Here is a 288,358-nt window from a genome sequence, read left to right as displayed (position 1 = left end):
TGCATCTGCCCCGCTCCAGGTAGCAGTGACAGTCTCTTATTTATCCAGCATGGTGTAGCATTTCTTCGCGGAAGCATTAAGCCCTGTGAATTTTCACTGGTTTCAATCAGCACTTTGGGCACTCAGCGTCCAACGGTATCAATCCATTAAGTAGAGTCAGATTTTATATATATTTTTTAAGGTTCTTTATTGCAAAGGCCGCAATTTCTAACCTAAATGAAGTCACTTGAAACTGATTTTCAAGAGCAGTTAAACATTCATCTGCTGTCACTTATTTCCCTTCTGAATGTTAGGGTCCTTTTCTGATGTGATAGAACAAAGCCTGTCTTCTCCTTGTTTACATGTGGCGAGGTGTTTCTCTGATTTCCACCACCACCAACTCCCCATTTTATAGGCTCCTTCTTTTAGGCTTTCTTCCCTCTGTTAACCTTTAATAAAAAAAATTGTCCTCTTCATTAAAAAGAAGCGTTGTGCAGAGGTTTCTATAAATGCTGAACCTGACAAAGCAGGAGGTTAATGTTTGCCAGGCAAGTGTAAATCTGATTTAAAAGGAAAAGAAATAAAAGGTTATTATTGTGAAGGCCAAATAGAGAGACTTCTCAGCTGAAATGGATGGCAAAGGGAGGCCTACATTTAATGGAAGTGGTGTCATTTGCTGTGCTACTCCTTGGGGGGGGGGGGGAGGCTGGATTCTGCTTAGTCTCAAATTCAAAAGTTTCATGCATTATTCCCCAGGAAGAAGATTGTGGAGGTACGCTTGATGCTGAAAGAAGTTTCAAGCCTACATGCACATTATGGCGCTGAGCAGTGCTTTTTTTCCAGAAAAAAGGTGGCGGTATTCACCTTAACACGTGAAGGCATGCGTACTTCGCTCCCGAAACATGCTTTCCCAGTAACCAGCTGAGGCGAAGTTCCTCGCATGCCCTGACAGCAGCCGCAGTGTCTCCATTGGCAACACGGCCACGCGAGATCGGTGGTGAGGCGGGAAGAGAGGAGAGAAAATGCCCCTGCGCAGTTGACAGAATAAACTGAGAAGGCGCCCTGATGGCAACGGTGACAGCAGCTGTGAGGATGTGGGAAGCGGGAAAGGGGGATCCTGGAAAAACTTCCAGGACACGGGTGATTTTGCAGCTGTCAGTCATTGCTCTCCTTCTTTAAGATGTTGAAAAACAGTTCTGGTTCTGCGTACCGGCATGTACCGCCAGAGGAAAAAGCACTGGCGCTGAGGTAAAGGTTCCTTCAGCACAAGAGTTTCCCATGTATGAGGGAATCTCCTCCCCCTGCCCCCCTCTCCATATTTAGAGGATGTTTTCTCCAATCCTTCAAAGTCAATTTGAGGGTGGCACAGGGCAAGGGCAGTAGGAGGCAAGAGCTAAACTGCCACCATGTGTGCATGTGACAAGGGTTGGAAACAGACTCTTTTGTCCATCTATAGTTGTATCCAGGGGTAAATTTGCGCTAGCAGAAAACCCCTCACACTGGTGCAGACAGGGAACCTGTTCATTCATAAGCCTGCTCTGTTTCCACATCAAACTGTCAGGGCTTTTGTTAAAAAAAACAAAACCTCACACAAAAATTCACGTTCAAAATATGTATTTGAAGTCAAATTTTGAATGTATTTTCTCACAGAGCACATATTTCTAAACATATCTTATCTCAAAATACATGTTTAAATGCATTTTGATTCCCCACCCCCTGCCAGAACTGCCTCACAAAATTCAAAAAAGGGAAAAAATGTGAAGGATAGCTACGCGTTCATCCACACATTTGTCCAAGAGATCAGGTCAGGTCCTATTGGAATTTGCCAAACAAACAAACAAGCAAACAAACAAACCTGAATTCCTACAACACCCCTTGAAGAAGAATAAGAATATTTCAATGGGCCTTTGTTGGGGGACATTCCCAGAGGATGGCTTTGTGCTGGGTAATGACTGTCTACAACAGTCACCATATTATATTTCCAAGCAATCTCTGTTATGGGAATGATGACTTACTAGCATCCTTGCCTGCCTGAGCTGCATGAAAAGCCCCACTTACATATATACACAGACACACACACACACACGCTCCTTCCATGTAAACTCATTTCTAGGACAAAATGCCAGGAAGTGAGGCCCTGTACATCTCTTCAATTACTATTGTTCTGGTTTCCTCTTAGCTACTGGATAATAAGTAGCTTTCAGAGAAGCATTAAGCAGATTTGCCCTCCAGGGTTTGCATTCTAGTAGAGTGACAGTTATTTTCATAAACAGGAGGGGGGGAAGGAACCCACAATCCAAAAAAATATAGGCAGACACTGGCTAGCCAAACTGCTTATTACTATAGAATCTTGATCCAGACAGGAAAATACACAGATTTTTTTGTTTAATGTCTTCAAATGTCACTGCATTATGATTTATATCAGTGTGCAACATATTGGGCTTTATTATAGAGTGCGCGCACACACAGATTACTGGAACTAATGCTTCTTCATTTTATAGAATGCTTCCATTCTAGTCTGAGGGCAGAACATACATCGTTAGTTATTTAAAGCTCACCTCTAATGATGTAAAATAATAATAATAATGGGGCATGAAACCCGGACTTAACAAAACAAAAATACAAAACACAGCATTTTACAGACTTTACGTAAACATAATGTGACAATGCAGTTTCTTTCATTCTCTGCTATGACAGTTAATTCCAGACCAGGAAAACTGTCAAAAATGTTTAGTTCTGCTTGGGTTGAGTTAATTACAGGCCCCGAGGCTGTGCTGACTTTTTCCCCGCTAATGGCACTGTGCTACAGGTAAAAATCCATTTGCAAGAATGTTTTCATAGCTACAGATCTAATTTACTGAATATCAAATATTTATGCCATTGCAATTAAAGTGACAGCGTTCCAGCCCCCCTCGCCTCCCCCCCCCCCACCATGCAAGCTTGGGTTTTTAATAGAATTTATTATACAGTAAACATTTGGTGAAAAGTTTTGCTACAGCTTATAATGTGAAAGCTTTGAATATTTTATTGATTTTATTCTTTTGCTCTCAGCTCCCATAAACACTGGAACATTATGAACTTCCACACAGTGCATGTTGTGGTGGGGGCCATTTTGGTCCTGCTGTTGCCTCGTGGACGGGAGGGTATTTCATCATCACGGCAACTGTTGTGGTGATTAGAGATGCAGAAGGACATCGAGAAAGGGCTGGAATGCCCAACGGTGTTTAAGGAATCAGGAAAAGGGGAGGAAGAGAAGGAGGAAAAATAAATAGAAACAATAAGCGTCCTTTGGCTCACACAGAAGAAGGCAGGGGTCAGGGGCTGGGCAATTGCTGACCTAGCAAGGTATAGACTTGGGCTTCTGCACACACATTTCTCAGTGGAATGATGTGTACAAGTGAGAATGTGTAAGAATAGTTCCCAAGACTGAATCACTACAATCAGCAAAGAAGAGGAGGAAGCCTATATGGGTGTCCATTGCTGAATTATGACACAGAAACATGGCTTTAATCCGAATGCTTGGATAAGAACTGTAGTTCAGAGGTAGAATCCATGCGTTGCATGCAGAAAATCTCCAGGTCAATCCCTGACATATCCATTATTAAAAGGATCAGCTACCAGGACTGGGGGAAATCGCTGCCTAAGATCCTATAGAGTTGTTACCAGTCAGAGTAGACAGTACTAGGTTAATTACCTGGAATGAGACAGCTGCCTAAGTAAGTGGCTACAGATACAAACACTACAGTACTGTGGCTCTGTGAGTCTCTCCTCACAGCTCAGTTTCACACCAGTAGTGAGCACAGTTTTCTTCAGCAATGCATTATTGAAACTGCTAAGACTAGGGTGTTCTCTTCAGAGAACAGTCCTCTATTTGGGGGTGTCCTGTATCTGGAGGCTGTCCAGTCCAAGGCTGTGTACAAATATTCCCTCTCCTGGAAGTAAATCAATGGGCAAAGAATCACAAGCACTGAGTTTTTAGGGCTCCATCATTGCACAGAGTGAGGCCCTCATTTCAGGCAGCTGATGCTGGAAGGCAAGCCACCCATTTCTCCTGAACCATACCATGGCAGAAGCAATGCTTGCTTGTTACTGGCTTGAACTGTCACTCTGTCTTGCCTAGTTGCCTTCTGTGAGTATCTCACAGGCAGCCCCACTGGAGAAAGCCCTGTGCTGAGCCTGTGCATGCCCTGTTCTGCTCACATTCTGGTGACTGCCACTGCTGCATTGCAGTATTTGTGTGAACAAGCACTAGGTGCAGCAGTGAGTAAGGAGTAATGATGTCTTGGAGGACAGAGTTGTGTATATATGCCAAGTGGCCTTGCTTGTATCTCCCTAGCTAGACTGCTGCCCTCAGACACACTGGGAGATGCTATTCTGTCACCTGTATTGAAAAAAGATTTCACTGAAGGTCCAATCAGCTTCTATACATGAAATGGGATACCATCTTGTTGGGTACCACCAGCAAAATGTCTTATCCATTCCTGATATTCGTCTGCTCTTAAAGCACAAGAACAGGGGCAGTAAAAGGTCGGATTTATTTTTAATGCCATGTTTTAGCCAAACAGATGATTTTAAAATGAGCAACTCTGCTATTATTGTAGTTGTGATGCACTGTTTTCCCTCCACCCATATGCCTACCCACACATGGACGTATCTTTCTCTGTCTGTATCACTCTTCTATTGGAGAAGACTCCTGCATACAAAAGTTCATGTCACAATAAATTAATCGTTTAAGTGCCACAGGTCTTTGTCCTTTTAGCTGCTGCTGACTAACAGAGCTGCTTTTCTGGAGACTGTCTGGCCTTGCTCTTCTTGCCTGCTGATTAACACCTGCACACTTACCATTTTGTGATGTAACAAGAGCATCCAATGGAAGCAGTGCAGTTCTGATACAATAGCCAGACTGAGTGTCTGGCCAATGGGATAAAGCAGCAATTCAATGGACACAGGCAGTGTTGTCAAGACTCAGGATCTAAGAGTTCCATCAATGCTGCAGTCATACGAATGGAGGCCATAAATTGGAGAGATGCAGCAGGCAGAAGCACAGGCAGAAACAGGACCAGAATTCAAGAGCAAGTTGGGAGTAGAAGTGGAACCAAGCACAGCTGGCCCTACTATTAGGCAGAGTGAGACTCCTAAGTTCTTATTTAATATAAGGCAAGGATAGTTACTTCTGTAGCCCAGAACAAGAGGCTGTTTGTTGATGAACAGGTTAGCACACAACTGCATAGAAAAATGAAAGTAACCACAAAAACAAGCTAAAGAGTAGATTCTTAGCTCCAATCCATAATCAATGGAGATAATGTTTAGTGCTACCATTTCCCGTTACTCTAAAGGTGGTCACCTCAGGCAACAGATGATGGGGACAGTAGGAAGAAGCAGTGGGGCACTGGCAAACTGAGTTTGTGTGTGCCCACTAAGATAACTTGCTGTCCTCAGGAGGATGCTGTGATGTCATCAGTTTTGAAGTAACATTCCACTGCCAGCCCAAGGGGCTTCTGCACATAGAATAGGAGGAGGAGCCATCTTATCCTTTGATTCAAGCAGCAATATTTCTCAGGCTAGATCTGGAGCCAGAAGCTTGACACACAAAAAGGCTGTAGTAACCAACTAAGTTTTATTCAGAGTAGACCCATGGAAATTAATATCAACGGGCCTACTTTGAGTAGGACTAGCATGGGACATAACTGAAAACCTATAATCTATCATTATAATTACCCCATCCCTATTCTATGCTCTTTGCTATCAAAAAGTGGCAGGCGACGGACATACTCCCACCACCAAACGCAGCAGCCCAATGCCGCTGCACACCATTTAGGAAACTGCCCCATCCTGAGTCGGACCATTGGTCCACCTACAAGAGAACACAGTTAAACTATGGAACTTGTTCCCATAGGAAGCAGTGGCGACTGCTGGCTTGGATGGCTTTGAAAGAGGATTGGACAAATTCATGGAGGATAAGGCCATCAATGGCTACTAGCTATGATGGTTATGTTCTGCCTCTACAGTTGGAAGCAGAAATGCTTCTGAATACCAGTTGCTGCAAACCACAGGAGGGGAGAGTGCTCTTGTGCTTGGATTTCTGCTTGCGGGTTTCCCACTGGCATCTGGGTGCCCACTGTGAGAACAGGATGCTGGACCTAGAGATGCTGGGAATTGACCTTCTGCACTTAAAACATTTGCTGAACCGCTATACGATGGCCCTTTTACTACACACTAGTTCTAGGGTGCCCAGAGATACTGGGGCGTGATCAATTATCTGCATATTCCTTCCTGGTGGGAGTCTTTTGAAAATGTATTGAGTTTATGGGAATATTGGCATCTTCCTCCCAGATTGACACATACATTTCCAGCCTAGTTTCAGAGGAGCAGCAGAGTCACCCTGTGGCAATGGATAAAAATAGAGGATCACTGTGTGCAAAGCTCCAGGGCCGGCAGAAAACTTTTAAAGTTTGGGTTTGCTCTTTAGAACCAGGCAGGGGACAGTGGCATTTCAAGAAAATGGAATTCTCCTTCTTTGCAAGAGACAAACAATGGCAGTCCTATAGCAGCAGCAACTTAGTACAGTGAGAAAAGGAATGAAGAGATGCCCCGTGGATTTGTTTTCACCAATGAGTGAAAAACCCATCATGGGATTCCCTAGCAACCAGAATAGCTCATAGTTTACCTATTTTATTTGAGTCTTTCCATGTTCCATGAGACTTACTTATCCTTCTAATACTCTACTCAGTGCATTCTTGTTGGCAGGATTAGAGCCTGAAAAATTAGAGAGCATGCTTGGGGGAACCTTTAAGTCTGCAGATGCCCAAACATTTAAAGAACAAACTTAAGGAGACAAAAAAACAACCAAACACAACACCCCACAAACCAGTGGCAGGCAGGGCAGCACCAGTGGTGTGGCGCTGCTGGGAGTGGCCACCAAGACCATATAACACCGGTCCTGAAAGACCTACATTGGCTCCCAGTATGTTTCTGAGCACAATTCATAGTGTTAGTGCTGACCTTTAAAGTCCTAAACAGCCTTGGCCCAGTGTACCTGAAGGAGCGTATCCACCCCCATCGTTCAGCCAGGAGACTGAGGTCCAGCTCCAAGAGCCTTCTGGCGGTTCCCTCACTGCGAGAAGTGAAACTACAGGGAAACCCATCCAGATGGGCGGGTATAAATTATTATTATTATTATTATTATTATTATTATTATTATTATTATTACGAATGATCAATTAGCTAAATCCGTTCTGAGGATGTTTACAGTAGTGGGCAGTGATATAAAGCAGTACAGCATGAAGGATATAAGACCAGTGTGCCATTAAAGCCTGCATTGGACTCTTGCAATAGGTAAAAGGCTGAATGTTAAGTGACTCCACAGTGCTTATCTACATCCCTCCAGATGTTGCTGGACTCCCAACTGCCATAATTCCTGACTAGTCTAGCTGCCACATTCTGGATTAGTTGTAGTTTCCAGGTCACCTTCAAAGGTAGCCCCACACAGAGTGTGTTGCAGTAGTCCAAGCGGGAGATAACTAGAGCATGCACCACTCTGGTGAGACAGTCCGCGGGCAGATAGGGTCTGATAAACAGCTGCCCTGGACACAGAACTGACCTGTGCCTCCATGGACAGCTTTGAGTCCAAAATGACTCCCAGGCTGCACACCTGGTCCTTCAAGGGCACAGTTACCCCATTCAGTTTTGCAAACTAGCAAAAATAGCACCTGACACCAACCCTTTGTAAGGACTAGGTCCCAGTCACTTCTACTAGGTGGGAATAGCCCCAGCATATCTGCAGTATGGGTTCTTAAGCCTGCACTCTCACATTTTCAGACTTATGCTTCTGTAGAGTTCCAGTATACCACTTATCTTACGATCACATGACCCCCACCCCATTCCTCTGCCTTTCTATGAAAGGGCCAATTAACATGGCCACCCTGGCGTGTTTTGATGTGGGTTACTGTACTTGTGGCAGTTGCAGACTCTGTGCAACAGTGCTCATCATCTGCTAGCTTCAACTTGAACATGGGTGACCCATGACCTGAATTCACAGTGCAGCACACTGATAACCACTGTGATGCACATATACTTTGATGCCTGCCTCTGTATAGAGAAGAAGGATCACTTAGAGCATCTGGGAAAACTTTACTCACAGCACTGCACTGTACAAAAGATCAGAAGCAATGACCAAAAAATGGGCTTTTCCTTCCATTGCCCCTCTGCTCTGGAATCCCCTTCCCTCTGTCATGTGTGAAGCAATTTACATCCGTTCCTTCAGACGTCTTGTAAAGACACATCTTTCCCTGATGCATAAGACTGGACTGTTTTGCGGCTGAATTTGTTTTTCATCTGCTTTTATAATAAGTGTTTTTATGTTCGTCTCTCCATTTTTATGATACTGTTTTATATTGTTTTATATTGCTTAGAGATTTTAAAAAATTAAGCGGTTTCTAAAAGCTTTTAATTAAATAAATTAATAAACACAGCAATCACACTGAGTGCATGAACTAGCATTACGTCATACCAGAACGATGGTGCGAATTGGCTCCGACAGCACTGACTGATGTGAGCCTGGGGCAGAAAACATCACAAAGAAGGGAGAGGAAATTAATGCAAGTGCACTTTCTTGCATTACCTTAAACCAGAGAACAGCCGCCTGGTAGCAGGTGGACTCCCATGAAGCAATTTTGTCTGACCCCAATTACTAATCAAGATGCGATCCAAGAAAATTGTATCCCCAGTTTCATTAAATTTTGTCCCCAGGAAACAGGCAGAGAAATCCAAACTCTCTTTGTGCTGGGCTTGCAGTGTGTGTGTGTGTGTGTGTGTGTGTGTGTGTGTATTGGGCCCTGCTGGTCTCCATCAGCATCCAGATGGCCAGCACTTGCCAAGTGATGCTAGCATCATTCCACAGGCCCAGAGCTCCATCTCTGTAGCCTAACATCGTGGAAGAGACTTGTATCATGAGGAGATAGTGTGATACCATCAGTATTTTCTTGTTGTGCCTCAGGATGAGGGCTGAACAAACCTGGACTTAGTATTGCTTGCTATTTGTAACCCATGCTTGTAGAGTTAATATGAATCTGTATATTCAGCAGTTATTCGGTATAAAATAGTAGGATGTCACATGGATGGTTAAGCATGAGAAACAATACACTAACCAGGAGAATCAAAGGCTGAAACTAGTTATCTTTCCTAGATAAGCCAAGGATCTGACACACACTTTGGTTTTTAGTCAAAGCTATGAGACTGTCTACACTTAGACCACCCCTTTCATTGGGAATTCATAAGGAAGAAGAAGAAGAGGAGGAGGGGGAGGAGGGGGAGTAGTTTGGACTTGATATCCCGCCTTTCACTCCCCTTAAGGAGTCTCAAAGCGGCTAACAATCTCCTTTCCTTTCCTCCCCCACAACAAACACTCTGTGAGGTGAGTGAGGCTGAGAGACTTCAGAGAAGTCTGACTAGCCCAAGGTCAACCAGTAGCTGCATGTGGAGGAGCAGGGAAGTGAACCCGGTTCACCAGATTACGAGTCCACTGTGCTAAACTACTACACCACTCTGGCGTGGAATGTGATGTATTATAGCCCTGGTGAATGTAGGTAATACACCAACCTTGTCCACATAGTGCAACACTATATAAAAGGGAATCAGGGAGCTAGAGAAGCAGCACACCTCCACCCAGCTCACACACCAAAACAAAGAACTGAGAAGCAAGACCTAGAGCTGGTAGAGATACATGCACCATGGGTGCAAGTGACTATGTCCATTGTTGTCCAAGAGTTTGAACAATTGAAGGGGTAGTGTCTTCCCTTATAGCCTTATGCTTGGTTATTAAGCTAAGTTAGGCACAGTGTGCTGTTTCATGACATATGCTTTAAAGAAGCTAGGTCTAGGAACTGGACTTGCTACAGGCTAGCTTTTCCAGGCATCCCATGAGTTGGGATTGGGCACACTGGAGCAGTCCCCCTAGAGTGCTTATCTCTACCCTATTATTCTCCTTGTTTCTTGCTGTACTAATATGTATGCCTATCTGCAAATGGTAACCAGGCTAAGCTACTTAGACTTTATGTGTAAATTATGTGTAAATTTATTGTGCAAATTATGCTTTAACATGCTTTATGGCAGCTAGCCCTCTGCATGATGCTAAGAAGCAGGCTAGATATGTGTATCGCATGCTGATCCTTGCAGTATGTGAAAAGAGTGAGAAGCCCTCCAAGTGTGTCCATGACCTCCAAATCACAAATTAAGCTGCCCATTGAGCTGAACACTCTTCTACCTGCCAAATGTGCAAGGAGGCACGAGCGCCACCAGCAGGATCTCCACCTGCAACAGCCAGTAGAAAACTCTGAAACTAATGACAGAAGAGGGATGGGCTGAGCCAGCCTAGGTTCCATTGCATCATCTGCAGGTCCTACTGCTGACATGTGGTGGCAATGGGCTAAATCAGGACCTGGTTGCTGCACCAGCTCCAACCAGGTGCAACAATTTGCCAGAGGCGGATTTGGGGGGAGCGCAACTGGTTCAACTTCACTGGGTCCTGAGCCAAGAAGGCGCTACGACAATGACGAACAATGAGAGGCGAGAGCGGGGGGCACCGAATTTTGTCACCACACACCGCTGAAATTTCAAAGCCCAAAGTCTGCCACTGAATCACCCTCCTTGCCACACACAAATACGCGCACACACACTACCCTGGCCACCATGTGTGGCTGGGCTGTAGATGTGGCAGTGGCCCTAGGATTCTGCCATGAGGCAGCAGAGTTGGAGGGGGGCAGCTAGAGCCAGGATTGCTCCCTACAATTGTTTTCTAAAGTTGCGACAGATAGGACACATCATTCACTTTCATGTTACCTTATTTCTTTGGATTCTCTATGTAATCCACCAGCTCCGCATGAGTACATGTGCTCCACAATTGTAAAGATTTTACTGCCTGACTATACCAACTTTATGATACAGCCTGACAACATGGGATGGAGACAAGCTGCATAGTAAAGTACACTTCTGATCCCAGATCCCCACAACTGGAGGTTGAAATAGCCTCTGAGAATAGAGAAACTGGCCATCCTTGCTTTAAACATTGCTTGCACATATTATATTAGCACTCCAGAACTGCACCGTTGAAAAAAAATCTCTCATCCCATGCCATTTGCTAACACAAAGAGCCTCATATGTTCTGAAACAGGCACCCAAGTCAGTGTTGCCTCTGGTGAGTCAAGGCTGATGCAGTCAGTATTTATCTCAATTAAGTTAACCCTGAGGCCGATGTAAGTGGTAAATTGACACTTATCGCTGCATGCGTGTTCTGCCGGCTCGTAACATGAGAAAATATCCAAAACAATCCCTGCAATTTGCCCTGGGGATTTCTAATGTGTATAAGTGTGCTCCCTGAGTCCTGCTTCCATGTTTTGTGGCAATCGTGCTGCCTGATCCAATGCTTGCTTAGTCAGCAGTAAACCCCACTCAGCACAACGGAGTTTGCTCCTAAATAAGTGTGCATAGAATTGCAGCCTTAATGTTCCAACTTCTGGAGCAATTTCAGACCAGGTTTACTAATTCCTCAGACTGGATCTGACCAGAGAGTAATGCAGGATTGTGATAACCATCGTTCTATATTTCCAGTTTGCACTGGAATTATTTTACATGTATAACACAGTCAAAGCAGTGTACATTAAAGCTTAGCCAAATTTTCTCAGAAGATACTTTTCTGAGAAAAATTGAGGGTCCCCCCCCCCATTTTTCTCTGCTCTATCAAAAGAAGATGACCTCTCTACCACTTTTTAATACTTGTGACAGCCATTCCACACCCACCCACCCACACTGCCCAGTTACAGTGCTAGAACTGGGGCATTGTGGAGGATGTAAACACAGTTGCTGCCTCTATCACTTGCAACAGCAGTGCAGAACAAAAACTTGGAGGAGGAGAAATAAACTGTGTTACTGCCACTGCTAATAGTGAGCCTCACCCCCAGGAAACTGTTGAGTGAATTTCTCCTCCCCCTCAAGAAATGGGGTGAAATAGTCAACACCAAATTTAGGGAAGTGTGCGCCCACACAGGGCACTGAGCCAACGGGGCACAAAATTGAGAAGGTCCGCAATTGAGAATATCCATTTGGGGATGCCAAATTTTGGCCTCGCAGGGGGCATCATATTACGAAAAATTACCAAAGTCCACCCCTGAAATAGTCTCCCCAAATTAGGGTGTGGAATTTTGAGAGGCTTTTTGTGCAGAGGGCAGAGACACGTATTTGCAGAGTGAGGTGTGGTGTACAAACTGACTTTTGCATAGGTTGACTCTACAAAGGAAAGTGTCACTTTCATTTCTCTTCCTATCTTTTGCCTTTGGCCCTGCCCTCCATTGGCATGTGGCCCCCGAAAAATTACCCTGAAGAGAATGTGGCCCTGGGGCTGAAAAGGGTTCCTACTGCACAGTAAAGGAGAAATCTACTACCCGTGAACCAGGGGAATGGAATAGGGTTCTGTAAGAAGATAAAATAATGACATGTTTCTTTAAGAGTCAGCTTCCGAACTGCGGAGCCCTTATAAATGAATGAGTTAGGAGGTTAACAGCTGGAGAAAGTCCCTGTTAGCTGCCACTGAGCCTTTAGATGATGTGCTTCCTTTATCACTGGCTTGTTTTCATTAAACTTTAATGTTTTCTTCTCCTCTCCCTTGAAGTAAGTTTGTTCACTTGTCCCTGTGGTGGATAAAGACCGTGCTGTAACAGCTCCTAAGTACATGTCCAATTTTGCCTTCTGCAGCGGCCCCTCCCCCTTCCCACCCCAAATGGCAGCGAAGACACCAGGACTGAGCTACTGAGATAAGAGGAGAGATCATTGGTTAAATCCTCCCCTCAGGTGAACAGGGCGCCTAACAGAAAGAGACGCAGCAGTGCTACTTTAAGGGCACAAAGGCTCAGGGGAGTTTTGTCTGTGGTCTGACTGTGCTTCGGGAGGCAGGCAGAGTTAATGAAATCTTTCATTTGTCAGTAAACGTCGCTGTATGAAGTGTAATTAATGGATTTACTAGAGCTGGAAGTAGCCCAAGCTGAAATCTAAGCATTTAAGCAAGCTGGTTCTGAGCAGTGTCCTCCACTCTGTTTAATTATAAGGTCATTACCTCAGTGAGCAAGAGAGGTCTTCTTTCCTTTTCTTTTTTTTACTCAGGCAGAGAGGTTGCCAGCTCAGAATTCTTGCCTAGTGAAGCAATTGCTTACAACGGCCGTGTCAGAGTTCTGGACACGCACCTTCCGTAAAACCGCGTCAGAAAGGCAGTCTGGTTGCCAGTTTTTTTCTAGGCTCCGTTCAGGTGCTCACATTAGTTTCTGAAGCTCTAAATGGACCCAAAGCTTGTCACCCAAGGCCCTTCTCTATGTCCCCTCTCCCTGAGATGTTTGGAGGGTGAGAACACAAGAACACGCCTTTTCTGTGGTGGCTCCCCATTTGTGGAATGTTCTCCCCAGAGAGCAGTGCTATTTTTCTAGGGGGAAAAATGCTGGAAACTCACCATGAGTGCTCTTAAAATGGCAATGGTGCTCACACTGTGTATTTTATCATTAGGCTGCATAAATTATGTTCTTAATGTTGTACACCACTCTGAGATCTTTAGATAAATGGCAGTATATAAATTGAATAAATAAGTAAATTTTAAAAAACAAAAAACCTCAAGTCCCAAATACCTTAAAGACCACCACCTTCCCCACAGGTCCTCTCAGGTGCTAAGATCAGCAGGGGGCCCTACTGGGTGCTCCACTGCCTTCAGAAGCTTGGGCAGGGTGCTGATCCAGGAAAGAGCATTATCTGTGGCAGCCCCTAAGTTATGGAATTCTCTCCCCACAGATGTGCATCTGGCATCTTTATTATACAGCTTTTGGCAAATGTTGAAGACACACCTCTTTATCCTGGCTTTTGATCCTTGATATGTATATTTTGAGGGACGCAGGTGGCGCTGTGGGTTAAACCACAGAGCCTAGGACTTGCCGATCAGAAGGTTGGCAGTTCGAATCCCTGTGACAGGGTGAGCTCCCGTTGTTCGGTCCCTGCTCCTGCCAACCTAGCAGTTCGAAAGCACGTCAAAGTGCAAGTAGATAAATAGGTACCGCTCCAGTGGGAAGGTAAATTGTGTTTCCGTGTGCTGCTCTGGTTCGCCAGAAGCGGCTTAGTCATGCTGGCCACATGACCCGGAAGCTGTACACTGGCTCCCTCAGCCAATAAAGCGAGATGAGCACCGCAACCCCAGAGTCAGCCATGACTGGACCTAATGGTCAGGGGTCCCTTTACCTTTACCTATGTATCTTTTTATGAGCCCACCTTATTTTTTGCAATGGTAAGTTGCTCTGAGTTGTTTTTTAACATTGTTTTAATTGTAGTAACCTGCTCTAAGACCTTAGGGTTAAGGGTGGGTAAATTACAACAATAGCAGGAAGTCATCCTTCCCCAATCTAGTGCCCTCCAGCTGAACTGTTGGGGCTGATACGAGCTGCAGTCCAGAAGGCACAATGATGGGAAAAGCTGCTATAGGTGGAATCCCACCTGAAATCCCACTTGAGTGGCAATGACTGAATTTATATGCACCTATAAAGTGCCTTTAATAACTATTCTAAGCAGATGTGCGCTGTGAGGAGAATCTAGCAATGGTCTACACTGACAAGAACACATGCAAATTGTGCATAGATCAAAAATACCCCAAACAGAGAAATTTCATACATTTTCCAATCAATGCACGTTGGGAACAATTCAGCCTAAGTGGAGTACTTTAAAGTCCCACTAATTTGCCACCCAATCTTGGGCACTCAGATATAAGCCCTACTCAGTTCAATGGGCTGGCTCATAAATGTGCATAGGATTGCATTCTTAATGGGCTTAATTTTGATTGGGCCATTTATTTTATTTTATTAATTTTAAATATTTAAAATTTTAATATTAAAGCAGCCTTTCTGGGCCATGTCCATCCAAGACAATAAAAAGCAGTATAACCATAAGGACACAATTATAACATTGTAAAATACAACATCACATCACAATAAGAGTCAAAACCAAAAGTACATTAAAATGTCATTCATCTGATATAAAGCCATTTCTTAAACTACAGGACCAAAAACAATAATACAGCTGCATTTCCAAATATATATAAATTAAAAGCCATTGCAAATAGGTTGGCTTTTAAAGTCCAGCAGAAGGCAGGTTTCAAAAGGTAGGGGCCACTACTGGGAAGGTCTTGTTCCTAGTCTCATCATGCCTGTAGTCTCTGACTCCACCTAATTTTGGAGAATGTGAACTCATCTCAATTAGTGTGAGAAATTGTGAGCCACCCACTAGGAAAGGAGCTATAAAACTTTGTTTTCTTAATCAGCCTCCTTAAGTCAAAGAAGCAAATCTCCCCCTCCACCTCATCACATTTCTATGAGAATCTTCTCCAGAATATGTTAAAGGACCCAGAGCCCCATTGTGAGGAACAATCACAGCAAATTTTAATAGCTGCAGTTACACTTAGCTGTCACCATCTGTGTCTCCCATTAGAAATGCAGAATGAACATATTTTTACAATTGCATCTGGAAAGAGGGAGACAGAAACAACTTAAAAGTGATGATGAAAGGACTAGCGGGCTGCAAAGTTTATCTGCATATTTCAGAAAAACAAACAAAACAAAAATCAATTAGCAGATATAGTTATACACTTATGCAATCCTGTGCAAAGTTACTTCAAGGTCCCACTTAGTTCAATGGTACTTACTCACAAATAAGCTTACAGAAGATTGTGCCCAAGGTCTTCATGCAGAAAGAAACCTTACCAGGAAGTATTTCAGTTCACATCACCAATGAATACAAACAAAGGCAGAGAGGCAGATGGATGGATGGATGGATGGACAGATGGACAGATGGATCTTACTTGCTCATTATTTCAAAGAACTATGTATAGTACAGAGAATGTCCATACATTATCTACTTTCACTTTCCCCCTTCCGCCTTTGAAACAGGGAGAAGCCTTAGCTCCATGGTAGAGCATCCATGAAGATCCCATGTTCAGTCCCCAGCATCTCCAGGTAGGGCCCTGTCTGAAACAGTCAGTGTAGACAATCCTGAGCTAGATGCACCAATGGTCTCATAAGGAAGCTTCCTATGTTGCATGTAGTCTTTCTTTTCCCTGCTTCGGAGCCTCTGCTAGTCACACTATTTAAGTACTTGGTCTCTACTCTTAAGGACCAATGTGCATGACTAAATTTCTCCGTGTGATCAAGGCTAGGGAAGCAGTAGCTCAGTAGAAAGAAGAACATGTCAAGAAGAAAATAAGCTGTGCCCTTCTTTCTTTCCCATGGGATCCACAGGAGCTGAGAATGTGCTAGAAGCATGGAGATTCTGACATATAAAGTGGAACAGCCTTCTCCAACCTGGTGTTGGCTGGTGCTGATGTGAGTTGTAGTCCAACAGTGTAGGGCACCAAGTTGGTGAAGGCTGAAGTTGACTGACAAGACAGCAGAATAATTACTTTCTTAAGTCCTTTAAAGACATCTAATTTTATGACTTTATTCTTCCATTTCAATAGCAGAACAATTAAGATGGAATCTCTAAGGAATTCTTCATAACAATAAGATGCTTCTTATCATGAGCAAACGTCTGTCTGCACTGTCCTACAAATACTCTTTGTTTTGAATATTCACTATATCAAACAACCACTCATTTCTCCCACAAAAACTGAAAAGGGGGGGGGGGAATTCACTGAATATGATTGTCTTTCCTCTCTGCATCCCTGACTTGCCCCCTCCATCTGCTTCCCAGCTCTCCATACTTTCTTATTAAATTGCAATCTTGGCTACTCTGCATTGTGTTTTGTGAATTTTGCATAAGCACAGGGCCAGCTCCACCATTAGGCAAAGTGAGGCAACAGCCGCAGGTGGCAGATGCTCTTTATCCTAAGCCACACACCGCTGCCCAGTCACCCCCATCAGTTGGAGGACAGAGCTGTGTGTGCTACATGTCCTGCTGTGTCAGGTGCAGTGGAGACCACTATCCCATGCCAGTGTTGTAGAAAGGGTCAACTGCCACTCCAGTACATGGAATAGGGATGGAGATGCATTTTGTCCTTTGCCTCAGGCAACAATATGTCTTGGACAAGCTCCATAGAATGAGCCCTTCCCTGATGTTCATTATAGACATTCCAGTTCTTCATCTTGGCTTCTTTTGAATTTGACATGTTTACTCAGAAGTACATCTCAGAGTTCAGTGGTGCTTGCTACTATGTTTAGGATTTCAGTCTTACACACATATGGTAGATAGCACATTACACACCCAACTTAGTCACCTTGAGACAGGCTGTTGAAAAATCTGGAGCTGTGCTTTCGTGGCACCACTATGGTGTAGTGGTTAGAGCACTGGACTAAGACCTGGGAGACCAGAGTTCTAATTCCCACTCAGCCATGAAGCTTCCTTGGGCCAGTTGCTGTCTCTCAGCCTAAACTACCTCACAGGGTTGTTGTGAGGCTAAAATGGGGAGAGGGAGAACCATGTATGCAACCCTTGAGCTCCTTGGAGAAAGAGTTGGAACATAAATTCCATAAATAAATAAGTAAAATGAAAAAGGTAGCAGAGCAGCCTTTAAATAAATTGCTGTGCACACTGATTGAATAGTAATAATGATGGTAATGATAATGTTTTAGAAAACTGAAAGGAAGAGCAATTCCATTATAAAGTTTCATTCAGATCGGGCACATACATTTGGAGACATGAATGATTGATTTCTCATTGTATTGCTACTGCAAACCTAAGTATCAAGGCACTACCACACTTAGAATTGTGATTACATGCAAAGAAAACCCTGTAGTCACTTGCTTAGAAATGAAGCTGGTTAATGATACTGAATTCTCACTTGGCAACTGTATAGCCTAGCAAGAAGCAATTAGAAGATGCTGAACATCAGGGCAGCGAAGCATAAATGACAACTTGCCATTGAGGCACACAGCTATCACCAGCTTTGAGTACCTGATCTTACTTGTTTCATTGCCTCTCCATGAATTATCCAAGGCCCCAGGAAACTGAAGAAGCAAAGTGGCCTTTCCATAGCAGTCAAGTTTCCTGGTCTAAATAAAGAAAATGTGGATACCTAACTAGGGGTTCAATAATCATTGCACAAGTTTTAAATTTCCAGATTTTTTTGTGGATACTATTATTAGGAGAGAGATGAAAAACAGAGCTATATTAAGAAGCAAACAGTTAAGCCACATGAATGATGTCAATAGTTCTTCCAATGAAACCATAATATTTACTGGAGCAAAATATATTTTAGAAAGGCAACAGCTACAATACATAAGACTGGAAACCAGGCTTCTGGTAGTGGGAGAAGGCAGTACTTTGCCCTTTTGCTATGGTACTAGGAGTTCTCCTGACCTCCTCCATTGCTAGAACAAGAATATTTTCTTATACAGTCCATTTATTGGCTACTAATCAGCTGAAGCACTAAGTTGCTAGGAGCCATTGATGTCATCTTCTTGGGTGAGGAGATGTGTCTGCTCCCTTTGTACATCAAAATCTTGTGTTACCTGCATGGATGGATGAAGAATTTGATTCAGTTCACATTTAAAAGTGAACCTAGCTAATTCACAGTCTATGAAACAATATCTTCTCAAGCCAAGTAATATGTGCAAAAATGTGTATGCATAAAAATGCATATATTCATGAAAATAACATACAACAATGTTATATTAGAGTGAGCTGCTTTGCACAAACATGTATATTAGGCAAAATTGCATATAAATATGCATTTTAGGAGAAATTCGCACTAAACTGTTGAATTTTCATGAAAGTTTATTTTAAATAATAATTGCAAACTAATGTAGAGAACTGAACTAAAAGTTGGAAACATGAGAAAATGAGAGAAACTGAAATGCACATATTTGCCCATTTCTAGTTACCTGGGCTTGGTGAGTATAATGAGGTGGTGGCAGCAAGAAGAGAACTTTTGCATTACTGTTCCCATCTGCACCTCCAACAGCACCACCACTGAGAGTTCCAAGAGCCACAACTAGATAACACCATCTGCCCAATTAGGCCTATAAGAGTTAAGGAATGTCTTTTGCATGGAAAAGAGCAGAAGAAGCTAAAATGATATCTTGACCTCAAAGTGTCAATATTGAAACACACTTAAAGGCTGAGGGCCTTGAGCTGAAAAAGATTCCCAACCCTGACATAAAACTATTACAGCAAAAAAAATGGAGTAGCCAGACCCATATTTTAGAAGGTGGGACCTACATGGATCCGTCACTTAATGATAGGTATGTAAGAAGGTATCATTTTCATTGCATGACGTTCTGTTTCTGTTCCGCTGCAGTTCATCTGCCAATATTATTCATCCCACTGTCTGTTGCAGCAAATTATACAACTTGCATAGTTTATGTAAATTACATTGCCATTATGTTCTTCCACCCCATTCATTTCAATGCGAAGGAAATGCAATGCAAATGGGGGGAAATTTTACGTATTGCTCGTGGACTGAAAGCAGCAACAACAACAGTGAATACTGATCATATATGCTGGATTGATTTCCATTCTGGACGTGGGACAAACAAATGAACATCAGCAATTTCCACTCCCATCTCTGTTTTTGTCAAAATTCTTCGACATCCCTACTTAATGATAAAGTTTGTATTCTGCCATTGTATCACTGCTGCATCGATATTCATAAGCTGAATAATGTTAAATTGCTGTCTATCTTCAATAGACTTTATGCAGGTACCTCTTGCATTCCAAGCTTTGTGTCTGCTGGAGATTAAATTCTGCTAAAGGCTGCCTAGCTGTAATTCTTCACTGACAGTTGTTTCATTAGTTGATGAGGACTAGCTTAAAATAAACTTTAATTAAACTGAGAACTGAAATAATATGTTTTAGACTACAGATTGTTCCCATATGGAGCACTTTTGTTCCCTGAGCTGTGCTTTCAGTCCAGTTACTATTTAATCTATATAGATGCATAACCAGATGATGCTTGCTAACTAGAACAAAAAATTCATGAAGGATTTTGCAAGGTTCACATGAGACAGAGAAAACCATATTGCAGTAAACTGGCTACTGAAGAGGGTCACCTGGTAGCTGTCTTAATGGGACTCCAAATGACAAGAAAGAAAACATTGAAGCAAAATGCCAAAAAAGAGAGAAGGCATCAAATGATATAATAAAGGCAAGAGCAGACCTGTAAAAACCAGACAATCAAGACAAAGGGTGTAACATTATTATTATTTTCCAGGTCTTCCGTGTCCTACAAAAGACTGGTGGTACAATCCTGTGTAATCCTACTCAGAAGGAAGCCCTGATGAGTTAAGCCCCATGAAGCAAGATGAGGCAACCACCTCAGATGGCAGTATCCACTGGGGCAGCAGAACCCAATGTCAATCTTTCTTTCCCACCTTGTTCCTGATGTAGATATTCCTTTACCCCTTCTTCCATGGTGGGGATGGGGTGCACCTCATGTGCCAGAATGTCTTGGGCAGCCCTTCCCTCTTCTAAGCATGTATAGCAGGGATGGGGAACCTGGTGCCGTCCAGATGATGTTGGACTCCAACTGCCATCATCCCTGACCTGGCTGGAGCTGATGGGCGTTGGAGTCCAGCAACATCTGATGGGATGCATGTATAGGACTGCGGCCTGAAATAAGAATATGTGAATGAATCAAGGGTTTCCAGCAGAGTTTAATAAACCTTTCAAACCTTAGTTGCTCCCACATCCTACAGATCTGTTTAACCATGTTATAAAAAAGGCGGAACTAGTTATACCACTGTGGCTTAATCCAAGTTTGATTTTAAGAGCCAAAACCTTTCTACAGTTTATTCAAGCCCCAAAATGGACTTCGATACTTTTCTGAATGGATTTAGCAAGGAGAGAGTGTACCACTTATACAAACCAGCACATCTGACTCCATTCCCATTCACATATACTTAATGGGTTTGGGGGATAAAATTCTATTTAGAGCACTGGAGTATATTGTAGCCACTTCTTATTTACCAGACTGAAAACATATATTAAGAAGTTATCACTTATCTTGCAGGAGAAAAAATTGAGAGTGAAGGGCCCATTCCATGCTTTGCATGCAGTCGTACTTCCTCAGTTACTAAAATGCCTATTGATGTACCAGTCCAGGAAGAAATAAGATTTTCATTATGATATGCAGGCTGCAAAGATTGTAGTCTAATGGCCCCTTATTCCCAAGGAGGAACAAAATGGCTTAGGACCAGTATAAGTGAAGAAAGGCTTATATAGCATTGTGCAGACGTGTGCTCTGTACACGACTGAATGGGGGAGAGGATTGAAAGTGGGCTGCTAGCCTTGCCCCCAATCTCCATTCATTCAGTTCAATGTTCTTTCTGCACAGGGGCCTTCAGGGGTGGGAAACCTCTTTCTGCCAGAGGGATGCATTGTCTTGTGGTCAATCTTTTGGGGGATGTATGCCAGTACTGGCTGGGTGGCGTTACGTAGCTTTCACTGCTTGCTTCCATTTTGTGTTCAGGATAGGTTTGGCTGAAGACAGGATTGGCTGTGGTAGATGACCATATGAAAGGATGACCTTCCTTCTTTGACCTTATATACAATCCTGTGGTTGCTTTCTGTATGCTTGACCATCTTGTCAGTGAAGTCATCATGAGGATCCAAAAAGTTCATTTCTCCTCAGGAAATGAGGTTGCAATAATGGTAGCATAATTGAGTACTGAATAAAAAGCACCAGTTGTGGGTTTTGACATCCTGAAACCTCTGCTTTAGACTCAGGATGCAGGCTTCTTTGACCAACTGGGAATCCCATAGAATTGCAAATACAAACTAGAGAGAACAATGGCACTTCCAGGATGAGTCAGACAATCTCAAGCTGTAAACATTGTTCTCAAAAGGGAAATCCATTCAGGAAAATCACACACACCACAGCCAGCATTCCAGATGAGTCATTATTTATTGACTACCTGCTCAAATATACAACGTATTAGAATTTGCAGTCCCCTTTCACTCCCTCACTTTCACAAAATTCCTTTTCGTTCCCCCATTTTATCCAACCTCCTTTCATTTTCTTCATTTTTACCCCTTATCATTGGTCATTTTTTTCCATTCCCCAAGATGCACTTTGGATCCTCCACAAAGCTACCAATAGAAAGTTGCTTTCATTGCCATGGAGGGGTTCTGAGCATTAGCACCCCAAGAGGGTCTTGCTTCTCCCAAAGCCATGGTCTGGGATCCCAGCAGAAATCAGGCATGGCTTTGTGTCTCAGCTGTCCAGCCTGCTTCATTGCTTCTAGCTTCTAATTGACACACCTCAGCTTAGGCTTTTTGTTCTTTTAACTACCAGACAGTTGAGGGAGGGGACAACACCATTTGTTTTCTACCAGACAGCCACCTCCTTTGTTACCTTAACAACCCATACTTACAGTTACAGATAGGTAGCTGTGTTGGTCTGCCATAGTCAAAACAAAAAAAATTCCTTCCAGTAGCACCTTAAAGACCAACTAAGTTAGTTCTTGGTATGAGCTTTCGTGTACATGCACACTTCTTCAGATACACTGAAACAGAAGTTGCCAGATCCTTCTATATAGTGAGAAGGTGGGGAGGGGTATTACTCAGAAGGGTGGTGGGAATGGGTGATTGGCAGATAGCTGTGATGAGCCTGTTGACGACTCTTAACGACTGCAATAGGTCTTACAGGAAAAAGCAAGGGGTGAGAAGGTGAAAAATGGCTTTGTCATGTATAATGAGATAAGAATCCAATGTCTTTGTTCAGACCAGGTCTCTCCATGGTTTTAAACTAACTTAGTTGGTCTTTAAGGTGCTACTGGAAGGAATTTTTTTTGTTTTAACCCATACTTACAGTGTCATTACCAAGAAACTTGTCTGGCTACTCCAGCAGTTGGATCCTTGTTGGATGCAGGAATTAGAAAGGGCTCGGGCATATAGCCTACTCCTTACTAATTCACAGTATAAATTCCCTTTGGTGTTTGGTATCAGAGAGGGAATGCAGATGTGTTTGCCAACGAGCAGGGGAAGGATGCTGTTGCTTTGTGAGATCTGCATAGCAGAAAGTCAAAATACGATGTAGAGGCTAACTCTCTCCATAGAAACATGAGTTGTTATGGGAGGGATGGAAGAAGAGCTTTAATCTACAAGTAATATCACACCTACATAACTGACATTCCCCTCCATCAGTTAGAAGGAAAACCTTCCTAGTTTTTAAGCTTTCAGACAAGCTTTCCAAAAGGCTGGCTGAGTTGAGCGGCTTCTATTAAACTTGCATTAGTTAAAGACAAACAATTTAGAGCCATTTATCTATAGCCACAAAGCCTCCAATTTAAACCCCGGAAGTGAGGGGGAGGGGGATAGGGAAGTATGAATCTACAGCCTTAGATTTTCTGTGCACTGCTTAGATCAAAAGACATCAGGATGAGTGTTTTGTGCAATGATCAAAAGACTTAGCAGAAGCTGCACCTGTCAGCAGAACAAGTTCAGTTTTGTATAGACAAAACCCAGAGTGGAGCTGGCATAGCATGAGAGACAGAAGGCCTCTGAAGCAGCAAAGTGTAAGTGCAGAGAGTGTATTTAGAGCAAGGATGTGTAAATATAGGATTAAATGCTAATGCCAGATGATAAAGTTCTAATGTTCTTTCATTAGACCATTCCTAGCTAATAGTTCCTTGATCAGCACATCTCCTGGAAGATAAATAGGATGGTAAGGGACAAATACATAAACAGTGCACCACGTCGATTGTTAAAATGAAATTGATGGATGGCTCTTTTTCTGTGAGACTCCTTTGAATTACTGGATATAGATAAAAAGACCCATCATGTTATACTCATATGCTGGCTCTAATGACTATTAATAGGTACCGGTTACCCACATACACAAGAGGTTCAGTCTTATGGCTCTAGCATTCGTTTCCTGTTCAGTGCAGATAACAGAGCACTGTACTGTATTAAGAACCATTTTAACTCTGCTCCAAGATGATGGCAGAAAGATGTTGCTTTGGCAGGGTTGACATGCTTTCCTCCCAGAAGCAGAGGGCTACCATTTGAGCCACCCAAACTGCTTTAACTGTGGAAACTGCAGAGAGCAAAAACAGAGCTTCTGGACTGTAGCTAGGCAGCCTCCTTCTCTTATCAGCATGTTTTAAAGGAAATCTGATATGCCCAGTTCTAGCCCTCTTCTAATGGACATAGCAACGAGTTACATACATGCAGCTGCATGCTAAAACACTGGGCATTCAAGAAATGACTGCTGGTAGGTTGAGAGTTCAGAGGTAAAGTTTAGAAGCTAGCCCAGGTTCAAAAAGTCAAAGGAACTCTAGGCTATTTCACTCAAAATGGCAGCCACATTGAGGTCAGTTCAGGTCCCCTCATTTAGCATCAGGGTAGTCTCTGTCACCAGGAAGAAGAAGGGATCAGCCACTCAACCCTGGAATTGGGGTGGAATTCTCCAGGCCATCACCATAGACCCCCCCCTCTCAGATAAAATGCACTGCACTTTGTGAAAGCTCAACCTACACAGGGGAACATCTTACTCATACTGCTTGCAATGCATTGCAGACAAAACGTTCACAGAAAAGAATATATAGTTTCTAACTGCTTTGTAAGCTGCTTCCCACTGCCTTCTCTGAATTCTTAGAAAATGGGTTTTGGTCACTGAATCATAATATTAATTTCAGAGAACATTATGGTTGCACGCCACCCCGATTCCAGGGGTTCTAGGTGCTCACCCAAGGTTCATGTTTCCTTTGGGGAATGAGGCACAGTGGAGACTGTGGTGTCTTTATGCACACTGCACAGCTGTCCCATTTTAAGTGGAACATCCTGGATTTACAGGAGCCACCCCGGCTTCTGATTCCATTCCCAAACGTCTTGTTTTGGCTCCTGAACTCTGGCTGTTCCAGAGTAAAAGGGACACTTTTTTGGTCCCACACTCTGGTGCGAGACAGTTGCCTCCCACCAGATAGTTGGACCAAAAGACAGGACCAAAAGTGTCCTCTCACCTTGTGCCCATGTGCCACCCACTCCCCCTTCTCCTTCCAGAAGCGGTGCTGGCTTCCGGAAGTACATCAGCTGAAAAGCTGAGTCGCTGAAGCCCTTGAAGCAGCAGCGGCCATGGCTGCCGCTGCAGAGGTGAAAACAGCAGCAGTGGGCGAAAGTGTGTAAGGGCCTGGTTAGCGGTGTGGTGCAGGGGGAGGGGGGAGCCACAAGCGAGGGAGGGAGCTGAGTCGAGGGTGGGGCCTGAGGGAACTGGGGTGGGGCCTCTGTTGAGGTTGTGTCCCAATTTGCCTCACTGAGATGTTGGTCTGCTTTATGATATATTGTTTATTTACACATATATACAGCCTGAGCCTATGATCAGTGGCAAAGCTGCATGCTCTGGCACCGGGGGCGGAGAGCTGGTGGGGGCATGGCTGGCATGCGTCCTGGGCATGTGGCACGCCGCCTGCGGGGGCATGCACATTGCGTGTCTTGGGAGCGGCCGCGGTGGTACCCCCCTCCCCAATGGTGCAGGGGGCAGTGCACTCCCTTCGCCCCCCGTTCCTCCACCAGTGACTATGATGGAGGGGTTCAGAACATTAGCACCCCAAGATGGCTTTGTTTCTCCCATAGGCATAGCCCTGGATCTAAACAGACATCAAACACCACGTTCTGCCTGCTGCTTTGAGTCTCTGTCACATAGCTTCTTCCTAACCTAAGTTTCTAACTCACATTGCTCCCAATTCTCTACTGTAAACCCTGGCTTTATCTGTTGAGGGAGAAGTCCCATCTCTGTTTCTTTGATCCATTGTTTTGTTAATGGTTCATCCCCTATATTATCACCTCACACAGAAAGCTTAGACTAGCTTAACAAGCTTTTGACACTTGCTGATTCCACATGGGTCTGGTCCCAGGTTTAACATTCTGAGCCTTGATTAAATTCTAACAGTTACTGGTTCCAGGAATTTAGAAATGTCCAGCACCCACAGAACTCATAACATTACATTTGTCAATGCAATTTCTGTGCACGTACACACTGATGAGTTGTTTTGGAGGCAAAAAGATAAGGTTGTTTGTAGGGTTGTACTTGGCATTCAGGCAGTGTGTTGTAAGGAATATGTATGTATTGTATGCTTCATTTCTGCGAGAGCATTCAAATTGGTTTGAGGGGGGACACTGAATAAAGTGTTAGCAATAAATCTGCAAGAAAACTGACATTAGAGCAGCGCTTGCCCAAGGATAAATAGCACCCTGTTTGCGGTTACTCCTGGATACATCCCCTTGCATGAACAAGTCTGGGGTATTCTTAGGTCCAGTATTGACTCAGAGGGAAAGGGGTCTTTGCCCCTCTTTTTTATGGCAGGGAGATATATTTCCATCAGATTTTAAATGGAAATATGGAACATGCATCAACCAGGTTGCTCAGTCACGTTGCAAATGCAGCTCCTCTGCTTTCTTTTACGTTTTGTCAATGATCAGATTGAAAATTAAGAGTGTGAGAGAGCAGTGTAAGACAGTGATGTAAACCTTACGTATGAAACTAGCAATGTCTACTTACTGGCTGGTATATATGTATCTCCGTGACTTGTAAAGCTCACTTCAAGCATGAGATGAGCATGACATTTAAAGTGAGGCAAAGAAGAAATCAAGTCCTCCCTCTATGCTTCCCTCTAATACGCAGGCTGTCTCCAAAACTTCTCACTCCCAGCAGTAGCAATGTTGGACTAAAGGAAGAGAGAGAGCTCTCCCATTCCTCCCTTTAACTTGGCTCCCAGCTACTGTTATGAACCAAGCATCACAAGCACTGGGAAATGAAATTTCCCCAGCACAATTGACCTCTGCCGGTTGCAATGGGGAAACTGTGTTTCCCAGTGCTCCTAACACCTGGCTTGCAGCCATAGCAGCAGGAGCAGCTTGCCTGGTGGGGTGGAGCCATGGTAATAGCTTCCCAGCAGTGGCCTTGCTATCACTTACCAGGAGAGGGAGGGGGAGGGGGAAAGCAGTAGTGCAGTCAGGGTTGCACAGTGTACCAGTGGAGCCAATCCAACACTCCTAGAGCACCAGTGTTGTCCCAACCTCAATGCTGTTCCCTTCACTGGCCCAGAAAATAGTAATGATGCTCCCGCCAGGGGGCTATGGCTGTGACTCTGCCCCACCAGCAGCATGACAGATGCCACAGGAGTCTCAGAGTAGCCCCCTTCCTTTCTCCTAGGAGCCATCTACGTAAGTAGTTTGGAGTTAGAGAACAGGTTTGGAGGCAGGCAGGCACAGAGAGGTAAATGGGCAAGAGAGAAGGAGGGTTGGTGGCTCAGAGTTTGGAAGAGAATCAGGTCCCATCTTGTTCCTGGTGGCATTGTTGTCAGAGATCTGTGGGTATCTGACTGAGCTTCAAATTGGACTTGAAGTAAACCAAGCTATTTTCTGAATGTTGAAGGAAATAGAATTCAGTTTTCCAGGTCCAGGTCTGGCCTGCCAAGGGAGTTCATACCATCACCTACTAAAACACTCCATCTGTGAATACTCCATAAAGTAGATTTCCAAGAATGGGTTGTTACTAGCGTCACATTTTCAGTAGTTTTGTTAATGTTGTAAACATTGCCACTGACAGGAGAAGCTTTGGTTTGTAATTTCAGACTGATAAATCCTGTATCTAAACGTGGATGCTTTTTGTGGAGAGAAAAATCTCATTTAATTTCCTAACTTGTTCCATGCTTTAAAAAACACAGTGTGTTAACTTCTGAAATAACACACAAGACTAGTACTTCTGAACTGTTCCCAGAACATTGAACTGGATGCATGTTATCTCAATCAAGTTATACACTCATCAAGCTGTTTTGAAAATGGCTACAGAATACTAAACAATACAGGCGAGCAGATCTTTGATAAGACTTTTTAAAAGAGCTTTTCCAGTGCTTAACAGAGCATACAAAATGGGCCAGCTATATAGCCCTAAGTATTAGGCTGTCATAGGGGGGAAAAGTCATGGGTTATGGTTCATTGTGTAATGATTTCTGGACACCAGCAAATAAATTATCCATTTTAAATTAAAGAGAGTGCCTGGCAGTTTTTTGAATATCATAAATGTATCTAAAAATCATAAGCAAACAAGGTTCTCTCCAATATCTTACTAATATGAAGAACTTTCTCGATGAATAAATATCTTAATTAAACACAAGTAATTAAACTAAAAGCCCTATCAAATGTAGCTTGTCACTCAGCATACAACATTTAATTCAATCTTTCTTTTCCATTCCCTGGTACCTTTTCCCCCAATAAACAAATTCATTCACAGAAGATCAAGTTTCACTAACCCAGAAAGCAGATGACAGTCAATCAGCTAATTGACACAGGAAAGGCTTTTATATAAATGTTGTCTAATTAAAGCTCATATAAAATTTAATGTTACACGGGCTTCTTGTGTTATACATTACTCTGTTACTAAACATTGCCCTGCACCATTAAAGATTGTGGAAGCCATGTCAGAAAACCCAGAAAGACGGGCCATATATTTAGGCTTCACAGAAAGCAGCTGCTCTTGAACTATGAGCGGAATCATCAGCTATACTAATAGCAAACTCAAGTGCTGAGTTACAATGACCATGTAACCAAAACAGAGCTACTGAGGAACAAGAAGGATGTTTGTAGTAGTAGAGAAAAAAACCTTAGCAATAAAATAAGGGTGGGGAATGAAGTATCCTGGCAGAAGGCATGGCAAGTTGGCTGGAACCCTGATCAGGAGTTCTCCACGATGCAGTACAGTATTTAGTTCCTGGTCCCACTTGTAGATTCCATGTACCGTATTTTTCCATCTATAAGACACCCCCAGGTATAAGACGCCCCCTATTCTTGCGGCAACAACCAATCGCCAGTCCAGCCTCGGATATCCATGTCCCCTAATTTTTGATATTATTTTTTGGGGGGAGGGGACCTAGTCTTATACACGGAAAAATACAGTAATTGAACATTGTTTTCCTCTACACTTGGTTCATATTCATAAAACTGATCCAGATTAGGACTGTGCCATGTAGAAAGGGAGGATTTAAATGAAGTGTAGGGAACCTTTGGCCCTCCGAACATTGCTGAACCACAACCTCCATCATCCCTGATCATTGGCTATGCTTCCCACTAAGTGAATCTTATAGAATCCTTTAAGAAGTACACAAACAGAGAACACATAGCAAAATAGCTGCTCAGGAAGTAAAAACAGAACATTAATTCAAAAAGAATTAATCTAACTCCATCACTTGGTGGTCAAAGGGTTTGGTGATGCACCTTCTCAGAAAAAATGTCCCATGCAGAGCTTTTTCAGAAAGGAAATATACATAATTTTCCCTTCAAGCATTCGCTAAGTTTGCTCTTAAAATATTCTAATTTCTTGGTGGCTATTTTATGTTGAATGTTGAAAGACTAGGTCTTTTAGAACATTGTAACAGAATCCTACTCATCTCTGAGATATTAGCCTTTCCCCAGCTAAAATCTGAAATAGCTGCTCTGCTCACCCTTCTTAGTTTTACAATTTAGAGAAAGTTTAAGAAACAGTTGACATGTAAGGGTTAAGCTCTCTTCAATGTCTTTGGGGTTATTTTTAAAGCTATTACTCCTGAGTTTATTAATAAAAATCAGGATTTAATACACCTGAGTTACATACATTATCTCTTCATTCCAGTGTATAAGACGCTGTCAGTAAACCTTCAAGAGCCAAGTGTTGTGTGCTTTTAGTCTTAGTTGGGTTTAGCTACCTGGTTTCTAAAACACTGAATTGTTTCACAAGTCAAGAGATGGATTTTTAAATCCTCCAAATCTTGCAGCAAATATACAGATCTTCGTCTAGAGTTACAAATCCGATCAGAAGGTTTGTAAAGCCCCACAAAAGATTTATCGGGGCAAGTTTTCATTTAACAACTCTGTTCTTTGCCTTGTTGGACATATACATAAGTGACTTAGGAGGATTCCAGAGTGCTGTCTCCTATTTGGGTTAGATTGATAAATCCTTCTCTTTACCTGTCACACCCACAAGTCAAAATCCTGATCTAGTTATCGGTTGTCTGTGTCTGCTAAGAAACTCAAAGCTAGGAAGGTGCTGTACACAAAGAGGAAGGAGAATGTTCACATCTGCAGCAGCATTTGGCTGTGAGTGCAGTTTATTCCCATCCCACTCATCTCTGCCAGTGAAAGGCTTAGGAATATTCTGCAAGGGCTTTTTCTGCCTCTCAGAGATGATGTCGTGCATCTACAGCTGCTGCACAGCTACATATTTAGGCACTGTGGTGGAATGGTAGGACTGGCCCCAACCAGACAAAAAGCCTGCATTGTGCTTTCCCTTTCCCCTTGCCCAGCTATGAGAACTGCCCTTCTCCAAAAAGTATCCGCTGTTCGCTCACTTCTGCAATCAGTGGTGATGATGATGAACCCCACACTTTAGCTGAAAAGGCTTCCCAAGCAGTTTACAGATATCAATAAGGCATTCCCTGTGCTCAGGTTCTCAATAGAAAAGTCACAATGAACCAAAAGGAACTGGTAGGGAGTAGGGAAGAAGCAAGCTCTGGCTGTATTGCTTAGTTACAGAGATCTTGTAGTGAACACTAAGAATGGAACAATTTGGAAAGCAGGCTAAAGTTCTTGGTGTTTCAGCATAGGTAATAGAGAGACCGTGCAGTTGAATCTCTCTCCCACCTCTCCCCATATGGACCAACCTGGATCCTGCAATCATCATCTGATGCCCTTCTTTGCATGCCTCCTCCACAAGAGTTCCAGAGGGTGGCAACACGAGAATGGGCCTTTTCTGCGGTGGCTCCCTGTTTGTGGAATGCTCTCCCTAGTGAGGCTCGCCTGGTGCCTCCATTACATATCTTCAGATGCCAGGCAAAAACATTTCACTTAAACCAGGTGATTAACATTCTATGGCTTTTTAAATGTGTGGGAGTGAGGAGTTAATCATTATCATCATAATTTATTATTTATACCCCGCCCATCTGGCTGGGTTTCCCCAGCCACTCTGGGCGGCTTCCAACTGAATATTAAAAACAATACAGCATCAGACATTAAAAACTTCCCTAAATTCCCTAAGTTATTGATTTGTTTTTGTTTTATTATGTATTCTCATTTTGTCTTTTTCTTTTCCCCCTGAGGGGGAAGCCTCGTGTAGCTAGTCTTTAGTGTATTTTTTTGTTTTAGTGTATTTTTTGTCTTTGTTGGAAGCCACCCAGCATGGCTGGGGAAACCCAGCCAGATGGGTGGGGTACAAATAATAAATTATTATTATTATTATTATTATTATTATTATTATTATTATTATTATTTCAGCAAAGCTGATGGAGATGCCCTGCAACCTCCTCTCTCTCTCTCTCTCCTATAGCCTGGTAGAATGACTGCTATATATGTCTCTTGAGGAAGGAGCCTGTACAGGTGGTCATTTAGCAGAACCAATAGAGAGGCCCTGCAAGCATACAGTATCTTAATCCACATTTCCTGGATTGGAGACTGCACTGTCTTCAAACACCCACTGGGTCTTGATCAACTGCCCAACATTGCCCAATGTTCCACTGGAACAGTCAGGGAAAACTAGGGCATGTTGACTCACCTCCTAGACTAATGTGAAGAATGGAACTTAAGTTAGTCACCAGGTTTTGAATTTCCTGGATTTGGGGCATAGTTCTGAGCTTTAAAAATATATCAAGAATATAAAATGTGCATTTTGAAAGAAAATGTGTTTTAAAAATATGTAGTTGTGTGTGTGCTTAAATGTGAAGGGGGAGCAGAAATCGGAGATAAATGCAGATCATACAGTTATGCAGTTATACAAAACAATCCCTAGTTGGGGATGGGGTAGCCATTCAGTTTGGTTCACATTTTAATGCAAACCTGCCCAATTTGCACTTGTCTGAGATGATAGGCAAACGAAATCACAGTTATCTTTAAAGTTCACCGTTCTCTGAATTTTGCAATGCAATTCTCCAGTAAATATAGGGCTGCCATACGTCCGGATTTTCCCAGACAATATTGGGGTTTCAAAGGCAGAATTGATGTCCAGGGGGAATTTCTGAAATGTAGCACTTTGTCCTGGATCTTAGATAAGTCAAAAAGTTCAACGACTTTTGGGGTGTCCTGGTTTTTACTTTTTGAAATATGGCAAGCGTAGATTGTGTACAAAAATGTGTATATGGTAGGGGGGTTGTTATGAAAATTAATATGTTGGTGAAAATGCATTCTATTTGGGGAAAGTGCTTGCAAAAAATGTGTGTTAAATGAAATTGCATGCAAAAATGGGTATATTCAGGGAAATGTGTACTAAAATAATGACGGATTTTTATTGGGGCTTTTAAATAAAATCGCAAACCGAAGAAGAAATATGGTGAACTGAATATTGGAAAAATGAGAAACTGAATGGCATCGTCACTTATTATTAGAGCATCAGAAAAGCTCTGCTAGGATCAGGCCAACAGCCCATCAAGTCCAGCATTTTTTCCTCATGTTGGCTAACTAAATGCTCACAGGAAGCCCTAAAGCAGGACTTGAGTGCAGCAGCAGCAGCAGCAGCTGTCCCTGTGTCTACCAGTTAAGTGTGTTTATGATTTAGAACAAACATATCAAGAGTGAAAAGAGGGGTGGGGAGTTTTTGAAAAAGAGTAGCTAAACAGGTTATTCAGCAGCTAGCAAGATGGAAAAGTTGACGGCCTGACAGCCCAAGAGAGGGCATAGTATTAGCAGATTTTAAGGAGAGATTGAAATGAGAGTTTCAGAATAACGTGTCTGCTTTTAGGCTTCCGAATAAAACTAGGGCAGCGATGAGGAAATGTGAAGAAGAGTGCATTTGGTAGAGTGCATTTTCATTGCATCAGTCTCTAGCCACTAACCTGGAAAATATAATCACTGCACCAACCGTCCCCCTTACAACAGGGCTTCTCAAATTTTCTTACTGCAGGCTTATACAAGTCAAAATTAAAAACTGTTTGTGCTTTTACTCACGTAAGCAAGGCAGAATAAATATATAAGGTTTCCACCAAAGGTTTTGTTCTTGCTTTCAGAAATAAATGCACTGTGGGAGACGAGAGGAGAAAGACCCTGCAAACCCTTTTAAGAAAGTGTTTGGACATTGTGCCCTATAGACAAAGAGCAGGCAGGTTAAACGTGGTCTTAAGCCAAGATTGAAACTCCCAAACAAGAATGTGCTCAACCTAAAGCAGGTATGCAGTAGGATCTACTAAATCAACAGAGCCAAAAGAAAGCATGCCCCCCCCCGGCAAGTCTATTTGCAGCAAAAGAAGAGCAAATTGGGGCAGGGGTGTTCAGCGGAGGGTCACAGCTAGGGAGGGGAGCATTAACTCTTTCATGCCTACCCATGATCCCTTCAAAATTGGCCCTCCCCAAATGCAATTAACCCATGAAATAAGACCAATTACAACACAGGGAGTGTATTTGGGGAAGATGCCATAGGTGGGGAAGGAAGGGTTAACTCTCCCCTCACCAGCTGTGATTGAGAGCTAGCACAGGAGAGGCATTTCCCACCTTGCCCCTCATCCCCTTCTGCCCAGTCCGGCTGTAGATGCAGCCATAGCTGTGACACTTTCAAAAGCCCCACTGCTACCAGCCAAGGCTGAGGTTTTTGTCCCACAAGGCTGAGGTTTTTGGAATGCAGAGACTCTGGCTACATCCATTGCCATTGCTCCATGAATATGGTGCAGTGTCCAAACGGATCAAAGTTGTTATCACAGGGTCATTTATTTATCTTTAATGTTGAGTCGTTGTAGCAATAAAGTTAGTTTAATATGATATGGGGTTTAGGGGGTATTTTTAATTACCGAAGGGAAAACATTAATTAAAAAAAAACTTATTAAAGTACCCCAAAACAGATGCAGCTTTAAACTTTGGCTTCAAAAAGAAGGAAAATAAATAGCTTTCTTCTGCATTTCTATGTGCCTGTAAATCAGCAATGCTCTCACCATCTCATACTGCTTCTGTTTGGCCATTCTCCCTGTCTCTGTTTTCATGTTTTCATTTTTCTATGGCTGTATAGAACATATTTCTCATTTAAGTAGTTGCTTTTGAGAGTTGTTGCCATAACAACCATTTCATTTCACGATATGCACACTATCTCTGAAATACAGAATTTCTCCTTAAAGGAGCATGTGCCATACACATCAAAAGGGAATATGCACTCATTATTCTTACATTATTTTGCAGGAAAATAGATATATATTTTTTTAGTAAATACATTTTCTAACTTGATTTTTTTGTTCACTGGAACCATGGCTGGTTGTTAGGGGGGGAGGGAAGTTTAGCTCGCCTATCATGCGGTATCTTATTGTTTCCAAAAATATTAAGAATCCTTATTGCATTCCCTCCTCTTCTTAAAAAAGATATTTGAGTTAACTGTGCCACAGTTAATGCATTTTAAATCTATCCCAGTAGATAGTAGATTTTGTTTGCATGTTTTTGCTCACTGTTTAAGAAGCCTTTTATTCCAGTCCTGAATATATTTACCAGTATGTTGAAATCTCACCAGTTCTGATGGAACACAGCTTCCAAATAAGTTAGAGTTTCAAGATTCAAACCCTGAGGTAACCCATTTACCTTTTAAGGCTGCAATCCTATGGGCACATTTGCTTGTGGGAGGATAACTCCCTTTTAAGACAGTTTGGTGAAACTTACTTACAAGTAAACACACATATTAGGTAGAGAAGAATATTCTGGCAGTTGGAAGGTTGCCATATGTCCTCTTTTTCATGGGTATGTAAAATGAAAGTCGTCATAGCGATCCGTAGTTAAAAGTAGAAGTCGGCAAATGTGCCCTCTTTTTTGCTCTTCAGAATATGGCAACCCTAGGAGTTGTGTAGTTTTCCTATCATGGCATTTAGCAACAGAAGAAACTACACTTGCTGGAATTTTCCTTCTATGTATTCTTCTATTTTTCTCAGCGTTTTGCACCTGGGATAAGCAAACACACACACAACAAAATTCTTTCATGCGGAAGGGCTATAACTCAGGGGTTGAGCATCGGGCTTTGCATGCAGAATTTGCCAGGTTTAATCCCTGGTCTCTCCAGGAAAGGCTGAGAGAGTTCCCTGCCTGAAACACAGGAGAGCCTCTTCTAGTCAATGTAGACAATACTGAGCTAAGACAGCTTCCTGCATTCCTAGGTTCATGCCCAGAGTAATTTTTAATGCTTTTCTTTGAAAATTGTGGTGTTACTATAGGAATGGATATGTAGTACATTTCCAACTAAACCTGTGTTCACATGTTGAACCATGTAGATTTCCAAACTTGGGTTTCCAGCTGTTTTTGGACTACAGTTCCCATCATTCCTGACCACTGGTCCTGCTAGCTAGGGATGATGGAAGTTGTAGTCCCAAAATAGCTGGAGGGCCAAGTTTGGCCAGCACTGCTCTAGAACAACCTTCCCCAACCCAGTGCCCTCCTCACACACCATAAATAAGGTGTGCTCTGCCTCTCCAGATTTTTTTTTTTAAATAGTTTATCTTAGAAGTGCAATTGAGTAGGCCACAAAAAAATTTGTTTCTCTTTAGTCAATACCACCACTGAGAATGGCAATGTTTGTGAACTTCTGGAGGAGGAACATGGTGAACTGAACATCTTTTGCCAGCAGGCTGCTGATGGAGATAATTATGTGTTGATTTATGATAGCCAGCCATAAATCTTGGCTATCAAATTCATTCTGGGGAAAAGAGTGAACAGGGGATTCAACTATGATGCTCTGAAAAAGCCGCTTTCAAGGGATCGAGAAGCTGTCAGCACCTGGGAACTCTGGCTGGGTTAAGTGACTTGTGAGTGGAGGAATCAACATCTTGCCCCCAAGCCATTATGTTTTAGGCAGTTGAACTCTCTTCATGTTGCCAGATTCCACTACCGATGAAGGTGGTGTGATAGGTGGCACCATGCAGGTCTTCTGGGAGGCAATTCCATGTGCATGGAGTAGTGAGGCAGAAAGGGTGGAATATTTTGAGGGAGCAACAGGCCTTATGATGGCTGAAGATAGTGGAGTGAGAGAAGTAAGGGTCACGGGCATGGACGTATCTTGATATAATTGAGAGAAGTAAGGGTCACGGGCATGGACGTATCTTGATATGAGTGTATCCAGATAAGGGAGGCAAAACAGTGTAGGGCTTTGAAGATATATTTAACTGCTTTCCTTCTCTTGCCCTCTAGCCAACGCGGAAGTTACACAGAATGTGACAGGTCTCCTTCAGCATCCTGTGTGACAATACAGGGGATCCTGAGGCACCCTTCTGGGACAGCTTGCTGTAGTCTGTCCTGGCAGCAGTGTGCAGATTGAAGCAGGGGCTCTGTGTGACATTACGTGGAACACAACTCTGGGATTGCTTCCATCATCAGCTGCTGCATACAATGTGCAATTTGAGTGATGCACCTCAGCACACTCTAACGCACTGCAGGAGGTACGCAGATGTATCTCTGGAGCTACATGCTGCAAGAGCCATCATTTCTCCTCTGGGGGGGGAATGCAAATTGGAAAAACCCAGCAAGGATTGTGATGCTGGCGGTGTGACCTCTTTCAGATTTTGGGTTGCAAATCACCAGCTGAAGAATCATCTGCATATTTGGTTATCTATACACAGCCTGAAAAAGCACTGGAGTTATCTCAGGATCTGGACTGGATTATCCTAAAATAAATTTGCTCAGGCTTTCAGACTCTTAATTAATTTAGAAGTGAATCCCTATTTTGCAAGTTGAAGTAACAGAAGAGTTTTCCGGAGTAACTTTTATGTTTTCCATTTTGTAGCTTCACATAGTGTTGTGTTGTGTTGTTTTTTTAAAAAATCATGTATGCTCTATAGAGCATCACACTTATTTTTTGAAAATGTCTTATTTATGAACTTACCCCAGTTACTTTGTTTTTTTGTGTTGTTGTTTTTTTACCTTTTCTTTGCAACTCAAGATCTGTGAGAAACAAGCAAAAGATTCTGCAGTACTTATACTGAAAGAGGTCATACATTATTCAAGTGCATTTGCATGTATTTGGGCTTCCACCCCACACCAATCCCCTTTCTATGAGCCAGGAACAAATAGATAACACAATTCAGTATTGGTCAAATTGATGGGGGGGGGGGTGGGAGGGAGGAGAGATAGATGGGAAAACACAGCATGCCACAGAAATATTAACTGGTACATTGCATTGCATTGTATTATATTATATATATTGGTGCAGTTTAATACAGTGGTGCCTCGCAAGACGAAATTAATCCGTTCCGCAAGTCTCTTCGTCTTGCGGTTTTTTCGTCTTGCGAAGCACGGCTATTAGCGGCTTAGCGGCTATTAGCGGCTTAGCGGCTATTAGCGGCTATTAGCGGCTATTAGCGGCTTAGCGGCTTAGCGGCTATTAACGGCTTAGCGGCTTTAAGAAAAAGGAAACAAACTCGCAAGAACTCGCAAGACATTTCATCTTGCGAAGCAAGCCCATAGGGAAATTTGTCTTGCGGAACGACTCAAAAAACAGAAAACCCTTTCGTCTAGCGAGTTTTTCGTCTTGCGAGGCATTTGTCTTGCGCGGCACCACTGTAGCTTGGGTTTACCATCTTAAAAAAGAAGTTAAATTACTTATACCAGGCCTACAATAGTCTGCACACTTAGTTGGCATTAAGGATCAGAAAATCTGCCCACCATTTCTGCTTCTTTCCATTTCTTATTTTTCTGGTTTTAACTTTGGTTCTCCAGATTTCTACATCAGCTTTAGTTTTTTTTAAGTCCTCATAAAAATCATCATTTAAGTCATCATTAAAACATGAAGACTTTTGTCCAATATGCACATTTTTGCAACGCATTTCCCCCTAAATTAATGCATTTTTTTCTGAGTTTTTTTCACCACTATATGTGTTTACATGCATGCTTGACCCTAGTAAAGTAATTCTTGTGCACATTACTTGGTTGGAGAAGTATGAATTTTGAAGGATGGTGGTGTTTTGGTTTGTGTGTTGTTTTGGGGGAGTGCGAACTAGGTAGATTCAACCTTGCACGTGAATTGAATCCCATTTCTTTCCCATCCCTACTTGGGAGTAAGCACCACTGAACACAGTGGGACTAACTTCTGAATAGAGAAGCACAGGGATGGGTGGCACGTGGATTTAAATGGCTTAGCTGTCATCACACCAATGCTAGTGAATACCTGTCCTCAGTGGCGGAACTTCATGCTCCAGCACCGGGGGGCAGACAGCAGGCGGGGGTGGGGCTGGCGCATGTCCCGTGGGCAGGCTGCACTGCCCGCAGGGGTGGGGTATGCGTCCTGGGGGCAGGGGGCACCGCCTGTGGGGGCAGGGCACCTAGCGCGGGGGGGGCAGCTGTGATGGCACACTGCTGAGATCCCACTGCCAGGGGCGGCGTGCTCCCCCCGCACTCCTCTTCCTCCGCCAGTGTCTGTCTTCACCCTAGTTGCTCATGCAGATGAAAGATATGAGATTCCAGGGGAAGACCATGAAAGTGGACTTGGTACACAAACTACGGTATGTAGTCCAGCACTAGGATATTTGATCAGTAACCTAACAAAGGACAGTAATATACTAAATGGATGGGCTGTAGCTTAATGGCAGAACACCTGTGTTGCATGCAGAAGATCCAAGGTTCAATCCTTGCCATCTCCAGCTGGTGTAAAGCAGCTTCCTACATTCCTAAATCTAACACTTGTTAAGTCTGTGCATACCCTACTGCAGATATTATGCAGTTTGAAGCAACTGGATGCATAAAACCAACTCCTTTAGAAATGAAGCATTGTCCAGACCCATTAGATTGTTCAAAACTTTACTTGCAGAACTTTCTTCAAAGCAGAACAGAAACATCAAATGATACATCCAAATAGCTCCATAAGACATATGCCAGTCCAAGGTAGAGCATCGGCATCCTACAAAATATGAAATAATTCCAACAGACCTAGAAGCAGAGGTCTGTCTCTCCCTAAAACCTGCATCCTGCTGGAGAGTCATTTGCATCTTTACGCTCACAGAGTCTGAGAACAAAGAACTCCAGCCACCACCCTTCCAAGATGGCAAATTCAATACCTCTCATATGATCTAAGCTTAAAACACCACATCAGAGCTACCTGAGAGCAATAACAGTTAATTATCAACCCATCAAGGCAGCTCAGAGAGCCCTTTTTGCTCTTAATTTAGCTTGGTATACTTCAATGGAATCTTCCATGTTAGATCTTTTCAGCAATACACAGGCATTCCCATTTCAGTGTCAATTAAACAATTATACTTAACAAACCCAACAGCAATAAGCCATAAATATACTGCTGGACTGTTGGGAGCACTGCCAGATCAGAGCAAATGTTCATCTAGACCAGCATCCTTTTCCCACAGTGTGTGAGGTAAAAGGTAAAGGTAAAGGACACTTGGATGGTTAAATCCAGTCAAAGGCGACTTTGGGGTGCAGCGCTCATCTCGCTTCAGGCCGAGGGAGCCAGCATTTCTCCACAGACAGCTTTCCAGGCCATGTGGCCAGCATGACTAAACTGCTGACTTGTGGCTAGGCACCATGGGAAACGGAGTTTCTGTGTGCTCTGGCACAATGGGACACTGTGACGAGTGCCAGAGTGCACAGAAACTCCGTTTCCCATGGTGCCTAGCCACAAGTCAGCTAGGAAACCTGCAAACAGGGCTTGAAGGCATTGGGCCCTTTTGACTTCCCCGCCCTGCCAGGAACTGGTGTTTCACCCCTGAATATGGGGGCTCCCTTTAATTGGAATGGCTAACAGCCATTGAAAGGCCCTCTATTACCTTGACTAATCCCTAAGCAAACGACTCCTGCCACATCTTGTGAATTACAGAAATTTATTCTGTGTTGTGCAAATAGGTTTTATCTTTCTCTGCCCTGAACCTACTACCACCCTCACTGCATGACACTCACATCTTATCTTACAAGAGAGGGGTGTGGGATGATTTCTCCTATTTCTGACTACTCTAAGCAGAGGTAAAGAAGCCAGAGAACTGAAGAGAAAACTGTAGTTGATCATAAAGTCTATCGGGGGGGCAGGGAGCTCAGAGACAGAGGTATATAACCTCAGTATTCCATTTGCATAAAGGCCTGACTGGTGACAGCCTTTAAGAGTTCTCGGTATGTCAAGGAAGCTGTGGCCCTCCTGATGCTATCAGGCTCCACTTCCCATCAGCTCCAGTCAGCATGGCCAATGGCCAATGGTTAGGGGTGCTGGGAGCTATGATCCACACCATCTGGGTGGGACCACAGGTTCCCATCCCTAATCTACAATGACTATTTGGAGGAAGAAGAGGCAAGCTTGGGAAATAGTGTACCAGTGTTAGAGGACATAGTTGGTATGTAGGTTCAATCACGGACATCTTCCGTTAAAAGGATCAGGTTTCAGGTGATGCGAAAGGCTTCTGGAAAGCTAAATACTAGCCATGTGGTGTCAAAAAGCTTGGACTTGGGCATGAGAGACTCAAGTTCAAATGTCAGCCATAGAGAGTCACTGTGTGACCACAGACAAAATCGTTCAGCTTAAACTACCTTTCAGGAGTGTTGGGAAGCTACACCAACACACCTGAGCAAATCTGGAAACCATCAAGCTGTTTCTTTCTTCACCTTCAGTGGAGATTAAATTCTGAGGCCATTCTTAGAAGTAAGTTGAGCTTTTCTAAACTGCTTTCAAAGAAACCATCATATTATGAACAACGTAAACTGATGCTCAATACAAGTAAGATGGAGATAGTGTTGGTAGGTGGTTCATCTGACTGTGGGTGGGTGTTCAACCTGTTATGGATGGGGTTGCATACATTCCCTCTGAAGGATCAGGCTGAAAGTCTTCAGGTGTTGACAGATGCAGCACAGTCACAGGAGCCCCTGTTACTAACCTAACAAAGAATGCAGCACCTTCCAACAAACACTTGAGGCTGGTGCACCAGTTGCAGCCAGTCCTGAGCGGAGAAAATTTAGCCACGTTATTCATGCCCTGGTGACCTCTAGCTTGGACTATTGCAACGTGTTGCACACGGGGTTGCTTTTGAATATTTCTCAGAAATTTCCATTTGTAACCTAGCAGCTGTGTTTTATACTAAACTGGACCGCCTACAACTCTCTCCAATAACAAATATTTATTTTTTATTTAAACAATCTGGCAAATACAAAAAAGAATGAACAACAACTAGCAGTGTTCTTCTGTTTCCTCAAACGTACAGACTGTTCAGCCATCTATTCCAGGACAAGAAACAGATGCTCAATTCCATCCAGAATATAAACCCTTAAATGATCTGGGTGCAGGTGTGATCGACTTTATGCCATTACAGGTGGTGAATGGCAAGAAGGCATTCTCAGTTATGGTGCCTCACATTTAGGTTGCCAGTAGAAAGTGACTTTGGGACAGAGTTCTAGGGATCCTACAGCAAAGTTGGCTTACTACATTTTGAAGTAAGTGAAGTAAATGAACTGTACCCATTACCATGTGAAGAAGCACGCTTTGGGCCAGCCACTGCCTATTAGCCAAACCTACCTCACAGGGCTGTTGTGGGGATTAAATGAGATGGGGGAGAACCATGTGTGTAACCTTGAGCTCCTGGGATGAAAAGGTGGGGCAGAAATTAAATCTATCTATCAATCAGATACTTCAGGTGGCCCTGCTTTAACTCATGCCGCCTCATAGAGAGTCTGCTTTCTATGCTCGGAATCTCTCCCAGGCACTCCACTTCAGTTTCAGATTCATCCCAATCCAATGTGCACCTAACATCTGTTTTCGGCGTTGTTTTTCCCCACCGCTGCTGAGAACAGACAGCAATACGAGCCCTACTCAGAGTGAATTCCAAACATAATGAACTAGGAGAGCTAATAAAAACAACAAGAAGGGACAAACAGATAGTGAAATGGCAACCGGCAGATATAAATGAGATGAGATTTTAATATAGATAGGCTTGACAAAGACAGACCTGGGGAGCCTGCATCCTGATCAGAGAAGATCACCAAGGGTTCTTCCAGACAAGAGCTTAATATTGCAAAGAGGTCATTGGCAACAATTTTTTTAATGTCAGGTTTTCCGTGGGAAGGGTAAATCCAGATTAAATGGGGGGGGGATTGAGGCTGGCATTTTGATGCCAAGGTTGTTGTGTGGATGCCACAAAAAACCTGCATGGCTCCAAAGCACTTTTCCCATAATAAACACCCACCTGGAAGCATTACTAGTCACACAGGAGAAGACAATTCTATCAAGGAATTCACTGTTTGTTACAGAAGGGGAAAAGGAGAGTAGCAGTTTCTAGAACAATGGTTTGTTTGTTTTTGCAGAAGCAACAATCTTCCCCCATGATGTCTTTGGGTGTATCTTGAAACCATGTGGCTGTTGAGCAGAAAGCATAAACGAGCCACTATGCAGGGCCTTTTCCTCCTTCAAATACGCAATTGATTTTCTGATCTATGCATTGTGCAATTGTTCATTCATTTACTTCAGAAAGGAAAAGCAGGTAAGTGGCCAAATCCATTTGTTTCAGGCCCAGCAGCACCCAGAAGCTGCCACTGGACCTTACTCTTCTTCCCAAGCTGTAACCCCACTTCCTATAGCTGGTCTTGCCACCATGCCCTCCAGTGGAATCTTAATAGGACTGAGGATGTAGGTGGGGGAGATAAATGTGGAGGAAGAGCAGGGCAAGCGAGGCCTTTGAGTCTGAAGTTCCCTACCCCTGCTATAGGCAGGCAGTGGAAACCACAGCTAGGATTCCCACTGCCCAACTCAGGCCCAAAGCCATCTGATATGCAGTATCCTAGGCCACCAAGACACAGTTGCCCCACAATAAAGATATCAGGAACTGTATGATTAGTAATAAGTGGGCAATCACAATGGGTTATCTTAGAGCATCTTATTTATATACTTAATTTTTTTTTAAAAAAATCATCCACACATATGACTGGCAATTGCTCCACAATTAGCAGCTTCCCCAGGTCACAAATTGGGCAGGAGAAAAGTATTTCTGTGGAGCTGATTTTGTGAGGTATCGAAGTATCCATAATGTATGTGTGGCCTGCAGCTAAGTTTCCATCCACGGTGAAGGATTTACTTTGGCATCAATTTCTTGTTGAAAATAAAACTGTACTAAGGGCAGGATGTTGCTTTTAACTAGCCTGAGATGACTAATTATTAAACTCATTTTCTAAAGGTTAGCATATACAGAAAAGCAATTATATGGAGATTAAAACAAGTTCAGAAACTTGATTCATTCTGAAAGTATGGTAAACCTAAGTCTTGTACTATTTCTGAGTTTTAATGACCTCAGGAACATTTTATTTAACTTAGATGTCAAATGCAATTTCGAAATGAGAGATGAAATATATTTCATGGGTTTTCTTTCTTTTTCTTTTTTTTTACATAGTACAGACCACAAATTTCACAGGCTGGGTTTTTTTCTGAATTTCTGCAGCTTGGCACAGATGCCATACATGAAGTTTAACCCATTAGATTTGGCACTCTCAGAAGTATGAAACTGGAACTTGGAAGCTAGATAACACAGGATTTTCTTGCTTTTGACTATACCTCAGTTAAAATAAATCAAAGCTTAAGCCCCGTCAGGTTAACCTAGTAAAGAGGTACGTCCACATTTATAATCTTAGCTGGGTTGGTAAGTTAACATTCCACAGATTGAGTCTTCCCCCACACCCAACAATAGATTTCCAATCACTTTACAAAATATTGATCAATATGTAATAAACACATTCACTCACAGTTTCAGTCGCAAGACAAAGGAAGACAAACCATGCTTTAATGTTATATCTCTTTGCAGGGTTGGGGGAGGTTGTATGTAATGCCTCAAGCATGTCTGATTATGTGTTCGGTTACTATGGAAGCCTTTATTGCTAGGTAGCTCCAACTTCATGACAGAACCAGATCACGTGACTGTAAGAAGTTCCATTTGTATGACAGCTAGACCACAATTCCACTGTATCCCCAAATCGTTGCCTGGAGAACACAGTGTCCACAGAAAAGGTGGGACACAAAGGAGTGTGCTATTAATAGTGTGCTATTAAGCCACAATATAGACTCCATTTAAGTTCATCTCTTGGTCTGTCACACTGATGAATACCTGTAGCCCTCCAGATGTTGTTAGAACGCAGCTCCCATCATCCCTGACCATGCTGGCTGGGGTTGATTGAAGTTCAAGAACATCTGAAAGGCCACAGGCTCCCCATTCTTGATCTATTCAGTGCCCACTTACATCTCAGCATACTCAAAAGAGACATCCAGTACAGTTAGTTAAGTGTCTAAGCCTCACAGTGGCTGAACATGTCTACCGAAAACACTAAGAAGCCACAGGATTTTGTGTGAGAGAGAGAGATGCAAATCTGCTATTCCTGATCTCATTTTACACAGTGCAAATTTCACTGAAACACCCATTTCAAAGGGGCTTACCTGTCTCCGCCCCTGGTAAGTGTGTGTGGATTGCAACCCAAGTCTTCAAGATTGCTTTCAGTATCAACATATGTATTGCTCCTCAAACAGTTGTTGCTTACGGAAGGTGGAGCTGTATGTGTATCCAAGACACTTAAGATTCCACTAAAATAATGCCAAAATCCCCATACCTTAAAGAGAAAAAATCCATTACTGGGAAGTCTTCACAGATGATGTTCACCTGCCAGGGTGGTGTTGGAGCCCAAGTGTGTTGTTGTTAAGTACTGTACAGGGGACTTTAAGCCCTCCCCACAGTGAAGCAATGGATGTAGGATTTATTAGATCTGGCCAATAAGGAAAGAATTATTTATAGTAGAAGAGGCACTCCAGGGAAGCTTGATTCCATTTGGCAGCTGATCCTAGAGATGCTTAGCAATTAGAATAACTCACTACTCTTTTTTAGCGTCCATCACCCCCCGAGTGTTTTTAATATTATGGGATGGAGGACTGAGGAACTGAGATGGACGTGCTTGAAGAGGGCATTGTTGATATTATTCTCTGCCTTGCATACTTGCAGCTTCTGAAACTTCCATATATCTTTAAACACAAACACAAGAAAACCTTTAATATTATTAAATTACAGATTTACAAGTTATGTATTTCCCTTGTGGAAAGTAACAAAGGGGGAGCTGAGGGGGAGGCAAAATTACAAGTACTGAATTTAAATTCTTTCAGCTGAATTAATTATTTCAATTAAGATCATTAATATAAATGTCTACATTTTGAGGAACCAAATTTTAAAATCCTTTTAGAATCTCATGGCACTTAAAATACTACTAAATCTTTGTGCAGAGATTTTCTCCCATTAGAATCTCTTAATCAAAAACATGAAGCCCAAGGCACAATAACAACGTAAAAGACTTAACCACAAATGTAGTTTCCGTTGCCTTTTGTTGAGGGCCACCAGGTCACCCCAGAGACTGTGCCTAAACCCATTGTGCCTCCAGTCTCATTTCTCCAATCAAGCCCAGCACCAAGGAGGGGTCAGGTGGGGCACTGGCTGAGGGTTTGGACCCTCTGAGAAGCCCGCCAACCTTCCCCTTCAGGACCCAAATGTATGAGACATTTTTAGTAGACTGTTGTTGCGTTTATTCCATGGCTTTTTATACACTCAAATAACATATCTTATAAGCAGTCTATTCTAAACATGTGAAGCTGCCTTATACCTAACCAGCCCACAAAAAGGACCTGGAGATGCAAGGGATTGATGCTCAGATCCAATACCTGCAAAGCATGTACCCTGCAACTACTTTATTGCCTCTCTCAAGGGCTTCTGAATCATTCTGGAAACTGAGTTTTATTTTGCTCTGGATGCCTTTGTCTGTAGAATATATGTTCTAATTTGCTCTATAGGAGCCAGGGAGACAGAAGAAGAGACAGAAGTCATGTACGAACTCCTTCCCTTTGGGCTGCCAGGTTGCAGCTAAGGTTGTCCATTCCACAGCAGTGAAAGAGGAGGCACGTGCATCTTCTCCAATGACGCTCTTCCCGTGGTCCCTTTCCACATCCTCAGCTCTCACCTCCGCTTGGATTAGGCTTGTTTTTACACCCAATACTACCCTGGAAACAAAGTTGTATCAACATTACTTAGGCTGTACTGGGGAGAAAGACCCACTGAGGATAGTAGGACTTCCTTCTGCAGAAACATGCATAAGATTTTGCTGTTAGCAGCTGTTTGGTGAAGGTTTAATTTACCTTTACCTTGTTTATTCGTCACTGATATAAAAGATTTAAATAAAGGGGAAAGGCCATTATAGATTAGTGAAATAAAGGACAGTGATTCACCCTACCCGAGACAAAGTACATACTATTGATGTTTGAGTGTACATCATTAATTAGTGTATTTATTAAGATCTCTTTATTTAGGGTATGCTATGACCTCTAGTGGTTAGATAAAAGTCATTGTTGGCTTTAGTACAGGAAACTCTGTTTTGTGTGCAATTTACAAACAAACCTCCTGTAAGGATACACACCCTTTCCGTCTCTGTTTGGCCCCACAAATTCATCCTGTGGCCACTGCTCTGAGATACCTTCATACATTCAGTGATGCTGCACCATTCCAACACACATTTCAACTAGGGCACCAGTTCTGTGCCTTTTTTAATACTGAGTGGCAGATTTTTTTAAAAAAAAAAAAAACAACAGCAAACCCAGCAGGCACATCATCTCATCAACGCATTTCCATACCAGGAAAATTGCCCTGGTGGTTTTTGTTTCTGCATATCATACACCTCTTAAATGCACGAGAGCCCTACTAAAAAAGAAGTTGGCCATGCTTTGGTTCAAAATGAAAAAAAGATGTATCTTTGCAGGCAATCCTATGCATATCTAAGGAGCTCACCTAAGGAGCCTCATCAGCAGAAGTCCTACACAGAGACTTCCACCTTCACAACAGGGCCTCTCCTCTCCCTGTACAACACCTCCCCCCCCCCTATTGGAAGTGGGGTAGTCAGGAAAACCCCAGAACAGCACAAGGGGTCAGGAGAAGAATTGCTCCATCTGGTGAGCTGCAATGTTTGCAGACAGAACGTTTGTCATAGAGTGATGTTGAATTCCACCTGCTATCTTGAATGGGGCTCGCTCCTTTGTGAGACACGGAGCCCCCAAAGAACAAAATAAAATATCTATAATTTAAATAGTTCTTGACTATGTTGGGAAATTTCTACAGGAGGGAACCTAAATGGCCATGCAGCCTCCCCCAACCTAGTATCCTCCAGATGTTTTGGACCGCAACTCTCATCATCCCACACCACTAAATGATGCAGGCTGATGAAAGTTGGGGTGCAGAAAATAGCTGGAGGATACCTGGCTTGGTCAGCTGCTCTGAGGCAATAAGATACGAAGGAGGGGAAAATGTGTCTCCTTGTCTTTGTTCAGCAGGTGGGGACCACAATGGGGAGAAATGCTGAGGAAGGAACACAGCTGTCTCTGCCATCTTCCTGATCCCTGCATACAAAAAGATGTTGAGGGCAGCAAAAGAATGTCAGACAACCTTGATCCAGCCCCAGGCACTAGACCCCATTGGACTACCATCAAATAGTCTTGGCTCATCTAAACATGAGATTAACAAGGTTCCTAGGGGATCAAGCAAATGTGGGTCTGCAATGGGGAGAAATGTGGTCTGAGCTTAAAATGGTGGTATGTTATAAGCACCGAAGTGTGCTCTTAGCTCATTGGATTCTGGGAACTGACAATGATTCTGCTTAGGGAATAGTGTGTTGTACACAGGCTGATTGCTGCTTCCCTGTAATTCTTTCAGAACACATCAATGTGCAATAAGAAACAGATTCTCAGATAAACTAAAGCACATTGCTCTCTCCTCTGAAGAAAATCCTGGAATGGCTGCCCTGTACTTGCCACCTTGCAGGAAAGGGCGAGCTAAGCAAAACATTCATCTTTTTATTGTTCACTGGTTCATGAACAAAACTAGGTTATTCTGCTGTTAGCTTCTGTGTATGACAGTTCACTGGAAACACTTGAATCAGATAATTGGAATCCAACTCTCCTGTTGACAACAGTAGTATGAAAAAACGGAATTGAATATGTAGAAGGAAATGATCTGATGGCTTTCATCTGCTCTTCGTCGCTAGGGAGAGAGCTTTTCCATTTGTCTCCGTCGGAGGCAGCCCCATTCCTCATCATGGAGAGGCTCTTGCCTTCATGGAGAAACCACAGAAAAATAATGACCATGCAGAAAAGGAAATAATATTACAAGCCATCCTGTTGTCAGAGTCAATCATGGGACTGCACCAAGACAGGTCAGGATCACATCTCACTATATCTTTGAAATCTATTAAAAGCAGTTTGTGGACTTGTTTTATGGCCATAGGCAGTGATGTGTGATTTCTGCGCCAAAATAGTTGGAAACATTATACACCAAGTATACAATGTCAGCTGAGTATATTTGCTGGGCTTTGTAAGTCATTCAACATCTAGGATTTAGGGGAGGGGAAAGTGAACGTTTCTTCAGGGAACTTAAAGGTAAAGGTACCCCTGCCCATACGGGCTAGTCTTGACAGACTCTAGGGTTGTGCGCCCATCTCACTCAAGAGGCCGGGGGCCAGCGCTGTCCGGAGCGCTGATGAGCCTGTTGACGACTTTGTTCAGACCTGGTCTGAACAAAGACATTGGATTCTTATCTCATTATACATGACAAAGCCATTTTTCACCTTCTCACCCCTTGCTTTTTCCTGTAAGACCTATTGCAGTCGTTAAGAGTCGTCAACAGGCTCATCACAGCTATCTGCCAATCACCCATTCCCACCACCCTTCTGAGTAATACCCCTCCCCACCTTCTCACTATATAGAAGGATCTGGCAACTTCTGTTTCAGTGTATCTGAAGAAGTGTGCATGCACACGAAAGCTCATACCAAGAACTAACTTAGTTGGTCTTTAAGGTGCTACTGGAAGGAATTTATCCAAATCAAAATTTAACTTGCTGAAATGTGTTTGTGTAAGGCATGTTGCAAAGCTGAGATCAAACCATGGATGAAGAATCTTCTGTGTCCCCTGTTAAAATGTTGTATCTCTCTCTGTCCCCCAAGACAAGCAGCAAAGCGGCAGACACCCTCTTGATTCTGTAAGGTCCTAAGCACCGCGATTCAGTCAATTCAAGCTCATGGTTGTCCCAGAAATTGCTGAAATACTACTCATTTTTCTAAACTAAGCTCACTAAATTGTTACCATTTCCTTTCGCAGCCCAAGAGGATAAATGAATGCACACTGATAATCATTTAATTGCCTTATAAACAACAAGCAATTAGCACTACTTAAATGCTCCAGTGGCACAAATGGCCTTCTAGGAAGACACAATAACAGGTCATTAGATTGTGGGGTTATATACTAGGGAGCCATACAATTGAGTCTGAATACGCTTCTTTTCCTCGCTGTGCTACCGTGCGCCATGCAAATCGAAGCCACTAGTGTCATAGGCCCTAGAACCAAATTATGCTGGACTTAACATCACTAGTGCTGTTATAGCTCACACATTTCCAGATGGAATGCTAGGAAGGAATAGGAGCCTGTAGTGAAAGATCCATCTCTGCGTCCCCCAAATTTGTATATTAAGGGGAAAGTGCATACAAAGACATGTATATCAGAAGAAATCTGCACTAAATTGCTTGTGAATTTTCAGCAGGATTTTTTTTTTCAAAAATGGCAAACTGATGTGGAAATGTGAAGAACTGAGCTTATGACTGGAAAAATAAGTAACTGATATTGACAGATATTCCCATGTGACCTCATTGCCTCAGTTTTCTTTCTGTGGTGGTCATTGCAGACAGAGGGAGAAATTGTGCCTAAATGGCTGCGTTGATTCAACCATTAGCCTTGTTTTGTGAGGCTATTATTGAATTCAGGCTACCAGTACAACCCTCAATAATCAAAACTAAGTGTACTTCTAACTGTCTTTGCATTGTATGGAGCTCTTGTTTCTTCAGAATCTACAGCCAGCTGAAAGCACAGTGCTTTTAGCTAAAATAAGCATGCAATTCAAATTCCCCTCATCAAATATAGATGAGACACTTCAAAACCGAAAAAGCCACCCTTGCCATTGATCCACAAGAAAGACAGAGGTCCATTTTCTTCCAAAGAGTGGCTCTGCTTTTATTTTGCTGTTATCACACAAGTGTGTTTCTGAAAGCATCGAGCTGATCTCAAATAGTATGGTTACAAGGCATTTTTGAAAAATGAATTGGGTAGCCCAACCTTTCTGGGCAGCTATATAGCCAATAAATAGGTCCATACAGCAGAGTTGCTATAAACTTAATTACAATCCCTATAATTTTCAATCTCTGTGGTAACTTTTCTGGTGTCTCTTTTTGATCTTTTCACGTTTAGTTGTCTTATCACTGTGAAACGGAAGCTATAGAGCACTATTTTTGGATGCTACGCAAGAATGCCTTTTGAACTTTTGACGTCTTCTCTTTCTATCACGGTAAAGCAGAAGCAGGGCTGATCCAAGACAATTTGCTGCCTGAGGCAAAGGACATGATGACACTTCCCCTAATCCAGATACAAAAGCTGACCAGTCTGGCAGTTAAAGTTAACTTCAGCACTGGTGAAAGGGCAGCAAGCTAGCTTAGTGGCTGCATGGCACACACAACCCCCTGCCCCTTAGCATCCATCGCCTGAGGCAGCTACCTCATTCTCCCTATTGGTAGGGACAGCCCTAAGCAGAAGTATACAATCCAACCGTGAGCATAATTCAGACAGCATTAAACACCTTGAAATCCCATTGATTTCAGTGGGAGTGGGATACACTGATGTTTAGCTTCCCCACCGAAATAATTACAACTTATTGCACAATCCTGTATATGTCTGCTCAGAAGAAAGCTCCATTGAATTCAATGGGCCTTATTTTCAAGTACAGAAGAATATGAGAAGAGCTTGCTGGATCAGGCCAATTGCCCATCGAGCCCAGCATCCTCTTCTCACAGTGATCACCTGGATATGCCAACAACTGGAATTCTGAAGCACGACTGCCTGTGAGTGTGGAGGCAAAGGATAGCCATCATGGCTAGTAATCACTGATAGTGTTATCTTCCATGAATTTGTCTAATCCTTTTTAAAGTCTTCCAAGTTGGTGGCCATCACTGCCTCCTGTAAGATAAAGTTCCGTAGGTCAACTATGCACAGTCTGAAAAAGCATTTATTTCAGTTCCTATAATATGATAAGTTAATGTAACATTGAAACCTTAAATGCTATTAACATTGGTTGGATCACACGCTTCTTATTTATGCATGCTTATAGAGCTTAAACAAACCTTGTAGTCTTCAAACATGTGTGACTTTTGATATTATCACCAAACATATTGCCACCTCTGTATTGTTTTTCCCACATGTATCTACTCACATGTGCTACTACTTGGAGAAATGATTTCGCTGTAGATGTCTGGATCCAGGAACCCAGGATTTAAACCCAAGCCCTAGATCTTGTCAGGGTGAAAAGGCAGGAACATGGTCCACAACCCAAGAGATTAAGCATGGCATGAAAATTTCCAGCGGTTTGTGTGCAGCCCATAGCCAAATTTGTGTGTGTTTGTGTGTGTTCAAATGTGTATGTTTCTCTGGAAACAGAACTTTGTGAATTCTAATAAGAAATTATATTAGCACTGAAACAAAATTTGTTCCTCATCTTTGAAGAAAGATCTAAAGATAAAGCTTTCATTTCCTTTACTACTGCAAATCCAACCAACCTTTTCTGTAAAAAATGAAATCACCATTAGACTATGAATGCATGTCAACTATTAGGGTCAGCAGCTCCGATTTCCTTGCTATAAACAGTTGCCACATGCACAAAGTGACTTTGCTATCTCCACTGCTTTCTGAATAGGTGTGCCCAAGGTTTTCAGAGGTTCAGAGTCTGCTCCACTACAACTACCACTGTCTCAGAAGCAGCTGAGTAAAGAGCAATTGGCAACTCCCCAAAATTGCTGAAAGTTTTCTCCCTCTCACATAATACTGATTTTAACCTTTAAAGACCTATATGGCCTAGGACCCTCGTACCTATGGGACCGCCTCTCCTGGTATGTCCCACGGAGGACCTTACAGTCTTCAAACAAAAACATCTTGGAGGTCCCAGGCCACTGAGAGGTTAGGCTGGCCTCAACCAGAGCCAGGGCTTTTTCAGCTGTGGCTCCGAACTGGTGGAACGCTCTGTCACAAGAGACTAGAGCCCTGCGGGACTTGACATCTTTCCGCAGGGCCTGCAAGACAGAGCTGTTCCACTAGACCTTTGGCCAAGGCACAGCCTAACCCCCTCCTTTGGTAATTCTTCACAGAACTCTAGCCCAATGGTTGCCATCAATTTGATTTGAACTGATTTTATAGTGAATTGATTTTAGAATGCTGTATTATTTTACTGTTGTTAGCTGCTTTGAGCCCAGCTTCGGCTGGGGAGGGCGGGATATAAATAAAATTTTATTATTATTACTAGAACTCAGTACAGCTGCATGTTGGAAGATTCAGGAAAGACAGAATGAAGTATACAAGTGCATAGTTAAATTATGGAGTTCACTCTCACAGGATGTATTGATGGCCACCAGTTTTGATGGCTTTAAAGGAGGTGAAGATTACTTCAAGAAGGATGAGGGTATCAATGACTACTAGTATGATGGCTATGCTCTACCTTCACTGACAGAGGCAGTATGATTCTGAATACCAGTTGCTGGAAAGCACAAGGAGAGAGTGCTATTGTGCTCAGGTCCCGCTTATGAGCATCTGCTTGGCCACTGTGAGAGCAGGATGATGAACTAGATGGGCCACTGGCCTGACCCTGAAGGGCCCTTCTTCTGTTCTTAGCCCTGCCTCTGATCCCTACTCCAATTCCAGTGGAGTGGTTCGGATAGCACAGAGCCCCTCGCTGTGAAAGAGTTAGGAAAAATACAAAAGGGACAGGTTCAGAAAATTCCCTTTAAACTGTGCACTGATTAAGAGCGAACAGTTATTATTGTAGTTCATCATTAGTATCTTAGTGCTTAATTACAATGCAGTGTTCTATTCCAGATGATGCGATTTAATTAAGCTCTAAGCTGAGCAAACTAAATAAAATTTAATTAATGTGACTCCTAAAGGTCCCCTGTTATGTCTCCTAAATGTACAACATATTGCAGGTGCAAGTGCCATTTCCCTCGGGAGACCTCATTGAGCTATTTTGCTTCTCCAGTATCTCGCAGGCTGAAACACAAATGCACACACACCCCTGTTACTGGAGGGAAGGGTGTTTTCAGTATGCACATCATGGAAAAACAACAGCACTGGCTCGGTATGTACAAACTGTGTCAAAGCAGTCAAACTGACAGCTTTGTTTAGTAGCAATCCATTAATTGACAACTGGATTTACGTGGCTTCCGAAACCACTGAGGGCTCATTTGCCTTATCACTAACAAAGCAAATGTCTCCAGTCTGAACAAAATGCTCAGATGAGCCACTTTAAGCTAAACAACCTCAAATGAGCTGTGACATATTTAGGGAGAACTCATTGAACACAATTTTATAATAAGGGGGATGGCTTTCATGCACTGCTAGATTTGTTATGCAAGCAGCCGAAAAATCAAACAGGGAGAAGGCTGCATTTGCCAGAACGCTCCTTATGTTGTTCTTCCAATGCTACATTTGTGAGAATCTGTGGCAATATTCACTGATGTTGTTTTGAAAACAACAATACCTTCTTCTTACTCTCAGTGTATTCCTATGGTTATAACCATTCAGTGGTTAAAAACAAAAACATCAGCCCTTTGCAGTATGAGCAATTTGGTGCATGGTTAAAGTCGGGAAAGGTCTGTAGCTCAGTGGCAGAGCATCTGCCTTGCTGCAGAAGGTCATAGAATTGTAGAGTTGGAGGGACACCAAAGGCCATCTAGTCCAACCCCCTGCAATGCAAGAATCACAGCTCAAGAATCCCTGGCAAATAGCCACGCAACCTTTGTTTAAAAACTTCCAATGAAGGAGCATCCACCACCTTCCATAGTCCCAGGTTCATTTCCCAGCATCTCCAGGTAGGGCTAGGAAGGGCTCCTGTTTGAAACCCTGGCCAATTGCTGACCTAGATGGATCAATGGTCTGACTCTGGGTGTCGGGGACTGGACCTGAGAAGAGAAATGATGGAGACAAACTCCCCCTCTCCCTGAACCTTCCAGAGAAGAGGAAGACAGTACAGTGGTACCTGGGGTTACAGGCACTTCAGGTTACAGACGCTTCAGGTTACAGACTCTGCTAACCCAGAAATAGTACCTCAGGTTAAGAACTTTGCTTCAGGCGGCACGGCAGCAGCAGGAGGCCCCATTAGCTAAAGTGGTGCTTCAGGTTAAGAACAGTTTCAGGTTATGAACGGACCTCCAGAACAAATTAAGTTCTTTTTCTTTTTTTCCTTTTTAAAATAATTTTTATTGCATTATTTTATGTTACAAAAAACATTACAACCATACTACCACTAAATATAATTGAGAAATAAAAATTACATACATCAATATTTAGCTTGTTATTTGTTATTTACCGTCTTATTTCCTCCCAAACATTCCATACAAAAACACACATATGTACACACACACACACGGATAATAATGAAAGTAAATATTTCCCCCCTTTTATCTTACTAAGTCTTTTCTTCAACTGTGACTTCCTGTCAAGTCCCTTTGCATATATTTTATCTTACAATCGAATGTCAGAACAAATTCAGTTCTTAACCCGAGGTACCACTGTATAGATTTGCAACAGTGGTTTGCGGGAGCTCATAGCCCAGAGGCTGAAGAGGGGGAAAGCTGGGAAATAATGGGGAAGGATCAGGAAGAAAAAGAAGCACCAGGGGAGAGACAGCTGACAGACTCAGTGTCTTTAGAAAGCATGCCAGACCCCCCCCTTCCATAACCCCGTGGGCATTGAAAGTAGGAGAGCAGAGAGCTCAGAGGCAGAAGGCAAAGATCAGCCACCATAGGGATGACGTATAACGGGAGAGATGGAGGGTGCGGGGTTTCACTCGGAGTAAAGCCATTACTCCAAGAGGCAGCTTTTCTAAGCCTCTCTTTGTGAATATTGAATAAAAGACTTCAGTAAGAACTCTCCATGATTATCTATTCCTGGCAGCCTACCATGGGGGGGAGATTGGATTACCTGGCACTACACACTTACCTTTTGCCCCACACTTTCCAGGTACAAGTTAATGGGGGTGGGGAGGAACCAAAAGCTTCTGATCTCATTCTTGCAGCCATGGCAGAAATGGAAAGGAGAGCAGGGAGTATGTGAGCCTCAGGCTCACCTAGGCTCATTCCCATGATGATAAGCCATTTTATTTATAGTATTGCAATTTTACTGTTTTACTGTTTTAGCATTTTAACACATACGCTGCCTTGAGACAGATCATAATAGGCAGCATATAAATAAGTAAATAACTTATATTCCACAATCAGAGTGCAGCCCCAGAAAAAGTCCCATCCAAATCCCATCAGCCCCAGCCAGCCTCCAGATTGTAACCCACAACATCTGGAGGAACTCACATTGGGGAAGCCTAGAGGCTTGTTTATTTTTGTTGACTGCTGCTTTTTGCTACTCCCTCCCTCTCTCCTATATGAAAGGAGTGGCATGTATTCTGCTGGATGAGCATTGCGTGGGGCCAGATACAGCAACGCCGTGGCATTTAACTTGTTTTTTAAGAAAATAACAAACTATTGACCTAATACAAATCTCATCTTAGAAACTGTGGGTTGGACACACATCGCTGTATTGCAACAAGCTACTGATGTATCAGCTCAGACAGGCATTTAAGAAAACCCACTTGTACTGTTTTCACAGCAATCTTCATGTCAGAAAATCAACAATTATTTAGTAGCCCAGTGATTTTCCTAGAAGATAACATTTATTTGCCCTGGGCAGATTATTATTCTGAGCAAAACCTGTGAAACAACAGCATCCCAGGAAAACGTACTATTTACAACTGTCAAAAATAAGTATAAAGGACATACCGAAACAAACAAGGTGCGTTCTGATTGCCTTTAATATGACAGTCTTCCTATATAGTCAATCAAGTAATACTAGGTATTAGTAGAGTTACTGAGAGAAAAATGGAGGGTATGCTGACCTAGTGAATAAAAATTCAGAGCATATTTTATCCCTACCAATTTTAAGATTTGCTTACTAGTCTAGTGTGAGCTGGACAAGCGGATCAGCAAGGCAGCTATGGCAGTGGCTCTCCTCTCCAAAAGGGTGTGGGAGAATGTGATATTAATGTTAGAATTCCTGCTCCGTGATTGCAGTCATGGGAGTTTTGTCTATCACATGACGGTATATGTTTTGACTCCACAGAGTGGGAAGTGATGGAGACAGGAAGTTTGTGTTACTGTGTTCCATGAAGTGGGACTATTGTCCTTTGTTCTTTTTCCTCTTTGCTGTCTGATGCTAGAGAGAGAGGGAGCCATGTTTCAGTGCTCCGTGTGTGTTTATATGTAAATAAAGTAGATGAGCCAAAATGCTGAGTTGCTGAGGTCTGTTACACAAGCTGCACAAACTCTGCGGATCCCTAAGAGTGACTGTCTGTTGTCTGTTGGCATCGGTCGCTGTAATGTTTGGGCTGAAGAAAGCTTTTGAAGCTCCCAAACAAATGACCAGGAGGGAGAGAACATGGCAGTTAAGCATGTGTCTCTGCCAGGGTCCTACTCGAGTGTAGGATGAGCTCCTAACAATTAATAACCAATACCAAGATGAAGGTCTACCAGGATGTGTGTTGAGCTTGTTATGGAAGTGAGTTGTGGGCAACTTACAACCACCAGGAGTGACGCATCAACACTTTCCACATGCGCTGAGTCAGGAAGATTTTGGGCAACACGTGGCAGGACAGAGTCTCAAAGAAAGAAAGATGTGCTCTCCCAAGCCCACATTCCCAAGCATGTTCATCACTCCTGTCTCAGCAACGTCTCTGCTGGCTTGGTCATGTCCACAGAATGGAAGATGGTAGGATCCCCAAGGACAAGCTGGCTTCAGGCACCAGGCCTAAGGCAGACCAACTTTGCATTACAAAGATGTCTGCAAACATGACATGAAGGTTGGCAACATCAAACCTGCCATGTGGGAATCCCTTGAAGACAACCTCAGCGCTTGGAGAAAAGAATGACCACTGAGAGGAGGGCAGAGAGAAGAAACACCAGAGTGCAGCAGCAGCAGCAGCAGCAGCAGCCAGCCCCTTCACATCTGGGCTTCTAGAGCAGGCTTCCTCAACCTTGGCCCTCCAGATGTTTTGAGACTACAGTTCCCATAATCCCTGACCACTGGTCCCGCTAGCTAGGGATCATGGGAGTTGTAGGCCAAAAACATCTGGAGGGCCGAGCTTGAGGAAGCCTGTTCTAGAGGATGATGTACAGATCTTGCCTTTGTGTATTGTGCCAAAGAAGACCCCGGGTGAGTTCTGTTTAATTCGCAATCTCTCTTACCCAAAAGGGGGGACTGTTAATAGTGCCATCCTACAGGAGCTTTGCTCAGTGTGCTATGCATCCTTTGACCATACAGTAAGGCTGGTCAGAGACTGCCGTCATGGCGCTTTCTTGGCAAAATGCAACATTGAACCAGCTTCCCACCCAGTGCACCCAGATGATCTCAACCTTTTGGGCTTCAAATTTAATAACTGCTAGTATACAGTGGTACCTCAGGTTAAGCACTTAATTCGTTCCAGAGGTCTGTTCTTAACCTGAAACTGTTCTTAACCTGAAGCACCACTTTAGCTAATAGGGCCTCCTGCTGTCGCCGGGCCGCCGGAGCACGATTTCTGTTCTCATCCTGAAGCAAAGTTCTTAACCTGAGGTACTATTTATGGGTTAGCAGAGTCTGTAACCTGAAGCGTATGTAACCTGAAGCCTATGTAACCCGAGGTACCACTGTATAGTTCATGGGTAGGCAAACTAAGGCTCAGGGGCCGGATCCGGCCCAATCACCTTCTAAATCTGGCCCGGGGATGGTCTGGGAATCAGCGTGTTTTTACATGAGTCCTTTTATTTAAAATGCATCTCTGGGTTATTTGTGGGCCTGCCTGGTGTTTTTAGATGAGCAGAATGTGTCCTTTTATTTAAAATGCATCTCTGGGTTATTTGTGGGGCATAGGCATTCATTCGTATATATTTTTTCAAAATATAGTCCGGCCCCCCACAAGGTGTGAGGGACAGTGGAAATGCTGAAAATGTTTGCTGACCCCTGATATAGAAACATGGGAATTATAGCTCTGGATGGGGAATAGGGGTCTCCTAACAACTCTCAGCACCCTTAGCAAACTACAACTCCCAGAATACTTGGGGGGGGTGAGGAGCCATGAGTGCTTATTGTGATATCATAACATTTTTAATATATAGTATGAATGTGGCCTATGTTTAGCTAGTGTGCACCTGCAACAGTAAAGTTGTTACAAACACAGGCATTTCATATTATGATATTACTTATTTTAAACAGTTTTCAGACAAGCCCAAAAGTTTGGTACACTTTACATATAGCTTTTTGTATCTGTCTGAATTAGGAGCGGGGAACTTCTGGCCCTTCAGATGTTGCAGGACTACACCTCCCATCATTCCTGAATATTGGCCGTGCAGGATAGAGATGATGGGAGCTGGAGCCCAACAATATCTGGAGGGCCACAGGTTCCCCATCCCTAATCTTAATTATGTGGAATCTCTGCACAAAGAAAATGAAGCGTGTCGTCCCTTCTTTTCATCTTGGTATTTAACAAGGTCTCATCTTCACAGGCTCTGAAGACCTTAAGCCCTGCTTGGTTACAGAAGATTACAGCTGCAACACCTATAAGAAAGACTGAACATAAAGGCTAAAGAGAATGAAATCTCATTTCCATAAGTTCCACAGCTCAGGGAATTACAGCCAACATTCATGCCATGAAACAATCATAAATGCCTACACTAAAAAATAATTAAAAAATCATGCCCTGGTTTCTTACTCTTTTTTTTTCTTGTTTGCCTAAAACCTACTACTAAACATAAGCCACAAAAATTCATTTTTTGAGATACGAAAAATCTTGCCAGTAAAAAGCTCTTTGCATTCTTAAGTCCTGCAGTTTTCTTGAAATACTTGCAAGAGCATTTTTCAAATGTTGCCGACAGAACAGTTACTGAAAACAACAATTCCTTACAATAAAAGGTGGGGATCTGAAAGAAAATATTAATTTGCCCATGGTGTGATAGCTGCATATTTCAAAGAGAATCCTAGCCTTTCAGTTGTTGTTATTATCAGTTACTTTTATAGCTGACCCAGAAGGTGCTAAGGTGGCATAGGGGAGGTTCCCCCTCTTTTTATCCCCACAACAATCCTATGAGATAGGCAAGGTTGAGGCTGTGTAACCCATGACCAGCCTAAAGCACAACTAGGTTCTTCTTTTTCCCCATTTGGATCATAGCTGGTAGGGACGGGGGTGCATCAGAAATGGCTCAGGACCACAATATCTCAAGGACCGCCTCTTTCTATATGATCCTACCCGGACCCTGAGATAATCTCCTGAGGCCCTTCTTCATGTGCCTCCTCCTCGAGAGGTCTGGAGGGTGACAACATGAGAATGGGCCTTCTCTGTAGTGGCTCCCTGTCTGTGGAATGCTCTCCCCAGGGAAGTTCGCCTGGTGCCTTCATTATACACCTTTAGGCACCAGGCAAAACATTCCTTTTTAACCAGGCCTTTGGTTGATCTGATAGACACCCTACACCCTTTTAAAATGTGTTTTTAGGGGGGCTATTGGGTTGTTTTTTTTTTAATTTTTATTAATTTTTTGTGGTTTTATATATTGATTTAATTCTGTGAACTGCCCTGGACCCATAGGTATAGGGCAGTATATAAATTCTAATAATAGTAATAGTGATAATAATAATGCAGTATTTCATAGGCAACAACAGGCTAGGTATGAATTACGGCTCACGTGTCTGTACACCACTTCTCTAGTACACTGGGAGTGTACTAGATGAGGAGTAAGCACAAGTGTGTGCAAGTCCAAGAGTGATTGACCAGTGAGCTTCACGGCTGAGCAAGGTCTTCCCACTTAGTCTGATCCTCTAACCATTATACCTCTCTTCATTTTAAATCAGGGGTCAGCAAACTTTTTCAGCAGGGGGCTGGTCCACTGTCCCTCAGACCTTGTGGGGGGCTGGACTATATTTCTGGGGGGAGGGAATGAACGAATTCCTATGCCCCACAAATAACCCAGAGATGCATGGGCCTTAGTTTGCCTACCCAGGTTTTAAATACTCTAATTTGTTTGCAGCATGTCTGCTTCTTCTCTGTGTTGAAACTAACCCTGCCTGGTTTTACAGTGCAACTGTAGGATGCTCTGTCATTTGTTCACAAATAGCTGTGTAATGTTCTTTGCCCCCCCCCCTTAATCTACATTGACATAATTTCCAAAACTGCATTTTTTTATTTAAAAAAACCTGTCTACCTTGGCATTTTGCTGTATTTGTTTCTCTTTCGTTACGTTAGTCAGGTGCTAAGCAAATAAAATCAATTCTGAAGTTATAAAAAGCAATTGAAAATGTCTAGTCTTTTATAGCAAAGGCTCTGTTGTGGCAGCCCACAATGCTTCGGAAAAAATCAATCATCATTTCATCCTGCTACGTGTGCTACTAAAATTAAGGATTTATGTTAGGCTACTAGGGGAAATTATTTTTAGAGAACTACCTTTGCAAGATTTTTTTTTTCTCTGCTCATAAAACTCCTGTTTATGGTTTCCTCCCATAACAAGCGATTGCCTCCGTTCCAGCATGAATTATAGATATTAATGGATGATCCCGATTTACATAAAGTTTCCATCTTAATGGGCACCAAAATTGCAACCAGGGCAACAAAACCACTTACGATAAATGGCACATAGTAAACAAGTCATCACTGCCTTAAAAATATCATGAGGCGAAAGGCTGATAATATAATAATTACATATTATCCTCACCACAATTCTCACTGCTCAGAGAAATTTGCACTACTTTATCAGCGGTGCATTCGTAAGAGAAGAAAGCCTGAACTGGATAGCAAGATGGCTGAAAAAGCACTTAAATTCAATATAGCCTAAATATTTTAGTGAAGTATCATGCCCGCTGGAAAGCAGCAGATTCAGCATCCATGTTTGCATATGCTACTGCGTTAAGTCCTTTGTCATGTATCATATATTTCCAGCAGGAAGCCATAGGTCATATGGCTTCTTGCTCGTAATATAGGATTGCACAATAACAGGCATGATTCAGCAGAAATTATGCATTTTTAAAGCTGCACACTGACTGGGAAGTAAGACCTCAGCGAAGTCAACGGCGCTTCTTGATATATATATGCACAGACTCTGGCTGCACAACCCATTGATTTTGATGGCAGGGTTAAGCAAGTATAATAAATTGCTTCCAATAGAATCAGTGGGACTTCTAAAAGTTTGCAACTTTGGCCGCTTCCAGACAATCTGTTTATTAAGCATTCATCCTGTTTTGTTTGTACAAAGTTTGCAGTGAGGTTAAATAATGCCAGCTATTCCTTGAGCACTGTTCTGGATTGTTTGTGGGGAGGTTAGATCATATGGCATCAAGCAAGCGTTATCCCACACTTTCCAGCACATTTCGCTATCACTTTCCTTATCTCAAAAAGTCTGGTTTTGCACCCACCCACCCCACTCACACATGAAAACAAAGACCACCATAGACAACCACAAATGAACAACCACACCCTAGGCCAACCCCAACCTCTCTCACCACCAAAAAAACACAAGCGAACAACAAAGAACCTGCACAAGCAACGCTGACACCAAAGCCTACATATAGTAAGTAAAATAGTAACACCGTCGCCCGACCCCACCCCCACCCATCCTTCCCCCCCTCTACCTCTTTCCCCCTTTTCTTCCCAATGTCTCAACAAATGCAACTGATTTGTAAAAATGTTACATGGGGGGTGGGGGGAATACGAGAGAGACATTGCAAACACTTTTTTTAAAACAAGAAAATCTTTAATAATTTATTTTTTAAAAAAAGTCTGGTTTTGGGTGGGGTTGGAGGAACAAGGGGGTGGGCCAGTTGTGCAAGAGCACCAAATCCATTTTAATTGTGCAACCTAAATTTTCTGGCATGTGATTTAAATCCACCCAAAGATAGGAACAGTCTGGAAGTGTCATCTGACTTTCAATGACTCATGCCTGGTGATCCTGTTCTATAAAGGATGCTGTTGTGTCACGCCATCAGAAGTGGTCGCTTATTCAAGCAGATGATAACCCTGCATTCAATGTCAGTGTTGAGGTGCTGGCTGTTCAGCTACCTGAACTGTCCTGTTACTTCAAAAGAGAATCATTATGTAAAGACCGGAAATTTCATTTGCTATAACTTTCAGTTAATGCTTTCCTGTCTCATCTGGATTACATCTAGCTCTGAGAGTAAGCGCCACGCTATGCCACGTTGATACCCCAACAACAAGCCCACCAGCCCATTCCAGACAATATGTAGTGAAGAATATGATTGTGACACAAGTGCAGTGTTGTCAACTGACCAGAAGAAACACCCTAGCCTAGCCTGCTCCTGGGTCCTTTCACAGAGGTTTAGACAAAGCTTTGAAGACATAATAAACAGGAATGTATGGATATTTGGAAGTAAACTAACCCTTCGCTGCTTACTTTTCTGTTTTTTGAAAGTTTTAGTACAATAGTGTTTTCTAATTTTGTGTTTGCATGCTTATTCTCCACTATCCAGAAAGGCAGCCTATAAATATTTAAAATAATTAGATATAAATTTATTTATTTTTGCAGATGGGACTGCTGTTAAAGGGCCCAGCCAACAGCTCAAAAGTGGGCCATTCTCCCCTTGTGGCCAATATAGATGTAACTTAGCACAGTCTAAACCACAGAGCCTGGGGCTTGCCGATCAGAAGACTGGCAGTTCGAATCCCCACGATGGGGTGAGCTCCTGTTGCTCGGTCCCTGCTCCTGCCAACCTAGCAGTTTGAAAGCATGTCAAAGTGCAAGTAGATAAATAGGTACCACTCCGGCAGGAAGGTAAACGGCGTTTCCGTGCACTGCTCTGGTTCGCCAGAAGCGGCTTTGTCATGCTGGCCACATGACTCGTAAGCTGTACACCGGCCCCTCAGCCAATAAAGCAAGATGAGTGCCGCAACCCCAGAGTCATCCGCGACTGGACCTAACAGTCAGGGGTCCCTTTACCTTTACCTTTACCTTTAGCACAGTATCTAAGGATCCGACATGAATGAAACACAAAGGAGTTCAATGCAAAGGAGTCCTAAACTGCCTTCAGGAAATGCATAAAGGTTGAGTGTCAGGAATAAGTTACTTCAGCTCACTCAAAGCATATTTGAACACAACATAATAAGAGGCCTGCTGAGTCTGATGGAAGGCCCTTCTAGTCTAGCAAGTACTCCTCAGAGTGGCCAACTAGGAGCCCACAGGAAGTCTGCTTAATTTCTTTAAGCCTCCATCATGATCCCTCACTTACTTACCATTAAACAAAACCCTCAAACACTATAAAATGTTATCCTTCCTCTTTCAGAAATGCATCACCATTTTGTGAATCTTAAAAAAAAAAAAATCTAGTTCTTTGGAAGCTGTGTGTTTTTCTTCCCCAGTGCTGGAGTACATAGCTTTGATCCCAGTTTGCGAGAAGCAGTACCTTAGTAAAATGTGAGTGTGTCACTGATCCCAGCCCAAATTTGTGTCCCTCATGCTCCTACAAACAGGTCCCAGAGGATCACTGTGCCTTTCAGAGTGGCTTTCTGAGGATGCAAATACTTGCAGGTGTGAGGGAAGAAGTGATACATACACATGCATGCATCTATATCACACAAACAGCAGGATATGCAGATCCAATGATGTTTTCTTCTGATTACATGAAATATGACTCTCTTCAAGAGCCCAGCTATTCCAGTGATTGGGATGAACTTGTTTGGTTTAATGAAGTTCCCTAAATTAGTTTTTGAAAATCTATTTAGTTCCCATAAATCCTGAGTGAACAGAACATTTTTTGCACCATAACACTCACTTTTTTCCTCCTAGAAAGTAAGGGGAAATGTCTGTGCGTGTTAGGGAGGAAAGGCCTATGGGTGGCATGCCTACGGATTTTCCTCCTCTAAAAACTACGTGCGTGTTATGGTTGGGTGCGTGTTATAGAGCGAAAAATACGGTAAGTTTCTTTTGGATAATTTCTAGTTCATTCTCTTACGTACGTGTGTGTGTGTGTGTGTGTATTTTATAACTCTTTAGACTCTTCAGGCCTTTAAGTTTAAAGGTAATAGTTGCTGGGAATAAGCTGTTCACATTATCCCATGTCTGCGTTTTGATGTTTAAGTATTTTATGTACTTCAGCACAGCAGCTTGTAACATTGTGAATACTTGTTTTCGATTTTTGATTTTGCTCAGAATCATTTGGGTAATTCCCATCGCCCTAAACCCATTTAATGAGAGCATACTGTTGCCTAAGTAAGAGAGAAGTCCAATTTTGATCACCAGGGCAAGCCCTAAGTCTCCTAGTAAAATAAAATGAGCATGCTCTATGTTATATATTGAAGTTCTCACCCTGGCCACCAGGGGGTATTGTGTACTGTATATAGTTTTCACTCAGGTCCACGTAAGTTAATTTAGGTGGGAAACCCTGGGCTGTTGTTGTTACAATGTTGACAGCCGGTTGCCTATAAAAGCAGGCCGGCTGAGCTTCTTTGCTGTTCAGTTCAGTTCAGTCAGTTCCAGCTTACTTATAAAGAACTACTTGGATAAATCTCTGTGTCATCTGCTATGTCCACCCACTACTTAATACTCTATCAGTGTGTAATCTATGGGTTGTAGCTACCATCACCACCATAGGCATGATTTTGCGCTCTCACATGTGCTTGCTCCTCTTTGCTATGAGACTTATGCCTTTGAGCCATTGTCCCGCTTGTTTCATCATCCAGAGCTCCCCAGTAAACCAGAATGGCTTTTGGACTCCACAGTGCCAGAAAGGGAGTGATCATATTGACAGCCATCTCACCATTCCATATTGAGGCCAGGGCATCAGCAAGAGTGCCAACCTTACCAGCCATAAAGTCTCTCAAAGCATTCAGTTACAGGGGGGAGGTCATCTTAAGAAGTCCTCACCCCTACAGGGGAACTCTCACCAACAGCTTACACCCAACCAGGAAGTGGTTTGTTTATGAAAACAAGGTTATATAGAAATTCAACCCAGTACCAGACCAGTAACAGCCAGCATGGCTAGTGGTCAAGAATGATGGGAGTTGTAATCCATAAACATTTGGAGGGCTACAAGTTATCTATCCCTGACAAAAAATACTAGGGTCTTGGCCTCCTGAACCTTCCTTAGTCAACAGAGCAGTACTTTCTGTTTTCCTGTTGACATTAGGCAGGCTCCATCATTGTATTCTTTTAGACATCTGCTAAAAAAGCTTTCTGCTTGGGCAAGCCTATTCAGACACATGTGGTTATATGTTTTGTTGTGTTTCATTGCATTTAGATGTTTTTCACAGTTTTGTAATGTTTAAAATATGTTATTATTTTATTTTTAATTGTATTTTTATTGCAGAGATGTTTGCAACCTGGACTCTGTTGAGAGAAGGAGAGAATGTACATTTGATAAATCAATATAAACTTCAGGGCCCAGCCCAAACCTGGGTTCTGGTACACATGCTCCAGTCTGAATTAGAATATGGCCACTGACAATCCCAGATTGGCACTGAGAGATTCTTGATACCAAACTTATTTTCCATATTACCAGAGACATTTCTCTCTCTCATGCAGTTCTGTACATGACTATTCAGAAATAACCTTGTTTGAGTTCAGTGGGATTTACTCCCAGGTAAGTATAAGATTGCAGCTTAAAATATGTAATATGCCATATCTAATCCATTCATGGCTTGATAAAATGTTTGTGTATATTTCCTCTTTTAAGCATCTGCTTCTGTTCTGCATCTCCTGCTCAATATATTCCTGGCTTGAAAGAAATGAGAGTCCTTTGCTTTCAAAGGTATCTGGTCTTGCTATTTGGCTTTCTAGTCACATACCTCATGTGTTTCAAAAATACTTTAGTCAACTTTTAGAATTCAATAACTGACTTTGATAGAGAAATTACTGTTCCAGTGTATGGCAAATGACAATGGTCTAGAACACTGTTAAATTTAAGTCTTGAAAATGAACTTTAATAAAATGTGCTCCAATAATGTACTGTGACAGCTTTTAGAGAAATCAGCTTCAATACTCTGATTCTCCCAGGAATGCAGTGAGATATACTCAAGCAGCCTTGAGCCATGGAATAAGCAAGCAGACAGCTTTATGATAAATGGTCCTAGAAACCTAAATTACAACTGCACCAAATGAACAATATGTCCAAATTATTTGGTGGCTTTTTTTGTTGCAGAGACAGCTGGCATGAATACAGTGCGCTGCCGGCGTTGTCTACAAACCTACAGTGTCACCTAGTGGGCAAACATCCCGTCAGGAAACCAGATCCTGGCTTGAAGGCTGCTGCAGGCTAAATGTCTCCCGTCTAAACAACAGAGTGGGTACATGAAAGAACGGCAAAATGTCAGGTTGCCTACCAGAAAGGGAACACTAGACCGAGCCAGTATTTGGAAAGTATATTGCATGACACACAGCAAATGGGGCCGCAGAAGATGGCAGCGCTATCACCTTCCTTTCTCCAACATGATTTTTTCCCCAATGCCAGAAAGATGTTATTCTTACTGTTACGATTTAGTTGTATAGCACCATCAATACATCTGGTGCTTTACACAGCGACAGGGGGTAAAATAATAACCCCCTGTTCCTAGGAGCCTACAATCCATTGGAGAGATGGAGAGACAACAGAAGGAGGGGGTGATGACAGAGACAGCAAGGACTGAGGAACAATTTGTGAATATATCTTGGTCCTGGTTATACATATTAGAAGGGTGGCAATATATTTTGATAATAAATTAATCTTATCTGTGGCCCAAGTCCAATATTATGCTAGGAATAAACAAGCAATGAGTGGCAGGTTTAATCCTGGACTAATTTACACTTATAGGTGCAGTGACCTTGTTTATTCTGATGCCAGTTGCAAGACGCTCCTCAGGGGTAAATTGCTGGGGGAGGGGGGGTTAACCTGGCTTGCATCACATTAACATTAAGCATTTCTGACTATCTAGCCAGCCATCGGTTTCTGGCCTTTCTATCATTTACGATATTTGCAAATAATAATCTATGTTAAATTGACTCTAAAACGATATTTCTCCCTCTCCTTGAAATCCATAAAAATTATTATAAAAATTTTAAATTATAATCAGTGCAGTAAATTGAGTAGTTCAGCATCATTAAAATGTAGAATTCATAGTTTGTAGTGCTGAAGGTACCATGAAGCAAAACATTAGCAGTCAGTTGTTACTAGATCTGCCTATGTGCCCATCTATACTCACACAAGCCTGTATATTACATGCTTCATGGAAGCGTCACTTTGGGAATCTTCTCTGGAGGCCAGTGCATGCCAGAGATTATAGTGTTTGACAGAATTACATTAGAAATACCCAGTGCTTTTTTTCTGGGGATACGCAAGGGTACGCTAAACATTTTAAGTGTGGCCTCATTGGGGGGCAGTATTTCAATATGAGTAGAAAAATAAGAGTTCCCCTAAACAGTGGAAGATAGAAGTGCCTGGCGTGCTCTGGTCCATGGGGTCACGAAGAGTCGGACACGACTAAACGACTAAACAGCAACAACAACAAATTGTGGATTGAAGCACCAGAATAGGAAAACAAAATGGCACGTTGGTTAGTTGTTATAAATTACACAGGCTACCCAAATGTATACAGGAAATCCCCTTAAAAAACTGTATGCGTAGTATTTATGAGGTGATTTGTTTACTTGATTCCTTACCTGCCCTTTAACATAAGGTCCCAATGCAGGTTACAACAATTCAATATACAATTATAAAACAAATAATTCAGCTGCAAACATAAAGCAAACCATTAAAAACCACTTTAAAACATTTATCTGTATGTTGTTGTTGTTTAGTCGTTTAGTCGTGTCCGACTCTCCGTGACCCCATGGACCAGAGCACGCCAGGCACTTCTGTCTTCCACTGCCTCAGTTTGGTCAAACTCATGTTTGTAGCTTCGAGAGCACTGTCCAACCATCTCATCTTCTGTCATCCCCTTCTACTTGTGCCCTCCATCTTTCCCAACATCAGGGTCTTTTCCAGGGAATCTTCTCTTCTCATGAGGTGGCCAAAGTATTGGAGCCTCAGCTTCAGGATCTGTCCTTCCAGTGAGCACTCAGGGCTGATTTCCTTCAGAATGGAGAGGTTTGATCTTCTTGCAGTCCATGGGACTCTCAAGAGTCTCCTCCAGCACCATAATTCAAAAGCATAAATTCTTCGGCGATCAGCCTTCTTTATGGTCCAGCTCTCACTTCCATACATCACTACAGGGAAAACCATGGCTTTAACTATACGGACCTTTGTTGGCAAGGTGATGTCTCTGCTTTTTAAGATGCCGTCTAGGTTTGCCATCGCCTTTCTCCCAAGGAGCAGGCGTCTTTTAATTTCGTGACTGCTGTCACCATCTACAGTGATCATGGAGCCCAAGAAAATAAAATCTCTATCTGTATAAAAACAGTTAAAAGTGATTTGGGTACAGACACAGGCTGGGAAAAAGATGGCCACTTATAAGGCTTGTTGAAAGAGAAATGTATTCATTAGGTGCTGAAAAGAGAACAGAGATTATGTCTAAATGTAAGGGGAGGGAATTCCAAAGGGTAGGTGCCACAATGCTAAAGGCCCAAGTTCTGTATTGTGCGGAATGGGAGTCTTGATAAGATAGTATCTGCAGGAGGCCTCTTCTGCAGAGCACAGTGATCAATTAGGTATTTAAGGTGTGAAACAATCTTTTAGATATCCTGGCCCCTGCTGTATAAGCCTTTGTACAGCAGTACAAGTAAGCCCAAGAGCTGCAGGTAAAAACTGGGGGCAGGCAAGTTTCTGCACAATTCCCCCATACAAATCCTATTAAAGCAATGGGACATTAACAAGTCACCACGCACTTTGAATGCTGCAGCAAGGCTGGCTGAATTATGTTTTTTTAAAAAATAAATAAATAAGGCAAGAAATATGTTTTATAGGAATAGTGTTGGCATCCTTCAGGGGTCGAGATGCCAGCTGGCTAGCCCCCTGCTGGTTCATACCCTTCCAGCCGTGACAATCCCCCAATCTCTGGTGCGACGTAAATCAGCGACTCAGATTTCAAAAGCCTGAGCGCGCTATATTAGCACAGCATATAGCGCAAACAGAACAGGTGTGAGGCTTGTGGAAACATACTAACAGCTAAAGATTTATTAAGCATAAACCAGGACAAAGAAAACATGTTGCCTCCCTTTCTTCTCCTCAGAGAGACAGAGAAAAGCAAAAGCCATACACACAGCGGAAGTTCCCAGCAAGCTGTGCTGGAATGTAAACAGGCATGTGACATATAACAATCCCATGTCTGCTCCTTAAGGTGGAATGGAAAGCAGTGCTGCACCCCCAGACCACCTGATAAAGGGATCCACCTCACAAAGGCAAGTTTGTTTGTTGTTGTTTTTGCACTGTCCAGGAAGACTGACCACCTCAGGTGGGAGGCCTTTAGGATGCCTTCCTGTTCAGCTTTCAGGCAAATATGTTCAGCCAGACCAAACTGGGATGCAGAAGAGCAGACTGAGTCAGCCTGCCTAAATGCACTGGAAGATGCCTCAGTGGAATCATTGCCAAGCTGTTTTTGTCCAACAACCATGCCCAGCTTGGCCAAAATAAGGCGACAGCACCACTACAGCATGTTCTTCCCATCTCTTCTTCACAGTCTATGATAGTAGTGGCATTGATGGAAAGGCAAACAGGAAAGCTGAAAACTATGATGAGTGCAGAGCAGTGGTACCTGTTTAGAGAATTTATGGAATTTGTGGTAATGTTTACGTTTTTCTTTATAAATTATTGGATTTTATGTAATGCTCACATGTTTATAGTTCCCATTTACACTTTTCCTTAATTGTTTTATTTTTTATGAATACTTTTTAATCCTGCACTTTGAAGGAAAATTTTACAGAGCTTTCCTTTTCTTTCTTTGAAACCAGTTAAAATGCTTTAAAAAGCAAATGCCGACATTCATACACACAGACAAAATCTATTCAAAACACAAATCACAAGCCTGAGAAGCAGGCAGTTGGGGAGCGTGCACACACACACACACACACACACACACACGTGTAGTCTGCTTGGGGCCGAGACAGGAAGCCAACTAGTCAAGAGGCGGAGGGGAGAAAATAATAGGCAGAGACTTGTGCTTCCTATTTTGAGGCACAAGAGGGCAGCATGACCTACTCTCTCTGCTGCTCTGACTTGATTCAAAAAATTGTAAGCCTTTTGGGGAAGAGACCTGTCCTGTTATACTGTGTAAAACACCATGAACGAACAAACGCACATAAAGAAAATAGCTAATAAAACACAATTGAAATACATAGTGAAAATAATTAATGTTAATCATAATATTTAGAGAGGGCATGTTTAGCCTGGAAAAGAAGTGGCAGAGGATATCTGATGTTGTTGTTGTTTAGTCGTTTAGTTGTGTCCGACTCTTCGTGACCCCATGGACCAGAGTATGCCAGGCACTTCTGTCTTCCACTGCCTCCCGCAGTTTGGTCAAACTCATGCTGGTAGCTTTGAGAACACTATCCAACCATCTCATCCTCTGTCGTCCCCTTCTCCTTGTGCCCTCCATCCTTCCCAACATCAGGGTCTTTTCCAGGGAGCCTTCTCTTCTCATGAGGTGGCCAAAGTATTGGAGTCTCAGCTTCAGGATCTGTCATTCCAGTGAGCACTCAGGGCTGATTTCCTTAAGAAGGGATAGGTTTGATCTTTTTGCAGTCCATGGGACTCTCAAGAGTCTCTTCCAGCACCATAATTCAAAAGCATCAATTCTTCAGCGATCAGCCTTCTTTATGGTCCAGCTCTCACTTCCATACATCACTACTGGGAAAACCATAGCTTTAGCTATATGGACCTTTGTCGGCAAGGTGATGTCTCTGCTTTTTAAGATGCTGTCTAGGTTTGTCATTGCTTTTCTCCCAAGAAGCAGGCGTCTTTTAATTTCGCGGCTGCTGTCACCTTTCTGCAGTGATCATATCTGATAGGGTATCTGATAGCCATCTTCAATTATCTAGACGGCTGTCACATGGAGCACGCTTCTGCTCAGGAGGGTAGCACCAAACCAATGGCTTCAAGTTGCAAGAAAGGAGATTCACACTAAACATCAGGAAGAACTTTGGGACAGTCAGAGCTGTTCGGCAGTGGATGGGGACTCCCACGAGAGGAGGTTTTGAAGCAGAGATGGCCAGCTGTCAGTGGATGCTTTAGCTGAGATTCCTGCATTGGACTAGATGACTCTTGGGGGGGGGGGTATCTTCTACCTATAATTCTATGCTCCAATGATTCAACACAGGGCTATTCGGAAAGCCAGCCTTATTTTCTCCTCTCCCCTTTTCTCCCTCCCTCCCTTCTGCGATAGGATGAGCATCAACCAATAGCCAGAAGCGGCGCACCGCAGCGGCCTCTACCGGCCACGCCGTTTAGAACACATCCCTACTCCCCTCTGCGCAGGCGCCCTCCGAGCTCACCAACCCTTTCATCTCGCGTCATCCCTACTGCAGGGGCGGGAGGGGCAGGCGGTTCTGATTGGCGCTCGGAGGAGTGGGCGGGGCTACAGGAGTGGGCGTGTCCCGGAAGGGAGGCTGCTTGATGGCCGCGGAAGCGGGGAGAGGGAGGCAAGGGCGCCCGGGTTGCCCTCGCTGCGCGCGGCTGCTAGATGCTGCTGTCGGCGCAGCGCCCCCTGCACCGGCTGGGCTGGCTCTGGCTGTGGGTGCTGCACTCGCTGGGGCAGCCCCCTCCGGCCGCCGGGAAGGAGGTCGACGTCGCCCGCTACAGGTGAGCTCGGACCAGGATGACTGATGGAGAGCAGCTCACTGCTCCCTCGTCACCACCTGGGCTCCTTTGCCTTCCCTTTTCTAAAGGCTCTGTGGTGCCAGGCGGATTTTCAACAGGTGAAGCCTCCCCTTTTTCCATGGCGTGCCTCTCTGGCTGGTTGAATTTCACCTGCCATCAAGTCTCCCGCAGGGACAACGGGAGAAAAAAGGATGGTGGCAGCCCTGCTCTCGGGTGGAAAACCGAGGGTGGGAGAGGGCGGAAATCCTCTAATACTAATATGCAGCTGTATTTATCAGTTTGCTTTTTTAAAAAAGTGCTTGTCTAATAGTGAGGATGGAACAGAAATAAAAAGTCAGGGGATGAGGATTAGACTTTAGATGGCAAGTTCTACCCTTGTAGAAGACGGTAAGAAACGACAGTCATTTTATTCATGTGTTTGTTTAAATATCTTAGGGATGTGGCTTCATGGAAAAGTAAACAAGATATCATAGCCATATATGTGGGGAAATCTTAAAAATAACAGGGCATGCTGCTCTTGACATATGCAGGTCTTTTTGGTCATGGTTAAAAGCAGCTGTGAAGAACTTTGAGGCAAAAAAACCCCAGAAGTAGATCCTGCAAACCTAAAGTGCTTCCTTTGAGAAAGTAGGAAAAGTGCAGTGGATTCTTGGAAATTATAAGGGAATCTTGAAGGCATTGGTTTGGTGTGAAGACATGAACAGAGGCCTTTTTCTCTTCCCTTCTTCTCCTGCCTTCCACTGCATTCTGTGTATATCAAGCAGGCAGCAAGAAAGTTGGAAGGAAGAGAATTGCTGAGGTGACCTACTGAGGGCCCGTGTGATCCACTCCTTTCAAAATTTTGGCAGTGCGATGCTCACCTTTGTAGAGGTCACCTTTTCTGCTGTTGTTGTTCTGTGGTGGTGTCCACTTTTCTGTAACACTGTAAGTCTGAAACATCTTTTTTTTCTCCCTTTAGAGAGCGAGTCAAGTCCATGTTTTATCATGCTTATGATAATTACCTGGAAAACGCCTTCCCGTATGATGAACTGCGCCCTCTGACATGTGATGGGCAGGACACTTGGGGAAGGTACTGGGAAGACTGAATGTTCTTTCTGTGGTTGCTTGTGGAATTTTGAAATAACACCTTTTTAGGGTATGTCCCTGTTTACTAGAGCAGGTGTCGTCGTCCCCCCACCTGTCATGCTGAGTGAAGCTGATGGGAATTGCAGTCTAACTTCTGGAGGGTCCCATGTTACAGTGTATGCTACCTGTCCTGGAGCAGCATGGATTTACTTAACCTTTTCACTGCCTTTGGAATGGGTTTGTTTAGCCTAGTGAGGAAAGACTAAGGTGCACATGATGAAACTGTTCCGATACCTGAAGTGCTGTCACATAAAAGAGGCCAAGTTCTCTGCAGAACTTGATGTAATGGGCTCAAGTTACAGGAGGATGGATTTCAGTAGAACAGTGGGAGAAACCTCTTAATGGTAGGAGCAGTTTAGCCATGGAACTAACTATTAGAGTGGAGGTGGGCTCTCCCTCACTAGATCTTTTCTGACAGAGACTGGACAGCCATCTCTTGGTTTTTCAGAGAAGAAGCCCATTGGTTAAATGCCAGCATGTGCATCTTTCTATGTATTTTGTGGTTGATGCCACATTTGCCTCACCAGCATTGCCTTCCTTTCTTTTTCAGCTTTTCTCTCACACTGATTGATGCGCTGGACACTCTGCTAGTAAGTACTGTTTGTCAGTAACATAATCTTTCTTTGTTTTCTCAGATCCTGCTTATTCTCAGGCATATTGGTAGAAAAAAAAATCTGTTCCTCATACTTTCAGTTTCTCCCTACTTTCAACTTCTTTACAAACAAGTAAAATGACAGCATTACTAAGACCAAGCACAAAATGGATTCACAAATTTGAAAACAAAGGGTTATATCCAACACTATTGTTTCACTTACACAACATATGTTTCCATATGGAATGGACCATGCTCCTCTTTCTTGGCCTGCAGCTTCCCCAGATCTTCTCCAGAGGGTTGAGGGACCTTTCAGAACAGATTTGGGAGTGCACAGGGAGAGAAGAAGACAGTATGAGACTGGAATTCCATGTGTGCAGTGCAGGATACAGCCCAAATGTAGAAGTAAAATTGTCCATTGTCTCCTAAGACAGATAGACGCCAGCTAATTCCAGACTTGATCCATAGGAACATAGAAAGCGGCATTATACCAAGTCAGATTCACTGGTCCATCTACTTCAGTATTGTCTACACTGACTGGCAGCAGTTCTTCAGGGTTTCAGGCAGGGAGTGTCTCTCAGACCTATCTGGAGATGCTAAGGATGGGACCTGGGACCTTCTGTACACAAGGCCAACTTCTGTTGTTGATGCAATGCCAACATTCTAAGTTCTTGCACATTTTCTTCATTAGAACAACTTAAAGAAGCTTCAAGGGCAAAGCTAGATTGCTCCAGTGTAATATTCTGTAATATATCTTTCCTACTGATTTCTACCCTGCCTGCCCCCAAATTTAGATGTTTGCAGTCTCATGAATTGTGTGCTTTCAGTTACATTTATTTCTTCACAGATTTTGGGGAACGTCTCTGAATTCCAGAGAGTTGTCAGCGTGTTGCAGGAGGGCGTGAATTTTGATATTGATGTAAATGCTTCTGTCTTTGAAACCAACATCAGAGGTGAGCGGAACTCAAAAAGGTCCCTGTCTTGGAAGTATTTTGCATAACAAATTAGAGTTGCAGCACAGAGGAAAGATGAGCGTGTAATATAGTAACAGGATTCGGAAGGGTAGCCATGTGTAGCCAGTTGTAGCAAAAACAACAAAGAGTCAGTTGTAGCAGCCTTTTAAGGATTGACAATTTATTATAGCATAATCTTTCATGGAGCATAAGAGGTATAAAGTGTAATCCTAAATTGGCAGGCATTATATTAAAAGCACTGGGGGTTGGAAGAATGGAAAATGGAGAGGGAAATAAAAGTTATAGAAATACCCTGTTCAAAGGTAATACAATACCAGATTAGAACAAGGGTGGATGAACCAGATATTGCTGAATGCCAGTTCTCATTATTCCTGACCTTTGGCCTTGCTCTCTGGGGCTGATGAGAGTTGCAGCTTCTAGAGGGTCCCCACTTCCCCACCCCTGTATTAAAGAGAGAAATCAGACAGCAAACTATGGTCTTCTATCCCCTGCCTGTAGCGGTCCTGGAAGCAGTCAGCTGGCAACTGTTAGAAACAGAGAGCTGAGCTACATGGGCTTTTTGTCTTATCCAGCTGAGCTGCTGTTAACATTCTTGTGATGATTCTAATGCAAGTTTTTGCTCTGATGCTTTTCTGTATTCATTAATAAGGCTCTAAGTTGAACATTTCATGACTTACACAGTATATTCCTTGCAATGATCAAGGGCAAAGATGTTGCTGGGATAAGAACAATTAATGTGTGTCTCCTGAGAAGCTTAACCGAATTGCTGGCTCCTCTGTAGCCACTGAAAAGAAAATCAGTTCTGCACACTTCACATTGACCAATTTGCACTATCAAATCCTGGCTTAAGAAGCCAGGATGTGAAAGTGCCATGCATGCTCACATTCAACTCCTTCATGTGAGCACCATAACAGGCCAATATTCAGCTTTTGGCCCTAGTTTCTCATTATGTGTGAACCGGGAAACTGTGGTTAATGGGCTGTCAGACAATACTGGATGTGAGGCCATGGTTTAAATTTGATTTCCAGTTCCTGGCTGGTTTGGAACCCACATAGCATAGCTTATGACTTTGCACATAAAACAAATCTCTGGTTAAAAGCTGAATCGTGGCTTGTTCAAAGGAACTCAGTGCCACCCACAAGTAGCTCCTGCATATACTGACTTCCTAAGCCAGGAATTGATTGTCCGGTTAGTCTGTTTGCTCCTCCTTTTAAATATACTGTGATTGCAAATAAAGGGGCTGGGCATGGTTATCAAGAGGATGGTAGCTAGTCGGCTGTAGATATGCCTGGAGGAAGGGGATTTTCTAGTTCCGTTCCAGTCTGGTTTTGGCTTTGGCTCTGAAACACTCTTGTCGCCCTGATTGACAGTCTCCATTGGGAAAGTGATGGAGGAATGCAACTCTGCTGGTTCTCCTTGATCTCTCAATGGCTTTTGACACCATTGACCATGGTGCTCTTCTGGAGTGACTCAGGGAAGTTGGAGTTAGAAGTACTGTATTACAGTGGTTCCACTCCTACCTCCAGGATCACTACCATAAAATATTACTAGGAGATTACTATTTAGCTTTTGGGCTGTTGGGTCCCACAAGGGTTCATTCTGTCTCCTAAGCTATTTAAAATATATGTGAAACTGTTGGGAGCTGTTATCTGGGGATTTGGAGCATGGTACTCGGCTCTCTCCTTCCATTCCATAGAAATCGGAGTCCATGAAGGTGTTGGACAAGTGTTTGGAGGCAGCAGTGGACTAGATGGGGGCCAATAAATTGAGACTGTTTCCAGATAAGACAGAAGTACTGTGGATGGGTTGTTCCCATGCCCAGGAATTTGGTGTACAAGTTCTGGAAGAAGTTGCACTCCCCTCTTAAGGAAAAGGCTTGTAGTCTGGGAGTATTCCCGGATCCCAACTGGATTGTCACTGGAGTCTCATATGGCTTCTGTGGCTAGGAGTGCTTATACCTAGCATAGGCTGATTCACCAGCTGCAGCTGTTCCAAGGTCAGAGTAGCCTGGCCTCAGTTGTCCGTTCTTGGTGGCCTTCAAAAACATTCCTGTTTACTGAGGCATTTGATGGCTGAAAAAGACTGTGAGATCACTAGCTGAGATAATGTGCTTAACTGTTTTTAGATTTTTGTTTTGTTTTGTTTTATCATTGCTATGTCTGCTGCTGTGGGCTCCTTTGGGAGGAAGAGCAAGATACAAATCAAATGAATAATAACATATTCACCCTTTGCCATTGAGACAGCTTTTTTAATAAGCTGTGTGTTCCTATTTTCAGTGGTCGGCGGACTGCTGTCTGCTCACTTGTTGTCAAAGAAGGCCGGTGTTGAAGTGGAAGCAGGATGGCCCTGCTCTGGGCCCCTCTTGAGGATGGCAGAGGATGCAGCTCGAAAACTTTTGCCAGGTGAGCACTGTTGCAGAATCTGAGAATTCATTTCCTCCCTTTCTGTGTTGCTGCCTTATAGGCTAAACTAGATTATAAGTAATGGGTACCAGGAACTGCAGGGGGACAAATTCTTGCAAATTGCTAGAAGCAGAAGAGATGTAGTTGGATATCTCAAGTGCATTGAAAATATTTATGCTTCTAATGCAGACTTCCCCAACCTTGGGTCCCCAGATGTTGTTGGACCCCAGTTCCCATCATCCTTGACCACTGGACCCACTCGCTAGGAATGATGGGAGTTGTAGTCCAACAACATCTGGGGACCCACGGTTGGGAAAGGCTGCCCTAATGTATACTGGGCCAAATGTTGCTAAAATCTGAAGTAATGAAAATGGACTCAAGTGTATGCTTTTTTTATCAATGAGTATACCACAGCAGCAAAATTAGTATTATGGCTAAGTGGATAATGTGGGACGCGGTTGGTGCTGTGGTCTAAACCACAGAGTCTAAGGCTTGCCGATCAGAAGGTTGGCGGTTCAAATCCCTGCGACGGGGTGAGCTCCTGTTGCTTGGTCCCTGCTCCTGCCAACCTAGCAGTTTGAAAGCACATCAAAGTGCAAATAGATAAATAGGTACCACTCCAGTGGGAAGGTAAACGCGTTTCCGTGCGCTGCTCTGGTTTGCCAAAAGCGGCTTAGTCATGCTGGCCACATGACCCGGAAACTGTACGCTGGCTCCCTCGGCCAGTAAAGTGAGATGAGCGCCGCAACCCCAGAGTCGTCCGTGACTGGACCTAACGGTCCACGTTACCTTTACCTAGTGGATAATGTAATGGCTCTGATAAATATCTAAGATGAGAAATAATGCAGCTAATGCAGTGTTTACTTTGAGGAAGTAGAAAGGCACCTACAGGGCTATATATGGCATGTATTTGTCACTAAGCATTCATTGCACACCTGAGCTAAAACAGAACATACAGTCTTTGCTGTCTATTTGAACAGTGATGATCATTTTAACTTCTGGTTACTAGGATTCGCATCTGTTCACCTGTGAGTGGGTTACCGTTAAAGTGGAATATAAACTCCAATCTATACAACAGAAACCTCTTTGAGCAAAGTAGTTCTTCAGTATACAGCTGTGTTCTTGTGTTTGTGTGTTTTGGAAAATCTTTAAATTATTGCCATAAACGTAGGAAATCTATTAGTTGCCAAGCCCGTTGAGCTTGATTGGACAGTGTATCAGGGTTGCTCACCAGGAGCAGGTAACAATTCCTTACGGGTAAATACCTTGCTTACCAGACCTGCTGTTCAAATTGAGCTGTGCGCTATAGGTGACGAGGCAGACAAACCTACGTGCATTGAATTCAATGCATTGAATTAGGCAATCTTCCCAGTAGTTGTCCTGACTTGTTTGCCCACTGTTTAGATTGTGCTGGGATGTCACATGACTTGCTTTTAATACTTGAAACACACCTGATAGGGGACTTGCAGGAGTATTTGTGGAACCAACCTTGGGAGAATCCACAGTTTGAACTGTGTTACCTACACTGGGCCCCCAGTTATGTTAGTTTTGTTTTGAAGCCTTTCAGACTCCAACTGGAATGCCATATGGGACAGTGAACTTACTACACGGAGTAAACCCTGGAGAGACACCAATTACTTGTACTGCTGGAATTGGTACATTTATAGTGGAATTTGCTACATTAAGTCATCTTACAGGTGACCCAATATTTGAGGATGTTGCCAGAAAGGCTCTTAAGACCCTCTGGAAAAATCGTTCTGATATTGGCTTGGTGAGTGGAAAAACCTCATGTCACACTTTCCATTTAGTTTGATTTCTGTTGAAAGTATGGTCGAATTCCTTTAAAACGCTGCCACTGAAACACATTGATTGCAAGAATATAACAGTACCAGCTCCACCATGTACCATAAACGTACACAGGCTGGTATAAGCTGACTCCTACTCCCAAACCTCTGTTGTTTGTCTATTTTTCAATAGCTTGTGGTCCAGATACCTTGAGCTTGAAAGAATACAATGGACGATCATATTAGAAGATGGCTTGTTGAAGTTCCAATACTTGTAGAAACCTGCATTGCTTGCTACCAGTCACTTCCTACCTCCACATTCTTGCAAATCTTTTTAAAAAAAGATTTGCTCTTACATTTTCGCAGGTATACAAATCAGTTCAGGAATTTCCTCATTGGTCATTTCTCATCATCATCACTATCTTAAATGGATCTCTTCTGTCATGGAACTCAAGAGAGCATACATAACCCATCCTGACACTGACCAGACTCAGACCTGCTTAAGTTCAGCAAGGTGGTGGCCTCATGTGCCTTCAGACCCTCCCACTCCCATCCACCACCCATTAGCCATTGGTCCTTGTTTTCACTGAAAGCTGGTATGATCCACAAAGTGACTGTCACAGGATTTAATGTGGAAGTGAAATTCACTCTGGGGGAAATCCAGTGTATTCAGTTGTGTTCTAGGCTTATAGTATGTTCTTGGGCAAATCCAAGAACTTGGAACCGAAAAGCAGCTGGGATTTTAAATAAAGGTCAGAACAGTTGATGCCATGATGAGCATTCTGGTTTAAAAGGCTGTGTTAATGAATCATTAATGTCGCATGTTAGAGATGCCTGGTCCTGTGTTAGTTCTCCTAATCAGAGTAGACTCATTGAAGTTAACGAACATGGCTAACTTATGTCCATTAATTTCAATGGGCCTATTCTGAGTAAAAAGTAGTTGACTACTACCCATAGGTTTTTTAAAAAAATAATTGGTACAGTAACACACATTGTTGGTACCAAATACATGTTAGAAGGGCTGCAGAAATTAAGATTTTTTTGTTACATCTTTGTGCTTTTTGGAAGCTTGTACAGATAACAAACCAAGGATCTGTTGTTTGCTGAAATGTACAGAAATGTAAACCTATGCTAATCCCAATCTATAGCTTTTAATAAATGAGGCATTTTTTCTTTCTTCAGGTGGGTAATCATGTTGATGTGGTAACTGCCAAATGGGTAGCCCAGGATGCTGGCATTGGAGCCGGAGTAGATTCCTATTTTGAGTATCTTGTTAAAGGAGCCATCCTCTTGCAGGATGAGGAGCTGATGTCAATGTTTCTAGGTGAGTTCAGAAAGGGCCATAGCTCAGTGGCAGGGCATCTTCTTTGCATGCCAAAGGTCCCTGGTTCTATCCCTGACATCTCCAGGTAGGGTCAGGAAATACCTCCATCTGACATCTCGGAGAGTCACTTCCAGCCATGGTGGACAATGCTCATTGGCTTCCTTCCTTCATCACATTAGAGAAGGGCTGTAGCTCAGGGATATAACATCTGCTTTGCATGCAAGAGGTCCCAGGGTTTGGGAATCTCTCTTCTCTGCAGCCTTAGAGAGCTGCTTATAGTCAGTGTGGACAAAACTGAGCTAGATGGGCAAAGGATCTGACTCAGTCTGAGGCATGTGATGGTCTTGTTCAATGGTGATGAGCACAATTGGGAGAATCACACTTTAAAGCTTCTGATTATGCATCAGCAGCCTTGTCCCTGTCTGCCCCTGTCAGGTGTGGGGCAGGTGCACATGGTTTGGGGAAACTGCCTTGCAGCCAAATTGGAAGAGGTGCCAGGCCAAATTAGGATGCATGTCCAGGCCATAGCTCCTTGCCCCTGCTCTAATGATAACTCATGTGCCATTTTTTCTCTTTCCCTCCTTGAACAGCAACTGCTCTGTAGAAGCTCATGTGTTGTGAGCAGAGTTCCTTTTTAAAATACTTTCATATTGTCATTCCTTTAACATTGTTAAGCATAAAAGGAAATTCCGATGATAAATGTGTTCTTTGAAATATATGCAAATAGAATATATGAAAGCCAGTTCATTTTCAGGTGCTCTGAAATTCTTCTTCCAATGTTTATCGTTCATTTTGACTTGTCTTTCTGTAGACTACAACAAAGCTATAAGCAACTACACAAAATTTGATGATTGGTACCTCTGGGTTCAGATGTATAAAGGAACAGTCTCAATGCCTGTTTTTCAGTCCCTTGAAGCCTACTGGCCTGGCTTGCAGGTAAGGGCTGATGAAGAACAGTTGTGTTTTAACTCAGGGATCGCTAAAGAACTTGTGACTCTTCATGTGTTGTTGGAAGCTGTGGTCAAGCAATACTTGGTGGCCACAGGATCCATCCCTCTTTTAATTGCTTGTGTTCTTTGTAATTCCATTTCTACAGTAAAACTGAGAACCTGCATCAGAGTAGGCTTCCAATGCAGTATAACATGAATCCAGTCTTTTTGCCTGTGTTGGATAAGCCCGTACTTAAATCAGAAGTGTTAAAGCAGTTGAGGACAAATATCTGCACTGAGAAAACCAGCTGTGGCTTTTTCTTGCCAAGAAAACAGCTAGCAATAATCCACTTTTCGTTGTCTCTCTGATCCCGTGTGAACTGTAATTCCGCTGAAAATCTGACAAGGGCTGTTTTAGTATTAGGAATGAAAATGAACGATTTCCTAAAACAGAGTAGCCCTATTAAACTTGAACATGTTATTTCTAGTAGATTTCTTTCCAGACTTAAAAAAAAACAACAACCCTGGTTGCCACTGAGTTGTCCGTCCTACGGTTATTTTATATCCCAAGTCTTCTTACAGACATCATTTCAGTACATAGTTGATTGTACTATTACGGTTCTTCCACTCCCCCCCCCCTTTCCTTTTTTAAAAGCAGATTAAGTACTATTTGAGGGTTCTAGTTGTACACTGTGCTTGGTTTGATTATGTCTGCTATGCTCTATTCTTTCTGTTACTTCACTGGGGTTTTTCTGGTTTTGTTCTTCCTCCCAGAGCCTCATTGGAGACATAGATAGTGCAATGCGAACATTCCTCAATTATTACACTGTTTGGAAGCAGTTTGGTGGGTTGCCCGAGTTCTACAATATTCCCCAGGGTTATACAGTGGAAAAGCGTGAAGGGTATCCACTTAGACCTGGTAAATAAGAAATAAGTATTTTGTATGTGGCATCTTTCATTTGTTGTTCACAAGGCATATAAATACTGCAGGTGTATGTTTAAATAAAATAATTTATATACTGCTTAACTACAGTAATCTCCAGACAGTTTACAAGGATGAAATACTGAAAGTAAATATTGGTTAGAACTATAAAATCAAATTCCAATTAAAATGCCTGCTGAAACAAAAACAAAAAATGTCTTCAGTAGGCGCTGGAAGTTCAGCAGGGAGGGAGGGAGTCTTCATGACATTCCTCCTATGGATGCAGCAATAAAACTGCTAGCACATTTGCAAAACTAAGCATGTTTTCAAAGCAGATGAGGAGACTGTGTGTTAAGATTCCTGCCTTGCAGGTGGTTGGAGATGACCCTCAAGACCCCTTCCAATTCTATGATTCCATTATGTCATCTGGAAGCAAGTGCCATAAAATTGGGCCCACAATGCTAAACACAATGGCTCCTGGTGAATATGAGCCATGCATGCAAGCCACGGGGGACCACTAACAGTAACTCCCCCAAAGACCTCAGTATTTAAGAAGAGATACAAGGCATTAGGCAGGTATCCTGGACCCAAATTGTTAAGAGCCTTGTAAAGTTCTATAAAAACCTTGAGCATGGCTTAGTAGCATTTGGGCAGTCAGTGTCAACTTTTGAACACTGCAGTTATGTGCTGGTGGTAATCTGCCCCCATCAACAGTCTAGCCCACCGCATTTTGCATCAGCTGGAACCTCTGGACCAGGCCCAAATGCAGCCCCACATAGAGCACACTGCAATAATAGAGTCTTGAGGTTACTAATGCATTGATCACTGTCCAGTAATGGCCATAGTCAGCATACCAGCTGTAGCTAGTAAAAGGCACTCCTCATCACCAAGGCCTCCTTAGCCTACAGCAACAAAGATAGATACAGGAGACAAACCCCGCCCCCCCCAAAAAAGTCCAAGCCTCTTCTTTAAGAGGGAGCACAACTCCACTTAGAACAGGCAATTGTCCAATCTCCCAAACACATGAATCACCATCCCAAAGGGCTTCCCACGGTTCATGCTTAGTTTACTGGTCCTCATTCAGATCACCCCTCCACCTAGGCAAGTGTTTAGATCATGCATAGCATCCCCTGACTCATGTTATGGAGAAGCAGAGCTGTGTGTTGATAGCCTATTGATGACCCTTAGCCCCAAATCTCCTAAAGACCATACCCAGTGACATCATATAGATATTAAACTAGATTGTTTAAGACTTTAGCTTGTACCTTGTGGCTTCCTTTTGGATGATCTCCAAGTTGCTTTGTGGTTTGCCTTGGTTATAGATAAATCTATAGATCATTAACATTTCAGTCTAAGTGGCTCCTGAACCTCTTTCTGTTAAAAATAGGGTTCCAAATTCATATTGTTCTCTGGTCTTGCCTAAGGCAGCAGCTTTGAACAGCAAGCTACCTCTTAATGCAGAATAAAATGAGTTCCAAACTACGTGGCATGACGGGGGGGAAAGTTTTAAGGAAAACTGATTCTTTTGTCCCTCATTCAATAATAGATGACCTCTGTTTTGAACTATTGTGTGTTCTGAATCTTTGGGAAACTGTGCAGGTGTTTGCTGTGTATTGAATAAATGCATGTGTATGCAATGATGTAACTTAAGGGGTGGGATTCACCTCATCAGTTGAAACCCTGCGCAATGGGGCTTCCCCTCTCTCCTTCATGTGCCTCCTGAAATTGGCTCGGGGGTTGAAGAGAACAGCACGGGGGAGGGGAGATAATTCCGCCTGGAAAGCTGATAATCTTGTGCATACAGAATATTTGTAATAGTGCAACATTGATTTCCACCCAAGCTTTTTCTTTTTTATATTTTTGCAGAACTGATAGAGAGTGCAATGTACCTATATCGTGCTACCCAAGATCCCACCCTTTTGGAACTGGGCAGAGATGTTGTAGAGTCAATAGAAAAAATCAGCAAGGTTGAGTGTGGCTTTGCAACAGTTAAGTATTTCTCCTGAACTCTCTTCCCCTGCCCCTTCCTTTTTAGTAATGGGCTAGCGTGTCCCTCTCAAGCATCCTTTTCTCACAAACAAAAGTTAACCTAACAGAATGTGTCATCTTGGTTGGTGTGTGTGTGTTTTATTCTGTGGCACAAATATGGCACTGATTCCAAGTTCTGCTTATTTCAACAGTAGACTTGAACTCCTGATTCGTGCCACTGTATATTTCTCCAGGATGTTGCTGAAACAATTGTACGACAGATTCTGGCATATGCAGTGTAACCACTTTCCCCTCCATTTATTTTAAAGATCAAAGACCTGCGAGATCACAAACTAGATAACCGCATGGAGTCCTTCTTCCTGGCTGAAACAGTGAAATATTTGTATCTACTGTTTGATCCTGACAACTTCATCCATAACAATGGGTCATCCTTTGACGTCGTACTGACACCCTATGGAGAATGTGTTCTTGGTGCTGGTGGATACATCTTCAATACTGAAGCTCATCCTATAGACCCTGCTGCACTGCACTGTTGCAGGAAACAAAAGGAAGAGCAGTGGGAGATAGAAGATCTAGTGAGAGAGTTCTATTCTCTGAAAAGAAGCAAGAAGTTCACTTTGACAAGAACTTCCGGTGGAAGAGAAGCAGAGAGGCACAAAGACTCTGCAGATACTTCTTCGGAAGGCCGCAAAGAGCAAATGAACACTAAACAGAAAGAGAAAAGGAAAATCCCACTCCTGAGCTGCCCTAGTCAACCCTTTAACTCCAAACTGGCTGTTCTAGGGCAGGTCTTCTTAGACAATACTTGATTCCTTTGCTCTGATTCAGAGTTGTTGATTTCAATAAATATGTATTTTATTTGCACTTTTCTGTTGCTGTTTCCTTAGAGGGATATCTATCCTTAGGGGCATATATTCAAACGGGAGTAAATTGTGTTTTGGCATACATCCACTTTGGAAAGCAGAAGTATTTTGAGAACAACAAAAAGCAATTGTATGACACTTAGTATAGCTTTAGTTCCCAGATTGTGGCAACCCCCTGCATGCCTTGTTTGTTGATTTTTCTCTATCTATCTATCTATCTATCTATCTATCTATCTATCTATCATCATCTATCTATCTATCTATCTATCTATCTATCTATCTATCTATCTATCTATCATCTATCTATATCTATCTATCTCTCAAGAGTTTTTCATACTCTTTAACCACAGGCAGCAAGGCAAGTTTGATCTGAGATTAAATAGTCATGTTGGCCTCGTGCAATAAGAAATATTGCAAGCAAGTTTTTGAACTGCATAATCTTTAGGCAAATGTGTTTAGAAGACAAAAATAGGTTACATGCCCAGGTTGTGGGTACCTGGATGCAACACCATTACCTGGGTGAGACTCGTTCAAGTAATGTACAACTTAAAGGTAAAGGTACCCCTGCCCTTACGGGCCAGTCTTGACAGACTCTGGGGTTGTGCGCCCATCTCACTCAAGAGGCCGGGGGCCAGCGCTGTCCGGAGACACTTTCGGGTCACGTGGCCAGCGTGACATCGCTGCTCTGGCGAGCCAGAGCCGCACAACTTAAATAGCTGCACCTAAATAAGGTATAGTTTGAAAACTTGCTACACACTGTTCCAATAAAATGTTGTCTTGGTTTGTAGTCAACAAGTTGTTTGATTACAGCATAGTGACAGGGAGGATCTTGCAGATACTATGGTAGCTCTGTCATGCAAAGTACGGTAATCTGCAAGAGGGAGATAACATACAGTACTAATCTACTGGGTTGCCATAAAGATTGCTGAGATAATTATGCTGAGTGCTTTGAATTCTGACATCCTGTATACATGCTAAGTTGATAGCTGTGAGAATAGATGGATTCACACATTTCTATCATGGACATTAAAGAGAAGGGTGATTATTTGTAGTCTTGGGGCTTTCCAACTGGGACACGATGGTGGCTTCTGATTTGTATGTGATTGTTCTGGCAAAGACATTGATCTTACTCTATAGTTGGGAGTACTTTTTATATAAAGCAGGTTTTTTTAAGAGGATTTAAAGGTATATAATGCAGCTTCCATTTTAAGATGCATTGCTTTTCTTTGTTTAGAGAGAAGCAAACCATGAATGTTGGCTTGCAAGTAACAAGAAGTCAACCTTTGTTCTCCAGTGTGGCAACAGCAAAACTGAAAAATAAATGAAGCAACCAAAAAGAAAAGGGGAAGAAACCTCTTGCAGGCAGAGACTTGTGTTTCTATTTTTATATGCTATACATATGGGGTACTTTTTATAAATAATAAATGGCAATAAGTGAGCTAGTAGGAAGGCTGTAAATCCTGGAACACGTAGAGATGGGACTGGTATAAGTTCCATGTTGGCAATTTCTAGGATTTCTGCCAGATTTTAAACAGACAGTTTGTCTGGAAGGAGCAGAAAAGCTCCCATTTTGTGATTATGGGTCAGCATAATTGCATAGCAGCAATTTGCATTTACTTTTTCTTTCCACTTATATATTCTCATGTCCCATTTAAGGACAAAACCCTGTGATTTCACCTCAGCCAACCTCCCAGCTTCGTTTTACTATCTACCATGTTGAAGAGGAACTTGAAAGCTTGTATGCTACTTTGTTCCAAGTTGGTTGGCCTAATTAAGGTATTGTGTTACTATGAATTATAGAATCTTATTTGTGGGACAATATAGCGTACCTAAAAGGGACGCGGGTGGCGCTGTGGGTAAAACCTCAGTGCCTAGGACTGTATGGTCGGCGGTTCGAATCCCCGCGGCGGGGTGAACTCCCATCGTTCGGTCCCAGCTCCTGCCCACCTAGCAGTTCGAAAGCACTCTTAAGTGCAAGTAGATAAATAGGGACCGCTTTATAGCAGGAAGGTAAACGGCGTTTCCGTGTGCTGCACTGGTGCTGGCTCGCCAACTGCAGCTTCGTCATGCTGGTCACGTGACCCGGAAGTGTCCTCGGACGGCGCTGGCTCCCAGCCTCTAGAGCAAGATGAGCACGCAACCCTAGAGTCGGACACGACTGGCCCGTACCGGCAGGGGTATTTTCGCTCCATTGGACGCACCGGACCATAGGACGCACCAGACCATAGGAGGGGGAGAACAGGGAAAAAAATTTTTTCTTGTTCTTCCCCTCTAAAACAAGGTGCGTTCAAGGTACATTCACCAGAGCTTGTGGGGCTGGCGGTGGGGGGAAGCGCTGCTTTCCCCCACCGCCAGCCTCAAAGATCTCTGAAGCCTTTGGAGCGCAGCGCCCCGCTGCCCTGCAGAGGTTTGCGCGCAGCCGTCCCCAAGCTAGAGCAGTGAGACGGAGCCCTCCGTTTAGCTGTTCTGGCTTGGGAACAGCCTTGCTAGCTTCTGCAGGACAGCGGGGTGAAGGCACCCCGCTGTCCTGCAGAGGTTTGTGCGCAGCCGTCTCCAAGCTAGAGCAGCGAGACGGAGCCCTCCGTCTCGCTGTTCTGGCTTGGGAACAGCCTTGCTAGCTTCTGCAGGACAGAGGGGGGAAGGCACCCCGCTGCCCTGCAGAGGTTTGCGCGCAGCCGTCCCCAAGCTAGAGCAGCGAGACGGAGCCCTCCGTCTCGCTGTTCTGGCTTGGGAACAGCCTTGCTAGCCTCTGCAGGACAGCGGGGTGAAGGCACCCACTGCCCTGGAGAGGTTTGCGCGCAGCCGTCCCCAAGCTAGGCACCAAGACGGAGCCCTCCGTCTCGCTGTTCTGGCTTGGGAACAGCCTTGCTAGCCTCTGCAGGACAGCGGGGTGAAGGCACCCGCTGCCCTGGAGAGGTTTGCGCGCAGCCGTCCCCAAGCTAGAGCAGCGAGACGGAGCCCTCCGTCTCGCTTTTCTGGCTTGGGAACAGCCTTGCTAGCTTCTGCAGGACAGCGGGGTGAAGGCACCCCGCTGCCCTGGAGAGGTTTGCGCGCAGCCGTCCCCAAGCTAGAGCAGCGAGACGGAGCACTCCGCAGTGCTCCGTCTTCCTGTTCTGCCTTTGGGCTTAGCGGCGCAGCCTGCATTCGCTCTATAGGACGCACACACATTTCCCCTTAATTTTTGGAGGGGAAAATGTGCGTCCTATAGAACGAAAAATACGGTACCTTTACCTTTATAGCATACCTAAACATTTGTGTTCACAGGGTTGCTTAGAAAATGCACATAAAGTGCTTCAAATATTCTAACATGCAGTGGTAATATAATTATTACTAATTATTAGTAGTAATACTGTAATTATTACCTTATTATATGTGCATATAATATGCTGATGCCGATTATAAAAAAATAGTTGTTGGTGCTTTGGTTGTTAGTAATATTTCGTACACAACTATAGCTTAATTGAAGAAAGGCTTTACATGTTACATCTAACAAAGCAAAATGGGGGGGGGGGGGCGTTTAAAAAGAACCTCACGTGCCTTTGTGTCTGCGGAAGGCGTCGCACAAAATACCGGAAGTCCTGGCTTTGACTGAAGGGAGGAGATGACAGCTTCTCCTCTCCCCTCCTTACGTGCTTCCCTCACCCTCATCCCTTTCTGTGAGTAAAGCTGCTCGCAGTTTATGGCCAAAGACTACGTTTCCCATCAGCCCCTGGGGAGTGGGGGAAACGGAAAGAGGCAGGCGCGTACTCCTCTCCCCACCAATCAGGAGGCGGCTGGCTGTGCGCGCGCGGCCGGGCCAGCTGGGGTCGCTGCGGAGCAGCCCGGGAGACGTTCCGTTCAAAGCGCCTGAGAGGAGGGGCGCTTCCTGTTTAGCCAGAGGCAGGAGCGGCTATGGCGGCGGCGGCGGCGAAAGGAGCAGGAGCGGCGCCCCCGCTCGCGGCAGCGGGCTCGGATCCCGGAGCGCCGGGGCGGACGGGAGCCTGCAGAAGGCCGGCCAACATCCTGGCCCAGCTCCGGCAGGCGCAGCTCAGTGGCCGGGGCCTGTCGCGGGGGCCGCAGGTACTGCGGGGCTGAGGCGGGCTTTGTGGGAAGGCCGAGGCTGAGGCGACGCCGACACGCCACCTCCCTCAGAAGAGGCTCCGCTCGGGAGACGGGGCGGCGGCGGCGGGAGGGACGAGGCGGGGAGCGAGGCCGCGGCCGAGCCACGTCCCATTCTAGCCTTGCCTTTTGCCGCTCACTCTGGGGTGGGAAGTGGGGGGCGGTTTTCGCCCCTGTCCCTCCCTCGCGTGTGATGCCGCCCCTTTGTCTCTCCCCACCCCCATACCCGCATCCAGGAGGCGGCCCTTCTTGGCACCCGTTAAGGCGAGCTCGGGCAATTTTATCCCAATTCCCCCACCCTCGGAAATATGGGAGTCAGAGGCTTTCTGCTGCTCGCCTTTCTGGGCTCCCAGGGAATCCTGGAGTTGCTGCTGCGAGGCCTGCTTGGCTTCCTGGTCTGCAACTCTCAACGGCTTTTCTGTTCATAAGGCCATTACCTCTTTGGCATTTGCTGAAGTCCGGTACCTTTCCCCCAGGAGCATGCAATCCAGTTTACTTCGTTGGAAAGGTGTCGTCTTGCCTTGCTCGCCGGAGTTTTTTGCGCGCGCACCGGCGTCTTGCACAACCCCATGGCAAGGTATGACTCCCAAGCAGGAGTCAGTTGGCAGAATATAAGAGCACCGTGTTCTCCATCGCTGAGTCAACGTGTGGCAATTTTGCTGTGTTCCGAGAGGCAATCTTAAAAGTGTGATCTTTATGTAGCAGACACAAAGTCTGGCAGTTGAATTTTTCACCTACTTCCCTCCATAACAGCTGCCACGTTTAGGAGCATTAGGAAATAATAGTGTCCAAGGACACATATCAAATACATTTTCTTTATTTAGTAGAACTTAAGCATTGCAGGGGGGGAAAGACATATGAAGTTAATACCATAAAAACCTGAAGTACCAACATTGCACATCTACAATGTTGATTATTGATACTGAGCTGTGAAACCCTAATTAACTCATAATTACCTGAATAAGCAAGGCTAAAATTGGGCATCAGGCAAAAGGTGATATTGGCCTCTGAAATGGAAGAATGGGAGATGCTCAAAGGAATGGATATTTATACCCATTTTTGCCTTTGAGGGAGATAATTTTTTCTAACCTTTTTCATTTATTTGAAGACTACAGTCCACAAAATACCCAACTTCAATAAAGATCTATATTTTTGCTTTTATAAGTATCTTTGTTGTTGATTATGTTGTTCTCCCTTTCTTCTTTTTTCCTGTATCCCTTTATTTCTTTTAACTGAAATCACCTAAATAAAACATAAGTATTAAATTTAAAAAATGAAAGGATTCAATAAATCATGTCCTCAAAATACATTCATTTCAGCTTTGGCAATGGTTTTGATCAAACATAATTTACTGTCATCAAAGCATAATAATTTTAGTAGCATCTAAAACAACTACATCAAATACAAACAATTGCTATTTTAAAAAAGTATCTGGATAAGAATTACATGCACATTATTAAAACCTAAATTTTACAGGGATGTGTTTGACTCATATTGGAGCGTACTAAAATTATCAATGTTAAAAATAGCATTTGCTGTGAACACAGCTTGCTTAACCAATACATAAAGGTGGATTAATTAAGTCAGGCCAATCAAGGTTTTTTTTATATAATGGGAGACATAATGGTATCAGTTCAAGATAGGGAATGGGAAATAGTGATCTACCATTCTGGTATGCAAGTCTGTCCTGTCTCTGAAGGGTGTTACAGAAATAGAAAGATGCCTTATATTCCCATTTCTGTAAGTTTAGTTGGATTGCATTGGTATAAGGAAAATCAGCCATATGGACTATTGCTGTGTCCTGGAACCAGCCAAAATGAAAATATTTGCCACAAATATATGTGAAGTTTTTTGAAGAAATATTCCTTTGTATGTGATACCTCACAATACACAATATAATTTAATGTTGCAATCCAGCACTGAGCTGGGTACACCGAAGCCTGCTGTTTTCAGTGATTTAAAGGAGTTTTAACACTGTTGGATTATGATCAAAATGCACAATGTAAATGTTAAAAATTATATTCCTTCCTTTGAGGCAAGTTTCCAACTGCCTAAAGTGATTTTTTTCTAACTTGAAAATAGAATTTACTTACCAGGATAACCTAACTTGCTCAGTTCTTTTTTTGTCCTTCAGTGAAATATGTTGTGCCTATCCTACTTAAGTCATTTCCTTTAGTCATTTCCCCTGAATACTAGAAGAGTTCTGGTTTGATGACTAGTGGAAAAGGTGACATTGATCTTGTAAACTCCTAGTTGGGTTTCTTCAATGAGTTTTGAACCTTTGAATCTGTGCTGTTTGCTTGCATATATTTCATGCTTGATCAGCATTCCTTTCTCTTTTGGCACAATAAACTAAATTATATGGAAATTTACATCCAGAATTTTTAAAAACTCTTCTCTGAAAATGGTGGAGCCAGAAGCTTTGTTAAGTGTGAATGCTGAATTTAAAATACTGTTTTGTTCTGCTCACAGGGACTTCTTAAAATAGAAGTCCCTGTGAGTTGGGGGGGGGGGAGCTGCAATGGCCCAAAGTTACCTATCTCTGCTGTAACACTTTAGCATGGAGTTGCTAGTCAAAACTTTTTGTGTAGAAGGTTCTTGTAACTGCTTTGTTGCAAGATTGGGAATGAAAAGAGAATTTGAAGCATTGATTCTTTTCCACGGTAATGGAATCTGCATTTCAATAGCATTTTCATGGGGAGGGGAGAATTCATCACTGTGTCATGCACATTGCATTTTCTGCATGGGCATCATCACTACTGCACGTTACAATCACACACATCTTTTCTGGTGCCAGTGTTCACAGTACAGAAACTGTGATTTTCCAGCTCAGGTATGCATAACAAAAGATACTTGTAAATCTAGTTTGTTTGTTTTTCTTATAGTGAAAGTTATATCTGTGAAGAAAAATCATAATGTGAGGAGTCCTTATATCTGAATAGAGTTGTGATGTTAATCCTGTCTAGAACCTGACAAAACTGATGGCACACATAAGCTGCCCACTTGGCCAACATCTAAATGATGTCTGTCTGTTTGCACAATGGGATTTCTAGTTTCTCTTTTCTCCCCCTAAAATCTGCTGAATGGTCCCTGAATTCCCCCAGAGCAGATTTGGGGGTTGTGTTTTGGGGGTCCATGAGGAGGAAATGAAGGGAAAGCCGCATTGTGTAAGCAGGCACCTGCTTCCGCTAAATTAGATCTCACATCTTGACAAGCAACCCTACTTAGAAAATTTATTTTAACCCTTCAGTGGTTTTTGAAAATCTAGAGTATTTTAAGTGTAATAAGGCTTCCTAATTTTGATAAAATAAGGGAAGGAAGATGAGGATAACACACTTGTGGGGAACTAGAGTAAGTTATATTTTGGATATTGAAAATGAAGGATAATTTACAAAATATTAGTTTATGAGTCTAAAGATAATACAGAGTGAAACGACAGTATCCCATCAGTGCAAGGATTGATCCTTGCACGACTGGACTTTCCTGACACACACTCTCCACACTCTCCAACTCTGCTCTGTAAGGTTGAGGTAACCCTCTAGAATTGGTTTAGGGGGCATGCAGAGGGAAAGGAGGGGGGACGTTCTGTTGCACAAGCAGAAATTATTGCACAGATAAAAAGGTAAAGGTAAAGGTACCCCTGCCCGTACGGGCCAGTCTTGACAGACTCTGGGGTTGTGCGCCCATCTCACTCAAGAGGCCGGGGGCCAGCGCTGTCCGCAGACACTTCCAGGTCACGTGGCCAGCGTGACAAAGCTGCATCTGGCGAGCCAGCGCAGCACACGGAAACACCGTTTACCTTCCCACCAGTAAGCGGTCCCTATTTACTTGCACCCGGGGGTGCTTTCGAACTGCTAGGTTGGCAGGCGCTGGGACCGAGCAGCGGGAGCGCACCCTGCCGCGGGGATTCGAACCGCCGACCTTTCGATCGGCAAGCCCCCTATTGCACAGATAGAATGTTCATATAGCACTATGTTGGATACAACCCTTTATTTACAGTACTATCAACATCTGTGAATTTATAATTTATCTGTGCCAATGACAATTTAAAAAAAACAACCCATTTTCATTTTTATAAAGAAGATAATAATCTATGAAAGAAAAATATAGGTGGATGATATAGCAGGGAAAGCAATTTAATTTTCTTTTTGTATTAGTATTTTTTATTAGCAACAAACTAGTCAGCAGTTGCACATTGTTAACATACCTCACCATTATCACTACTCTGGCTGATAGCTTTGCTTATTTCCTTTGCAATACTCGTATGTGAGAGCTGTGGGTTTTATTAATATAGTATAGTTATAACAGAAAGCAGGGAATCTCTTGATCTACAGATTTGATCTAGGTGGCCTTAAAAAAGATCACATTCAGAGCCTAGCTGTCAGTTTTCAATACTATGGAAAATATTGCTGGTGGATTATTATTATTTTTTTAAATGTTTTGGAAATTCAGCACTAGACATTGGCCTACTAGAGAATGGTAAGAATTTTTAGGACTGTTTTTGAATGGGAAAAGCTTTAAGCAAAAGAAATTATGGGGTGGCTTGGTTTTTACTACTGTTTACAATAGCTAAACTATGTTAACCAGCTGAGGAATGAGGAAAAGCTTAACTCACAATGATATCTGAAAACAATATTTCCCATTTTCCTTAGGGTAACCTTCAAAGAGAGCCTGGGAGATTATAAATCTGTCCTCCACCCCACCCCCAGCTGTAGGGGCAATGTTTGCTTCAGTTGACCAAGGTCAAACATTTTTAATGCTGATTTCAAAAATCATGTTTTAGCAGCTGTACATTGGCTTGACATGTTCATCAAGCTATCCACCACAAACTCAAGTCCTCATTTCTATTCAGTTACCACCACCACCAATTCAGACTCCTTATGTGAAATTTAGAGAGAAAAGTGCCCCAGTTTGCATCAGTTTACTTGACTACATAGTGTTACATTTGCCATTTTACTGCTTACAGTGGTGCATCGCAAGACGAAATTAATTCGTTCCGCGAGTTTTTTCGTCTTGCGATTTTTTTCGTCTTGCGAAGCACGGTTTCGGAAAAGTTTTGGAAAAGCTTGAAAAATCACCAAAGTCTTCAAAAACCTCAAAAAAGGCTACCACACCACGTGCTATGAGTTGCTCCTCGAAGTCAAGTCGCAACTGTATTAACGGTGTTAAGAAAAAGGAAACAAACTTGCAAGACGTTTCCGTCTTGTGAAGCAAGCCCATAGGGAAAATCGTCTTGCGAAGCAACTCAAAAAACAAAAAACCCTTTCGTCTTGCGAGTTTTCCGTCTTGCAAGGCATTCGTCTTGCGAGGTACCACTGTATTCACCCAGTTTAGATAGATCCTTTCAAAGCTCTTCCTCATTTTTGTTTTAACTATCCAGATCATTTTGGTACCATCAACTCTAAATAATTTATGACCAAGTTAAAAAGCACAGGTCCCAATATCAGTTGTTGGGGAATTTGCAGAAATCTGCTTTGGCAAGTGTTAGGACAATTAGAACACACACCTATAAGTTTTTCTTATAAGTAAGATGCAATGAACATATGTGGATTTAATACATTAACAAAAGTACAATTTTCAGTGCGTAAACCATACTAGTCCTGTTATGAGTATCAGAGTATTTGACTAAACATCACTGGCCCCATTCTTCAAAATGTTACAGTCTGCTTGGCACTAAAGATCTGTTGTAATTAAGGTCACACAGTGTTGCCTGTATCAGAATACAGAACCCTCTTTGTATCCAGATTTTCACGTGAATGACAACTGAATTTCCAAATCTCACTTACAATGAAAGAACTTCTATTCTTGTGGAAGCATTGTTAACACCATTACCTGCTATTTAGAAAGCTTGTTGGAGAGATGGGGACAGTGTTTAATTTCTAAAGAAAGACATCCAGGGACTCAGACTTATACCATGAGTTTTATGAGCCCTCCTCAACAGAGTGTGGGAAGGAAACTTGCTTAGTGGAAAGGAAAGGACATACTGTGTGAGCTCAGGGACACTTTTAATGTATTCTAGTGGGTCAGTAGAATTAACTGTTGGCTTCCAAGTTTGAAGGCAATTTGTTGTCCCTTCTATATCAAGAAAAAGAAGTTTCTGCATGATTGGGGATGCCTGAACAGACCTAGTGTAATAGTGAATATCAGATACAGTGAGCTCACAATTTGGGTATAGTGACCAGTTTCCAAGACATAAGGTAGCATGATGCATGCTCTGGGGCAGTATAAAATATATTATATCTGAGAAATGTGTCAGTCTCATCTTTATCTTGTCTTGTAGCTCACAGAAGCTTTGTTAAAGGAAAGAGATAAACAAGCAAAGTGGAATGGAATTCCCTTGCTGTTACAGAAGCTGTATGAGAACAGTCATCCCAACAGTGATTTATCCCAGTGCCAAGGCATCTTAAAGGTAATGCTTCTTACTGGCAGACTGATGCATGCAGCAGAATCCATTCTCTGTTTCCTCTGATATTTTAAGTCAATTCATAAGTTACGTGTTAGTCACAGATTCTCTCAGTGGCCCCTCAAATGGATTTCCAAAAGCTATTTCCATCCTGTGCATGATTGTATGGACTGCTATCAGAGCCCTCATTTGTTGTCTCCCCCACTCCCAGCTAAACATCCTCAAAGCTTTAAGCTTTCTTCATACAGAAGATTCTCCAACCCTTTGGTTATTTTTTCCAGAAGAGTAAAAAGGAATTGAGTATTGGTTCAATTTCTGCTCATATAAAGTGAATTTCAACAAATGTGTTTCACATATTTACTTAGAAATCATTTCTTTTCCCAATCTTGCATGTTTGGAAGCTTGGCATTTCAGACTACATTGATAGAATAATTATGTTTGTTATGTTTTCTGATATCACATTTAGCTGCTGATGCAGTGAATTAATCTGTATTTGTATTTTTTTTTATGAAATCAGCTATCTGGTGCTGCAAATTGATGTTTTGAAAATCTCATAAGTACCCTTAGTAACCTTCTACAACTACTTTGAATAATATGCTTTGATATGAAGTATCTCTCAGTACTTACAACTTTAACTTTTGTTCCCTGCCAGGAGATTTCTCCCCTCCTTTCAATGGAAGCTATGGCATTTGTCACAGAAGAGAGAAAGTCTGCTCAAGAATCCACTTTTCCAAATACGTACACGTTTGACTTATTTGGAGGAGTTGATGTAAGTGGTTTCTACTTTTTAAAAAAAAAAATGCTGTAGCATATTGTCAAATACAGTAACTAACACATTGAATGAGGCATTGGTAGTAGGAATAATTAATACTTATACTCTTGTTCAAGACAATAGTACAGCCATAGGAAGGTTTGGTTACCCAAGAAAGCCAAATTTAAAATGTAAGGAAGGGATTCTTCATTACAATAGGAATATTGTGTTTTTGGAGACTAAAGTAACTTGGCCTTTTGGCTTAGAAAATGAAGGCTTAAGAGAAAACACAATTTCACTCTACAAGTTGAATAAACAGTCACAGGGTGCAACTTTAACCAAGGTTAAAATTATGTGATCTTGGTGTGTTTCTTCCATTCTTTTGGGTTAGTGGGGTGTAAAGCAGCATGGATTTGCATCACTTTATTGGATGCTAGGAAGGAATCTCCCTCAATCAGATTGAGTATCACAAGGAACGGGAATGTTTTCTCTCTAGCAAGAATGACTAACTAGCAGTCCATGGGGTACTTGTAGCATCAAGGATGGAGGGCACTAATACAGAAAATCAGAAGAAACTTCTAGAGTGCAGAACCTTGGCCCTCTGGGTTTTTCAGACTACAACTCCACAGAGTTAAAAACTGAGATATAAAAGTTAAATGGCACCTTAAACCTAGGTTATGGGTGCAAAAATGGAATGTCTAGGTGTGTTTTTTATAACAAGAATTCCGAAGCTGAAAATGGAAGGATCTGCAACTAAAATACTATGTTCATTTTTTACATGGTCTAGTTCTTCACCAGCTCCCCCCATATATTCTTAAGAGGGTCTCTTCTCCAGTCTTTAGAGAGTAGCTGGAAGTGGGGAGGCAGAAAAATGTCCCCCTTTCCTTCTACTCTGCAGTTTTAATCTGAAATCTTAGGTTCAGTACTGCACCCAGAGCTCAGAAATTCCTCACACTAATGAAATTCCCTATCACAAAATGTGCCTTAGAACAGTGGGAGTTTTGAACACTGCAACTCCAACAATCCTTGATCATGCTTATAATCTGGAGGGCCACAGGTTCTGCACCCCTGCTGTAAGTGGCACTAGAAGTGTGTGACTTATTTCACCCAGTATATTTTGAAGTAAGACTCTTCATCAGAGGCACTGCGTAGTTTTTGTGTTGCAAGGTAAATGCATTCTATATTAGGCGTCTCATAACCTGACTGGCCAACTGTTCTTCAGCATTTCAAAACGTTTATGGGGCACCCATAATTTCAGTGCTAAGAAAGTTGAGGGTTGTCATGGCTCAGAAGTGATATTCAATCTTCTTGAGAGTCATAGGATCCTGACGTATATAATTAATACTTAGCCTCTTGAATCCAGTATATTAAGTACAAAGTGTCTAGTTTCCTTTTGCATATTTCATAACCAAATCTTTAATCTTAATAAAGCTTCCATTTAGTGGGAGGCTGGCTCTGGCAATGGAACCCCTTGTCAATATATGAGTGGCCGTAATGAATGGGTCTGTGATAGAGCTAACTAAAAGTTGTCTATAAATTAAACACAAGGTCATAGTTAAAAGCTTGGAGAGCAACATGTCTGTATCTTAAAGATAAATTTAGAAAAGGACGTTCTTTTATTACTACAGAATCTTAATAGCTAGCTTGAACTAATATTGAAACTAAGCTATTTCACACTAAAATATGGAGCTGCCTACTACATCAAAATCTTTTAAATCCTCTTCCAAGTTCAATGGGAAGTTACAAAAACCTTTGGTCTGTATAAGCTACAATTTTACAACTAATATGCGCAAAGACTGAGTAGTGATGCCGGTTGATATAACGTCTTGATCAGATAAGCTACAGGCAGCGCAGATTTTGCTTTTAAGTAGCCTATAGCTTTTAAAAGTGGCAATGTATTCAACTTCTATGCAGCCTTCACAAGGAGAGGCCACAGGCGTATATTATAGAGTCCTGTCCTCCTTAACGATAGAGGGGTGGTTTGTGGTCCAGTCCTGTATATTGTGCTATACAATTGCATCCTGGGCCACTACTGAAAGAATAGACTGGATGCCAGCCCTGATTCTTGCTCTGGGAAAGCACCAGCTATTGGTGCTACTGTGTCAACTGATAGGGAGGACAGGGTGGCTTCCATAAGGTGCAGGAATGTGCAATGGCCATTTTCAAGGGCAGGAGGTGCCCCATAGTCCTATAGATAGCTTTGCTACAATTGTCTGGAATGTTTTCTGGGTGACATTGTTTCCTTTTCCAATAGTTCCTTCTGTCTTTTTTAACCCCTTATCAGTCTTATCCCAAGTCTTTCTTTGAAATGGAAAAGAAGGGTCATATAAAAGGGTGTATGGGGTGAATAAAAGTATCCATTATTTTAATTCACTTCACTTATATTTTTGTACGTGTGAATTGAGTTTTCCCAGTGTGTATATTCAGTAAACATTAGTAAGTATATGTGTATATTTAAAATATTAATATATGGCAGGGGGAAAGCTTGCCCTACAAATGTAAAGATCGGTAGACTATCCATGTCCTCTGCAAATGGCATTGCCTCAGTAAAGTTTTGAATATCTGTTTCCCCAGTGATTTTGTTTTGAATATAAATATAAATTTAAACTGTAGCTTGATTTTCATACAACACTGAAGTATAGTTAAGTCTTTTGCTTATGTGCTTTCCCCCAGAATAGCTACATCATAGAGGCCAGAGGTGTACACCCCTAATTTCAATATTTTTTCATTATGGTTGAAGCACAGCAAACCTATGTTAATGCTTACTATAGTGTATTGAAGGAAGCTAGGACAATCAGTCATGATTTAAAGGTGGTTTGTTTCACTAGGCACTAACCGTAGTTTGTCTGTGCTTGGAGATAACAGGTAACAGCACTTCATTGAAAGTGGAAGCACGTGCTTCCAAGCTCTTCTTCAGTCACATGGTCCCAAAGCTTATACACAATACTAAATTATGGCTTAGTTGCCTGTGAATTCAGCCATTGGCCCAGTTCACCTACTGTATCCCATTAAACCATACTTTAAAACATATTATTGTCTAATCTCAACAAGCAGTGTGCACATTTCTCAATAGTTCCTGCAGTGTTCTTCCCCCAGTTTTGTTGCTGCCACACCACAGATTAAATAAATCAGAGTCTGGGTTGCTGTATCATCTGAATCCAGGTTCATGATTCATTTCTTTCCAAACCAACCATGACAGGTAAGCAATATTTTTCTTTTAGGCTTGCCTCTTATTTAGGAGAAACCACAAGCCTGTGTTCAGATCACACAACAAGCCAGATTCAGACTAATTTTTGTCTGCAGCATGGCAGCAGAAGGGGAGAAATGTTGTGGGAACTTTGCACCAGCTTTGCAGCATGCACGAACATACTTCTCTTATAGTTTCTTTTAAAAGGCAAACAATGTCATTGCATTGCTCTTGAAATATGACTCTTGTTTTGAAGAGAAGCATAGTAAAGTAGGACTCTGGATGTTTTGTGCAGTACAATAGAGCAGAATTGTCGTTTTTTAAAGTAGTTTGCTTTAAATTTCAATATAGCCCAAAAAGTAGGTTCTTTTTTTTTTTATTAAGATGCATCTATATAAAGTTATTATGTATCTAATTTTCACAGCTTCTAGTAGAAATACTTATGAGACCAACTCTTATTACACAAAAGAAGAAGCAGAAAAGTAAGTCAGTAATATACTTCCTTCATCAAACCTTGTTTTGTTTCCTTCTCTTCTCGTATCCTGATAGAATAATTGGTCACCAAACCAAGTACTGGTAGCAATACTTGTTTGCTAGCATTGTGTGCGTGTGTTTTAATGATGTATGAAAATGAAGTTTTACCACACAGTTTCTTAACTTTTATGGTTGCAGAGGTGATAAATGCTGGTAAACCGTGTTTGTTTATAGGATTAAATACTGCACAATAAACAAAGTATATAGGCAGTGAACATAGCACATCCATAAAACAGCATTAGACTACTTAGTAACATCTGGATAGTGATGCACAATAACCAGTGTGTTAGAGGACCCACTCCCCAAACCCTGGAGGCAAGCCCAAGTCTTGTTGGGTAGCAGTAGCCAAATGACCAGAATTAAACACCAGCCACTGTCATCACTCCTGTGAGTCCACCAGTTTTGGCTAGGAAAATCACAGAGCTTTACAGAACATCACCTAAGATTTGAGAAACAAAATACTAAGAACCAGACTTTCTGTTCCAACAATACATAAGCCTTCAGGAGGTTATTCAGTAGCAGTTTGTCTGAGCAGCCAAGTCCATGGATTTAGTTCCAGAAATCTTACACAGAAGAACACACAGGAAATAGGTGAAGTAGATTTTTTAAAAATTAAATTAAAAATAGCTTTTTTTTAAAAATAGACTCCAGTATCCCAGTGAAAGTATAAGAAGAAACCATTGTTAAGACTACAGTTGTGAATTACAAGACAGGATACAAAGCAACAAAGGCTAGCTTTCTTAGGCTAATACAAACAATATCAGCAAATGGACCAGCACTGCTTGCTTATAATAATAGGCACAGAGTTTCACAATCCAGACAAGCTAAATGCCCTTTCATTTAGAAGCAAGGCTAGAATCATGTGGCATATATATAGGCTCATTAGGTAATAAAAGGAAGTCAAAGTCTCTCAGTTTCTTGTTTCACATGGTGTTCAGAACAGGAATATCACATGATATCTGCAGTATTTCTGTCAGCCATATAAACTTGATGTGAACGGATTGCCTACCTGCCCTAATAATAGTTGTCGTTCCTCTGTGTGTTCAACTTCGATCAGATCTTGTTTTTATTGGATTTTAGCAGCTGAGATACTTGCTGGTTTTTTTCATTTGTTCATTTGGGCTGTTAAATAGTGTGGTGACATATGTCTTTGTTTGTGGTTGATTGTTCAGGAAGCCTTAATCAGTTTTTTCTATTGCAGTAAGCGATGACCTCATCAAGGATTGTTTAAGCATATTGTACAACACTTGCATATGTGTAAGTTATATTTTCTGTTCTGTCAATAATTTTTGTTTTGTGATACAGCTAGGTTTAGGGGATTCTTGGTCTGACAGAGAAAAACATTCAAAGCATTAAATTAATGTTGCATGCTGCAATATTCTTGATGCTAAAATTTCTATTGCATTTCACAAATTGCATTGTAGCAAACCTGTTGGTGCTTGCATTTTGTCTAAACATCTTTTTAATAAGGACTCATTGCTATTTATTGCTGAAGTGTTTTAAGCCTTAATGCAGTGGCTTGCTGTGGGAATCTTGGTTAGCATTCGCTGTTTAAGACTCTCTTCAGTTATGTATGCTTTTTAAATTTTAATCCTGGAATTGTATGGGTCATTTTATGTTATTGGCAGTATTTGGACTGGGTTTTTTTAAAAAAATAGAAACTTTTTATCAATGTAAAATTAGTGTTGAAAACTAGAGTTGAGTTCATGACATTAAATGTTACATGAAAACAAACCAATAATTCCTGTCATTCACGTTACATTTGTATGCATTGGCAAGACTATAGGATACTTTACTTAGCTGGTAAGCACTTTTATACTCATGTCATTTGAGCAGCCTAGCTTTCCCTGTTGAGAATTTATTGCTCTTCTACTTAAAGGCAAAGAAAGCTGGAAAGCTTCAGAATCCTATGTGGAATAACAAGAAAGGCACTTTTCTCCATTCCTTTTTAATTTCCACTTTGCTGCTTGCTGGGAGAGCTCTGCTTTTCTAAATTATTTTAAAATTATATGTGATGTTTGTCTCAGCAGTGTTAGCTTTTGCTCATGTGTATATGTGGTTTCTCATTATTGTAGACTGAAGGAGTCACTAAACGATTGGCAGAAAGAAATGATTTTGTATTGTTCTTGTTTACATTGATGACAAATAAAAAGACATTCCTGCAAACAGCCACCCTTATAGAAGACATCCTGGGAGTAAAAAAGGTTTGTTGATAATCTAGCCTATACCGTCATGTTCTCATTTAATCTTGAAAACTCTTTAACAGCTTGTAAGTAGAAGTCCCTTCTCAGTTCAGTAACTGATAAAAAAAATATTGTATCCTAAATGGAAAAAGCCATATTACTTGCTCCTAGCCTGTCTTTCCTTTGTAATGTTTAAGAGTAGCTTGGCAGCACCTCTCCTAACTGTAAAATGGAATTTTGGAAAGGCATCATGTAATAGCAAGGCTGGGTACCTTTTATTGAGCCTGCTGCAGTGAGTCCCCATTATACATCTCTGCATGCACTGTTTTGATTACCCCATTCACGCCTTAGCTTTCTGGTCTCAAATAAAGTAATGTTGTGTGTAGCACTATGCCCACTTCTGGATACTGGAATTTACAAAGGAAACGGTGAAGCAAGTGTGTCCAGAGAATAGTGACTAGGATGGTGTACGGGGTCTGAAGGGACAGTTGGAAAATGGGTAGGTTTGGTGTGGATAAGAAAAGATTAAGGGGAGACATGTCTGCTGCCTTCAAATACCTGAAGGGCTATTGCACGCAAGAGGGAGCAGACATGTTTTCTGTTGTTTCAGAGCCAAGAGCTGTTGGACAGTGGAATGGACTGCCTTGGGTGGTGGTGGGCTTGCCTTCATTGGAAATACCTAAGCAGAAGCTGGGCAACCAGTTGTTAGGGATGTTGTATTTAAGTTCTGCATTGCAGATCCTTCTTTGATTAGGAAGTTGGATTAGATGATCTCCAAGGTCTCTTCTGATTCTGAAATTCTGTGATTCAATTTTTTTATCATGAGCTTGCAAATGTATTTATTTAGCACTTAAGTTTTATCAGCAGATTTAATTAGATCTCCCTTATCCCAGTTAAAATAATAACCGAGGCTTTCAAGAGAGAAAGGGGGCAGTTTTTAAAGATGAGACATTATTTCCTGCCCCCCATTATGTTTGCTATTTAAACCTTATTTGGGTTTGCACAGAGACAAATATAGCATAAACGTAAATGCTATTTATTTGTAGTACACAAGCTAAAAACTTTGGATGCAACGTTTCATGAAACTTGTCCACTTTCAGGAATCTGAGGAGTTTCCTTATGTTCTCTAACTTGTGGGATCAGTTGTCAGTCGCTGTCAGTACTTTTCAGCATTGTGCCATTTTAAGAAATTGCTTAGCAAAGAGTAATTTACCAGTTATAATTTTAAAATATGTTCCCAAAGGTGTAATTCATTCAAATTAAAATGAGATACAAGAAATAGAAGGAAAACCAAGAAGCAGGGGACTGCAGCCAGTCTCATTTTATACCCTGCACTCTCATAAATGGTGTACAGATGTCCTTAAGACTCTCAGTTTCATTATAAGATAACTCTGCAAAATGTTTAAGCTAGAGGCATATTGCAATCATGTTCTTTTCAATATTCAGTATTATTATTTTAGCTGCTAGTGCTAAAAGAAGTAAATTCTTTTAATTTTCTAGAAGTCCAGACAGTGGGAAGGTAGCTTCATACCCCCATCTAATTAAAGAAAAATAATAAATTATTTCCAGCCAATCAGCATGGAACAATATGCAGTTTTGTGGTGAAGTACGGTATAATTTGTGGACTGTTTATTAATGTTAATAATATATCAGAAGTAAGTGCTAAGAGGTTCTTCCTTTGCTGTTGTGCAGCATGATCTCTCAAGGTGGTTGTATGGCCCAACTAATACATTACTTAGATAGAATAGGAGCCCCTGGAAAACTGTTCTCCTATGATAGGCTTCCATGTTGCCTAGGTAAAGTATTCTGTTCCCGCTCCGACTTGTCAAGGAGCAATATGATAGCAACAGCCCCACATGATCAGAACTTCTGTACTTTGCTGGGGTGACCCCTTTGTACAGACGTATACAAAACATTAGATCCATTTTAAGTACTTGCTATACAGAATCTAATGAGCCACATAGCAAGTAATATAAAAAGTAAAACGGTTACAGTAAGCCCACAACTTGCAGGCAATTTACTTGTGCCCATTCAGTTTTACATGCTTGGCAGAAAAAAAAATTTTTTTCAATAGAAAGGGGGTGGGTGTCTGGGAAATCCCAGCTGCCATTGAGCTCAATGTGTTTTGACTAGATGCGATTTTGGCTGTAGGCATGATCCCTGTAACATAGCCCCCATATAAATTGCAGGCTTACTGTAGTTTAAATTATGTTAATGTTCTTCAGAGTGGTAAATTAAGAGATTCCTATCTCTATATAATGCCCTATCTAGGAGTTTGCCAAAAAGTGTTAAGTGAGGTGAGGACAGAGGTGCACACCAGCTCCTTTTCAGACCTTCAGCTGAGTGCATCTTAGGTTCCTGACTGCAAATTCACTTTGAATTGAATATTAATGCAGTTAGACTCCTCCTTGTAAATGGGAACCCTGGTTTCCCTATCAGTATTCTAAGCACATTCAGCTGAATATGTTCAGGATCCCCCTTTGTCTTAGGGACAAAATGAAGTGCAAGTTAGCATGTTTAGGGACATTTAGATCAGTGCTTCCTTTCTCCACTTCTAGCTAGTGGTTTCAGATGGAGATCAGAATAGGGTTTTAATCTGCAAGAATCTTGGAAATAATATCTTTGCTAATTTTTTTTAAAAATCATCTATGGGTCACTAGCAGTCAGCATATCGCTTGTCATGTTTTAGGAAATGATTCAGTTGGAGGATATTCCAAACCTCTCCAGTCTAGTCTCTAGCTTTGACCAACAGCAGCTTGCAAACTTCTGCAGGATCCTTGCAGTTACAATTTCAGAACTGGACACAGGCAGTGATGACAAACATACACTTCTTGCAAAAAATGCTCAACAGAAAAAGAACGTGGGTCCTTCTCGGGCGGAAATTAATCAAGGTAAAGCATCCTGTTTCTGAAATTAATATGTACTCAAATTGATATGTACTCAGTTAAAGTATTTTAAGATGGAAGTAAACTTGATTTCATTTGGATTTTTAATAATAGTTGTTCCATCAATTTAACATTTGTTAATCAAACCTATTTGCTTCTTGTCATAGCTGCACTCCTCAATATACCAGGCTTCATTGAACGACTGTGTAAACTAGCAACCAGAAAAGTTTCAGAAACAACAGGAACTTCAAGTTTCCTTCAAGAATTGGAGGAGTGGTACACCTGGCTAGATAATGCACTTGTACTTGATGCACTAATGCGTGTGGCAGGTGAAGAGACAGAGCAAAGCAGCACAGGTACCTGCTTTTAAATTTGCTAGAACAGCCATTTAATATCCTGGTAGCTGTATCACCTGTAGATCTGCGTGTGGCCTTGTCTTGCACTGTACTCTTGCTTTGACATTTTCATACTGGAATGGAAGCATGTGTGCAGCAGTCCCTAAAAAGACTGAAAAGACTTGTGCAAATACCTCAGGATGGTGTATTCAGTTTCTGCTACATTGAAGAAACTTAACATCTTCTCATTTCCTACATTTTTGTTGCATTGATAACTATTATATAACTACCTCCTTGCCCCCTTTTTTTGTCTTTTAGAATCTTCAGATGAGAGTGGATTTGCCTCTACTTCACCAAGGAATCAACTTCCACAGACCATGAAGATTATGCATGAGATTATGTATAAACTGGAAGTTTTGTATGTCCTCTGTGTGCTTTTAATGGGCAGGCAAAGGAACCAGGTGAGATTCTGCATCAGAAGTGTATAGTGAATTGCAAGGAGCAGCTCTGAAAATTCAAATAGGGGTCTAGCTACTTAAAATCCTACAATCTTTTCAAACTCTAGACCACTAATAATCTTGTCTTGTAGGAAATGGATGCTTGTTGATTCATGTATCTTGCACAGTGAGGCTTTTGGTTGGTGATCTAGTGAGAATTTAATTTGTATGTGCCTTTATGTACTTTTCCATTTGGCAAGTACTTTGCATTAAGTTAGGCAGCAGTTAAGGCACCCTGCTTTATGCAAATACTTTGAAATGAGGCTTTTGGCTAAGGAAGTCCATGCCATGTTTTATGCCAGTCTATTTTGGGATCAGGGTCACGGGTGACGCTCTGGGTTAAAGCCTCAGCGCCTAGGACTTGCCGATCGAAAGGTCGGCGGTTCGAATCCCCGCGGCGGGGTGCGCTCCCGTTGTTCGGTCCCAGCGCCTGCCAACCTAGCAGTTCGAAAGCACCTTTGGGTGCAAGTAGATAAATAGGGACCGCTTACCAGCGGGAAGGTAAATGGCGTTCCATGTGCTGCGCTGGCTCGCCAGATGCAGCTTGTCACGCTGGCCACGTGACCCGGAAGTGTCTCCGGACAGCGCTGGCTCCCGGCCTATAGAGTGAGATGAGCGCACAACCCTAGAGTCTGGCAAGACGGGCCCGTACGGGCAGGGGTACCTATACCTTATTTTGGGATCAACAAACTCACACTAAAAAGTTTCACTTTAAATTTTGAAATTTGGTGCATTATTGAAAACAAGTAGATTAAAATGAAGGGTGCAGCCACTGCAGAAGCACTCTTGAAACAACATTTTCTTCATTCCTATTCATTCTTGTGGGGTGTGCAGAATAGAAATCTCTAATGGATATTGCTGGATATTGAAATATATATTTTTCAGAGTTAATTTTGTGTGTGTGTGTGTGTAGATTATTATATATATATATATATATATATATGCAGGTTTTGGTGTCCTCGGGTGTCTTCCCGTGTAAAAGTTGGGGTGTCTAGGCGACGTTTCGACGAGGTCTCACTCGTCATCTTCAGGCTGGTGCTTTCGGCTTCTTGTTACTGGAACAGAGCAGGATCTCAGTGTTTGAGTTCCTATAAATACTGTTGAGGAGGTGTGGCCTCTAATGTTCTTGGGCAGAGAGGAAGTTCCCAGGCTAGTGTGCCTTTTCTTCTTTTGTTTCTTAATTACTTGAGGGATATCTTGAGTGATTTCTTGAGTTGTATCCTGAGTACCACTTAGGTGGGTCATTAGGTGTGGATTAGTTGCTAAAGCCTTTGTGTCTTGACACAAAGGCTTTAGCAACTAATCCACACCTAATGACCCACCTAAGTGGTACTCAGGATACAACTCAAGAAATCACTCAAGATATCCCTCAAGTAATTAAGAAACAAAAGAAGAAAAGGCACACTAGCCTGGGAACTTCCTCTCTGCCCAAGAACATTAGAGGCCACACCTCCTCAACAGTATTTATAGGAACTCAAACACTGAGATCCTGCTCTGTTCCAGTAACAAGAAGCCGAAAGCACCAGCCTGAAGATGACGAGTGAGACCTCGTCGAAACGTCGCCTAGACACCCCAACTTTTACACGGGAAGACACCCGAGGACACCAAAACCTGCATTCCTGTACCCGTGAAAATCTACGAAAGCATATATATATATATATATATATATATATATATATGGCTATATTTTGTGGAGAGGTGGGGGAGCTTAAAAGAATAAACTGGCACAGTTTATGGAAGATCTTAAAACAATATACCTGTAGTGAATATATCTGATCATTCTTCTTGCCTAGGTTCACAAGATGATTGCAGAATTCAGATTAATCCCTGGCCTTAATAATTTGTTTGATAAATTGATCTGGCGGAAGCATTCAGCATCAGCCCTTGTTCTGCATGGGCATAATCAAAACTGTGACTGTAGCCCGGTGAGTATTAGGTTTAAGCTGCTGCATAGAGTATGTTCTTTTGAAATGGCCCTTAAGAGCTCATATGTAATAGCTGTTAATAATGTTGATAGCTAGCCTCTTTAGTTGTTTTTCATACTAGTATTTTTTTCTGATTGCAATGGTAACATCATCACTCTCTAAAATGGCTTAAATATTTGTTAAAGCCTGGAAATCGTGAGTTGATGTTTCTACCAGTCTGCTAGTAAGGATATTCTGTAGTGTTTCTTATAAAATAAGTTCTCAACTTCTTTCTTCTGTAGGATATTACATTGAAGATTCAGTTTTTGAGGCTACTTCAGAGTTTTAGTGATCACCATGAGTGAGTATAGAATATGTTTGCGGTGGCACTTCATGTATTGCTGAATTGATGGAACATCATATTTGAAGTAACTCGGATAATTTAGAACCTCCTTAAAAGTAACATACAAAGAATATGTAATAGTTTTGATCATGTTTTGCTGTTACACTTCCAAGAAGTGAGTGCAAAGATATTGGGAGGTATTTGTAAAGCACATTTTGGGAGAGACTGTGCAGTGGCTGCCAGCATACAAGGGACCAAAAAATGGAATACAGCTGTTTAAACTAGTTTTGTCAGAGGACACATTCAAAGGCACTATGGGCATGAATTTTGAGATCCTAAACAGATTGCCCCAAATCTAAACTTATATTTAGGGCATTCTTTATCAAACAAAGTTCAGGGGGAAAGGAACTGGAATTGTGAAACTTGGCCTTCTGCTATTTTAGGAGTTCCTTTTTCACAATTTCCTTTAATATGACAGTATTCAGCTAAATAATTACGCAAGCAGAATGATTCCTGCTTGTGCAACAGAAGTTTGCCCCCCACACCATCCCCAAATCTGCTCTAAAGTGGGGGGGGGACCCCAGAACAGGGGGAGATGGGGGAAGGGGAGACATTCTGTTGCACAAGCAGAAGTCATTCTGCTTGTGCAAGGAACTACCTAATGCTACTTTGAATGCAACCTGTAGTTTATTCTGTGGGTTCACTCTCAGGGCTCAAACCCAAATTGTGAGATTATTTGTCCAATACAGAGTTATGTTTTGGCTCCGTGTTTCTGTAAAACTGAATAGAACCTTGATACCACGGAAGAACCAGCATAGTTGTGTGCATTTTTGCAAAAGGAATGTAGATGATGCATTAAAGAATCAGTGTTTGTAATCACTCCTTCTGTCCTGGTTTTTATATTAGGAACAAGTATCTGCTTCTAAACAGCCAAGAGCTTAATGAACTGAGTGCAATATCCCTCAAAGCCAACATCCCTGAAGTAGAGGCAGTTGTCAACACAGACAGGTAGAGAGAAGTGCATGTATGTTTGTATCATTTGTTCTTTCTGAAAGTATGGCAAGTATCCTATTTTACCAGGCCTGTCTCTTGAACCCCTGCAATAAGTTGGGTTATCTCTAACTTTGTTAGTATGTTGAACTAGCAAAAACGTGAATCACTCACACAATGCAATGACATCTTTCTGAAGTGTATATTGGACATCTGGGTGGGGCCACATATGCCCTTTAGGGATTGCTTGCAGTCCTTTACAATCTGCTTCTACCCCTAAAGCCAACTCTGTCCCTTTTGAGGCAGAACTTAGGTCTGTTTATTCAGACCTGTGAACACTTAGCAGCTAATGTTGGCTGGAGAGTGTGAATGCATAAGCGATGGATTTTGAGAGTGGAGGTTGCAAATCATAGGTAATTTTGATAACTGATGAGAACATGCATGGGAGGCAGGAAAAGGATCACATAGGACTTCATAAGGAATTTAATTAACGTATTTAAAGTACACATACACTTAATACAAATGAACATATTTATTTATATAATGTCCTTTATACCTATATTTCTGTTTAAATATTTATTACATACAAATTCCAAATTGGGTCGTGCTGACTTCCTAGTGAATTGCTGCACATTCTGTTTATGAATGTAGGTTGTGCAATGCTTTATGTTGCCGCATTTGAGGCATGGGACATTCTTTCCATCTAAGAGGGAACAAGTTTCGTAGCTTCACCCTTTTCGTAGAAACAACAGATTGAGTTTGTGGGCAATAGCGGCATGCATTCTTTTTTTAAAAAGCAAAACAAGTAGTAGCAAGATGTAGTCCTTACTGCCCCCTTTCCAAGCTATTTGACCTGGGAAATAACGTTGCTGTAGATGTCAGTTTGAAGGACAAAGGTGCAAGCAAATGGACTTCAACCCTCAGATTCCTAACATTTGAGGATTCATGGGACTGATTATCGTTCATTTGCCTAGCAGAGAGTTCAGTTGATATGGAATGATAAACCAGGTAAGGTGGCCTCTGTGTTTTAGCCACGGGCCAACACCATTCTGCTTTTGCTTGTTTTCATAACCTCCCTATAATTACACATTGTGTAATCTTGTACATCTAGAGACATCTGAAACATACAAGTATTGGCTATCAAAAAACCCTGGGTGTAAAACTTTTTTAAAAAATTGAACTAACATCTGTTGGGTTAGAATATGCAAGTTCTGAGTTTGTATAGTTCTGAAGGCTGCGTAATGGAAAAGTAACAACCCGTTCTTGTGCATGTAAGCTCAGAAATATCCTATATTCAGTGAGGCTTAGATTTAGACTGTAGTCATGTTTTATTTTATTCATAAAAAATAATACACCACTTGATTACAAAAACAAAACAAAACCTCAAAGCAGTTTACAAAAAGCTAAAACAATAAAATTTGTAGTATCTGTTTATGTGTGAGAGCACAAGGTTTTTACAAATGCAGGTTTTCTTCTTGGGCACTTAAGATTCAAGCCCATTGAAAAGGTTTTTAGAATTGCAATAGAAAATTCATTCACCAGCAGGGGGTGTTAGACTGTAATGTTCCATGGAGTCACAGTATGTTCAAAATACACCATCCATTTTGAAATGGTTGTAGCATTGCAAAAGCTTGGCATAGTTTACTCGGGTATTGCTGTATAGAACTGCTAGATATTTTCTTAATAGATTCCCCTTCAGCCCATTGGTTTACTCATTGTAATTTCTCCTCATGTTTTAGGAATTTAGTCTGTGATGGGAAAAGAGGCTTGCTGACCAGACTTCTTCAGGTAATGAAGAAAGAGCCAGCGGAATCATCATTCAGGTGGGCTCTGTTATTACTACATTAAGCATAGTGTTCTGTTGTAGGAAAACTTGATCTTCAGAGTCCAGAGAGAAAGTGGATCCTTGCCAACTATTAAAAAACTTCAGTTTTGATTAGTTTTGTCCTTGAATTGAAACAAATTGAGGCCAGCAGTGTTCAGGGATAGGAGACCTTCTCTCAGCATGGTTTCTACCCTACCCATGACCTTAAAGTTGCCTAGTCTCCAAAGATGTCTTAGTTGTTTAAACTTTGAATCCTAACTAGTGATACACATGAGGAAGATCCACATATACAGCCAGAGTTTTGCTTTGCTTTCCCTGCAACTGTTCTCACTATCAAAACAGCATGTCACATAAAACTGTTTCCACTTTTTATTTACAATTAACCGGATGTTTCTTTCTTAATATAAGGTGTTAATTTTATTTTATGCACCAGGTTTTGGCAAGCCAGGGCAGTTGAAAGTTTCTTACGAGGCGCTACTTCTTATGCAGATCAGATGTTCCTGCTAAAGAGAGGGCTCTTAGAGGTATTCTAAATGTTTACTAAATACATATGTTTGTGAAACATGCTTCTAAACCCTTAAACTCTTGATTTCTTAGAGAACATTGAGTCTTTACTAAGAGTTAATCAACTTGTTAGACATTGTCATAATCTAGGGTTCAGTATAATCTTCTGAAGTTTGTCACTTTACTGTGCTCTGTGTCTCTGAAACCACAGTTATAAATTATCAGGCTTAATCCCCTAGCAAGTCAAAACACCTTCCCATAGCAATATAGGAAGTCAAAGCCATTTTATTTCTGCCTGCAGAAAGCAAAATGTGAAGCTTATTGTCTTTATGGTAATATTTTTCTCCTTGCCAGCATATTCTCTACTGCATTGTAGACAGCGAATGCAAGTCACGAGATGTGCTTCAGAGTTACTTTGATCTTCTGGGAGAACTGATGAAATTCAACATAGATGCTTTCAAGAGGTTTAATAAATACATCAATACGGATGAAAAGGTAAACCTAAACCCCCAGAGTCCCAAATGAATCCTCAGCCTTATAATATATTGGATGCTGGCAAAGCCTAATCACTCTACTTTTTTAGTTTCAGATATTTTTGAATCAGATCAACAGCTCACTGGTTGATTCCAACATGCTGGTTCGTTGTATTACTTTGTCTCTAGATCGATTTGAGAGCCAGTCAGATATTAAAGGTAACTTTGCGGTCTGTTCTGAGACCAAGAAATTGTTTTTAAAATATGGGCAACTGTGTCTATAACCATCAGGGATGTGGTGGCTTCTGAAAATCCTTTTGGAATTATTGGGTGCAATGATTGGTTCCTGGTCCATGGCGAGCAGGTACATACAGGGTCAGGCTTTTTCCCCATGCTGCTTAGCAGTGGCATATTTGCTGCACTGCCAGCAACTTCAGAAAGATTTTCAGCAGTCACTAAGGCTTGGATGCACTGATGATAACAAACAGGTAAAACTCCTAGTATCTGTTCACAATAGATAAGCACCCATTGTTGCTACTGCTGTTTTTGTCTGAGTTTCTTTGAAGTTAAAAAAGTGGTAATTTTAATGGGCACTTCATGTGGTTGCTTTTCTCAATTAACGAACAGTGGATAGAAACAAATATTGGCAAAGCTGTTAGTCCTTTCAAAAATGATTTTGGCTCAGCTCTTTCAACCTAACGAATGGCTTGTCTCCTACAGTGGCAGAAGTCCTGTCTGAGTGCCGCCTGTTATCCTACATGTCACAGATGTCCATGAGGATGTCCTTCCTTTTCCGGCTTATTAATATTATTCATGTACAGACGCTCACACAGGTAAAAAGCTGGTACTGATCTCCCATGGAGCATATGTAAATAGATTTTGTATCCAGTGTGATGTTTTCCTTTAAGTTCCTAACCTGTTGGACTCTAGTGTTCCATAAATGGACTCTGGGAATATCTGTTAGTTTGAGCCTTTTATATTTTTTATCCTTATTTTCTTTACTATAGGAAAATGTAAGTTGTCTGAACACAAGTCTAGTTATCTTAATGCTGGCCCGAAGGAAGGACAAACTTCCCTTCTATCTTCAGACACTGCAAGAGATGGAATACACGAAGAAATACCCTGGATTTATCCTGAATAATTTTCACAGTCTTCTGCGTTTCTGGCAACAGCATTACCTCAATAAGGACAAGGACAGCACCTGCTTAGAAAATGTATGTCTGTTCCAGTTGCTTTGGAATATGCTCTTTATATTTTGTAATTGTGGCCCAGTGGGGAAAGAGTAAAAGAGATAGATGATGTAATGACAGTGCTAAGGCAGTGTAATGCAACAGCAACATGAGTGTCAGGGTGTATTTTAAGAATATGTGAGAATTGAACACTCTTAGGTGGCTGTGTTGGGCTCTCAACAAAACTAAAGCATTTTTTGGTTATTGTAAGTGTCGCAGTTTCTTGGTAAGCCAGAACAGACTGTGCACTGCCATAGAAACGTTCTGCTTCCTCAGATGCAGGCTACATCTGCATTGAAAAAGTGAGAACCCATGTTTTGTGTAGGTGGATCTAAACTAGACTGAATTTCTTAGCTATAGTAAAACAGTGCTTTCTATGTACCTATGCATTTGGTCCATGTTAATTTGAAGCAATAGCCCAGCATTGTCTGGTACTTTATATAGTAACTAACACACACATACACCCCCCCACACACACCATGATTAGCATGGAAATGCTTGTGCTGTGTTCTTGACCAGTTGTGGCATAACATTTTTCCACTGGAAGGCAGTTTTTATAACTTTCTATAGTAAAACACATATGGAAAACATTATCATTTTGGTCTCCCTGGAGACATCTGGCTGATTACTGGATGGGGGGTGTCCTGATTCAGGCCAGAAAGATTGTTGTGCTACTGGGCCAAATTTAAAGTTTCACTTGTTGGCATATAAAGCCCTAAACAACTAGGAACCAGGCTGTCTGAAAGATCGCCTTTGCTGCCTGTCCACTGCAGTTGTCCATGTGTGCTGGAGGTTTGTTTCATGGTAACTCAGAAGTCCTTCAGCACAGGGGCACCTGCCTTGTGGAATACAATATCTGTCGAAATTAGGCAGGCTCCAACAATTGGTTATATGCTAAAAAAACTACTTCAGTGGGCTTTCCCAGATTTGATTCACAGGCAGTATCAGATTTTTGTGGGGGGCATTGTATTTATTATATTGCTGTGATATTTGTTCATATTCAGCAGCCTATTTATTTGGGAAATTTATAAAATCGTCATACTGATTGCAGAATTTCTGCATTCTAAGAAAATTTCCTTTCAAAAGAACCTGCTCCTGAAAGAAGACCGGGCTAAGTTGTGTGTACCATTGCTCTGAATTCAATTTGAATTCCTAGTTTCCCTGTGTTTGATAATGGGTGGGGCCAACATGAAGTTTCTGTTCTTGGTAGCAAGTTAGTTGCTAGATACAGCTGCATTTTAGTGGCACTTGCTGTTGTGCTGTAGCATAAACTTTTTTTCCTACCTTCTTTACAGAGTTCATGTATTAGTTTTTCCTACTGGAAAGAGACTGTATCTATACTGCTTAGCCCAGACCGGACATCACCTTGTGCCATAGTTAGCTACATTGACGAGGCATACATGGACATGGACAGAGATTTCGCCGAGGAGTAATTCTTCAGGCTCTGGCTTCCAATGGACTGTGCTTCAGAGGGAATCTTGCAGACAATGGATTTTCAGGGATATGCTGTGTGCACAAACTTGGAACTATGGAATGTTACCATGTTAAAGTTTTCTCTCTCCATCCCCTGCTCTCAGCACTGTTTTGAAGAGCAAGACATCACCAACTTCCTAGTCAACATATTCAGGGAATGCTTGTGTTCTGTCCGAAATTGTCTGCAAAAAGCCCAGTCTTTTCTGCTCACTGTGGCTAGAATCCTTTGAGTTTGATAGATGGGATCTTTCAGATGTGCAGTTGTTAGCTGTGGCTTTTTATCCTGGCTACCAGAATTAGACGTTAAAAGTGCAGGCAATTTTTTGGGCCATCCAAACAAGCCGATTTTTACGGGCACGCCAGATGCACACCAGCCACATTTAAGCCACTTTTAAAAGTTTCTATTTTTATTGCTTTTTCCTTTGCATTGGGATATAGAACTGATTGTGTGTGTATTTTGTTTTTAAATTCTTGGAGGTAATAGCTCTCTTCACTTCTTTGCAAACTACTTTGGGATTGTCTCCTACAAAACTTGTGTCCAAACCCCTTATTTTATCTTGTTGTGGTATTGCATCCAGAAGTATCTCTCTCCGTTCTGTGGAAATCTCTTGTCTTCAGCTGATTTTACAGTGTGGTCTAGAACAGGCATACATTGTGGTGAGGGGGTTAGTCTTGGGAGCCTAGCTTTGACTAGGCACTAATGAACTGAAATTAACTGATTTCCCCCACTTTAAATATTGCAGCCTGACCATTTTGTCAATAAATAACCAACTCAAGTTGAAAATTTATTCTGCAGTCTTGCTTTGGCTTACCATAAAATCCGCTCTTGAACTTTTGCTATTTGGAAACCTAACACTAGGCTAAAATAGCAAAATTAACACCTTTTATTCCAATTGTGTATATATATTTATTTATTGTTCCTGAAGTGTAATAGTTACTGGAATTGGCTGATCTTCTCCTAATGATACATGTATTAAATGCTGCCCAGTGATTTTGGTTTGGGGACAAATTGCTCAATAATATCTGAGTTTGCTCTTGTAACTGCTGGCATTTAAACAAGTCACTTGGAATATAACTAATATTTGAAGTCAGAAACTTTCTGAACATTCTTTTCATTACTGTGCTAAAGCACTTTAAGAAGCTTTAGCAGCCCTTTATCTCCCTCAGTTTAAAATTACTTTGATTGTCCCTTAATGTGTAAATGTATACTTCTGGGACATACTCATATAGCACAATATACCCCTGAAAAGTCTTGTGTTAGAATGCTATGGCTATGTGGTATTTTCCTCTATGAAGGAAAACCTTAAATATCAGAACCAGTCTTGGTTCAGAAAGGTAATTTCCAGACATGGAACTTAACAGTAGCTGGGAAAGTGGAGTGCTTGACTATTATCATCTTTACCCTGCACTTTTTGCTGCACCTTATTTTCAGATAACGCCATGAAAAGAACAGCTGGACTGCAGCAGGTTTGTTTACAGATACTATTTTAATATATATTTGCCTCATAAAAAAAACAAAGGCACTTGCTTCCAGAATAAAAAGTATAGTACTGTTCTATCTCACAGTCCTAGTTGCTCTTTGGTTTAAATCAGGCGTCCTCAAACTCGGCCCTCCAGAATTTTTTGGCCTACAACTCCCATGATCCCTAGCTAGCAGGACCCAGTGGTCAGGGATGATGGGAATTGTAGTCTCAAAACATCTGGAGGGCCAAGTTTGAGGAAGCCTAGTTTAAATAATCTCATTGGTTGGGCATCTATTGAAGGAACAGCACAGCACTTTAAGACTGACCCAATCTGTGTTCTCCTTTGTGGTATGTTAGAAATTAAAATGGAAATATGGGAGCAAATTATGTATCTGCTGTGCAGGAGCAACCAGCCCACATCCTTTTTGATTTATTTTTTTTTAAGGATATGTTAAAATTTTCATCCCAAGGCACTATTAAACTGGCTTTACCTGACTCCACATGCCTTTGACAGTTATCAAATGAGTCGAAGTGTTGAGATAACTTTTTATAGCAGACATTTGCTTCTTGGTTTTAACCTGTTCCTTCTTGGCTCATCCTTTTTCCCCTTCCCCAAATTCTGTTATATTTATGCGCTGATTCTATAAATGTAATAACCCTACACTTCAAATTAAACGCTATGTATTAAAAGGCTCAAATGAGACTGGATGCCTTTTGAGTCGTTTTAATTATTGCATCCAGTCTGCAAAGAACTTACTAATTTTCATCCAGTATATATGACATATTTCCTTGTCATTGAATGGTCAGGCTGCTTTGTTCCCTTTATGCATTTGACTCAGGTGAGACTGATCCTTAGCTACTCCTGGGAGTGGCTTGGTATCGCCCACCACGCTCCTCTATTTGTTTCCAGTTTATTGGTATAGGCCCAGGGGTAAGGAACTTGCAGCCCCTCAGATGTTGCTGCACTACAGCTTCAATCAGCCTTGGCCGTAGTGGTTAGACCTGATGGGAGTTGGAGTCCACCAACAATTAGAAGGCCACCTGTGTTCCCTATCCCTGTTACAAGGTGATTGCAAGGAGTTGAGCTGGGGTTTTTGACTCAGGCTGCACCATTTGCCTTTTAGTTCTTACAGGGAGCTTGTATGCCTGAGAGATCTCCCGCCACAGCTTCTCTCATAGAATCTTCTTTGCAAATGTTTAGAGACTGCAATGGTAGGCTTGGATTTAAATGCAAACTGCTTCAAGGAGTGATACCGATGAGTGACACTTAAATGTGGCTGAAAAACAGAAAAGGTCACAGTTGGCTGTGTTGGCTTTGGTTTGGATTTTTAATCACTAAAGGAATGGAACTGCTGTGTGGCAAGAGGGTGGGCCTCACCAGGCCAACAGATGTTCCTGGAAATTTAAAGTATCTCAAGTGGATTAATGTTCATGCTGCCCAGATTAATGCTGATTTACTAACAGCACATAAATGTATTAAATGGAAACTATTAAAATAATTTTATTTTAAAAAAATATGCTAGCGAAGGTCTTTACTTTTTCTGCACCAATTCTCATAGTCACGGAGCTCTTCCTACAAATAGCATGGATTGGGTATAAGCAAGTGGACTTCACAGCTGTAATGCTCAGGTGGAGGTTTGTGAGTTGATGGGTTAACAATAGACACACTGAAATTATCAACGGGTCTATTCTTTGTATGGCTGGAAGTGATTACCACCCTTTTTCAGCAAGTCTTAAGGACCCTTATGGTTGGTGCCAATTCTACTTTAGTGCAGGATCTGCTGGCATACTTGTGTGATTGTGCATAATTCTGCATGCTTCGGGAATAAGTACCATTAATGTGGAAGCTTGGAATCTGAATATGCTTTGTGAAGGGATAGTTAAGGGGAACTTAGCTGCCTCCTAACCATCTTCAGTAGGGGTATGTCTGCTGCAGAACCTAGCACAATTTCTTTGCAGCCCTGGGTCAACTGTATTATTACTGTTGCATAGCTATCATTAGATGCTGTATGTCTAAGAATTAAAAACATTGGCTTCACAATGAAGGCTGCTCTTTGTCAGGTAGAACAGTACATTTCCCCTTTATGTGGGTTCTTGAGTTATTTTTCCAAAAGACAGAGTGTCCAAAAGACTTTGATCTATACATACTCCATGATTGAACCTGACCATGTTTCCTTACCTGCTGTACTTGAGAAAACACCTCTATCACCACTGGAAGTCAAGTCTCTACCGGGCCATCCTCCACTAAGTAGATGGGGAAAGTTGCCTATTGATGGAATTCTTAGAAAAGGACTTTGAAAGTTCTTCCTGCCATATTTCCATTTTAAATAGAGGAATTGTCATAGTGAGAACAATAGTCCACCCACCCTGCTTCGATACTTATAAATAGGTCACAGCCTTCTCATGAATGCTAGGCTTTATTCACTACAGAGACAGTAATGGCTGTTGCAGCCATTTACATCTACACAATGACATACACAGTGAGAGAAGGGATGTTGCACTGCAGCTTCTTATTCTTCATACTATTAATAAAAAAAACACAGAAAGTATGTTTCAGCATAGATTGCAGTAACTTCACGGAGTCCCAACCACTCCCTCAGTCTTTTCCTTCCGAGTTGCAACCCAAGGATGCAGCCACTGATCTTGAGTGCTGCCTTGTCCTACTTTCCTGGACTTGATAGTGCTAAGCTATGGTTTAATATTATTTATAAAATGACCAAGCTCTATGTGTGAACCCTGCCCTGCACCTTAACTATGAATTGTTTACTGCTAACAAACCATGATGCAAAGCCATGTTTGTTTGTTGGCTTACGAATCCTGGTTTGTTTTAACTGGCTTGGTAGCTTAATGCTGGCTAGTTTGTCTACCCCGTTCCAAAAGCTCTCCAGACTACAGAGGCATAAGGAAAGAGCAGCTGGAAAATAAAATAAACCAGATAAACAAGTCATGGCTTATAGTCTGGTTTAGTGGTGTGTGTGTGTAGTCCAAGTTATCTAGACACCACTAGATTTAGCTGGCTCGGTTATTCTCTGTCACTAGCATTCAGAACAACAAGATTTGCATCCCCCTCCAGTAAGCCATCCTCACAAGCTTTGTGGTAGCTTAGCTTTTACCTTCAGAGGTACAACTTCCCTAGTGCGAATCCGCAGTTTGTTCACTTGTGTCTCTGCGATATCTGCCCGCTCTTCAGCATCATCCAGCTCGTGCTGCACCTTGCGGTATTTCACAAGATTGGAGTTGGCTTGCTGCTCCTAAGAAGGGAAGACAGGAATGGATGTAGACAGCAGAACTGGTAGTGGCCCTGTGATTAGATACCCCTGTGGCAAGTATGGTCTGCCTAGACACATGGAAGAAGGTTTGCAGGCAGGTGTGAGTGTGAATTTGCCCTTGTGCCTTCAGAGCCTATAGCATGGGTGGGGAATCTTTTTTAGCCCAAGGGGTAGCACTGCCTTATGGACATCCTTCCACAGGCCATATGCTAGTGGTGGTAAAGGCTACTTTCCAACCATGCAAAACACTTAAGGAAGGCTTGAGCAGGATTGGTGAAGGGTGTGGCCTGCAGAGAGTTCCAAGGGCCAGATACTAAGGCCGGGAGCCACATTTCCCCCCGGGGGCCAGAGGTTCCTCATATATAAGCCCAATAAGAGCTATAAGGTGCAGAGGCAATGAAGGTTGATTTGCCCTAAGCACATGAGAGTGACATTTTAAGGTGTCAGAGCTCCTGTTGTGTCACTTTTTGAATATGATTCTTGCTTTGAATTAACTGCAGCAACACATGGGGAATGTAGACACTCAGGTTCCCACAAGACCAGAGGGAGCTGTGAGTAAAGACAGCACGTTTTCTGCTGCCTATAAATCTCTGCCCATGCAGAGTCACACTTACTGCCTCCTCAAACTGGCGCTTGTAACTCTTGACTTTGCTCTGCAGTTTGTCAATCAGTTCCTGCATCCGTGCCAGGTTCTTCCTGTCCTCTTCAGTCTGAAAAGCAATGGCAAAACATGGGATAGCTCAGCTCTTCCTGTCAGTGATTCTCTCCCACACTATGCACAGAGATTTTGCCCTTCTGCTCCCTTGGAGCTTCACCTTCCCTAGATTAATCCAGCCCCTCCTTGATCTCCGCATATATCCAGTAGCATGTGGTCCTCCTTATGTTGGAACTTGCCACATTTTTCAGTCCCCCTTGCATTATTGTTGGGATGAGGAAGGGGACTACATGGGGGCAGACTTTTAAAGTCCCCCCCCACACACACACACACTTATGGTGCAGCTCTACTGCTAATAAAACAAGGGGCTGAGAAATTGGTGTGAAGCTGCTGAGGCTTGTACCTGATAGGTCAGTTCTTTGATCCTGCGCTCATACTTGCGAATACCCTTCTGAGTATCTGCATACTTCTTCTGTTCTACATCCAATTCACCCTCCAGTTCACGCACCTGAAAAGAACAAATAGGGTGGCTTAGGTTCCTTTACACCTCTCTTTACTTGACTCAGAGACCTAGAATGAAGGATATAATTGTCACACTCGGCAAGGCAGTAGGAATTCATGTGGATGTTCGTATGTCACACTAGGAAGACGTTAGAGGGGACTTGCCTATATACTCCCACATTCTAGATCCCTGCAGGAACCTTGTAGCTGAGATTTTGTCAACTCTGGGCTGAGTACCCTGAGCATCTTGTCTTCCTATGACAGGATATAACTGGAAGAGAAGAGGCCAACTTGCACTATTCTCTAGGACTATCCTTGGTGATTCCCTCTCAACTAGGACCTTCTCTCAAATAAAAACCTAGCATCTTGTAGGGATATTGGTGAACACAGTATTTCATTCGGTGTCAAGGGAATTCAAACAATGGGACCAGAACAAATCATGCAAGGGCATTTGGCAATTTAATTTTCTGCATGTTTTTTTTTATCCTACTCATGAGCAATAGAGGGGAAATGAAGGTAACAGGAAATGGTTGAGTTGGAGCCTCCTAAGTCAACACATTTCCAAGCTGTTTCCTAGAACCACGAGGGCTAGAATCCTCATATTACTGGAATGACAAATTCTCCCTGCAGATGTACAGCATGAGTACAGCCCAAGTTCTGATGAAGCATTCTTGGGATGCTTAGCATAGCAGGTAGTGGGGCTCAAGCTTGTATGAGCGTTAGGGATTTAGGATAAGCAGCTCTGGGTTGGGCTCAAAGGAACACTTCCGCAGCATTCAGTCGGAAAACCAAGAGTGGCATTGGGAAAGGATTTTGCCGGAAGGATCTATCTAGTGGCTTCAGAGTTGTCAGAGTTCAGATTTTTATTAATCCCTCCTCCTCGCCTTGTGGATCATAGATGGCTGCTGCAAGAAAAAATGTTACATTCCCCTTGTTCTCACCCTGGCTTCCAGTTTTTGGATCTGCTTCTTGCCTCCTTTCAGGGCAATCTGCTCAGCCTCATCCAGCCGCATCTGCAGGTCCTTGATGGTCTGTTCCATATTCTTCTTCATCCGCTCCAAATGGGCACTTGTGTCTTGTTCCTTCTTCAGTTCCTCTGCCATCATGGCTGCCTGGTGGGACAAAGGGCAAAGAGTCCATGTAGCATCTGGAGGTCTGCAACAGATGCAGGGTGAGATAGTCCAGCACACATACTAGCACAGCTTAAGCCTACCCAGACACAAGTGAAAGTGAACCTCTCTGTATTATCCATAGCTGTGTTCAGACTCCACTACCCATTCAACCAATCAGGTAATATTGCAATCATCAACCTTATAACAAATCCCTCCTCCACAATCTGTCTTCATGCTCATCAAGTTCTTCACTTATGTTAACAGCCATTGTCTATCCCCAACTGGGAGTTCCCCCTGGTTTATCTCCTCTCCTGTACAGTGGTACCTCGCAAGACGAATGCCTCGCAAGACAAAAAACTCGCTAGACGAAAGGGTTTTTTGTTTTTTGAGCTGCTTCACAAGACGATTTTCCCTATGGGCTTGCTTCGCAAGACAGAAACGTCTTGCAAGTTTGTTTCCTTTTTCTTAACACCGTTAATACAGTTGCAATGATTTTTGAAGCTTTTCCAAAACTTTCCCAACACCGTGCTTCGCAAGACGAAAAAAATCGCAAGACGACAAAACTCACGGAACGAATTAATTTCATCTTGCGAGGCACCACTGTACCAAAATTACCAAGGCTCAGCCCCTTAGTTCCTAAAACAGAGATAGGTAATAGAGTGTCCTCCAGATGTTGTGGGCTAAAACTCCCATCAGCCCCAGCCAGCCTGGTCACAGATGATGGGAGTTGTAGTCTACAAGACCTGGAGATCACTCACCTTCTCTAACCCTCAGGTGTCCTGCCTCTCTTGTCCTGCTACTTCAGCAGCACCTTACCACTGGCCAGGCCATGCCCTCCTCACATCATCTACTTCAGCTGCTGATTCCTAAGTGCTGTGGCAGCATCAAGAATGCCACCTACAAAAAGGGATGCTGTAGGCAACCAGCTGTTAACACAGAGGCATTGCCAGCTCTAGCCAGTCATTACACAGAGAGCATGGAGATGCTCTGGTGAATATGTGATAGTGAAGCTGCCAGCTCTGTAGGTAATTTCGTGTAATGAGTCAAAACCTCTGTTAACTACAAGAGCTGAAGCAAACGTTTTATTGAGTGTACAGTTGTCATAATTTGGACATTTTAAAATGTACATTTCACAATTTAGATTGATATCCAAAAGCCAACATCTGACTTTCAGAGAATCAGCATTTGAAATTGGGCTGCTTTTTGTTGTTGTTTTTTGTCTGTTCAAAGGGTGTTTCTGGCTTAATATATACTAAACAAGCATTATTGTAACAGGAACAGTGCAAGAGTCTCTCTCAAGGGCTTCCAATCTCTTACATCCGTGATGGCTTTCTTGGCCTTCTCTTCCGCATTCCGGCATTCCTGCACTGCCTCCTCCACCTCAGTGCTCAACTGGGAGATGTCTGCCTCCATCTTCTTCTTTTGGTTAATCAGACCTGTGTTCTGGGAGAGAAAGGGACCGTGGAAATGAACTCGCCATGACATTAGGAACAAAGGGTGCTAACAAATACTCCATTTAACCACAGGTTGTCTGGTCTGACTGAGAAGCAGCTCTTCACACTCGCAAGCAGAGAGTCTTTCCTGACCCCTGCTCCTTTTGACCCTTTTAACTGGAGATATCAGGGACTGAACCTGGGAGAGTCTGCATGCAAATTGGTTCACTTTAAGTTCCATGTTGGAAAAACAGGTGGATATAAATGGAGTAAATACAAAACACAAAGAAATAGATCTCTTCCTGGGCTTAAAAAAACCACACCTAAATCAAGTTTATCTTCCCCAATTCCTTGAGATAACACCCACTTTCTATGTAAACAAGAAAATACAGGGTCTTCTAGCCATATCCTCTTCTTTCTACATGGGGCTATTCATAGGACACAATTTCCCATGAGCCCAAGCGAGAAATTATCCCCAGAAGGAGAGGCAAATCAAGAACCCTGCATATTTTTTCAGGGCTGATTTGAAACAGTTCACTTCAACCATCGATTCAGCACTGAGTCCAGCAGTTGGTATCTCACATGGGAACTCAGCCTCTGCCTCACCTGCGAGTGCAGCAGATTGACTCTTTCCGTGGCCTCCAGCAGCTCCTGCTCAGCCAGCTTCCTTCCACGCTCAGCTTGCTCCAGGGCTGCACGCAGCTCCTCCACCTCAGCCAGCATCAGGTTGTTGCGCCTCTCCAGGGCAGCAGCCTGCTCCTTCAGGTCATCGTTATGGCGCAAGGTGTCATCCAGTTCTATCTGCAAGTCCTGTCAGGCACAACAAGAAAAAAAGGGGTCTGATTAATATGAGAGAGAAGCAAGAGCTGGAAGTCTCCTGAGGTCTCCAGAGAACCTTTAAGGGTCTTCAGATACCAGGCCCAAACTCTCTCCTGTCAAATATTGGGTGTGGCCTGTCTATTAGGAAAGAAGATTGGGGAACCTGTAGCCCAACAACCACATGAGGCCTTTGGCCTAATTTCATGCAGGTGGCAAGATGTGGGGGAAAGGGTGTAGCAGAGAGAGAGAGAGATTGCGCACTGTGGCCCTATTTACCTCTGGATTTGGCCCACCTACCAGCAGCAGCTTGCCCCTGCAGGGCCAATCCAATACATTTCCTGCCTAAGGCAAAGGGCAAGATGGCACCCCCCCCCCCCCAGTTCCACACACAGAAGTCAACTAGACTCACAGTCTAATCTTACTCTAATATTGGTAATGGAGTAGCATCTTCCATGGCACTTGAGGATAACACGCTAGTTAAGAGGACACAGGACAGGCAGCATGGCAGACACGGCTCTGTCCTTCAAGGAAATGCTGTCCATCGACAACCGCCACCTGAGGGGCCTAACGGTAGAGCTGGGCCTGGGGGAATGTGATATCGGGGGGGGAAGGTGGTATCTGTGGAGCAGCTATGGAGAGAGGCAGAAATACAGGAGATCGCACAAAGGTCACTGAAGACATGTTCCCAACATGGCTGACCTTCATTTGGGCTTGGAGCTGCCGCACCAGTTTCTGAGACTCGGCGGCCTGGCGGTTTGCGTGGCTCAGCTGTATCTCCATCTCATTCAGGTCTCCCTCCATCTTCTTGCGCAGCCTGATGGCCTCATTTCTGGCTTTGGCTTCTGCATCCAGTGAAGCCTGCATGGAGTCCATCGCTCTCTGGTGGTTGCGCCTGGGAAAGTGAAGAAAGATGCTTAAGAAAAGAGGCACTTTATACCCACAAATGCAGTACCGGTGAACCTTCGTCACAACTTTTGTTTTCTCAACGATGGCTCTCTCTGTAGATTTGCTCTGTGTTGGTTATGAAGGCCTCAGAAGGCCCAAACCTATAAAAATCTAACTAGCTTCATAGAACAACCTGCCACAGTATGTTCTGCTCCTACCTGAGGTTCTCAAATTCTTCATCCTTCTCTGCCAGTTTCCTATCAACATCAGCCTTGATCTGAGACAACTCCAGCTGGATGCGCAGAGTCTTGCTCTCCTCGTGCTCCAGGGCTCCCTAGGAGCAGAAGGAAAGAGAAGTACTTCATGGAAAGACTCACCAGAGTCCCCTCAGTCTGCTTCAGCTTATTTTTGAAAAGGCATCAGGGGTGCTGAATAGCTTGAAGCTCATTAGGATATCTAATATTTGTGAGAGACTAGGGCAGCCTTTGCCAACCCTCTCTCCCTCATTAACAACTGTTATAATGAACTTAAAACACTCCTGTTTACCCAGGTGTTTGGTTGCTGTAAGATAACATTAGTTGTTTCTAGGAACCTTGAACCTTATTAGCTGTGGGGCTATGATATTGTTCTTAAATGTTGTGTTTTTAATTTAATAGTGTTAGAATTTTAATATTTTGGTGTTTGCCACCTTGGGCTTCTCTAGGAGGAAGGCTGAGGTAGAGATTTAATAATAAATAAAATAAAATAAACCTGGCACCATGTTGGCAAAGGCCAGAAGTGTACTTTTCTGACCACTAGATGCCACCATGGAGCCAGGTAAATGGTCAGCTTCTATGCCTCTAGTTGTTCCACCTGCTAGGATTCAACACCAAGACAAGGCCAGAAAAAAAATCAACAGCAGCAAGTGATGGATGAGAGGCAAATGTCGGAAAGAGGAAGACGACTTGTCAAAGGCCTGCATGTTAAAAAGATACTGTTTCTAAATGCCACAATTCTAACATCTATGTGGCTCTACCTAACAGGATCCTTCATGAACACTGTAGGACTTGGGCAATACTTTCTACATTTGTATTTTCCCATAGGAACATGTACAGACACACTGACATATTTCTCAAATTAAGCAAGGCACTCCTTTCACTGCCCCAAATCTTTGTGGCCCAGTGTCCCTTGGTCCCCAGATGATGGATTACAACTCCCACGTGGCAAAGCTTTCTGGTCAAAATCCAAAATGAGGAGCAGCACAATGAGCTACAGCAGGGATGGGGAATCTGTGGCCCTCCAGATGTTGGTGGATTCCAGTCCCCATCAGCAGCTGCTAGCACAGCCCACACTCAGGAATGATGGCAGCAGGAGCCCAGCAACTTCTGGGACTCAAGGTTGAAGGGCATTGCTGTAGCCCCCAGTTCAGTTGGGATATGGCTTGGATTTCACATAATGCGGCCTGACATTGTGCACGGCCACAACGTGAAGCTCTCCCTCTGCTCACAAGCTGGGGGCTCACCTCAGCCTCCTCCAGGGCAGCCTGGATTTCATTTTTCTCACTCTCCAGACCTTTCTTCAGCTTCTCCAGCTCATGGATGGTTTTGCCACTCATGCCAATCTGATCAGTCAAGTCAGTGATCTCCTCTGGTAAGGAAGACAGGAATTATAGGCCCGCATGTAGCTGTAGTTGTTTTTAACAACAACAACAACAACAACAACAACAACAACAACAACAACACCTAGCTGGTATTCAGATACTCCACTCATTCAAAATTCCTGGGTGGAATTCAATGCCTGTTCTTCTCAGAGTAGACCCACTGGAGTGAATTGACAGGACTAAGGTTCATTCATTTCAATAAGTCCACTCTAAGTAGGATTTGGTTGAATTCCGCCCTCTATCTCCAAGTGACTGGGGGAAAGGGCGACCAAAATCAAACCCAGAATGGAAGACAAGACAGGACAAAATGCCTAACCCAAAGCTCTGGACCTTTGCTGAGCTTGCCGCATGGGTATGGCTTATGCCATCCTTCACCAATCTGGTGCTCTCCAGATGTTTTGGTCTAAAATGCCCATCAGCCCCAGCTAACATCTGGAGAACACAAGACTGGCGAAGGCTGGCTTACGTACTTGGGCCACACACAAATATAAGAGGCTATCAACCCACCAGCACCACCCTTCGTCCAAGGTGCCCCAAACCAGCCTTGCAAATTGGTCCACAGATGAGCCCACACATTCATTAGGCTACTGGTCTTAAGTGGAAGGATAGAGACCCACAAGGGCATGCTTTGACCTTATGTGGGTCACATCAACAGAATCATTATTTTCTTTCTGTTAATGAGGAGAAGGGCAAAATCATTCCCTGAACACTGGTGATCCTGCTCAGATTCTCTACCCTGCTTCCACTCCCAGGCCATTACTCCTACACTTTCAAGCATTCTCTTCCCATCGTAAGGGCTAGATAGAAGCTGCCTTTTTCTAGATAGAAGAAAAAGAATAAATGACACCTGTGCCTGCCCAGTAACAGCTCCTTGGATTGCAAAGTACCCTCTTGGATTACCCACAGCCCTGACGATACCTTGCAGGTTCTTGTTTTCACGTTTGAGAGTCTCTAGATTGTCCAAGGACTCCTCATAGGCGTTCTTGAGCTTGAAGAGCTCTGTGCTGAGGCTGCGGGACTCCTTCTGGGAGGACTCCAGCTCCGACTGCGTCTCCTCATACTTCTGCTTCCACTCCGCAATGATCCTGTCGAAATTGCGCTGCTTCTTGTCCAAAGCGGCAGCGGCTGAGTTTGCTCTCTCCAGGTCGATCGAAAGGTCCTCGATCTCTGTCTGCAGACGGTGCTTGGTCTTCTCCAGAGAGGAGCACTTGGCATGGGCTGCTTCCACAGCTTCCTCTGCCTCCTGCAGCCGGATGGCCAGCTTCTTCCTGCAAATTATCATGGTTAGCTAGGGAAATAGCTGCTCCCACACAGGCCGGAGCTCTAGAAGCAGCACAGATCTCATCCACCTGGTGCAATGCTTTCCATCTTTCTGTTGAGAAGGATCTTCAAGGGAGACAGAAGCAACAAACTGGGAAGTGAAACTTGAGGAGGCAGCTGGAGCTCATTATGGCATGCTTCCTCCCTCTTCCTGAAATATATCCCTAACATGGACTTTTCCTGCCTTCTGCTATTGGGTGGCCATTTACACACCATCAAATTTGCATAATTTATATGTATAGATGCAAATTTAGAAAGAATTACTGCAATTTATGTAGAATAAATTGCCTTTCACTATAAAGGGAAAGACTGATCAGGTGACCTGCTGTCTTCTTTCTTGGTGCCAACTGGCAATGGGCAACTTCAAGGTGGTACTTCTCCCTTCTTATGCTTTTTAAAAATCTGGACCAGCCAGTCTTTCAGATAGAGAACACCTCCAAACAGAGAACTGTGCTCTGTGAAGTTGGACACATGGCCATCCTACCTGTTGCACTTAATTGCAAAGGTGCCTTTGGGCAACACTGTAATGCCAAAGCTGCTTCATTTCTGCACAGAATTGGGAGAGCACAAAATTTATTTTGCATGAATGGCCACCTCTAGGACTTACTTGGCTTCCTCTAACTCTTCTGTCCTCTGGATGGCGTCTGTCTCGTATTTGGTCCTCCACTGGGCCACTTCTGCATTGGCCTTTGACAGGGACCTCTGGAGCTCTCCCTTGGCCTCCACTTCCTCCTCATACTGCTCCCGCAGAAGGTCACAGTCGTGGCGGGAAGCTTGCAAAGCGTGAGCCAGAGCGTTCTTGGACTGGAAGGTTGGAATTGCACGCATTAAAATGGAAACAAGGCCTCTCTCCCTTGCGTGTGTCCATTTATCAAGGAGTAGATAGTTCTAACTCCCCAGTGTGTCAAATGAAGGCTGGGGTTCAATACATTCTGACAGATTATTCATCAGTAAGTTAGGAGCAACTGTTTGTGAAGATGGTTGCCTTCTATGCAAAAAATATACACAGTATGCAGGATTGGAGGAGCTGGGCTCTTTATGGACACTCATCAAGGGGCCTGTGACAATCATTGGAGCAGATACTCTTGAGAGCTCAAGATGGATGAGTCAACAAGGAAAACAGTCCACTGACTGGCCATGCCAATCGCCCAACATAATCACCATACCTGCCCTGTCCTGGCTGAACCAGAAGCCATGGCTTTTCTTATTTACAGTCTTTATGGAACGTAGAAGAATCAAGGCTACTGTTGTCTCCCTTTCGAAAAACATCTTTCCCATCAGTTAACATACTGAAAATATTGCTGCAGCTATGGGAGTATAATTTACTGTCTTATTCACTCTCTCCATGGAAACGCAATATTATCTACATTAAAGGGTTCCCTTTATAGCATTATAGCCAAAAAGATGGGGATAGATCTCAAACATGCCCATGAAAGTCCTGTTCCTGAATCCTAAAAATATGCAAACTGTGGTTATTCAGTGGTATAGAAAAGCACTCTGCACATAACTCAGAGGCACTTCTCCTTACTATTATTTGATATATTCCAGGATATCTTCTGGGTATTGAAAAACAGTTTCAGGGCCCAAGTGAGCCTCCCCGCAGTACAAATTAAGTCCCGGTTCCCTGTTACCAGCTCTTGACTGCAGGTGTAACCCCAGATGTATAAATGGTCACCTTAGTCTCTTCTTCTAGCTGTCTCTTGAGTTCATCAATGGTTTGCGTAAAGGAAGTCTTGCCACGACTCAGCTGGTTTATAAAGGACTCCTTCTCTTCAAGAAGCCGGCTAAGTTCTCCTAATTTTGTAAAAAGCCAGATATCCCATTGACATTTCATTAGAGAACTCATCGTTTTCCATTCCTTTGAAATCCAGTTTTCAGGACTGATCCAACACTGAACACAACTCATTTGAAGGTTATCAGCATGGGCAGGATGCAGACATTGGGTGGTATCCAGTTTGTCAGATGGAACAATCCCCTTCCCCTCCTTCGCATGCTGTTCTAGCAGTTTTCCTGACTCTCTTGGGCTGTTTTTTGGGGGGTGGGGGGGAAGGGGAAGGAAAGCCCCAGTGCACAAGTGAAAGTCCTTGTGCAGGCTTCCACTGATGGGACTCATTAGCTCATCAGATTTTATGAATCCACCCCAATCCCCATAGGATAGATGTTATGGGATCTCAGTCTAATGTTCATCTCAAAAGACTGTAGCCACATCAATCAAAATGGATTCAGTGCTTTCTCTTTGTGGCTCTAAAATCTAACTTGTTCGAAAGCCGAACCCAATGAATGTAATTAGCTCTGTATTTTCTGAAGCATACATAGCGTAATTGCTATCAATTGGCATGAGCTTCATAAAGCTCCAAAATGGTTGATAATTCTAATCTCAATTATTTGTCATTACAGGAGTGGCATCCTTGGGCAATTGCCAGGGCCGCAGGGCCATCTAATTATCTGCCATGTTCTCCTTCAATTAGTTTCTGGCTCAGCACTACAAGCAGGGCCAGGCAACTGCATCTAGCCAATGCTGTAATGTCCCACAATGCCCCTGACGTAGCATCAGTCACTAGATAAATCCACCAAGCCACTGACAGTGGAGAGTGGCCCATGAGAGGGCATTTTGCCCAGGGCCTCCCTCAAGCCTGGAGCAACACTCTGAAGTATGTAGACAGACAGCGACTTTTCCAGGGACATTCAATTAGCCTCCTCATGGCCAAGCGAGAATCAAAACTTTCATGCCTCACGTTCAAACTCAACATGCCAAGATCCCCAAGGCCAATTGTCCAGCATGGATATTCTGCAGCTCTTCTTAGGCAATTTATCTGACATAAGAATATCTTGCATCATCAAGGCTGCTTATCCAGACTGCTCTCTTCCTGGGGAAATCCAACATGCAAGCAATCAAGCCAGGTATCTAACAGAGGGAGCGACTTTGAAAGCAAAACATACCATTTTCAGTCTGCAGTCTCCCACGCTGGGTGCTGACTTCGGCTAGCTGACGCTGGAGTTCATCCAACTTTGATTTGGTTTCGCTCAGCTGATCCTCATATGTTCGGCAGAGCTTTTCAGCATTTGCCTGCAACAGGGAAGAAAACTTTGTCTAGATGTCTGAATTGTCAATGCATTAAACAACTGGCTCGAGGCAGAGCCTAGGGCTGGATCATGGCCAGTGAAGAGCTCCGGTGCCCTCATGGTCTGTTCCCTGCGCCAGACTTGTAGATCACTGTCCCCATCATGCACAGTATACACGGTGCTTCCTAAAAAAAAGGCAGCTACCTTCTTAACCCTGACCAGTCAGAAGAAGAAGAGTTTGGATTTGATATCCCGCCTTTCACTCCCTTTAAGGAGTCTCAAAGCGGCTAACATTCTCCTTTCCCTTCCTCCCCCACAACAAACACTCTGTGAGGTGAGTGGGGCTGAGAGACTTCAAAGAAGTGTGACTAGCCCAAGGTCACCCAGCAGCTGCATGTGGAGGAGCGGGGACGCGAACCTGGTTCCCCAGATTACAAGACTACACTGGCTCTCAATGATGTGAACTTGCACGGCAGTGCTGGTCCTTGTCAACTGAGCAAACCAGCAGGGAACCTGTCAAGTTGAGGAACGCTTCAGATCCAGAGAAAGGGAACTGAAATGCTGAAAAAGTGTACCTGATCCACTCCATCTGAACAACCGAACACTGTAATGGACTTCTAAGCTAAAGTCCACCTTAGCTGATTCATTGGGCTTATGGTGATTTTTTGAAGTCAGGAGGAAAATGAAAAATCAAGCTTCTTGAGATGCTGACTTCTGCCTCAGGACCAAATTACTGCTGTATGTGATACCTTCCTCCCTCAAGCCACCTTCTGGCTTAGAGTTGCAGCACTAAACTAGCCCATTCACATTCATGCACAAAAAGCTCTACCTCTGCTCACAACATCTCCTCCTCCTTTCAACACATTAGTGCACAAGGAAGCATCAGCAAATGGCATTCACCTTGTTCTTGGTGAGGTAGTCAATGTTGGATGACAGATCATCCACCTCCATCTTCAACTCGCTCTTCTCCTTCTCCAGCTTTTGCTTCACGCGCTGCAGGTTGTCGATCTGCTCCCCCAGTTCCGCCACAGAATCTGCGTGCTTTTTGCGCAGGGCGGCAGCGGTTGACTCGTGCTGCAACGTGGCCTCCTCCAGGTCCCTGCGCAGCTTCAAGAACTCCGCTTCGCGCTTCTTGTTCAGCTCTATCTGGCAAGCCGTGGCGCCACCCGCCTCCTCTAGCCGCTCGCTCAGCTCCTCCAGTTCATGCGCCACCTCTGCCCGCTGCTTCTCCACCTTGGCCCTAGCAGCTCGCTCGGCCTCAAGCTCCTCTTCTAGCTCCTCAATGCGGGCCTGCAAGTAGACAAAAGATGGCAGAAACCACCAGGTAACTCTGCCCAGAATGAAAGGTGGAGGAGAACCCAATGACTCTGATCAGGATTGAGGGGCTCATAACGCTTCTATCTGGGCTTCCAGGTAGAACACGTGGATCATTGTGGTACCAAGTAGCCAAGAGCATCTACATTGCAGTGGATTACAGGAAATTCTTCAAAGGCCGGACCAAATGTTTGCCCCTTTTGACTTTTGGCACAAATGGTGGGCTTGCTCCCCACTTACCCCCCAAAATGTTCAAACCCAGCCCTCCTGCTGTAAAAATATATATATTTCCCTTCCTTTTTTGTGCCTGTTAACATCCAACACTTCCTCTTAGGTTTACCTGGAGCTCTTTAATTTTCTTCTGCAGCTGAATTGCAAGGACTTGCTCATCTTCAATTCTTGAATTTAACTGGTTCATTTCAAAGTCTTTCCTATGAAAGAAAATAAGAACAAGCTGTGTTTATATCAGGTCTGAGATAGATGCAATTGTCACTGCTAGGAGACTGAGGGAGGGTTGTTTCTACTCTGGTGGTTTGAAAATGTAAATGGTTTTTTAAAAATCATGTTGTTTGCATTGTGGGAAAAGACCACCTTGCTAAAAATATCATATAAAGGGGTGTTCACATATCACACACAAGGAGTACACAATTTGTGTACCTGTGTAACAAGAGTTGAGCTGCACACTTGCACAGTTATTCACAAGTTCAACAAGTGTTCAGTCTGTGTACAGAATTAGTTCAGCCGCACAAATCAACAACCGTATACTCTTTGACACAAACACTTGTTCATGTGCAGAGACAGCTTGTACTTGTGGTTCAGTGCAACACATGAATAAGCCTATAAAGCAGCTTAATTCTTTGAACCATGTAGCAATTCACTTGAGTTGAGAGCAGGGGCACAGATGAAGGCAGATTCACCAGCTGCCCCTGCTTTTCTTCATTGAGGGCAGTGATCTGAAGCCATAATGAGCATCTTAGTGGGTTGCACTGTGCAGCTCATGCCCTTTCTCTGTTTCTCACTCCAGTAACTGAAGCTTCCAGGAGGACATGGGAAAAAGCAGGAGGGATAAATCCTAAGTACGTGTGCTTAAGTCCCACGGACACAAATCAGACACAAAGCCCACCATTTCTATTTCCACTTGCATCTTCAACAATCCTTCATACAGCAGAGACTCGTACTCAAATTTGCCTTTCGATACTGCGTGAAAATAGAGAACCCTTTTCAACCTGTAATTATTGTTCCAAAATTCCAGTGCAGAAACAATTCCGCATCTGTTGTGAGCTATTATCTCACATCTGTTGTTAGGCTGATAACAAGCAGCCTGCTTAACCCGGTTTGGTTTGACTGGGTGGTATTTCCATCAATTGCATGCTCACTTCTTGAGTTTCTCTTCCAGCTGCTGCTTATCATTCTCCAGATCCATCACAGATTCCTGAGTGAGCTTCAAATCGCCTTCCAGCTTGCGTTTTGCTCTTTCCAGGTCCATCCGTATCTTCTTCTCTTGTTCTAAAGCACTTTCCAGCTGGAGAGCACAAAGAATAGTGAAGGGAAATGAGAAAGTCACAGAACATGATTTGCTCACCCGATTTACCCTTTCTCCCAAAATGGCGCCTCCGTGCAATGATGCCAGAGATAGAGAACCCATGTCCCTCCAAATGTTGTTGGACTCCAACTCCCAACAGCCCCAGCCAGCACTGCCAATGGGCAGGGATGGTGGCAGTTGTAGTCCAACACCCTCTGGTGGGCCATAGGTTCCCCAACATTGGATAAGAAGCTGAGCCAGCTGGAAACATTACAGAAGCACCTACCCCAAAAAGCACATTGTTATGGAGCTAGACATTTTGCTGTCTGATGCCAATGGCAAGATGGTACCCCCCACCCACCCCTTCTACACACAGAAGGTGACTAGACCAGCAGTTGAATCTCACTTCAACACAGGCAATGTTAGTGGCACAGTGTCCTCCAAGGCACCTGAGGGCAGCAGGCTAGTTTAAGGGGGTTAGATCTGTCCTCTAATAGTGGGGGAAGCTGTCTCTCACCACAATCATCTGTTGACACACTCTGCCTAATGGTAGGGCCAGTTCTGGACTGGAATATTTGAAAGGCAGATATTCCTGGGCAGGCATTTCAAAGAACTGGACAAGTAGACATTGTTAAGGTTTCTGAGACTGATACTTTTCCAGCAAAGCATTTATGGTTGCACACTCTAGTGAGCCTTTAGCCAGATCGCTGGACAAAATGGGTTTCACAGATCCTCTATCATCCCGGAAGCCTTAGTTTTTACACCACCACAGACATTTTTCATGTGCCTTGACTCACGTCATCCACTTGTTGCTCCAGCTTGACTTTAGCCTTGGTCAGAGTGTTGACTTTGTCCTCCTCGGCCTGAAGGTCATCCAGAGCTTGCTGGTGGGCCTCCTGCAATGCCTTTTTCTCCTTGGTCAGCTTAGCAATGACCTCATCCAAAGCAGCCATTTCTTCAATCAGGTTTTTCACCTACGATGGTGTGACAAAAGCTTAGAGGGTTATACGAATAATATGGAAGAGTGAAAGGATGCACAAATGTAAAATTTGGCAGGCCTTTGGTGAAGCATAACAACATTCATCACAGAAGATGGTAATTTTTAAATACCCATCAATTACAAAAGAAAAGTGGTGTAAATTCATGCTTTCACCCCACCCTTTATGCCACTGCCCCAATAAATCAAATGTGCTATTTCTGCTAAAAGAGAAGACAACTTTCTTTTTCTTTTTGTGCTGTTTTGAAATCACACAACACAAATCCTCTGTTAAACTAGTGGCACTTTCAGATATCCCAAAACCAGCAGTAGTTTGGGCTGATTTTGTACTCTACCTGTTTTTCTTTATTCTTTTCGTGCTTCCATTCCCTCTTTTTTTATTTGTATCCTAATGGTGCTCACCTTGTTTTCTGTGGCATGCTTCTCCTTCTCCACCTTGGCCAGGGTGATCTCCAAGTCATCAATGTCTTTCTTCAGTTCAGCACATTCATCCTCCAGCTTTCGCTTCTTAGAGGTCAGGTCTGAGTTCATCTCCTCCTCATCCTCCAGGCGTTCCATCAGTTCCTTCACCTTGGCTTCCAGCTGAATCTTGGTCTTGATCAAGAGGTCGCAGCGCTCTTCTGCATCAGCCAAGTTGTCCTGCTCCTGTTGAAGAATATCCAAGAGGAGGGAGCACTTTACCACACTGGGAGATGCTGCTGCTCCACTCTCAAGTGTGCAGATATATGAAATGTGCATGGTGGTTATGGTGCTGTTTTGTCAACTGTCTACAATAAGAGTCTCACTTTGACTGCCTTCAATTCTCCAGCTGAGAGAAACACTGAACCCATCAATTTGTTGAAGTTTGTCAGATCCACAGTTCTATCACATGTATAGAACCATGCAACGGGGCACAGAATCAAACATCTCAAGTATCTTATTTTTCATTTTAAAAGCTCCTGACACACCACAACTTTCTAGTTCTCATGGTTGCATGCTCAAAAGGGAAAACTCGATGAAGGCTCAGAAACTAGAAGGCATCTGCAAAAGAATTCCAAGACTGGTTAGGCAAAGTTGACTATCTAAGCCAGGCAAAGGCACTTGTGGCCACCAATGGAAAATGCAAGGCGTACCCCAAATGGCATACCTGATTCTTCAAGGGGACTATTCCCCCATCCAAACCAGGCTAAACTCTTACAGTATGCCATTGCCATGTTTCCATCAGCAAGACTTCAGTGCCTTGTCTCTGTGCATATTGTCTCTGTAGACTTCAGTATTCATCTTTTACCTTCTTAGTATATAATAGTCAGGGAGCCACATGGAGGAAGGCCGAGGGCCACATGTGACCTGCAGGTTGCACACTTGTGACTTACAGAAATGTTTGAAAGGAAAATGTCAAGGCCAGATTCACCGTCAGCTTCCTAAACTACATACAACACAATGCCTACCCTTCATTTGGAAAGCTCAGCTGGACAGATTACTCACTGCTTGAAGCTGCAGTGACAGATCATTCTTCTCCTGGATGATGCTGACTTGCTTCTCTTCCAGCTCCTTCCGTTTAGCCTCCGACTTCTCCAGAGCTTCCTTCAGCTTCTGGAACTCCTCTTTGAGGGTGGCCATTTCCTTCTCAGTCTGTGCTGACTTGAGGAGAGGTTTGATCTTGAAGAAAAGCTTCATCCAGGACCAATTCTTGACTGCATTAAAAGCACGGATGTTCCACTGAATGGTGTAGAGTGCGTCCCTGTGGGGAATAAGTAAGGCATGTTGCGATGTCATTTGGTGGACACTCTTACTGCCTGATCACTGCCCATTATAGAGGCGGCAGATTCTTGCTCCCTCCTCAAACTATGAGCAATAAGCTACAGATTCCTGGAGGAAGAGATGCACAGAGGAACTCAGTATACACTATATCAGCTTGTGTGCAGGTCTTTGCTGAAAATCAGATCTTTTCTGAAACTTAAAAATCACTGTATTAACATAGTGAGGAGTAGGGGGGAAGAGACGGAGTGGGGGCGAAAATCAGAAACAAATGTACGAAGGGTCTATTAGCCATGGCCAAGCAAACAAATGCTGATATTTTAAAGAAAATAGAGAAGAACTTGTTCAAGGAAATACTTCATATACCTAAATGTTAATATCTTTGCACTGTAATATTTTATAATGTAACCCTCCCATCTGTTTTGAACACAAGATAGGCACAAAGTGGTTGTCTCTGTGAGTGAATGTAGCAGTGGCTGATATAGGTGCTGCATTGATGGAGCATTGATGGGGCGTGCCAGCACCATTCTGAAATCCTGTCTCTTTTTCTGCTCTTTGAGGGCATGGCAGCCATTTTGTGTTATGCCATACCCCCATAGCAGCCATTTAGTGGCTGCCATCCACAGTGCTTTCTCAAAATAATTCCAAACATGCCCACTGGCCCAAGGTGGTTTGCCCATCTGGTCACTGAAAGTGAAAAGTTTGAGAATATTCTAGCGGACAACATGCAAGGAGTTCCTGTGGCCAAGCTTGCGTGTTGCTATACCTTCTGCCAATGATCCACCCATACTCAATGCGCATCAGCCGTCCACGCATCCTGGCCTGCAGGAGGGTGATAATCTTGGCCAGACGTTGATCTCGCATCTCCTCCAGGAGACCCAGCAAGCCTGCTTTGAAAAACACCTGCAAACAAGGAAACAGGGAAAGTTGGAACAGAGGAGACACCAGCGTCACATCCTCTGAAGGACATTCATAAAATCATAAAAGCTTCTATAGGTTGATGCTACAGAAATTAAGCATTGAACGAACAGAAAAGTATGCTAGTAAATCAGATGTCCTTAGCAAAATAATATGGTAGACACTGAACAAGAAATTTGAAACAGGGAGAATAAAATGTAGTGGATTTACTACCAGCAAGGGAAGTGGATGTAAAATTACACATGCACATTCTGACCATTCTCAAGGCTTTAGTTTTATGGCACAGCAAATCACTTAATCCGCCCATTCAATTTGCACACTATGTACCTTTGTGTGTCCAAATTTATATTGGGTGTGGTCAAGGTCCAAGGAAAGAAGCAGCTTCTCTGTGGCCTTCCTGCTATCCACAAATTTGTCATCAGGAATGGCAGCAGGATTCAAGATGCGGTAGCTGCAAAGAGATGACGTCAGCGCCCTCAGGAAGAGATGAGGAGAATCAAGAACACTTCTTCAACTAAGGCCTACCCACTGAGGTCATTTTGGCAGAGGAAGGTTCTCTGCACATCTTTCCCAGCATGGGACAGATGCAGAGTGTGTTCCTGAAACCAAGTTTTGTATTTATTGTTCTATTTTATTTTATTACTCCCTCTGGAGCAGGTGTGGGAAACTTTTGGCCTTCCAGATGTTACTGAACTGCAACTCCCAGCCATGGGCCATGCTTGCTGGGGCTGATGGGACTTATAGTTCAGCAATATCTAGAGAGCCAGAGGCCTCCCAGAGATTAGACTAGGACATATGTTTTTATTCCTCACTGTGTGTTCATAACATGTTGTCCAGATCTTGCACAGCTGATAGCATCAGCAAAGTTGAACATAAAACTTAATTACCGCTGCTTAAAGTCAGCATAGAGGATTCTGTTTGGAAAGCCTTTCCGACAGATGCGGATGCCTTCTAGCACACCATTACACCGTAGCTGATGCAGCACCAGGAAGGGGTCCATGACTCCTGCATGGGAAAGAAGGGAAGGACAGATCATAGCACCTCTCCTCAGCGATGAGCACTCATACTTTGAAAATAATAATAATAATTTACATTAGTGGCCAAAATTGTGGGAAAGTGTATTTCCGAGTTTTGATGGCTCATAACACCTGATTGGCTCTCTAAACATTCATGCTCATTGGCTGCATCCAAATGAAGGAAAGCTACTGTATATCCAGAAAAGGGAAGCAAGTTATGCTTCCTTTTTCTGGTTATTTGGCTATAACTTTTGATAGAATACAGATAATTGAACAAACCTTGTTGCATTACATTCTTCATTAAATTATATTTCCATTGGTATATAATTTTATGGTATTACTCCCCAAAAAGTGGTGTTATGAGCCATCAAACCTCAGAAATACACTTTTTCAAAAAGGTTTCCACAATTTTGGCCACCAGCGTAGGCGTGTTTGCATCCACATAAGGCTAGAGAAATGAGGAAGAAAAAAACACACCTGCTACAAAGCTAAACGGTAGTAGTAGCAGAATGCAAAACAAGGAACAAAGCAAAGGGAAAGGGATACCTTTACAGCCCAATTCTAAGAATATTTATTCAGAGCAAAGTCATACTATATGTTGGATCCAGACATGAACTTCCATGAATGGAAGGGCTCTTCCCATTTGCAGGAAGGGCTCCAGTCCACTCAAGGCTCCCTGTGGAGGAAAGGGGGGGAGGCTGATTCTTCCGTCCCCCAGCAGTCCCCAGCACCACCTCCCATGCTGTTTCAGAAGGTCTCCCAATCCTCCACAGCAACTCCTTCAGGGCCACAGGAGGAAGGAGGAATCAGCAAAAATAACCCTCCCCACACAACTCCATTTCCTCCAGTGTGGCATCACAAGAGCACAACTCTACTCTGGACCCAAATGTAGAATTCAAGCCATAGTACTAGTGTTTTTAACCTGTATGAGGCTTGCGGCATTATTTACAGCAGATAAGCTTCACAGAGATGCCAAACAAATAATCATAAGAGTGTTGTCTGCAGACTTCCCCCCAGTCATTCTAATCCCTCACAGACAGAGCGCACTCTTTGCAGTTGTGTACCTGGGGTCTTTGTTTCATTGGGGATGATGCAGCGGACAAAATGAGGCTGGGTAGCACGCAAATTGGTCATCAGCTTGTTCAGGTTTTCCTATAAGGCAGACATACAGGGTTAAGTCACTTCACAGGCTCCCAAGTCCACGTCTAAGCAAAAGTCAAGGAGCTCGTTTTAACCTTTAAAGCCCTCTGCAGCTTAGGGTCCAGATATCTGAAGGGCCGCCTCCTCTCACAGAAGCCTGTCTCATTATGATGAATTGCGTTTGAGGCCTGACTTTGGGTATCCCCATCACCCAGCTGCTTTTAAGGGCCTCAGGCACAGATTATTATTTCCTGCCCAACCCTGCTCCCTTATATCTCTTTATCTGGAGATTCTGGGAAGTGATTCTGGGACCCTGTGTGTACAAAGCATGTAGCCTGCTACTGAGCAGCAATTAAAATCCATGCACAGGTTAAGTGGTGGGCCTGGGGAAGGTTCAACTCCCCTCTAAGGGGCTCTGAAAATTGGGCTGCTCCCTCTCCCTCCTGACCACAGCCCTCTATCCCCACCACCACAGCACTCCCACTTTTTATGTGAATGGGGCAGGTCTGCTTTAAGCAAACAGAACTGGCACATTTAGTTCGGCCATCCAATCTATTAAAAAAAACCAAAACCCACTACTGCCCCATCAATGCTGCTAAATAACATGTTGCTGCTTCTGTACTCTCCACATGCCCAGTTTACCTTGCAATCTAAAACCATTCCTAACCCTCTTTGCTTTTAACCTTGTGGTTTCTGGATCATTCACTTGCGAAGCACTGTCTCTCAGTCAGACGGTTGCTGCTCTGCTAAGTGGCTCAGTGGGTGGAGTGTTGTGTCCAGCTAACTCCCTCTCCCAACACGGGAAAGGCCAAGGGCCTGTTGCTCCGACCCTTGTAAGATCCACATTTCTCTTCTTCTTCCCAAGGGTTCTCCTTCCCGCAGTCAAGAGTGAGGAGGAGAGAAGTAGCACAGACTTAAAGTGATGTTCATGTAATAAATTATCTAAACATCACTGCAAGTCTTAACTGCCTCTCCCTCAGCAACGGAGAAGCAGACAGGAACCATGTAGCGCAGACATCACAGGGGCGGAAATAAGCATTACTCTACTACAAATGGAACCTGACTCCTCCGCATTCTAGCATTATTCCTATTCAAATGCTGATATTGCCACCAAGAGCTGGCAATAAGGTAAAGGTAAAGGGACCCCTGACCATTAGGTCCAGTTGTGGCCAGCTCTGGAGTTGCGGCACTCATCTCGCTTTATTGGCCAAGGGAGCTGGCATACAGCTTCCAGGTCATATGGCCAGCATGACTAAGCCGCTTCTGGCAAACCAGAGCAGCACACGGAAACGCCGTTTACCTTCCCACTGAAGCAGTACCTATTTATATACTTGCACTTTGATGTGCTTTCGAACTGCTAGGTGGGCAGGAGCAGGGACCAAGCAATGGGAGCTCACCCCGTCATGGGGATTCGAACCGCCGACCTTCTGATCAGCAAGTCCTAGGCTCTGTGGTTTAACCCACAGCGCCACCCGCGTCCCTACAATACAGGGATAGTTACAGCTGTTATTCCTGAGCAATAATATTCTCAAAAGGGGAGAGCGCTCTGGGCCAACTGAGGGAAGAATAGCCAAGCCCCAAAAGTCCTTAGTGTCTGCCTGGTGTTCCAAGACTTCACATTCAGGTTATTGCCTGGAAGAAGTGTCGTGCGTATACAGAGAGAGAGCCAAGTGAAATTCTAGCCAGCAGTTCTGCTTACCATGGGGAGTGGGCAAACACTTACCTTATGCAGCTGGGACACAGTTTGGAACGAAGCTGCCTTCTTGCGCTTCTCTTTGCCACCTGTTCTGGTTGCATCATCTGCCCAACGAAATGTCAGTTTATTGCCTTAACGGTGTTCATTTGGTTCAGGTCCTTAGTTGGTTCCCAAGAGCTGCGAGACCAACCCTATCGCTCAAGTTATAGGACAATTAATTCTCCAGCTCTATTGAATACCCAGGCCCAGAGAATGGTCTGAACTCTACACGTCTCTGGAGCTAAGCAGGGGTCAGCCTGGCCACTTTCTGGCTTTTCAGATAATCTTACATATTCTGTATTTAGTGCTTTATTTGGCACAGATGGGAATGCCGCTCACCTGAAGAAGAGGACACATAGTTTTCATATAAAGTGGCCAGCAGCTTATTTTGTGATTTCTGGAAGATGGTTACCACTGTCTCATTCAATGGGTCTTTGTTCTTGTCTAGCCAGCCAACAATGTTATAGGGCACCTGCCAAAGAGCAAAACCAGCTGTAACAGAGGCAGAAAACAGAAAAGCAACACTAAAAACCCAGTATATGGGAGCCGGGAAACGAAGACATACCACTCCAGCATAGTGCACCAGTTCAAAGTGGGCTTCATATTTGCGCTTCTTATCTGGCCGTGGCTTTTGGAAGTTGGGTGATTTCCCAATGTGGTTGTCATACAGTTTAGCCTTGAATGACGTATCAGAGGCTTTGGGGAACATGCATTCTTCCTCCAAAATGGAGAGGATTCCCATTGGCTGCAAGGAAAGGATACTGATCAACAAACTGGAGGCAAGTTTGTGAGAGGAGGATAGTCTAAGCAATAACCACTTCCATGTGATGAATGTTATAAAAAGGCTTCTAAAGTTAGCATGCAAAGTATAAGAAAAACCATATTCAATCCATTCATAGAGTGGGGGTGGGAAAAAGTGCTTCCAGGAAGTGGAAAAGTCACCACAAAAGAATGTTTCCCTTCAAAATTGCTATACTGTTCGTGTGAAAGCAAGCTTGTGCAGTAGGATGACGAACAACTATGCCATGGGGGAAATGCTTTTGTTCTACCATGTTGGTAAAGTGATTTTAATTTTTCAGGCCACTGTATTATGTGCACATTGAATAGTGATTTGATCACACTTTCTTTCAGCTCAAAATGGTTGCTTGCCCCTGTCCTAGTTCTAAAGGTGTTCTATTTACCATTTTTTCAGTAGAAGAATGCAGCACCCTGGAGCTGTAGAACATAATTTTATGAGGATGGTTCCTTTTTGTCTCATGAAAAAAGCAGTATAAACATTATTTCCAACCTAAATTTACTTAATGTTTTTCTTCCCAAAGAGAACTGGGGAACAAGGAGCCATGAGAAGTTTTCAGAAGCTGAAATGAGTCAGTTGCCAGTGGGAGTTAAATATTTAAATTGTTCCTTTGCTACTGGAAATCACTTTTTAAATTCACATTGTAGCTTCCAAGTGTCTCTTGCAGTGGGGCCATTTTCAGCAAGCAGGAACTGCTAGCCAGAATGAATGGAACCAGATTTCAGTCAAAAATATGTAAAAACTGTGTTACAACAGAAAGGAAGTTAATTTTTACTTTCCTCTGTTGTGAAAGTATTGGCCCGCCAGACTCATCTTGCAAATTGGCTAGAAACAAGAGGATGTTAGAACCGATGTAGCCACATTTCCATTATCACTCAACCTTTTCAATGGCATATATGTACATAAAGCCAGCCATATTAGTTGCACAATCTTGCCTCAATCTTACCTTTTCAATCAGGTCAATACAAGCCTGCAGATCCAGGCCAAAGTCAATGAAGACCCACTCAATTCCTTCTTTCTTGTATTCTTCTTGTTCCAGGACAAACATGTGATGGTTGAAAAACTGTTGCAGCTTCTCATTGGTGAAGTTGATACATAGCTGTTCAAAGCTGTTAAACTGCAGGCAGAAAGTGAACGCCTAAGAGCCTGGAGACTTCACTGCCCAACTCAAGATACTCCACTACCAGTAGCCTTGGAAGAGTAAAAACCACCCATCACTTCCCAGCTGTTGATCAGATCTGGTGACAATTGGCCAGCATGTTTGTACCCCACACATAAATTCCTGGTTGAACAGGGATGCCATAGTTAACTGAATGCAAATGGCTACGCACCACAACCAGGTTACCTGGAGCTCCAAGCATGCCAAATGTATTGAAACATACAAACAAACAGCAGTGTTCAACTAAATAGTTGTGCTAGCACAAGAGATTAGTGCTAGCACAACAGGATTTGCCCCTCCTCTACTCCTCCCCCCACATGCCCCATGCCATCCCCCAGAACAGGGCGGCACAGGGGGGCGCAGGGTAAGGAGATGGGGAGAACATTCAGCTGAGCAAGGAGAAAATATTGTACTGATGGAATACTTTGCTTAGTGCTATGTTGAATAATACCCAAAGATTTAATGTAGCTTCTCTTATGCACCATATGCTATGATTCTGCCTGTCTAGGTAAAATACTTCCGTTTGTCCCATGCCTAAAAAGCAATGTTCTGAGTGGTTTTCTGCATCTCCTATGCTTTCTAGGTGTGGGTCTCTACAGTTTTGCCTTTGCCCTGTTGCTTTCCCCCGGAAAATCCCCTCTTTAGTGCTAAATTGGAACAAACAACAATCCACAGAAAACCCAGCTGCCTTTTGTTCCTATTCAGAGCTAAACTACAGGTTTCCCCGGGTGGTGCGGTGAGGGAATAGGCAGGCCAAATGGAAGTGTGGATGAGCCCATAGTTCTTGAGATACTAAACCTCAGCAAAAAGCAGTCCACAGTTGTTGTTTTTAGCAATGCAGTACCATTAGGGCCCGACTGCCTGCATGATCATTAATCAGCACTCGACACCGCACAAATGAAAACTGCATACGTGAAACCACCCATAGATAGCATAGCATAGAATGAAACCAGAAAGTCAGCAGAATGGTGTTGTTTGTTATGCACAGACATCAGCCTTTCACCCATTGGCCACTGGAATGTTTAATAATTCTGTAAGTCGCCTCAGGAGGATGGAAAACAGGGAGGGCATTTGAGAAAGGGAATATCCATTGGCCACTCAGGACATAACTACAGACATGAAATGGGTTTAAAGTTGTTCTTTATCCCAGAGGAACCGGTTCTCCAGGGAGATCTATGGATCTCTAACACAGAATTCTCAACAACCTCGCCAAACTGGATTCAATTCTATAGCTCGGTTGAGTTCTGAATTTTCACAATGTCTCTTTCAACATGCCAGCAACTTTTTTTGGGCAAAGAAGTCAGCAGCAGTTTGGCATGTGTATTTCATTCTTAGCAACACTTCCCCTCCATTACACAGTGCAAAATGTGGGCCAGTTTTGAAACCCACCTCAAAGATCTCAAATCCAGCAATGTCCAGAACTCCGATGAAGAACTGCCTGGCTAGCTTAGTGTCCAAAGTTTTGTTGATACGAAAAACCAGCCACTTGAACATGCGATCATAGGTAGCTTTGGCCAAGGCTCCCACTGCATACACAACCTGCAAATAATTATTTAACGATAATTGGTCAGAATTTCTATTTGTTCATTTCTGATGGTATTACATAGCAATAATGATGATGATGATGGTAGTAATAATAATTTTATTATTTATACACCACCCAGCTGGCTGTGCTTGGAGACATGGTCAAGCACAGAAAAGGGTGGGAGGCTATTTATAAAATAGAATCAGTATGTTTCAGCTGACACTGATGAAATAGTTTCTGGATAACTAAAGACACAATCCTGTGCATACGCACACTGAACTCAGTTGGGCTTTATTCTGAGGAAACATGCCAAGAATCAGGCTGCATGTGTCACTGCTGCTATTTGATAATTTAAGCACAGGCAATTTAAGTGACCACCACTCTTTTGCTTGAAATATATATTTTCTACAAGTGACACGTCTTAACACAGAGATTAAGATGCACAACCTTTCTCCCAGGTGCATCGCTAAGAGGTCCTATGGGAAACTGGAGGCAGGGAGGCATAAGGCCAAGCCGTACAGTCCAAGAAGCTCACCTGCTCCACATTCTGGCCTTTGGTCACATACTCATTTCCAACTTTCACCCTAGGGTGGAGCAGCCCCTTGATCAGGTCACTTGAGCTGATTCCCATGAGGTAAGATGCTTTATCGGCACCTGCAGTGCAATAAAAAATCATAAATAAGAAAGTGGTCTTGATGAGAAATAAATGTGGGTTCCTGTAATTTAGAACCCCATGGTTAAGAGCCACCACCCAGCAGGAACTGCTTATAGTTCAAGCCAATTAAAGGCAGACCAATTTGGGCTCCAGCAGGTAGTAATAATAAGATCAGAGATTTATAAATCCTAACACATGTACATTCTGGTCCATAAAAGCTGATGATGCCACAATAAATTTGTATGACTGCTTCCAGACTGGCATTATACTAGTGGGGTTCAATTGCCTACTGGCAGGTTCAGGTTGTGCCGCTGAAGTGGATTATACCATTCTTGTACAACCGCCCCCCCCCCAAAAAAAACGGATTGTTTGCTGTAAGGAAAGGGAGAGGAAAATGCACTGGAAAGTGTGGGGTAACAATTACTTGCCCATGACATAGTTTAAGCTTCCTGCAAGCAAATAAGAAAGATTGCTCATAAACAGTGGATTTTGTAGAACTCCCCAGAAACTTTGTACAGACAAATAAGGATGAATTCTCAAAGAAACAGGTTGTCTGGAAGCAACCTTAGTCGCTTAGAGGGAGCTAACAGCAAGGTGTTGTCCAGTGAGCACCTGTGCACCTCCCCACACCCGGTTCACGGGGATCCTGGGGAAGCTTATCTTGGTAGCTCCAGAGAACAGCCATTCCCTCATTCACAAATGCTCCCAAAGCTGAGTTGACAAAAAGCTAAGTAATGGCCGCTGAGAGAAAGTAAGAGGGTTTAAAAGGGGGGAGGGCAGGATAGACATCAGCAGTGGGTCCAGAATGCCACTGGGCTTGGCAGCTGCATGAGCTAATCAGGTGCTGGCTCTGCTTCCAAGTACAGTACCACCAGACTGCTAGTTTTGCTGCAACAGACTGATCTGGCGGCCACAATGGGATTTGTAGGCAGCAATGTAGGCAAACTCCCTTACTTTCAGTGCCTTCAGCCTCTGCCTGTTCTTCACGTTGTTTCTGCTTGAATTTCATGTTGCCAAAGTGCATGATGGCTCCTACTATCTTATAGCAGCCGTATTTCTCCTCGTTGCTGAAGCCCAGGATGTCCATAGCATGCTGCAGAAGGAATCAGACAAGGTGTGGTCACGACGACGTCATCATTCCATTAACAAACAGAAAAGGATGAAATCAGGATGTACTGGCCTCAGTCCAGAAGGACTGCTGCACCCTTCTGGTGATGCAAATGCTAAGCAAATGACAAATGCGCTATACTGGCTTGTCTAGCTGACATTTCTTTCATGCTGCTAAAATATACCTCATTAAAATTAAGTAATAACTCTCAACAGCCTATATATGCAGTTTTTTGCTATTTTGCATTTTCTGTGCATCTGAGTTGAGTTCACCCTTCAGATCCCCGCCATAAAATTTTCTAGCATGCAGATAATCTAAAACAGACAAATCCAGAAGCCCATGGACTTTGTTAGGAGGCTGGTTGGCAGAATCATTGCCGAGAGGGTAGAAAAGGGTGAGGAGAGAAGGGTGTGGCCAAGAGAGAGAGAGAGAGAGATCCCACAGAGAGTGCTATGAGCCAGACTGAGAATCTTGGGAAGACACAGGCTCCCCACCCCTTAAATAAGAAAAGGATGCATGATTCACATCAAAACCAGTGCCATTTGAAATGGCTAGCTATGTAGCAACAAATGGGAACTGTATTTTGTTAAGGGTGCTGGGAATTCTAGTTCATTGGGGGGTAAAGTACAGTTTCCAGGATTCTTTGTGGAAAACAATTGTGCTTATATTTATTTTCTACCCCCTTTAAAAATAATGGGTCTCAGAAGCAGTTTATAAGGCTAGATTGTGTCCCCGCATCACAAAGAGACTTTGACATCCCAGTTGATTTCACAGTGGATTAACACATACATCTGTAGCCAAGAGTTCCTCTCCATCGTCCAGGTTGTCTACTGTTGTTACACCTTGTGAGCAGAAATGGTAGTCATAGGGGTTGGAAGACAACAGCAGCATATCTGGGGGGGAAACAGACAGAAGATGCATTCTTTGTTTCACAGCATATTGTGGGTACATGCCCAATTTGAACTATGAATCAAGTGGCTATGAATCAAGGATCAGCTTGGAAGTTTCAGCCTCAGAGGCCACATAGTCTCCATTACGCGGCTACCAGGAAGGCATGTGCATTGTATAGTTGGATCTCCCGCCAGCTATCTTAGGAACACCCTTGGGCCGCTGACTGATTTAGAAGTGGTCAGCCTTGGCCTTGTGAGCACCAGATAAGATTACTGCTCAGTAGAGCTCTCCAGACCTGCCTAATAAGGTATTGTTTGTCACCGAGCAGCAAGAGCAGCAGGCAGAAGCCCAGATTCCTTACTGCCATGACAGGACACTATGCTAAAAATCCCTGTCGGGTCGGAAAAGGGTTTCGCCTACATTTCCTATTTCACAGCATCGGGTTCCATACTGGAAAGATGCCTTGAGTGCAGATCATAGCATGACTGGGAGGGATCATTACTGGACAAGCTTGCCATCGTCTCAGAGAGAGGTCCTACATGAATATGTCTGAAGGACCTCCCTGCTCACAGTGCTCTTATTTGTGTGAGGTTTGTAGGAGCAAACAGGGAGAGAAAGATTGAAAGGGAGCAAGTGCAAACCTTCTCTGTGATCCAGTTCTGGTCAAGCACAGTAACCTGTTCCATCAACATGTATATAGGGATGCCCATCTAAATGGGCATCCTGTTGACAGTGATGACATGCCGATGAATGGCATTTACATAAATGACAACTGTATTCAAATACGCATCTGAATAATCCCCTGTAGGTTCTGATCCAGAGGGTGATACATGTGTGTGAGCCTGCTCACACACACACATCTATGTTTCTATGATCTATCTCTTGATCTGGCTCAGAGGTACAGCTTTTGAATCAATTACGTTAAACATCCGACTGATATGCAATGAAACTAAGTTCTGGTGTGCTCAGAATCATGGACCCAAGAACAAAAGGTGCTTAGGACTAAACAGAACTTTGGGCAAATAAATAAAAAAAAGGATAAAATGTTCAAAATTCGAATTGTACTTTCATATATGCTCAATTTTCACTTTTGAAATTGAAATTTGAGGGCTACTTAAAACATTCTTAAAACTTAATTCCCTTTTGTAACTTTCCAGATTCAATATTCTACATCCAACCGTGATAGTCATTGGGCAGGTTGCTTTGAGGTCCTTGAAGGGAAGGCAAGTTATAAACCTATTTACATAAATAAGTCTCGGAAACAAGGTTCACCTTAAGTGCACTGATAAGCACAAGCCTTTTCAAAGCCAATGTCACAAATATTGGGTTAGCCTAAATTTCAAAAGCACTGAGCAGATATAAGGTGTGTTGACATTGGTGGCATCTAGGAGTGTTCAGCAGGAAGGATGGACAAATTTGTCAGGGTCAGTTTCTTATGTTTCCGGTTTTTTCCCCAGCCTGAGATTTTTTTAAAAGAAGATCCTCATGAAAATTCATCAGCATTTTCATGCAAATTTCTCCTAACATACACATTTTTGTATGATTTTTGCATAACATACACATTTTTGCAAAGCAGTTTCCCCTAATATAATGCTCTTTTGTATGTTATTTTTCCCTACTATTTGCATTTTGTGATACATTTCTTGGCTTGCACAATTCAGAGAAGTGTGAATTTCAAAGGATAGCTGTGTTTTGGGCCACGCATTGTTTTGAAAAGTGCACATCTGTTTTTAAATGTGAATGGAATTGAATTTATTCCCCATCCCTACTCAGTAGGGATATCATACTGAGCACAGCTCTTTTGTGATCATCTGCATTGTGTTTTCCAAACTTGATTGTCAAATTTTTTTTGTATATTATTTTAGTGCCTCTCACCTTGGAGTTCTGGCTTCTTTCCAGAAAGGATTTGATAGTAGATATGGTAGCTCCTCTCTCCTGGCTGCTGGAAAATCACTCTCGATTTTTCCAACAAATCTAGAAACAACAGGTAAGAAATCAGATTGTGGGGTTACTACTTCAAGGGTTTATCAAACTGCTCAAATTAAAAACAACATGGGATGTCATGTGACATCAGCCATTTACTCACAGATGTCAATGTCAGCGGAAGCCAGCTTCCCTGAAGGACCAAAATGGATGCGAATGAACTTGCCCTGTTTTGATGGGAAGGAAAAAGGCAAATGAATAGAAGTACTCACTATGACCTGCAGGCTCTTAAATAGGAAACCTGCTGTATTCAAAGTAAGATAATTTGTGCATCTAGGCCAGTATTGTCTGCTCTGACAGACAATAGCCAGATAGAGGGATAAAGTGCTGTCTGATTATAGCCTCTGAAGTTGCTATTCAAGGGGAACTCCTACTGGCACCAATGGAGCTGCCCCTTGACATGCAAATAGCAGCTTCAGATTTTTGTTGTGACAGGTAAGGAAGAAGTTAAACTTCCCATCCCCACCTCTCTTCACACAGCCCCAAGGCTCCTCATGCTTTCCCATACTTGCTATTTCCATAACATAAATGTGCAGCTTTAATTGTATTCACATTTTAATCATATTGTGTTTGGTCATAACTCCCCTTCCTCAGAGGCTGATTTCTCTGTTCCAAATATCAAAACGTCACTATAATCTGCTAAGCTAATGAGTAAGAGAATTTATAGATATGGAAATAATTTGTTTCATGCGCTTCATTATGTCATAAACATTTCTATAGGCTTACCAAAAAAACCCCACATATGCATATTGCCTGTAATAAATGCTCTGTACTGTACTTTTGTTTTTTAAAAAATACTTACAAACCGCGAGGAATTGTCATTTCTCAGGGTTTTGGCGTTGCCAAAGGATTCCATAGCAGGGTTAGCCTCAATGATTTGATCTTCAAGGGTACCCTAGGTCACATAAACATAGGATAGTTCAAATACCCAGTGTTGCAAGCCAGATTTATCTGAATACTGATGAGAGCAAGATGAGGAACACAGCATAGAGGATGCCATTACTTTCTTAACATTTGACCAATATCAGCAGTTGCCTCCTGAATCACTGGCATGTGGCCCTTGGAAAGGCTGCCCAGAAGAGAAAGCAGCCCTCGGCTGAAAAAGGTTCTCTAACCCTCAATCAAGGGTAGCCTCCAAATGTTGTCGAAGTACAAACCCCATCATCCTTGACCACTGGCCAGACTGGCTGGAGCTCAGGGGAGCTGCACTCCAAAAACATCTCTAGGGCAGCATGTTGGCTACCCATATCTAGAAGAGTCCACTCATATTTTGGATGCAGCTTGAACCAAATACATTCTGGAACCTGGAACACTGTGATTGAGAGATGTTCTGAGACTACATATAAGCAATGCAATGAGAGAGAACAATGCTTCTTACTGGAGAATGGAGAGAGGACATACAAAGGAAGCATCAGGGTTCTTCCAGATGGGTGTTTATTGTGGGATCAGCACTCCTCAAGTATGGAAGTTGTTTTTATTTTTTTACTGCGTCCACATGACGTAATTATCATCAAAATACCAGCTCATATCTCCCTGCCTTCCCTTTAATCTGGATTTGCCCTTTCCAGAGAAAATCCAATATTATTTAAACAAAAACAAAAAAGCAGCAACAACTGATGCCAAAGACCCATGTGCAACATCCCAGTTTACAGTATTGTGCCTCCATCTGGAAGCACCCTCAGGCTACTTAGGAAGGTGTCAGTATGTCAGAAATGAACAGATGGACATAGGAGCCTGAACCACAAACATGGGGTGTAAATTCAGTCTTGGATAGTTCATCTGGGCCATTAATACAAAAGTGACAGAGGATTTGTTTGCTTCTAATTATGCTTCTTGTGTTGGCTTGGAATGCAACACCATTGAAATGATGTGTTCTGAAAAATGGAGATTTACATTTTATATTACCACCACTCATTCAAAAGGAAAGGAAAGACACCTCTTCTTTTTCATGCCTTTAAAGCTTAAAAGATGAAGGGAAACTTAGAAAGCACTAAGTATGCAATCCTATACCCATTTTCCTGGGTGTAAGATCCACTACTCACTGTTAAGTAGCATTGCCATACGTCCAGAATTTCCCGGATATATCCGGAATACTACAGCCACAAGCAGTGTCTGGGCAGAAATTGGCGAAAGGTCCGCGAGAATCCAGACGTATGGCAGCCCGTGTCGGCAGTGTCATTTTTCCTCAAAAATAACTCAAAAACGTTCAGATTTTCACTTTTTGAAATACGGCAACCCTACTGTTAAGACCATGTTCATGGAAGACAATCTAATTTGGCTACGAGTGATTGCCAAAGAAGAAAGAAGTTGGTTAAGCTTAGACTCATTGAAACAATCAGGCCTCTGTTAGCTCCATTAATTTCAGTGGGTCTACTCTCAGTAAAACTTAGTTGACTACCACCCCACAGTACTGAATTATCAGAGAAGAGCAAAAGAACTAGAATAAAATGAACAACTTCTAAATATCTAAACAACTATTGAAATACACATGCATCTTAATGTTTAGCAGATTAAAGTCAAAGAATGAAGAGTTGTTGCTTTTCTACAGATTTTTGGAAACACCCTATAATATTCCTTTAGTGAGATGCTTTGTATGCTAACAAAGTCCTATACTATATAGGATATATTTCTGGACACTAGAATGAAGCCAGAAATGCTGATTCACGCAATCATTCTGCTTGTAGTGGTCAGCTAAAATTGCCACATGTATCAGCTCTGTATCTGGTGCCAAGTGGTCACATGCAGCCACCGCAGGCACTTTTGGATGATCTGCTTATTGAATATGCATCCTGATTTGTTTGCAGGGAGGTTAGATGATGTTGGGTCAAGGCAAAACTGATCTTTTGGAGAAGCTGCTTTCTTGCACGAGACCTCCGAATCAACTACAGTGGTACCTCGGGTTACAGACACTTCAGGTTACAGACGCTTCAGGTTACAGACTCCGCTAACCCAGAAATAGTACCTTGGGTTAAGAACTTTGCTTCAGGATGAGAACAAAAATCGTGCTCTGGCAGCGCGGCGGCAGCAGGAGGCCCCATTAGCTAAAGTGGTGCTTCAGGTTAAGAACAGTTTCAGGTAAAGAACGGACCTCCGGAACAAATTACGTAAGTACGTAACCCAAGGTACCACTGTATAATAAAAGTCTAGAAATACTGTGCCATGCACAAGACCAAACATTTCACATGCTCAAATGGTCCAAAATGGAAGCCAGTGCACAAAAAGTTTAATCATATGCATAGTTGCTTCTTTATATGGCCAACTAGCCACAGGCAAGGACTGGAAAGAGCTGCCATGAATCTGATGGTCATATTGCCTGCTCCTCAGGAACCATTTTCTTGGAACTAATAAGGTATTATTTTATCTCTCTGCCTTTGAACATGAAATCAGTTATTTCTTTTAAATACTTACCCCAGTTTTAGTGGCAGGAGCTTGCTACAACAAAAGATAAGAAAATAGCATTACAATTCCAGAAATATAAAACCAGTTTCACAGAAAGTTCCATCCAAAGAGGAGGACATTTCAGATTTGTCCAGAAGAATGTTAAAAAAGCTTAACTGTTTAAATTTTTAAAACCCAACTTTTTATTATTCAAAACCCCCACTAAAATATGTTAAATAGATTAGATCAAGATCAAGAACAGCATCAAGAAGCAAGAGGGTTAAAATCAAAATCCAGGGAAGGAAAACAATGCTGGTGAATTTCTTTTGGCGTAACCCAAGTCCAAAAATAATCAAGAAGTAAGAAGGGTATTTTTAAAAAGAAAAGGAAAAGGAAAAAAGGAGTGTGAGAAGAAGAAGAAAGAGAGTCAGAAAACATACAAGATGAAAAAGAATCAAAGGGAACAGTATAGATAACGGAGGGAGGGGATCACAAAAAGCAAGGCTTAAAAGAAAGAGTTACAAGAATGCCTTGGGGAATTTCCCCCATTTTCAGAAAAGAAAAACTGTGGAGTGGAGGAAAAAGCCAGTGACTTAAAAATTCCGTAAAGCAGCCACTGCTTGGGGTTTTTAGCAGCGCCCACTTTATGAAACCTTTTCCCTCAAAGCAATTTTTTCAAGCCTTGCTTGTTTCAAAGTAAAAGAAAAAGTCACGTCCACCACGCACGCTGCCAAACACAAAAGAAGACCAAAACAAAACAAACCAAAAATGAACAAAAGAAAACAGCCAAAAAGAAAAAGGGGGGGAAAGGTTTTCAAATGAGGGCCTTACTCCTTTCTTGCCCGGAGAGTCACCCAGGGCTGCGACAATGGCAAAGTACTGAATAACCCGCTTGGTGTTTACAGTCTTACCAGCACCAGATTCTCCGCTTAGAGTAATAGAAATACACAGATCAAGAACACGAAGCAACTACTGTCAAAGGTTATTTCACAGGCACACAGAAACAGCTAGCCAAAATCCCACCCACCCAGAAATATACAGCAGAGTTGGGGGGCATGTGGGGAGGGTTGTTTAGGGTTGTTTATTTGGGTATGGTGGCATCTGGCATGCAGGGGGCATTTGAATGAGAGTTGTCCAGGGTAGAAGAAGTTCCCCCCAAAAAGCAAAGGTGATGTGACATGGGGGAAAGCTGTCCTGACATTGCTTCCGAAATGGTGTGGGAAACTGATGTTCCTGCTGGGTTGAAAATGTGTCCCCACCTGCAGGCTGAAAGACCTATATCAGATTTGGCACACATGGGTTCCTTGTGCTGCAAGGGCTGCCTTTGAGGGAGCAGCGAACATGTAGTTCAAGCATAAGGAAACCTGTGGCCTCATTGGACTACAACTCCCTTCATTCCTGACCATCAGTAATGCTGGCCGATTATGATGCCAGTGGAAGAATCACAGGTTCAACCCCTTGCCCTGATGAAAATGCACCTACATTTTGCTCCTAGAGCAACGGCAAATAATAATTATTATTATTATTATTATTATTATTATTATTATTATTATTATTATTATCATTATTTATTTGTACCCCACCCATCTGGCTGGGTTTCCCCAGCTACTCTGGGCGGCTTCCAACAAAGATTAAAAATACATTAAAATGTCACCCATTAAAAACTTCCCTAAACATGGCTGCAAAGAGTGCAGATTCTTAGTGTATATCTTGTAAGAGCTTTTACAAGGCACACTTTAAATGGAAAAGGAAACAAGGCAGTTGAACTTGTTTTTCCAATGGGCCATTTTACTATGAACTGGCTACAGGTGGTTAATAAACTTCCACTATTATCTCAAGCAGAAAATGCACTTCTCACGAAGTTACTGGAAAGGAGGAGATAGATTTTTCTTTCTTTTCGATACAAATGCAGAGAAAATTTAGTTCATCCGTGGAATAGAAGCAGGGCCTCCAAGTATTCCTGGCCCAAGTCCAACGGGCTGGCTCCAGGGTCCAGGCTTCTTTATCACATCAGCAGGCTAGTATCACCCTCCCTCCTGCCCCTTTCTCTGCAAAGCCCTCTGGCACTGGCCTGGCATTGATTTCATGCCTATAGTTAGCTGTTCTTCCATTGTAATCCCAGCACACAAAGAGACATGCTCGGCAGTGGGGGGGAGCGAGGCCTCTGTAGGACAAAAGCCAAATATTGCACGCTATCAACCCCTGCTTTACCTAATTAGGCCATGGCCAAAGCTTCAAGCGTCAGGGGCTTCTGGCACTAGACTAGGCTTTATATAGCCTCCTCAACATGGCTGTTTCGGTTATCATGTCTTCCTCTTTCTCGCTCCTCAACAATTGGGCCTCAGCCACCCCAACATTCCTCCGCAGCCGTGAGGTAGCCATTTCCTATCCTCCCCTTATCCTATCAGCTGCCTCTTTCTCTACCCCTACTTAGCTAAACCTTGTCTCCTTCCTTCAAGTCATTATCCTTCATAGGGCAACCACACCATGTCTCTAGTCTCTCTTTTAATCCCACCACCCCACTAGGGATGGAAGGATCTGTCAATTTTTTTGTCCTAAAATCAGTTCTCCACATTTTGCAGTAATTTGTGATTTATTTATTTTTAAATCCTCATGAAAACCCACCAGCATTTTAGTGCAAATGTACCCCAATAAACACATTTCTGGGTGCAGTTTTGACTAATGTGCACATTTTTTTGAAGCAATTTCCCCTAGTAAAATGCATTTTTTGTTCTTTTTCACATCCATTTTTGCACACTTTTCATATGTATGTATGTATGTATGTATGTGTGTGTGTGTGTGTGTGCGGGAGAGAATTTCAAAGCATAGCCATGTTTCAGTTTGCATATTGTTTTGGAAAGTGTGGATTTGAGAGATTTAGCTTCAAATGAGAACCTGAATACAATTCCCCCCCCCCCATCCTTATCCACACATATGCATTGCTCCCCAATTTCTTTGGAGGTTGACTCCATGAGTTCTATGAGTTAAAAGTGAAACGGTGAAAATGATATGTGTCACTCTAAGAGAGCAATATTTTGCTTGTGATCAGGTGGCCTGCACACCCTGTGACCATCCAAGCTGAATACAGCCCACCAGCTAAATCAGGCAATGGAAGAAACCCATGTTTTCTTACTGTCACAATACCAGGTTATAGCAATGAAAACTAGACAGGGTGACTATACATTATCTGAATACCCATTGCTGGGGAACATGAGGAGGAGAATACTATTGCACCAATGTCCTTGTGAGATTCCCAGAGGCATCAGAATGGCCACATGGGGAAACATGATGGCTGGCTTTCCAGAAGGGCTCATCTCATGTTCCAATATGATGTTCTTAGGGGAGCTGTTATGGAACACCTGGCAAGATGCAACACGCGATTGCTGAACAGTGTCATGTTCATGGGTCATGAGTTGTGCAGGCTTGCTTTAGTTTCACTCTGCCATCTTGGGATATTTGCTATGGAAATGGATTGGTTGACCAGGACCTACCCCACCCCACCCCACCCCAGTTTTGTGCCCTAGTAATAACTAGTCACATTCAAAGAAGCAGACAGGAAATACAAATAAACAACATATGAGCAGCCACACAATGAGAGGAATTTTCTGCCCTACTTTTTGTTGGCAGTGTACTCCTGGAAGGGCTATAGCAGCTGTTAGCTGATATGTAAGAGCCAGAAATTCTGCCGTGTGTGTGTGTGTGCTTGTGCTTAGGCAACAAACTGAAGGGAGTGTAAAGATCCTACAGCGCAGCCAAACCATTTGGCTTTCTCAAACAGGGAGACAGGGGCGTTTCCTTTGCCTGCAGTTTCTTTTCATGCATAACCAATATTGTGAGACCAGGAAAGAATATCAGACCTTGCATCTTAAGGGCACTCCCAGATGACATTCATCCTGATTTCTTTGCAGGGAGATTAAACGATGCTGGCTACTTAATTCACTCTGAATTGTTTGCAGGGAGGATAGATGATGTTGCCTCAAAGGAAGGGTTATCCTACCCTTTCCTGTTGCTTTCTTTATAGCAAAAGGCCACAGCCTTTGTGGGGAAGGGGGCTTGCTGCACAAGAGCTCCCAGTCAACTATAATTGCACAACTTGTATTTGCTGGTATGTGATTGAATCCCACCGCAAAATAGTTTGGAAGTGCCCTAGCTCGCAGGCAATACAAAACAGAAAACAGACTTATAAGACAGAACTTACGTGATGAGCATAGACTGGTTCTCACGATCTGGAAGACAAGAAGCAGGACTGTTAGACTCAAACAGTTACTTTCAGGCTCTGCCACTGGTTCTTCATATTATGCTTCCAGACAGGCAGCTCCTAGCACAATCTGATCACTGCTTTGCTTTTTCAACGTTAAGCTATATGAAAAATTGCTGTTGACTGTCGACACTGTCCATGGCATCATAGTTTTGTGTGTGCACATTCCACTAAGGCCACATGCACACCCTACATTTAAAGCACTATGGTACCACATTTAAACAGTCATGGGTTCCCTCCAAAGAATTCTGGGAGCTGTAGTTTGTTAAGTATGCTAAGAGTCGTTAGAAGAGCCCTATCCCCTACTATAGAGCCACAATTCCTAGTTAGCTGAGAAGAGAAATTGATGGTTAAACCACTCTTGAGGATTATATCTCTGTGAGGGGAACAGGGGGTCGTCTTCTTAGCACCAACACTTCTTAGCACCCATAACAAACTACAGCTCCCATAATTATTTGGAGGAAGCCAATACTGTTTTAAAGTGGTATCATTGTGCTTTAAATGTATGGTGGGAATCTGAACACTTCACCATCCACCATAATAAATCTGGCCTTAGTTCCCTCCACTCCAGTAGGCAGATCATGATGGGACTTAACTAGGATTCAACCTGACTATCCCTCCCTACATAGGAAGCCGCTTTATTCTGAGTCACACAATTAGTCCATCTAGCTAAATACTGTCAACACTGACTAGCAGCAGCTGTCCAGGATTTCAGACGAAATATTTCCCAGCCCTACCTGGAGATGACAGGGATTGAACCTATCGCCGTCTGCAGGCAAAGCAGCTGTTCTGCTACTGAGCTTCAACTCTTTTCTTCCAGTCTAGTTCTTTTTTACTGAATATGCATGCAGCTGTAGGTGACTGTACTCAGACTGGTAGCCCCTCCCTGTTTCATCTCAGTGATTCCAGCTGAGAAGGAAATTAGGGCTAGCACTCAGCCACTTGTTCAGCTGCAACTCAAGTTTATAGCCCTATTTCCATACTTATTCTCCTGTACTCATAAGTACACCGCCCCGCCCCACCCCCATGCTACTATGGTGCCAAACTAGTTTTTGTGGCACTTCCAAGGTCCCCTAAAATTTGACCCTTTAAAAATATAATTATTATTGTTTTCCAATGCTCTTGTGGTCTTCAGCTTTGATTCTGTGATGCCAAAAAATGTGACACACACCCACACCCTCCTGCCCCAAAATGTCCCTTTTAAAAAAAGGGCCACGCACACTTTGACCACACACACTTTCACATAGGTGTTACTGTCAGTGGGTTGAACACAGGTCAGTTAGCCACCTCTGCCATATAGCAATACAAAATAAATACGCAACACATCCAAGAGAACGACCAATATGCAAGGCAGAAGCTCTGCTGATGCAGTGGGTTTCCAAGCATACAACAGAACTTCTTCCTCTACCCTCCAGCCTTCTGCATCAGCCCAAGGGAGTTGCGGGACCCTCCAAGGCAGATTTTGTGAGAGCACAGGGGAAGGAAACCATACTGGCGCAGCCCTAGAATTGCAGCTTAACCTTCTTACTTATTTGAATTCCATATGCACAGAATTTCTGATGCAGGGGAACATTCAAACATGCCATCCCTCCCACATCTGCATTCTGAAGTGCTACAGTCCCTTTCTGAATGCCCTTGCTTAGGAAGCTAGTAGTCTGTTAGCAGTGCAACATCCGAAGCAGGGAACACGGAAGATTACAGCAGTCTATCGGCAGTAAGAAAAAAACCACAAGATGCATTTTTCTAATCGCTAAAATTTCTGCCATCTTCTTTCTCCCTCTCTCTCTCTCTCTCTGTGTGTGTGTGTGTGTGTGTGTGTGTGTTTCTTACATTAATTCTCACACAGAGAAACAAGCAGAAAGCATTTAGAAAATTAAGAGCTTCATTGCCTCTGGGACAAAGGACTGTTTTCCTCTCTGTGAGTTTGGTATGCAAGAGAAGTATGAAGGTGATCAAATAAGAGTTGGGGCAACGCTAGGAATGTTTTAATGCAATGGCTAAGACTACACTAGCTTTGAACTTCCTTCCCACAACAATGAGACAGTGGATAAGATACTTACTACGTAACATGTCGTTGTAGGCATTGTCTGCAATGGAATAAATGTGGGGCGGTGCCTCAGACCTCCGCTTGCCCTTATAGGCTGCTACCACAGGAGCAGTATAGACTGGAAGCCATTTATATGGGTTTATGGTGACACAGAACAAGCCTGAATAGGTCTGAGAGGAAAGAAAAAAGTAAAAATACATCACCATTTAGTTCCATTTCGGATGGGACAGAAGATGGCAGCCACCCGACCAACATATTTTGGACTTGTGTGTGATTATTCCTCAGGAACATCTTATTTCTGGCTGTCATGAAGCCTAATATGAAGTAATTATAACAAATGCAGATTAAAAATGCACCTTATTAAATCTCTTTGCTTGCAACCCTGCTACTGAAACCTGAATTGGAACCTATGTTTGGCTTGGGAACAAATATTATTTACTCACTCTTCTGAGTCACACAGTATCAACACTTGTATGTAGATATTCTCTCACGCACATCTCTGGACATTTTCTAAGTGAACATCTAATCAAAGGTACCAAGCAGCTACTCTCTATGTGTCTAGAACCAAAATTTGGGGAACATTTCTAATATAATGGAAGTTAAAGCTGGGGGTGGGGTGGGATTTTGTGACACAAACCTTGCTATTTGGGATAGCAAAAGGATGTGAATTGGGAGAAATCTGTTCTGGGTCTTTTGATTCAGACATATGACATGGTGCCCTTGTCTTACTTACGTAGATCATCCACTTGGCATAACGCCGTTTCAGGTTATGCAGCACAGAGGCCTCATTGAGATGAGTTAACATAGCCATGTCTTCAATCATGTCAAATTTGGGAGGATTCACTTGTTGAATGTCATCCTCCTTTACAACGACAGTCTGCAGGGATTAAACAGAAACGTTTTGGTAAAGGGATTTCTTAAGAAATGTTTTCTTTTCTTAACAAGGATGTTGAACTGCAGTGGTGGAATGGTGCAATTTATTCTTGCTTATTATTAAATAAAAAAAATGTATTTTGAAAGCAAGGTGCTGTTTGTGTCAGATTTTCATATTGCCATCCTTGGTTTGTTCGTTTTGTTCTCTCTGCTTTGGTCTTATCTTGTGAGTGTAATGAAAGCCTGTAATACTTACTACAAAAAGCAAAGCAAAGGAGGTGCTGTTGAAACTCATAAGCAGGAAATAAAAGTGATGGCTTTCCCCTTCATTTGAACACTTTTGGTTAAGAGGTCTTTAAAAAGTTTGGTCTAAAGGCTGCACTGCCACCAGTCATCACGCATAACACTTGGACATTGTGTTTCATGCAACAGATGAGCCATTTGGCCCCATAGCAATATCCTCCTATGAAACTTCCTTTGTGGTATTGGCCATACACAAGGAGCACTTTAGATTAATTCTCCAGCTCTTTCTCCTAGACTAGAAATATATGAAGACAGACTATTGGTCGCAGCACTTTATTGGGCAAGGACTAGCAACCCAGCTCCACATATGGGACATGGAAGTAAATCCCATTGACTTTCAAGAGTGGAGCCTTAGGGATTTAATAGGGCTTAGTCACATCTTGTCGTGACTCCTGTAATTGCACTTCAATTGCTCCTGTGGTGTAATGCAGCGGCTGCTGTCAAGGGTTTCTATGGATAAATATAACCTAAACAAAATAATATGCCACAGGGTTTTAATCAGGAAGGTTTGAGGTTATTTAGACAAACAGCTGAAGTATACAATTCATTACTTATAATAACTGGAATTAGTTTGATCCTATAAATCTAAGAACTGGAATAACTATCATATTACACATCTGTGCCTGATGAGAATGAATTGCATTGAACAAATGTTAAAGCTCATATGAAAAGAAAGCCTTGCCAGCATCAGCTTATTAGGAAGACATGACTAGTGGTTAAAAACATAACAAAATAACCTGGAAGCTTGAAGAAACATAGCTAGGCATTAGTGGAATGCCAGATAGCTGGTCCCAAGGATTGAAAACAATATTAGTTATATATCTTATATCTATTTGCTGTCCCTAGATCATGATGGTTAACAATGATATTGGAGCCGAAGTATAACATATGCTAAAATATATTCTTAAAATTCCTATAAAATGTATATCTATATCAACATAAAATGACCTGGAACAAACCTTGGTTATAGCTCATGGTTAGTGAGGAGAGAGCTAAACCATGAGCCCAGACTAAGAAAAGATGCTAAGTCAAACCTTGGCTTAGCTCAGCACTGTCCAGGTCTAAAAAAGACAGGGGAAGAGCTATGGGGCTGCAAGCTCCCCTCCAGGACCCCACACATTCACAGTCTCAGTAAGCCCTACTTTAACTTACTGTGTCATGTGACCCAGCCCAATAAGTCAAATAGTGTGTTTGTAGTGGTGGTGGCCAACCACAGCATGGTTGATATGCCTAGCCCCTGTTTTAATGACTTGTAGGCACCAGTTGAAGATCCCCCATGGTTTTAATAATACTGTTTTTATCAGTTCATTGCTGGTTTGTTGCTGATGTTTTTATTATTAGGTGTCTCTTATTGCTGTTTTCCCATCATTTTTAACGCAGTATTTGGTTTTAAGTCAATTGCTTTAATTTTACAAATGGTAAAACAGAAATATGTTAAATAAACATCATTGGCTTGTTGAATTTGCCCCACAGAACAGTGGCTCTCCAGGGTCTCTGAGACAGGTCCTCCCTTGCCACACTAGGAGGTGCCAAGGAAGGAACATGGGATATTATCCATGCAAAATATGTGTTCTACCTCTGAGCTCATGGTTAAATAAAATTTTATTTTTATTATTATTACTTTAATTAGGACTGCAACATATAACTGATTCAGCAGTTTGATTAATGGGTTCAAATATTTTTAGTGATGATGTACCTCATCTAATTTGATGGACAGCTGATTATAATTTTTAATTCCTGTGCATAATAAACAAAAATGCAGATGGCAAACACACCATCTTAAATTAGGTATTTCTTTTTGTCTCTCACCAAGTAGGTCTATTTGGATGTTTGCCTGTTGAGGGTAAAGTGGGGTCCAATGTAGTAATCCCTGCCAGCTGCAGCCTCAGACCTTAATGTGCTGTATGGAAAGGCAGAAGGAAGATTGTTCACACATTCAACTGAATGTGCTTAGAATTCTCCCTATAACCAGAACATCAGTCACACAGGGTTTCCAATTGCAGCGAGGCATCTAAGTGCTCTCAGCCAATGCACTTAGAATTTCTTTTTGGACTTTCCTTTCCTGAATAATGTGGGAAGGTTAGGGTGGTTTCCACAGGGCCAACATGTGTGGAGAAGTTGAAGACGGGTCCAGTCCTTATAACACCTATTCTAAAAATGTCTGCTGCACCACACACAACCATCATCCTAAAAAAGGAATGATTTTTAATGCTCTTTCCTCACATGCAATTTAATTGGGGACTAGTTAATGGACTAACTAAATGGACTAATCATATTAATTAACTAAGATTAACTGAGAGACTGACCTAGTGGATTTTTTAGCAGCTGCTGGGTTATTAAAAACTATCAAGCGTTCTGCCACCTTGAACGCTGCCACCTTGAACTCAATAAAGGCAATAGAAATCAGAGTACAAACTTTATTCCCATTTAAATCAATGTAGCAACTGAGTACTGTGAACAGATATAGATAAAGGGACCCCTGACCATTAGGTCCAGTCGTGACCGACTCTGGGGTTGCGGCGCTCATCTCGCTTTATTGGCCAAGGGAGCCGGCGTACAGCTTCCGGGTCATGTGGCCAGCATGACTAAGCTGCTTCTGGCGAACCAGAGCAGCGCACGGAAACGCCGTTTACCTTCCCGCCGGAGCGGTACCTATTTATCTACTTGCACTTTGACATGCTTTCGAACTGCTAGGTTGGCAGGAGCAGGGACCAAGCAACAGGAGCTCACCCTGTCGCGGGGATTCGAACCGCCGACCTTCTGATCGGCAAGTCCTAGGCTCTGTGGTTTAACCCACAGCGCCACCTGCGTCCCTGTGAATAGCTATAGCATCATAGAAATCAAGCACAGATTATCAACATTGTGTTGCTTGCTTATCCACTGCAGGAGCCCTTTTCAAGCATTCAGTCTAGAGACAGTGAAGGTATAACAGAGGGCATTGCATGTCCATATGTGTATAAGATCTCTGCAGATAATTTAATGAAGATATATGTGTTATGGGCAAAGCCTGTCACTGCAACGCCTGGTTATCCTAGATTGAATGCCTGGTAAGGGTTAGTGTAAACTGCCATAAAATTGCTTTTTAAAAGCCTAATGGGTATTTATAGTACTAGCAAAAGTAGCAGCAGTTCAGAATAAATGTTAAAAAATCATTTTGTACAGATATCTTGCTTGTTAAGTCAATTCCCTGAAAAAATAATGGCTGACAATTCTACAATAAATGCATCATTTACAAAAACAAAAAACAATTTAGCTGATTTCTATTTCCTGTGTGTAGATTGACAGACCATAGCTTATCTGAGAAGAAAACCTAGCCTATTATTTTTCTATTATTTCCTGAACCAAGCTGGATAATCAAATCCATTGTAGCAACCAGATAAACAAAATAAGTCATTAAGGCTATGGAATGTTGTCACAGCTGTCAGGTTGAGACAGTTGATTGCCTGAGGGTAAATTAGGGGACAAGGAAAGGTATTTCACTAATTCTTTCAACACTTTTCCTTAAAAGGAATCTTCTTGAAACTATATGCTTGTACTATTTAGAAGGATTGAGTTATAAGGAAAATTCATGTCAAAGTCATAAATTTCATCGACAACCGATCTATTTTTCATTGCTAAATTGAAATTATGTTGTTCTGCTGTTGAATTAATGTATGTGAAGTTGCTCTCATATTTAGGAAAAAAGCACTATAAAAACTAAAAGTATATTAGGAGTAGGAGTAGGAGTACTGTTACTGTTACTGTTACTGTTACTACTGATATGAGTAGTAGTAGCAGTACTACTAATGTGTGAGGGAGGCAGGCAGGCAAGGATAGCATCTGCTCCTATCCCAGCAAAATAATTCCAGTATAAATAATTGGAATAAATAATAATTATTTTATTTGACTGTGTAGCAGGTGGTTCTTGCATTACAGCAGTAGTATAGTTGCTGCTCCTTTGTGTCTTTGCCTCACATTATTCCAGGATTTTAGTTTATGTTTGTTTTTATTAAAATATTTGTAAACAGCCGTTCAGGACATAAAAGCCATCACAGGGCAGTGGACAGTTCTCAGGAAAGCATAATGGGTGGGATACAACATGGCACTAAGGAAATTGTTCCATCAGTGTAAGTGTTTCCGCTTGCCTGATAGAACAAAATCTCCTCTCCCTGTGCTGCTCTGGGGAAACTTCTGGCCCTTCAGAGCAGATTTAAGGGGGCGGGGCAGCGAGGAGATAGGAGAGAAGAGGAGGGACTTTGTTATGCTAGTGAGGGGTCAGCAAACTTTTTCAGCAGGGGGGCGGTCCACTGTCCCTCAGACCTTGTGGGGGGCCAGACTATATTTTGGGGGGGGGGGGGAATATGAACAAATTCCTATGCCCCACAAATAACCCAGAGGTGCATTTTAAATAAAAGGCCACATTCTACTCATGTAAAAACACGCTGACCGTCCGTGGGCCAGATTTAGAAGGCGATTGGGCCAGATCCGGCCCCCAGGCTTTAGTTTGCCTACCCATGTGCCAGTGGGTAGTTGAAAATCGATAATCAATCCTAAAAGAGATTCACCCTTTAAAATGAGGAGTACAAATGAACCCTAGAGACAGCAGACTGAAATGTTAAAACCTTAACCCAGCTTTCAAAAAACAACATAATAATGATGAAGCCACACAAATTTCAAGCCTGGTCTTAACAGGGGAGACTACATGGGAGGGAATGATAATGAGGTTGTTTCCCATGCTTGAGGTTTTTTTTATAAGACCTTTGAAGGCAGCCCTGCATAGGGGAGTTTTTCATGTTGTTTGATTGTGTTTTATATTTTGTTGGAAGCTGACCAGAGTGGCTGGGCAAACCAGTCAGATGGACGGCATATAAATAATAAAAATTATCATCATCAGCAGCAACAACAACCAAACAAGATCATTGCGCCTCTCTCATGTGATCTGTCTCAGAAGAGTAGTGTGTGATGGAGCCCTGGGAAGCTCCTGTAACATAAGAACCACTTTAAATTCTTGATGATTGCAGAAGCATCAGTAAGAACTGTTGCCAATATGACATGTTTAAGCATATTTCATCTCCCTCCTTTCCTCTGCCATATGCCCTCATGCAGGCTCTCTTTCCTTTTCAATTCCTCCCTGCCACGTTTCACTGCCCCCCCCATCAGTATGGAATTCTTTTACCTTTTTGTCTTTTGTTTCCACAGTGACTTTGCCACCAGAGGATTCTTTGACTTCCACTTCAATATATGCTTCCTTTTCATCTGGGATCCAGGCCCTCTTCTTTCCTTTATGACCCCCGAAAGAGACAAGAGAAATGAGAGCACTCCGGAAAAGGGAGCAATAAGGGTTACAATTCTTAGTAGTTTCCATACATGCACTTATAAAATTTAGCAGTGCAACTGAACACAATAGTATTCTCCTCCTTTCATTCTCCAGCCAAGCCAATGGACCTGGAAATCCTGTGTATTGGAAACTGATGTTGTGAAATTCTCACACCCACCCACCCATCTTGTTTTAGGATTGATTTGTGTATTTTGCTGCTACCTTATACAGTATGTGGTAAATCATGAATCAAAGGCTAGAGCAGGGATAATTGGGGCAGGGAAGAAGAAGAAGAGTTCGGATTTGATATCCCGCTTTATCACTACCCGAAGGAGTCTCAAAGCGGCTAACATTCTCCTTTCCCTTCCTCCCCCACAACAAACACTCTGTGAGGTGAGTGGGGCTGAGAGACTTCAAAGAAGGGTGACTGGCCCAAGGTCACCCAGCAGCTGCATGTGGAGGAGCGGGGAAGTGAACCCGGTTCACCAGATTACGAGTCCACCACTCTTAACCACTACACCACACTGGATATTTAAGCAAGCCTTCTTAACTCAAATTTGTTGCACAATACTGCATAACCCTGTTTCAAACTCAAATTTGTAATAATAGTATTCATATATATATTTGTTGAATGCATTTTTACCCTGCCCTCCAGGTGAAAAAGGCTTGTAGCGTGACTTGCAAAGACAACAAATAAGATGTTGGATTAAGTTTTATGGCTTTCTTGTTTTTGCTTTGCTTTGCTTTGCCTTGCTTGTTTTAAATACCCTGGAAGTTATCCAGAAGTCTTAAGATTATAGAAGTACACCACTGTTATATGTTATAATGGCTTATAAATCTTTTCAAATATAGATAAAAAATACCAAGTATCCCTCATAATCAATTTTTAAAAAAATAAACTTCCAAAGATTGGACACAGATTTTGAAATCCTGGCCAAATGCATAATTATTTCAGCTTTATCAAAGGCAAACTTGCATTTGCCAGGTAAATGTTTGTAATTAAAAAAAAATCCAAGCATGTGTAGAAGAGACAATGGCAGCAGTTATTAGCATAGTTAGGCTGCCTATATCCCATTGACTTCAGTGGGATTTAGGTGGATTAACTATGTGCATGATTGCAGACAATGATTGGCTGCATACACACAATACCTTTAAAATATTCTTTCCTACTGGAGTTTACTCCTCACAGAGTTACTGTTCTCAGCAACTCTTAACAAACTACAGTGCCCATAATTCTTTGAAGGGGGAAATGTGCTTCAAAGAGTACTTTAAAGGCATAGTGTGTACGCAACCATTATCTTGAATGATTTCAGAAATGGACTAGGAATTTCTAGAATCAAACACATGGAAGTTTGCTTTGGGACGATCCAGAAATACATTGTTTCAAGAGATGCTGGAATATAGCAGGCCTTTTTGTCCAGTGACATTTGTCCCTGTTTCTGGATCTGCCTGTGACCCCAAGAGTTGAGTCAGATGGAAAATGTATTTTAGGATAAAGAAAGCAATATTATGTTCCTGCATTCCTTGTGCATTAGCATTGGGGTATTTATTCTGAAACCAAACAGATCACTCCTGTAAATTGTAACAATGGCAGTGAATAGCCCACATGTAATATGATAATGGCAGAGGTGGAAAGAATGAGTATCCATTTCTGGATACTCCTGCAGTCAATTGTTTATCCCTAGTGTGACAGATGGCTAAGAAACAGCTTCCCAAACTAAATTCTCCACAGGTTTCTAGAAAGCAGATACTTTTGTCTCACACAGTCCTTCCAGAAGTACTTTGTTCACGTGTCCGATTTACATATTACAGTAGTGGTGTAATTGTCAAATTACAAAATGGAGCTGTATGATTAGTAGAACTTCTATAATTGCAATCAGATTTCAGAAATGTTTGATTCAAATACTCTGAAATTAATGGGTTTTAATCTGCAGCAACACTGGGTAAACAAATGTTCTCCTAGGAGCGGTTATAATTGCCCCAATACATATCAGCAAATGATAGCAACACTTGATAAGAAAGAGAGGGAGGGGGTCATGGATACAAGGCCCCTTGAGAACAGTAAAAGTTGCCTTACCATCAAATGGTATATTGTGATATTTTAACATCTCCTCATAACTTTTCCGGAGGTACTCAGCCGCCTCCCCAAACTCAGCCATGTCCAACATAGACATCTTGCCTACTACAAGGAGAGGTGCTCAACAGCAGAAAACAGATAATCTGAACACTCTAGAACGTTGAGAAGAGAGAACAGAAACAAAGCATTAACCCACCAGTTAGCTACAAAAAAACACAGTATCCCCCCCCCCCCCATGCAGAAAAATGCTCTCCATTCACTTTCTAGCCTATCTAAACATAGAAAATATTCTTCCAGTGTCAAAAGAAGAATTAGAACTTTCTTTCTTTCTTTCTTTCTTTCTTTCTTTCTTTCTTTCTTTCTTTCTTTCTTTCTTTTATCTTTCTTTCCCGGTATGTCCCTATAGGCTTAAGTCCATCAACTTGTACTACATCTAAACAGAATAAATACCTCACTCCAATGTATCAGCCTACTCCTTTTCTTCTGGGTGAACCAAAGCCAGCTGTCTCTTGGCCAATGCATGCCTCATACATGGCAAACAACAGTTGTTTCAATATGTTCCGGGTACACTCAATCACACCTTTATTCCAAATCACTGACATAGCAATTTGCTTAATTAATCTGGTAACACAGTGATGGGATGACTTGCTTCTTGCTGAGACGATGGCTTATTTTTACAAGAGTCCCTTTGGTCCTTTTACGTGTATGTATTTTAAATGAGAAAGTAAGAGTGCAAAAGTTCTCTTAATATATATAGTAGGTGATCATGAATATGCATCCTTGCTTAAGAACATAAGAAGCAACTTGTTGGATCAGACCCAGCTCCAACTTATTCAACATTCTCTACAAAATTCCCAACAATCAGTAAGCACTGGTCAGTCAACTTGAAACAGACCGGTGGTTCACTAGTGGATTGTGAGCTATCTACTATCCACTTTTGCCAATTTACATCTCAGAGATAGTTCTCTGCAGATGGTCCCTATGCTTCTACTCTGAGTGAGCTAGTATCTGCAGACAGACCTGTCCATGCATGAGTGATAATGTGGATGGTTGGAAGCCTGGTTTTGCATGAACTCTCTATCAAACTAGTGAAGAAGTTTGGTTGAAGCATCCATCAATTTGACCAAATAAATGCCTAAGAAGACAAGGTTCCATTTAGAATTTACAAAAGAGTGGTGAGTGCAGCTAGACCATTAACTCCTGCAGGACCACTCATTGTTTTATAAGTGGCTATTGTTGACAACATTCCAATAAAAAGTTGCTGCAGCAACAAATAGTTCTCATATTCAGGATCCATGCATGCTGAAACACAACATCAATAACACACACTGTTGCTACTGGCTTTACTGAACTCAAATCTTAATAAATGCACATTATTCTTTTATCTTTCCCTTTGAACTCACCAACCCTGCACCAGCCTCATGAGTTAGCATGATAACCACAGACATCCTGTTCCTTATTCTCTTTTCTTTTCGAAAAGCCATGCTAAGGAAGCTAAGGTAACAGCACAGAACAAACATGCAACACAGACATGCTTTTGATTACCAACCTTGGCTACGGGGCTGAGTGACTGTGTGTGTGTGTGCTGTGAAGCCCCTTTTTATTGTGTCCCTCAAGGTCAGAGTAGGGAGAGATATGTCAGAAATTCCCATGTGTCATATCAGCTCCATTGGTGCTGCTGCCCTACTGCCCATAGAGACACAAAAGGCAAACTTTTATCTCTCTGCAAATGCGGGCTGGTTATTTTTACTCCTGTATTGTCAGGCGATTACAAAGGCAGAGAGTGGGGGCTCCAGCTTTGACAGGCAGCACAACCCTCTCTCACAGCCATTCTCTTCCAGAAGAGGAACACCACAAAATGCAATCGCATAATTTGTTCTTTCAGCCCCTTCTGTTGTGATCGTTTCAACTTTCGACCACAGCCTTTGGCCTATACTCTTAACTTTCACGACCAGGAAGGAAATTGCTGAGCAGGATTGTTAACCATCCCTTCTTCAGGGATGCCACCAGTGATCTCAAACTCCAGATTCAAAAATAGTGGCATGGGTGACTCCAACTTCATTTAATCGCAGAGTGTTCAATTCAAAATATATCAAACCTGATTTTCAGTGGGATAAAGAAATGGGAAGGAACAGGGTTCAGTTCCCCTTGTACTTTCTCCTGCTTTTTATTGCTTTATGCTATTTTATTTTATTTATTTTATATTATTTATATTTTATTGCTTTATATTAATCAATAAGACAATTTGATATGACACTAATTTAAAAGCTCATGCAAAGGGAACATAAAATGAGGTGGGGAGAGGAGAGGAAGGGCATAAATAGGAAAGATTTTAAAAATTCCAGCCGGACTCCCTAGCAGCAGGCTGAGGCAGTCGAATCCTGAGGAACAGTGCTGCCCTCACCGACACGCCACCTGCCCCTGCTGGAGAAGTGGGAGTGGTGGCTTCTAGCAAGAACTCTTAGAAATCTTGTGAGATCTTGCTGCCGCCACCACATTTCTTACGTCTCCCCTGGTGGACGGTGCCACACATGGTGAGTGTAAAGAAGCATTCTTGGTGACTTCTACACTGCTGCTAAACTCTCTCCCTTTTAAAACTTGTCAAAGCCCAACATCTGAGCATTTTGTAGAAACACTTTCTGTTGGATTCATGTGATTCTGTGCTTGCTATAGCATAGGGATCAGCCACTGGAGGTCTCCCGGAGCAGTAGGAATGGGGGCGGGATTCAGTTTAGTTTGCATTTATAGGTGAAGTTTCGGTACTTAATTCCTAATTAATATGCAAACTGAAAACTGCAGCCGAAGATGTGCATATCTCACTAAAATGCCGCTGAATTTTCACAGAAATGCAAAATGCAGTGGAAATAAGAATTATTATGATTATTAAACTGAACTTGAGAGTAAAAAAATGAGAAGTGAAGAGAAACTGAAACTGACAGATTCATGCATTCCTGGGAGGCGGCTTCATAGCAGCAGTGAAGGAAACTCCCAGCCCTTGCCCATGTATGGTGCAGCCATGTGAATGACGCTAGCTGGTACATGTGCACCATGCAGGTCCAGAACTCTACTTAAGGCCAGTTTGCCAGCTGAGCCTCATCAACTGGAGTGACAGTGCTGGCAGTCTGACAACAATGGTGGGTCCCTGGCATTTGCAAGGTGCTGACACTGAGCCTAATTCATGCTAAATAATCTGAATGGATCCCAGTAGGTTTCAGGTGTGTGGTGGTTAGCTGCTTGACACAGGACAATTGATATGTCTTATGGAAGCCTAAGGGATGTGGATGGCGCTGTGGTCTAAACCACAGAGCCTAGGACTTGCTGATCAGAAGGTTGGCGGTTCGAATCCTTGCGACAGGGTGAGCTCCCATTGCTCGGTCCCTGCTCCTGCCAACCTAGCAGTTCAAAAGCACATCAAAGTGCAAGTAGATAAATAGGTACCACGCTGGCGGGAAGGTAAACAGCGTTTCCGTGTGCTGCTCTGGTTTGCCAGAAATGGCTTAGTCATGCTGGCCACATGACCCGGAAGCTGTACGCCGGCTCCCTCGGCCAATAAAGCGAGATGAGCGCCGCAACCCTAGTCGGCCATGACTGGACCTAATGGTCAGGGGTCCCTTTACCTTTACCATGGAAGCCTAAGAGCTGCTTGCTCCTTATAAACTTCTAACACACATCTTCACAAGTGACATTTCCTGAGCCAGTGGGGAGGGGAGGGGGGGGAAACAGAAGGACTCTGCGGTGTCTTGGGCATCACAGCTAGCTTTGCCACTAGGGTGGAACTGTTAGTAGGGGTCTTGGCTGAGATGCTTAACTTGCTTGCTTGAATTTGGCAGAAGAGTCTAAATTAATGTTACGTTTTTTTAAAAAATTGTTTTGGTTGGTGGCTTTAAGAAGGGCAGGATAGAAAAGCATATAAACCAATACATGTAGCTCATATTTGGGATCTTGAGTTATCTTTGCCAGGAGTACTCCATCACTTAAGGGGCTAATAAATATCTCCTCTCAGAGAGTGCAAGCTGTATACCCTTTCCCTGGGATCATCTATATATTTATGACCATCTATTTATTGCCTAGTCAGGGCCAGACTCCTCAACCTGCTCCTCCTCTTCAGCGTTGTAATCTACTTGTTTGTTCAGCCAGACAAAACAGGTAGCAAGGAGGAGGAATAGATGCTTCAGTGGTGCCCAGTGCCCATTAAGACTGGCAGAAAAGCAAGGAGGCAGCAGTAGATAAACCCCAAGCCAAGGGCAAGGCAGAACCAACTAATTCTAGTCCCCATTCTCCTCCTCCCTGCTGAGACAAAGGAGGAGGCTGTTGACAGGCTGGACTGGATGCAAGTAAGAAAGCAACAAAGTGGGTATTGGCTCAGAGGTTGGTGGGGTAGTGCCCTATTCACCGAAATGGACCAGCCTCCACTGAAAGGCCCGTTTGCTCATTGGGTCTCTATCTGGCAAACATGTAAGTGTTGGCAATAATGAGGAAGAGGAGGAGCAGGAGCTGGTGATAATGGCAGTGAAGTGGAAGACTCATTCAGGGAGAGGTGCCCACAGAGAATGCCTTGCCTGGAGCTAACACTGTGCTTGGTAGTGTTTGAATGTGTGTTTCCAAGAGCATGCTCCTTACAGACAATGACTTATACATTAGTAGAAGCTGGGCCCATGAAATGCTATGGGCACCCAGGTGTAACTACATCATTAAAGCTAAGGGAGGGTGGAAAATGAGTGGGAGCCACATGCAAGAGCAAGGTACTATATTGTAAATCAAGGGACGCGGGTGGCGCTGTGGGTAAAACCTCAGCGCCTAGGACTTGCTGATCGTCAGGTCGGCGGTTCGAATCCCCGCAGTGGGGTGCGCTCCCGTTGCTCGGTCCCAGCGCCTGCCAACCTAGCAGTTCGAAAACACCCCCGGGTGCAAGTAGATAAATAGGGACCGCTTACTAGCGGGAAGGTAAACGGTGTTCCGTGTGCTGCGCTGGCTCGCCAGATGCAGCTTTGTCACGCTGGCCACGTGACCCGGAAGTGTCTGCGGACAGCGCTGGCTCCCGGCCTATAGAGTGAGATGAGCGCACAACCCTAGAGTCTGGCAAGACTGGCCCGTACGGGCAGGGGTACCTTTACCTTTACCTATATTGTAAATCACTCCAGGAGGCCTCATGATTTAAGTCATATTGGTTTCAATGGGAATTAAGTGCACCTAATGCCGTGATCATTTTAAAAAAGTATCTTTCTAAAGAACATCAGTGGCAAGCTCTTTCAAAGCATGCAACAAACCAGGTGGGATACCCAACCGTGTACAAAGGCTTGCAAGGCTTTGGGGAATGTAGAATTCCGTCTCATGTTACACTGGCCTCTCTGAAATCCCAAGGGAGGCTGCTGTGCTATTGCTAATCACCAGAGTCCCCTCCAGAGAAATATTTCTGTTAAGAAGCTCTGATAAAAGGCAGGAAGTGAGACGACTGCAAGCTGTTGGGGTCTTTTGCTGATAGGTCCTACTCTCAACACATCACTCCCACCAGTTGCTGTGAGAAGCAACCAAAGCAAAGGAGCTAAATCACAGATTAGATAGGGACAATCTGCAGAGGAGCTATTTTGGGCATATTTCCATTTTGTAAGACTAGCCACTTATAGGGAAGTGTTCGGGGATATCACAGTCTTGTGCTGGTTCTCGCACCCAGGGCCACACTGGTGGCAACATCATCATTATCAACAACAACTTTGTTGAGCTTCCTGTGCCCTTGAAGCATTGCACAGACATTGTATCAGTTGTGGTACATCAGAAGGTGTTTGATTTTCCTGGAGAAGAGTCACTAGCTTCTACTTTTAATATTAGATAAGAGAGTATGAGGAAGATAAGGAGAACCTGAAGAAATCATTCCATTGCTTAGCGAAGTTGATAGCTGATACTGCATGTTGAAGCAGGAAGTTGAACGTTTGAAGAATGTATATCCGTATATTCTTGTAAGCAAGACTGAAAGGTATGGCATGGGTGCAACATCTACTGGAGATAAGCTGCTGTGTCAGTCATGTTTTTGCTAATAAAGAGTTGCATGGTATGAATTACTGCTGGTTCGCTCCTGACATACAGTTACGAACATCTGCTGTTGGAATGATTAAACTAGGGACTCATCCACAATTTTTCCGAACCTGCATTTTGATAGTATTGTGTACCAATTTATTCTTGCAGGTCCAAGAGCTTTTCTCATTGTTCTGCAGCTGTGCTTTGCAAAAATCCAATCTTACCCACTGAATCAGATCTTAGCTGATGAGCAGAAAATCCGGAGAGAGATTTTGCTTAACCAAGCTTCAGTTCAGCAGGTAACATTGCATTTTCAAAAGGCAAAGCTGTGGAACAATGAAAAAAGCTCTTGGACTCAGAGGAATTAATCGTTACACAATATACAACCAAATTACAGGGCAAGTGAAAGTGTGGATGAGCCCTAACCATAAAAGGGGAAATAAATTATTTGAAATTAAAATTATCTCCATAGTGGTATCAGAGAATTCATTAGGTTCAAATAATACTAAAGCATGTATTTTATCAGCCTATCAGGTCTATGAAACTTTTAACATGATGACGTTTCCTAAGATGATTTTTGAAGGCACAAGTGTCTTAAGATGAATCAGCCTGTAATATGGGGAAATAAATGGAAGTATCTGTTTCACAGCAAGATCCTGCATATGTGTCTTAGAAACTGTACACCTAATTGACATAAACAATGTCTCCAGCTCCACAGGGCCTCTTATCATTGAGGGGGGTTTTCAGGAAGGATAGGAGGCTGCTCCCTGAAGAATGGAGATGAAAAAGCCTTCAAATGCATACGAAATAATGGACGCAGCACTTTGGATCTCACATTCTCCAGAGACATAGATAGAGACTCAACCAAAAGCTGAGTGGGCTTGGCTAATCAAGGCAATAAGGAATTCAATACAGGCAAGGAAACAGACTGGTAAAGGGGGGATAGAGTACTCTATTCCTTCTCTGGCCCAACTTAGAAACCAAATGGACTGCCAACGCAAGAAATCCCATTCATCTGCACCCAGCATAGAAATACAGCAGGCTGCTGAAGTTGGAGTAGGAGCTCTCTGCTTCCATTTCTGCCAACCCCCACCAGCCTAGAACTTTTTAGTTTTTTTAGTTTGACAAGCTATTAGCTTTTGTAGAGTCATTTACAATGCTGTCAAGGGGTAATGATTTCTTTATTGTTTTGCGAATTAAATCCCACCCACCTTTCTGCCCAACAGCCAGTTAGAGTGTCAGATGAGAACCTGGGCGATCAGGGTTCAAATGCCCACTAAGCCATGAGGAACCCACACTGGGTGACCTTGGGCTAGTTGCAACCTCTCAACCTAACCCACCTCACAGGGTTTCTGTGAATAAATGTTGGGAAGGGTAAAACCATGAACTCCACCTTTAGTGCCTTAAAAGAAAGGTGGGGCATATATGTAATAAATAAGTATATATAATGGTGAATACTGGTAGAATATTGGGGGAGGGGGGGTTGAATCTGGGTCTCCTCAATCCTAGCCAATCACTCTGTTACACCACACTAGCTCACAAGGAGAAGATGATTTGGCCCATGGGCCTTAAGTTCCTCACGGCTGTTTCTAGTTAATTCTTGTGACAGGACCCATCCCCTTGGATTCTCAGTAACGTCCTCCATTGTCTTGCCCGAAGAACACGGTGCAAACAGAAACCTCAGCAGATGAAAGAGAATGCTTGAAAAATCGCATGGAACTGCTTTCTAGAGGGATTCTACCATTTGGGTCCCCCTTACCCATTTCATATCAGAGGACTGGAACCTGCTTCCTACATCCCCCCCTGAGGATTCAATGGGCTGTGGGGTTTTTTATTTTATTTTTCATTTATCCCAAACGGGTGCGTGGCATTTGCTTGCATTGTGCCCCCGAACAGCTGCAGCTTTGAACTGAAGAGGTGTCTGTATTTCATGTACGAGCAAAGTAATCCCCTACATTGTGCACATATCAGCGTGGCAGCTTTAGAAAGCATTGTGGTGAAATACTGCTTCATAAATTAGATTGTGAACTACTTCTGTCCATAACGGGCTTCCAGCATGGCTCCCAAGACTGAAAAGCCATGACTGCGCTTTGTAGTAACGATGAAATAAGATGGCTATGGGGTTGTTGTTTTTTAAAAAAGGGTTTATTTCGTATGTAAATTTGAAAGCACAAATAAAAGATGCAAATAAAAAGGAAGTTTAAGGGCTCATTCACACTTACCTTTCCCCCCATGATTTCTAGGCAAAGGTCTATGTCTGAGCATGCTTTTTTCGTCCCACCACTTTCCCCAGGAAATCCACTCTTTAATGGAATTGGAACAAATGGCAATTCAGTTTTTCTGCAGGTTGCGGCGTGCTCTGATTCAGCAGTAAAGAGTGGGCAAAAATACCCCCCTATTCGGACATGGAGCTTTAAAGTGTGCTTAGAAATGCAGCACAAAAAGAAGTCTGGAGGAGCGCTAACTGAAAGATTCCCCTGCTTCTGGAATGTTTCCTAGAAATTATCCTGGAAAATATATTGGCCACAGTCCATTCAAGGTAAGCTCATTTAAGTGCCATTGATTTAAATAGGATAGAAATATGCTTAAACCTCTCCAGTGGAAATCAATGGGATTTAAATGCATTTAACAGCCAAACTAGACAAGACAACAGAGATTGCTTCAAAGTTTGGCACGTAGAGGTTTGTGTACAAATCAACTCTTTTGTAATTGGGCAAATATAAGTTTTGGGGTATTGGTTTGGAAAATAATGCGGGGGGGGAGGGTGAATCCTGCCCCCACTCCAATGTCATGATCCTAGTCCAGATCATCGCTACTTGGCAAAAAGTAAAGAGAAAGGAGAGCCAATCCTGGGACTCCATTGTCTCATCTAGTTTGACCCTTAGCTTGGCTCACTTCAAAGAAGCATGGTGCTTTTTGTGTTAGTTTGTATAGCCAATATAAAGGGCTGCAGATGGTTTGGATGTTGACCATTGCTACTCATTCTGGTAGGCTGGCCAGATTTCATATATGAAGCGAAAAAGCAGAATAACTCATGTAATGTTTTCATTTTTAACATCATGACAACACAGTTGGTCCAGCTATTCAATCCATCAGCACACACACATAGATCAACACATTTTTGTAAATATAATGATAAAAAGATAGGACATAAAATGTAATTTCTAATAGCGACTGGCATCCTGGCACAGAGAACAAGGCTATGCAAGGGCATGGGATTTAATGCTAGGCTGTGGTGGTTATTTCCTTTTAGGATTGAGAGGAGGGGTTACTTCTAGTTGCAGCCAGGACCATCTGTCAGATGCCTGAATTTACATGTAGCAGTGATGGGGGACTTGTGGTCCTCCAGGTGTTGCTGAACTGCAACTCCCATCTTCCCTGATCAATGGTCATGCTGGCTAGTAGTCGTAGTAGTAGTCGTAGTAGTAGTAGTAGTAATAATAATAATAATAATAATAATAATAATAATAATAATAATAATAGGATTTGGAATCCAACATCTGGAGAACTACTGGATCCCCACCCCAGATTTATAGCCTCTAGTACTTAAGTGAGTAAAACCCAGTATTGATACCATTTTGTATACGGTGGATAGCTTCACTGTGTTACTGAACTGAACTCAAGAATGAGTAGAACTGTAGAATGAACTGTAGAATCAATGTGATGGATAATTGCCCCAGGTACATCCCTAAAACTATCTGGGGCAGTCTTTATGTCAATTTCCCTTGGAAATAAAGATTCTGGTACATGAATGTTCATGTTTATTTTTAAAATTGGAATTGGGACTATCAGACCATTATTTAATGTGTTTATATACTGTCTTCTATTAAAATATGTGGTGTTTACAATAAAAAGAAAACCAATGCATAAACCACAGAACAACAGCATCAATGCAAGAGATATAGTCCAAAATAAAAGCAAACCATCAGATGTCAAAGAGCTAAAGAATTACATAACTTTTAGAAGACATGTGAAGGCAGCACTGTATTTAATGTTTTTAATGTTTGATGCTTTTATATGTACTGTAAGCCACCCAGAATGGCTGGGGAAACCCAGCCAGGTGGGTGGGGTATAAATATTATTATTATTATTATTATTATTATTATTATTATTATTATTATTATTATTATTTAGCAGCAGCAGCAAACACAGATTACCCATCAGAAGCCTCAGAGAATAAAAAGGGTTAGGATTAGAGATTTTAAAACAAGCTTTTACTTTCAAATTTTACATGCTATTGTTAAAGTCATAAACCTGTGCCGATTACTGCAAATCACCCAGAGATCTGCCAGCAGATCCCAATCTATATTCTGCTGACTGCTGATGGAATTAATAAAAGTGTTGATGCCTCCCAAACCCACCTGGGACTTCCCTCTCTTCAGTTCCCACTTACATAGCCTCCAAACGGAGAGGCACCAGGGTGCATTTCTTCATAGGATGGAATTCTTAAATGTTGGACAGGTTCAAAAATAAAAGAACATTGGGGAGGGGCACATAAATGGATGATCCTACCCTGGAGTAAACCATGAATGGATTGTAGCTTCAAAGAGGATTAAGATAAGAGAATAAAAATCCATATGAAGCCAGCATTCATTTCTTGATCTCAAGAAATTTCTTGGAAGCAAATGAGCATCAGCCATCCCTGGCTTTTCTCCAGATTTTTGAGAAAGGCAATGCTATGTTTACTAGATGAGTTATCATCTTCACAGTGAGTGTAATTCAGACAGGCACACAGCAGGAGAAAAACTTTGAACCCGAGCTATACCCTCGGGGATCACTGGGTTCCTGTTCAGGAGGGACAAGGGCACGACGGACTTTATTTTAAGAATGTGATACAGAATGAAAGTTAGCCGCCAAAGCTTTTCACTCACTGATAGGGAGATGGCAGCTAAGCACCTTAAAGTCCTGTCTGGACAGTGTAATTAAGGCCTCTGTTGCAGACACTTGCGGCAAGGGCTACTGATTGTTCTGAGGAACCGCAGTTATTCTAAGGTCTTCTTTCTCAAGAGCTATTTTGAATAGCAGCACGTGTCAGATTCCATGAGGGCAGTCGGGTGTCGTTCATGCAAAACATACAGTTGTTGTAGATTATCATGCATGCAATGCCACACCATGACTTAATGGGACTTGAGCAGCTCCAGGCTCCAGGCAGGGTGAACCATGATTCCTTCTACTTATCTTTCTGAACTCCAGCACAAATAAGCAACTTCATTGGATAGCCACTGCCCAACTTTGACTATACTTGTTTTCCAAGAGATACAGAGGATCTACAGTCCTCAATGGGACAGATGAACAAACTCAAGAAAGGATCCCGATACCTCCACATCTTAAAGCCAATTCAGGCCTATAGAACTGAAGCTGAATAATAATAATAAAAATCACTCACAGTGTGATGTTAAGCCAGGTGATGGGGCATCTTTCTATAAATATTCTGTAATGTTGAACAGGAGTTCTCTTGCCTAATTGCAGATGTGAAGCAGCTGGTTGTGCTAGGCATTTGGTAAGAGAAATGCTCTCACAGGTCCTCAAAGGAACACTTTTTGTTCTATTTAGAATTTATATATATATATATATATATGGCTCATCTTTTAACTACATCTGGATCTCAAAGCAGCTTCCAAAAAGCATACAATATGTAAAATTTAAAACATCAGAAAAGAAAGCAAAGCTGTTCTCAAAGTGCAGGCAGGTTCAACAGTTTACAAGCTATGCCTTTGTTCCAGGGCCTTATTCTGTAGGAATTAAAGGTGCAGATCTTCTTTGGTCTACATACTGCACAGACTTTGGTGATTATGCTACATTTTCCCATAAACACTTCTGAGCAAATTGATCAGCATCCCGAACAGCAAACAGGGAAAGATCAATAATTAAACTAAGCCATATTTTTAGTGCCATTGTCGGTAAATCAGTAGCCACCAAATAAATGTATAAATATTAGATTTGTGAATGGCTTGCATTAACATAACCTTCATATTATTCTTGTTATTCCTGTTGAATTTATATCCTGCCCTTCCTTCCAAAGGAGCCCAGGGCAGCGATGTAACTAAAACATGTAACAATACTACAAATCTACCCCTGTATATATTTAAAGTTTTCCAAAAGGCAGCTGGTTTGTATATCTTTGAGAAAAGAAGGGGGGTATTCAAATTATTAACACTGTAAACAATAATGGTAAAAAGTGAACTCAGAAACTCTTCACATGTACGGTATGCAGTTGTTTTTTCACATGTATGCAGTTTACAATTCACCACCACCCAACATGTATCTGCACACCTGCAGCTTAGCATAACACTTCATGAAGTAGACAGTAGTCCAGAAAAGCTTATGCTTTTGCTGCAAGATACTAACATGGCTTCACCTCTGGAAATTATAAGACATGTTTTTTCTTCTGTAATTCAGTTCTGAAACTGGAAAAGTCCATGTTGTGGGAACTGAAGCTCTTTCCTTTCTCAAAAATGATGCATATAGATGAAGCTTGGGGACAGGGAAACGATGCTGTTCCAAAATGTACTTTCTAAACTGCCATCTTCATGCCCCACCATACTAAGACCACTCTGGAATTTGGCAATGCCTACTTACTGTTGTCAGTCTTCAGAAATGGGAAAGGAACAGGACTGCCAAATGTGTGCAGCACAAAATAAAACCAATGACTGCCCTCAAAATTCATAAACCCATTTTTTTAAAACCATTTTAAAAAATCGCTTATCATTTGTGTTCTTCTAAGGTGCTTCTCATTTCATTAAACATCTAAGGTATACTGTACATACACAAACCATTAATCCAAAAGGTGAATCTGTTGGCTCAAACTGTAGATGTCAGCAATTGCTTTTTTCAATCATATAGTCTCATGGCTCACTCCATTATTTAAATGACAAAACTGAGGTATAGAAGAGTCTCAAGTTGATAATTCAATCAAAAAGCTATTTGAGTTAAAAAAGCTAATAGAGTTGTTTCAAGCCATTTGCCATTCCTTGAGCCTGCCTGTGGGTGCAGAATCACTACAGCCACGAGTACACTATGATGGGAAGCTGATGTATATTCTGGGCTATTAAGCCATCTCCTGCTTCAAGCAGTATGAGCGTTAAATGTTTCAGATGAATCATTCAAGGTGCAGGACAAAGATACATTCCATATAATTCACATCGATGTTCCACATTCTTGGACCAAGATAGCCATCAAGTGATGGCTATTTTCTAGTCTATGCTTTCTATGCAAAAATTTTGTACCATGCAATGTGTCCATTGGAAAATATCCTGGCAGCTCTAATCCAGAGGATCAGAAAGCCTGTTTCAGTACTTCCAGGGTCTACAATCCTCAGTCCAGCTGTATATGTAGAGATAGGCATCTGGGTGGCCACTGTGAGAACAGGATGCTGGACTAGATGGGCCTTGGTCTGATCCAGCAGGGCTCCTTTTGTGTCCTTAACGGAGAGAACGTAATGCAAAAGGCTAAGAAAGTGCAGTTAGATTGTGGGGGGTGGGAAAGGATGACATTAGGCATTTATAAATAACTTGCTGATCCATCCCATTGGTCCTTTCGAAGTGGTTCCAATGTCACTACTCCAGTAATGCAGACAATACTTGAGCATTGTTTTATTCTCAGTTACTAAGAAATGGACAGCAGCAGCTGCCTTTCTATTTTTAGCAAGCCAGAACACCCTTCAATTGTTGTTCCATACTTCAAACAATAGATGCATCCATTACGGGCTTTAGCTTTGCTGGCTCTACCTTAGGCATTTCATATTGAAACAAAGCCTAGAAACAATAGAGTTTGTTTGTTTGTTTTTAAATGCCCTTCCTCAAGCTGGCAGTTATATGAAGGAGATTGTAGTTGTTTTTCTTTTGCATTTCAAACCAAATAAAGATCCCTAACACTATGGCGTAGGATTGATATGAAACCTCTTCCTCAAAAATAGCACAATTGTTTTTTCTTTATTTAGCTGCTACTAAGCATGATATCATCGTCTCAGATGATATGACCATTTTTAATGCATTTCAGAACAAAGCCCTATTAGTTACAGTCAACATTAATGGGCTGTCTACCTTAGGAGTTAAGCACAGCACAGTTTTAGGATGAAGTCATTTCAACCAGTAGCTAATCTGCAGCGTGTAAGTTGTGTTTGAACTTTGCATGGCCCCAGTTATACCTCATAGAAAAGTGGCTGATGTTTTCTCTAAAACCCCAGAGACTGAAAAACAGACATTTTTATGACTCGCAGCGGAACACGTGCACCAACTCCAATGCAAACACTGATGGTTGGAAATGATATGACAGTTTAGTATGTTTGCCTTAGTCTGAGGTGGCTCATTCACACATGCACATTCACTTTGGTGCTGCAGCCATTAGGCAATGAGCATGTTGTTGTTGTCTCATACAGGTACCTAAATGATTTGCCCTGTGAGGCAAACAGCAGCTCAGGCAGGGACTATTCAGATTGGGAAAATGATATGAGAAAAGAGGGTTATCTGCTACCCTCTCTCTGTGCCATAGCACCAATACAAATCACTTTCTCATTCATTCACACACCCACACACAGCTATATCTACCCCTTTAGAAAAACTCTAATCATGGATCTCCCATCTTGCTTAGTTGTATCCTGAGCATCATTGTTAACTGAGGTGGATTGTCCTTGATACTTTCTTCACGTTGACTTTAATCGGTGTTCAACTAAGCTTTACTCAGAGCAGACCCACTGAAATTAATGAACATGACTAAGTTAAGCCTCAATTTCAGTGGGTCTGCTCTGAGTAAAATTTAGTTGACTATAAGCCTAATCCAGGCCTCTCTACCACAAAAGGTGATTGCATGTCAGGCAAGCAACTTTTTCAACTACAGGCAAGTTTGCATGTGTGGCTTTGTTGTTGTTTAGTCATTTAGTCGTGTCCGACTCTTCATGACCCCATGGACCAGAGCATGCCAGGCACTTCTGTCTTCCACTGCCTCCCACAGTTTGGTCAAACTCATGCTTCGAGAACACTCTCCAACCATCTCGTCCTCTGTCGTCCCCTTCTCCTTGTGCCCTCCATCTTTCCCAACATCAGGGTCTTTTCCAGGGAGTCTTCTCTTCTCATGAGGTGGCCAAAGTATTGGAGCCTCAGCTTCACGATCTGTCCTTCCACTGAGCACTCAGGGCTGATTTCCTTAAGAATGGATAGGTTTGATCTTCTTGCAGTCCATGGGACTCTCAAGAGTCTCCTCCAGCACCATAATTCAAAAGCATCAATTCTTCGCCAATCAGCCTTCTTTATGGTCCAGCTCTCACTTCCATACATCACTACTGGGAAAACCATAGCTTTAGCTATACGGACCTTTGTTGGCAAGGTGATGTCTCCGCTTTTTAAGATGCTGTCTAGGTTTGTCATTGCTTTTCTCCCAAGAAGCAGGCGTCTTTTAATTTCGTGACTGCTGTCACCATCTGCAGTGATCGTGGAGCCCAAGAAAGTAAAATCTCTCACTGCCTCCATTTCTTCCCCTTCTATTTGCCTTGCCGTAGTGAAGGGGCTTGAGTAACTCAGAGAAGCTATGAGCTATGCCATGCAGGGCCACCCAAGAAGGACAGGTTATAGTGGAGAGTTTTGACCAAACGTGATCCACCTGGAGCAGGAACCGGCAAGCTACTCCAGTATCCCTACCAAGAAAACTCCATGGACAAAGACAACAGGCATGTGTGGCTAGGTTCATTTATTTGAATTTTTATTGCTTATGTAACTGTGTGTTTGTACCATTTCTGTGCATTTTGCATAATTCTGAGATTAAAATCCTATGCATGTATACTTGAATATGGAATCTGGGCCCAAGGCAGTGAGAATATGAGGTAAGGCTTGTGGGGAGACAATCTATGAAGACAGCAGTTTAGGAATGAGGTATGGGAAGAAAATAAAACATTGTAGCCTCAAAGCTGTTTAAAAATAGGTATGGATTAGTCTAACATAAATAGGTATTTTATCTCAATATGCACATTTCCAGATGTACTGCATCCTAAAAATACTACTTTTAATGCACTTTGGTAGAGTTTTTGAGCTAAGGACTGTATAGCAAAATTCAGAGAAGTGTGAAACCTCCCCTTTCACTGCTGACAATGTATTGAGTTTCAATTGTTTGAGCACTGGAAAGGCCTTGAAAGGGAATGCTGCACCTAATGCTATAACGCCTGACAGACACAGGAGAGGTTAACAAGCATAATACACTTTTCTTTAAACTTTGAAGAGTGCTATTTTTAGCAAACAAAGATAATGTCACAGTTGCTCTTGTTCATCTCTTGTAGTGTACACGTGCCAAATGCTTACCATGTCTGCCATTAAAAAAAACAAAAACCCACCCCTATATAACCCTTACTGAACTGCATCTTAAACCTATCATGGTGTCAGAGATGAGAATGGGAATAATTAATGAATCCTTCCAATGGGATTATAATATAAAAGAACTGCACATTAAGTGTCTTAACACTGAGGTGGTGCTTCAGAATCCTGCTAAGAAACTACAATAAGGAAGCAGCTGGAGGGAACAATTCCTGGTTTCAGTTTTCTCTACACAAATGCACAGAGTATGGGAAACAAGCAAGACGAATTGGAGCTTTTAATACAGGATGGCAAATATTACCTGGTAGGCATTACTGAAACATGGTGGGATGAGGTTCATGACTGGAATATAGGAATTGAGAGGTATACCCTGTTCAAAATGAACAGACCAAAAAAGGAAGGGAAGAGAGAATTATATGTAAATGATGTGTACATTTGTGAAGAGATCCATGACCCTGGAGCATGGAAGGCAAATTGAGAGTATTGCAATTGTAGGAAAGAGAAACAACAGTTATCTTACTGTGGGTGTCTGCTACAGACCACCAAGCCATTTTGAAAAATGGGAAGGCATCTAAAGAAACTGGTGTGGCTGCATAAGTAGCTGCCAGATGAGCTAAGGCCATGTATAAGAAATGCAAGAAAGGGAAAATCATGAAGGAAGCATATATACAAGTAGCCAACAGTTGCTGAGTGAATGTCAGGTTGGCCAAAATTCATAATGAGCTCAAGCTGGCAAGAGAAGTTAAAATTAATTTTTAAAGAGGTTTCTTTAATGGAAATTATTAACTTGAGTTCTTCAGACTGGAAAAAGAACAGTTATCTCCAAAGACTGTGTCTGGATTACATTGAGAACATAGAGGCTCAGTCTAGATAAACTGCACAATCTGTGTTTTTTCAGAAATAATTGTAAGAAATCATTTCAAGGTTAATTTCAGTGGAAGGAGAGGACCTCCTTCCCAGTGCCGGGGAAGGCCTCTGCAGGCACATTTGTGCCTGTGGGCATCATGTTGGTGAGGCCTGATGTAGAGGTTGCCTTTCCTTTTGCTCCTACACTACACTAGGATACTTTATCGGATACCTTTGAGTGCTTGTTTCTTTCATACAGCACTACCGAAAAGGGACTTTTTACACCAGTCTTCCCCGCTTCCTAAATAGCCTTGGCCCTTTTTAACCCATCTAGAATAAGCTTTACAAGCCAGTGGTAAGCATCCTGCTGTGTTCTTCAAGTTGCTGGTTATCTTGGCACACTCAGTGATATCTTTGTTCTGCTCACTCCTAGAGGTGCATATCAGAGGTCTCTATGTTACCGTATTTTTCTCTCTATTACACGCAGATTTTTTCTCCTAAAAAGGAAGGGGAAATGTCTGTGCGTGTTATGGAGCGAATGTGGGGGGGGGGGTCCCTGGAGCCGATTAGGGGAGCGCAGGAGCAAAAATCAGCAAAAATCAACCGTGCGTTGTGTCAGAGAGGGAAACCTGAAAAGAGGAAGTGGTTGCTTTCCTGCATTCTGCCTCAGGGTCTTACTGCCCACCCTCCTCTGTTTCGTTGCTGTGTTTGCTCAAACGGAACAAAGAGCAAGCAAATCCCCTCCCCTCCAGGCAAGCAGAGGGGAAAGCAGAGGTCTTTCCTTCTAATTCCTCTCCGTGCTTTCTTAGCCAGCTGCTTCTCTGCACACCGCTCTCTTGTCCCTTCTGTGTTTTTCCTTCACTCCCCACTTAAAATGTAGTTACAAAGCATGGATCCACATGGATCCTCAGGATCTTTGCATTGGGCCACCCCAAATTCATCATCAGATCACATAGCAGCCTGCCCCCCCAAAATCACACACCCACTGTTGCCTGGGGCTGCAATGGTGCAAAAACATGGTTAAAAAGCATGGATCCACATGGATCCTCAGGATCTTTGCATTGGGCCACCCCAAATTCACCATCAGATCACATAGCAGCCTGCCCCCCCCAAAATCACACACCCACTGTTGCCTGGGGCTGCAATGGTGCAAAAACGTGGTTAAAAAGCATGGATCCACATGGATCCTCAGGATCTTTGCATTGGGCCACCCCAAATTCACCATCAGATCACATAGCAGCCTGCCCCCCAAAAATCACACACCCACTGTTGCCTGGGGCTGCAATGGTGCAAAAATGTGGTTAAAAAGCATGGATCCACATGGATCCTCAGGATCTTTGCATTGGGCCACCCCAAATTCACCATCAGATCACATAGCAGCCTGCCCCCCAAAAATCACACACCCACTGTTGCCTGGGGCTGCAATGGTGCAAAAACGTGGTTAAAAAGCATGGATCCACATGGATCCTCAGGATCTTTGCATTGAGCTACCCCAAATTCACCATCAGATCACATGTCTGTGGCCACAGCATGAAGCACAAAAATGATACATCCACTGTTTCATTCAGAATTTTTTCCCTTGTTTTCCTCCTCTAAAAACAATGTGCGTGTTATGGTCAGGTGCGTGTTATAGAGCGAAAAATACGGTAGCTTAGTGAGGATATAGCCAAATCTATACATAGCCTCTCAACCAATTTAGAGCTTCCATGAAGATGATATGGATTAGGGATGATTCTTTGTTTTTAGTTATCTATCATGAGATGTTTAGCCACTTTTTAGGACTCAAACCTTCCCCAAATCATATGTGAAAAGTGAAGACTCGGGCATAGGAAACCATCAGATTAGAAATGTGATACTAAAAGCTTGTCTCCAGTTTTATATATATATAATTTTAAAAAACAGGGTTGTCACTCAGCTAAATAAATCTCAGTTGATTGAACACATTTTGATTAATTTTCATATGAATTTTCATATGTCTAAAGCAAAAGGCTTACAGTGGTACCTCTGGTTACGTACTTAATTCGTTCCGGAGGTCCATTCTTAACCTGAAACTGTTCCTAACCTGAAGCACCACTTTAGCTAATGGGGCCTCCTGCTGCCGCCACGCCGCTGCTGCCTGATTTCTGTTCTCATCCTGAAGCAAAGTTCTTAACCCAAGGTAATATTTCTGGGTTAGTGGAGTCTGTAACCTAAAGCGTATGTAACCCAAGGTACCACTGTGTTTGTCTTTGGATGACACATGGCTGCATCAAAGTAGGCACCTATGTGACAGGAATACCTTTACTAAGAAGGCGCTTGTCATTCATTTATTTGTAAGTACATAGTTTAAGAATAATTAACATCTTTTTAGAAAATCTGTTCCTCAAAGAATTGGGTACACCATTTAAACTGATCCAAGTTTTAAAATGATCAATTAATCAAGTGACTGATAAATTATTATGGTTCTACAATTATCCCATCTCATTTAATTAATCCCGCCAACATCAGTTCACCTATTTAAGTGATACTTTCAGCCTTCCTTAAGTAAGTGTTCCTTGTTATGTTACGTACTGTACAGAGACACAAGAGGCACTAACCATCTGAGACATGAGGCAGCTTTTTGAAATATCTATCACCACAACAAGCATTTGGAAAATAAAATGTCTAAACCTTGCTAAAAGTGTGTGGTCTCAGAAAACATATTAGCCTCTTCAGATGACATAGAGTATTTTTACAATGGTGCCAATTCTGCTTTTTGTTTTAATTAGTTTTTATTATGGTTTTTGTGTTACAAAGCAAACAGATAAACAGGGAGCAGTACATCTATTGTCTCCATTTTCAATTCAGTCTTTTTCACAGTTTAAGTTTGGTGAGTGACAATTTTGTTGACTCTTTTTCTTTCCATCCCACCTTATGCAATTTTGCCTTCCTCAGTTATCTTTTCCCTCTTCCAACAGAACTTATCCAGAACAGCTTATTACTATTATTACTATTATAAAACATAAATATACAATATATACATAAAAATACACAATAAACAAACATAGCAGGTAATAATCTTGATTAATAAAAGTATTATCATTGGACACTATCTACTTAATTTACATTTCAATTTTGTTATCATAAAGATTAGATATCTTAGCAAACAGATTATAACAAGGTAAATGCTTTATATCTGATATATATAAAATTAAAAGGTGCAAAAACACCACAATCTTCTGGCATGAATTCCTTTCCAGTGTTAATAAAATATATAAGCAACTATTTTCTGATCAGGGTATCTTTTTCAGTAGAATGTCAAATAAAAATTACAAAAATGTATCTTTTGAATGAACTCCTAGGTGTAAAAAAATAGCTGTCTAGATCCATTTCATAAAAGGAACAGGCATTTCCATGGGTAGCACTACCGAAGTGATTTGTGGCATGTAGTTTCAGAAGATATACTTCAAATGCTGATAATACTGTGGAGGATCAGTGCTCCAGCACAAATTTATATTCCAGTCTCACTCACTGATATGAATGAAATGAGAGTAATTGTATTTCATTTTGTTGCCAATTTACTGTCTCTTCTCTGGGCTACAAAATTACATGCAAGGTATCTTAGTGATTACTATACCACAGTAGGCAATCCTGCTACAATTAAGAGGACAGTTTTAGCAATTGTCAAATACCAGTAACTGTGTTATTAACAAGCCCTGACCATGACTGGAAAAGGAATAGGGGAGAAATCAACTATAGATATGTTTTGCTCTGTATTTCAATCTAACCACACAAGTTCAGTTTTGCCCAAGACAAATTCACCAGAGGCAGACTTTTGTTCTGATCTTTTGTATAAACTCTATTCTGTTCCCTTCCAGGATGGTAACATCCACTGCTACATCTGCTGGTAACTTTTGTTATCAACTTCAGACACATTAAGTAAAGTAGTTAGCTCAATTATTGAAGGCTTCCTTCATAAGCAAATAGAGATATTATAACATCAATCCAGTCTCCATACCAACTGGAGACAAAACCATGCCTACAATTCCATTTTAGAGCACAGAGTCAATAGGCAACACTCAGAGAAGCGACAACCCACTCAACTGCTTATCACTTATTGACCTTTCACCCTGCCTCTTACCAGGACTATTAAAGGCTAAAATATAGCTAAAGCCCTGAGAAAGAATGCAGTCATCTACAGATCTGTGCTCTTTTAAAGTGGCAGCAGCATATACTTTAGCTGTCAGCATGACAGAAGCAGGATTGCTGTTTTCTGGGTAACAATATTAAAAGTTGTCCAGGCTGAGCAATCCAACAAGCAGCAGGATAGGCAATCTAAGGATAAACTCTATGGTTGTGTACAGCCCATAGTACGTTCGTCTTCTTCTTTTTCATTAATTTATATACCACTCTATGACCAGACAGATTCTAAGCAGTTTATAAAACAAACACCAATTGCACAACATTCTTAAAAAATACAATAAAAGTACACAATAATTATACCATGATATATAAAATAATCTCACTAAACCCCCTTTAAAATCCCACTAAAACATTAAAAGATAAAATATCCATGATTAAAATATCCGGAAAACCATCTCATTAGAACAACACAGCCACTAAAAGAGAAACTAAAAGATGGGAATGCCTGTGTAAATAGATCCATCTTCAAAACCTGTGTAATCTGGAGCGATTTTGTCTATAGGTCTCCTCGCTGCATTATATTAAAACGAGGTAAAGGCTTCCACAGGTTTATCAGCTTTGGCTACTGAAAAATCCCCCAGCACGTTCAGAAATCCATCAGATTCCATAAGTCTCTGGCAGCTGACCATTCAAATTGTTCCTCCATCCCTACAAAGGGAGGCCTGGCACTGTAAATTCAATCTTTACCTGCTTGTAGTCTTCCTATGACAAAGATATCACTTCTGTCCCTCCAGTATCCAACCACCTCTCCCCCTGTCCAGAAGAGCAGATTTAGTGTGTCCCTCTGCTATATTGAATTATCAACAGGATGATTAATGCTGCTGTCCTAAGCACACAGTAAAGTTCACTGAAATAGCTGCCCAGGGTAAATATATTTGACTGTGGCATAAAAAAATAAGAGAATTTTAATATTACAGTGTTTAAATTTTTAGAAACTTAGGTGGTTCATATTATGAAACCACCCTGAAAACTTAAAAATCAGGAGAAATCTGAGAAGGGATCTAATTTACTTTTCACCTTCACCCTGTAGAGTGTTCTGCAAGTGTTTTTTCTGGCGTGCCTGTTCTCTTTTACCATGTGTAGTCTGGATAGTGTAAACAAAGTAGTCGGTGGCAGAGATCTGGAGGATAAATGGTCCTGCCTTAATGGGCTTTGTGTGGTTGTAATTAGATGGCTTTTTGACCCTATTCAGTTCTGATAATAATTTGTAATCCTAAATCTAAGTATAGTGCTATTTTAATTCTATGATTCTATCCAAGTGTAGAATCTGGCAAGGGCATGATGTGAATATGGCACCCTGAGAATCTTTCCTCTGCGTCCTCCTCCTCCATCTTCACAAGTTTCTACCTTTATGACTGAGAAAACTAACTTCGAAGTATGTGAGTGAAACTTTAGCAGTCAGAGGTAAAGCAGATGATTTCAAATGATTGGGACGGTGTATGGGTTGTTTAGTGAGAATCTGTTATGTATAAGATCACGAACGATTCTAGAGTAGCTGAAGCAAAACAACAGAGCAACCCTTCATCAAGTTTTTTTGGGGGGCAGCGGCAATGTGGGGGGCAGCGGCATTAACAACCATAACAAAGAGACCATGTTAATGATGATGTCAACAGAAGAGTGCTGTAAATTCTAATAATATTTATCCAAACTAAAGGACATACACTATGAGCATGTGGAATGCACATTCACTATGATATTTCACACTTCTCTGAATGTAGAAATACAGATTTCGGCTCAAAAGACACACCAAAATTTGTATGAAAGTGCCTATTTTAAGATAAAATACATTTAGAAATGTGTAATATGAGAAAATAGATATTTAAATACAAATTTTCATTGCATTTTTTTAAAAAATACAGATAAATATGGACAAATAATGAATGATCACCTGTGAAAATGACATAGATAAGAGCTGGACTGATCTCTACATCCATAGCTTCACATTCCTTTAAGTAACTAGTGATTTAAACAGAAACTCCGCAAAAGAGTATAAATTCAACAGAACAGCTGAAACCATCAGTCCATAACATCCACTTTTATCACACTGTAAACCTAAATAGGATCATAGTGAAGTGATGTGAATCATTTGATTAGTCACAGCTAGTTACAAAAATTGAATTTCAACCATACTGAATCCTAGACCCGGAAAAGCTAATGCATAAGCATGCACATCAGCTGCAGTTTATATCATTCATGACCAAGTGAATTTACTAGCTACATTGATCTGCATAGACTGGTAATGCCACAAAATCTCTTCTATTAAGCTCAGGTCTCCTGCAAAGCTAATTGAGTAAAGCTATCTTACAGGAACAGTATGCAGATTATAAAGTTTAGCGACTGAAACAAGAAAAAGAGAAAGTTTCAAATAATATTGTAAATACTGAAGAATAATCCTGAAAGATAGAGGTCTTGCCTTCATATACTGCCATCATGTGGGTGCTACAAGGTAATGCAGAAAAGTCTACTTGCACATCTACTTGATACAAAAATTGATCATGAGACTCAGGATTCATGAACTGGGCATTCATAACTAGTGAAAATAGTCACATGAATCTTACATGCAGATGGCAGGGAGCACTGGAGAAAACAGAAGGAAACACTGACTGCCAAACTGCTGCTTGACAGCAGTTCACTGGCAGGTCAGAGGTAAAAAGCTTTTCATCCAATACTCCTGTTTAGGGAGAACATGCTTTCAAGGAGAGTTAAGTCCACAGAACTATTTGGGACTGAACTAAAGAAAATATGATCTTGTAGGCTCTAATCTAGGAGCAGCCAAATATAATGTTGCACTCCAAACTCTCATCAGTTCCAGCCACGGTCAGGGAGACTATCCCTGCCTAATGTGTATGCCATAAATCTGCTAGTCTTCAAGATATCACACAACACTTCATTGCTTTTGCTGTATTAGACTAATATCATATATACTTCAGCAATTTACCATAAACAATATGCATTATTATGATGCTAACAGTGCAGTGTTGCACATCTTTGTTGAAACAAGTCCTATTGATTTCAATAGAGCTTACTCCTCCATAAGCGGGTGTAGGATTGAAACTTAAAGTTCCTTCCAGGTAACTTGTTCATTGAGCTTTTATCCTCATTTGTTTGCACAAAGTTTGCAGGGATGTTAGACATTATTTATTGAGCCTTCATTCTGATCTGTGTGGAGATAACAGACCGTGTTGTTTCAAGTATTATCCACACTTTCCAGTGCATTTTTCAGTCACTTTCATTATGGCAAAAAGTCCAATTCTGGGAGAAGGCAAGGTTGGTATGCTAGAATGCCAAATAAATTTCAGTTGTGTAACCTGAATTTCCCATTATGGGACTGAACCACAATCCAAAACAGCAACAATTTAGAAGCACTCTTATTCTCCACGTATATCAAACAGTTTATCCTTCTTTGCTTGGTGGGGAAACTGCAATGCAGTATCAACATGAGCTGCATGTGTCACTATTTGGCTACAACCCATTGTGACTGTCCTTTGTGGGTCTTCATTTATTGATATTCCCTACAAATCACATACCAACAAGTCAACATTTCATTTTTTAAACCACTGACTTGTCATTGAAAACAACTGTACCAACTTCTTCTTTTTTTACAGCGTTTGTGGATTCCATCGAGACTTTTCCATCCTTGGTTAAAATGTGAAGATCCCTAATAAAAATAAACAACACAAGTGAGAGATGAACAAAAATATCTACTACTTACAGACAGGTCTATTTGTCACTGTCTAGGGACACGGGTGGCGCTATGGTCTAAACCACAGAGCCTAGGGCTTGCTGATCAGAAGATCGGCGGTTCGAATCCCCGCAACAGGTGAGCTCCTGTTGTTCGGTCCCAGCTCCTGCCAACCTAGCAGTTTGAAAGCACGCAGTGCAAGTAGATAAATAGGTACTGCTCCAGCAGGAAGGTAAACGGCGTTTCCGTGCACTGCTCTGGTTCGCCAGAAGCGATTTAGTCATGCTGGCCACATGACCCAGAAGCTGTCTGCGGACAAACGCTGGCTCCCTCGGCCTATAGAGCGAGATGAGCGGCGCAACCCCAGAGTTGTCCGCAAGTGGACCTAACGGTCAGGGGTCCTTTACCTTTACACAGAGGAATGCATTGGGTTCTTTTATTAGCAGCTCACATCAGAAAGTATGTTTAAAGTTACAGTGTACTTTTAATATTGACTCCCAATTGTATGTTAAATGCAACTTTGGCAGAGCAATCTGTAGGGAGCCAGCAGAATTTATGCCATCTTAAATTAGGCCATTTTAAATTATCTGTATTCCAAACTCTATTGAAGAGTTGGGTTTCCGCCAGCTAAGCCTGCCTGAGGGAAAACAAGCCTTTAAAATGAAGGGTTTTTTTAACACAACCCACGTTGCAAGTGTAAGTTCTGCTGGGTTGCAAGGCCATGTCACCAAGCTGAAAGGAGTTTGGAATAGGTTTAAGTCTCCCCATGCCCTGTTCCCACACTTTTGCTTTAATCCCAATTAGTACTTTTAATGGATAGGTTGGCAGAAAATAAGTTAATTCTTAATTTCATTATTAGCACTATATATATTTTTAGAATGCCATCTGTACTATGGACAGTAATAGTTTATACCATGTATAGTGTACATTCTCAATGGCTGCCTGATGGTTCCAGAATTATCTTTCATTGAATATTTGCCCAACTGTTTTTAAACAATTTATTAAGCCTTGCCCCCACAGTATGAAACTTCTGAGACAACTCATAAACTATCCAAACAAATACAAATAGTAAAATATGAGAAACACATACTGGTAACTAAAATTAAAAATCTGAGCTGGAACTTAGTTGATAAGGTTAAACTAGGGTCCCGGTCTTCAATGTTAGGTAGAAAAGTTCAAATAAGAAAACACAATTTGCAGAGTTATTAGTTCAACAAGAAATGCATATGAACTTCCTTATAGAGAGTCATAAAGTCTTTGATCTAATTTTCACTGAAGTGGTACATCTGTGTTAGGGCTACAGGTGGGGGTTCACAAGATTTAATGTTTTTCCATAAGGAAAAAAAAAATCCCAGTCCATAGAAAACTAGAATGTCAGAAAGAAATCTGGGATGGAAACGTTCTCCTCACTATCTAGTGTGCTAAACAAAAAACTTTTCTTCTACAGATAAACATGCAATTTTTTGAGCATCATTTGCACCCACTTTCTCAGTGGCACGGGGGGGGGGGAATAATTGCAGATCAGAAAAGTACAGTACGTCTATATCCTTCCAACATGATAGCCACACATATATCAAAAAATATATAAACGAGTACAAACCTGAGTAAGGTTAGATTCTGTTCTCATGGAAATCACACCTGTTTCCCTCATACGTATCAGTTTGGTTAACACAGAAAAGAGGGATTTCCTGGGAACATTTGCACTGGCTTCTAGTCCCCTTTCCAGGGTCCACTAGAAAAACACTCTCTCTGTTTAAGCAGTTCTTTAGCACTTGGTGTTTTAAGTCAAGATGTTCTTTAACAGTATTCTGGCAGCATGAACAGCCTGAGCATTCAGAGTGATAAACAGGTGCCTGATAGCCATAATTAGAAAGTGATGCATTGTGTGTACCTGTCACTTGTGAATAACTCGGCCCTATATGGAAGCTGACATTTTTTCTTTCATCTCTTTTCTGTGCCTTGTTTCTCTCTACAACATTTTCTCTCAAGTTCCTAGGACATCCATTCTCAAAGAAGGACTGTACTTTAGTAAAATGATTTCTTGCCATTTCTTGTGGATCATGAAAATAACACATTGGAGAGAAATGACGACAACTAGCACAGCAGTCTTCCTGTGTGTTGAAGGTTCCTGCATGGTAATTCACCCTGCTGAATTCAGTCATATTGGCTCTCGGGTTAATATTGGGGCTTCCTCTAGCTTTTTCCTTAACCAACTCTGAAATATCTCCATTGGGGAACAAGCCACATTGAGACATAGTTCCACATGGGCAGATTGAATGCTTCCTGGGGGCTAAGCCTCCACCAGCCATCTGGACAGCTCCATTATTTTTAAGCATATTCATTTCCCTGGGTAGCTGCACTACTTTAATATTTGCACAAGGAGAATGAGAATTGCTACATTTAGCATCAGAATAGGATAGTGCAGGACTCCAAGTGCCTCTTTCAGTTTGCATACAGGGAGCAGATGAATGCCTCCACTCATTTGAAAGAGAAAGTGCAGTAGGAAGTGGAACTGGACTATTCCTTGAACCTGGAAGAAGTGAGGCAAAGGAATTTCCATCAGTTGGGGGATGTGGAGTGCATATCTCATTCCTCTTTATATTTGAACTATCCAGAGTGGGAGAAACACCCCCTTTACAGTTTTCACATGGCTTCTGTCCTCCAGTCCAACCTAAATAGTTCAGTATGTTTCGCATCTTTGAATTTCTTTTCTTTCTTCCTGGAGAAATATATTGGAGATTCTCAAAATGGCTTCTAGGATTTGGATTTCGCAGGCAACAGGAGGAAAATCTAGGAGTTACTTTGCCACCTCCAGTTCTTTTGAAATATTTTCTGTGAACACTTCGGAGCGTTTCAGAATACTTTTCTTCAGAATGCAAATCAACAGTTAAATCGAGCAATGGGCTGCAGGTACATTTAGTAGCCTGTGTTAAGGGTACAAAATACGGTTTGTTTATTTCTGCTGCTTGAGGATTTTGGTTTATTGGTTCAGTATACAAAGCCTTGGACCACTGAAATTTGGAAGTATGAGGTTTGGCTCGCAGTTTCCTGTCCTTCTGTACTTTTGTGCTTTTGGTAAACACAACAGATTTCACAGGCCTGGAGGCCTTCAGGTGAACTTTCTGAACTTCAGAAGTCCTATGAACAGGGGTAACCTTGTAACATGGCAATGATTGGACAAAGTAGTGAGAAGACTGAGTTGTGTGTGAATGCTTCAGTGATGGAAAGAACCCACTGGAAGACCAAAGTTCCAGTGAAGATAGCACTTGGTCAGAATCACTGCTGAAGCTTCGGGATTCAGATGGCTCTGGATGAGTTGCCAGAGGCTGACTAGCTTCAGATGATTCAGCATAGGAGGCAAGAGATGGTCTGGACTCATCAACCAAAATTTGTGAAAGCCCTACCAGCTTTATAAAAGGTGTATTATGTTTTTCCTTCTCTGTATCTGAGTGTACAGAACTTGGAACAATAGAAATACGCAACTTCTTAAACAACTGGTTATATTCCGGGCCTTTAAATTTAAAAGCTAAAGCATGCCTCTGTGAATCCTCTTTTCCCACCCTAACATTTGAAGAATTGCCAACTCCTTGTGATGAACCAGATGGATCTCTATATGCTGCTTCTAATACCAAAGAAATAGCAAGTTCTCCAGATCTGGGGTGCAAATAGATTTGCTCAGGTGTCTGGGGACTGTGAGTTTTATAAGGCTTTTCTGAAGAGTAATCAGAATTGTCTTTCACCAGTTCATTAGAATTTGTCTTTTTACTGAAAATACTTTCAGTACTGTGAAATATTATAGCTTTCCTGTTTGGTGTCTCTTCTACTTCAGAATGTATTGCTGATTGTTTGAAAAATTCACAGACAGCATTTTCCTCAGCTTCCGTTTCTTTGCAAGGAAAGGAAACTTGCACAGCTTTGTTCTGCTTTGAAGTGGGATAATAATCAGTTGATGGATGATTTTGATGTAGCTTATCAAATGCATAAGCTTCCTTAATTGTATAAAAGGTTTGTTCTTTTTCTGAATTCTTAGTAACAGTCACATAAGGGATTCTACAATTTAAGCACAAATGGTCTCTATAAGACCTGTCAAGATCTGGAAATATTTTGGGTGAATAAGCTTTTGACGACTGACCATTTGTCTGAAAGTCCTTAAAGTTTAATTGCAATATAGATTCTGGAGATAATTCCACTTGAAACTGTGTGGTGTTCTCTAAATGTTGTAGAAAGGGGCAGTTTTTGCAGTATTTTCTAAGGCTCTTTTCTGAGACCAATAAAGTTTTTTTCAATTTGCTTTTTCCTTCTTTTTCAAACAAACTGCACTGACTATTTGAATGAAGATAGAGATCACTTTCACTGTCAGAGTCAAGTGAGTCTGGGGGAAAAAAAAGAAAACCTATCAACAAAAACATTATTTCTGAACAAAACACACCAAAGTTAGTTTTCAAAAGCAGTTAACAGAAACCATCATTATAATACCAGCAATAAATTGACTACTATAGAAATTATCTATTAATAGAGTTAAAAATTTAGAATAAAGGTACTCCTTTGTTTGGTCTTCAGTTTACCTTTGTTGATATGTATAAGACTTTCTTCCCAACAGTCAGAATAAAAATTATGTTCACTTTCTGTGTCAGACCCCGTTGAGTTCTTGTTGGACATATCACCTAAAATGTAAATATAGCATGACTAGTCATTTATAAACCAAAACAAAATTTGAAATATACCTACCAGAATATACTCCTCTTAAAAAAATATTAATGTAGATTTTATTGGGCCTTCTTAGGATGGTACACAATATTTTAACAGAACATCTACACCACCTTGAATTGGTCCAAAATAATTTTATCATTTTAAATCTTTTATCCTTTTGGACCACCCTACAACCACCTAAACTATGTGGTGTGCTGCTGATCTCACTTTTCAGGTGTGTCTGCTCCACTGAGATCAACAGAACAGGCCCTTGCTTCTCTAAGGGGCCTTGCATCTGCTGTTTATATTTAAGTACAACAAACCTATCTAATCATCTTTCCCAGCATTATCATTCCCAGCACAATTTACATAGCATGGCAAATATAGTACAAGAAGAGAGATTACTTCCATGAGGAACATAGTCTAATATTCAACACAGGGAAACAACAAATAAAGGAGGCAGATTGTAAACCCGAGGGCAGGGAGTGTTAGCAAAATTTTGTACTTCGCTATAAGAGCCTTTTTGGGCTAAAGAGAATAAAAATGTTTTAAACAAACAAGAGAAGCAATATGCAGAAGTTTCCATTGCATGTGCTTCATTGCACATTAGGGCATGAGAATCGGTGTGCCGAGTAAAGCAAAGGCAGGGTTGGAGGAGGGATTTTCATTTGAAGGACATAGGATAGAATCGTCCAGGTGCACTGGGAGATAATTCTAAGCATCCATGGGCCAGGACAGACTTTTGGAGGTCCAGACGACCTGTGGGTGGTGGATCAGCCAAGATCAATGGCTATCAGAAGAGTGGGTAAGGAAATGAGGCAACAAGGCGACGGGCATTCACGCCAAGAGCTTGGACTTCCTGCATAGAAGGCAGATACTTTCCGAGACCGCACCCTTCCTGACAGGCTTTTGATCCTGCTATTTCCAGTTCACCTAGAGTTGACATATTTCAAAAAGTGAAAATCCGGACACAAAAGTTGTTGAGCTTTTCTTTTTGGCGAAGTTGTTGACGTATGGCAACCCTACCTAAACCCAGAGGGAAAAGGTTCGCAGCCAACCCGCGTTGGCTTCCCGTCCCGTCTCTCTTACCCGCAGGTGGCTCTAACCAGCTCCTCCCTGCTGCGGGCCTTCCCTTGGCGCTCGGGGAGACATGCGTGACGCCAGCGCCCCTCACGACAATGGGGACTGGCACCCGCATATCTCTGTGACGAGGCGCCCGTGTCTCACGGCCCTCTCCTATAACCAGGCCCAATTATTTATCGCGGCTTCCTTTCTAAGCAACAAACCGCGGCTCCAGCAACAGCCAGAGGCTTAGCTCTGGCCCTCTCCATGTTGGCGGAACGGCCCGCCGCTCCTCCACCCGCCCCGTGACACCCATATTCCAGGGATAACCGCCACTCCGTCCCCACCCAGTCGACTACATTCAAAAATGGCGCCCGGGAAACTCCTGACCGGCCAACCTTGCGCAACCTGGGGAGGGGCGGGGCGGGGTAGAATAGCACAACCCGCCTTTTTTTATTTGCATTGGCTCCGCCTTCCGTTTCCCCTTAACCTCCCCTCCTTGCAGTTTTCCAACGCGATTGGGTGAGGCTCCTGCCAATCAGCAGGAAAGGGCGAGTCGGCTTCTCGATAGGCTGGCGGGGTAGCCAATCTGTGAGAGGGCCATCTGATTCTTAGCGCCTGAAGAGTAGAGCGCTCTCGGTTGGGGACTTTCACTCGAGTGACTGACTCCAGGTACCCGGATTTAAAAATAGAGGGAGGGGGGAGGGTCTCCGTCATCGTGCTACCTCCAACGGTTGCGTAGGCAGTTTGAATGTGAGGAGGCGGGTGTGGTCGGGGCGAGGGAGCGGTGAGCTTCTTGAGGGAGCGATGGGGGTCCTCGGGAGCGCCGAGGATAAAGTGGTGCCGACCCACCCGCTGTCTCCCCGAACGACGAGAAGTTGTGGTGGTTGTTGGGGTGGGGATTAAAGGCAGAATAGTTTTATTCCCGTTTAATTAACTATGGAGGGGGAAATGTTTGGGGGCTAATCCTTACTTGAGGGACTAGGAGTGGCGGAAGTGGCCTGGGGCTAACGATGTACAATGCCCAGGAGGCAAAGGTCAGTATTCAGAGGCAAACATAGGCCACATGCGCCCCATAGAAAGGGAGGCGGGAACAAGCTGTCAGGCTGTTTTATGAAGGAAGAGTAGTTGGGGGGGGGGGGAGAGACAGAGAGCATTTTGTATCACTGGGGCATCTAGTCTGAAATATGAAGGCTATTTACATGCATACACAGAGATTTTCTCCAACTGCACAATCATTTGTAAACTAACGTGCTGGAGTTGGGTTGTGAATGACTCAGCATTTGCTTCCTTGTGTTTGCCGTGGGAAACTCCCCCCCCCCCACTTCCTTTAAGTCTCCCACTGCCTCAGTGATTTGGTACATTGATTAAAATAATCCAGAAATAATATTTTAAAGAAAGTTTGAATTTTATCTGGTCGCGTTGAATTTCACTGCGGTTTTGTTATCATTCTTTCTTTGCACTACCTTTGTGACACACAAGGAGTATGCATTATGGAATGTCTATAGACGTCCAGGTTTTTCCCGGCATGTGGTGTAAAAAATGTTCCTAAATGTGTATGTACTTAAAGAGCTGCTCTCTTGGTGGTTCAACCTGAGCAATTTAAGTGCAAGGGTGGGTGTGCATGTGATAAGTGTATGCGATCTAGGAGAGTTTTAAATTGCTTACTTAAAAGGCTGAAAAATGTTGTAGTCATTATGACTATTACAGCTAAACAACCTTTTTCAGTATGGTTTTGTGTACAGGTTTTCTCTTGAACAAGCTATTGTCATAAGCTTGAGTTTGTTTAGAGTTTAAAGCATGCGAGTTCTGTTTTGACATGAAGAGTTGAGATCCATATCCTTAGGGATTAATTATTCTACTTGTTGGTACCTGAAATCATACATCACTGCTAATGGACCACAGCCCTGCCCAAGAGGTACAACTGCCAGATGCACTTTGGAGCTATATTTAAAATACTCAGAAACTGACAGATTCCTCTAACACGAATGAATACTTCAATCAATGCAGTTTATCCTAATATGACTAACTAACCTGTCTAATATGTGCAAACATAGATACCACATTGCATTCTGGGAGCTCATCCTCACAGTGTTGACTGCTGGATTCAGGTTATGCAGACACAGTCAGGGAGTTGTTACAAAAGGACAGTGTGATAAATTGATGACAGTGTGACATTTGTTTTGCAGCTTTGTTCACACAAATGAACAGCAGAGAGTGAAGCTGCACTTTATGTACATTCTGCGGTTGGGGGGTGCAGGGGAAATGATACCTTCACCATTTTAATTTCTAGCTTGTCCATTATTTCATTAGAAAAATACGCATTGTAACAAAGGAAAATAAAATTTATATGTTTATATGCAGCATTTGCATGCTACCCCATAATACAAAGTTATCTGGGCAGCTTGCAATAAATAAAACAAAACATGAAAACATTTATTCTGTCTTGATTTTATGCAACAAAAATGGAGATACTTCTTTATTGTGCCACTCCCGGTCATTGCAGATCTGCCCTCAAAACAGGTTTAGGGGAGGGGGAGGAAAAAGTCCCATTGTGAAAGCAGAAGTTGTTACACTTGCACAAAGGGCTACATAGTGCTTCATTAAATCTAGATGCTTATTTAGCTTGTATCCAGGGCTGGTTCAGGGTAAGAAGCCTGCTGCAACCAGCACCATTTGTTTATTAATTCAATTTATATCCCTCCCTCCCTCCCAATGAGCTCAGGGTGGCAGTGAAGGGCAGATAGTTGATGAAGGCAGAAAACACTGTCTGAATGGTAAAGTAATATTTCTTTAAAAGTTTTCACCCTTATGGGGGCTCCACTTCAGGCAGAAAAATCATTGGACAGTACTGCTTCTCTAGGATTCCATTACCATAAATTTCTGAAACGGTGTTTTTCTTCCACCTTCAAATCTTGGGTTCCCCTGCCTTATGGTAATTATTTTAAAATGCTTTCAGATTTATTCTCTGCTGCCTCAGCCTTCACAATGACTGCCCCTTGGAAAGACATTTTGTGTAATGTCCAGCTCATTCAGTATGTGGCACCAATTGCAGTGGATTCGGCACTACTTGAAGGTGTTCTCATGAGGACCAAAGATGACCCCAATGCATCTGATGTAAGCTGAAAACTAGATTTCATGATCCAACACCCATGGAAGGAAGATGGTAAAATTTGAAAAAAAATCCCAGTAACAACATAGCCGGCATGTTGTTAGGGAAAGGGAAAGCTTGGGATTCTAGAGTGGGGCTAGTTCTCACCAGGATGCACTGTACATTTGTGACATTAGCCATACCAGACTTTTTTTTACATCCTAGCCTTATGCTGCCATGACAGTTTGCTACTTTCACCCATAAAATAGCCCATTTTTCCCTTCACTGGAGCACCATGCAGTATGAACTGGGCAGGCACATGGGGAGATTGCTGCTGGTTCATTGCATGTATCACACAATTCACATAAAGCTGGCTCCACATTGTCATGTATACAGTTGTGTGGATAAACAGCTTTGTCAATCAGTGTGTTTATCCTTCACTGTGTCCCCATCCCTTCATTATGTCTGTGCTAATGTTCACGTGTGTATTGCCAACATTTATAGTCCCAATTTGCAGGCGCCTGCAACACATGATCACTTTGCTAATGTTCATTGTAGGCACTGTCCAGCTCACACTAACCTTTCTTCATGCAGTGAACATAACTGGAGAAATTCAGTAGTGTGAACTGACCCTTGCCATTTTGCCCTAGCTTTCCTCCACGTGACGGTATATTTGCAATTAATATTATATAGAGGAATCTGGCTGTGTGAACTTGCGCAATGCAAGTAGGCCAGTCAGTGTGTTGCATGGAGCGAAAGGGAACTCTTCACTCCCATTTCCTTTACCTTATCCTTTGTAGCTCTTAGGTGGCTCTCCTCCCTGCTCCTACATCACCTTATGTCACCGCACCCCAGATTACTGCAGGTATAGTTCCATTCTAGTACTGTTGTATTGTATCCCCTATATTCATCCTGTATGTTCCCAAGTTTTAAAAGGGCTTAACCTGATTTGTTACTGGAAGGAAGTGGTAGTTCTTGACATGTTCCTTTTTAAACCTTTGTCAATAGGTGGTGAATTATGCTCCCTTTACACTGCTCCCATCTGCAGTACCAAGCAGTCTACTTGAGCAAGCCTATTCAGTTCAACAAGACTTTAACCTGCTGGTAGATGAAGTTAGCCGGAACACAGAATTTCTGGAACGCACTCTTGCAAGGTACGTATTACATATTAGGAAAAAAGAACTTTGAATTTAAACTTCCTTAATCGTGGATATACTTCTGATTTGTACTAAGGTTAGTTTAGTTTCAACCCAATGTTCCTAAATGTCTCATAATCATTAACTCCCTTGCCTCTTAGCCTGATTGGCAGTTGGCTAATAGAAGAGGAAAGGTTAGAGAACAACTAAAGCTTTCTTTTACAATGCATGTTTTTGTTCTGTGTGAACACAAGCTTTGTGAAATCTGACACATGATTCCAAGACTGCTAGTTTCCTCCCCCTCCTCCTTGGGAAAGGTTTTCAGGAGGCAAAATTTTCATCCTTAAGTAAAGCCTCACCAGCTGTTTTTTACATTGTCAGACAGCTATTCAAGGCACAAGAGGTCTTTAAACATTTATGTAGACATAAGCCCTCCTGATTTCATAGAACTAGCATCTTTCATGTAATATGTTCAGAGCTGGGGTATAACATGAAATCGTCTTGCCATTATTGCTAAGGCCACAATTCACGGGCTTGACAAAGAAGTATTAACGTCAAATGGTTTTACATAAAAGATTGTAATGATAATTTCCTTGTTTTGTCACAGCAGGCTTGAGTACTAAATAAGATTTGTTTTCTCTCCTCTTAGTACTGTCAAAGTAGATGACTTTACAGCTCAGCTTTTCAAAATCTACAAGCAAGTTTTGAAAGAAGGAATAACTCAGGTATTCCATGATAATATATGATTTAATATGTTTGGTTTTTTAGTGTTTTTAATAGTTGTTTGAAACTGTATTTTACTAATAATTGTATTAATTCTCTTTGTAAACTGCTTTGAGGGTTGTTTGTTTACAATCAAACGGTGTCTATTTTTTGTTTAAATAAATAATATGGTAGTTGCACAGTAATCAAATATGATGTTTTTTAACTGTCAAAATATTATTATTTTATTATTAAAATTGTATACCATCCATCGCAGGATGGTTCACAGCATAAAAATAAAAGATAAAAACATGAAATGCATAATAAAAACAAAACACCACCACCTCCCCCATAAGATATTTTTAGCTCAGTTGGCACTTGACAGATAATGTATAGAATCCTCCTTGGAATGATGGCTGCTCCATTTCTTGCTACTTTTTTGCCTTGTCCAGTCTGTGTTTTTAGGAATTAATCGCTCTGATTACATGTTTGACTATGGTGCAGAAGGCACTCCAGCTCTAAAGCAAATAGAAATAAACACTATTGCTGCCAGCTTTGGAGGCCTCACATCTAAAACCACTGCGGTGCATCGGTAAGGACTTCCAGACTGTGTGTCTTTCTGTGTGTGTTTTCAGCAAAACAACTTCTAGCTGGCTTATAGATGGTCCTTCATGTCTTATCCTTTCGCCAAGGCTGTGTATAATTCTGCTGTACTGGTGAGGTACAAAGAGCTAGACAAGATGCTAAAGGCCTACCCCCTCACCTACTGCTCATTCTTCCCTTATCTAGCTTTTGAGACTACCTGGCAATGTCTGCCCATGTTACAGAAGCCACTTTAAAATTGGCATAGCAAACCAATACCCTGATTTGCTGTGCTGGAGGGGGTTTGGATGAGGCAGATGCGTATCTCCACCCAGTTCTGCCTGGCTCCACTGGCCAATGCCTTTGCCCAGATGAGAGGCAAAAGCTACTATTGGCAGTATCCTTACAGGCAGTAGCCAACAGAAACCCCTGCAATGGGCCGAGTTAGGCTAGCACAATATGTGTGTGATCTTGAACTGAGCCTGCTGCTCTTGTGTGATGCCAATGTATCTTATCTAGGCCTCTTTGTTGCACCAGCCTAGGAGGTAATCTAGCATTTCCACCTTCCTTTCTGACAATCACAAGCAGTAGCATTGTAGATGTGACTCTCAGTGAGTCTTGTCACAGCTGGCCATCACAACCTCAGGTGACTTATTTATTATGAAAAATGAAATGTGAGGTTCTCACGATATTGAATTCTGATCCCAATTCTGATTTTTGCACTTGGGCAGTGCAATCAGAGAAGACACAGTAGCATGTTGTGTCCTTTTGGCAAAGCTTTGTCTGTTATATATAGCTTTCAGGAATCTATTGTCAAGTGCAAAATTAATTTATAGTACCTGGAAACATGCATAACTTGATTTTCTCTTTCACGATGGGACACTGTCCCCCCATGTATCCCCCCAAATCTGTTCCAGGGTTTCCCGCAGCCCTCTGCAGCAAATTTGGGGAAGGGAGGGGCACAAGGGGGAGGAGAGGTGGAGAAAGTCTTATTTTGCAAGTGGAAATCCTTGCGCTGGAAGGACGCATTAGCTGGATTACTTTGCCATGACTTTACTGTCAACTACTGGGCTTACATATATTTGGCATGCAAAAGTAACTTTGTACACACGTGCACCATTCATAAAGGATGGTTGGCATTTGTACTTTACATCTCAATTGGTTGGCTCTTCAATTGCAGCTGTGTACAGTGAATTGTTGTGTGACTTTTCTATATGCATCCCAATTGCAGGCATGTGTTGAACGTTCTAGGGAAATCTAAGGAAGCCTCAAAATTACTGACCAATAATCCAGCCAAAGGGATTGCCACGGGCATTGCAAAAGCTTGGGAACTCTACGGCTCAGACAGGTAGGGGAAGAGAACTGCAAGCTCTACATAACTATGATTGTTGTTCATCTGCATGAAATATGCTCTGTTACTTCTTGTTTTCACAAACAAGAAAATGCAAATAAGCCCTCTGTCTCCAAGTTATAGAATATTGAAGGAAGTGTATGATAGGAATAGGCACATGAAGGAAAACTGGGAAAGAGAATTTTATCTTCCTATGCAGTAGGTTTTCATTCCCTTCTTTAGGGGGACAACAACATTCCTGTATGTTATGGAAGACACCTCCTTTCAAATGTCTCTTGGCATAGATGGAAAAACTGGTCTCAGGGCCACTACCTGCAAAACAATGCCGGCAGTATTGGGGGTTTTTCTTCACTGAACCAGGAGGGTCTGTTTATAGACCTTTCTCTCCCCAGCTAGATAAATCAACTGAAGCTGTTTTACATATAATTCTACTGTTTAACTACTTGTTTAACTCACTTCCTCTTATAGGGTAGGACCACAAAGCTAGTATAACTATTTGAAGGAAGACCCTAGCTGTTGGATGCATGGATTATTAGGAAACCTTTCAGATGTTAAACTATAAATTCCTTATTATGGATATCTCCTCTTTGTATCTGTTTGATTCTTTGTATAATTGTCATATACATGCACAAAGATGTAGAAGAAAGGCGTAGAAACAGCAGGGAGGGGCAAATGTACAGTATAAAGCAGCACTCTATTGTGCCATCCTGCAAGTATTATCTGGCACTGTAGCTTTGGCCTGTTGTAGAAGTTTTCAGCACAGCTGCTGTAAATAGTAGTAAGTAAGAAGCACAAAAATATATTTTTAAATGAGGAAACTTAGTATATTGATATATGTTCTGTTTTTGTTTCAGAGCAGTGGTAATGTTCCTAGTTGAAGAGGCTCAGAGGAATATTTTTGACCAACGCTGTGTAGAAAATGAACTTTGGATGAGGTAATTTTTTTCATCTAATAAGTGTTTCATGTAATGCCATTTAATTAGTCCTGTGAAATCTGGTCTTACTTACATCATTCATGCTTAGTGACATTTTTTTTGGCTCTGCTAAATAATACTTTTTAAAGATAAATTCATTACACTTTTAAGGTGCAAAAAGACTGTTGTCCTAGTAAAACCTAATGACACGATTTAGCATTTAACTCTCCTATTATAATTAACATGACTTGAAGGGTTTAAAACTGCAATCTGATATCCACTGACCTCCGAGTAAGCCCCACTGAAATTAATGGGACATACTTCAGAGTAGACATCCTCTGCTATAACAGGCTGGATTGTTCTCTGTGTGATACCTCACTGCAGAAAGGTTCTGTGACAAAAGTGGGCTCTTCAATACTGTTAGAAGTTCAATGCATATTGTATATAGCTACATTATCTTTTCCTAACTAAGCATTAAAATACAGTGCAGGATTTATAACATGAACATATATAAAGCTAATCTCATAATGCAATTGTGACTTACTCCCAGGTAATTGTGTATAGGACTTTAGCCTTAATATTTCTTGTCTGTTTCCTAAAGGAATATCCGGGTGATCCGAAGAAGATTTAAAGATGTGTTTGAAAAAGCGTCTTTGGACAATGACAAGAGATTGCATATGTAAGTATAGTGAGCACACAAACTTTAGCTTAATGGGTGGATAGCCCATATGTGGTTTCAAGGAGGATTTCACGCTGTAGTTTTGGCATATGTAAAAAATAACACAGGCTGATGTTGGGAGTGCTAATAAGTCCACTTTGATATGCTTGTTGTTGTTGTTGTTGTTGTTTAGTCATTTAGTCGTGTCCAACTCTTCGCGACCTCATGGACCAGAGCACGCCAGGCACTCCTGTCTTCCACTGCCTCCCGCAGTTTGCATAATAAACTGCATTTTGGGTTGTTATGTAAACATTAAGTATCTGCTATGTTTCCGGGGTTTTAATGAAGACTCTTATTTTCATTAATGTTGCTGTTAATAAAACAAGTGTGTTCAGATTGTCAAGATTCAGGTCATGCTACTCGTTTGGAAACTCCATTGCTATGCAGTTCTTACATGTTCAGTTATGTAGTACTGATACACAACTTAAAACATGGAAAGTTGCTATATAGACTTCACCAAAGAACTCTGACAGGAACTAATATTTGTATCCATAAGCAGAGAGATTGTGATCTATTGATCCACTAGGTAATTTATTTGAAAGCTTTCTTTTGTAAGTCCCTTCTTGCAGGATTAGAAAACAATTCATAAATGGAACAGAATCCTACATCTGTAGAATGTATTGTATATAATATTTTAATCTTGTGTGTGAGAGAGCCATGTTGAAGGAACCACTGATTGTTTTCCTTATCTTTATTTCAGAGATGGGGAGGAAGTTGCAGTGGTGTACTATAGAGAAGGTTACGTGCCAAAGAATTATAACAAACAGGTTCGTATTACTGGGTAATACCCAGCTAAGTCATACTCTGAGTGGACCCACTGAAACAATTAAGTCCATTGATTGCAATGGGTCTCCTCTAATTGACATTGAATATCATCCACTGTCTTGAAATCTTGAGTGCAAGCTCTGCGGCACTGTAAGTGACATTATCCTTGGCACAGTTGGACCCCAAATATGAATTCAGTGCATGTGTAATTCTTTAGTTGTTTGGTAATCCCCTGGGGAATTCTGAATACATTCTATCAAACAGCTAATTCTAGAAGTAGTTCAGCCAATTTCCCAAGACATCCAGCTGGTGGAAGTGATATCTTAACTTGTTCGGTGCTGAGAGACTGGTGGCTTGTTTGCCTCAATATGCCATCTAAATCTACATATTTTTAAAATGAGGCTTCCAGTTGAATTGGCAGGTTACTTCAGAGCTTAATAGTCATGGTGCTTTTAGCTGACTTGCTATATGCAGGCTTGTGGCTATCATGGGTAAAAATAAATGTTTTCTAGCCACGTATTCAGTTTGAGCTCTGAAAATATCAGTTTTTGCTAGGTTTTGTTGTGCCTTGAGTAGCAGTGGCGTGTGTATCTGCATACAATTATATCATTCTTACCAATGCCACCCTTCCAAGGGGTCATGAGGAGGGACCCAGCCACCTATGGTTCCTCCACTTGATCCTAGGTTTGCCTCTTGGGGTGATTCTCTGAATGGCTTGGAAGGAGGTGTGTGGAGCTGCAAGGCTAAATATGAAAACCCCCTCTGCAAGCAGAAGATGGTACTTTGGATCCCAGTTAGTGTCAACCTCTGCACCTGCCCATGTATTTGAATGCATAAAACTCCCAATTTTGAAATATTAAACAATACATGTTATATAGAACCTTGATTGAAATTATCTTTTTTCTGTTTTTGTGAAAGAACTGGGAGGCACGGTTGCTGTTGGAAAGATCTAGAGCAGTTAAGTGCCCTGATATTGCCACACAGCTTGCTGGGACCAAAAAAGTTCAGCAGGAGCTGAGCCGACCAGGAACACTGGAAAAAATACTGCCAAATAAACCAGAAGCAGTGGCTCGATTAAGAGCAACATTCACTGGCCTTTATTCTATGGAGATGGTAAGTAGTAATGCGTAGAGGGATACGTACACTGCCTTGAACTGGATGTATTTTTAAAAATGCAGCACGGTACAGCATCTGAGGAGATTGTTGTGATGAATGTGTTCTTATAGTCTTCATACATTGTGAAATCTGTTTTGTCAAGAATTTTATTTGTTAGGCAATAGAACTTAGTTAAAGCCCAAGTTGTAAAAAATATATATGCAAAACTTGTGCTGTGTGTGTGTGTGTGTGTGTGTGTGTGTGTGTGTGTGAGAGAGAGAGAGAGAGAGAGAGAGAGAGAGAATGTATGTGTATATATCTCCCCTTTCTCCTCCTCCTTGCAGGATGAAGAAGGTGATAAGATAATTGCCATGGCTATTGCTGACCCAGACCGCTTTGTGTTAAAGCCACAACGTGAGGGAGGAGGTCAGTAACTGGTTCTCTTTGTGTATGATGAGTCAACAGCCTGGTTCAAGGATCAGGACTTACCGTATTTTTCACCCTATAGGACGCACTGGCCCATAGGACGCACCTAGATTTGGGGGGGGATAAAGGGGGGGGGAATTATTTTTCCCCCCCAGGCGCGGGGCTGGGGCGGGAAGCCTGAGCTTCCCCCGCCCCCAGAGCAGGTCGGAGAGCAATGGCGAAGGTGCGCGCAGCTTTGGCATCGCTCTGGGAGCTTGCCGGGCTGGGAGGATAGCTTCCTGAAGCCTGGAGAGCAAGAGGGGTCGGTGCGCACCGACCCCTCTCGCTCTCCAGGCTTCAGCGAAAGCCTGCATTCGCCCCATAGGACGCACACACATTTCCCCTTCATTTTTGGAGGGGGAAAAGTGCGTCCTATAGGGCGAAAAATACGGTATCTGTACGCACACACCTTTTAAATAATTGTGTAAGAACAAAAGTAGCTTATTAGGGACAAAATGTCTTCCCTGATGCTGTAGCAAATAATTCTGTAGTGCTTTCTTCCGGTACTGTATCCCAACTGAAATTTAAACTTAGTAGGAAAAAAGGTTAGAAGCAATTTAGCTGATAAAACAAAATGTTGTGGAAGCATTATCTAAGCATATTCTACACATTTTGGATCAGGATCATTTCTCCCAAACCAACCAACCAACCAACCAACCAACCAACCAAACACACACCCCCACACACCCATGGATCAGCTGATGGTTCAAGCCCACTGGCTTGCTTACCACTTACACTGGTGCCAGTCGTCAGTGATTGCTTTTCTTCATGTTCTGTACTTACTGGGGTAGCTACAGGGACCCAACACACACCTTTATCCACCAGCTACTCCAGCTCTAGTGAATTCATTTTACCTGCTGCTGTGTTTGTCAGGGAACAACCTCTATGGTGAAGAGCTCAAGCAGGTTCTAGAGAAAATTAAAGACAGTCCAGAAAGGACCTCCTACATTCTCATGGACAAGATAAAGCCTCTCCCTGCACTGAATTATTTACTGAGGGCTCACAGTCCACTGAAAGTATCAGAATGTGTGTCTGAATTGGGAATTTTTGGCGTCTACGTCAGGTGAGAAAGTAACATTACTTACTGGGTCTGTGCCTTTGCTTTTAATAGTTTTATATTCCTATGCATAGCATTGGTTAGTACTGGGCTAAATGTGTCACTGGACAGGAACTCTGGAGCAATGGAAGTGTTAGAGCTCATTGGTGGTACTTTCTGTATCCATAGCATGTGTTCCAGGTGCAATCTGTAGCATCTCCAAAGTTGTGCTGTGAAAAACAATACAGCACTTTTGTCAGTGAGGGTGTCTATTATGCAAGAAGTATTCAAGCACATGTTGGAACCTTAGGTACAATTAGAGTGGATTAAAGGGCTCTGTTGCCTAGCACAACAAATCTGCTTTAAAAAAACAACACTTCTGTTTTCAGAAGACATGCGAGAAATGCATTGGCTTACGGGAATGTGCGTAAGTCAGTGGAGTGGACTTCCTCAGAAGGAGGTGGACTCTTCATTGGAGGTTTTTAAGCATAGGTTGGATGGCCATCTGTCAGGGATGCTTTAGTTGAGATTCCTGCATTGCAGGGGGTTGGACTAGATGACCCTTGGGGTACCTTCCAACTCTGATTCTGTGTTAGCATGAATGCAGGCCAAATTCTCAGTTGTGTACCTGCTCTGCCAACAAATCAAAATGAATAATCGGTAAAGAGCAGATATAATCCAACCTCTGGGTATGCAAATTGGATGAGTGCTCAATAAACAGGTCCTCTGGAGGGGCCAATGATCTTATGCAATATAAAGCAGCCTCCTACATTTTTATTGCTATGGCAGCAATATAATTAATGACAATAGTGTAACACACATTGCTTAGTAGGTGGTGTGTGGGTGTATATAGAGGCCATTAGGTGCATCTATTCTAAAGCAGATACTAATTTCTGGGTGGGTAAATCACACAACCCTCCATTGTGCCTGCTGAAATGGTTATTGCTCATGCATAATTCTGTAAGAGTTGTAAAACTCTTAAGTCAGTATGCATATATAAATACTAGTAAACTGTACACCAAGCAGGCACTGTTAATTAAGCAGGAGTTTGGTGAGACTGCAGAGTCAAAACCTTTACTATATGAATTTAATTAGTCCTTTTGATTTTTCTCTTGCAGACTGGGTCAGGATCTTGTGGTGAACAAGCATGTTGGCCATCTCTTGCGAACAAAGGCTGTCGAACATGCAGATGGCGGAGTAGCAGCAGGAGTGGCTGTTCTGGATACTCCCTATGTGATATGAAAACAGAATACCTCATCACTGACATCATCCTCACTGTGCTTAAAGTAAGAGACATTCTCTTTTAGGGCATGATTGCCAACGGGCGGACTTGACAATCAGATTGATACTGGAAGCCCTCCTCTCACCAGTGACCCCAAGATACAAAGCAGGCAGAGTTGCACTGCTTCTTCCTGGTCTCAAGAAAATACTGGATTCCAGTTAACTTTCTTTGACAATTTCCTGTTTGAAGCACCCTTAGCATGCTTCTCACAGACTTCATGCCCTTTTACTGTACTGTGACCATGGACAATCTGTTGATGTTCTAATCAGGCATTTCCTGAGACAGCACTATACAAGCTGCTACACATGCACCTTGAAGGGCCTGGTAGCAAAATAGTGTATTACCTTGATCTCTTCTGCATTGGAGAGGGTTACTCTTCCGAGCATAAGATGCTGTGTAACACTTCCTGCTTTCTGTTACGTTCTTGTTTGAGAGGAATACATCACAAAGGAAAAACTGCATGCAAGGTCACAGAACAATGAACAAACATTATGATATGGCACAGGAAAAAGGGGACACAGTAGGAAAGGAAAAGAAAACCCCCAGACAAGAGTTGATTTTATTTCAATGCTCCTGGACCCCTCCTGTAACATTTTGAAAAAGCAGAATGTGTATGCTAAAGGAAGAGGGTTAAGAAAAGGAAGGTGAGCTCTTGGGAAACAGATTTCAGAGACAAACAACGGTAATAAGAATGTCCTGTGATATAAGTTGTAAGGATCTCAGATTTTATTTCAGCTGAAATAACTGGTTGATCAATCTGGTCTATCCTATGCTACTTTGGTGAGTAATATCCAGTAGTCACATAATATAGTATGCTCAGAATCTGAACATATTTATTTTTGAAGAATACACTTGTGTTCAACATGCTATCTGCTGATTTTTTTTGAAAGAAGCAGAAGTTAATCATGTTAAAGTTTTCAAACATTTTGAAACTATGGAAGATGTCTGCTCACCAAAACAAAACCCTGAGCATTAACAATTGGAATATACTCACCTACAAAACCAAGCTACGTGCCATTTTAAGATAGGGGAAATTTAATGAAGTCAGATAAGTTACTTTGAAACAGCATATCAATATTGTTTTTAAAAGATGGGGTTTCTAGAGCTGGGATGGCTTTGGTTTTCTTTCTAAACAGCAGCATCTGAGTTTATACATGGATCTTTCTGGATCAAGGCCTTTGAACCTATTTTTTTAAACTACAAACTTCTTATGCCTAGAAAATATGTATTTAGAGGAGAGGCTTATAAAATTAACATGTCTTGAGAGCACAGTATTAAGGACCAACAGGAAAAAAAGGTAACAATTTAGACATATTTTCTCAGCAATTGTCTAAATGAGTTTTCTAAATAAAAGCACCTTGCTATCTAATGGAAAACAATCAGTGATAAAATTAATGGAGTTTCTTGTCCATGAATTTCAGTGAGTCAGCTCTGAGTTAGATTATCAATTGACAGAAGCCTGTGTTTTTAAAATAATGTTGCCTTAGCTTCGGCAAACTGCATGTAAGGAAAGCACAAGTTTCCAGGCTCTTTCTTTGCGAGGGAAACAGCCCAGAAGCATGCTTGTGCTGAACCACGGCTTTAGGGTTATATCAAAATGAAGCCAAAGTCTGGTCTAGGTTTCAAAATGAAAACCAGGCACTGAATATAAACAAAAAAATCCACAACCAACTGTGACGGCTTTATAGATTTTATTTCTTTGATTTATTTCAGTTAAAAACAATTCTAGCCATTTCTCAACCAAAATTATGTCAGACCAAGATTAAAAGGACTTTCATGTTACCAGCACATAGCAAGCCACTGGCTTACCTTTAATGCTGCAGGACATTAGATTAAATATACACCAATGTTGCAGACCACAGACAAGTGCATTTAGAATACTAACAGCAGGTAAGAAATGAGAAAGGTATAACCATGAGTCAAGGTCAGAAAAATGTTAAATTATTAATCAAGCACATGGTTTTCGGGACATGCTTTAATTACATGGGCAAAGAAGACATCTTGGGACACACCATTGTGGCTATCACAGTTAAAGCTTTGATTTCAATTAAAAAAATTGGAGGATGGCATTTTCCAGTTCAGCAGCACTGAAGGATGTGCTAGAATTACATACCCTGACAAAATTTATTGAGACAAGAAGCCTTTTCCCCCCATCTACATTTATTAGGGAGTTTGTCTGAGTTGTGGGATCAAATTATTGGGGGGGGAGATCCCAGTTATGTGTCCACATCTGATCTCTACCTAAACTTGATTTGATATTTTTTTCTTTGCTACCTGAATGGTGAAAAACCTAGAATAAGCAAATCCTTAACTGTGACTTTGCTGTATTGTGAACGATGGATATATTCACCCAACCATGAGAAAAGACACCTCTGCATAGTTGTCTGCAGAATGGTCACAGTGTTGTTATGATTATTTGTCCCTCCACAAAAGCAGCAACTCGTATTTGGTCACACATATGCCCATTATTATATCAAGAAATGGAAGCATAAACTGGACTAAATAAAAATTTACCTGGAAACACTTTCCACAAAGGCAGCTATGCTTTCCCCAGCCATAGGAAACATAGGTGAGAATCACTGGCTATATCCATTTTCTTCATGTGATTGTGTGTCATAGCTGGTCACATGGAAAACCAAGTAACTGAACTGCCCCATGTCACTGAAACTTTGGGTATCACTACAGCACCTGCTTCTCATCCATCCAAGTGAATCCCTACCCATATTCAATTGGTACAGGAATTGCACCAACCAACAGCCACGGAAAATTTATGAACCTCCCTCTAGGATACATCTAGGCACTGAATGCAACTTTTCATGACTACAATTCCCTGAATTTGCTTCCACCCGCAAAAAAATTTGATGCACTGGGAAAATTCAGCTCTGCGCACACACATACACAAATGTACTATTAAAATCCAAAACAAATAGATAGCCTTATTCCCTTTTGAGGGGGAAAGTCATTGTCATTAATAGCATGGAAAGTAGTTTTATACAGTTTCAGAGTTGCAGTTTCTCTATAAACTTCGATTTTCCCATGGCATGCAGCCAGAGGATCCAGGATTTTATAAAGAAAGAAAGAAACCTAATGAATGCTTGATTTCTAAAAAAAATATTGTTCCAATAATTCTTCCTCAACATGAGGATTACTGTTCAGTTTGTCGGTTCTCAAAGCCTTTAACTACCACTCGGGAGCAAAGCTATCTTTTCACACCAATGCCTACACATTCTAAGCTCTGCCCATTTGCAGCACGTTAAGAGGTAAAAAAATAAAATAAACAATTCATGAAACTAATCCATGAAAATTAAAATGTTAAGTCATTCTGTACGACGTGAATGAGGCTGGAATTTCAGATATGTAGTTACCGGTCTACAACATAATGCACACAGTTCTCCAGAGGCACAGACAACTAGATCTACAACACAAAAGGACTGGATCTTGGAGCACCAGTTTCTTCTCTTCATTTACAGCATTTTACATTCAGCTCAGCGTTGGGCAGCTTCTTCATCTCAAGAGAAACACTGTCATTGTCTCAATGGGGCCATATTCTCACCAAATCCCTGCACTACTGCTGTTTTCTTCTAGAATTGCCTTGCTACAGTATTGTCTCACACCGGTTGCTGAAAAGGTGGTTTATAACTGCTGGATCTGCCACAGTAGAGGTATCTCCCAGCTCCTGGTCATTTTTGGCAATTTTTCTTAATACCCGCCGCATAATTTTACCTGCAAAGAAATGGCAGTGTAACATCAAACTGTACTTGCATTCCAAGAAAAAGATGATTAATGAATGGTATTTAGGCAGTGACGCAGGATTTTAGGACATGCTGTTAAAAATAGGATATACACTGGGATTCTTGACCCCAGATTAGTCTACAAACATAAAATACAATGAATTGAATAAAATTAATAACTTGGGAGTAAAATTCTAAGCAACTTGCCCAAAGACAATAAAGTAATTGAGCTGTAGAGTTGGAAGGAACCCTAAGAGTCATCTAGTCCAATTCCCTACAATACAGGAATCTCAACTAAAGGATCCAAGATAGATGGCCATACAACCAGAACTAAGTGGTACTATTACTTCCCTTGATGAGGGCACTAGACTTCTGTTGGTACAGCCTAGAATAGCATTAGCTGTTTTTGCTGCTGCATCACTCTTGACTTGCGCTAAGCTTGTGGTCTATTAAGCCCATGATGATAAACAACTTCTACTTTGCCTTGGGAGTTGCTGTCCACACAATTCCCACTGACCTATACGGGCATTATAATAAATAATAATACCCCACCCACCTGGCTGGGTTTCCCCACAAGCCACCACTGCCTTTTTACATACTAGAAATCCTTTCTGCCAATAAAAACAAATGTCATGCCATCCCTACAGTAGAGGCAAGAGGATTTCCATGTTTTCCACAAGGCTCCAAGACAACAGGGGCCACTAAATAGCTACTCACAGCTTTACTAGTTTTCCCAGTTTCCACACTGTGTTTCCAAAAAGAAAGCAGAGAAGGGAAATTCAACTAGTAGCAAGAACCTGTAATGTAATGTAATGTAATGTAATGTATTTACAGCACCATGATCTGTGCTTCCTGCACATATACAGTAAAATCCATATCTTACCTGAGCGGGTTTTGGGCAGGCCAGGTGCATTCTGAATATAATCTGGTGTTGCAATGGGTCCAATCTTTTCTCTAACTGCAAATGAACGATTAAGGATTTTAGCTATGATAGCCTCTGGACCGTTTGTGAAGCACGTGACTTGAGGAAATAAAACCCATGCAAACAGGGAGAATAGCTGAACAAGAGACCAACATCCCACCCAGAAAGGAGAGAAATGGAATATCCTGGGGAAGTGGAAATGACTGGCATTCTCAATAGGAACACACTGCAATAAGTAAGGTAAAGGACCCCGGACAGTTAAGTCCAATCAAAAGCAACTATGGGGTGTGGTGCTCATCTCACTTCAGGCCAAGGGAGCTGGCGTTTGTCCACAGACAGTTTTCTGGGTTGTGTGGCCAGTATGATTAAACGGCTTCTGGCGTGACGGGCCACTGTGATGAGTGCCAGAGTGCATGGAAACACCGTTTACCTTCCCACCGCAGTGGTACCTATTTTTCTACTTGCACTGGTATGCTTTTGAACTGCTAGGTTGGCAGCAGCTGGGACAGAGCAACGGGAGCTCACCCCGTTGCATGGATTCGAACTGCCAGACTTTGCAATTAGAAGCCCAAGAGGCTCAGTGGTTTAGACCACAGCACCCCCCTGCTCCCTGTTACACTGCAATGCAACTTTAACACACATAGTAGGGACAGAAAACAAAACCCTTTTCAGGAATAAGATTTGTAAATTGTAATATAAATTCTTCCTTGATTGTTTCCACTTCAGTTTTGTAACAGAGGTTCTTCATTCATTGTTCCCATTTCCAATTAGAACTTATTCGTTCTTCTAAAAGGTATGCAACAGTTTTATTCTATTTGCTCTTATTTCTGGCAGGAAGCAGTGTTTCTCAAACCACAGGGACCCCTCCCACACTGACTTCTCTGCATCTGTTGTGGAACTCCAATGGGGCATGGTCTAGATCCACAGTCAGTACACAGAAGGCACTAGCTCAGCCTCATGTGCCTGTTCCATCTGCAGGTGTCATCCTTGGCACACCCCAGATGTCCCTTCACAGCTGCACAGTGGAAGTGGGATTAGTTTGTCTCTCATTATAGTCTTTCAGGGAAACTCTTCTCCTTGATGAGTGTGTGAAAGGATTCTGCAGAACACAAGTGTTTGAATGACAAAGGGGCTGACCGGGAGTAACTAACACCAACAGGCCTGTTTTAAAAAGCAGCCACTCTGGGGAAGTCTTGCTCCGCTCATTAAAAACACATCGAATCATTTCTGTTCCCGTAAGACCTCGGTCAGATAAATACCGCTACCCCAGAGTCCAATTTGTAAACCAACCTGTTGTGCAAACCCACCCTCCTCTACAGCAACTCTGCTGTCAAAGGGAAAGGAAGGGTTATTGTGCATGCCTTGCCACTGCAAAACCCACACCCTGTTCACGGGCCATGCGGTCTGCCCTTATGTATTCAAGTCAGGTGCCAGCTGGCAAGGAGAGCAACATGTGGGAGGCAATAAGGCCAGCAGAGATAAATTTAGCTTCTGGGACAACTAAGCAATGAACCTTTTATTTGAAAACTGTCTTGCCAGCCAGGCTGTGGGATGATGCAAGTTGTGGGGGTGGCGCTTCATCTCGGGAAGATTAGAAGGGCTGAAGAATGATCTCCAAAAGAGAAAATGTGAGCCAGCAGGTAGCTTTCCTTTTGCTGAACAGGCTGGTGTGACATCCGCTCCACCAATGTGATCCTGGCTCAGCAACTGAGCACATGCTTACCATGCCTAAGGTCCAGAATTCAACACCTAGTATATCCAGTTTTAAAAGAACTGGGTAAGAAGTGAAGGGAATGTCCTTTGCTGAATATTCCAGAGAGACTGCCAGTTGGACCAGATAATACCAAGGACAAAGAAAAAGCCCATCTAGCCCTGCATGCTGATCTCACAGTGGCCAACCAGATGCCCATGGGAAGCACCCAAGCAGGACCTGAGCACTACAGCACTCTGCCCTCTTGTGGTTTCCAACAACTGCTATTCAGAAACACACTGCCTCTGACAGTGGTGGAGGAGGAGAACACAACCATCAGTGGCAATAACTACTGTGCCTTATCCTTTGTGATTTTTTTCTAATCCACTATTAAAGCCATTCAAGTTGGCAGCCATCACTGCCTCTTGTGGGAGCAAATTCCATAATTTAACTACATGTGGGGTGAAGAAGTACTTCCTTTTGTTTCCCAACATTCAGCTTCATTGGGATGTGACCAGTTGGACAAAAAATCTAACCTGGCCTAAGGTGGCTTCTTCCTTTGTTGCATGTGCAACATGCTACCCTGCCCCTCCCGCACCCACCTCACAAATCCAAAAGGGCTTTCTGGCTCTTTTGCCAAGCGACATGCGATGGTCTACCAAGGTTACCTTGTTTCTTCAGTTCATCAACTAGGTTCTTTGTGAAGTCGTGACCATCCTTCAGCGTCACAAAACAGTAGAGGCACTCTCCCTTCACTGGGTGCGGGTGGCTTACTACTGCTGCCTCCGAAACCGCCAGGTGTTCCACCAAAGCAGATTCAACTTCTGCTGTACTCAGCAAGTGCCCTGCAAACAGAAAGAAATGGGGGCTTTTTCTTAAATTGGCATTGCTACCCAGGCCTCTTCACTTTTCAAGAGGTTTTCCACAAAAGCCTATTGACATCAGGCAGGCCCCTTCACTGTACGGTTTTCGGCACCTGCTGAAAATACCTTCATTTAGGAAAGCCTATCCATGTCGACATTGGTTTTAATTTAGTTTTTAGCTTATTGGGTTTTTTTATTTAAAAAAAAATCTGAATATTTTATATAATTGCTTTCAACTGTCTTTTTTTACTGATAACTTCATTGTTTTATTCTTTTTGTAAGCTGAAGTTTTGTTTTGAGCAATCAAGCATCATATAAATTTTATGAAAATAAATAACTAAGCAAGCCAAGACCCATGCTGAAGGCTAGGGCTTAAGGTAATTCCATTGGCTGAGGCCAACATGGTTATCCATTGGCATAGATTGCATATTGCCAAAGAAATATGATCACCTAAATAAAAAAGGAACCCTTTACACTAAAATCTTGGTCAATATGTAAATGTTGCAAAACAGCATTCTAGAAAGGTACTATGGGAGAAAACACAGTTTGATCCCAAGTACAACTTGTAAAAGCTAAAAAATAAATAAAAGTAGCCAATAATAGTAAAGCAAACCATTTCTTAGTTTGGTGAGTTTGTTTTGTATTTTTTGGGGACTTCATAAGCTAAAAGAGGAAAACATGTTTTGCTCTATTCTATCTGAGAAGACTCCTTGAAGTTCCCCAAAGAGTATGCCTGCACTGATTCTGCTTGAGCGGATATGGTGCTATGTACCATGATAAATTATAAAAACAAAAACCAGAGACATGTAAATGTTAGATATTTCAATCTCTGAAAAGATAATAGCTTTCAAGTGCCCAGATATTTGATAGTTATGGAGACTCTTTGGACCATTATGAAAGGAAACCAAAAGGTCACATTGCAGCTAATATTATGTGCTTCCTGAAAACCCCATGACTATGCAGGAGTCACTGCCACAGTACAAACATTAAAATCCCTAAGAAAAATGGGGCAGACAAAACTATAAAGTAGAAAGAATCTCTTAAGGGGATGGGCTCAGACATTGGTTGCTTTCAGGTAAGCTTTATGCACCTGCATCAATCCCTATGATTCCATTGCACTCCGTGCTTTGCACATGGAGAAAAACAAACCATTTTTAACCATAATTTTGTATTATGTATAAACCACACAGGTGGCTAATGGCTTCCAAACAAGCCAGGATTCCTTGTTGCTTTGATGACAGTGACCATAGTTCCCAGTTTACACAAATCAGGCACTAACATCTAACTGCAGCTTCCTCCTCTGCTTCCCCATTCACACAAAGCAAGAATGAGAGTAAAGAGGCTGCATGTGTGTGCATGAAGCTCAAACGTATCCTGGCCTATCAAGCCAGAATTTGATTATGCAAGCACAGTCACTATTGATTTTTTGCATTCACTGGTCTAACCTGTTTTGGCCCAAGCATCTCATTCATCCTTGGCTGACCCTCTGTCAGCCACATGCTTTAAACAGTACTGAGGAGGAAACATATCACACACCCCACCTTCAAATTTTTGGATTGATTCGATTTACATCCTGCTCTTCCTCCCAAATGAGCCTAGGGTGGCATATCATGTCAAAAAGGCCTACCATATCATTGGGGGAGTTTTACAGGAAACTCGAAACCTTCCACAAAGATTTTGTTCTTACCAGAAACATTCAGCATGTCATCAATTCGACCCGTGATCCAATAATAACCATCTTTATCTCTTTTGCAGCCTGGCAGGGGAAAAAACCAAACCAGCAAATTGACCAATGTAAAGGAGCCAGCTAGGGGGAAAAGCATCTAGGGAGAACTGGGGTGGGTGTGGGTGTACACAGCACAATGTGAACAAATGACACTAAGTATTAAGAAACATAAGGCAGCAAAAAAGAGTAATGTGAAAAGCAGTAGTAACACCTCATTGCCCAGAAGCCCTGCTGCCTAACTGCAAATACATGAGACCAGCAAAGATGAATGAGTGGAAAAGGAAAGGCCCAATGAACCAATTCCTAAGTGCCTCCCTACCCTATGCATTGCATATTTCAGGGCTGAACTTCAGTATCCAAATCAAATTCCAGGCAAATCAAATTGTTGTAAATAAAGGGTGCCAAAGGGGGTTTGTTCCCCATATCCTTTGTGACTCACACGCCTTCTCCCACAATTTGCTCCTAATTCCAGGGAGTCAAGCAGGGCGGACTGTGGATTTCATAAAGGGACCTCTTGCCTTTGTTGCCAAGATCTGAGCATTCATTCCAGGGCTACAAATTAAAAGCTCACAAAACCCAAATACGAATCAAACCTAGTCCATACATATAGCTCTAAGTCCCTGTTAGAAAGAGAATTCAGATGGAGGGGCTGGAAATAAAAAAAAGCTGCACAAAGGAAGTATGTTGAGCCTCTTTTTTATACATCATGCTTAATCCCTACCACATTATACAGGAAGCAAGCTTTACTGTCAATATTACAGGATTCCGTGTAGAACCTTACCATCTCCAGTCACATAGTAACCAGGAAACTTTTTGAAGTACGTGGTCTCAAACCGCTGGTGGTTTTTGTACACTGTGCGCATTATTCCAGGCCAGGGTTGCTTAAAAACCTAAAAGGAGAGTACAAATAAGAGAACATATTAAATGTGGGTTTCTTTACTATGCCCTTACATTGCATTGAGCATTTTGTCCCATGTGAAGCTGTGGCTTACTTCCAAAGAATTGTTCCTCTCCTCCCACAAAGGATTCAATACGCTATAATGCTATGCTCACACAAGGCATTGGGTGTTAAGTCAATATGGCGCATTGGCTCAAATGATGGACTTTGTCCTGGGAGACCAGAGTTCAAATACCCATTCAGTCAAGTTTGCCTCTGAATACTAGTGACTGAGGATCAAGATGAGTTACACACGTCTTGCTGTGAGAACTGGGTTAGACATACCTTGGGTCTGATACAACATGTATTGTTTAGGTTTAAGATATGCCACTGATAACCGCAATTATAACATGGCATAACCCTGGGAATGTGGTCCTTCCAACTGTTCCATGCTGGAAACAAGACAGAAACATGACAATAATCTGGCTTGTCAATGCATGTAAACTAGGGCTCGTGGTTTGTTTCTAAGGAAACCGCAACCTGAAGCTAAGGTCTGTTAGCTCACCAAGAAACAAACTGCAAGCCTAAGTTCAAATGTCACCACATGCCAGACTCTGAAGAAGAAGAAGAAGAAGAGTTTGGATTTGATATCCCGCCTTTCACTCCCCTTCAGGAGTCTCAAAGCGGCTAACATTCTCCTTTCCCTTCCTCCCCCACAACAAACACTCTGTGAGGTGAGTGGGGCTGAGAGACTTCAAAGAAGTGTGACTGGCCCAAGGTCACCCAGCAGCTGCAGGTGGAGGAGCGGAGACGCGAACCCGGTTCCCCAGATTATGAGACTACCGCTCTTAACCACTACACCACACTGGCTCTCTCTGGAATTGTTTCCTCCTGCTGCAACACTCAGGAGAGGACGAGCAAACATTAAAGTGCATCAAATCATAGTTTACTTTAAAGTTGCCAGTGTTTACCTTATTGAATTCTACACACAACATAAAATGAAAGATGGCATACTCCCGCCATGCCATGCCCCCCCCCAAAAAAAACTTCTAGCCAAGTAGACCATGCTAAATCAGATCACAGTGGGTTTAGGAGAGCAGGAAATTTTCGTGTTCAATTTTTTCCAGGAAACTCATGTCACAATGGCATCACTACGGCGATTCCAGATGCCCTCTGCAACGTAATTATTAAACGAACATACAGAATGGTATCGTCTTTCATAAATAGAAGCTGGACAGCACCCAAGCAACCCATGCACATTCTTGGCACTTTGACTCTGCTCTGGGCAACGGTCCATTCTGCAGATATATTTTATGATCCTTTGCTCTTGGTGAAAGACAACTTGCAGGCTCCTGTGTAAAATCAGTTCAACTCTTATAGTTCAAATCTTCTTCACTCCCAGAGAGAAATTTGATCTGATCAGAGCTGAGCTCAAAACTTATTACAATGCTGAGGAGTTGCCACACTCTATGCTTAAACAGTAGACCCTTCCAACTTTTACTGGGGTGTGTGTTTTTCCTTTAGAAAGAGCAGCTGCCAAGGACTCAAATTTTGACTGAGACAGCAGCAACAATTTGAGAAGGAGGGGCTGAACCCCTGTCCTCTGCACTGCTTTCCCAAACACCATCCCATTCCAAAGCAGCCTGAGAATTAAGCAGGTATTATTCCCACTCTGGTTACCCTATCTGCTAGTGAATATGTATCTTACACATGTATCCGCTAAAAGACTAACTTTGGGGAACTAGCAATACTAAGTCCAGACACAGTGGTGGTCTGGATGAGGGCCAGTGAACTGAAGCTGAATCCTGGCAAGGCGGAGAGCCTAAGATGAGTGGTGCCCAGATCCAGGAAATTGGTCAATTGCTAGTTCCAAACAGAGCCGCATTTCCTCTGAAGGAACAAGTCTGTAGTCTGGGGTTACACCTGTACCCATCTTCGTCAACTGAGGCCCAAGTAGCTCCAGTGGCTGAGAGTTCCTTTTTCCAGCTTAGGCTGGTACACAAGTTTCAACAATTCCTGGATACAGATAGCAGTCACAGCAGACTGTGCACTGGGACCCTCGAGAGATTACTGGAACAATCTCTATGTGGGGCTGCCCTAGGTTGCATACTAGAGAAACCAGCATCTAACATGCAACACGTTTATTAAAGTAATACCACTGGCTGCCAATACGTCACTAGGTCAAGCTGAAAGTTTTATTTTGTGTGTGTGTGTGTGTGTGTGTGTGTGTGCATGCACACATTCTCTCTCTCTCTCTCTCTCTCTCTCTCACACACACACACACACACACACACACTCTCACACACACACACACCCACCCTAAAGTATTAAACTTGCTTCTGAAGGAAGTGGTGATGGCCACCAATTTAGATAGCTTTAATAGTATGGAGGATAAGGCTATCAATGGTAACGGACCATGACTGCTATGCTCTGCTCCACTGTCTGAAGCAGTTAAGGGACATATATCCCACACATGGAACTAATGCAAAATGGGAATGACTATATAGAGCCCATGAAGCTCCACACACAGACTGAATTTAGCCAGCAATAAAAACTTCACTTTTTCTTACCAGGTAACCTTCTGCTTCTCCTTCCAGCTCCTCCCCAGACTCGTCCAGCACCGCAGGGACCACCCCAAAGAAAGGAAGCGTCTGCCAAGGAATATTCATAGTAGAATTTGGAAGAAGTGGAAAATGCAAACTTAAACCCCCAGAGAAAGCAGACATGTGGAAGGTAGAAAATGAACTTTGGACTTGTTTTCACATCTGGGCTAAGTTCTTCCATTCCCATCCCCAAATAATTCACCGCATAAGGTTCCATAACTTTTAAGATTACACTCAAAGCTTCTGGTCAGCAAATAAGTCAATTTCCAGGAAGGAAAACCGCTATTCACTTAGAGCCTATCATCCCACTTTGGTTTTGCCTTAGAAAATGCTTTAAAACATGTAAGTGTGTATAAAATAATTTGCATTTATCTGCATGTTTGTGAGAGGATTATTAGTGGAACTATTGTGCCAAAGCCCAAGGGGGGTGGGGGACAAAAAGTACTGCTGCACAAACAGACGAGAACAATCAGATCTATACTTACAGCTGAGCCTGGCTTCATTGGTATGGCAGCAGGGAGAGGAGTTAACACATGGCCACCCTGCAGGATAGAAACCCAAAACAGTCACAACAATACCAGGCAGTGGAGGAGAAGCTGAGTTGTTCCGAGGCACAGCAGGTAGCAGCAATGCATTTCCAAGCAACTGTACTTTTGCCATAGAAAAAACTGTAGCAAGTTTGTGGGCAAAAACTCAAAAAAGGTGGAATTCAACTAAGTTGTTGCATGTACAGAATGGGGCCTGCTTGCTCTGCATACCCCACACACCCCTAAATTGACTCTGGAGGATTGGGGAACCTGCAGAACAGGTTTAGGGGGCATGCAGGGTGAGGGAGGGGAGAAAACCTGACCGCCCCACGTACCCCACTTACCACTATATTGAATTCCACTCAAGAAGTGGTATTCATCTAAGTTTGATGCAGAGTAGACTCACTGAAATCAATGGGCATTACTTAGACAAGTTCATTTACTTCAATTAGTCTGCTCTGAGCAAAACCAAGCTGAATGCCGCCCAAAACCTAGTACTTGGGAGAGCGCAGGAAAATCCTAACAGGCAAATAGATCGTTCACAAGACACAAAGGGAACCAAGAACCAAATAACTCACAGTCTCTGTCTGCCAGAAGGTATCCACTATAGGGCATCTTTCTTCGCCAACCACCCTATAGTACCATAGCCAAGCTTCTGGGTTTATGGGCTCCCCAACTGTCCCAAGGATCTTCAGGGACTTCCTGCTGTACCTGCCATAAGAAGCAGATAGGTTTTTAAAGAGAGGGAGGAAAACTCCACAAGAAAAAAACTGGTTCGCAGTTCCAGAGCTGGCCCTTCAAGGAGAGTGCCAAGCAGCACAAGGAGAACATTGCCAGAAACCGACAAAAGCCTCCTGTCAAGAGCAAGCACAGTAATTGGGGTGAGATTCAGACAGACCTTTTCTAGCAGTCATCAGGGCTTAAACGAAGCACCAAGATCCAGTCAAGTATATTCCCTTCCCTCTTTTCTCACTGTCCTCCCCACATTGTCTTTATATGAGGGGTGCCAACTTAAATAAAATATGGGGGGGTAGGTAAGCCCCGCCCCATGGAATCAGTCACATGATGTGGTGTATGCACACCATTTAAATGGCAATGTCCATCAACTGGGGGGAAGGGCAACCGGCTCATATATTTTATTGGGGCCCCCGAAAGGACCTTGGCCCCTAGGAGTTGGCCCCTATGCTTCATATCTTATAGAACAAACGTAAAACAAGAACGCTGTTCCTGAGGAAAAAGCTGGAGGAATTAGCTTTGCTCTAGGGTTTGCTTTTCTCTAGAGTGATGCATGTTTGAGATTATATATTCCCCATGCTGGAAGGTTATTAGCAAACCCACTCTATGTTAAATGCTTAGAGTCTTACTTCCGGACATGTTCATCTCCATACTTCATGAGAAGGCGAATGGCAGTGGGTGCCGTGTAGAACTTGGTCACCTTGTACTTGTCAATGATGCTCCACATACGACCGACGTCTGGGTAAATGGGAAGCCCTTCAAACTGAGCAGAAAACAAGTCATTTAGCGCGAGAAGAAGAAACCCACCACCCCACCTGCTGCTTCCAGCAAGTGGGGTGCAAAACTTTGCAGCCCTATAATGCTTCTGTAGCCTAAAGAACGCTACTGAGCACAGAGGTCTTTGGGGACCATTCATGACTTGATTTGAATCAGCAAGACTGCCTGGCTCAAATCAGAAGAAGGTACTTGTGAAGAATGACAATAAGAATAACTTGACCAGCAATGAACCTCAGTGCAAACGAGGTGTGAGGAGCCATGGTCATCATCAGTGACCTAACTTGTTTAGCTGCTTTCTTGTCAATGAGGATGTTGCATGACAAGACCAATACAATTCAACCTTGATCAAGGCACTCAATACTTGGTTTGTGTAAGCCTGGTAAGGCTTCTAGTTCCCCCTCCCCCACCCTCATACAGCCCCCGCATACCACAGAACTTACTAAGACACTGGTTGCCCCATTTGCCAAAGGTCCGTATGTGAGGTAGGAATGGCCAGTTATCCATCCAATGTCAGCCGTGCACCAGTAGATGTCCTCAGGATGGTGATCAAATACATATTTAAAGGTAGTGGCAGTGAAAATCATATAGCCACCTATTGTATGTACAACACCCTGAAACAAAGAAAACCAGCTGGAATTAAACAGAACATTACTGGCTTGATTTCCATTATATGAGAAAGCATACAGCAACATTGGACTCAGCTAGATTGGTAAAGAAAAAGCGATTTACAGTGGTACCTCTGGTTACGTACTTAATTCATTCCGGAGGTCCGTTCTTCACCTGAAACTGTTCTTAACCTGAAGCACCACTTTAGCTAATGGGGCCTCCCGCTGCTGCCGCGCTGCCACTGCGCGATTTCTGTTCTCATCCTGAAGCAAAGTTCTTAACCCGAGGTACTATTTCTGGGTTAGCAGAGTCTGTAACCTGAAATGTATGTAACCCAAGTACCACTGTATATGTGTTGTATTTGCACTATAACATTGTGCCATCAGATGGCAGTGTGGGGTCCTGTTTTTCTCTACCTGTTTTCCCTGTTTAAATTTACAATGCATTTAACTGAAACACTACTTTGATGTGTCTAGTTCCAGCCATTTTTTTACTCAAGCACTACCGCATTGAACAAATACATCAGTAAAACTTCAGCATGAGAGAAGGAAACATATTTTTACTGTATCATTAACCACATTATAACAATAACATTAGTTCAATCACACACAAGGGTAAGCGGTATGACTCCCTTTTACAGGGAAACATCACCATGAAGTACTTTTCTTTGCAATGTTTACTTGCAGTGTCATAATTAAATGCAAAAATAGTGGCACCAATCCCAAACACAGCCCTGAGAGGTAACCAAATTAGTTCATGTGATATTTTTGTAGTCATCAAACCACTGACCACATAAATTCAGTAAAGTGAGTGCTCTGTACAGCAAGCAGTGAAATAAACACTTCAGAGATTATGCGCAGACTCTTATCTCGTGTGAATTTAAACAGATGTATACAAGGCTTAGGAAGCATATGTTGTTATGAAGAAAGCCTGTAATGTGTATATGTACTATGTATAGCAAAGACTAAAAAGTATTAGGCTTTCTGTGCCTCCTTCAATTATTTATGCCAACTGCTGCTCAATAATCAGTGAAAAAATACATGTGGCCAGTCCTGCACCCTGCATGTATTTATATACACACAATGCCACCACCCCAGAATTTCACAGTGGGCCACATGAACAGAACAAGTCAGACCACTGCTCCAATGGCATCTATTTTGACTGGCAGCAGCTAGGCGGGGTTTCTGGGCAAAGAACTTTCACAGTACCTGCTACCAGAGATCCTTTTATGGGGAGATGGGAGGGACTGAACCTGGGACCTTCTGCAGGCAAAACATTCTCTACCATTGAACTTTCCCCCTTCCAAGTAACCTAGAGCACCTGGAATACAAGAGGTCTCGTTACACTAATGTGTAATTAATGTTGCACTAATGTTACAATTATTTGTAGAGATAGGGCCCATTTCTGGTTCCAGACCAGTACTGTGAAAGCATTAAAACAGTAAGCATTTGGATCCAAAGCGTCCACACAGCAGAGTGAACAGCAAGCGAGTGTGACTTGGCAAGTAAATATTAACTCTTCACTTCATGCTTTGGCACAGGATCAGAATAAAGGAACATACCTTCGGTTTTCCAGTTGACCCACTGGTGTAGAGAATAAACAGTTCGTCTTCCGCATCACACCAGACAGGCTCACACTCCTTGCTAGAATTCTTCATAACGTTGTGCCACCAAAGGTCAACGTCTGAATTCCAAGGTATCTGAAGAAAACCACATAGTAAGAGGCACACATAATGCTTAAAAGACAGCAAGATGGTCGGAAAAACCCAGCTTTGGAGCTCTTGCACTTTAATTGATTATTTTGGCTTCTAAAGCAGAACTCTACTTCACCGTTTCAGCTTTTCTTCTATTTTAAAAAGCGTTTTCCTTTCTTAATAGCTGCAGAAGTACAACTACAGTGTTAACACACCACAATACCTGTTTAAAGGAGCAGTTCTGACCAAAACTGTGGTGTCATTAGTTCATCAATCCTAGTGATTCTGCCTTAATAATACTGATCTTATTGTTAAATGCTGTTATTTTTCCAAGTAGCAAACAAAGGCTACTGAACATCTGTCAGAGCCTAAGCAATAGCTACAGGAATGTAGTGCAGGAGAAAATATAATTATTACCAGTAATGCTGTTTATCGCATATATATAAACTTGATCTGCAAGTTCTTCACAGTCTTTCATCTATCGTCACAACAATCCAGTAAGGTAGGCTACTCTTACTTAAAGGCTGAAATACAAGCTTGCCCGAGGTCAAACAAAGTCTCTGGTGGGGGGTGGGTGGGTGAGAAACTATTAGAATTCTCTTAACCAACAGCCCTATGGATCAGGAATAATATTCACCAAGTCTGCATGCTTGGCTTTAGTGAATATGTAAGTCTATTATCAGAACAGTTGTGTGCACATCCTATATTCATATGCAACTATTAATAGTTTTTCCCAGTGTGTGTCTCCCACTGTGTTTCATATAATTATAAACCACTTCAATAATTTGTCTTCCCCTGTATGCATAACTGCATTTTCATCTTCATGTTTCATGAACAAATAGTTCTTTACAATGGGTAGCATTAGGAAAGCCCCTTAATGAATTTGAACAAATTATTTCAGTGCATTTTAGACAAGTCCTTGAATTTATGCAAGCCAGTTCAACTTCATCTGCTGAGACCAGAGCTATCCAAACCACTTCATTTTGAATATTCTGTGCATGTGCTGTGGACAAAAGGTGCATAAAAGAAGCAATTCAGGAATGGTAAGGAAACTCTCTCATGGCAGTCAAGAATGCCTAAGGGAAATACAAAGGTTTCTGAAATGAAGTACAACACACATTTTAACTCCTGTGCGTTCATGAGCAACGGCCCTCACCAGTGAAGATCAGCTGTTATCAACCATTTTATTCTTGCAATTTTTATATTCACCTTGGGGGCAATTGTGATGGAGACGAGGAACATAAATATGTTTTTTTTAAATAAAAATTAGTACATAAATAATAAATCCCCAAATAAAGTAGGTCTGTGTTATGATCCCCAGAGGGGCTATGATTCTGAGACACAATGATTTGGAAGAGCCACTTAGGGAGTTAATGGCAAAGGGATAATTATAAATATCACACTAAGGTGGCATGCAGCAAATCCACCAGAAGTTCCGGCATTTAATACACATGCACAGAGCCATTTTATATGTTCTCTTTATGTAAGTGAAGCATGGTTATTATACATCCATACTAAGGAGAGCAACATGAAGTTCTCCAGACGCTGCTGGACTACAGCTCCCATTATCCCTGACCATGCTGGCTGGGACTGAAGGGGGTTGTAGTCCAAAATCTAGGGGGCCACCATTCACCACCCCTGGCTTCAGGCCTTTGAGAAGCCCAATGGCCTGCAGCCATTTATTCTCAGCACAGGTCTAAGTGTCTGTCTATCAGCAATCTCATCACTGACTGCTTCCTAGTTACACTTTGCTACCTGGATGGATACATTAAAAAACATTAAGTTATGGAGAAACTATACACATCCATATTCTGGTGCTAAAAGTATTAATGTGGATGAAGTGCCATTTATTTATATGGGACCTAACTTCCAAAAGAACCTTTATTTGGTGTTCCAGATGAAGATGGTTGGAGAACAGCTCCCAAGGAGCTAAGCAGAAATCTCATTACAACGAACAGCTCAGCAACCAACCATTGGTGGGCAAAACGTAAACATCAAACTAGTGTTTCCTAAGCTGATAGGTGAAGTGGAACATTTTTGAAAGAATAAGCATTACCCACTCCAGAGGAGCCCTCACCATGTTTCTTTATGTGTTGCTGCTGCAAGTTTCCCCTTCTCAATGGAAGGGGGCCATTTTAAGCTACACTGGGCACAACTGGATCATTCAATTGCACCCAATATGAAGAAACAGCAGATTAGCTGTCCCCAGCAGAAGCTGATTGGAAGTAGACAAGGCTGGAGCAATGTACCTGCAGAGGTGCGGCAGGCGGCCTCCATGTGGGCGAGTGCTTTGGGCTCACAGAATTCTCTTATTTTTAATGAATATATCCTCTATAGCACACTATCAGTTCTCTCATAACAACAGTGCACCCTAGTAGGTATTAATGCAAAGGCAATGCTTATAGAACAGTGAGTCTGGATTCTTGAGTGTGTATCATGTAAACTGAAACTGCTACATAGCTCCTCGCCTGGTTACATCAGGCTTAACTATAAGATGATTTCAGTACAAAGCCAATATTGCAAACCCCACTTTGAAGTTGGCTTGAGCAAACAAAACAAGTCAATACAAAATAGTTTTAAAGAGTGATTAGGTGAAACAAGCATTCTTGTTGAAATGAAACAAATGCAGTGTTGTGTACCCAATTTTCATTGAATTTTTAAAAATCTTTGAAAATCCTAGTCTAGGGAGCTGATAGGTGGTGAGGTGGGGAAGAGAAACACAGTCAAAAGGCTGTTGTGGAAAGTTTGCGTAAGGCGTAACAGTATTTGTGCTACCAGGAACAGGATATCCTCATGCAAATTTCTGTAGGACTCTCACACCCCCTTTGCACAGCCTAACGTGCAGTGCCAAAGCTGGTAAATTTTTGGAAAGGAGCCATAAAGCCACCTTTCAGAAAAAGCAGCAGCTTACCTGTATAGCTAAGCTTTTCCCCCCTACACTTTTAACAAAAGAACATGTGAGTTGCAATTTTTGAATAATCTCCTTCCCTGTGAAGAACAGTGATGAAAGGTTAGTATTAAAAGCTGGCACAGCACCAGTGTGTCCTGTAGCATGTATTGAAGTCTACTGAAAAAAAATACTGAGTAAGTGTTTCAATACAAATCTTTCAGTGTAGTGCTATGATATGTAAGCAGGAAAACTGCCCAGGGCAAGGGTGCAAGCCCAGAATGCAAAATGTGGTTACATGTCTATGCTGTCAGTCAGCATCTGACTCACTGTCCATCTGGTGTGGGGGCAGCTGCCCTAGAGCTTGCACAGTTGGTAGGGCGTTTGGCAGGGGGTGTTAGCATGATGCTCAGGCTGTGGGGCACATGCTGCTGACCAGCAGGACCTCGCACTGGTTATGCGGTGGCAAACAGTAGTAACAGTCACTGCTGCATATACTAATGGATAGAGTGATAGGTGCATATTGAGTAGTATCTGCATCACACTGCCTTTGCCAAGAGGCTACACCTTCTGGAGCCTGTATGCGCTCTTTCATTCACCGCTCAAAGACTGTATCCAAATCCTTGCTTGGAGTGCTTACAGCTTGAGAAGAGTACACAGCAGTTAAGCATGAAGGTTACACAAAACCATGCTCACTTTCCAAATATCAAGCAACAAGCCAATTCCCAGAAAAGACAAAACCTCTGGAAAATAATATCAAGAAATTACTAGTAATAGAATTACTAATCAAGGATTAGTAATAGAACTCTCCTTGTACAGGAAAGCTGGTGGCAAAATCTTCATTCTTGTAGAATCGTTTTTCAACACAACTTTGCTGCAGAGGAGCAACCATTTTGATTGGATTAAGCCAGCTAAGAATGGGAAAGAGGACAATAAAGGCCGGAGCCACATCTCAGCCTGTTACATACAATAGTAATCATTTGGTACAATGCTGGTGGAAGTAGAGCTGGCTCAGCTGTCAGGGTGGAAGCATGAGACGGGCTACTTCACAAGCCCATAGAGCTGCTTTAAGGTGAAGAAATGGGGTCTGAGCACAGAACTCCTGGAAGCTGCACCAAGCCATTCAGTGTGTGAACATGCTGTGCATCATGTAACCCCGTTTCAGGACCCCAGCTGTGCTTATTTCCTAAGAGATATCACAAGGACCCGCATTCCTTCACCACCCCTTGACATTTTCTGTTGGTTTTGTGTAAAATCCCTTTTGCGTTTCATGTGCATATACAAGAAGATACTAAGAAAGTGTTAGGACTACAACAGAGTCACTGTCCCTCCCAAACAATCCCAGGCCATGGCATGTATCGCGACGCTCCCTTCCAACCCTTGGGACAGTGATGTCTATGACTAACATGCAACTGATGGAAGTGGGGTTAGGAGGCCACACTGTGCCGTGCAGCGAGAGTGAGAGCAGGTAAGTGAGGAGGAGTGCTGGAAAGGGAAAGCAGAACAGAGGGGTGCCAAGAGAAAGCTTCTGCTACACAGTAAATACCTTGGGATGGACTCTCTTTGAGCTCTCAGTCTTTTTTTCCTGTTAAAAATTCACAAAGATATAAGATTTGAGAAGTGGAAGAGTTGTGCTAGGGCGCCTATACCTTTTAAAATACCATGCTGGCAAGGAAAGACATGATGCAGCTGAGAGGGTGCACATCATGGCTGCAGAAGCGCATCTTCCTGGATGCTAAAGATGAGCTGCAAAGCATAGGCTCAGGCAACGGGTCAATCCCTGACAATGCTTCTTGGCTGATTCCATTTCAGAGCTTTTCTTCCTGCATACAAGAGCCCAGGCTGGTCCTCTAGCCTGTGCTTTCCAGTGCAGGATGAAGCCATGGAAAACCAGTTCTTATACTGCTAAGGTAACACAAAAAGGGCATCTGCAATAGGCTTCTAATGAACTAATGCAAAACAGCCAAAGAGAAATGGGTTTTACTCAGTGCTCTGCAGAGAGCCAGATCAATGTGAAGACCAAGAAGCTGAACAGGTATAAAAAGGGGGCAGAACAGGATTTGCCCTAGTATGACGTGTCCTTGCTAGTTCACTAAAAAAGGAAGCAACTTTCATCAATGCAGCCATTGTTAATACGTTGCTCATCAAACAATGTGAACAAAGTATTCACTGCCCATACACTGGCAGTAGTTTGTTCCATCGCTAGTCTGGATGCAGGTTTCTGAAATAGCTGAAGCTTCTGGACCAGAACCAAGGGCAGAACCACATAACCTCAATTCCAAGCACTGTTCACGCTAGGCATTACAATATATTGTAATACAGAATAGCCTCTAGAGAAGGTTCACTTGGCTCTCCAACAGGATTGTGGCTAAGTTGAAGTATCTCCAGTACAGAAACCTGGCACCGGAAACCTCTGCACTTACAGAAGCTATCCAGAAAATATTATTCCTTCTTATTCCCCTGGTGCTGTGATAAGGGAATCTAGTTAGCACTGTGTGTTTACAGGAACAGCACAAGTGCTGCGGAAGGTAGTGGAAAGATAAACTGATTAGTTTGTAAAAGGCAAGGTGGACATTGGGTTACAACTTATTTGTAAGATAAGTAGGATGGGTCCAAGCAACAGTGAAGTGCTCTGGGAAGTCTGCATGGCAAGGGAGAATGTTACTGTGCCAATGGATTTGCAACCTGAGGGTTTCCCAGATTATAAACCAACAGTAAAAGCAGGAACTATCTCAGAGTTATGTTCAAATTAGTTCCTCTTTTTTTGCAGGAATCCATACAAACATAACAGAAAGACAGATAACCTTGCTGTAGTACAAGATGAATAACTTGTTGCCCTCCAGATATTGTTGGACTATTGCTCCCATCAGTCCCAGCCAGCATGGTCAATGGTCAGGGATTATGGGAGCTGCAGCCCAGAAACCTCTGGAGGGGCATAGATTCTGCACTCTTACTGTAATGGAAATACCTGTGATTCCCATCCATATTCTGATCGTAAATACAGCTTGCATACTGCAAGCTTTGATAAATTTCACAGAAAAAAAAGCCCTGGTCCCATCTAAACCTAGTTCAAGAGCATGGTGAGAAGCCCACCTACTGCTTATTTCATCGCGCAGGTGACTCTGTTAGTGTGCTTGCTGCTCTCACAAAGACAACTTAATGCCTCAAGTTTAAAGAAAATATGCACACAAAAATGTCCTATTTTCAGACCTTTAATTGTATCATGGACTAAACACATGATAGCTTTTAGATTTCTATCTGTGGTGGAAGTAACAATTCTGCTATGTAAGTGAGAAAAGCCCCATATGTCTTTTAGCACCATATAAGTTTTAAAGAATAAACTTTTATAGAATGGCAGGAAACTGGGGGTGGGGAAGAGTGAGGATGAAGTGTAACTTTGCTCCATTTTTCTGTTTTCTGCTGAAGGACCTGATGATAAGTCTCATGATCCAGTAGTGAAGCTTGCCCAGGAAAGTAAACTTTTAAAAGCACAAATCTTCGGCGGCAGCGATATCACAGGCACTATCCAGTGAGTGGGTATGATTATTATACAGCCATATCGCACATAACAATCTCAATTGCAAGGCAAGGGCTGTTTGGAAGAAAATAGCATTTCTTCCTGGCAATGCTAAACAGTTCTGCCCAGTTCTCTACAATGCACCAGGAGCAAAGCAAATCTTAACTCCCGATGGCAGAATAATTATAAACATGCAATCATCTCTCTCAAATAAGGAAAAGCTGCTCAAGCCCTTAAACAGGTCCTTCACCCATTTACAACAGGAAACTCACCTGCACACTCTGGCAGATTCTCTTGAGAGGTGGAGACTTGCTGCTTGGCCCATCCAGCACCAGTTCTTCCCTTCCTAAATGCTTGACCACAATGCACCTTCGCAGAGGGGCATCCCTACAAGGAGAGGGAAGATGAAGTCATGAGCCCAAACTATTTTAATGGAAAACACACAACAATTCCAAGAAGAGAGTCTAGGTCATTTGCCTGAGCCCACCCCTCTTGCTAAACCATGGGTTCCAAACACTCTTCCAAACAGAATGTCTAACTCTTGTATGCAAACAATGGTTTGTCAGTTCAGACACAACATTTAACCATAGGTAAGCTTTCGTACCAATGGCTTGATGATGTATGAACTGAGTCATTGAAGTGGGGATATGTTTTGACTTCCTGCCCTAATTAATTGTTGACAAATATTTTGTGCTGGAAAGTCAGCAACTTCCATTTCAGAAGTAGTTAACCAGATAGGGGAGAACAAATGCTTGCAAGAAAGGTTATTATAGTTCTAAACAAAATGCTGTGGGGTGGACAGAGTGAGCATCTTTCAAAAGGAGTGTATGTACACGGCATATAATTTCCCCAGATTTATTTCTATCCACACCTCTGTGCCAGGGATGCTATAGTGTTTAAGACCACAACTGCATGCGTTTACATTCACAAAGAAACAAATACTTTCAAAGGGAGTCTGACTTACTTGTCTTTACATTTCTGCAAGGCGTCATCTGCTATCTGCTTCAGGTTAATCAGCTTATCACCTCTATAAAAGGCATCTACAAAGAGTAAGCAAATCATTAAACTGGCTCACCAGAACAGCCTGCAAGCACTTGAAGGTCACAAGAAGAAAGGGATAGCTTGGTTTAAAGGAAAGGATGGAAAAAGTTTGCTAAAGTGAAGACCAATCATGGTCACAGTAGAGGCCTCTATGGTAAGGATTTGAAGTCTGTGACCCTTCATATGATGTGGAATTCCCTCTCCTATCAAGTCCAGCCAGCATGGTCAATGACATAAGAATATAAGAATAGCCTACTGGCTTGCAAGTATGGCATCTAGAATAAGAAATCAAGGTGATAAACAGATGAGAAGTGAGTGGGAGTATTTAGGGGATTATTTACAAAAAAATGATCTCAAATATAAATTCCAGGTACGGGATACCTTGTGACCAACAGTTGATAATATAAAAGTTATGTCGATGTGAAAAATAAGGTGAAGGAATTAATGTATATGCAGCTAAGCAAGATGTACAAATAACTGTCATGCAGTGGTGGGTGGGGAGTCTAAAAAAGAACTACTGTATAAGAATGGAAAACGATGTAATTGTAAAACTGAAAATCTAAAAAGAAGAAAAAGAATATAGCCTGCTGGATCAGACCAATGGCCCATCTAGTCCAGCTTCCTGTTCTCACAGTGCCCAACCAGATGCCTGTGAGAAACCAAGAAGCAGAACATGAGCACAAGAGCACTCTCCCCTACTGTGGTTTCCAGAAATTGGTATTAGGAAGACTTGCTGCCTCTGACGGTGGAGGTAGAGCACAGCCATCATGGCTGGTAGACCTTGATAGCTTTCTCCATGAATGTGCAATGCTGAGAGTTGCACTTCAACTGCAGGCTTCCCATCCCTGCTCTAGGGAATAAATGAAACCTACCTTACTGAAAGAGCCTCAGGTTTCAGTGCCTGCCCAGCACATTTTGCTGCAAAGGACAAGATGGCACTCCCATTCAACTGGACTGGCAACTCAATCTTACTTAAATATTTGCAACAGGACAGTGCCCACCATTTCACCCAAGAACAGCAGGCTACTTTAAAGGGTGCAGGACAGGCTGTGTGCCACACATAGCTCTGGCCTCCAACTGAATGGAGATGGTTGGAGAGCTCCACAAGAATGGCTGGGTGACGGGTTGATGCTCCTCCTGAGGTGGTTACATCACTCTGTCTAATGGTAGGGCCAACCTTGTATGTTTACAGTGAGCAATAATCTTGGAAGTCTTCTATGGGGAACAATCAGAAGGAAGAAGATTTTACATGACTTTCCCCTGTTTTAGTTTGACATGATGTAGCAAGTGGCAGGAGACTAATATACAGATCTTGGAGAAATTGATTTATTGTGTTACAAAATTAAACAGAAACAGTTTGAACTGTTAAGTTAATACATGATTTCAGAATGTGGAAATTCCTTTATTTTTCTTTATCTGGCATGGAAAGCCAAACTGAATGTCAAATCATGAACCAAGAAAGCAATCCCATGCCTATCAGCAAGAATATTATTGGCACAAAGATGGAAGCAAGAAGAATTACCGACAAAAGAAGATTGGAGGATGAAACTGATGGACTATGCAGAACTAGACAAACTTAATGGGAAGAATTCGAAACCAGCGGGACCAGAGGTTCACAGAAGATTGGCGTAAATTTACGGACTATTTGAAAAGTAGTTGTGATGACCAGATTACATTTGTAGGTTTGCAGGAAGTTTTATAAGGGAAATAATTGGAACTATTGCTTTATTGAACGAAATGGATGACATTAGTTATGATAATTAAAGCAATATGAAATTAAGAAATGCAGAACAAATTATAAAAATGGAAGATCACCAGAGGTGCTGATGGAAGTCCAAAAAGATTGTATGAGATGGAATGTATGACAACTATTAAGTTTGAAAATTAAGGCAGCTGCATAGGATTGCAGCCTAAAAACTGTATCCCGACCTGCATCCAGGAAATCTGACACAATTTTTGAAACCACTTGTAGCAACAGAAACCATCAAAGAAAGTGGAAGGAGGCTCTTTCGATAATGAAACTCCACCTTATCAGGAAACGGATGTATTGCCCATAGCTTGTGCCCTGACAAAACATATCCCTGGACTGCAGTTCAACCCAGTAATAGCTCCTACCTAGTAAGAGGAAGAGCATAAAAAGTTGGCTGAACATGGGGTGTTTTCATTAAAAGGTCAATCTTGTTTGCAAAGTATTCTGATAAGATTAAGGGCCCTGCAGTTTAGAAGAGAACTGTTTTACCTGCAGTGATGAGAAGTGAGCAGTGGGAATCAAGGATCCTTTCACAAAGGGATTCTGCCGAGAAACCTGCAAACTAAAAACAAGAACACACGGTTAATCACACTTGCAATTGTGAACAGGGACTTAACGAATGGCACTTTTACAATATATTAGTGCCATAACGTTTCCAAAAGGCTATTCTAGAGTGCTCTAGAGTTCCTTAGATGATTATCAAGGTTTTTTCCAATGAGAATTGCAAACATATTTCATTGAAATATAGTTTGCCCATGGCTACCAGTCTTCTGCAATGTGCAGCTTTGCTGACACCCCCACATGTACAGACCATGCCTTGGAACACTCTGCAGAATCCTCTGCAGTGCTCAGGGAGTTGGGTGGCAAATGTCAACATGGAAAACATTCTCTAAAAACCTAAGCTTAAAAATCCTTAAACTGGAAAACAAGATTCCACCCCCTCAAAAAAAACCCCACCCCAATTCAAGGATACAAAGTTAGCTTAATTCAGGTTGCTATCTGCTACAAGGACTGTTCATTTCAATCTGCAGCCAGTGCCGCACAAGAACAGAAATCACACCAGAAGTAATTGCTCCTTCCTACCACAATGGAATGAACTGCTCCAATTCTGGCACAGGCTAGCATGGCTACCACCAGCTCAATGATCATTGGCATGTAGATAGAAACTCTGTCTCCTTTCTTTATGCCTGTGAAAGAGAAAGAGATGTTTCTCATGCCAGACAGCGGACACTGTTTTTGCCATTCAGCCACTGTGTCCTGGGCCCTGGTATTCCAAGAGAAAGAACAAAGCTGGAAAAAAAAGAAGTCAGGAGGCTCAAAAACACAAGCATACAATTCCTGAAAGATCAGAAGTGTATGCATGACAAACAAAACTTTTTTTTTGGGGGGGGGGGGGACTTGGGATCATGGGATCTGCCCTGGGGTTACCAATGAAAGGGAAGCATATTGTGGCTGAATTTAGAAGGGCATCTTTGCTTCAAAGACATTGCCAGTGGTATCAAGGGATGGCACTACAGAATAAAATGCTGTTAATATGTTTTCTTCAAGCCACAGCTAAGAAGAGGAAGCACACTGATGCTTCATTTCCATGTTGCTTTGCAAAACACTAGCAAGTTGAATTCTCACAACAGCCCCAGTAAAAAGTGCAACTATCTCTTTAGTGGAACCAGTCACCGTTTTGTATTTAGAAGTTTCGAAGGCTAGGTAGGATATGTTTCTATTTAAACATTTTAGAATATAAATATACCAAAGGGTTCTCTTGCTGGTCAGAGGTATCTAATATGAAATGTTATATGCAAACATTTGTTACATTTTACTTTCCTTTGAAAAAGATTACTTTATATTAACAGCATTTTATTTTGTAGTTCCATCCATTGATACTACTGGCAACATTCCTACAATCGCCTGATATTTGTTTTTTAAAGCTGAATACAACTTTATTTGACCACACCTTGCCACATATTCACGAGCCACATGTCAATATGTTTGCCAGATAAAAAAACAAACAAACAAATAAGACCAATCATTTGAAACATATTTGTTGCTTTCACTGATAAAAGGTAAAGGGTAAAGGGACCCCTGACCATTAGGTCCAGTCGTGGCCGACTCTGGGGTTGCGGCACTCATCTTGCTTTATTGGCTGAGGGAGCCAGCGTACAGCTTCCGGGTCATGTGGCCAGCATGACTAAGCTGCTTCTGGCGAACCAGAGCAGCGCACGGAAACGCCGTTTACCTTCCCGCCGGAGCGGTACCTATTTATCTACTTGCACTTTGACTTGCTTTCGAACTGCTAGGTTGGCAGGAGCAGGGACTGAGCAACGGGAGCTCACCCCGCCGCGGGGATTCGAACTGCCAACCTTCTGATCGGCAAGTCCTAGGCTCTGTGGTTTAACCCACAGCACCACCCGCGTCCGCTTTCACTGATACCTATCCATATATTCTGCATATTTTACATTTGTTGCTAGCATTGGTTTCTGCCCTGCATCATAAATTATATTTCTTCATGTTTTGTAGATAAACATTATGCCACATCTGTATAAAATAAGACATATCAATGGAGGTATGCAAAATCAGAAGGGTGAGCAAGAGGACATTGATTAAAAAGTATTGCAAAGATGGTTAAACATACAAGTATGCAGAATCAAATAATAATAATTTATAAAGCTGAATATGCAAAGTTGCAGATAATCTTATCAGAGTACATTTTAACAAAATTTCTGTTTAAGCCCCAGTTTGGAAGGAACAGATGCTTCTGCTCGGAAACAATGTTGGGATGGATGTAGTGCGGTTTTATATTTAATTTAAAAATATACTGGAAGTATATATATGCCCTTCTTTGTACAAGTTCTTACAAAGCTGTTTTGTTTTAAGAGTCACAAAGATCAAGTTCGTTTAGCCTACATCTGTAATCCATTTCCAGCATTTATCACCACAATTCTGCCCCTCTACCAAGTTGTGGGGGAGAGGTGGGGTCTTGACCTTCGTATTATATTTCTGAAGCAATCCTATAAGCTGCAGCATGATATCAAATGAAATCCCTCCTCTCAGCTCAAAATGAAAGTGCAGCCTGATCTGCATTGCTCTGCACTTGGGAGGTGCAGCACAACTGTAAAAAAAATAAAAAAAAAATCCCACAACCTCTTCCCCAACTTCAGGCTTGGATGGCAAGACCTGTTACACTCATCAGAGAAAGGAGGGATGCTTTCCAAGGCAAGCAAATTTGCAGACTCCCGCAGAGTCAGATACCTTGCTCCTGAAGAACATTGGCAAACTGGCAGACTTTACTCAGCAATTCACTGTACGTGATCGTCATGGACTCCCCTGGTTCATTTCCCTCCCTACAAGGGGGAAAAAAGGATCAGTTATGAACACAGACACTCAATGACAAACTATGACTGCACAGTCTGAACAGCAAATATAGCTCACCCACATTTCTCAAAGGGGCACAAAGGACAATACCTGCAGAAAGTGTGACAGGTAAATTTCTTAACTTGTCATATTTCAAGCCTTCTAGAAAAATACAGCAGAAGACACTGAAAAGACAAGTGGGCATCTAAAGCGGTTAACCATGGTTTCCCAGTTCAGACAAAATGAAAAACTCGAGTTAATGGAAGACTTCTTGGTTTGATTGTCTCCTAGAAGACAATTTTATTTTTTTCTGTAATCTATATGTTACGCAGACTTATTAAGATCTTGGGGGGGGGGGGGGAGGAATTTCCTACTATACAGGAATGAGAGAAGGGGTTGTACACCCACTGCCAAGGCCCATTCGTGTCTCAACTTATTAAGCTAAGATAGTATCATCCTTAATGAAGATAGGTTAATGACTGTAATTAGTTTGGCTGTTGGCAGATCACAGAACCCTTTTCACCAGTGGTTGGGAACCTCCAGCCTACAGGCCTAATTTTAGCCCACAAAGTCCTGCACACAATACCCATCTGCCCCACACTTGACATCAGGTGTTGCATCAGATGTGAGGCAGGTAATGACATGGTTCCAAAAGGACAATTAGGAGCTTAAACTGCATTCCTAACTGTTACTTAGCAAGCAGGATCACCAACCGCACCGATCAACATTGACAGAGCTTTTTTTGAAGCTGACAGCTAATGCCATTGTGATATCAGGCAGGGAGCCTTGTGCAACTATAAAAAAATGGCCCACATGAGTGAAGGTAAGTTTCTGTTCTGGTCCTCAGAGTGAAAAAAGGTCCCATAAACCTGCTTTTTGCTCATGACCAAGTGACAGGCCTAAGGTTTCGCCATCACACTTCTAGATTTGACTTCCCTGCCTCGTAGCACTCAAACTGGATTAAACATTGTCAGCTGTAGCTCATGTGAGCCAACTCTCAGTTGCCTTCAGCCAGGGGAAAGCACAACAGCTGGCATTTGGGAAAACATTTTTTTTTTCCAAATTCCTAAGCACAAGATTCAAAATTTTAGGCATCAGCATTAAGTGCCAGATTTGGACAATGACAGAAACAGCAAATATTTGGTGCTGGTACAAGGGCAGCATGCTAGATTGGGTGCTGAACACTTTCCAGAACCACCACCAAAACCTCCCCCTGCCCTCACCTTTCCAGATGGAAAGGCTAGTGAGGAGAGTGACCAGTTGGGGACCACTACTGCTCTGAGCACCTTCCATCTATGTCCAGTCTTCCCCTGCCCACCTTTCCTGATATAGAGCAGGAAAGACTGTCAAGGATGGGGGTGCTGAGATGCATGCTGTTTTGGCTCTCAATGGCTTGAGACATATAGGGAAGGTCAGCAGCTCAGATCATCTGTTTCATCGCATGTAGAAGGGCCTAGTTTCAATCCCTGTCATCTCCAGGTAGGGATGGGAGAGATCCCTGCCTGAAATCCTAGAGATCCACTGCTAGTCTGTATGTCTAGATATTTCTATAAGGCAGATGCCTTTGTTTCTTTAATACCTCCAGACACCTTAACTTGCAGCTGCTAAACAACCCACAGCCTCTCTCCCAACCATGGAGCTGGAGAGAAGGTAGATGTCTTCTGTCTTCTGTCCTCCTCTGCAGCTTCAAAGCTGGAGGTGGGGATGGCTGGTTGCTCATCACCCTTGCTTATCTTGACTGTAATGTGTCGAACGAACCTGCTGAAGCCTGAAAATGGATCGCTAACATCTGACAAGTGTTTGAAACTGTGCTTCGATTTAATCAGAGACTGATCTTTGGCTCCCGGAACTGGAAATTTTATTTAGTACCCATGTGAAATCCTTCTAGACTGTTATAACAGTAACTACCTGGCTACGTTCCCATGCTTTAGTCACCTGGCAGGTTCTTGCCTGTGTCTGCGGAGAACAAACACATTCCAGCTGCCATTATTGATTGAATGCTGATCCCCCCCAGAACTGATTGTTGTGCATTTAATAAGGGTATACATTCTTGCTCATGTAAGGGTGGGCATAACCATGCTTTCAGGTGTAGCTCAATATTGGTATCCCTCATGTGGATTGGGGGAGGGACAAATGCAACATTGCAAGCAAGTCTATATAAAAATGCAACTGCTCTCAAAGTTTCTACTAGCCTGTCCCTTTTATTTGTGATACTTCAGCATCCTGAAAGAGAAAGAAACTCATTAGATGCCCACTTTAGGAGGTTTTCCAGCATGGTCACCAAGAAGGTATTGCTGTCTTGCCACAAAAGTCAAGGCAGAGGCCTGTTTGCAGACCTATCATCTGTCGCCATGTCGGCTATGTAGCTTTCATGTGATTTTAACTGCCAGTTTCTTATTCTCAAGTTGGGGCAGATCATTTCAGAAAGTGGCACATTTATTTTTACTTATGTTCTCCACATTCCCGGAAGGCTATTATTACGCAATTCTATACATGCCTACTCAGAAGCAAGCTCCACTGAACTTAGTGGAATTTACTCCCAGGTGAGTATGCACATGATTACAACCAGGGTGTAAACAACAACAACAACCCAAAGTAACTAGTTGCCAAGACAGCTGTGGCTTATTGGCACTAATACCAAACATTTAATGTTGTTTCTGTCCTTGCCTATACTGGATTCCTAAAAAAAAAACCTACTGACAAGAATCTGGTTAGCATCTGCCTTAACAAAGTTAACATCCACCAAAGTTACCATCCTCTTGTGGGTCTTTTCTGCTCAGAACGTGCCCTTAAATGACATGCTTAAACTTACTTTTTAATTACAAAAGTGGAGATAGATCATTTATTGTTTCAACTTTTACATGAAGTGGACTCTTAATGGCATAAAAGGGAAAATCCTCAATCTCCCCTGCCCCAGAGGTACAGAGACCCTGGGCGTAATCAAATACGTAATACAAATTATCTAAATACTAAAGGGCATAGCTCAAGACCACAATGCAACTAAGAACCTTTAACTGAGGCCTCTAGAACAGGGGCAGGGAACCTGTGCTCCTTCATATGTGGCTAGACTACAACATCCATCATGGGCATTGCTGGCTGGCTGATGGAAATCCAACAACATCTGGAGCAGCACTGGCTTGCCACTCCTTCTCTATACCTATCTGTTGCACAAGAATGTGGCACACAATGAATAAAAGATTTGGCACGTCTTACTTTCCCTGCTCCCAGGAAGGTGTCACTCTGTTCTCCCTTGTCAAAAGGGCTAATGGGTTAGACGTCACATGTTAAAACCCCAAAGATCCTCAGTCACAGCTTATTTGACTGCAGTGGCGGCTGGAATATTCCCCAATAACCCGAGCCCTCATTTGAAGCATGAAATGGTTTCATGTTTATGTTCTCTTACACAATGAAACTGCAACACATTGCACACCCATTCCCTCCCCTGGGCTCATACACTGCTAAGAAGCCTATTTGCTCACAGCTAGGGTGAGGGCTGATGGTGTAAGATGAGCTGAGTCCAGCCTAGCAAATCAGACAGGGAGAAGGGGGTTCCACCCAGTCCTCTGTAGAGAGCCAGATCAATGTAAAGACCAACAAGCTGAATGGGCAGAAAAGAAGATTGAAATAGAACTTTTCCCAGTGTATGAATTTTCCTTGCTAGTTCACAGAAAGAAGAAGCAAATTTGCCTTTCATCAATATGGTGATTGTTACGATGCTGCTCACCAAACAACGCTAACAAGCTATTCACGGATCTCTCTGCTATAATACAATATATTAAATACTCACCCCCACACAGCCCCCAAAGCCCCACACATAACAGCATGGGTCATGCCCACATTACAAAAAGAGATACTTCCTTAGTCCTACATGTACAAAAATGCAACAAGAGGTTAGAAATTGTGGATACTAATAAAACAAAAAATCCAGTGCCTTTGCTTTCAGAAAATAGAACAAATTGAAATAAAATCTTTTTTAAAAAAAATTAAATGACTTCCACCAATAATGCCATGGATCTACATGCTTGCTTCATATCATCTTTAGCAAAACCTTTAGGCGTGTCTCTACTGAAAATTCTGTCACTTTCTGGCCTTCTTACTTCAGTATTGTCTAGAATTGCCATCAGCTATTCGTTCAGAAGATACAAAAAACAAAACAAAACCCTAACCCTTACATACCAACTAAACTTTATTCAGCACTGAAAGCTAAACCAGAAAGAGGGCCGTTTCTTCCACATTCTGATGTTCAAGACAGTATGGCATATGGTAAACACACTCTGAAAATTAGTTTGTAAACTTCAAAAAGCTCTTTGTATTGAACATCTCAAAAAGCACGTTATCTTTCATGCTGGTGTAAAATACAGTTTCTCTCAAAAATGTGCTGACATTCCTATAAATATTGATGTGGATATTTTATTTAATATTCTCAATTTTCAAAGTTAAAAGGAATTTAGTAACAAGGAAAAAGGAAAGTAAACAGTTTCCCCAACGAGTAAGTAAGTCGAGGTAATAAAAGTGAAAGACTGTTCCTTCTTTCATTAAAAAAAACCCCCCAAAGAAATAAGAAAATGTGCAAAAGTAGCTTGGAGAAATTGGGCTTCTAGAAGCCCTACAACCAAGATAAACTCCACTTTTCATGTAAACACCACTTCATACACAGATTTCATTTCTACAGGTTGGCATTGCCAATGCAGCACCCGTTGGCAGAACTACACCTGCATCTGTGTTAGAAATGCAGGTATATAAGCTATTTGCCAAATGGTGCCACAACAGAATGCCTAGTTGTAATTTTTATTTTGGAATTTTAAAAGCAATCTTACTTGTGAGCCATGCAGGGCGCCATTTTTTTACTTTCACTTCCTGCAGCAACACCCAGGTGACTCGGGCTGCGGAAGTTTTCTTTCAAGTCTCAGTCGCCACACATCGTGACCATACGTCTCAAATTTGGCCATGCCAAGTCGCTAACACACCTGATGCCCAGGGAATTTCAAACACTGACCTGCGTACAATCCCTTTGGTACCCATGAAAGTACCAACTGAAAAGCACCGCCACTGAAAAACAGGCTTCAGAGTTCTTTGCTGCGCTACATATAGACTGAACATGCTGTCCCTTTTCCAAAATCAATGCTGACTGGGTGGCAGCCGCCCTCTCCCTTCTGTTCTGGACAGGAAAAGTACAGGTGAGAAAAAGGAGTTACACTTTGCCAAAAACCAAGCGGTACCAGTGGCTGAGTATAGGTAGGTTGGTAGATCTTTTTTTATTGTTTTATGGGGGGGTGGCAGTTGTTGGGGGTCACTTGTGCTTGGCTGGGGAGCTCTGGACTGTAGAAACCACTTTTACAACTTTTTCCCTTTTGTGAGGCTTTAATTTTTCTTCTTTTTGCAGAACTAAAGGGACAGCAATCTGCTGACCTTTGTCTATTTCTTGCCAGAATAGCTGCCTTAAACTTAGGGGGTTGTGGGGGCAACTCTGGACCACTGAGGCCACTTCTTCCATTTCTCCCTTTTCTGAGTGCTTTTTCTTGTGTGCGTATTTTCCCTTTTTTCGAAAATAGAGGAGGGGTGTGGTGTGATGTTTTCTGATCTCTTGTCCAGCCAGCCATCTCGTGCTTGTGTCTGAAGGGCAGTCAAGGCCTCAGAGATTAGCTTTTACTCTCTCCATCCTTCTCTCTCTCTCTCTCTCTCTCTCTCTCTCTCTCTCTCTCTCTTTTGGAAGCAAATGGATGGAGAACTGTCCACTCAGCCACCTCATACATCGTTGGCAGTAAAAAGGTGTGTGTGCATGTGTGCGTGTGCACATATACCTGAGCCGGTTTCTCCAGAGAACTAAAAAGCCAAGGGGGATTCTGATCCTGTGTTTGGGGTCTGTTGTTAAAATTGTGTGTGTGTGTGTGTGTGTGTGTGTGTGTGTGTGTGTGTGTGTTGGGCTGAGGGTTCATTCTGCAGGGCTATTTTTAGCTTTGTTGACTGATTTGACTTTTCCCTGGACTTCAAACAACAGCCTGCTTGGCAAGTCTTTTCTGCTCATTTCAGATGACATTCAGCCCCCGTCACCATACTAATCTGAGTGTTTCCCAAACATTACTCTTTTCTATTCTTTCTGTTCCATATTTTGTAATTAAGAACTTGTGTTTGCATATGCTTATTTCTTCTTCCTTTCCAATCCATTTATTTCCCATAATGTCTTTTCATATTGTAAACTTGAGGGCAGGGACTTTCCTTCTTTCCTTCCTTCCTTCTCTCTCCTCTCTTTCTCATGATTTGTATGGCCACTCTGGGAGCCATTTTTGACTGAAGAACAGGATATAAAATATTTAAATAAATAAAATAGTATGATTACTAGCTGGCCAACATTAAATACATATTTATTTGTGATTATGCATGAATATTCATGCAATACCTGAGTTTAAGAGTAACTCTTCAACTGGAAGCACAAACAAGACTTAGAATTGTATCCAATGATGCACAAACCAGGTTCCACTTGCAGAAGAGGACTTCCTTCTTTTCACCAAGAAACCCAAATATCGCTCCACAGGGTTCCCCCAACCCTCGGGTGCAGATTTTGAGGGTGTACAGAGGCTTTAAGGGAAGGGGGAGGCGGAGGAGTTTGGACTTGATATCCCACCTTTCACTCCCCTTAAGGAGTCTCAAAGCGGCTAAAAATCTCCTTTCCCTTCCTCCCCCACAACAAACACTCTGTGAGGTGAGTGAGGCTGAGAGACTTCAGAAAAGTGTGACTAGCCCAAGGTCACCCAGCAGCTGCATGTGGAGGAGCAGGGATGCGAACCCAGTTCACCAGATTACAAGTCCATCGCTCTTAACCACTACACCACGCTGGGAGTGGTGAGGAGGGGAAAGATCCATAGTACACGCCAAAGTATGCTGGGCAAATTGACAGCAGTATTGGCGGCAGCATTAGACACATTCTGTAGCACCGTTTGGAAAATAAGGTTCCTGGAACATATTTGGTCACATGCTGCAAAAAAAAAAAAAATATTAGAAGTTTTGCATCTCTGCAAAATTTTATGGTCCTGTCTATGTCAACTTTCATAGATATGGCAGCCATTTTGTACTATGCCACACCCTCTTGGCAGCCATTTCGCAACTGGTGCCCAAGGCACATTATCAGAATTCTAAATGTGCCCGGGGACCACTGCTAGCAAGTCAAAATTAAATACAGGAAGAAACAACACTCCAGGCTCTTGCTGAAGTAGTTATTCTGAGCACATAAGCCAAGCTCCTGACTTATTAAGAGCTGAGAAACAAGATATATAGGATTAGTAACTAAGATGGAAATATTTGATTTCAAGCCTTCGAAACAATTTTCGCAACATCTACACTAAAATAAACACTATGCTCTTTTCCCTCAAGGGAAAAGGTGAAAGTGACTATGCAGGGAACAGACTCCACTAAATACAAAGCCTGTCAAAACAGACAAGATAAAAACCGTCACAAATTGAACTGACATGGCCTTATATCCTGGGATAAAGCTGTCCATTTTATATTGATACTGTGCCTCAAATGAGGCATAAATGCTTATTGAATCCTCACTGATCAACCGTAGGGTGCAGGTAAGAGGAATATAACTGAACTCTATTGGTTGTACTGCTTTTTTATTAATGTGCTTGGTGTGTAACATTTGGCTATTAATGACTTTGCAGCTCCTCAGCCAGTGTGCAGAATTTGAGGTGCACTTGTACACTCTTCCACAGGTCAAGTGCCTTGGCTGCAAAGCATCAGTAGCATAATGGTGAAATTTAGAAATGCAGGGTCCCTTCATGACAGTCCTAGCCATGCCCTCTCATAGCCACACCCACTTCTAAGATCACACAATAACCATACAATTTTATAATTATACAGTAATGATAATTAGGGATGCATTGCAATGATTATGTGTTGCCTTCCAGGTATCTCAACCATCTTCTGTGTACATGCATGGGTAAAATACTTTGAGTACTCCAAAATCTTATTTTGGCATGACTTAAGGTGTGTTCTCCTTGAAATTCCATTATACATAACAGAAGTTGCACACCATTCTCACATAACTGAAACACCTTGTGTTTTCAGCATTACCACATGCTTAGCTTTGGAGGACGCAGAACTTCTCCTCAATGTTCTTCTCATGCATCTTCTCCAGAGTGACCCTAGGAGCCATTTCTTAGTGGCTGAATCACCTTTCACTCTAACTAGCTCTAATCAGCACAAAGGGTGAGAAAATTTCTTTCTCGGTGGCTAAAAAGTTCCCCTTTTATGACAATTGGCTGGTTCTAGGAAGCTGGAGACTAGGACCCTGCTTCAGTAATTGCAAAATATTTTTGGACACCGCCCACCCTCCATTACACATCCACAAAGCATGGTCCAAAGGTACACGATGCAGAAACCTTGCTGCAATTAAACACGTTTTGATCTGAAAACCCTCTGCTTGCTACTCTGAGTTTCGTAATGGAAGAACAGCAGAATATGACTGTAATAAAATAATCAGAACTCAAGCTCTTGTTCTACATTACTGTAGATATACGAAGCAGTATCTTTAATAAATAAAAAGGAAGGAAGAAACATGCCTATTAAACAAACATGTTTGGAACACAGCAAACATTGCCATCTCTTTTCAAGGAAGGAATTTTTTTACTAAAAGTGTTTGAGAGAAAGTCCATTCCCATCCAGCTGTGGTAGAAAGACCTGTTTTCTATTTCCGAGTTGGCACAAGCTCCACAAGTTAGCAAGAGTAACTATGAGAAGATAAGACTGCTTCAGTGTGTACACTTGGTGAACACCACCTCCCATACATTAAGCAAATACATCTACACCTGTTTTACTTTGCTAGGTAAGCTTGTAAACACACTCTTGCTAAAACCATTCAGCCATATATGCAGATTACCGCTACACTAAGGATTGCTCCACATAAAACAGCAGGCAGACTAGAGGTCACCTGAAGTCTAAGCCACATGGCAGCAACACCAAAGAGAGAAGCATCTGTATGCACACCACACTTACTGGCCAGGGCCGTGAGGTGGTGAACACCATTACACAGAAATAGTTTGTGGCAACATGGAGGAAGTTATGTGGTCAGTCACTGCACATAGACATCTTGGTAAGCAGAGATATCTGTCCACATTCAAATCCAATTCTAAACAGCGTCGACACTGCTGGTTATTTGCATGAAGTGGGCATTCATGCAACCTACCTGCTCCTACATCGATTGGCTGCTCATTCAGTAAGGTAATATTCAGAGGTCCTTCAGGTGCCACCACCTTGAATGGTAAGGTGGGTGATGACTTCAGACAAGGCTTTTTCTCCAGTGGTTCCCACATTTGGCAATATCCTCCTCAGAAATGCTTGCCTGCCACTTATCCTTTTAAGAATTGTGTTCAAAACTGATACTTCAGAACTGGTTGAAAACTAAAAATAATAAATAAGAGCTGGTACCACCAACATACTAACAGCACCACAGAACTCTGGACGATTTGTCCCAACAGCTTTATACAACGTTAAACAAAAATGTAAAGAGAATTACTTGATGAGGAAATGCCACAGGCTAGCTTCTCAGGCTCTGAAACATCCTCTACCCCACCTAGTGCAGTGGGTCAGTGGGTCTGGCTGTTAACCAGAAGGTTAGTTGTTCAAGTCTACCCAGGGATGGCTATGGGCAGTATTCCCGCATTGCAGGATGTTGGACTGATCGACTCTTGAGTTCCTTTCCAAGTCTACAATTCTATGATATAATTTTCCATAGATAAGCCAAGAGTTAAGCCACTCTAGGGCTGTTCCCTCATTTTCACCAGCCTCTGGAGCCAGCTCATCAAACTGTAAAGGTCTACTTCATCGTAAATCTTATTGTGAGAGCCCAAATAAAATAGCCAAGAATGTTGTTTCCACTGTCGATCTCAAGACCAAGTCCATTCAAGCTGTGTGTCCCAAAATCAGGAAAAATCAAGTCGTAGGCGTCACTGAGAAATACCTATAGTTGTACCGACTTAATTAAACAAGGAAGAATAACAGTTGTTTAAACATTATGAACTGCCAACCACATTGTGTGAAAAGGATACAATTGCACAATGACAAGTAACTGCCTAAGAGGCAGCACTGGCCCAAACACCAAGGGATTGCAAAACATGCATTATGGCATTCCCCCATCTCCTGGCACTCCTGCTAATAGCCTTAGATGGCATCTGATACAAAACCGTTTTTGGGTTTTTCCTGTTGGGACTTCAGCAAAAAAAATTCCAGCACACATTACCCTTTAATCAGAGGTTATTGCAAGACTCATCTGTCCACTATTCTGCTCATCTGTCCATTTTCCAAAACACTGGGGCTTAAACAAGGCAGTGCATACGTTTAGCCAGCCCATCTGCTGGGTGTTACATAGTATGTTTTAGTTTTGAATAAATGACACATTTTAATACACAAATGCCCATGGAACCAAACTAAAAAGAAAAATGCCTGCATAGTTAGATTATTTTTTCTTTACACACTGTACTGTAGTTCTTATACAGTGCTGTGCTAATACAGTAGGCCTGTTTTGGCACACCTATTTTTAAAGAAAAGTAGCAGAGAAAACTTGTTTAGGAAACTATCCTAAACATTAGTGCACTCCTGCCTGCTATCCTGGCCGAGTCTCAAGGCATTGCAGGGAAAAACAAAATGCAAACTCCTAGTTGCCAGATACGTACAGTATATATTTCAGTAACATCAGAGTAACAATGCAGAGAAATTCCCCCAAGTGCATGGCGCCTTCAACTGGCAGGTTGAGACTCAATATTGGGACACAAGGTTGGTCTCAACAGAAACAACTGCTCTACCTTACAAATGTGTGATGGGAAACTAAGTTGGTGGGTTGGACGACTCAGAAAGCTGAAAACCATTAACATGATACATTAGCAAAAAAGTAGCGGAATGGGTAAGTTGTCTTTGTATGTTTTGATAGATCACACACGTGTGTGTTTGTATGTTTAACTGCTTTTTAATTATTTTTTAATCCTATTTTAGCCTTTTCTATTTTATCTGTAAGCCACCTTGAGTCCCTGTCAGGGAAAAATGTGGGATATAAATAAATATTATAATAATAATATGTTGCATAGACAAAAACTGAGCCCCCAATGATTGACATGATTGCATCAAGAGATATATAAATTTGGTGAATGGAAATAAAATAAACAACAGGTACAGTAGCCATTTGAAATGCAACCACAAGGAGAGGGCTCCAAGAAGCAAGCCATTTAATATGCTGCAGCACATCGTAGCATAGTTCCAAAGACTGCCACATGTCACCAGCCATTTTTTATGTGCAATCGCATGCCACTTCTCATCAACACTTTTACAATATGAAACAGCCTCCTTATGGTAAAATTTTAGCAACAATATGCCACCACTGCTTCCCCATGTGATTTAGTGTTCACCACCTTTACGTTAAGATTCAGCTCATCACAACATAAGACCATTTGTTTAATTAAAAGCAATTCTGGGACACTGACAGTTTACAGTCCCAAAGAACTGCCCGAACCTTTTAAGCAAATTGCACTCTGTTTTTCTGGCCAACCCTCATTGACCACTTTCTACAGCATAATATTGAACGAGGCCACTGATGTTGAGCAAACAGCTTTTTCAAGAACCCTCCCAGTTTCTTTCCCAAAATGTATACAACAGCATAAGAGAGTTGCCCATCAGGTTGGACTCATGCATATGTATTCTGTCCAGTTCTATTAGTTGTGCAGGAACTTAGCACGAGTAGGAGCAAAATATTTTACTTCTCTACAAGCAACATATTGTAGCTGGAAGTTTGCATATTTCCCAAGAGAGACCATCTCACATAGCCCAGATGGAACATAGAGGAAATCTTCCAAAATGGCTCCAGAATGTGAGTGCAGAAGTCCTCCACATCTGGCCCAAGATCCCAGAACTGTTCTGCAGAACAAAGTGGCTTTCTCCCACTCCTCCAAGCATGCTCTTGCATATGGATGTTTTTATGTGGTTTATCATAGGGAATTCTCAATCCACTCAAAATGCTGAAAACGAACATGGCTAAAACAACACACTGTAGAGCAAAACTTCTGAGTTAAATATCCACCATTAAGAAACATAAATTGCACTTCATAAGTGCAATTCAGTTTTGCACAGTGTCACATATGATCCATCTGGGCTGTGTGTGAGCCTTCCAGGTGATTTCCAAACTTCTATAGGAATACAACTTATATTCATTTATTTTATTCAATTTATGAGCAGCCTAATAAAAATACATTTTCTGAGCAACATACACAGTAAAAGTAACACACTATGCAACTCAATAAAACCAGAAATCAATTTTAAAAACCAACTCAGCAATAGCACAACAATAAACATATAAAATCTGGCACAGACACAAATCAAGTAGATGTTAAAAAATTTTTTGCACTAATCTTATGCTTTGGGACTACAGGTGGAGCAACAGAAAATCACCCCAGAGTTATATAATGAAAGCTGCACCGCCATAGCCATACATCTGTGCAGGTGGTTTCAGCCACTCTGGCAACACAACTAACAGACTCACCAACCTCAATATAGGGAGCTCAGAAATGCTGGAAAAACCAGCTCTCTCTAAGAATATGGCACTTTGCCCACATTTTTAATCACCAAGATTTAGCAATAATAATAGATGTGAAATACCCTCACCTGCTCCAAGACTGCTCATAAGAGGGTTTAGGGTTTTTCAGACACACAACAGTACATCATGCACTGCCCTGCCACAGTACACCAACTTTGAAGTCATTTACTGCGATTTGGCGTTTCTTTTAAATAAGCAGAACCAAGAACTCAACAACATCAACATTTTTGAAAATCAGTGTGCTTCTACGGACCAAGGACAGAACCATTTCTGTGAACTCTTACAAGTTCAGAACAGCTTCAACATCAGCCTGTTTTTTTCTTTTCCCCACCCCCATTGCTCTACCTACCATCTGCAGGTGCTGAAAAATCCTTTGCTGGTACAGTGGTACCTCTGGTTATGAACTTAATTCGTTCCAGAGGTCCATTCTTAACCTGAAACCGTTCTTAACCTGAAGCACCACTTTAGCTAATGGGGCCTCCCACTGCCACTGCACCGCTGGTGAGCGATTTCTGTTCTCATCCTGAGGTAATGTTCTTAACCCGAGGTACTACTTCCGGGTTAGTGGAGTCTGTAACCCGAAGTGTTTGTAACCCAAGGTATTTGTAACCCAAGGTATTTGTAACCCAAGGTACCACTGCACTAATAAATGAATGAGAGTTGCAGAAGCACTTTGTTGCAATCTTGTGCAACTCCCATTCATTTCAAAATGGCTTAGACAAACACATAGACTGTGAATAAGCTCCCTGTGAATAAGGAAGGGATTCTCCCCAGGTGTGTTCTTGCAAATTGCGATCAGGCATAACCATTCATGTTAGCAGACTAACCAATGAGCTAGTGCATGGATGGAAGAATATACAACTTCTCAATACCACAAAAGATCAACACCAACTGCTTGTTGTTACATCCATTCTCAATTACAGCACCCCAAAGAAATGCAATACAGTGGTGCCCCGCAAGACGAATGCCTCGCTAGACGAAAAACTCGCTAGACGAAAGAGTTTTCCGTTTTTTGAGGTGTTTCACAAGACGAATTTCCCTATGGGCTTGCTTCGCAAGACGAAACATCTTGCGAGTTCTTGTGAGTTTGTTTCCTTTTTCTTAAAGCCGCTAAGCCGTTAATAGCCGCTAAGCCGCTAATAGCCGTGCTTCGCAAGACGAAAAAACCGCAAGATGAAGAGACTCGCGGAACGGATTAATTTCGTCTTGCGAGGCACCACTGTACTCAGTTAACCATGTGGCCTTTTAAAGAAGTTCTTCAGTAGGAAAGTTCCTTCACAAACACCATGTACATGCTTCTAGAAATTGAATTGGGCCTCCAATTTAATCAGTATATGAGACATCTATGCTCCCAAGCTTATTACATTAGTCAGGCTGGCTTCTTACTCAATTTTAGTCTTGGCAGGTATCTTTGTGGATGAAATACAATTTATGTAATGAGATCTTGCAAGAACTAGAATTCTGAAGACAGCTAATTATGGAGAGAGAGAAAAAAAATATATGCCAAACACATACATTAAAAGTTGCAGGTTATATTTCTACTTCAGAACAGATGAAATGTCATTTCAGAGCAAAACAATGGTATTATCTGTCTTGCGTCCTGTTGACACATGCAAAAAAAGCCAAATCTTTAGAAGGCAGCTGTACTGCAGAAAACTATTTGAAAAGCAGTCCAAGGCTGTTAGCAAAACTCTTTAGAAGATTTGGCAAAAGATGGGAGGGGCTAGGAAAAGGTGGAAAGAGTCAAATCAAGGTTTGCTAATGCAGTATCTGTAATATCCTGTGGCAAGGAAGTAGAACACAGCAGCTGTTTGGTCTTAGCAGTTCGGGTGGCTGAGAAGGAAGCAGCAACAAGCCAGAAGGAAGGCAAACAGGCATTCACGGATAAGAAGTGTAACATCAGAAAACGTACCAAGTCTCCGTCCACCACTCTTTGTGTATTGATACCACAATGATGTCGGCACTATTCTAACACTACCAAAATTGTAAGACAGTGTAATAATGAAATGGAATCAGAAGGCAATAAAGTGTCCTATTTAGTTTCACCCATTCATAACTGGTTTAAAAGTTTGCTGTTTTTCCTATGCACAGCTGTCACCTAAACAGAACGCCAACAGTAGTAGCAGGCAAAGTACACAACAGTAATGTCAGGACACAAGTTGTACTAAATGTTACAGAAAAGCAGGGGAAATTTGCTAAATTTTTGGCAGTGACCACACATTTAGGACATAATCTACTTTCCTCTCATGCGCCCTAGCGTCAGAAAGTGGTGGGTTTAAGACCCACGCATTGATCCAATGCTCTGATCTTACACAGCTGTTAGTTTGTATGGATCTAGAAGAAGGGGACCTTGAAACTGCTTGTTTGTTTTCTTTAAAAATGCATTTATATTGCCTAACAGGTGACAGTATTTTATAGTGGAGATCAACCAACAAACCTACACCTAAAAACATCCACATGCCCACATGCCAGACACCTCTACTGTTACACCTCATACATTGTACATCCGATTCTCATAATGCATATCAACTCAGGCTAGCGGGAAAGGCTCACTGTAACCTCAGTTAAAGCTATTGTTAGAGTTCAAAGCACAAACTTAAAAGGGTAACTAACACAAGCAGAGTTAGAATGCCGCTTTGCTTATATAATAAATAAATGCCATACACATCAGAAAACAGCACTTTCTTTTCAGGCTGAACCGAGACTTAATATACATCAGCAAAACAAAACAAGGAATACTGAAATTCAATTTTACACACTGTTCAAAGGATCAGATCAATATCAGGTCTCAACTAATGACCATTATTTGGCATGGATTATTGAAATGAAACAAACAGATGATTCCATGTAAGCGTTTTGCTTTTTATTCAGCATGATTTACAGCTCATTTAACTAACAAAATAACTTGGCTCATGGTTTACACCTCATGCTTGCAACTAATGGTTAGTCTGTAGAAAGCTAAACCACAAACCCAGGTTTAGACCACACACTGAGCCAAACTATGAGTTAGCACGGTGTAGCAAAAGACTAGGGTGGAGTGAAATGGCCACAAACTCCTCTCCAGGGGCATGTACACTCCTGTGCTTGCATCAAGCCATGGATTGGCTTAGTGTGGTGTGAAAAGCAGGCCGATATGAACTCTGGAAAATACTGAAGAAAACCCAACCTCTAATCTCATCGTGACAGTAGGAGTGCTATAGCCCAAATTTCCAAGGCAACCTCAAAAATACATTGTGGAGTTTCCAGTTCGACAACATTTGCCCAGCCTCACCTCTTGCACCATGTAACACTTGTAGGATAGCAGCTTGGGATGGGCAATTTTGTATGTATAAGTGGCAGGAAGTGTAAGGGTTAATCGGCTTCTCCCCTCCCCTCACTCTACTACTTATTAGTTTATCATGCTTTCATTTTATTTTTTAAAAAACAGGAATGCAAGGCTGTTCGCTGGTTTTTCACTTATCGTCTAGATTGAACCAAAGAACCATCTTCTCTGCAGTATCTTTCTGTGTTTGCAGGGCAAACAGCAACCCTTAAAAGGGAATCTGAAAAAGCGATAAGGTCTGCATGTTGGTTTGGTGAACTGGAATGCACCAACCCCACGTACAAACACAGGAGTTGTGAACTTTCAAGTTTTGTGAAAGAATAGAATTTGCTCTCCCACAGAGCACCAGATTTACGCTCCAACATAAATCCTTATCTTAGATGTCAGATTGCATCGCAAAAGCAGCCCTTTCTGGGATTTCCCTCCAGATAAAGGCATTTTATCTCCTTACATACCAGAGAAAGAGAACCTCAGTCTAATTTATAAGCCATAGTGGCAAATGTTACTCCTTGCCCATATGCAACCGGAGTGGTTTCATGCTTTGGAAACTCTTTTATCATCACCAAGGCTTCAAACTCATATCTTTTCAACTTTATGAGTTAGAAGTAAAGGGATACATTCTTTTTTAAAAAGAAAAAGAATAGAAATATGCTCTGGTATATGCATTCCTGCACACTTGTGACACGTGGCCCATAAGGATGTGTGGAGATAAAGGTCCAGACAGAGCCAGTTCCCCATCCCTGATACAGGAGGACAGGAATTGCTGCCATTGTCTTTGTTGTAATGGTAGGCAAAAATCTGGGACACAAAAGTGCAGTCCCCAAACAGAAACCAACACAATGAGAAGTAGATTTACAAAACATCAAATTGGAGAGACAAAAACAGAATATAGTAAACAAATCCCAGAGATGTGGCCATGTTAGTCTGTAGCAACAATTCCAGAGAATGGTCTGGAGCTAAGCAGATACAGTGGTACCTCGGGTTAAGTACTTAATTTGTTCCGGAGGTCCATTCTTAACCTGAAACTGTTCTTAACCTGAAGCACCACTTTAGCTAATGGGACCTCCTGCTGCTGACGCGCCACCGGAGCATGATTTCTGTTCTCATCCTGAAGCAAAGTTCTTAACCTGAGGTACTATTTCTGGGTTAGCGGAGTCTGTAACCTGAAGTGTATGTAACCCGAGGTATCACTGTACAGGTCTGGTCACTGCCTGGATGGGAGACCTCCTGGGAACCACATGATGGAAATTCCATAATGAAAGAAAGGTGTGGTATAAGAAAATTAAAAAATACTAATTTATTATTATTTACAAACAAGCGCTTTATGTATTGTGTTAAATAAAATGAATATATACTATAGCCCATGTTTTCATGCGACAAATGGCACTTAACATCTTGATGGGATAGAAACCTAGTATATTGATTTAAGTCACAGGTGTTTAAATTGAATTTATTGATATGGGTTAATTCTGTACTGGAGTTTCACTCTGAAGTTTCTTTGCTCAAGAATGGGCATGGGTACCTTAAGGACTCTCCTTATACCATGGCCATTAGCCAGACCACACAGTTCACTAGCCCGGCTTGAGTGCTTTTGCCTGGCCAAAATGTGTCCTTGAATTGTGTTGATGCCTGCCTGGATGGAGAGAGCCATATGCACCTGTGTGCATAGAAACTTCTGGCTTTTTCATAGAATCATAGAATCATAGAGTTGGAAGAGACCACAAGGGCCATCGAGTCCAACCCCCTGCCAAGCAGGAAACACCATCAGAGCACTCCTGACATATGGCTGTCAAGCCTCTGCTTAAAAACCTCCAAAGAAGGAGACTCCACCACACTCCTTGGCAGCAAATTCCACTGTCGAACAGCTCTTACTGTCAGGAAGTTCTTCCTAATGTTTAGGTGGAATCTTCTTTCTTGTAGTTTGGATCCATTGCTCCGTGTCCGCTTCTCTGGAGCAGCAGAAAACAACTTTTCTCCCTCCTCTATGTGACATCCTTTTATATATTTGAACATGGCTATCATATCACCCCTTAGCCTCCTCTTCTCCAGGCTAAACATGCCCAGCTCCCTTAGCCGTTCCTCATAAGGCATCGTTTCCAGGCCTTTGACCATTTTGGTTGCCCTCCTCTGGACACGTTCCAGTTTGTCAGTGTCCTTCTTGAACTGTGGTGCCCAGAACTGGACACAGTTCATCCATCATGGATGGAATGCACAGTTCATCCATCATGGATGGAATGCCATCTACTTAAGAGCAGCATCTGTTGCTCCACCTGCTTTTTGCCTCTGGCCTGATTCTCACTGGCCTCTGGGAGGTTCCCTATATGGAACACAGCCCCTTGAATGAAAAAGGTTACTATTTCATTCATTTCCTCTTGGAAGCAATAAGAAGTTCAAGAAAGATGCTTGATCGTTAACCAGACCAAACAATAAAAAAAAAAACTGCTAGCAATAACTTCCCTTTACCTGCACTAAAGTCCAACAGTGCTTTGCTTCACAGGACTGCTGCATAATTAATGCCAGTGACTGCTTAATGAGGAGAAACCATCAGGGCAGCCTATAGGATTTCATGTCCCTTTCCTTTAATTCTTTCTTCTTATAGAATCATAGAATTGTAGAGTGGGAAGGGACCCTGAGGGTCATCTAGTCCAACCCCCAACAATGCAGGAATCTTCTGCCCAATGTGCAGCTTGAAACCACGACCGTGAGATTAAGAGTCTCATGCTCTACTGCCTGAGAGTGAATTCCTGCTTACTGGCCTAACATAACAGCCTGACCATATATCAATATTGACAGTTACCAAGTAAGCATTAACCAGTATGCCTATTTCATTCATGATCTGAAACCATCTCGAAGCTGACTTCAGATCCTGGGTTAAGTGGGACTCTTGGTTAACTCAAAGGTCAAATCACAGTTAAAATTGCTGCTGACAGAACAGTCAACTGCAATTAGGCCCAGGAGCCCAAATTTGAACTCTAGGGAGAGGGTGGGGAACAGAGAAGGGTGCAATCCTGCAGTCTGATCCAGATCTGTAAGCTATTTATTACACTGCTCCTCCAAGAGCATCAAACAGTATGCATCTGTCTCACACTTTTCACAGCATCTGTAATGGCCCACAGTGAGCAGAATGTCAAGAATATTAACACTGGCAGTAGATCCCAGTAAAATGCCTATCTAAGGAAGTTACACCATTAAGTTCAGGCACAAGTTCACAATGTAACACAGGGTGGTGCAGAATCTCTTACAAAAATGAAACTCCTCCTAGAGATTCACTAAGGTGGCACAACAGAATCAGAAGGGACATCAGAGCAATTCTTTGCAGCCTGCAACCAAGTACAGCAGCATACCTGAAATATAAGCTCACAAATGGATGCCTGACAATAATACTGGAACAGCTATGAAATCCAGATTCTGAAACTTCACCTGATTCCTTAACGAAATATGTATTTTTGCAGCCTGTTTATAGCCCTCACCTTGATCCTAGGATAGTCAGAAAACAATGTGACCAAACCAAAGGCACAACACCACTTGAACCATGAAGCATATTCAGAAGATAAAGGCCTGCATCTAAAGCACTAATATTACGACAGCTGCAAGCCCAGTACACTCACTTAGGAGTACCTCCCAGGAAGATCAGTGTGGGTTTCTTCCTAGTAACATAGATAGGAAATGTGGGGTGAATTCTGACTTTTCCGTTGGCCTGTAAAGGGTGTAACAGCTAATTAAAGAAATAAGGAACTAGAACTGTCTCAGAAAGGAAATAAATTGCATTAGTGTCCCTTGGCACAGGAACAGACTGAGCACTATTACGCAAAGGGGAAAAAATGATATCACATTTATGAGTCTCCTTGAAAAAGGCAAAAAGCAGAGCGGTATCGTGAATGCTAATGAAGTTTGGTGTACTTCCTGGATGAGGGCAGCGAATACTTCCTGCATCAAATGCCACATTTCACCTTAGAATTTCTGCACTTCAATCAAGCATCTAAACTTCACAATGTCAGGCTCTGTTCATGGGTGGGAGAGAGGTAGCATTTTAAAAGCACCATGGTATAACTCCCAAATGCAACAGTCAACTAGAGGGCATCAAGCTGGCAAAGGCTGTACCAAAGATATTTTTTTAAAACTAAACCTAAAATTTACCCTTTTAAAATTGTGTGCCTTGTAGACTTTTTTCCAGTCACGCTCACGCTAATGCAGGAATGTGGAAACTGTGGACTTCCAGATGTTAGGGGACTACAGCTCCCATGATGCTTGATCCCCGACCATGCTGGCTGGGGCTGATGGGAGTTGGAGTCCAAAAGGATCTGGAGGGTTTCAGGTTCACCAACACTGCTCTAATGACACAATCCTCATTCTCTTGTCATTTATGTCTCCTGTCTCTATACTCAGCTGCCAACACACAATGATACCACAGCAATGTTCTTAATTCTATGTTTACAAGAGGGTTTCCTTGATTGAAATAAGAATGTTACCAGTAAAAAGCTATTTTGTCCCCAAGTTTATTCTCGTAGACATTTCTGTCCAATAGATTGTAGCAAATGTTGGTTGTAGCCCCTTTCATCCATTCAATAAAGATTTTCCCTTTTGTGACATCAAAGTTGTACTGCAGAAATGGTCCAGTATGTTGGCTCCTCCAGTAAAATTCTTTGGCAATGTCTCCCCAAAATTCTGCAAGATAAAAAAGATAAATAAATAAAACACCACATTCAAACTTAAGACCATTCTATATGGTTTAAAGTACCAACACAAGCATGCACGTAGCCAAGAGTGGGCAAGGAGGGGCAGCTGCTCCCCTAAATACATAAAAATCAATAAAATACATAGCAAACTGAGGTTCTTCCCCCTGCAACAAAAGGCCTGCCTGCTCCCCTAACAAAAATCCTGGCTATGCCCATGAACACAAGGCAGATGCTGAACTGGTTTTACTTAGGGGAAAGACTTAGGCTGAAATCCTACAATTGCCTGGAAGTAAACCCCACTGAAAATAAGTGGAACTTATTTCTGATCAATATGCATAGGATTGTGCTACTCTGGCAACTCTCTTGCAGAATTTAATAATGCCATCCTCAGCATCTGGGGTTCATTCACTTGCCCATCTTCCAAAGTGATACAGGCCAACATCTGCCACCAATCCCCTTTCACATCCTGTATGACAAGCAGCACAGTCTCCATGCAAAACAAAAAGAAAAGAAACAAAACCTGGCACCAGAAATACAGGAAAGTCAGGAGAAGGTACATTTCACCCTCTCAGGACACTCTGTGAGAGACTAAAGCAAAGAAACTTCAAAAGAAAACTGCTAGTGAGACTGCTAGATTACAATATATCAAGAGATTCAATGCCATCACTTGAGGATTGAACCATGACGATGGATTTCTCACATACTACGCATGCTAATTGGCTGACAGATGTGGGTATCTGTTTATCAGCGACTGTTTCATGAATTGCCATTGTTAATTACTTATCATCAGATATTTTTCTGCATTTATGTTTTCTGTTACTTCACTTTACAATTCCTCATCATCATCGTACACCCCAAAAAAACCCAGATATGCATTACCTGTAACTAAGGATAGCACTTTTAGCATCTGGAAAAATGGACTGTAGTCCATACAAAATTATGCAAGAATAAACTGGTTAGTCTTTAAGGTGCCACAAGACTCTTGGTTTTAATGCAAAAGATGAACACAGCTACTTCTCTGGAAATTGTTACTAGAAAACTCTAGTACTTAATCTATGTTGACAGACACATGCTTTAGACAAGACTTCTTCTGTTTTCATGCAGAAATACTGTACTTGAAACATCCCCACACTCCAAAGGGCTAGCCTAGTTAGTTTGTTACAAGAAAAACCTGCCAACCTTTGGGTGCCTTACTGGGTGCGGGAGAAGCATGTTTTAGTTGACAAAAACTTATTTCATAAACAGTAAATCTGTTAGCCTTTAAAGCTGATACAAGGCTGGAAATTTCAAATACAAAAAAATCAATAGAGTTTGTGACCGAAAATAATGTCCAATAAAATCCTGATTCAATAAAGTGTCTTTCACAGTCACTAGAAACACACCCCAACACTGTCTGTGTCAGCTTGAGAAATATACACAAAATTTACACAAGAGCAGCATTGATACATTAGATTGTATCTTGGCACAGTATACCACAACTTCTGTACTAATGACACAAAGGGCCCCTGATACTTCCTCATGCTGAAGGTTAGAGAAATGTCACATATGGAAATCTGCCAAACACTACTTCTTTGAATATACCTGGGTGCTTGAGGCATAAACAGACAACCCAGTAAATTTTAGATCAATTGGGGTGCATCCAGGAATACTTGTCCATACTATCTTGGAAGCTGCCTTATACAAAGTCAAACCATTGATCTGTCCAGAACATTATTTCCTATACTGATTGGCAGTTGATCTCCAGGGTTTCAGGTAGGATATCTTTCCCAGTCAGGGACTGAACCTAGAACATACTGCATGCAAACCAGATGCTGTACCATTGAGCTAAGACACTTCCCATAATCTGTCAACCCCTATTTGCCTTTTTAAAGTACATTGCTGTAACCATGCAGCTGAGCACATCTGAAGTTGTGACTTCTTTAATAAAAGCATAATTATTGTATATGCATAAAACAATGAAAAGACAGCAGCCACCTAGGTAGACCACTTCAAGTAAGAGCCTCCTAGATATTATAATTATTCCAAACTGTACAAATATAAATTGCACCTATCATTTTTACTGCTCACCACTGGTTCACCTGTTCTCCACTAAATCAGCACTACAATACTGTATTTCATATTGCTATAAAACTTCAGTACTCCATAAACACTGGCAACTTTATACTCACAGAACTCAAAGAGATAAAAATAATTTCTCTCTCTCTCCTGTGTTAGAAGTCTTGTAATAAGCATTCAAATAAGAGGCTTGGGATAATGAAGCAAGGTCAGAATGCAGCATCATTTATTATCCAAATTGGTGTCAGCTACACAACTTGCCCAATCTGACCAGACATTTTCACATGTATGCATCCTGTTGAACTGGTCCAAAAGCCCCAATAGGAAGCAAAAGTGCCATACTGACTAGAACTGACCCCAACAAGCATGCATTTCTATCTATGAGAACACAGATGTGGTTCTGTGGTCTGATTCACAATTTCAGCGATCCTTCACTTTTGAATTGCCGGATTGCCAAATGCTAAATGCAAAAGTAGTAAGGCATACAATTTGCACGTGAAAGATCTCAGGTTCAGTCCCTGGCATCTCCAGGTAGGGCTGGAAGAGTTCTGGAGAGCAGCTGCCAGTCAGTGTAGACAATAGTGAGCTAAATGGACCAATGGACAATTTTGGTTGTGCAACAGGGCTGGGGAGTGGACTTTTTGCAGTAAGGAAAGTGATGGGGAAATGCACTGAAAAGTGTGAGATAATAATTGCTTGGCACAATGTCAGATAACCTTCCAGCAAACAAATCATAATGAATTTTCAGTTGCATAACTTCCCCACAAACTTTATGCAAAAAAGATGAATCCTCAGTAAACAGGCTGCCTAAACCCAACCTCAGTTGGCAGTGAAGAAGGGAAGTACTGCTGAAGTTATTGCTATACAACACTCTCCCCCAGATGACATGGTGATACTAACATTTTCCCAAGGATTTTTCCTCTACAAATAAAACTCAAATGTTGTTTGCCTTGTCTGTCCAACTACTACCACAGTTCTGGAATCCAAAGGCAAACCAGTCCCTATACAACACTAGGAGAGTGCCATACAGTATATCCCATGCAACCCTCTTGGAAGCCCCAGATCCAGCACAATATGATTCAGGTCCTGTTGCTAGCTAACACAGCCCAGGAATTTGCACAATATGGACCCAGGCCTCACAAATCTCTCTCTCTCTCTCTCTCTCTCTCTCTCTCTCTCACACACACACACACACACACACACACAGAGAGAGAGAGAGAGCGCAGAATTGCAAGAATATTACCACCTTCTTCCACTACTCACAGAGGGCTTAACATGTGTAACATCTAGCCAGTGATCATATTTGGGGGGGGGGGGAGAATTAGCCCAGGTGTTGTGCATTTAGCACATACCCCTGACTGAATTATCAAGCAATGTTAGCTCAGCGCCGCGCATTTCCACAAGGGAAAAGTCTGCTGAGCTTAGCATGCTTGCAAAAGCAGTAGCAAAGCTCTAGGAATTTACAAGGAAAACTCATGTACACAGTTGGGCATCACCCAAACTGCTAACACAGTACTGTCTTCCAAGTAACACGGTCGCTTTCTTACAACACAGGACCCCTGGCCTCCCAAGTATTGAGCTTAGACGCATCGCTTGCTTCAGTCTCCAACAGAAGTTCAACAGCAGAGGAGGACTCTGCCTTGTATCTTTGCGGAAACTAACTAGCACGACACTAATGCTTGCGAGCATTAGCATGCAACAGCCTTGACTTGAGGCTGGGGTGCCCACGAAGGCTGCCCCACCGCGTGCACATTCGCGGGGGGCGGGGAACCACCCGGGCAAAGTAAGACGAGCAGGGAGATGCGTCGGTTGCCGCCACACCTGTTACTACCCGAAGGCTCCCGAATGGAGCACAGCAACCTGAGCAGCCCGTCCAGAGGGTACCACCCACCGGGGCAAGCAAGGGCACAAGGCCCCGAGGGACTCCTCTAAAAGCTGCGGGCCGAGCAGCGGCGCATATCAACAAGGAGCTGGCGCCGAGTCGGAAAGGGCGTGGAGGAGAGAGAGCCATGCAAGCCCACGAGGAAGGCGAAGATGTGGACCCGGACCAAGTCGCCCTTTGGGAAACTTCGCACACGGCGGCGGCCGCTCTCCCCCTGCCAAGCCGCCGCCGCCTCCTCCCCGCCCTTGGCACGGCGGCCGGCGAGCGTCACGGGCCTGGAGGCTGGCTTCGAAGCTTGCCCGGGAACCTCGCGCCGCGCCGGGGCCTGGCCCCTCGCTCACCCTGCGGCTCCTCCACCGAGCGGCTGTAAAGCTCCCGGTACTTTTCCAAGGAAGGCACATGCGCCTCCCGGGCCAGGTCCGGGGGCGCCCGGTACACCCCGCCGGCGGCGCACTTCTCGTCGGGCAACACCATCTCGTCGGGAGAGACAGCGAGACGGCGCTGAAGCGGCGGGCGGCCAGCGAGTGAGCAGGCGGCGGGCGCTTCGACTAGGAAACACCGCGGTGGCACCGCCTCCTCCAGCCTCAGGAGGAGGAGGAGGAGGAGCCGGGGAGGCGCCGGCGGGAAAGGGAGGGAGCCGCGCCAAGCTCCGCCCAAGCCTGGAGCCGCCGCCGCCGCTGCTGCTGCTGGGAGGCCGGCCTTGGCCTCAGGCCGCAGCTCCCGCCTGCTCCTTTGCCTCAAACAGAGGTGAGGCAAAGCTGGGTTCTAACCTCCACCCAGTTCACTGCCCGACCTTGAGCCAAGTATTCCAGTTACGGCCTAGCCTAGTTTTAAGGATGAAATGAGAGGAAGTAGAGCCACGAGGCAGTGTCTCTGGACACACGTGACAGCCACAGGTAGGTCCTGGTGGAACTTAGAATTTGGACCGGATTGGGCTGAACGTTCTCTTCTGTGGGTCCTTAAAAGTGTGCTCGACCATAAAGAGAACAACTTTGAAACATGAGATACTCCTTCTGCCCTCCAAAGCATCTTCAAATGCCCAAAGACCAAATTAGAGGTAGCTTGGGATAGGATCTTATTTAAATAAGAAGTTTCAAAGGGAGCAATTCTAATTGTCAGGAGTTAGGGGAGCGGGTTACCCCTTGCTATATGCTATTTTTCTAACTGACCCCTCCTCACAAGCTGCAGCGTACAGCTGCCACCCCCATGCACAAAACCGCCTTTGATACAGTACAATGATAACAAATCTTGTGGCACCTTCAAAGCTTTCAGACTTTAGGCTGCAGCCCTGTGTATATTTACCTAAAAGTAAGTCTTGCTGAATTGAAAGGGGCTATCATCTGAGTAATTATGTACAGGACAACATTGTTTTAGCATAAGATTTAATGAACTGGAGTCCATTTAATCAGATTTATGAAGTGAAGCCTTCAGTTGGCAGGTATATATGCATATCATAACTGTCAACTTTTTCCTTTTCTTGCGAGGAATCCTATTTGGAATAAGGAAATTTCCCTTTAAAAAAGGAAAACGTTGACAGCTGTGATGCATATGGGTGCAAAGAAAAATATGTAGTTTTAAAGATATCACAAGAATCTCTTGTTTTTACTGCAACACCTGAGTTGGTTCACACATTATGCTTGCCAAACTATAGCTTAGCACAAACATGCAAGTATGAGGGTTTCTGGAGAGGAGATGGCCACTGTACTCCTCCCCTGGTCCTGCTACTTATGCACTACCGCAAGCTAAGCATGGTTTGCCTTAGCACGTGACGTTGTCCAAATCCAGGTTTATGGTTGGTCTCCTCCAGCAAGGAGGATGGCACATTAAGCCAAACCATGACTTGGCTAACAGCAGCACAGCAGCAGCCAGACTAGAGAAGAAGCAGAGCAGACAGGATCTCTTCCTCTCCAAGAGTCTTCAGGTTCATGCATTTGCACTAAGCCGTAGTTTAGCACTGCCAGGACTCTTAACATAGAGTAGCTGGAGGATAGGTGCTCAGAGGCCAGAGAAAGAACTGTGCATGGAGGGGGTCTCCCATTTGCTGCTCTTTAGGCTTCCTGAGAAATTATCCTAATCAAATGTGCTGTGGCCTGGAACGGTGTGTGTGTGTGTGTGTGTGTGTGTGTGTGTGTATGTGGACAGCAGCAGAGTGAGACACAGACTAAGGAAGTTCCATCAACCTTGGTGCCTTAACCCGAGGTACCACTGTAATGGTTTTATTGTGCATTTCTGTAACATTTGTTGTTTTAGTTTTCTGTACACCCCACTTAAGTAAAATTTTGTATATTAATCGGTCTACAAACAGTCAAAATATATAAAGTCCTGCTGAGCCTCTCCTGCTGTTTCTGCCATGGGAACATTGCTAAATCATGTAAAAACATAGCAAATAACCCTTTCAACATTGAATTTACTGCCTAGCCAACAGAGAGACATTTAAGGTTCATAGCACAAAATTAATGTAAAGAAATGGATTAAAAATAAATAAATGCAGCCTCACATTTAAAATGAAAAACACAACAGGCAGAGTTCACTGATGAGGGAAGCACCTCGGGCAGCAGCAGCCCCCAGCCACTCCTTTCAGTAGGAAGATAGAGCTGTGTTTGGGGAGTACTGCACTCCCTAAACTAGCCTTCAGGTGTCTTGGAGGATGCTATCCTGTTGCCAGTGTTGGAGTAAGATTCAGCTGCCAGCTGGGATGGAGAGAAGCATCACAGGGCTTTTGGCAATAAGGAAAGTGACAGGAATATGTAGTGTGGGATAACACTTGCTTTGACACAAGTCTAGCCTCCCCACAAACAAATTGGAATGAATGCTCATTAAATGGCCAACACCATCTAAACTCCCTCCAAACAAATAAGAAAGAATGCTCAATGAACAGGTTGTCTGGCAGCACCCTCTGTCCAACATTTCAATGAGGCTGGACCCAGGAATTCACATTTGGCACACTGCGCCTGAGAAAAGTTCATTCTCTCCAGAACTATGACTCAGCAATGGTGTGATTCACATACAGGACGCAATTCAAAATCATACCACCTTTCTTTCACAATGGAGAGCCTGGCACCAGCTTCCTAGCAGTCAAGGCCAGGTTAATGCTGGACAGTAGTAACCTGGAAGTTAGGAAAGTTCATTGACATCTTCTTAGCAGCGCTTCATAGCAGAGTGCTATACTAGGAGGTCTTAAACTGTGATCCACAGACCGCCAGTGGTCTGTGAGCCTCATTCAGCTGGTCTACAGTATGTCTGTGTATTTGTGGTTGAAGATTGGAGATGATGCATCAATTGCATTAAAATATTCATGTTGATTTTGAATTGTATTTGACTTCTTATATTTCTTATCCTGTATTGCAATTTGAATTCCATGGAACACAATGAAATACAATAAAAGAAGTATCCAGCACAGAACATAACAATTGCTATGAAAAGGCAGAACAATAGTTAAGGGGTCTGCCAAATCCCTCAGTAAATTTCAAGTCGTCTGTGGTGGCAACAGTGGGGAGTTTGAGGAACACGGACCTGTACTTTGGCATGGTGTGATCCCCTCCTTGTCTTCTTGAACTACAAGAGCTGCCAGCTGCCATTCTCCAACTTTTGGTTTCCAGAGGAATCGTCTGTTCATCTTTCGAAGTGATATATGTCACCTGTGCCCTTCTGCTTTCTGCACAGACAAGCAGGTCAGGGACTGGGCACCTGTGGTGGTGTGAACAGAAAAAAACAAGCCACTGACTGAGCCCACCAAGATCTTTGCACATTCCCCTCCAAGTTCTGTCCTGAGGCCAGCTCACATCTGGATATGGGAAAGGGCTCCTTCTCTACCCACTCTAATGTGACAAAGAAACAACCCATATGGCAATGCCAAAGCCTTTATTGAACAGCATCTGGAACAGATGAGATCATAAAAAAGCAAAGGCATGGGTAGGATTGCCAAGTCGTCTCTTGGACATTGATTTGACAGGCATCAGAAGAGTAGTTGCCGTGTCCCTCAAGTCACCGGAAGCAGGTTAGGAACACTTTTCACAGCATAGCTGTCTGACATGGAGCATACAAGGGTACAGAGCTTGCCTGGAGCAAGTAGGTCAACAGCAGCAAGAGGGAGCTTAGGGCAAATGCACACCATACATTTAAAGCACATCCAAGCACATGATTTCCCCCAAAGGATCCGGGAACTGTAGTCTGTTAAGGGTGTCAGGAATCATAGCTCTTTGGAGGAACTATAGTTCCCAGTATTCTTTGGAGGAAGTCATGTGCTTTAAATATGCATTGCATGTGCTTTAAATGTATGGTGTGGAACTGCCCATTGTCACCGTTGCTGGTCAGAGTTTCTTGGGGAGAGGGATTGATAGTTAAAGCACTCTGAACTGTAGCTCTGTGAGAGAAATAAGGGTCTCCTGACAGCTCTCAGCAGCATTAATAAACTATACAGTTACCAGGATTATTTCTAGGAAGCCTCCTTGACCGTTTACAGTGGCATGATACTCTCTTGAATGTGTAGTGCAGACGGGGCCCTGCTGGAGGTGTTGAGTGACATCACATTCTAAGCTCTGCTGTCATAGAAGGAAGTGGGCACAGTTAAAAAAATAAAATAAAATCCCCTCCCACTGACTTCCATGGGAAGGAAATTACATACACCAGCTCTTTACATGTTGCAAAGTTGTGCAGTCAGTGTGAATGTGTTGTTGCAATGAAGGATGTGACATAACTACATTATGCCCATGACGCACTCACATCCCCACCCGGGTTATGCTTGCTCTGTTGCTGTTACTTCACCAGTAGAATATGCCAACAAGAGGGCTTTTATTGTTGCCGCTGGAATACCACAAGAGTTCCATTGGCATATTATTATTATTAGTAGTAGTAGTAGTAGTAGTACCCTTCCCATCTGACTGGATTGCACCAGCCACTCTGGGTGGCTTCTAGCATATATAAAAACATAGTAAAGCATTAAAACTTAAAAAGCTTTCCTATACAGGGCTGCCTTCTGCTAGCTGTGTCATTCTACTGGCATAGCTCTGTCTCTACCAGCAGAGTAGCACTTATGCTACTTCCCTAAGGCAGGTCAGCCCACATTAACTGCAGCATAACATTGTGCCTTTACACCATAAACCTAAAACCATTATGTGGTAGTACATTCCACTTAAATAAATGGGTCCTCTTCCAAAGTAAATATATTTAGGCTCAGAGTGCCATTCTCTTTTTAGCAGATGAGAAGCTTTTGCCTGGAGATAACCTTACTATGTTCAGCCAAACACCTTGGCTAAAATAAGCCTTGCCTAATATCACACTACATTTTGCAATAAGCCGGCCACAAATTATTAACAGGGAAATAACTTGTCCTGGGATTACACTTACATTTTTTTTCTTGTTTGTTTCATATTTTTCTTCCAGGAGTTAAGACAATTTAATCTAAAAAAGAGATTTCTGTCTGGTCTGATGTTTTTAGCTCTTTTTGTTGTTGCTGCTGCTGCTGGCTGTGCACTGTTTATTACAGCTGTAAGCTACAATAGCATGGATCATGAATTGTCTTCATAATTTTTTGCATATCATTTGTGAGAATTGCAGAATATACAAGTCACTGGGTCACCCCTTCCTGTTAACTCCTTCCTTTGCCTGTCAATTGTGATGCTGCAGATTCCCAAAGCACCAATCCTGATTAATTCACTGTTAACTTTACAAATCAACATATGCCAAAAGAGAGAGGACCCTGCCATGATTGATTGATTTTTTTAGGCAGGGTAGTTGCACCATCTACTCTCCATCATCTGCCAGGAACTGGGCACAACTAGAAATACCCCAGCAAGTCACTGACTCTCTGACTGACCTGCTAATCACTCTCTGTATTTGAAACAGGGAGAGTAACCCCATTGTTTTCCTTCAGCTCCTCCTGTGTGTTTAGCAAATCCAATGACCACATAAACTCTTTGATCCTATCCTAAGACAAAAACAGTTGCTGCAGCTCTCAACAGACATCTTCCCAACAGGCCACCAGGATGGGCAAAATCAGATTCCCTGATAAACTTTGACATATCAACACACTGTAGAGCATCTGCCACCTGCTGGAGCAATTAGATCTCAGCATGTAAAGGTAGAGGATTTGCATCATCATCTACTGAATTTTTTACCCTTCATCATAAGGTCCCAGGGCAGGTTACAACAAATACAAATATTAAAATTAATTAGAAGAATGATCAGAAGAATAAGGTAAATCCCAAAATATGTTTATTTCAAGTGCCAAAGATCAGGGCGAAAAGGTATGTCCTCTACATATGGCAGAAGCTGTACCATGTTGATGCTAGACACATGTCTATAGGGAGGGAATTCCACAATTTAGGGGCTGCCACAGAGAAAGCCCTCTCTTTGGACACCATTCCCCACACTTCAGAGGGTGAAGGAACTCTCAAGAAAACTCATTGTGCTAACCCAAGAGTGTTGGGAGAAACAGGAGGTCTTCCAAGCTCAAGCAGTGTGATGTTATGATTTACATTCATTACTCTCTTTATTCATAAAAGTGACCTAAAACAACTTACAAGCACAACAACAATTTAAAAATGCTCCCTTACTTTGATCCTGTATATTCAAGTTCCTTTCTAACTGTGTGGTGTGTAAGAATAAATTTTGGTAGTGGATGCTGAGAGTATGAGATAGGGAAATTTCCATCACAAACATTTCAGCCAGACTCTCCCACTCATCACCACCTCAGCCCAAATTAGCTGCATGTTCGCTCAACATTCAAGCAGCAGCCCTACCCGATTTGTCAGTCTAGGTGCAGATTCAGTCAAGTCGACACAACATAGGATTTGTACACAGTGCTATACCTTTAAAGCACATTCAAAGCTCATTCTTTACCTCAAAGATTTCTGGGCACTGTAGTTCACCTCTTGCAGACTTACAATTGCCAGCAACCCTTTAACAAACTACAGTGCCCAGAATTCTTTGAGGTAAAGCATGAGCTTTGAATGTGCTTTAAAAGGTGTGTGTACACAGCCCTAGTCATGGGTTCTCCTCATAACCTTGCTCACACATTCACTGAGTGTGGGGAGGCACTATATTGACAATGCCCTAAGTGAGATGGTCTGTAACCATGGCAATATGTATTCCGCAGCTCACAGATCTGGCATGCAGATTTGACTTCCTGAAAATTGTGCGTACATTTATTTCTGCAGTCTGTCAGAGGAATTGTTTATCATACATTTTCTGTATAGGTAGTAGTCCCCCCCCCTCTAAAGACATTATTTTGGAGTTAGACATTGTTGCTGCTTGTCTCTAAAATAACTTCTGAACACAGAAATTTATGTAGCAAGCACATTTGGGTTTCTTTGGTACAACATGAGCATTTATTAAGAGCAAATAGTGTTCATGACGAGGGCGTTAAAATGCTGAAGGAGTTCTTATCAGATTTGTCCAAACTTTTTATATTCCTGACTCTCATACAGACTCTTTGCAAGAGGTTTGGAATGTTTCTGTGTTTTGAAAGCCAAGCTTTATTGGTCTGTGAGGACTAGAAAGAAATGTACTTGGAGCTTCTTAGAAGAAAGTTTGCAAGGAATGAGCAAAATTACATAATAACTACTGAAATTAGCAACACTTTGTAAGACTGTTGCATGAAAATATTTCTTCAGTTATATTACAGTGAGGTAGACTTGTCTAGCAGGCAGCGCTACCCAGTCCCTGAAGGCATTTTGAAATTGACTGTAAAGTATGCAATGCATTACGTAGGAGCAGAAGGAAGCCAAGTTGTGTGACAAAGGACTGGGCATTAGTCAAAATAAGGCAAAGTGGTGTAACAAGGGAACTGTCAGGGACTGGACAGAGGAGGAGTGGTGGAGATCGCCTCCCCAGCCTGAACCTTCCAGAGAAGAGGAAGACAGTTCAGAATTACAACAGTGGTTTGCAGGAGGTCATAGCTCAGAGGCAGGTGAAGGGCAAAGTTGGGAAATAATGGGAGAGGAGGAGGAAGCAGAGCTGGAGCAGCTGGCTGACACGTTATCACCAGAAAGCATTCCAGACCCCCTTTCTTCCAGAACCTGGCAGCATTGAAAGTAGGAGAGCAAAAGGCTTAGAGACAAATGACCCTAAGCAGCCACCGTAAGGTGGGTGGTGCTGTTGACGATTGAGGAAGTGGAGGGGGGTGGAGATTTACTCGGAGCTTGTTAGGGTTTGTAGAGAAAGACCTGCCAAAGAAGCTGAAAAATATATTCATGTATGCGACAATGGTGGCTAGAGTCTTAATAGTACAAGGATGGAAGAACGAGGAAATCCTGACTAAAGAACTATGGCAAGAGAAACTGATGGACTACGCAGAATTGGCAAAATCGACACATAAACTATGGGACAAGGATAACTGTGACTTTAAAGATGAATGGGAACCTTTTACAAAGTATTTAAAGAAACACCAAACTGAATTGGACTCCTTGGCAGGTTTTGAATAAACACTCACAAACTTTTTATTGACAATAAGCAGTCAGATAAATTAAGGATTTATACAGTTTTGTAACATGCAGAGAATAGTATTTGTAGAGAAACCAGAGATTGGAGCTGAGGGAAGTCAGTGTTACGAAATTCGATCTGCAGAGCTTGATCGATGAGCCGTGACCTCTGATTACTTTACGAACGTCAATCAGCAGTTTACAACGGGTCCGGCACACTTCTTCAAAAGCTGCGCCATTGTTGCTCCCTCCAGTTCACGGCTTAGCAGAGTTGGACACAGCGGGAAAACTATCACGTCCTTTGACAAACACACGCAGTCCGGTTTGTCTATTTACAGCTCTTTATTGAAACAGTTCAGCCATCGCTGCTGGCAGCCATTGCAAACATGTCTCTCTCTCAGACACACAGAGAGAAACTGAACAAACAGGGAATAGTCCCGCCCAGCTTCTAAAGCTTCTGTCTCCGCCCAGCTGTTAGCTGACGTCAGCAGGTGACACACACCAGGGAATTTAACCAGATAAATTCTGAACTATAACACCCCCCCTTGTGTCCCTGCGTGATACCTGTGCAACATCTTCAATACCTTGTGAGATCAATTCCTTCCCCAATGCCTTGCGCCTTCCCTTGGCAAACCTGTTTGGCATTTGTGGAACCACCTCACAACTTTCAGAATCGCACTGTGCGAAACTTATCCACGCACCTGTGGCCTGATACCTCTCTGGTGGGACACCCTTTGTTGTGCGACTGGACCTCCTAGGCACAAACTCAGGTGTTCCCTCTGACTCACTTTGATCAGCAGGTGTGTCCTCTGCATCATGGGATTCTCCTTCTGACTTAAAGCGTTTTCGAATCCTCTCCATTACACTCACAGGAGAACTAGGCTCGCTTTTGGGTGCTCTCTTAACATCTTGTGGAGAAGCTACCGAAACCTCATCCTGCTCCTGACTTTGCTCCTGACTTTGGTCGTCATCAGCAGCCTCAGCCCCTTCTTCCTCTGCCTCATCAGAACTGTCTTCTGGATCAGAGAGACAATCTGAGAGAACATCACGCCTAACAGGAGTCTTTGACTTCACCTCCTCCTCTAAGAACTCAGCGTGTTTACTGATCAGCACCTTACTCTGATCACCTGACGGGTAAGCAAATCGCCATGCACGGGCTTCTGGCTCATACCCACAGAAGATCATTTTCTGGACTTTGGCTCCATCTGGCCCTCGCAAAGCCTCAGGCACAGAGACAAGCGCAGGAGTCCCAAACGTCCGCAGAAAGTGAACCTGGGGTTTTCGGCCATTTAACAAAGAGAACGGTGTGTCACCTACCAATGAGTTGTAGACACGATTCCAGGTGAATGACACAGCCCTCGTAGCCTCCAGCCAAAACTCAGGAGGTAACCTGGCTTCTTTTAGCATCACCTGTGCAGCTTTAATCAGAGCTCCACTTCTCAGCTCTGCCACTCCACCTTGCTGGGGTGAAATAACTGTGTGTCGTATCCCTTTCTGTTGAAAGAACTTCTGCAAAGCAGAACCAGTGTACTTAGCATTTCTGTCACTGATGATAGCTTGAACCCTGGTGGAGAACCTCTGTTCCACCCCCTCAATCCAGCTCTTGATCAGCTGTGCTGCATCCTCCCTGGATTTGAGACCGTGAGCCCAAGAATTCTGCGAGAAATCATCCAAAAAAGTTAGCAGAAACCTGCCCCCCCCTAGACTTGGTGCCTTGACAGGACCGGACAAATCTATGTGAACCAGCTCAAAAGGTTTCGTGGCTACACGTTCCACCTTTGGGTAACTGCACCCTCTCACCTTTGCCTGCTTGCAAGTGTCACAATTAATGGCACTTTGACAATTTTTAATCTTACAACCTGTAACAACCTCAGGTAACACCTGCAAATCCTCTAAAGGATTGTGAATCGTTCTCTGATGCCATACGCATGCACATGTAACATTATGAGCGGGAATTGTAGCACGCTGGTTGGGAACTGTAGCACGCAACGCTTGTGCTTTCTCAACCTTCCCCTCACCTCCCAGAGACGTTTTAAGAATGAAAAGATCATTCTGTCCCTTCCGCACTTTGGCCAGTAACCTCCCCCCTTTGGAGATTGTGCAGACATCATTTTCAAAACAAACTTTGAACCCCTTACTTAACAAATAAGGCACAGATAACAAACATTGTTGAATCTCTGGAACAATACAAAAATCCACCGTTTCCTGTAAAACAGAAAGATAGGCATTAGTACACTTGGAAACTCTAGTTTTCTGTCCATTTGCAAACTTAATAGTCTGTCCCTTCGGAACTGCCGTGCAATTCCACCTCTCGACTGCAGGGGTCTCTGGAACCATGTTGCGGTTAGCTGCAGAGTCTATTACAAAGGCCATCTCGGAATTTTCCACTCGGCCCTCCTCAAACACTGCCATACTCGCTGAGACTTGATAAGACTCTTCTCCCTGCTGTTTACCACGGCCACCTGGCTCAGTTCCACGCCTGCCTGTCTTCCCAGGCCTGTTGCCATGGAAACCCGCCTGGTTCCCATGGGAAATGTCCTTCACAACATCCTGCCGCGGCTCTCTGCACCGGTGGGGGCAACTGCCACTCAGATGTTGCGCCGAATTGCACACGTAGCATCGACGAACTCCAGTGGAAAAACACTGCCCGGGGCTCCCAGCTGGCTTGGCCCTCCTCCTTCTGGAACGGCGCTTCCCACCAGCCTCGCCCCCCCTGAAGCTGCTCTCCGCTTCAGCACAAAGGGAAAGTCCTTTAAACTTGCCTTTGGAACTCTTCGCCCCCCCGATCTGCTCACCAGCGCTCCTTGAGGCTGATTGGGGAATAGGGGCTTCTAGTCCAGCGTCTGCAGGGCTCTGGCCTCCCGCTGAAGCTTCGCACACACCTTTCAGCACATTCCAGGCGGCCCACGCTGATTTCACACCCTCTAAGTGGGGTCTCAGTGATGCATCAACACATGCCTTGAGCATCTCCAGCTCTCTTTGCATTTTCTGCTGGCTCTCTTCCGGCAACGCAGCCTCACAGCCTGCAACGTCTCCAGCCGCTGTAGCGCTGGGGGTTGGTGATAGGGGCTCCCTCTGCCATGCTTCCCAAAGCCCATGGACCAGGAACCACCCCTTCACTCTTTTGCTCCAGGTTGCCCAACCCTTTAGAGTTAGAGGCTCCACCGGCATATCCTGGCTTTCAGCCATCTTCTCCCGTTCTCCCAGGGGGCCCAAGCCTACTTACAGCTTATCCAGCACCCGTCCGGAGAAACGACGATTTCTCAGCTGCTTTTCAGCTCTCAGCTCTCAGCACAGGCAGACCTTTCAGCAGCTCCTCATGCCTCTCAGAAGCAGGCAATTAATCATTCCTGCTCTCCGGCATCCACACAGCTCCCGTTCCGCTCCTCAGCCGCAGACCGCTGACTTCAAAGCTTCCGTGATAGTTTTACAAGCGGTAATTAAGTACCCATAACCTGTTACGAAATTCGATCTGCAGAGCTTGATCGATGAGCCGTGACCTCTGATTACTTTACGAACGTCAATCAGCAGTTTACAACGGGTCCGGCACACTTCTTCAAAAGCTGCGCCATTGTTGCTCCCTCCAGTTCACGGCTTAGCAGAGTTGGACACAGCGGGAAAACTATCACGTCCTTTGACAAACACACGCAGTCCGGTTTGTCTATTTACAGCTCTTTATTGAAACAGTTCAGCCATCGCTGCTGGCAGCCATTGCAAACATGTCTCTCTCTCAGACACACAGAGAGAAACTGAACAAACAGGGAATAGTCCCGCCCAGCTTCTAAAGCTTCTGTCTCCGCCCAGCTGTTAGCTGACGTCAGCAGGTGACACACACCAGGGAATTTAACCAGATAAATTCTGAACTATAACAGTCAGGGAGGAGGGAAGAGTGGGTTATTTTATGGGGGGAGGGGGGAAATTGGGGGGGGGGAATCAAGGATGATATGTTTTAAGATAATATGTTTTGTTTAAATTCTTAATTTAAAAATATTTTTAAAAAGAGAGAGATTTACTCGGAGCAACACCATTATTCCAAGAGGCTGCATTTCTAAGCCTCTCTGTGTGAATATTGAATAAAAGACATTGGTAAGAACTTTCACTGTCTTATATATTCCTGGTAGCCTACCGTGGGGGGATCCGATTCCCTAATGCCTGACAGGAGCAGAGTTATTGAGGTCTTGTTGTTGGCACTCATCTGTCTTGGGAGACAATGAAGGAGTGCACTTTTGGGGGTGGAGTCAAGACTGTCAGAAGGTTATAGCGCCTGTTGTGGCTGTAGAGACTGATACAGGAGAGACATGTTTTATTGCAGCTGGGGCAGATGAAGGTGCTCAGATGCACCATGGCATTTTTCTCCCAACAGGCATTCCTCTGGTCACTACTAAGGCTGCACAACTGATGGCCTCTGTCTCCAGGCAACTGTCGTCATCTACAAGGGATTCCCAGCCTTCACGTCACATTTGCAGACTGTGGAAGTCTTATATACTTGATGGGGTTCCCTTTACTGCAGTACCCAGACTCTTGATTCTTGTTTTCTGGGAGGCAAATCGAGTTTTTAAGGATTTAGATTTGGGAGAGTCACATTCAAATCCCAACTCAGAAAATGTTTAGGTGACCCTAGACAAATCATTGTTCCTCTGCTTAGCCTTCCTTGTAGTGAGGATACAATGTGGGGAATGAACTATAGTTGCTAGGGTTCACTGAGTGTGGAAATGTATTTTAAATGTATGGTTTTTGCACAGCCAAAGGTAATAAATACAGAACACTTTAAGAAAAAAAGACTTGGCTTTGCTAAGGATGTTATGCTGGCAACCTCATGTGAACCTTGATGTTCTTGAACTGGCAAAAGTTACTTCTTCTTGTTTCTCTTTCTCTGCCTCCACCTCCCCAGCTCAGAAAGGTCTGGACAGAACATAAGAATAGACTGCTGGATCAGGTCAATTGTCCACCTAGTCCAGCATCCTGTTCTCACAGAGGCCAACCAGATGCCTATGGCAAAACAGCAAGCAGGACCTGAGTGCAAGAGGACTCTCTCCTCCTCTGGTTTCCTCCAGCTGGTATTCAGAAGCATTGCAGCCTCCAAAACTCTGCTGCAGAACTTTGCTGTAGATGCCTGCACTCTGCACCTTGCTGTCAACAGTGGTTTAGGGCTGATCACATCCTTCTGTTCAGTATAGACTGAAATGGCTGAGAGCATTGCTCAGGACAGGACCTTGTCACTTAATGTGGCTGTCAGACGCCAGCAGCTGCATTCACATAAGGCACCTTTTAGTGGCCTTTGAGAGCTTAATAGAAGGAAGGGGGGGAGCTTCCCCAGGACTGAAATAGCCTGTGTGATGCACCTGAGGACTTCTACAAACTAAAGAATTAGATGCAGAGATGTTATTCCTTTGAATCAGAGACCAGAAGAAAAGTGCAGCCCAAGTTTGAGTGAGTTGAGGAATAAAAGATCAAGGGAACTGGAAGGAATTCAGACTGACATCGGCAAATGCTTGACATGACTCCACAGTTGGGAACTATTGAAAGGCCAAGCTGAGCCTCTATGAGATGGTATCAATTTACTGCTTGGACAGTGAAGATGAAAGGGCACTGTCAAGGTTAGTTAAGTGAAATAGACTTGTGTTTCCATTGTCTCTTCTGGTAAGTTTCCACTCTTGTACTTCTTGTATGTGTGGAAGCGTGTAAGAAAATCAAGGGAGCTTCTTGTAAGCCTTCTTGTGAGTAGGAGTATCTTCTAGATCCACCTTTCTCAACCTTGGGTGCCCAGATGTTATTGGACTACAAGTCCCATCATCCCTGGCCACGGGTCCTGCTAGGTTGGGATGATGGGAGCTGTAGTCTAACAACATCTGGGGACCCAATGTTGAGAAAGGCTGATCTATATCATATCAGAATAGCAATGCACAGTGAAGCTGAGCGGGGTGGGTGGGTTCTTGTTTCTTGTGGATACTAGAGGAAACATCACACCCAACAGCTTCTGGAGGGCAACAACATTGATAATCCCTGAAGCCAGCTGGGGCTGGTGGAAGTCCTACAACATCTGGCAGACACCACATTGGCTATCCTTGCTGCATACCAGTGGCATAAATACAGCCTTCCTTCTTAACTGATCTGCTGTCCAATGTAATTAATGTATTCCTTCCACACATCCATCCCAATGGCATGAACGTGGTGCACAAAAGATTTCAAAACAAAGGCAATAGATGGAAACACAAAGAGACAGTGGAGTGTCTGTCAACCTGACTTGCCTTTCCGATTACTCCTTCCTGTCAACTTCCTGAGTGGGTGCATGAACTCTCTTTGGCCAAACTGCTGAGGGAGGATAATGTTATGGCGGGGGGGAATCATGTGGCCCCCAAGTAGCTTGACCAAGGAGAGCCTCACTTTATTTTTTTGCTTAGGTACCCAAAGGAATGAAAAATAATGCTGGTTTCCTCATTTAAACCTTTCATTTGGCTGACCGTTGTTTCTGTGTGTGTAGAAGATAAAACTTTCAGCAGGATTGCAGGCAGGGCTTTCATATCATCATCCTTTTTGCAGGACTGAGGGTCAATGGAAACATCCTAATGCGGAGCTGAAGAGAAGAAGAAGAAGAGGAGGAGGAGTTTGGATTTGATATCCCGCTTTATCACTACCCGAAGGAGTCTCAAAGTGGCTAACAATCTCCTTTCCCTTCCTCCCCCACAACAAACACTCTGTGAGGTGAGTGGGGCTGAGAGACTTCAGAGAAGTGTGACTGGCCCAAGGTCACCCAGCAGCTGCATGTGGAGGAGTGGAGACGCGAACCCGGTTCCCCAGATTACAAGTCTACCGCTCTTAACCACTACACCACACTGGCTCTTCCCCTCTAAGTCATTCTGCTCTTCCATTAGTTTTAGATCTTTTTTTTCTGGACTCCAAAACCCAGGTGGGAGAAAGTGGCTTTGGGGAGACATTGGCAGATAGGAAAAAGAGGGTGTGGGAAGGGCCCAAGGTCTGTGCAAAACGCATCTGTGTTCCAGATATCCACACTGTGCACATAGATTCCAGTCAGCAGGGCAAGCCTGAGCATCAACAGCAAGGCTGTCGGACTCCCCCAGGGCTGACCTGAAGTCTCCAGATTTGCCTGGCCACCCCCAAGTGACAGGGAGAGGGCTTAAATTTCCCACTGGGAAGGGTGCCTTTTAAATTTGGATTTATTTATTAAGGGGACTGCATGCAGCTTTGGGCCCTGAAATCCCAGGGTCTGGGATGCTCCTGACCTGGCAACCATAGACATAATAGAATCATATAACTGTAGAGTAGAAAGGGGTCCCAAGGGTCATCTAGAATCCTTGGCAGATGGCCATCCAACTTCTGTGTGAAAATCTCAGATGAAGGAGTCCGCCTTCCATATGGCAGCCCTTAACATATTTGAAGATGGCTACCATATCACCTCTCTTGTCTTCTCTCCTCCAGGCTAGATGTACCCAACTCCCTCAACCATTCCTCACAAAGATAGAAGTGGGGCTAGTTAGCACGGCTCCTTCACACATTTCATCTTCACCAATTGATACTTCTGAAGAAAGCTTTTGTTGGCTTTGCTGTAAAGCTGTCAGTCTTAAGAATCTGGACTGAACACAGCATCATCACCTGACTCTCTTACTTGTTTCTGTTCTGAAGTAATCAGCTACCAGAATGTAGCTTTTTGACCAGACACGCTTTCTGTAGATGTGCACAGAGGAGAGGTTTGTATAGGAATGGCATGGTCAACTTGTCAACAGAAAAAGTGGGGGTTTACTGCCCTCTGTTGGAGAAACACAGATTCTGCAGGAAGGCAAAGTATTTGACAAATTGGCTTATATGCAAGCTCTTCAACAAGGGTCCCCAAACTAAGGCCCATGGGCCTGATAAGGCCCGAGGGAGTCGTTTATCCAGCCCGCAGCAACGCCCACTGCCGCCGCCCACTCTTACACGTGTTCCCCCGCCCTCCAGCTCGCTGCGCAATCGGCACTGGAGACACCGGCCCGAGGCGCGGTAAGTTTGCTGACCCCTGCTCTTCAACCTGATGATGAATTGGCTCTTCAGCCTGATGCTTAAATCACTTTTGAGCCTCTCTAATGCTATTCTTATCTGATTGGTGTTTCTGGAGACAAGAATGCAGAGGAGAAGCATTATGGTCAATGCACACTTTACATTGCTATTATAAACCTAAGTGAAACCAGCAAACAATGATCATTTATCCCGCATCTATCCTGATTTGCTTGCACGATGTTTAATCATTCATTCATCCCACACTTTTTTCAATACATTTCCAATCACTTTTTTAACCAGAAGGCCATCTTAATTTTATATATATATATATATATATATATATGTGTGTGTGTGTGTGTGTGTGTGTGTGTTGTACTAGTGTGACAGATCCACTTTAATCCACTTTCAGTTGCAAAAACCTAAATTTCCTGCTATGTGCTTGAATCACTCCTGCAAAATGCTGACAATCCGAGAACACTCTTAAAATATATACTGTATAAAAGTGGTTAACAGGATGCCTTGTGCTGCCCTTATATCCAAGCCTGATCACAGAGATCATCCAGAGGAGAGCTGTTAGTTGCTCTGCCTGTGACAGAGACCCAGCTGACCTCAAGCAGAACACCAAGGAAAATTCTTCTGGCAGAGGTTTGACAGGCATCCTCACTCCTGACTTGCAGGCATCTCTTGAAAACTTTTTTATGTCAACAGGCCTTTGCGGCTGTTTACAAGTTTCTTGAGTAGGCAATCATTTTAATGATTGTTCTGTACTGATTTTCTTTCTTTCTTTTAGAGTTCTTATATTGCTTCACAAATTTATGAGAGGAAAGTATATAAATACCTTTATAAATCAATAAAGATACTATAGTGTTGTGAGGTACCATTAATATTTATAAATGCTTAAAAATAAATACAACCGGATCCTGTTTTTAATTGTTTTTATATGTTTTCATGCTTCTGTTTTATGTTGTACACTACTTAGAGATTTTTAAAAAAATATTAAGCAGTTTATAAATGCTTTTAATAAATGAAGACATCATCCCAGCGCCTGCCAACCTAGCAGTTCGAAAGCACCCCCGGGTGCAAGTAGATAAATAGGGACCACTTACCAGCGGGAAGGTAAACGGCGTTCCGTGTGCTGCGCTGGCTCGCCAGATGCAGCTTGTCATGCTGGCCACGTGACCCGGAAGTGTCTGCGGACAGCGCTGGCTCTCGGCCTCTAGAGTGAGATGAGCGCACAACCCTAGAGTCTGACAAGACTGGCCCGTACGGGCAGGGGTACCTTTACCTTTTAATCCAGCTTTTGCTAGGATAGTCTGCACTTGAGAAGAGTTTTGTTTTGGCCCAAAGAGACCATATATGATTTTGCATTATAGTAACCGGGGCTTATCCATCCATCACTGGGTATGGATAATAAGCTTCTTGTACTGACATTAATTTTGTGTCACAATGTTAGTCAAGCTGTGTTCACTGTGGGGCTTGGTACTATACACAGCTAACTTGTGCCTCGCAACGATTTTATACTCAGCCACAGAGCACAGAAAGCCACTGCCTTGACAAACCCTAATTGCTGTGCACTCTGCAGAGCCTAGGGCAGAGTGGCTGGGGCAACTCAGAAACATGGGCGGGGTATGTATATATATAATAAAATTATTATTATTATAACCTGTTTGAAGGAAGGTTGTTTATGCTGGCTGAACGCCAGGGGGCAGTGCAGAATTAGAAATTTGCTTCACATATGTCCTCTCAGAAGGGATTTTAAGAACAGGCAGCAGGCATGTAATTAGCATTTTCACTGGACAGCTGTGTGACTGTGCTTACTTTATTCCTGGCCAATCCTCACAATTGACACAAAAGAAATACGTATCCAGTTCCTCCGGTGACTCAAGGGAACTTTCAAGCTATAAGCTGGTGATTTAGTAAAGTACAACCACTATCCATTGGGATAGTGCTGCTGCTATTTGATATACAAGGTTGTGTGGGGCAGCCGCCCCCTCATTCCACATGCAGAATCTGACCGGGCTGCAAGTGAATCTTCAACATTGGCAGTGGGGCAACATCCTTCATCATATACCTGAGGAAAGAAAGCTAGCTTACGGGACTCTGGAAGGGCAGGGGTACCTCAGAGAATTATAGAGCTGTAAGGAACTGTGAGGATCATCTTGTCTTAGCACCCTGCACTGCAGGAATATGCAGCTGTCCTTTGCAGGGATCAAACATGCACTGCTGGCATTTACCACCTGAGGTAGCCACCTCCCTCGGTCTAGTGCAGGAGTGGGGAACCTCAGGCTCAGGGGCCTAGTGTGCTCCCAGGCCTTCCCCAGCCCCACCCATTTCCCCCAGGAATGGTTCTTCACACATCCCAAGGGTGTTTGTGCCTTGCTGGGATGTGTATTTAAACTCTGATCATCCCTCTTGCTAGCTTGGATGGAGGACAGGGAGGTGTGTTTGTAGAACATAGCCTACAGAACAAAGGCAAAAATTTACATTTGTCGCTCCTCCCATTTTTGCTTCTGGCCCTTCTTGGGCATGTGACCGAGAAGTGAATGCACCTCTTATTGGGCTGGGAAAGGATGGTAGGGCATCCCTGTGTGGCAACTGTTTATATGTTAGTTATGCAGTTCATATTGAACAGATGTATTAGCCGTAAGCAGAATCTTGCTGTCCCTAAATATACACACAGGTTTTGGGTCAGATGCAAAATTGCAGCTTTCGCTTGTGGCAAACAATTTAAACTGTTTGCCACAAGCAACAACATCAAAAAAAACCAGCCACGTCTTCTGCCAGTTGCTTCATATGTCATCTGTGCGGAAATGCTCACCCTTTCAAGTATGTAATTTTATATTATATTTTGGCCTTTAGGTTATGTCAAGGTCACATTTCAAGCTTTATTCTGTATCAGCGCTTCCTAGGAAAAAAAAAAACTCCCATAAGGTCACAGTTCAGCAGAAAACAGTAGCTGTTCTGAGATTTAAACCCAAAGTTTAACTGGACATCTATATTTGGTTTAGATATACAAACAGGGTAAGACTTGGTCTTTTGCCAAGCAACTGCTGCACATAAGCATCTAAGATTCTTTGTAATATCACATAGAATGATTTGTTAATGTGATTGTTTTTGAGACTGAATAAATCTTTGTTGAGATTATTATACCACTGCAAGGATTCTGAAGGGCTTTGAAACAAACTCACATCCTAAAAAGCCTTCATGAATAAAATAAATATTAACTTGGCACTGAAAAAGTAACAGAGGCAAAGATGAGTGAGCTCTCCTGAGGAATGAGTTCCAAAGGTGGGGAATTGCAATAGAAAAGGCCCTGTCCCGGATAATTCCCTGCAGCTACAAGGATCCACTCAGGGTCCTGTAATGTGGATCTTGGCAGGTTTGCGTGGGAAATGATGGTCCTTGGGATATCTTGAAATAAAAACTGTTAGGACTTTGAAGGTTATAATCAATAACTGGGCCAGGCAATAGATTGGAAGTGAGTGAAGCTATTCCAAGGCTTCTGACAAATGTGTTCCATTTGTCTGGTCCCAGTTAGCAATCTAATAGGAAGAATAACTCTTGGTTCCTGTGCACTCTGACACAGATGGCTGTAGGACATGACCCGAGTTTTCCTCTCCCTCTTAACCCCCTTTTCCTTTTGTGTTGTGGCTTTTAGATGGTTAGCTTTCAGGCATGGATTTCATTTTCCTTGCTCTTACATAAGCCACTCTTGTGAGCCTTTTCACCCAAAAAGCATTTAAAAATGCTTTAAATGACACACACACAGAGCGACAACCAGACTCCCATATCTTCATTCTAGAATATTCCTCTGTCCTCTCTAGTCTAGTATAAGTCATGGAATGGACTATCTGTGATTACTGGCTTGGGCCAAGGAACAGATCTGCTGACACAAACTTTGCACTCCCCATTTATGGCAAATGTGTCTCCTGACCCATTCACAAAGAGACCTAAAAATCTGCATGCCATTTCTCAGCCCCCAGCAAGATGGCTTGGGCTGGTGCACAAAACAACATACACTATTATTATTATTATTATTATTATTATTATTATTATTATTAGCCCTTGCTGATCAAGCCAGAAGAGTCCCATTTGCCATAAACTGAGTCAGGAACAGCTGTCAGATTGCAGGGAAAGAAAAAGAAAAAGGGTCAGGGTGGGGAGAAAGAAAGAAGGAAGGAAGGAAGGAAGGAAGGAAGGAAGGAAGGAAGGAAGGAAGGGAGAGAGAGAGAGAGAGAATGAGAATTGTACACAGCAGTGACTAGTGCTGGTGGAAACTGGAAGGGTAGAAGGCAGGAGGACCAACAGCAGGTGTTGCCAGAGCCAATGACAGGCAAAGTACAGTGGTACCTCGTACTTAATTTGTTCCGGAGGTCCGTTCTTAACCTGAAACTGTTCTTAACCTGAAGCACCACTTTAGCTAATGGGGCCTCCCGCTGCATCACCAGAGCACGATTTCTGTTCTCATCCTGAAGCAAAGTTCTTAACCTTAGGTAATATTTCTGGGTTAGCGGAGTCTGTAACCTGAAGCGTATGTAACCTGAAGCATATGTAACCCGAGGTACCACTGTAAACTAATTCTAGTTTTGTCCCTCTCATACTTCCTGCTGAGTTACACAGGGGCAACACGGAGACTGGAGAGGAGGAAGCTGACAGGCAGTGCCACCCCCTGAACTGGTTGCAAAAAGGGCAGCAGGCCGGTGGGAGGTGGTGGACGGAAGGCTGAGGTTAGTGGGGCAGCAATGGGCCTCCACCAGCTGCATGTCCTGGGCCTGTACTCTTGCTCTCCTGTACCACGCTGTGCTAAAACCTCACAGTTATTCTGGCCACCCTAACCTAACCCCTGTCAAAATATAGCAGGTCAAACAAGGCAGCTGTTGGGTATAGAGGCCGCCTCATTATTCTGCACCCCTTCGCTCTTCTTCCCGCTGTCCAGTCCAGTTCCAGCTCCATTTTCTCAGGCTGGCCTACCCTGCGCCTCTCTTTTGGATTGTTTTCTCCGCCGCCGCCTGCTCGCCATCGCCTTTTCAGCTCTGTCAGGTTCCCCACATTTGTTTTCATTGCGGCTGAATCCAAAACAATCACCTCTGTTTCTATGGAAACAGATTTGGTGGCTTCTATGGAAACAGGAGCAAAGGAGAAATGGAAGGGGATGGGGGGGAGGGCGGGAGAGCTGAAAATCCCTGTAGAGTTGTGGCTTTTAGAATTGCGCCCACCCACTGCTAATGCAGCCGCCTGAATGAATTGATAGGGAGGTGTTGCTGCTTCCCTAACAATAATCTAACAATAATCTGCGGCGCCTGACCCAGTTGTGTGGGGATGCCGAAGCCCCTACAGCCTCCCTCCCAGTGGCTTCATGTGTCGCTCTTGCCGATACGGGGCTTCCCCTGTATTTCCCCTGGTGGAAATACTGTCCCACCCCCACTGCCAAATTACCCACCACAAACTCTTACAATATACTACTGGTCAGAGGGCAGGAGCTACTCCCTTCTATTGTTTATCTAGGTATTCCTCTCAAAGGGATGCTCTCACCATGGAGCTTCATTCACCGGCCATACCAGGCTAGGAGGCAAGTGACAACCCTTTTGGGTGGACTGAATTTGCTTTTCTGGATCTTCAGTGCTGTATGGGGATTTAAGATGACACACACCATACATTCAAAGCAGATTTAAATCCCCTTACTTTCCCCCAAAGACTCCTGGGAACTGTAGCTGTGAGGAGTAAACTACAGTTGCCCCAATTTTTTGGAGAAAGGCATGCGCTTTACATGTATCATGCATACCAGGGCTTGCTGCTGCTTTTTAAAAAGGAATTTTCATGCAAGTTCTGTAGAACTTGCATCGTTTTTTATTGTCATGTGAAAAGCTCCCATTAAACAGGAACTTTCTTACTGGGATGTTCCCTTCGTAGGTTTGTTTGAACACTTCTCAGCATGTTCAGCATTTTAGCCATTGTCTTGCTACTCTGAAGAGCTTTTGTTCATTAAAAACAAACAATTCTACCCATTCATAGTTCTTCCTGTGGAGTAATCCTCATCTATAGTCAAATTGTTCCATTTTGCAACTGCTGCATTAGTGATTTAGATTAGATACAAGTATGTGCATCTTCCTCTGGGTTGGGGGTGAATATACTTTACTTGTACTAATCATCTATATTGGAAGCAGCAGCCCAGGGCACTGGTGGAAATTCCTTCCCCAGATCCAGTTTCTAAATTGTTCCAATTAAAATAAACTATCTAGTGTTTGGCCACTCCGCCTCCCAGCACAATGCTGAGATTAAGGGCCTATACAAATTTTACCCTGAGAGCTGGGATATAACAAGTAGTCCAATGGCAAAACAATCCTGCTTGGATTATTGAAAGGCCCTCTGTGCCCTTGGCCCGTAAGCTGCAGCCGGTGCCAATTTCTTTGGCTCACCTTTTAAGCTGAATAGGCTGCAAAGAACAGAGTAGCCACTTATTCAACTTTACAGAGGACAGCCCTCTATCTGAAGGGGTGTCCAGTCCACATTAGGTTTACAAGAAACACAGGAAGGGAGAGCGGGAGGGGTCTTAAATTTGCCCATCAGCATTTAGCAGCAGGATGGCAGACTTGAGTGCCACCCGCGGAGATGCATTGTATCTCTACTTAAATTATAGTAATTATTTCCAAATTTACATCTAACTTATGAACTTATTCAAATCAGTGTCATCTTTTTTATAGGCAAGTGGTTGCCCTAGGATACCATATTTCGCCTTAAAGAGCCATCTTTCACATATTCCTTACCATTCACTAAGGTCCACTGAGGAGACTCCACTTTGGATTCCAGCTTTCGAAGTTGCACCGCTGAATGTTGGAAGCAGAGCCTTTTCCATGTTTGCATCCACACTGTGGAGCTCCTTGCCCAGCAAAAGCAGTCTGGCCACCACCCTGTTCTTTTTGCTGGCAAACAAAGAGCAGCTGAGTCCATTCTTTGCACCCATCTTGCAATAGATGCAGAGAGCCAGGAGCAAAGTGACTATATGCAGCAGGTGTGCTTACCTTTTATTTTTCTCCTTTGTTATCTGGAAAGAATACAAACTGCCTATGAACCCCATGTGTGCTGCCTTGGAGGAAGGAGAGGA

At 42.6% G+C, this 288,358-nt stretch overlaps 6 protein-coding genes and 1 long non-coding RNA gene across 18 annotated transcripts; 4 read left to right on the top strand and 3 right to left on the bottom strand.

Moving 5' to 3' along the window:
* Window positions 1-71,513: 71,513 nt before the first annotated feature.
* Window positions 71,514-84,655, top strand: EDEM2 (ER degradation enhancing alpha-mannosidase like protein 2). The gene is made up of 11 exons (XM_028734864.2): window positions 71,514-71,732; window positions 72,709-72,819; window positions 73,426-73,465; window positions 74,315-74,420; window positions 76,718-76,843; window positions 78,403-78,614; window positions 79,810-79,951; window positions 80,763-80,887; window positions 81,655-81,799; window positions 83,669-83,790; window positions 84,100-84,655. The coding sequence occupies exons 1-11, from the start codon at window positions 71,614-71,616 to the stop codon at window positions 84,598-84,600; spliced, it is 1,749 nt and encodes a 582-aa protein (XP_028590697.1). The 5' UTR covers window positions 71,514-71,613; the 3' UTR covers window positions 84,601-84,655.
* Window positions 84,656-88,486: 3,831 nt separating this feature from the next.
* On the top strand, window positions 88,487-117,246 carry TRPC4AP (transient receptor potential cation channel subfamily C member 4 associated protein). Of its 2 annotated transcripts, none has more exons than XM_028734862.2 (19): window positions 88,487-88,713; window positions 95,033-95,161; window positions 95,808-95,924; window positions 99,518-99,575; window positions 100,829-100,884; window positions 101,703-101,831; window positions 104,500-104,701; window positions 104,863-105,051; window positions 105,349-105,491; window positions 107,321-107,452; window positions 107,734-107,792; window positions 108,681-108,782; window positions 110,504-110,587; window positions 111,023-111,113; window positions 111,448-111,588; window positions 111,677-111,785; window positions 112,287-112,399; window positions 112,574-112,780; window positions 114,091-117,246. In XM_028734862.2, exons 1-19 carry the CDS (start codon window positions 88,546-88,548, stop codon window positions 114,226-114,228), a joined length of 2,367 nt encoding a protein of 788 aa, XP_028590695.2. In that variant the 5' UTR covers window positions 88,487-88,545; the 3' UTR covers window positions 114,229-117,246. The 2 variants fall into 2 exon arrangements, with proteins under 2 accessions (XP_028590695.2, XP_077785323.1); XM_077929197.1 differs by lacking the exon at window positions 88,487-88,713 and adding an exon at window positions 88,855-89,329.
* Window positions 117,247-118,129: 883 nt separating this feature from the next.
* Window positions 118,130-168,722, bottom strand: MYH7B (myosin heavy chain 7B). Of its 3 annotated transcripts, XM_028734859.2 has the most exons (43): window positions 168,705-168,722; window positions 167,156-167,307; window positions 164,938-165,041; window positions 159,340-159,483; window positions 158,620-158,776; window positions 156,500-156,527; window positions 153,133-153,229; window positions 152,332-152,355; window positions 149,726-149,818; window positions 149,027-149,090; window positions 148,816-148,914; window positions 146,839-146,942; window positions 145,896-146,034; window positions 144,822-144,940; window positions 144,151-144,300; window positions 142,549-142,719; window positions 141,372-141,551; window positions 141,146-141,278; window positions 140,795-140,871; window positions 138,996-139,083; window positions 137,803-137,920; window positions 137,243-137,366; window positions 136,764-136,900; window positions 135,725-135,980; window positions 134,663-134,905; window positions 134,061-134,237; window positions 133,118-133,263; window positions 132,082-132,172; window positions 131,328-131,717; window positions 130,305-130,431; window positions 129,040-129,158; window positions 127,972-128,168; window positions 126,963-127,312; window positions 125,907-126,031; window positions 124,624-124,739; window positions 124,220-124,412; window positions 123,308-123,511; window positions 122,586-122,711; window positions 121,098-121,268; window positions 120,059-120,163; window positions 119,615-119,710; window positions 118,845-118,982; window positions 118,130-118,253 (listed from the first exon to the last, which is right to left on the bottom strand). In XM_028734859.2, exons 2-43 carry the CDS (start codon window positions 167,250-167,252, stop codon window positions 118,242-118,244), a joined length of 5,829 nt encoding a protein of 1,942 aa, XP_028590692.2. In that variant the 5' UTR covers window positions 167,253-167,307; window positions 168,705-168,722; the 3' UTR covers window positions 118,130-118,241. The 3 variants fall into 3 exon arrangements, with proteins under 3 accessions (XP_028590692.2, XP_028590693.2, XP_077785322.1); XM_028734860.2 differs by lacking the exons at window positions 153,133-153,229; window positions 159,340-159,483; window positions 164,938-165,041; window positions 167,156-167,307; window positions 168,705-168,722 and having other exon boundaries at window positions 158,620-158,707; XM_077929196.1 differs by lacking the exons at window positions 152,332-152,355; window positions 153,133-153,229; window positions 158,620-158,776; ... (2 more) ...; window positions 167,156-167,307; window positions 168,705-168,722 and having other exon boundaries at window positions 156,500-156,515.
* A 21,373-nt stretch (window positions 168,723-190,095) lies between these two features.
* On the bottom strand, window positions 190,096-198,310 carry LOC114599489 (uncharacterized). Of its 3 annotated transcripts, none has more exons than XM_028734857.2 (4): window positions 197,870-198,310; window positions 196,720-196,818; window positions 193,755-196,526; window positions 190,096-192,130 (listed from the first exon to the last, which is right to left on the bottom strand). In XM_028734857.2, exons 1-3 carry the CDS (start codon window positions 198,039-198,041, stop codon window positions 193,765-193,767), a joined length of 3,033 nt encoding a protein of 1,010 aa, XP_028590690.2. In that variant the 5' UTR covers window positions 198,042-198,310; the 3' UTR covers window positions 190,096-192,130; window positions 193,755-193,764. The 3 variants fall into 3 exon arrangements, with proteins under 3 accessions (XP_028590690.2, XP_028590689.2, XP_028590691.2); XM_028734856.2 differs by having other exon boundaries at window positions 197,933-198,310; XM_028734858.2 differs by lacking the exon at window positions 197,870-198,310 and adding an exon at window positions 197,737-197,858.
* Window positions 198,311-198,466: 156 nt separating this feature from the next.
* On the top strand, window positions 198,467-212,437 carry GSS (glutathione synthetase). Of its 5 annotated transcripts, none has more exons than XM_028734853.2 (13): window positions 198,467-198,577; window positions 200,865-201,022; window positions 202,005-202,150; window positions 202,782-202,857; window positions 203,287-203,426; window positions 204,648-204,764; window positions 205,622-205,702; window positions 206,283-206,360; window positions 207,100-207,166; window positions 208,083-208,277; window positions 208,604-208,685; window positions 209,598-209,787; window positions 210,879-212,437. In XM_028734853.2, the coding sequence occupies exons 2-13, from the start codon at window positions 200,894-200,896 to the stop codon at window positions 211,000-211,002; spliced, it is 1,425 nt and encodes a 474-aa protein (XP_028590686.2). In that variant the 5' UTR covers window positions 198,467-198,577; window positions 200,865-200,893; the 3' UTR covers window positions 211,003-212,437. The 5 variants fall into 5 exon arrangements, with proteins under 5 accessions (XP_028590686.2, XP_028590684.2, XP_028590688.2 ...); XM_028734851.2 differs by lacking the exon at window positions 198,467-198,577 and adding an exon at window positions 198,634-198,942; XM_028734855.2 differs by lacking the exon at window positions 198,467-198,577 and adding an exon at window positions 201,797-201,861 and having other exon boundaries at window positions 200,904-201,022.
* A 279-nt stretch (window positions 212,438-212,716) lies between these two features.
* Window positions 212,717-265,322, bottom strand: ACSS2 (acyl-CoA synthetase short chain family member 2). 3 transcript variants are annotated; one of them, XM_028734849.2, is made up of 19 exons: window positions 265,186-265,322; window positions 260,701-260,896; window positions 240,234-240,325; window positions 238,071-238,174; window positions 237,477-237,549; window positions 235,161-235,236; window positions 234,469-234,583; window positions 232,226-232,264; window positions 227,661-227,798; window positions 225,934-226,104; window positions 225,346-225,479; window positions 224,560-224,692; window positions 223,940-223,996; window positions 223,422-223,502; window positions 220,756-220,864; window positions 219,936-220,004; window positions 218,054-218,230; window positions 215,657-215,731; window positions 212,717-214,765 (listed from the first exon to the last, which is right to left on the bottom strand). In XM_028734849.2, the coding sequence occupies exons 1-19, from the start codon at window positions 265,316-265,318 to the stop codon at window positions 214,638-214,640; spliced, it is 2,100 nt and encodes a 699-aa protein (XP_028590682.1). In that variant the 5' UTR covers window positions 265,319-265,322; the 3' UTR covers window positions 212,717-214,637. The 3 variants fall into 3 exon arrangements, with proteins under 3 accessions (XP_028590682.1, XP_028590683.1, XP_077785319.1); XM_028734850.2 differs by lacking the exon at window positions 232,226-232,264; XM_077929193.1 differs by lacking the exon at window positions 265,186-265,322 and having other exon boundaries at window positions 238,071-238,277; window positions 260,701-260,838.
* Window positions 265,323-265,329: 7 nt separating this feature from the next.
* Window positions 265,330-281,459, top strand: LOC144327830 (uncharacterized). The gene is made up of 3 exons (XR_013392988.1): window positions 265,330-265,740; window positions 278,156-278,861; window positions 279,805-281,459. It is a non-coding gene; the product is annotated as an uncharacterized LOC144327830 (long non-coding RNA).
* Window positions 281,460-288,358: the final 6,899 nt, after the last annotated feature.

Source organism: Podarcis muralis, chromosome 5, assembly GCF_964188315.1.
Source record: "Podarcis muralis chromosome 5, rPodMur119.hap1.1, whole genome shotgun sequence".
Classification (NCBI taxonomy): domain Eukaryota; kingdom Metazoa; phylum Chordata; class Lepidosauria; order Squamata; family Lacertidae; genus Podarcis; species Podarcis muralis.
This window is presented reverse-complemented; position numbering and strand designations above follow the sequence as displayed.

What these genes read in the sequence shown, in the direction of transcription:
- EDEM2 (XM_028734864.2), top strand. Translation starts at nt 71,614, where the DNA reads ATGCTGCTGTCGGCGCAGCGCCCCCTGCACCGGCTGGGCTGGCTCTGG. An exon ending in GCTGATGTCAATGTTTCTAG is followed by an intron (nt 79,952 to 80,762) that starts GTGAGTTCAGAA and finishes GTCTTTCTGTAG; the next exon opens with ACTACAACAAAGCTATAAGC. An exon ending in CCTACTGGCCTGGCTTGCAG is followed by an intron (nt 80,888 to 81,654) that starts GTAAGGGCTGAT and finishes TCTTCCTCCCAG; the next exon opens with AGCCTCATTGGAGACATAGA.
- LOC114599489 (XM_028734857.2), bottom strand. Translation starts at nt 198,041, where the DNA reads ATGCGGGTGCCAGTCCCCATTGTCGTGAGGGGCGCTGGCGTCACGCAT. An exon ending in CCTTTTCCCTCTGGGTTTAG is followed by an intron (nt 196,819 to 197,869) that starts GTAGGGTTGCCA and finishes TTTACATTTTAG; the next exon opens with GTGATATGTCCAACAAGAAC. An exon ending in TCTTATACATATCAACAAAG is followed by an intron (nt 196,527 to 196,719) that starts GTAAACTGAAGA and finishes TTTTTCCCCCAG; the next exon opens with ACTCACTTGACTCTGACAGT.
- GSS (XM_028734853.2), top strand. Translation starts at nt 200,894, where the DNA reads ATGACTGCCCCTTGGAAAGACATTTTGTGTAATGTCCAGCTCATTCAG. An exon ending in CTGGAACGCACTCTTGCAAG is followed by an intron (nt 202,151 to 202,781) that starts GTACGTATTACA and finishes CTCTCCTCTTAG; the next exon opens with TACTGTCAAAGTAGATGACT. An exon ending in AATGACAAGAGATTGCATAT is followed by an intron (nt 206,361 to 207,099) that starts GTAAGTATAGTG and finishes TCTTTATTTCAG; the next exon opens with AGATGGGGAGGAAGTTGCAG.
- MYH7B (XM_028734859.2), bottom strand. Translation starts at nt 167,252, where the DNA reads ATGTCTATGTTGGACATGGCTGAGTTTGGGGAGGCGGCTGAGTACCTC. An exon ending in CTCCTGCCACTAAAACTGGG is followed by an intron (nt 149,819 to 152,331) that starts GTAAGTATTTAA and finishes TATGTGACCTAG; the next exon opens with GGTACCCTTGAAGATCAAAT. An exon ending in GAAGAATTTGAGAACCTCAG is followed by an intron (nt 124,413 to 124,623) that starts GTAGGAGCAGAA and finishes TCACTTTCCCAG; the next exon opens with GCGCAACCACCAGAGAGCGA.
- TRPC4AP (XM_077929197.1), top strand. Translation starts at nt 88,946, where the DNA reads ATGCCGCCCCTTTGTCTCTCCCCACCCCCATACCCGCATCCAGGAGGC. An exon ending in ACATCCTGGGAGTAAAAAAG is followed by an intron (nt 101,832 to 104,499) that starts GTTTGTTGATAA and finishes GTCATGTTTTAG; the next exon opens with GAAATGATTCAGTTGGAGGA. An exon ending in AAAACTGTGACTGTAGCCCG is followed by an intron (nt 107,453 to 107,733) that starts GTGAGTATTAGG and finishes TTTCTTCTGTAG; the next exon opens with GATATTACATTGAAGATTCA.
- ACSS2 (XM_028734849.2), bottom strand. Translation starts at nt 265,318, where the DNA reads ATGGTGTTGCCCGACGAGAAGTGCGCCGCCGGCGGGGTGTACCGGGCG. An exon ending in GAGCAGTTCATTCCATTGTG is followed by an intron (nt 237,550 to 238,070) that starts GTAGGAAGGAGC and finishes TCTTGTTTTTAG; the next exon opens with TTTGCAGGTTTCTCGGCAGA. An exon ending in GGTCAACTGGAAAACCGAAG is followed by an intron (nt 226,105 to 227,660) that starts GTATGTTCCTTT and finishes TCTTTGTTTCAG; the next exon opens with GGTGTTGTACATACAATAGG.